The sequence below is a fragment of the Kogia breviceps genome, chromosome 10 (assembly GCF_026419965.1).
Source record: "Kogia breviceps isolate mKogBre1 chromosome 10, mKogBre1 haplotype 1, whole genome shotgun sequence".
Lineage (NCBI taxonomy): Eukaryota > Metazoa > Chordata > Mammalia > Artiodactyla > Physeteridae > Kogia > Kogia breviceps.
In genome coordinates, this window is record NC_081319.1 from 49,532,909 (window position 1) to 49,762,500 (window position 229,592).

Here is a 229,592-nt window from a genome sequence, read left to right on the forward strand (position 1 = left end):
TTTTAAAGACTCCCCTGGTGATTACATGAAATAAATTTGGGAAACACTGTTAGTCTCCAAATCATTGGAGCTATTTGGCATTTCCCTGGCATCACTGGTCCTTTCACTTTTAAGAAAGTTGACATAACCTATCTTCAATGTTTTTCCCAATATCTCCCAGTTCTGTATTTAGGAAAGGCCCAAGCCACCTCTTCCAGCATGTCTTTCTCTCTCTCTCTCTCTCTTTTTTTTTTTTTTTTTTGCCAACTGCAAGGAGTCTCTTTTTCCAGAAGGCCTAGTCAGGTTCTTACTTCAAGGAGGGCAAAGCAGGAGATTGGTGAGTGCAGATGGTTTAAAAGGTGGCTCTAAACTTTGATGCTTTAACCAGTTTCCATAAACATCTCAGAGTCATACTTCTTCCTCTGTATCTTTTATCATAGTCTTCAAAACAGTTACATCAACTTAAAACAGTTCCCAAAAGTCATCTTTTAAAAAAAAATTGTTTCTTCTCTCTGATATTTTTTTATCTGCTATTTTTATACTTTTATCAAAATTACTCATTCTCACAGTTAAAAGAGCATTCCCCCCTCCGACATGATCTATTCCCAGGGGCAACCACTTTTGTCTCTTTTAGGTGATCATTTTGATGGCTGTGTTTGTGTCTCTAAATAACACTTCTTGTTATTGGGTTTTTTTTTTTCCAGTTTTATGCATCATCGGGTAATTTTTTTTTTTTTTAGATTGTGCTTGTCTGAAAACCTTCACCCTCAATATAGTTTGGCTGGGTATAAAATTCTAGGTTGGAAATCATTTTCCTTCAGGACTTTGAAGCTATTACTCCAATGACCACTAGCTTCCACTTCTGCTGTTGCCAATTCTGAAAACATCCAATTACTCATCTTATGTGACCTCTGTTTTTTTTTTAATTTTAAGAAGCCTAAAAAAAATCTTCTTTTTCTCCCCAATGTTTTGAAGTTATACAATGATATTCTGTGATGCAAGCCTATTCATCCATCCACTGTATACTGAGTGAGTTCTTTCAGTCTTGAAACTCAAGCTCTTTGGTTCTTGGAAATTATCTTAAATAATTTTGTTATTTCTACTCCTCCATTTTCCCTATTCTCTCTTTTAGGAAATCCTATTATTCAAATATTGGACTTCCAGGACTGATCTCTATGATGTAGTCCCCTGATTTTCAAATCACTTCCCTCCTATTTTCCATCTTTATGGGGTTTTGGTTTTTTGGTTTTTTGCTCTAATTTCTGAGAGCTTTCCTCAACTTTATCTTCTGATCCTTCTTAATGAAGTTTTTGATTTACTTTTTAAAATTTCTGATTCCACACTTTGATTTTTCCAAGAGCTCTTTCTTATTCTGTAAGCATTCCTTCATTGGAGTACTCTGTTCTCTTTTCCACGGTTACATAACTTTTCTAATTTCCCTGCAGATATAGTAGTTTTTGTTTTCTCTACATAGGCTCTGTTCTCCAGGTTCCTTTTTCTGTTTCTGTTTTTTGTTTTATTTTCCTTGTTATGGATTTTCCTCAGATGGTTATCCACTCAGGATTAAGAATGAGGGAACAAGATGTACATTAATAGAGAATGATTGAATAAACCATGATATATTCACACCAGAGAGAACTGTGCACTGAGTCATGAGGAGGATCACTAGGATAAAACACTATGGGCTAGTGGGCAGAAAATACTGTTAAGTGGGAAAAAGTGTTTATAGTATGCTACCTTTAGAGTAATAACAAGAGGTGGATATTTTTATGCATTTACTTATATTTTCTGAAACAATGGAAGGAAAACCAAAAACTAAGACAAGTGGTTACTTATAAGGAGGAACAGAGTAGAGGGGAAAGATAAGGAAGCTAGGCTTCTTTAAATACACCCTGTTTTATAATTTTGACTTTGAAACCATGGGAACCTTTAATATAATTGAAAAGTTAAATCTAATTTCTGAAGAGTAGTTCCTAAAATTGAAACCATACTGAGACAAATGAACTTAACTGTATATCAAGTGGGTAGCACAACCAAACAAAAATTATTTCCAGTGACTTTAAAACACAGTTTCATTTACCAAAGGGATATACCCTAAGGGAAAGAAAGAATCAACAGAGAAATCTTGAATTTCATAGTCTTATTGTTACTAAGTAATATTGGTATGTTTTACAAACATTCTTAAAAACATGTATTTAGAGATATTACTTGGAAATATTTTTATTACTCAGTAATGTGTATAAGTTAGAATAAGCAAATAATTATAGTAAATTCATTCAGAATCAAGATTTTCAGTGTAAGAGAAAAGAAATACAAATATAAAATCAAAGAAGTTAGGGAAAATTCTATAATCTGAAAACTAAATTGGAAATATCAGTATGAACTTGCAGTTTATTGTCTGGCTCTGTACATTCTATTCATCCTTGATGTGATGCATTATTGCTGGGTTTAATAACAGCATGCATCCCTGACACCCAGGAGGTGATCATTCCTTTCTATCAATTCCTTTCAATCAATACAAGGAGCCAGGACTCTTTAAAGAAAATCATTAATTCCATGTTGGGGGCAGAAATGTACAGGTTGATCCTGGGATACTTTGTTGTTCCAGAAAGCAGAGAAGATCTCACAGGGAATGAAAATGAAGAAAGTCTATGTGAATTATAGGATACCATCAGACAAAACAACACGTTATTGGAGTCCTCAAAGGAGAAGAAAGGGAGAAAGGAGCAGAAAGTTTATTTAAATAAATAATGGCTGAGAACTTCCAAATCTAGGGAGAGATTTGGACATCCAAGTTTATGAAGCTCATAGGTCCCTAAACAGATTCAACCCAAAGAGATCTTCTCCAAGACACATTGCAATATAACTGTCTAAAATCAAAGACAAAGAGAGAATTTTTTTTTTTTTTTTTTTTTTTTTGTGGTACGCGAGCCTCTCACTGCCGTGGCCTCTCCCGTTGCGGAGCACAGGCTCCGGACGCGCAGGCCCAGCGGCCATGGCTCACGGGCTCAGCCGCTCCGCGGCACGTGGGATCCTCCCGGACCGGGGCATGAACCCGTGTCCCCTGCATCGGCAGGCAGACTCTCAACCACTGCGCCACCAGGGAAGCCCAAGAGAGAATTTTTAAAGCAGCAAGAGAAAAAAAAATTCTCACATACAAAGGAACCCTCAACAGGCTATCAGCAGAAGTTTTGCAGTCCAGGAGAGAGTGGGATGATACATAAAAATGCTGAAAGAAAAAACTGCCAACCAAGAACACTTTATCCGGAAAAGATGTCTGTCCTTTAGCAGCAAAGGAAAGATAAAGCCTTTGCCAGGCACACAAAAGCCAAGGGCGTTCATTGCCAATAGACCTGCCCTACAAGAAATACTGAAAGTATTCCTAAAGCTGAAATGAAAGGATGCTACTTAGAATATGAAAATATAAAGTAAAAGTAAGTATGTAATCAAATTCAGAATACTTTAATACTGTAACATAGTGGTGTGTTAATCATTTAATTCTAGTATAAAGGTTAAAGAACAAAAGTATTAAAAATAACTACAGGGGACTTCCCTGGTGGTCCAGTGGTTAAGACTCCACACTTCCACTGCAGGGGGTGCAGGTTCGATCCCTGGTTGGGGAACTAAGATCCTGCATGCCGTGCAGCATGGCCAAAATAAATAAATAAATAACTACAGTTGACCCTTGAACAATGCATGTGTTAGAGGCACTGACCCTCTGCATAGTCGAAAATCCACGTATAACTTATAGTTGGCCCTCATATCCGAGGTTCCTGCATATCCGAGGTTCTGCCTCCACATATTCAACCAACTGCAGATCATGTAGTAGTATTTATATTGAAAAAAGCCACGAACAAATGACCAGTGGGTACATGAAAAGGTGCTCAACGTCAATAATCATCAGGGAAATGCAAATCAAAGTTACAATAAGATATCACCCCTCACCTGTTAGAATAGCTATCATCAGAAAGGCAAGAGATAACAAGTGTTGGCAAGGATGTGGAGAAAAGGGGACCCTTGTGCAATGTTGGTGGGAATGTAAGCTGGTGCAGCCACCATGGAAAACAGTATGGAGTTTCCTCAAAAAACTTAAAAAGAGAACTGTATGATCCAGCAACTTCACTTCTGGATATTTATCCAAAGGGAATGAAATCAGTACGTTGTAAAGATATCTGTACTCTCATTTTCATTGCAGCATTATTCACAATAGCCAAGATAGGGAATGGATATAGAAAATGAGATAGATAGATAGATTGATAGATACATGGATAGAGTATAATGGAATAGTATTCAGCCATGAGAAAGAAGGAAATCTTACCATTTGCAAAAAACACGAATGAACCTAGAGGACATTATGCGAGGTGAAATAAGCTTCACAGAAAAAAACAAATACTGTATGATCTTAGTTATATGTGGAATCAAAAGAAAAAAAAAGCCAATCCCATAGAAACAGAGAGTAGAATGGTGGTTACCAGGGGCTAGAGATGGGGGAAATGGTGAGATGCTGGTCAAGGGATACAAGCCTCAGTAAGATGAATAAGTTCTGGCTGTACAATGTATAGCATGATGACTATAACTATACTATATTGAACACTTGAGGAAATTCCCTGGTGGTCCAGTGGTTAGGACTCTGAGCTTTTGCTGCCAAGGGCGCGGGTTCAATCCCTGTTAGGGGAACTAAGATTCCATAAGCCATGCAGCGTGGCCAAAAAAGAAAAGAAAAGAAAAGAGAAGAAAGAAAACCCACAATGACCACTTGAAATTTGCTAACAGAATAGATCTTAAACATTTTCACCACACACACACACACACACACACACACACACACACACACGGTGACTACATAAGGTGATGGATGTGTTCATTGTGGTAATCACTTCACAAAGTATGCGTATATTAAATCATCATGTAATACACTTTAAATATAAACAATTTTATCTGTCAATTGTACCTCAACAGAGTTGGAGGGATAAAAATAATATTAATTTAAAAGAGCAGGGGCTTCCCTGGTGGTGCAGTGGTTGAGAGTACGCCTTTCGATGCAGGGGACACGGGTTCGTGCCCCGGTCCAGGAAGATCCCACATGCCGCGGAGCGGCTGGGCCCGTGAGCCATCACCGCTGAGCCTGCGCGTCCGGAGCCTGTGCTCCGCAACGGGAGAGGCCACGACAGTAAGAGGCCCGTGGAGAGCAAATAAATAAATAAATAAATAAATAAAAGAGCAGGAAAGTCACCTGGCAAGAGCATCCATGGGTATCTCTCCTCCAAGTCTGTGCCTTGTCCCTTACTATCGTGTTTTCAGGGCCAGAGTCTTGACCCACATATCTTTCTGCTATTCATATGTGGTTGGTTGGTTGGTTGGTTGGTTGGTTGGTTGGTTGGTTGGTTGAAAGGATACAAGCTCTTCTCTCTTGAAAGTATCCAAGAACTCATTTCAAATTGATTGATGATCTGGGGAATTAGGCAGGACAGAATCATCACTGTCAAAAACATCATGAACACGAATGACAATTGAGTCGCTAGTGGCCACAATGGCCACTATACCAAATGAAGATACAGACCCAATCCACGTAGCTAACCAAGTAAGAAAGACAAATATTTACATAAAGTAGCGGGAACACAGAGTACATACATAAATGTGAGCTGACTTTTTAAGGGAAGAGCTTATATAATGAGGAAGAAAAATTTATTTTCACTCAACATTTATGTAGCACTATTTCTTTAAGTCTTCGTGATAATGTAAGTTGTTCTCAAGAGAGTCCCCTAAGAAGGATATTAATTAACTCCACTTTACAAGAAGGGAAATTAAAGAAATGAAAGGTTAACTGGTTTGTTGTACAACCAGTTGGTTAAAGGGCTGAGACTCTAGTCTCTAGAACACAGATGAGCTCAGAATGGACTTGGCTGTGCATCTTGGACCCTGAGGTCCGTCCACCCTGGATTCTGGTGCTGAAGCATGATGTCATTGGAGACCGTTGGGGTTATCACCCATTCATTACACATTACATATGTCTAGAGATAGACAGGTCTACACAATAGGAAAAACCACTCCGAACCACGTTTCATTTCAACTTCAGTAGAGCTGAATCTTAGCATTCTGAGAGTACCAATTAAGTGTCATATACGACACGAATTTATCTTGATAACACAAGAGGAGGGGCAGTGTGGACTATGTACAGTCCAACCTCAAAACACACAGATATCTATGTCCTCATGCATATACATACACCAACACTGAGAACTGCACATTCTCAGAAATATGTACACAAAGCACATGCTCATTCAAATCCATGCAGCTACACACACACACACATGCAGGCACACACACGATACTCTGTCTTGGTTTCCCCACTCTGAGCATAGCTGTTCACATCTGAACCCACCGATGCTCCATAAAGACAAAGAAAAATTATTGAAAGCAGCAAGGGAAAAAGGACAAATAACATGCATGGGAACTCCCATAAGGTTAACAGCTGATTTCTCAGCAGAAACTCTACAAGCCAGAAGGGAGTGGCATGATATACTTAAAGTGATGAAAGGGAAGAACCTACAACCAAGATTACTCTACCTGGCAAGGATCTCATTCAGATTCGATGGAGAAATCAAAAGCTTTACAGACAAGCAAAAGCTAAGAGAATTCAGCACCACCAAACCAGCTCTACAACAAATGCTAAAGGAACTTCTCTAAGTGGGAAACACAAGAGGAGAAAAGGACCTACAAAAACAAACCCAAAACAATTAAGAAAATGGTCACAGGAACATATATATTGATAATTACCTTAAACATGAATGGATTAAATGCTCCAACCAAAAGACACAGGCTTGCTGAATGGATACAAAAACAAGACCCATATATATGCTGTCTAAAAGAGACCCACTTCAGACCTAGGGACACATACAGACTGAAAGTGAGGGAATGGAAAAAGATATTCCATGCAAATGGAAATCAAAAGAAAGCTGGAGTAGCTATACTCATATCAGATAAAATAGACTTTTAAATAAAGAATGTTACAAGAGACAAAGAAGGACACTACATAATGATCAAGGGATCAATCCAAGAAGAAGTTATAACAATTATAAATATGTATGTGCCCAACATAGGAGCACCTCAATACCTAAGGCAACTGCTAACAGCTATAAAAGAGGAAATCGACAGTAACACAATAATAGTGGGGGACTTTAACACCTCACTTACACCATTGGACAGATCATCCAAATGGAAAATTAATAAGGAAACACAAGCTTTAAATGACACAATAGACCAGATAGATTTAATTGATATTTATAGGACATTCCATCCCCAAACAGCAGATTACACTTTCTTCTCAAGTGCGCATGGAACATTCTCCAGGATAGATCACATCTTGGGTCACAAATCAAGCCTCAGTAAATTTAAGAAAATTGAAATCATATCAAACATCTTTTCTGACCACAATGCTATGAGATTAGAAATCAATTACAGGGAAAAAAACTGTAAAAAACACAAACACATGGCAGCTAAACAATACGTTACTAAATAACCAAGAGATCACTGAAGAAATCAAAGAGGAAAGCAAAAAATACCTAGAGACAAATGACAATGAAAACGCGATGATCCAAAACCTATGGGATGCAGCAAAAGCAGTTCTAAGAGGGAAGTTTATAGCTATACAAGCCTACCTCAAGAAACAAGAAAAATCTCAAATAAACGACCTAACCTTACACCTAAAGCAATTAGAGAAAGAAGAACAAACAAAACCCAAAGTTAACAGACGGATAGAAGTAATAAAGATCAGAGCAGAAATAAATGAAATAGAAACAGAGAAAACAATAGCAAAGATCAATAAGACTAAAATCTGGTTCTTTGAGAAGATAAACAAAATTGATAAACCATTATTAGCCAGACTCATCAAGAAAAAGAGGGAGAGGACTCCCATCAATAAAATTAGAAATGAAAAAGGAGAAGTTACAACACTGCAGAAATACAAAGCATCCTAAGAGACTACTACAAGCAACTCTATGCAAATAAAATGGACAACTTGGAAGAAATGGAAAAATTCTTAGAAAGGTATAACCTTCCAAGACTGAACCAGGAAGAAATAGAAAATATGAACAGACCAGTCACAAGTAATGAAATTGAAACTGTGATTAAAAATCTTCCAACAAACAAAAGTCCAGGACCAGCTGGCTTCACAGGTGAATTCTATCAAACATTTAGAGAAGAGCTAATACCCATCCTTCTCAAACTCTTCCAAAAAATTGTAAAGGAAGGAACACTCCCTAACTCATTCTGTGAGGCCACCATCACCCTGATACCAAAACCAGACAAAGATACTACTAAAAAAGAAAAACAGACCAATATCACTGATGAATATAGATGCAACAATCCCCCCAAAACACTGGCAAACAGAATCCAAAAACACATTAAAAGGATCATACACCATGACCAAATGGGATTTATCCCAGGGATGCAAGTATTCTTCAATATACACAAATCAATCAATGTGATACACCATATTAACAAACTGAAGAAGAATAACCATATGATCATCTCAATAGATGCAGGAAAAGCTTTTGACAAAATTCAACACCCATTTATGATAAAAGCTCTCCAGAAAGTGGGCATAGAGGGAACCTACCTCAACATAATAAAGGCCATATATGACAAACCCACAGCAAACTTCATTCTCAATGGTGAAAAACTGAAATCATTTCCTCTAAGATTAGGAACAAGACAAGGATGTCCACCCTCGCCACCATTATTCAACATAGTTTTGGAAGTCCTAGCCATGGCAATCAGAGAAGATAAAGAAATAAAAGGAATACAAATTGGAAAAGAAGAAGTAAAACTGTCACTGTTTGCAGATGACAAGATACTATACATAGAGAATCCTAAAAATACCACCAGAAAACTAGTAGAGCTAATCAATGAATTTGGTAAAGTTGCAGGATACAAAATTAATGCACAGAAATCTCTTGCATTCCTATACACTAATGATGAAAAATCTGAAAGAGAAATTAAGGAAACACTCCCATTTACCACTGCAACAAAAAGAATAAAATACCTAGGAATAAACCTACCTAGGGAGACAAAAGACCTGTATGCAGAAAACTATAAGACACTGATGAAAGAAATTAAAGATGATACCAACAGATGGAGAGATATACCATGTTCTTGGATTGGAAGAATCAATATTGTGAAAATGACTCTACTACCCAAAGCAATCTACAGATTCAATGCAATCCCTATAAAATTACCAATGGCATTCTTTATGGAACTAGAACAAAAAAATCTTAAAATTTGTATGGAGACACAAAAGACCCTGAATAGCCAAAGCCGTCTTGAAGGAAAAAAACGGAGCTGGAGGAATCAGACTCCCTGACTTCAGACTATACTATAAAGCTACAGTAATCAAGACAATATGGTACTGGCACAAAAACAGAAACATAGATCAGTGGAACAAGATAGAAAACCCAGAGATAAACCCATGCACCTATGGTCAACTAATCTATGACAAAGGAGTCAAGGATACACAGTGGAGAAAAGACTTTCTCTTCAATAAGTGGTGGTGGGAAAAGTGGACAGCTGCATATAAAAGAATGAAATTAGAACACTCCCTAACACCATACACAAAAATAAACTCAAAATGGATTTGAGACCTAAATGTAAGACAGGACACTATAAAACTCTTAGAGGAAAACTAGAACACTCCCTAACACCATACACAAAAATAAACTCAAAATGGATTTGAGACCTAAATGTAAGACAGGACACTATAAAACTCTTAGAGGAAAACATTGGAAGAACACTCTTTGACATAAATCACAGCAAGATCTTTTTTGATCCACCTCCTAGAGTAATGGAAATAAAAACAGAAATAAACAAATGGGGCCTAATGAAACTTCAAAGCTTTTGCACAGCAAAGGGAACCATAAACAAGACCAAAAGACAACCCTCAGAATGGGAGAAAATATTTGCAAACGAATGAACGGACAAAGGATTAATCTCCAAAATATATAAACAGCTCATGCAGCTCAATATTAAAAGACAAACAACCCAATCCAAAAATGGGCAGAAGACCTAAATAGACATTTCTCCAAAGAAGACATACAGATGGCCAAGAAGCACATGAAAAGCTGCTCAATATCACTAATTATCAGAGAAATGCAAATCAGAACTACAGTGAGGTATCACCTCACACCAGTTAGAATGGGCATCATCAGAAAATCTACAAACAACAAATGCTGGAGAGGGTGTGGAGAAAAGGGAACCCTCTTGCACTGTTGGTGGGAATGTAAATTGATACAGCCACTATGGAGAACAGTATGGAGGTTCCTTAAAAAACTAAAAATAGAATTACCATATGATCCAGCAATCCCACTACTATCCATATATCCGGAGAAAAAAATCATAATTCAAAAAGACACATGCGGGCTTCCCTGGTGGCACAGTGGTTGAGAGTCCGCCTGCCGATGCGGGGGACACGGGTTCGTGCCCTGGTCCGGGAAGATCCCACATGCCGCGGAGCGGCTGGGCCCGTGAGCCATGGCCGCTGGGCCTGCGCGTCCGGAGCCTGTGCTCCGCAACGGGAGAGGCCGCAGCAGTGAGAGGCCCGCGTACCAAAAAAAAAAAAAAAAAAAAAAAAAAAAAAAAGACACATGCACCCCAATGTTCATTGCAGCACTATTTACAATAGCCAGGTCATGGAAGCAATGTAAATGCCCATCAACAGACAAATGGATAAAGAAGATGTGGTACATATATACAATGGAGTATTACTCAGACATAAAAAGAACAAAACTGAGTCATTTGTTGAGACGTGGATGGATCTAAAGACTGTCATACAGAGTGAAGTAAGTCAGAAAGAGAAAAACAAATATCATATATTAATGCATATATGTGGAACCTAGAAAAATGGTACAGATGAACTGTTTTGCAGGGTAGAAGTTGAGACACAGATGTAGAGGACAAACTTATGGACACCAAGGGGAAAACCACGGTGGGGTGGGGATGGTGGTGTGCTGAATTGGGTGATTGGGATTGACATGTATACACTGATGTGTATAAAATTGATGACTAATAAGAACCTGCTGTATAAACAAACAAACAAACAAACAAAAAGATATACATATGTGTTTAGGCACCTTTCTGTATAGGTATTCTATTTCATAATTTCAAAGTCTCTAATGAATTAGTGGAGCACACCTTCCAAGTTCTGTGGGAAAACAAATTTGAACATAGAAATCTATGCCTAGCCAAACTAGCAGTCAAGATTGATGACAAACTAAAGCCATTTTTACACCTACAAAGATTCAGAGCTTTTATCTACTGTTTATCCTTTTTGAAGGAGATAACTGAAAATGTTGGTCAGGAAACCAAGTGTGAGGAGTATGTAGAAAATGAGGAATGATAGAACTAACCTTGTTAATCTAATGAAAAGAAATCCAAGGATGATAATTTGCAGCAGGTTTTGAAAGAAATCTGTCCAAATTAAAACAGTAGGTCAAAGGGCTTCAAAAGGATGCCATTATGAAGAGCTCTAGAATAGACCCTGAGCTATTTTATAACAGAAAAGAAACTGTCAGTGCCATAATGAAAAGGCTTTTACTTCTCCCATTTTGGGGTGAGGGAGGACAATAAAAATAAATTCCAAGGAGACAAGAAAGTTATGATCCAAATTTGAAGTAAACTAATGTGTGGTAAGAATTTGAGCAACCATGTTAGTTTCAGAAAAGAGAAGCCGGGACTTCCCTGGTGGTGCAGTGGTTAAGAATCTGCCCTCCAATGCAGGGGACTCGTGTTCGATCCCTGGTCAGGGAACTAGATCCCACATGCACGCTGCAACTAAGGAGCACACATGCCACAGCTAAGACCTGGTGCAACCAAGGTAAATTAAATAAATAAAAATTAAAAATAAATAAGTTTTTTAAAAAAAGAAAAGCCATTTGACGATTTTGTAGGAACATTGTCCTTTGAGGGGTCGAGAGTCGTGACATTAAGTATAGGAGAAAATGTAATAATATGTCATAACCACTTACTATTTATTAGTTTTCAACTTGTATCATCAACCTAGAGACCAAAGGTGGGGGATAGTTATTATTTCTGAACAGAATGTAAAATTTTTCAACCTTGGCAATGTAAATGTGAGAGCGGAGTCCCCTCAATTCTAACCTCAGACTGGATGGCCGGAGGTACTAGGAAGTAGAGGTGAGAGAAGAGATGGAGTCAAGGGCAGCAGCAGAGCCTAGAGACATGATGAATTTTGACAGAGGACAAACACATAGTTTAAGAATAAAATCTAAATCTGCAAAAGTAACGAATAGAACAAAAACCAATGGCACAACTATAAAAAAGTGAGGCAAGGAGAAGGAAAGGAGAAATGGGGTGGTATGAATTGCTATGAATTTGCTAAGTCCTTACTTATCATAGTGGGAAATAAAGAAACAATGTCTAGAGTTGATAAATTGAGTTAGTGATATATAGAGATATATCTGAAACCAAAAGAACTAATATAGGAAAAAATTACAAGTGGTTCTTAGCACAGTTTAGCTATGAGGGAGGTCAGAAGTGAGGGCACCAAAGCTTTCTATCATGTCTTTTGGCATTTTCTGATTTTTATAAATCATCCATAGGGAATTACCTGGCAGTAATTTGGAGAAATAGACATTTCTCCAAAGAAGGCATACAGATGGCTAGCAAACACATGAAAAGATGCTCAAAATCACTAATTATTAGAGAAATGCAAATCAAAACCACAATGAGGTATCACCTCACACCAGTCAGAATGGCCATCATCAAAAAAATCTACAAATGGGACTTCCCTGGTGGCGCAGTGGTTAAGAATCCTCCTGCCAATGCAGGGGACATGGGTTTGAGCCCTGGTCCGGGAAGATCCCACACGCCACAGAGCAATTAAGCCCGTGTGCCACAACTACTGACTTTGCACTCTAGAGCCCACGGTCCACAACTACTGAGCCTGTGAGCCACAACTACTGAAGACTGCACTCTTAGAGTCCGTGCTCTGCAACAAGAGAAGCCACCGCAATGAGAAGCCCACGCACCGCAATGAAGAGCAGCCCCCACTTGCCACAACTAGAGAAAGCCCACGCACAGCAGCAAAGACCCAACGCAGCCAAAAAATAATAAATAAATAAAAATAAATAATAAGAAAAATCTACAAACAATAAATGCTGGAGAGGGTGTGGAGAAAAGGGGACCCTGTTGAACGGTTTGTGGGAATGTAAATTGATACAACTGCTTTGGAGGATAATATGGAGGTTCCTTAAAAAACTAAAAATAGAACTACCATATGACCCAGCAATCCCACTACTGGGCATATGCCCTGAGAAAAACATAATTCAAAAAGATACATGTACCCCAATGTTCATTGCAGCACTATTTACTATAGCCAGGACTTGGAAGCAACCTAAATGTCCACCGACAGATGAATAGATAAAGAAGATGTGGTACATATATACAATGGAATATTACTCAGCCATACAAAGAACGAAGTAGGGTCATTTGTAGTGATGTGGATGAACCTAGAGTCTGTCATACAGAGTGAAGTCAGAAAGAGAAAAACAAATATCGTATATTAATACATATATATGGAATCTAGAAAAATGGTACTGACGCACCTATTTGCAGGGCACAAAAAGAGATGCAGACGTAGAGAATGACTTGTGGACACGGGGGACGGGGAAAGGGAGGGTGGGACAAACTGAGAGAGTAGCACTGACATATATACACTACCAGTGTGAAATAGTTAGTGGGAAGTTGCTGTATAGCACAGGGAACTCAGCTTGGTGCTCTGTGATGACCTAGAGGGGTAGGATGGGGGGGTGGGAGGGAGGCTCAAGAGGGAGGGGATGTATGTATACATATAGCTGATTCACTTTGTTTTACAGCAGAAACTAACCCAACATTGGTAAGCAATTATACTCCAAAAAAAAAAAAAAAGTGATAGTACATCTTAGCAAGATCAGACCCCTATTTAGATAGACATTGAGGTTGCTGGCCTCAAAACCATGCTCAAGTTGTATAAGCTTGATAATATTAAATATTTAGCAGGGTCTATATTTATGTGCCTAACGGTGAGTCTGGGATTTTATCACCTGTGTATATAATAAAGTGTCTATTTTTAAAAAATCCTTTGTAAAGAGGTTGCAGGAAAATGGGGTGCGAGAGGATGGTCATGACACAGGTCTCAGGTGAGTTCCTGGGACGGGCCACCAAGTGGGGCTTTGCGTAGTAAAGTGAAAGCAGGTTTATTGAGATACTCCATAGAGTGTAGGTTGTCTTAGAAGGCGAGAGCGGCCCCAGAATATGGGATGGTTTGTTTTTAGGGGAATGGGTAATTTCATAGGCTAATGAGTGGGAGAATTATTCCAACTAGCTTGGGGAAGGGGCAGGGATTTCCAGGAATTGGGCCACCATCCACTTTTGAGCCTTTTATGGGAGGCTCGGAACTGTCATGGTGCCTGTGGGTGTGTTATTTAGCATATGCTAATATGCTACAATGAGTGCATAATGAGGCTCAAGGTCTACTGGAAGTTGAATTTTTGACCATCTTGGACCTAGTTGGTTTTAACCAGTTTTGTTGTATCCTCAACGGCTCTGTCATTCTTTTAAAGGCTGTGCCCTGCTCCCCACCCAAGCCCTCCTGAAACCGGTAATATGTACAGTATTGAAACTCTTTCAGAATGAAGCTGAATTTGGCCTCTGGCCCCCGACACTGAATTAAATCTCAGAGACAGAGATTTGGGTGAAATAGAAAAGAATAGCTTTATTGCTTTGCCAAGCAAAGGGGGCCACAGAGGGCTAATGTCCTCAAAACTCTGTGTCCCAACCTAGAGGGGTAGTGAGAAGTTTTATAGTAATGGTTCAAAGAGGGGATGATCAGCTTGTGGACATTCTTCTGATTGGTTGGTGGTGAGGTAAGTGGGAGTCAGCATCATCAGCCTTCTGGTTCCAACTGGCCTGGGGTCTACATGCTTGTGGGTGGCATACTGTCCTTAACTTCTCCCACCTGGTGGGCGTTTCAGTATATGCTAAACAGCTCAAAGATACTGTTATGTGTATCCCTTGAGGGGAAACCGGTTCTGCTGCGTAATTCAGAATAACCTTAGCCCCCAATCTGGGACCCAATTTCTTTACCTGTAAAGGAGTTGGGATAAATGAGCTTTCTATGGGTTCTTTAACATTCAGTTCTATAAATTCTGACTCAGAAGGATCAATGAGAACTCTGATAACAGGAGACAATAAATCCATCGGAATGGTTTTGGATATCAGTGGTTGCTTAACCTCCAGAGATGTGATAGACAACTTTTGGTGTGTCTGCCCAGCCCAAACTCTTCTGTAGAGTCTTCCTCTTCAACCCACCCCAACCGCAGGACTGGGGGCCTGAAGTGTGTGTTTTGGACCCCTTTTAAGAAAAATATCTTTCCAGTCATAACAGTGTTCTCCCATTAAAAATATATATATGAGCAGTGGAGGCTGGTGTTCAGAGAGAAGAATGAAGCAGACGTGCAGAGGGAACACACAAGATCCATGAGGGTAGGAAATTTATTTGGCTTCAAAATCTGAATCTCCAGTGTCCAGACCAGTGCCTGGCTCTAGCGGGCCTTCATTAAATAATCGCTGAATGACCACTGAATTCAATTCTCCCACATTGCTTCTGTAAAATACTTGTGTATTTCTCTAAGCATTCCCTTCTTTCCCTTTAAGCTAGTGCTTGTTGGTTCTCACAACCAGAAATCCCTATCAAATACGTTATGGGACCCTTCCCTTCACAACCATCACTCTGGCCTCAGGGAAGACATCAAAGACTGGACTACCACAGGTTCCTGCCCAGAAATGCGGAACTGGCATATGAGACTGGGTTAGTTGGTCAATGGCCCTGGAGTGGGGTAGTGATGGAGAGCCACGGAGGTGTATGAGGCTGGCTGGCAAATGGAGGGAAGTTGACAGTGGTGGTTCTGAGAGACATCCTCCCCCTTAAATTGGAGTAAAATTTCCTTCCCATTAGTCAAAACCAAATTGGCAAACTTTTGAGGGTAGGAAATATTTTGATTGTGGTGAGTTTCATGCATTTATGTCAAAACAAATTTTATACCTTAAATATGTGCAGTTTATTGTTACTTCATTGTATTGACACATTAGTAACGTTATAAAAATGTGGTAAGTGCTTAAGTCAAATTCTTTCAGTTATTTTATAATAACCAATAATGTACCAATAATTTAAGGACGCCTTTGTTATGACTGCTATTTTGGACTGTGCTTAATATCAGCACTTTTTTTTTTTTTTTCCCCGGTACGCAGGCCTCTCACTGTTGTGGCCTCTCCCATTGCGGAGCACAGGCTCCGGACGCGCAGGCTCTGCGGCCATGGCTCACGGGCCCAACCGCTCTGCGGTATGTATCAGCACTTATTTATTCCAATGCCTTCTCACCCCTGTTCACCCCTTTCAGCCCCCACCTACCTCTCATGGAAGCGAACATGTAATAGTAAATTGTAATAATGTAACCAAGTTGGTGAACTCTAATTCATAATCAGTGGAACTAAAATGCGAGACCTTAACACGTTTCTTGAATTCATCAACAGGGTTTTACATTTTAATCTTACATCTCTAAATCCCTTCCAGGAGCTAAATATTATTGTAAATTATGTTATACTAATTATTTTAATCATAGGGCATATTTGCCTCTTATTCCCTACAGAACTAGTAATTGACAACATAAATCAGTGTCATGGCTTGTTAAAATTATCTATGTAGACTACAACCACTTTAAGGACGGGGTCAAACCATTTATCTTCAATCCCCAATTTACTAGCAGTGTCTAGTACACAGCAGAGCAAGTTGGGGGAAGGGAAGGGCTAAAGGTTATGATGTAAGATGGGGTAGGAAGAAAAAGAGTGTGTGGGCACAGATCTTGCAGACCATGATAGACCTTGGATCTTATTCTAATTGTGATAGTAAGCCACTGGAGGACTCTGAACAGAGGACTGGCATGCTGATTTATATTTTAAAATTAAGGATCAGTTTAGTTGCAGTGCGAATATTTATGAGGGAAGTATGGAAGCAGGGTATATACCAAGGAGAATACCAAGAAAAATGAGTGCTCACGTTCACTGACAGACACAAAAATGTTCATAGTAACTTTATTCATAACAACCACAAACTGGAAACAAACAAAATTTCCATCAACAGTAGAATGGATTCATAAATTGTGGTATAAGTCATACAATGGTATACTACACAGACGTAAAAACGAATTGCTGCTACACGCAACATGGATGACTCACAGACACAATGTTGAACAAAATAGTACATATAATTATTACATTTACATGAAGCTTTAAAACAGACAAAAGTAATCCACGGTGGAGCTTCCCTGGTGGCGCAGTGGTTGAGAGTCCGCCTGCCGATGCAGGGGACACAGGTTCGTGCCCTGGTCCGGGAAGATCCCACATGCCGCGGAGCGGCTGGGCCCGTGAGCCATGGCCGCTGAGGCTGTGCGTCCGGAGCCTGTGCTCCGCAATGGGAGAGGCCACAACAGCGAGAAGCCCGCGTACCGCAAAAAAAAAAAAAAAAAAAAAAAAAAAAAAAAATATATATATATATAAAGAAAAAGTAATCCATGGTGATAAAGGTCAGAATAGCGGTTATTTGTTGTGTGTATGGGGGGCATAGGGCACTGACTGGGGTACTAGAAATGCTCAATATCTTGATTTGGGTGATGGATTCAAGGGTGTATATAAAAATCCACTGAGGTGTACATTAAATATTTGCATTTTACTGAACGTAATTTCACCTCAATTAAAAAGAAAAAATATTTTCAAAGAAATTTTATAAATAGGGAGATATAACTGTATGTGTAGCTGGTAGTATCGTCTTCCAAATATTTCGGGTTCTCTTCCAAGGCACGAGGAGGGATTACACTCCTCCTTGAACTTTGGTGTGGCCATGTGATTTCCTTTGGCCAGTGAAAGTGCTTTAAGGGCCGGCCTATCAGTGATTTGTCAGACTTTTTCATTTCCCAAAATGAGCAGCCACACCATACATATCTGCTTGGTCAGCCTGAGTCCTAGGATGAGGACCACTTAGAGCAGGGATCAGCGAACATTTTCTGTAAAGGGTCACACAGTAAATATTTTAGACTTTGTGGGCCAGACACTTTCTTCCACAACTACGTGACTCTACCACTGTAGAGCAAAGGCAGCCAGACAATACATACAAATGGGCAAGGCTATTTTCCAATAAAACTTTATTTACAGAAACAGGCAGCAGGACAGATTTTGCCCATGGCCATAGTTCTTTAATCCCCGACTTAGAACAAAGCCCCTAGCCAAGCTACAAGAGAACAGCTAGGATTTTCGGGTTGTTACCGCACAGCAACCTAGCCCATTCTGATACAGAAACTGGTTCTGTTTTCGAAAAACCTAGCATACTGAACATTGGCTTAGTTGCCAGGCATTCAGGAAATTGCTAATGGAAGATGGAAGAAATAACTTATGCAGGGGCGATGCATATTAATGGAGTGATGAAACTGTCTGGAGAGAACCTGGAAAGCAGAGAATCTATACTTTATTCAAGAAAAAAACCCCCCAAAACACAAGAAAACAAAGTATGTTATGGTTGCTGTTGGCCCCATTTGACAAAATAGACAGGAAAGAGATGAACTCAGAAAAGAATTATTCAGTTTGCAAGCAAAAAAGCAAGGGAATAAAGAGAGTTCACAAACTCAAGTACTTACTGGGTAGGAAGAAGTTACTTCTCAATTACAAAGAGATAAAAGCGAGAAATCCTATTCGCCAAAGGTTGACTAAAACCCACTTTTGCAGCAAGGATCAAATCACTGGATAACTATCACACCTACTGTTACAACCTCTGACTTAGTTAATGGGCCTCAGATTAAAAGTCCAACTAAGAGTGTAACACTGGTTAATCCCTTAAACTGGAAAAAAATGGCTCAGGGAAAAAGAGACTAAGGGTATGGCTCTCCCACAAAGCCTGAAAGCCCAAGTTACCCAGAAATTAAGTTCAGAGAGGCATGCGAACAAGAAAGCAAAGAAACATAGCAAATCTAAGAAGTACACATTGACCAGATGTCACTTTCGGGTTACCTTCCTTGGGGAGGTGATGAGGACATTCTGCAGGTAGAAAAGCAAGTGAACTGAATATCTAGTGACCAGAAGGGCTGACTGAGTCATTCTTCTAACATTTTGTTAAATTTACTTACTTTAAAATCCCAGAAGAGCCAGAAATTATCTGTAAAGGAAAAGAGCAAGTAAATAAGATGCCATTTTCTCCTAGGGCTGATGCTTACAGAAGGAAAATGGATATTTACTCTTAAGCAGCATTATCTTTTTCCAATACTGAATGCAACTTTTAAATTACTGAGGTATTGTTTTAGTCCACTAAATAGTTGTCCAATCTTTCTCATCCAGGTTCCTTTGCAAGCCTCCCTTTAGAACTTAAAAAAAAAAAAAAGACTTCTACATCAAGGAGGTAAAGACAATATTACATGGTGGATTTATGTGAGTATACTCAGCTTTACTACTTACGTTTACTAGGGCAAACTGCAATCTAAGTTTGTTTCCTCAACAACATTCACATGGTAAATATTTGAGGCACATGCCAAGCACTGAACTAAATTCTAGGAATACAATTCCCTAGTCACAAAGAACTTAGTTTCATTTCTTGATCTGTAATATGTGGATAACAATGACCCAGCAAGCAGGTACGGCAGGACCACCGTGAAGGTCAAAGGAGACTAGGCAAGGGCTGCAAAGATCGTAAAGCATTATACAAGTATTTATTCATACAAACATTTATTGAAATGTCAGGCATTGTGCTAAGCACTAGATAGAGCAGTGTGCAGGCATATATCTGGTCCCAGCCCCTGTGAAGCTTACAGTCTAGCACTGATCAATAAGAAGGAACAACAAAGTGTGCTAAGTATATGGCTGGGGAAGAACAGGGTATTTAGGGAGTACACAGTAGGGGCACCTAGTCTAGAGGGTATTGATGAAGGCTTCCTAGAGGAAGTGGCATATAAACTGAAACTCGAACAGCCTTATCCTAAGAGCAGTGGTGAAAGCAGAGGAGTGATATGACCAGATATGTCTTTTGGAAAAATCTGGCTGCACTGTGAAAGGGATCACAACCAGAGAAATGGAGCCTGAGAAGGCCAGTGCTATAATTTAGGTAGGTTGATGGCCTTGATCGGGATAGTAGCATTGTAGAATCAAGAAAAGTTTAGGCAACAGGCTTAACAGAAAGGTGTGTGTGAGTGGATGTGATGGATGAAGAGGGAAAAGTCATGGCTAACTGGGTTTGGGGCTTGGGTCAGGGCAACTGAATGGTTGGCAGTGGTGGTGCCATTTACTGAGAGGGACCAGGAAAGGAGGAGCAGGTTTGGGGGGCAAGGTCTAGGACATGTTGTGGTGCCTATGAGACAGCAAAGTGGACTTAAGTTAGCAATTAGATATAGGAATCAGGAAAGGTCTACAAAGGAGATATGAATGTGGGAGTCATTTGCATGAAGTTGGTAAGTGAAGCCATGAAAGAAAAAATAGATCAGCTACGGAGATGATGTAGAATAAGACAGCTTAAAACCAAATTTAAAAATCCCAAGGACACAGATGTCTAAGGGAAAGAGGTGACAGCAAAGACTGAGAAAGCATACTTGGAGATGGTATCTCCCTGAAGGCAAACTAAACAAGTATTTAATGAAGGGTGGCCAGTGGTGTAAAGAGGGTAGGAATATTGACAAGGACTTAGTAAGCTTGGTAGAGCAGGCTCAGCAGCAATATGGGAGAATGGAAACACAGACAAATCTTTTAAAAAACTAGTAGGAATGGGAGATATGGGGACATAGAGTTTTTAAAAAATAGTACTTATTTTAACTATATTCACTGATACAACAGGACTAGTAACAACTATTTTATAAAAGAAATTTTTAAAGACTGCCATGCAGTTACAGAATTACTTAGTACAGAAAACAGTAAAATACACACTTTTTTTTTCTTTTTTACAAAGACTAGTTTATGGCAATTCTCTATTGTTCAGGGTGAATTTAAAATTCTTAGCTTATGCCTCCCCCACATTCACTGACTATATAACTAATCTTATTATTACCTTAAGCAAAATATATAGTGGAACTTCACAAAATGTACAAGAGTTCAATATTTAAGGAACTGGGGTTAGAAAGCAGAAACAGCTTTCAGGTCTTCCAATTATCCTTTCAATAAAGCACCTGCCACGAAAGAGAATACGCCAAACTATTGGGAAATTACCGGTAGATTTTTGTTGTTGTTGTTTGGTTTTTCACTGTGTTGTTTTTCCAGATATTTAAGTTTACTTCCTGTTAACCCAAATCTTAACTTGACCCTTCTTGCTAAGTATCTTAGTAATACATTACACGTTCTTTTTGGCCCTAAACCAATTATGTATAATAGAACAGAGCCCTTTAATCTGGTTCAATACCAATTACTGATTTATAAATGCTATTGTGAGCTACCAGAACCTAGCAAGGCCTTGATTGCATCTTACCAGCCAAACTTGGAATGTTGGAATTAGTTTCTGTTACCAAGTATTTTCAGTCTTCCCAACTTGCCCTTCTAATTCTGCTTCTACCGGTAATTTGCCCTGTCCCTCGAAATATAAGAGGATCTACACAGGGGGTCTACTGGCACTTTGGGAGGAATAAGTCTTTATTGTGCTGTGCTGTCCTATGCACTGCGGGGGATGGGGTGTCGTTCACGCTTACATGCCAGCAGAACTTCCCTCAATAAGTGTGACAATTAAAACAGTCCCCTTGGGCTTCCCTGGTGGCGCAGTGGCTGAGAGTCCGCCTGCTGATGCAGGGGACACGGGTTCGTGCCCCTGTCTGGGAAGATCCCACATGCCGCGGAGCGGCTGGGCCTGTGAGCCATGGCCGCTGAGCCTGCGCGTCCAGAGCCTGTGCTCCGCAATGGGAGAGGCCACAACAGTGAGAGGCCCGCATACAACTAAAAAAGAAAAAAAAAAACAGTCCCCTTTATGTCTCCCAACATCCTCTGGAAAGAGGGCATACTGTCTCTGGTGGAGAACCACTGGCAGAATTTTGGTTCTTGGGCTCTTTATGGCATCTATTTTGATAGCTCAGGCTTCAGTTCCTTCTAAATTCTTGTTTGTATTCTGGTTCCTTGAATTTGCTGAATTAGTGGCCACAGAAAACTGCATTACAATAGTTAAGACAGGACTTGAACACAAGTTTTCAAATTGTACTTGAGAGGATCTCTAAGTTGGGTCCTCTTCTTAAATCATTTCACATATTTGGCTTTACTGTAAGATTTCCTTTTCATGGTTAACATAAGTTTGAAAATTAGTTTTAGCACAAAGCAGATGTCTCACTTAGAAATACGAAGTGCTACAATCTATAAATAAAGCTGCTTCTTGAGAGTTAAATATTTCCACTTGTGCACTGTCTTAAATACACAATGTGTGGGATAGTATCAAATTTATAATAAATCCATTTCCAGCAACAAACAACATTTGATATTATATCACTTTAAAATAAAGGGTTTCCTTTAAGCAGGATTTCTTTATAAAGCTGCAACACTCATGCAGATAGGACAAATTAGCTACAATATCTCACACCTCCTGATCCTGGGATGCAAACATCTTTTTTTCCTCATCCTTTTTTGACAGGGCCAAACTGTCTAGAGTAGAAAAAAGAATTACTAGTGGGCAACCCCTAAGAGTCTATACTTACCGTTGTCCTTTAGTAGGCAAGCTCATAAAACAGCACCCAATTGTGAAAAATTCAGGGGAAACCTCCAAAAATTGGTTAGTCTGATCTCCAGACTGCAGGAAGCCTCCTAAACTAGCAATTAAAAAAAAATTCTTGTTCCTCTGACTAAAATTTTACGTGCTTATTTTCTGTATTAGTAATATCATTATCACTAGGGCGGGTGGGAGGGAGGTGAGAGGGAGGAAATATGTCAATATTTACTTCAGACTCAGAAATATGTCTAAAAAAAATAGTCTCAACATTCTGATAGTTCGACAAAATACCTCCACTGTATGTACGTTCCTCCTTTTCAGAAACTTCTGCACTTGCCATGTGAGTTTCTGCAAATTGGCTCAAACATATATTTAAGCAGTTGATAATTTCAGACTATATGCATCAGAATTTTAACACTTTGTTAAGATAAGAGCTAAAGTTTCTTTGAAACACCTTAAAAGCAGACTTCTAATTCAACTCACATTATTAGTACTAAATGTCTTTAAAAACAGTTATATTATAAAAGCAAAAGATAATGACTTTGCCATCAAATTAAGTTTTAAAAAAAGGTGTCTGCATGTTTCAGTCCCATGCTGCCTCTTGAGATGGAAAAAAAAATATGTCTGAAGAATTTGAATTGTGAGCAATTTGGATGAATAATGTGGTGCTTTCCCACTATCCAAATTAGTAAACTTGAAAATCAAACAGATGTCTGCTTTTAGAATTGGATTCTTGTTGAGTGTTTCAACGTTGTACTACAAAAGTTTATGGATTTGATTCATTTCTTCCTCTCACAAGATCATCCCAATGCGGCTCTATATCAGTGGTGGCAATCCGAAACAGGGCGTGGAGGTGTTCATCTGTCAACGGCTGGCTCAAAGTGTGTTGGTTTCGAGTCAAATATGAAAAAGCCTTTTCACAGATTTTGCTACTATCAAACAAGGATGCCACCTTACAGGCAACCCCTTTGATAATCGGGTAAGATTCAGCCGACAATCCGGCATAGAACTGCCCTAAGTCTTTGGTTCTGTATTCGTTCCAAAGGTTAGTATTTGCTTGAAGTTTTGTTAGCTCCACCCTTACTGAAATAGGTGCATATTCAGGTTTAAAGCTAAATGGATTTGCAAAAAGTTCTAAGTCCTTTTTAATGAACTTGAGGTCCTTGAAATGTCTCTCAAACTCTTTTTGTAGGCGACAGATCACCACTCGATACCTATCAGGATCGAGTATTTTTTCGTCTTCTTGAAGATGCCCTTTAAGCTCATCAACAACTTGGCTCAAGGCGGCAAAGTGTGTTAGATTTTTTTCCTCGATATGTCTCTGAAGTAAATTCAGCTTCACTTCAAAGGCACAAATATGGTCAAAAGCAGCAGCAGCAAAGACTTTACTCACTCTCAATAGTTCGCTAAGTTCTCGAAGGTGGTCCATAATATCCACCAAGAAGCCAAAGTCACAAAGCCATTCCTTGTCTGTGAAATGGACCGTTGTTGCCCCTATCGAAACCAAGAATGTTTTAATCTCTTTTCTTAAAGAAAATATTAGTTTTAAAGTCCTCCCTTTTCTAAGCCAATTGTTCAGACACCGTCCATTAACCCTTTCACCGTGCTCTGATTCAGATTCAGTTAGTAAAGCCTGAAATTCGGGCCGCCTAACGCCTCTGGTCTTAATCAAAACTATCCATTCAGATACGGCATTTACGATTTGATTAACATCTACATCGTAGGAGCTCAACAGTTCCAAGTGAAGAAATCCTGAATAATGGATCACATTCCAACAGTTGGGGCTTACAGCCTTTTCTCTCATGTATGACACCAGTCCTGAGTTCTCACCAATCATCCTCAGAGTGTGGGTCGTGGTCAGTCCAACCATCCGCTGCAGGCTAAGCCCTGCCGTCTGCAGGGCCTCAAGGATTGCCGCCATGAGGGCACCAACACTGAAGTGATGAGTCAGGTTGATTATGGTCAGAAGCTCTTCTTGCACCTCCAAATCGTGGCCTACGCCGCGGACAAAGACCAGGAGGTAGTTCTCATAGGCCACAAAAGCCTGGTCGTCCAAGGCAAGGGAATAGGCTTTAAAGTTCTTGGCTCGGTTAAAAAGCTGACTGCGTAGATTTTGGTTAATGTCCAGGACCCTCTGCCGCGTGATCTCCGGAGATAAATCAATGCCATCCAGAACGCTTACGTGATCGGGCAGCACATCTCTCAGCATAACCTCCATGCACCGGTGCACAAAGTCCCCCTCGCCCCAGCCGCAACCCTTCAAGGCCAAGAGGCGGGCGAGCCCGAGACCTGCACGAGCAGCTCTCTCCTCCGGAGTGAGCGGGGCGGCCTCGGGCAAGTCGCCCTGACGCAGACGCTCCACCAGGGCCGCGCGCTCGCCCTCCCCCACATACCGCTCGTAATAGTCGTGCTCGGCCTCGTAGTGGTGCCTGACGTCGGGTTCGCCGGTGGCTACGACCAGGCGGCGACACACCAGGCACAGGGCGCCCTCGCCCTCCGGAGGCTCCACCACTAGGTACCGCTGGGTCCACTCGGCCCGGAACCCCCGAGACTCGTCGATTTCCATTTTGCTCCTCTTGGGCGTCATCCACATTTCACGGGAGGCCACAGGAGCTGGGCCGACCTCCGGGAGGCCGCAAGAAGAGGGGAGGAGCAGGAGCGAGCCGCAAGCACCTCCTCCACTCTGCGCCAGATCACCCCAGCTGGGGACACCAACCTGCGGCTCCGACACCTCTGTTCCTATTGGCTGGAGATTTCGTATTCCTCAACCCCAGACATGAGCCAATAGGAAGAGTGGACTGCGATTTTTAGTGCGCAGGCGCACATCCTTCTAGCTGCAAAGTGGACTGAAGCCTCCTTAGGGCGGGACTAAGAACCGGAACTTACAGACTTGACTGGCATTCAAGCTGCCCAATCAATAGCTCACTGGCCCGGAAGCGGCTCTGCCTCTAGAGGGTGGGGCAGGATGGCGTCAGCAGAGTTGATGGGAAGATGTGGGCACGAACCTCTAAGGGGATTGGTTGAAAGCACTTCCAGTTCGCTCTTGCCGTGACTTGGGCTCCTCTGGCGCCAAAATGTCGCTGGTAGCGGGGGTTATCCGGCGGCTGGACGAGACAGTGGTGAACCGCATCGCGGCAGGGGAAGTTATCCAGCGCCCGGCTAATGCCATCAAGGAGATGATTGAGAACTGGTACGAAGGGAGTCAAGGATTCCTTAGAGGCTACGACTTAACGGGCCGATGCTCAGGATAGGGCGGACACGCCTCCCTGCCCGGAGCCAAAGCCTGTGCGGCGCAGGGCCGCGGCGGCGGCGGAGGCTGGGGGTCTTGCCTTCGCCTCTCACGGGTCCTCGAGCGTCCTCGCGAGACTTTAGGGTTGTTGCGGGGCAAGGAGAGGGTTACAGAATATTTTCATGTTGCCATTAAGAGAAGTCCTTTAAAAATTATATATGCGGAAGGTGCAAATTTTTAAATGTATAAAATTTTTATAATTTAAAAAGGGAAAACAACCCTTCTTTCATCCTTCGGAGGGTACTATGTGTTATCAGTTTCTTGCTTATTCCAGAAGTCATCCATCTACATTCAGAAGTGCAATTCATTTTGAGTTTTATTCTAAATAAATTGCTGGGATTTTAGGAGAGGACGGTGGACTTGGGGTTTAACTTGTGATTTCCCCATTGCCAAGTGATTGACCCCACTTAGGATTTTCCTGCCCTTTACTTTTTGCGGGGTCACTTCGAAGATATCTGATTTTGTGGATTCTGAAGTTTAGAACTGTCACACAAACCTTGTGGAAGGAAGAGATTAAAAACGTGGAAAGTTGGGTGTAAACTTTAAAAAGGACACAGGCTCATAATGTACCTAAGCGTTGTGTCAGATCCTTTGTGTTAAAATGCATTGATGTTGGGCTTCCCTGGTGGCGCAGTGGTTGAGAGTCCGCCTGCCGATGCAGGGGACACAGGTTCGTGCCCCGGTCCGGGCATGCCGCGGAGCGGCTGGGCCCGTGAGCCATGGCCGCTGAGCCTGTGCATCCGGAGCCTGTGCTCTGCAACGGGAGTGGCCACAACAGTGAGAGGCCCGCGTACCGGAAAAAAAAAAAAAGCATTGATGTTAATAAAATCTATACGTTAAAAGGAAAAAAATGTCCCATCGAAGATTGGTAGGTTTGTAAAGGGATTGTTGTGAAAATACAAACAACCATCGTGGGTAATGGGACTGAAAGAACAGTGGGTCTGAAAGGACCACTGAGAGAAAGGAAGAGAATTAGGTAGACAAAAGAAGGAGCAGGGAGACTGGGGACGGTTTCTCCTTTTGACTTTAAATTCACAAAGGCTGGCTTTTGTTTCTACAGTGTTAGAATTAACTGACAGAACGATTTGGGCCTGTTTACTGTACTGTGCCAGAAGACTACAGCAACACTACACATATTATATCAGTGGATTATAATTCTCTAAGCAGATATTTTGTATGGAGTCCAGTTATGCTCTTTTTAATACGTAAGTCAAGACGGCTAAGTACTTCAATTCAGGGGTTCCTGAGAAAGATCTTTAATATTTAAGTAACTTAATATCTTATTTCTGAATAAAGAATTTTCTGTGTGAGGAGGAGGAAACTTCTCTTTCTCATGCAGCCTCAGTCTGGATTTACTTTCTCTAGCTCTGTAGGTACTCTTTGCTTGTAGGTTACTCTTTGAAGGAATAAAAAGATGTATTGACTTCTTAAAGAACTTTCTGCACTGCCATTTTTTCTTTCCCCCAACATAAATATATTTTCATAAAGAAAAGAGTAGAGAAAAACATTTAGTTTTTTTTTTTTTTTTCCCGGTACGCGGGCCTCTCACTGTTGTGGTCTCTCCCGTTGCGGAGCATAGGCTCCGGACGCGCAGGCTCAGCGGCCATGGCTCACGGGCCCAGCCTCTCCGTGGCATGTGGGATCTTCCCGGAGCGGGGCACGAACCCATGTCCCTTGCATCGGCAGGCAGACTCTCAACCACTGCGCCACCAGGGAAGCCCCCTAGAATTTTTTAAATGACATTTTATAAGGGTCATTTAGGAACCTGAGGCTGAATAAAGTTTGAGTAACAGATGGTAGAATTAGTTGAAAAGTATGTAAGAAAGAGGCATGTGCTAAAAGGTCCCACTTCTAACTTCTCTTTCTTTTTTTCCTAGAGGAAAAGAAATGTTGCTGAATGTCCTATTGGAAATGATGGTTCCCCCCTCCGTCCCTCTCTTCTTTCCCTTTCTCTCACACAGCACGTAAACTGATAACAATGTAGTCACAGAGACTGTGAGACAAAGGGAAAGCACAATGAGTCTTATATTTGCCTGGAATTTGTTCTTATCCCTTGACTTGTATTAAAATATGTGCATTAGAGTAGTTGCAGACTAATAAATTATTATTTTTTTGTTTGATTTGCCAGTTTAGATGCAAAATCCACAAGTATTCAAGTGGTTATTAAAGAGGGAGGCCTGAAGTTGATTCAGATCCAAGACAATGGCACCGGGATCAGGGTAAGGAAAACCTCAGAGCAGCAGGATGTTTGTGTGTTTCCTGTGCTACATCTGCAGGAAGTGGCGGGACTTTTCCCTCTGTGGAAACTTTAGGCTTTTACGGATGGGATTGTTTGAAAAAGAAATATTTATTGAGTACCTATTCCATGCTGGGCACTGTTCAGGAGAATAAGGAGGTCAAGGAGCGAGTCATGAAACTTTAAAGGTTGAGTGTCCTGAGCAAAGAGAACAATACACACAAAAACCACAAAATGGAAGCTTGCATGACACGCTTAATGACTAGCAAGGGGGTTGGTGTGTCTAGAATGGGTGGTGGAGGGAGTGGAAGCCTAAAAGGAAATGAGGTCTGAAGGATAACCAGGCTGAGCATGTAGAACCTTGTAGGATGTTGTAAAATATTTGGCTTTTACTCTGGATGAGATGGGTTACTCTTTAGAGGGTTATGAGCAGAGAGGTGACATGCTTTGGCAAGTTTTATAAGAACTCTTTTGTCTACAATGCAGAAAATAGACTGTAGCAGGACAGGACAGAAGCAGTGAGAAGGCTTTTGAAGCAGTCCAGGAGAGGGGTGATGGTGCCTTGGACCGGTTTGGTTGTGACAGAGATGTAAGAAGCAGTGAGATTCTGGGTTGATGATGAAGACCAAAGCTCTCAGAATTTGCTTGTACAGGGAGTAAGAAAAAGAGAAGTCAAGAATGACTTCAAGGTTTTGGCCTGTGCAAATAGAAAAAAAAAAGAGTTGCCATTTACTGATGGGAAGGCTATGGAACAAGCAGGTTTGGGGGAAGATCAGAAATTCATTTTGGGGTATGTTGAACTTAAGATGCCTGTTAGTTGGATACATGTGTGAGTCTGGAGATAAAAATTTGGTGTATTGCATTTTGATGGTATTAAAAGCCATGAGACTCACATAAAGAGAAACTCAACATGACTGGTAAGTAGGGAACTACAAATAAAAATTGCAGTGAGATACCACTTGACATTCACTAGGATGGCTGTTATAATTAATTAAGTAATTAATAAAAACAAAATATTTCAACTACAATAAAAATTAAAAAAAATATTGACAAGGATGTTGAGAAATTGGAACCCTTGTATGTTGCTGGTGGGAATAGAAAATAGTACAGCCATTGTGGAAAATGGTATGGTGATTCCTCAAAACAATTAAACAATTGCCATATGATCCAGCAACTCCACTTCTGGGTATATACCCAGAAGAGCTGAAAGCAGGGTCTTGAAGAGATTTGCACACTCATGTTCATAGCAACATATTCATGATAACCAAAAAGTGGAAGCAACCCAAGTATCCACAGATGAATGGATAAACAAAATGTGATAGATACATACAATGGAATGTTATTCAGCCTTACAAAGAAGTGAGATTTTGACAAGTGCTACTATGTGGATGAACGTTGAAGACAGTATGCTAAGTGAAATTAGCCAGTCACAAAAGGACAAGTACTATATGATTCCACTTGTATGAGGTACCTAGGGTAGTTAAATGCATAGAATCAGAAAGTAGAATGGTAGTTACCAGGGGGTTGGGGGCCTGTGCCGCATGGCCTGCGGGATCATCTTAGTTCCCTGACCAGGGATTGAACCCTTGCCCCCTGCAATGGAAGCATGAAGCCCTAACCACTGGACCACCAGGGAAGTCCCAAGAGCTTTTGTTTAATGGGTACAGTTTGTGGAGATGAAAGAGTTCTGGACATGGATGTTGGTGATGGTTGCACAACAGTGTGAATGTACTTCATGCCACAGAACTGTACACTTAAAGAGGATTAAAATGGTAAATCTTGTCATGTATATTTTACTACAATTAAATATACCTATAGATTTTTTTTTTTTTTTTTTTTTTGTGGTACGCGGGCCTCTCACTGTTGTGGCCTCTCCTGTTGCGGAGCACAGGCTCCGGTCGCGCAGGCTCAGCGGCCATAGCTCACAGGCCCAGCCGCTCCGCAGCATGTGGGATCCTCCTGGATCAGGGCACGAACCCGTGTCCCCTGCATCAGCAGGCGGATTCTCAACCACTGCGCCACCAGGGAAGCCCGTACCTATAGATTTTTAATAAAGAAGTTTTCTAATACAGTAATGATTTTTGTAAAATCTGTGAATCTGGGTGAGATCATCAAGACAGTGAGTGGAGACAGAGCAGAGGTCCAGGGATGGAACTGTGAATTATCCACTCTCAGGGGAGCTGAGACAGGAGCAGCAAACGAGGCTGAGGAATGAGGCGAGAGAGGAAGAAGGAACAGCAGGACCGATTCAGTCTAGAAAAGGGAAATGAAAAAAGATTTGGAAAAATGAGTACATAATTATTCACTGATTTTTTTTGCACCTTCTAGAAAGAAGATCTGGAGATTGTGTGTGAGAGGTTCACCACAAGTAAACTGCAGTCCTTTGAGGATTTAGCTCGTATTTCTACCTATGGCTTTCGGGGGGAGGTAAGCTGAGGATTGAATAAATGTATAAAACATCCTCCTGTGATGACATTTCTGCCATTTGTCAGCATGTATTTCTCAGCAGGTCAATAAGACATGATACTTTTTACTTGTTAAATATATGCAAATCTAAACAAACTTAGATTCAATTTTCCAAAACTGAGAATTGTTCATAAATACTTGAAAAAAAAAATTAATTAATTAATTAAATTTATTTACTTTTTAAACATCTTTATTGGAGTATAATTACCTTAAAATGGTGTGTTAGTTTCTGCTTTATAAGAAAGTGAATCAGCTATATGTATACATTTATCCCCATATCTCGTCCCTCTTGCGTCTCCCTCCCTGCCACCGTCCCTATCCATAAATACTTAATACACCATAAACTGTATCTACAGAGACCCCCCCGCAAGTCTCTTGATGGAAGAAGATAGCACCATCTACCAAGTTTTCTTGTCCAAAATCAAATGTGAATCTTACCAATACTTAGATCCAAGTACCCATATACAGAAAAATTCAAGGAGCAGGGGAGCATGGTAAATGGTACTGAGACTGGAAATCACACGATAAAAGACTTGTTTCCTGTAAAGTAAACTGCGTGGGGGAAAAAAGGTAAAGAAAGGAGGAAGAAGCATAGATTCGAAGGGATTTAAGAGGCATGTGAACCAGCTCCAACGTATTGATCTTACTTGGATCCTGATTTGCACAAACTAAAATTTTTTTGAGACAGATATTTGAACACAGATTGGTTATTTGATGGTATTAAGGAGAAATTACTGTTAATTTTCTTGGTATAAAAATAGTTTCATTGGTTTTTTTTTTGAGTTCTTTTAAGTTATATTCTGAAATATCTGTGAATGAAATTATATGATGTATCATAGGGATATATTAAATAGAAAATGGATAAAAATAGTATCTTATATTTTTATGACAATACTCTGGATATAAAGATATCATTCAATATATGTAGGGAAACATAAATTGTAATGGCTACATACTGTTCTTTTTCTTTATAAACTTATTTATTTTCGGCTGCATTGGGTCTTTGTTGCTGCGCGTGGGCTTTCTATAGTTGTGGCGAGCGGGGGCTACTCTTTGTTGCGTTGTACGGGCTTCTCATTGCAGTGGCTTCGCTTGTCATGGAGCATGGGCTGTAGACGCATGGGCTTCAGTAGTTGTGGCACGTGAGCTCAGTAGTTGTACACGGGCTTAGTTGCTCCACAGCATGTGGGATCCTCCCAGACCAGGGATCGAACCCATGTCCCCTGCATTGGCAGGCGGATTCTTAACCACTGCGCCACCAGGGAAGTCCCTGTTCTATTACTTGTACATACTGCAGTCTATTTATATAATTTCCTGTTGAACATTTATGCTCTTTGCCATTTTTTTCGTGTTTAATGCTCTGGTGAATACTCATGTACATATAGTGTGTTTTGTTCAGTTATTTCCTTAGGATAAATTTATAGAAATAATATTCGTGAGTAAAAATATGTATCATTTTCAAGTAGTTTGTATTAGTTTCTTATTGCTGCCCCCCAAAATGACCACAACCTTCGTGGTTTAAAGCAACAAAAATTTGTTATCTTACAGTTCTGGAGGTTAGGGGAAATGGGTGTCACTGGGTCTCACTGTGCTAAAATCCAGGTGTTGGCAGGGCTGTATTCCTTTCTGCAGGTTCTGAGGTACCAGAGAAACTGTTTGGAGTAGTTATTTGGGGGAAATGAGAGCCAGGGTGGGGGAGGGGAATGGGGCCAATTACTTTTCATTTTAGGCCTTTCTGTAGTTTTTGGATTTTTTATCATGTCAATGTAGTTTACTCTTATTGGACTTATCTATTTATTTTATTCTATTTTATTTTTTGGCCTCTCTGAACGCCTTGAGGGATCTTAGTTCCCCAACTGGGATCAAACCTGGGCCCCGGCAGTGAAAGCGTCTGAGTCCTAACCACCGGACCACCAGGGCATTCCCTATTTGATTTTTTTAAATTAAAAGGCAGCTGTGATCCAGTCACTGCAGTTTAGATCAAATCTGGGTAGTCTCAAGCACCCTCTGGCTCACAGTGAGCCCCAGGTTGTTCTAGGTAGGGGCAACATCAGACTGTGTACCCTGAGGCCCTCCTGACTTTAAGTAGGCCTCAGGTCAGCCCTAGCAAAGCAGTTTCATTGTGGCTTTGCAACTTCCTGAGTCAGTTCCTAAGCACATGGCCTCCTGGAGCCTTAGCCCAGCTGTAGGGTATCTTTGGGGTTGTAATTAAATAGGGAAGATTTATTGAGGGATTGCTGTGTGCCATCCATGGTTCTCAGCCCTTTGTGTGTATTAACCCTTTCACTCTTAACAACTCCGTAGAGTAGGTTCTATTATTATTATTACCATGTTTTACATACGAGGAAACTGACAGAGTTTAAGAAACATGACCAGGGCATACAGCTAGGAAGTGGCAGAATGGGAAATTGAGCCCTGGCAGTTTGACTCCAGAGTCCGTGTTCCTGTCCTCTTGCTCCGGTGCCGGTACAAAGGCCCCTGAAGCAGCAGGAACATCTGCCAGTGGCCCTTTCTTTTCCTGGTGTCGGGTAGCATTATAGTTTTGGATGTATTTAATGTCCTTCCTTACCACAGGTTGCAAAATCATTTACGTTTTTAATGATGAAAATTAGCTCAATTACATACACCAGGAAAATCCAGCTAGGACCTGGTAATCTCTGAGCCTGAGCCATGGTCCTTGTTAATGAACTGAGTCTGCCACAGCTATATTCACTGTCTCCTGAACTGCTGTCACACAGACCCCATCACAGTGCCTGGGTTGCATTTTTTTATGCTATGGTGTCCTTGGGAAAGGAGATACAGATTCCAAAGGGCTAGCAAACCAATCCTGATTTTAAAGGGAAAAAAATTGTCTTTTTTTAGTTTCTTTTAATTTGTTTAGTCTTAATTGCATAATTAAAAAATATTTATTTATTTATTTGGCTGGTCTGGGTATTAGTTGTAGCACGTGGGATCTTTGTTGCCCTGTTTGGGATCTTAGTTGTGACATGTGGAATCTAGTTCACTGACCAGGGGTTGAACCCGGGCCCCTTGCATTGGGAGCACGGAGTCTGAACCACTGGACCACCAGGGAAGTCCCTGCATAATTTTAAATTTATATTTCTTTTTTTAAAAACTTTATTTATTTTTGGCTATGTCAGGTCCTCGTTGCTGCGCGCAGGCTTTCTCTAGTGGAGGCTGCTCTTCGTTGTGGTGCTTGGGCTTCCTGTTGCGGGGGCTTCTCTTGTTGTGGAGCACGGGGTCCAGGCACGCGGGCTTCAGTAGTTGTGGTGCAAGGGTTCAGTAGTTGCGGCGCATGGGTTTAGTTGCTTGGCAGCATGTGGGATCCTGCCGGACCAGGGCTCGAAACCATGTCCCCTGCACTGGCAGGCGGATTCTTAACCACCACGCCAACAGGGAAGTCCCTAAATTTATATTTCTAAACATAAAATTGCTTACAGAAAACAGTTTTGAATAATAGTATACAGCACTATCTATTTGCACTGTTTCCATTATCCATTTCTGAAGGCAGGCTTTAAACTTGTTAGAAGACAAATCATTGAGACTATTAAATACACCTATAACTCTACACCTGAACACATTTGCTATTAAGGGTAATGTTATTGCTTGGGTGTGGGGAATTTCCTGGTAGTCCAGTGGTTAGGAATTGGTGTTCTCACTGCCGAGGGCCCAGGTTCAATCCTTGGTTGGTGAACTAAGATCCTACTAGCTGTGTGGTGTGGCAAAAAAAAAAAAAAAAAAAAAAAAAAAAATGCTTGGGTGTGTTTCCTTTTGGACTTTTATATATATATTTTCCCTTGTTCTAGTAATTATGCTACAGATTCAACTCAATAGCTTCCTTTTTTTAAAAAAAAAAGTCATCAAAGCGAGTGAGTGGAGTGCTCATTGTTGCCATTTGTTAATATAAAACAGAAGAGGCAATTGAGATAACTTCTCTGTTAATGATGAGATGGGGTGACCCAGCAGTGGGGTTTTTCTTTCATTCCATTTCCTTTTTTTCCTTAGGCTTTGGCCAGCATAAGCCATGTGGCTCACGTCAGCATTACAACCAAAACAGCTGACGGGAAGTGTGCATACAGGTATAGTGCTGTCCTCTGCTGTGTGTATAAATTCATCCTGAAATGTGCTTTTTGCCTGCATCTCAAAGTAATCCTATCTGAACACCAATGTTATCTTTTTTGGCCTAGATCTTGGGTAACTTTTCTTTCCTGCCTTTGGATTAGTTGATAATGCACAGGGATCATCATAGGTAAAAATCTTACTTTATGGACTCGTGAAAGGTGCAATGTAACAGATTACAAGTGCCTAGCAAGGTGTCTATTACACAGAGGAATTCTGAGTCGTGGGAGCTGTGATGTCATTCTGCCCCTTTGCCCTTTGGCAGGATGTCACTTTGGCCTGATTATGGGGCCGTGGCTGGGGTGCTGAAGGATCCTGGTTCCTTAGCTGCTCTGAGTCCCCCGCCGCACCTTCCCACAGCGGCCACTGGCTGTCTCTTATGTTGGCACAGTTTTCAGAGGCTGTTGAATGACCTTGGAACGGAACAAAAAGGGGATTCAGGGAATCAAAATCACACCTTTGTTTTCATAAGCACTGGCCATTCCCTAGTGAAAGATGGGTATTGAGTGTCTAATTCATGCCAAAAAACAGAATTTTTTTTTTTTTATCATACAGATTGTTAGTTTACATAGAAAATAGCTTCAACAAAGGGCAGTTCTGCCTGTTTCTCAGCCCTCTTTAACAGTTGAGTGTGTGCTGTAATGGAAGATGGAGCATTTTAGAGTCTGCAGCACTGGTGCTAGAGCGGGTTTACTCGAAGCAAATTTTAACGGCCCTGGGACCTAGCTGGGCTGATATGATTACAATCCCTTCTGACAAACTGGGGAGCCGCTTGTGAGTGAATGTCTTCTGAAACAGTCTGGGAAACAGGTTCCATTTCTTTGCCTCTGGGGTGTTATGCCCCTGCTTGGGACCTCTAGTAGCTCTCCTGTGGCAGGGTGAAATCGAGTCATTGCCATAGCAACTAGCACCCTCCTAATGCACTCAGTCCATCTTCCCAGCCTCTCCCCTCCACACATCCTCAGCTGCTGCATATTCTAAAGCTTCTTTGCTTTTGTTTATGTTTTTCCCCTCCTGGATGGTCTTCCCTGTTCTCTCCTCCTGAGATTATATTGCTTCAGAGCCCAGGTGAATTGTCATCTCTTCTGTGACACTTCCCCCACCCCCACCCCAGGCTAAATGTTTTCCTACTGTGGATCACTTAGCACCTTGTTCTACACTTAAGGGAAAAGTCTATCCCCTCACTAAATCAAGAACCTCCCAAGGCCTGCCTTTATTACAGGGCATTTACAGGCCTGATAACATGGTAGCCCCTCAATAAATGATTGCAGAATGATTGAAAAAAATTTCACAGTCATCTTAGGCAATGGCAAAACTATTGTTTGTAGCCCAGAACTCAGGAACTAAAAAGCAATAATTGCCAAAACAAAAAACAAAAAATGGATTTCCCCCCCCTCCTTTGGTATCCAATTAAAATGGTTATGGAAGTGGAAAAATAGAGGAAACCGGTAACTAAGACAGTTTATAACATGGCTATATTTTAATCTATTGTTGGTGTAATTTACTTTTTTACTCTTCGGATAAGTATCTGTTCTTTTTTTTGTTAGCTGTCAGTAATCTCTTATATTTTCTGATAGAGCACATTACTCAGATGGAAAGCTGAAAGCTCCACCTAAACCATGTGCAGGCAATCAAGGGACCCAGATCACGGTAAGAATGGTACACGGGAAGGGAAATGTTTGGAAGAGACCTTTGTATAAATATTGAAATAAAAAACAAAGTTGTCTTTGAGTTCTCAAAGGATTAAAAAAATGAATATTTACTAGTTAATGGGAGCCCCAAGATATCACCCTGTAAGAAAGAGAAATGATTATTGATTTTTGTGGCCTGGCAGCCTGCCCACCGCCTCTTTTTTTTAAGAGGCTGGGAGTTTCTTCTGTTGAGACCACAGAAATCTGTGGCAGGGTAGCTGGCATTGAAAGAACCTTAAGCTTGGATCCAGCTGAGGAGTCAGAGTCTTAGCCTTGCCACTCAGTGGTTGTGTGTCCAGAGGCAAGTAGTTTAATGTCCCTTAAGCTCACTTTGCTCATCTATCAAGGAAGGATGTAACGAAGAGTATCTGCCACTCACTCAAAGGGCTCTGAGTAACAGATTGTATCTATCATTAATTAGGAGAAAGTCTGTTACACTGCCTTATTTCTGTGGTGCCACATTTGGTCTCTTCCCGTTCCGAGATCCCATAAAGCAGCCCACTGTCATGTTACACATCCCACCCTACCACCCTCAGCCCCAGCCAGAGCACATCTCCTTAAAGGTTCCAAGCCCTGGGCTTGATGAGGCAGGTGGAGGGGGGGTGGGGGCCGAAATGATTGTGTACTTTGCAGTGCACCTTAAGGGGGAATCCTGTACCTGGGACCACAGTGTAATTTCTAAGAACCCCTGAAAGATCTGATAATTATTCTTAGTTTGCAAAATAGGTTTGAATGCCATGTGGTATTGTAATTGTTTATAAGTTTATGTTTGCCCCACTAAATCTTGTGCTATTCTGGGCAGTACTGTGCTTCATCTGTCTTCTTATTCCCAGCACAAGGCAAAGAGCCTGACATGGAGGTAGCCCCCAGTACCTATCTGAGAAATCAGTGAGTGAAGCGGGAGGCAGGTGAAATATCCCTTCTTTCTTTTGTTAAGGCTGCCCCATCTCTTGCCCCCTCCCCTAATGCTTAGAACTGTGCTGGTGGTAAATGTAGTTGGATTCTCTGCCTTAAGACCCAGCTTTATTTCCATCTATTTCTGTGAGTTTACAAGAAAAATCAATCTTCTGTTCAGGTAGAGGACCTTTTTTACAACATATCCACGAGGAGGAAAGCTTTAAAAAATCCAAGTGAAGAGTATGGGAAAATTCTGGAAGTTGTCGGCAGGTACAGTCCAAAATCTGGGTGGGGGTCTCTGAATCACTCTCTCACCAAAGGAATGTGTTCCGCTGCTTAGATATTGAGAACAGTTGCTGAGCTAGATTGTAAGCAGCAGTATGAGCCTACAGATTGTTTCTGGTCAAGGTTTAGTCATCAATTCTGGGTTGTCTTTTATGTCCCCAGGAGAGAGCAGGAGTTGGTCTCTGTATCAGTGAGGGTCCTTTGGTGGCAGGCAAAACAAACTGACTGTACTAATTTGAGCCCAAAAGATGTTTATTGAAAGGCGAGGAGTGACTCAGCAAGTGGAAAGAAGTGTGTGGATGGCTGCTCATTGGGGAGAGCAAGAAGCAGGGTGGCTTCGGGGATTTAATATAGTGGCCCTGCTCCAACTGTTTTTATTCCTTTCCTGACTCTACTCAAGAGCCTGTCTCCCGGGAGAGTGCATCTTACTGGCATAGCCTGGGTCCCCCCTTTGTGTGCCCACATTTGTGGGGAGAAGATTTCTTGACAGGCAGTCTAAGGATATATCAAGTGAAATGGGGAAGAGGTAGTGTCCCAAAGGAAGACTAGGGGCTGTTAACAGAGTGAGAAGGGACTCAGGGCAGGTGAAAACAACATTATGTCCAGGATTGACTTAACATGCTAGTACAGTGGCCCCAGCATGGCTCTCTGAGCCTGCGTGTCCTTGAATTGTACCAGCGGTGTGTGAACTATTTCTCAGTATTGCTACAAAAATTAAAATCAGTAAAACATTTACCTCTATTTAAGTGGAACAGACACATCAAGTTTTTTTGCTTTTCTTTCGCCTGGAATCGTATGAATCAATATCACGATATTAATTAGCTCCTGGAAATAGAGGAGTTCTGGTTGGCTGTTTTAGTTCTGGGTGTGATAAGTGAACTAATTGTTACTGAATAAGTGCGTTAGGCTAGACAAAATCCTTCAGGTCCTGGGGCCCATGGAGGGAGGAGCAGTAAATGATAGCCAACCGAGAAAAGGCTGGGAGATACTAGGACAGGACCTGGGAGAAGAAGTGGGTGGGGAGGGGGTGTGTTGGGGACTCTGAGACAGAACAACAGAGTGCAGGGGGTGTTCACGCTACATTCTCAAGATGTCTTTGAGGCAACCCAGATCTTTTGAGTTTGTGAAAATAAAACTGTAGGCAAGGAGGAGATTGTATTGAAATATCCTTGAGTCTAGTCAGCAACGTATAGAAGCAAAGTTTTTTGTTTTTTATTCGATTCTGCCACATTTAGCATTGATATCTTCATGTCGTCTCCGTTGGCTTATTTTCCTGTGGGTACAATATGACATTTAAAAATATTTTTGTTTGTATATATCTTTGTTTAGATTACTTAACTCCACCAGTTTGTTTAACTAAAAGGGGGCATGTACTCTGCATTTGGCCGCTCTTTTTTACTGTTTTGTTTTTTTCTCTGCCAGGTATTCAGTACACAATTCAGGCATTAGTTTCTCGGTTAAAAAAGTAAGTTCTTGATTTATAGGGGATGGTTATATATTGTAAAAGAAGAAAGGATTTTTTTATAGTTGCCCGGGGAGACGAGGTTACGGTGTTTCAGTCAGCCCTGTGAGACAGTAAGTTGGATCTTTTGTTCTGTTTATCAGCAAGGTGAGACGGTAGCCGACGTCAGGACACTGCCCAATGCTACAACCGTGGACAACATTCGCTCCATTTTTGGAAATGCTGTTAGCCGGTATGTTGATAATTTATATTTTAAAAAATCTTCTGTGTTCTGTCACATTATTTTGGAATCTGTTAACACCTGCCTTTGCTTTAACCAAATATGCAGGCTTGTTTTCATGCTTCAGGCTTATTGTCATGTTTCAGATTATTTCATGGAATCAACCCTCTTGGGTGCATGTCATCTCCTAGATGCTCTGGCTATGAATCAGTGTGTTCTCTCTAGGTCTCTGTCTTCAAAATATCTCCAGTATAGGAGAATTCTGTCATCTTCCAGTGCTCCCTCTTGCCCTTGTATTTTCATTATCATCACTTTAGGATTGCATTTATTATCATTCAACATTTATTAATTGCCTCCTATATTCCAGTCTTTGTGTCAGAAGTTAAGGATATAAAGACAAATAAAATGTTTCTGCCCTTAAACACTTGCCTGTCTGGTGGCAAGCAGTTTTGTGTCACCAAATCTTCATTGTCAAGGAAAGCCTAAGCGGGAAAATTGTTTGTATTATTATAGATTTTTCACAGCACTCCCTTCTGTGGGTGAAAACCACTGTTTCCATCACAGATCCATAGCTAAATCTCAGGCCTTTGCAAAGCCCAAAGTGCCCGTGTCATAATATGAGGGGAAAAATACTAAGAGCCTTCTGTATGCCAGGTGTGCACCAGATGCTGGGGGTACACAGATGAACTAGATAGCCCCTGACTTCACTTTTTCCAATAATCTTAAAAGCAAGAGCAATAGTCCTAGAACTCAGTTTTCTACTTTGAAGGAAAAGTTACTCACTCTTGGAATAAAACCACATTCCTAGCTAGGGAACAGTCAATTTGATTTTTTTTTTTTTTTTCGGTATGTGGGCCTCTCACTGTTGTGGCCTCTCCCGTGCGGAGCACAGGCTCCGGATGCGCAGGCTCAGCGACCATGGCTCACGGGCCCAGCCGCTCCGCGGCATGTGGGATCTTCCTGGACCGGGGCACGGACCCGTGTCCCCTGCATCGGCAGGCAGACTCTCAACCACTGCGCCACCAGGGAAGCCCCAATTTGCTTTTAACTAAGTATTAAGGAATTGTTTTTTCAACTGTGCTCCCAGAGCAAAAAGAGAGCTCTGTTGTACAGTGAAACTTTTAAGAGCTCATTGACCATATTTTAAGACTCAGAATTAGTTGTTATGAAATTTCTAGGGACTGTAAGAGAGCAGCAGTTCCCAAAATATGTTTCCAGAACACCAGCCTCTTTTTTGGGGAAGAGAGGGTTTGCTGGTTCACCGTGTGGTGGAAGAAAGGCGAGCTGTGCCCTCTACTCAGATTGAGAGCACACACCACTGCCTGCAAAGCATCCTCCATCCATCCAGCAGGTGCTTAATGAGCAAGTGTTCCTTGCTGGGTGCTGTGCTGTGTGGTAGAGGTATTCAGTAGGGAATAAAGCAGAAAGGATTCTTGCCCTCAGAGGACTCATATTCTAGTTGGAAAGACACAGGGAATAATTATTCCATTCATTAGTGACTGTGCTATATGCCTCAAAGGAAAAGTATAAGGTGGGGGGATCTCCTGTGGCTGGGGAGAGGGATTGTCATAGAAGGCTCTTTGAGGAAGTGGTCCTCGAGTTACGGGGGCTAAGGAGGAATTACTTAGCTATCAGTGGGAGCTTTCCAGGCAGAGGGACCAGCACTTGCGAGGCCCTCAGGCAGAAATGAGTGTGGCTTGTGGGAGAAACTCCTTTAACCCATTAGCCTCCCCTCCCCATAAACATACTCTGGGGAGCACCACACAGGAACCCTGTCGTGGTGCCCATCAGCAGAGTGAGGGATTCAGCAGAGATGAGTTCTTTGGAATCTAATCTTTGGGACTTAGTTACTAAGATACATAAAAGTTTTGGCAAAATAAGGTCTCAGAGCCTGGACTTGCTGTGTCCTAGCAGTGACGGTGACGCTTGGCATGGAACTTATTGTAAGTGCTTGAAAACACTAGCTAGGTGGGTAGGTGGGTGGATGGATGGACAGACGGTGGATGGGCGGGCCCCAGGGATCTCAATGAACCGAGTCACAGGGGTCCACATTTGGCAGTCAGTTTATGGGAAGGAGCCCTGATTTTTCCAACTCTGATTCTTTAGAAAGTTTGAATTTTCCCTTTTTTTCCCAAAGCCTCAAAATTTCTCTTTTCCAATCAGAGAATTGATAGAAGTTGGTTGTGAGGATAAAACCCTCGCCTTCAAAATGAATGGCTACATATCCAATGCAAACTACTCGGTGAAGAAGTGCATCTTCTTACTCTTCATCAATCGTAAGTGAGAAAGGCCCATGTGGGGATATCTATCCACAGGGAACTTTAGGGGGCCATGGAAAAATTCCTCATGGACAGGATTGATTACACCCAGGGAAACCTCATGCCGAAATGTGGTTTAATTTCTGCCCTTAGTCTGCTCAGCCCTCTCACATGTGCTCATTGTTGGCTGACAGTTGGGGAGTCTGGTTCTTGCCTCTGAGAGGGCGTCCAGGAGATGGCATCCCAGGCCCCTGGGAGCCAGTTCAGCCTGCTTGCCTGCTGGCCTCAGAGCCTTTACCAGCAGGCCCTGGGCAGATCTTTGTTCTCTCCTTATATCAAGGCCCACCATGGGAAATTGCACAGCAGGATACGGGGAGGAGGTATCTCAGGTGCAGGCACTGTTTGTGTTTTTAATTGAAGCATAGTTGATTGGGAGTTCCCTGGCGGTCTAGTGGTTAGGACTCAGCGCTTTCACTGCCATGGCCCGGGTTCAATCCCTTGTTGGGGAACTAAGATCCCGCAAGCTGCGCGTAGTGGCCAAAAAAAAAAAAGAAAGTATAGTTGGTTTACAGTATTGTATTAGTTTTAGGTATACAGCAAAGTGAATCAGTTACACGTCTCTCTATATATTTTCAGATTGTTTTCCATTATACGTTCTTACAAGATACTGAATATAGTTCCCTGTGCTATACAGTAAATCCTTGTTGTTTGTTTTATATATAGTGGTGTGTATTGGTTAATCCCATGCTCCTATTCTTCTCTCCACTTTCCCCATTGGTAACCATAAGTTTGTTTTCTGTCTGTGAGTCTTCCTGTTTTGTAAATAAGTTCATTTGTATTATTTTTTAGATTCCACATGTAAGTGATATCATATAATATTTGTCTTTCTCTGACTTCACTTAGTATGGTAATCTTTAGGTCCATCTGTGTTGCTGCAAATGGCAGTATTTCATTCTTTTTTATGATTGAGTAATATTGTGTATATATAAATATACACCACATTTTCTTTTTTTAAAAAAAAATATTTATTTATTTGGCTGTGCCGGGTCTTAGTTGCAGCACGTGGGATCTAGTTCCCTGGGATTGACCAGGGATTGAACCTGGGCCCCCTGCATTGGGAGTGCAGAGTCTTAGCCACTGGACCACCAGGGAAGTCCCTAAACCACATTTTCTTAATTCACTCATCTGTTGATGGACATTTAGGTTGCTTCCATGTCTTTGCTGTTATAAATAGTGCTGCTGTGAATGTTGGGGTGCATATACCTTTGTGAGTTAGAGTTTTCTTCTTTTCCTGATATATGCCCAGGAGTGGGATTGTTGGATCATATGCTAATTCTGTTTTTAGTTTTTTAAGGAACCTCCATACTGTTCTCCATAGTGGCTGTATCAATTTACATTCTCACCAACAGTGTAGGAGGGTTCCCTTTTCGCCACACCCTCTCCAGCATTTGTTATTTGTAGACATTTTAGAGGTTAGGTCAGACTTATGTGTGTCATTCACTTATCTACACACTGGGCAGGCTCACTCAGGTGGCAGGGACAAAGAACACTCTTTAGGCATATCTCAAATTCAGAAATCTCAGCTGAGGGGCTCCAGCTGTCCTTTTGTCAGATTACACAGTACAGCAGTATTATTGAGGCAGCTGTGGGTGATGTAGTGAGCACTCAGAATAATAGTCTCCTCATTGATAAGATCACGGCCAGTCTTCTCATTGGACATAAAAAGATGTGGCATATCCATGACTCCATCAATGTAGGACAGCAGGTCATCAGCCGGTCATCGGTCTGAGGAGAAAAGAGAGCTGTGTTGTATGAAGATCTTCCTCGGATTTTAGTCTTTTTTTTTTGAAAGCAGCTCCTTTTTTAAAAAAATTTATTTTATTTTTGGCTGCATTGGGCCTTTGTTGTTGCACATGGGCTTTCTCTAGTTGCGGCATGTGGGCTTCTCATTGTGGTGGCTTCTCTTGTGGAGCACGGACTCTAGGTGCATGGGCTTCAGTTGTTGTGGCACGTGGGCTCAGTATTTGTGGCGCACGGGCTCTAGAGCACAGGCTCAGTAGTTTTGGAGCACCGGCTTAGTTGCTCCATGGCATGTGGGAACTTCCTGGGCTCGAACATGTGTCCCCTGCGTTGCCAGGTGGATTCTTAACTACTGCACCACCAGGGAAGCCCTGGTTTTAGTCTTATCTCTTCCAGCTTTTATTGTATTCCGCCCCCTCAAGCCTGCCTCATTTCCTAAATTACCTTCAACGTGCATTCAGATATTTCTACCCCTGGAATGTCTGGAAAATGCACTCTTAACCTTAAGTACTCCTTTTGGCTCCCCCACTGTTGGAGGTCCCTGAGCAGAGGTAGCCGCTCCCTCCACTGTGGTCCTTACTGCTGGCAGTTGGAATTAGGTTTATTTACCAGAGTTTGGTAGGTTCCCATGATGTATTTGCAGAATGAAGTTCTGAGCAAGGGCACATGGTCCACCTGGACTGGCAGGGGGAAGGGAGTGGGGAGGCAGAATTGACTGCCCTGTCGTATTCCTGCTACTCAGGTGAGAGGAGAGCCCCAATCCCACAGTGAGATGCTGAGGAGTCGTAATGGTAAAAGGGGCTGATGTAGATGTCACCCCAGAGGTGTTCTTCCTGAGCTGATGTCATGGCATAGTATAGGTGTGCACCTGTCACCTCACCCCTTGGGACAGATTTGAGCTAATTACTTTTATTTTCTAGATCGTCTGGTAGAATCAGCTTCCTTAAGAAAAGCCATAGAAACGGTGTATGCAGCATATTTGCCCAAAAACACACACCCGTTCCTGTATCTCAGGTAATGCAGCTCTGAACTCCTTACCCAAGACTCACAAGGAAGAGTAATTCTGTCCAGCGGTCCTCTTTGAAAGAGACGGACTTGCTAATTAGCCTGGTCGGAGTGAATCCCATACCCCACTGGCACAGGTTGTTCTGTCCCTTTTCACAGGTAAAGGGCACAGTTTTCCTTTATTTATTCACTCCTGCAGAATCCCACTGAGAGGCTCCCTCGTGCCAGGCAGTGTGTTAGTGAAACAAAGGTGAATAAGGTCTTGCCCCTGCACCAGGAGGAACCTGCCCGAACGTGGCAGAGAAACCCTTCCTTCTCCAGGGTCTGTCCAATGCCCTTTACCTACAAAGATCCACACTGCAACGCTCCATTATCAGAGCCAGCAGTGAATGGTGAATTTGGCCTGAGGCAATAAGTTGGTAGCTGGCACAGCCTCTAAACTGACTTTTGTACTACATTTTAATGTTAGAAAGTTCTCTCACATATACTGTTTTGATCCCCATGTAATACTGAGCAGTAAATTGGGACAGGTTCATGGTTACAGATGGGAGAACCAGTCCAGAGAAGTTAAGTGCCTGGCCCTGGGTTATGTAATGAGAAATTCCACTAGTTCTGGAGAGGTGATAATAACAGCTGACGTATGATAAACATTCCAGGTACGTGCGAAGTGCTTTACATGAGTTTAATCCCCACTATGTATTATGTCCAGTTCACAAGTGAGGTAACCGAGGCATAGAAAGATGCTGTAACTTACCAACAGCCACTCAGCTCTCAAGTAGCAGAGTCAGCATTTGAACCCAGGTCACTCAGACTTGACCTTGAAGTCTTAACCACTGTGTCATTCGGCCTCAAGTCTCCCACACACCACCTACACCGTGAGTGAACTGCCTGCCCCCATTCTTCACCATGTGAGGTAACTCTTCTCTTTTCTCCTGCCAGTTTAGAAATCAGCCCCCAGAATGTGGATGTCAATGTGCACCCCACGAAGCACGAAGTTCACTTCCTGCATGAGGACAGCATCCTGGAGCGGGTGCAGCAGCACATTGAGAGCAGGCTCCTGGGCTCCAATGCCTCCAGGACCTATTTCACCCAGGTGGGGCTGCTTCACCCAGCTCTCTCTCTGGTGCCTTTGCCACCTTAAATGTGCCCTGTCACACGAGAGCCCAGGTTTTTGACGGTTGCTTTAGGACTTTCTTTCAGCAGCATTTCCTTCTTTGAACCCACCTGTGAAGGTTTTGCAGTATTATTCCTGGGCCTGGAGTCATAAGCCCTGAATTCTCTCTGCCTCCTTCTGACCTTAGACTGCCTTCCTAGGAAAATGAGCTGTCTGAAACAGAGTAGGGCGCCGCTCCCTTGCATTCTCCGCAGGAGACGGTCAGAGGAGGCTGATTCCACATACCTAGGGCAGAGTGCAGGGGCCAGGCTCTGGAGAGGCAGGGGGAAGGGCGGGGCCTCTCGTGTCAGACAGACCTGGGTTACTGCCGTGTGACTAACCTTCCCTGGCCTCCACGTCCCCCTCAGTAAAGGTGGAAGTGGTCACCCCCACATCCAAGGACGGTTACAAGTGGATGGTGAACAGCAGCTGGAAATTGTCTGGTCCAGGACCTGGCACCGTTTGTCTTATTATAATTATCCAGGTTCTAAGTGCTTTGATTATAAACTGCTCCCCCTCTCTGGGGCCTTAGTTTTCCCATCTGTAAAATAGTGGGTTGATAATATGATCTCTAGTGTCCTGTCCCAGTTCTGAGATGACATCATTTCTGGGCAGTCCCGTACTGTATTCATAGTGAGGATGGGTTCATCAGAAGCACAGCAGACACCAAAACTAAAGAAATGGAAACATTTTCCCTGTTAAATTACACTGGGTCCTGCAAGCAGAGAGTGGGCTTCTGTGAGCCCTGCTTCTCAGAAAACTTTCAGAGTGACCAAGCAGATGAGTGCTTCCCATAAGAGTATTCATGGTTACCACCTGGAAAGAATCTAGGTGGGAGACCATCAGTGAAGTGAACGCACTTGGGGCAGCCCTGGGCCCTCATGCCTGGAGGTTGCTGGGGCTGAGGGTGGGGTGTATGTGAGCTGTTGGAGCAGCAGCTGCACGGGGGGGCCTCCATAACTGGCAGGTGGTTTTTAATCTGTTGTTGTTGCTCAGCACCCTTTACTGCTCCCTTCCCAGATATGTGCTGAGGCTCCCCCATGGGCAAGGTGCTGCTGGGTACGGTCTCCTCGAGTCTCCATCCCACGAGAGAGAAAAACAGAGACTTGGGAGGAGGGAGGAGGGCCTCCCGTCCTGGGCTTGGGCCTCAGAGATGTGAAAGAAGGGATGTGGAGCCTGGGCCCCCAAGGCCGAGAAGGAATTAGGTGGGCAGAAGGGGACGAGGAGTGCACAGAGCGTTTCTGGCTGAGGAAAGGGCGAGGATATAGGCCTCGGGGAGGGGGAGGGGTGCAAGAGAACAGGTGTTGAGGATCTGAATGCTCAGCATGCTGAGTCAGTGTTCTCTATGCTGGCTGCCATTAGAATCACCTGGGAACCGTTTAGATAATACCTGGGCCCTCCCCAAACCAATAAATCAATCTCAGGGGGTGGGGACTGGGCATCAGTAGTTTTTAAAAGCTTTGCGGGGTGCTGGCGTGTGCAGCCGGGGTTAAGCAACGTGGAGCCTGCGTGTTGAAGGCCTACGCTCACTGCAGAATTCAGGCCAGATTGAGAGGTTTTTATCAGCAAGTTAAGGAGTTTAGACCTTGACTTGATGGGAATTGATGGGATCTGGTTTGCATTTTATGAAGAGCTCTCTGGCTGTGGCTTGGAGAGTGGATGGAAACCTACAGCGACTTGGGAGAAGTGCTGAGGCTCCCCCATGGGCAAGGTGCTGCTGGGTACGGTCTCCTCGAGTCTCCATCCCACGAGAGAGAAAAACAGAGACTTGGGAGGAGGGAGGAGGGGCTCCCGTCCTGGGCTTGGGCCTCAGAGATGTGAAAGAAGGGATGTGGAGCCTGGGCCCCCAAGGCCGAGAAGGAATTAGGTGGGCAGAAGGGGATGAGGAGTGCCCAGGGCATTTCTGGCTGAGGAAAGGACGAGGATACAGGCCTCTGGGAGGGGGGTGCAAGAGAACAAGGGGTCTGAGCAGAAGACATGGCTCCATTCACTAATAGTTAAAAATCTGGAATTGCCAGCACCTGGACATGGGTTGGCTGGTGGGGAGTTGGGGGAGAAGTCCAGAGGAAGGGGTTCACCAGAGATCCAGGAGGAGTCACTCCTCTGGGAAAGGAACCTCTCAATTTTCCTCTTTGATCTTGCGTGAGGCAGATTCATTTAGTTAGATTACATTTTATTTCCCGAAAGAACTCTGCATGGTCCTGACCAGTGTGTCTTTAGAAGGCAAGTGGGTTCCTGGATGAGAGGGCCTCCCTCTGTTGCTGCATTGCTCTGCGTGGAGGGCTCCAAACTCAGATTGTCCCTGCTCCTGTGGGGTCATCAGAACACCTTCTTGCCCTGCCAACAGCAGGTTGCCCTGGCTCCTGACCTTCTGGCTGTGGGTCACCTTCATCCTGCTCCCCAGCTTGTGCCTTGCATTCCACTCCCGGGGCCAGTACCTCAAGAGCCCTGGTTTGCTGTGAGGCCATTTGGTATGGAAATCGGGAACCCTGGTGGCTCTTGCAGTTTGTTCCAACTCTGTCATATTGGACAAGGTATTTCACTTTTCAGGACTTTAAAATTACTGTCTGCAGAGTAGTTATGTTACTTTCTGCCTCCCAAAATCCACCTGTGGAAATTGCACAGGCAAATGAACTAAGTGTATCGCGAGGGCTTTTTAAACTGTCCCAGGAGACTTTTTCCTTTTTGAGCAGAGTTGCTACTGTAACTTTTAATTATTATTTAACTCTTTATTACTGAATCTTTCTAAACACACAGAAAAGCAGGTAATACAGCAAATCTCCATGTACCTATCACCCAGTTTCAACAAACTATCAACACTTGGCCATCTTTGTTTTCTCTCTCCCTCTCCCACTTGAGGGTGGGGGATGGGGAGGAGTATTTTTTAATTAATTCTTAATTTTATTTATTTATTTATTTGGCTGCGTTGGGTCTTAGTTGTGGCACCCGGGATCTTCATTGCAGTACTCGGGCTTCTCTCTAGTTGTGGCATGTGGGTTTTCTCTCTCTAGTTGAGGTGCATGGGGTCAGTAGTTGTGGTGCATGGGCTTAGTTGCCCATGGCATGTGGGATCTTAGTTCCCCGACTGGGGATCGAACCCGAGTCCCCTGTATTGGAAGGCGGATTCTTTAACACCGGACCACTGGGGAAGTCCCTGGGGAGGAGTATTTTAAAGCAGATTCCAGGCACTTATTTTTCCCCTAGTACTGCATTATGCATCTAAAAACATTTTTTTTCCTTATACAATCACAATGTCCTTTTACACCTAATACAATTAATAGTAATGATACCATTTCACATCCAGTCTGTATTCAAATACCCCAATTGTTCAAAAAAAGATCTTTTTATAAAAGTAGCTTTGTTCTGGAATTCTCTGGCACTCCAGTGGTTAGGACTCAGTGCTTTCACTGCTATGGGCCCAGGTTCAATCCCTGGTTGCAGAACTAAGATCCTGCAAGCCGTGTGGCACGGCCAAAAATAAAAAAGTAGCTTTGTTCAAATCTGTATGCAATCAAGTTCCACTCATTATATTTGGTTATGTCTCTTTGAAACTAGAAAGGTCACCCTACCTTTTTTGGTTATAGTTCTTATTAGCTTATTTTGAAGGTGTCCTGTAGAAAAATGCATATTTTGGATTAGCCGATTGCTTCTTCTTAGTGTCCTTTAACTTGTTTCAATCCTCCATATTTCCTATAAACTGAAAATTAGATCTAGAGGTATGATTATATTCAGATTAAAAAAATGTTTGCAAGAATTTGTGATAGATGATGCCATGCACTTTTTTTTTAAACATCTTTATTGGAGTATAACTGTTTTACAATAGTGTGTTAGTTTTTCCTTTACAACAAAGTGAATCAGTTATACATATACATATGTTCCCATATCTCTTCCCTCTTGCATCACCCTCTCTCCCACCCTCCCTATCCCACCCCTCTAGGTGGTCACAAAGCACAGAGGTGATCTCCCTGTGATGCCACGCACTTTTAAAAACATTTATTTATTTATGGCTGCATTGGGTCTTTGTTGCTGCACGTGGGCTTTCTGTAGTTGCAGCGAGCGGGGGCTACTCTGTTGCAGCATGCAGGCTTCTCACCGTGGTGGCTTCTCTTGTCGCGGAGCACGGCCTCTAAATGTGCAGGCTCAGTAGTTGTGACATGCAGGCTCTAGAGCGGCTCAGTCGTTGTGGCGCACGGGCTTAGTTGCTCTGCGGCATGTGGGATCTTCCCGGACCAGGGCTCGAACCCGTGTCCCCTGCATTGGCAGGCGGATTCTTAACCACTGCGCCACCAGGGAAGCCCCTGCCATGTACTTTCTATTGAATCCCGGCAGGAGGTGCGTGATGGCTTGTTCTGTCATCCTGGTGTTAAGATTTCTCAGCAGGCTTAGCTCGTGACAGCCTGATTCCTTCACCATGAAGTTCACTATTAGTGATTAGCTTAAAGGTTTCACCATTCATTGATGATCATTGCCTGCATCAGTTATTTCATTAGGATTGCAAGATTATGATTTTCTGATTTTATCATTTCTTCTTTATTAATCTATAATTTTCTGCACAGAATAATTTTCACTCATTTGTTAGAGCTATCAGGTTATCCTGAAATACAGTTCATACCAGAAGGTAAGGATAAATGCTGAGTTCTATGACTTTGATGATCAATTTGCAGGGAAATGGGTTGGTGTCCTAGCAATGTCCAGTAACATTTAATGACTTTTTTCTCTCTCTCTCCCTCCCTCTTCGCTTCCTCTCCATTTTTCTCTCTTTCTCTTGTAGTATTTTGTCATAGTTGTTAACAATCATCTTAATTCAATCAGTTGTAGTCAAATTATTCCATCTTTGGCCAGCAGAAGCCCCTTCAGTCTGGGGCTCTTGTCCTTTTGACCCAATTCCATGAGTTTTTGATAGTTTCCTTGTGTCTGGTGAGACAGGATGTTTGTAGGCTCATTCTGTACTTTCCCAGCTCATGCCCTGGAATTGGCCACTTTTCCAAGGAACTCTGGTTTATTTTAGTGGGGAATGGCATTTAGACACTATAATCTGGGATCGGGGGACCTCATTGCTACTGGGTGATCATTGCTTTCAGGCCTTTCCAGTGGACAGACCTAGGAAATATGTATATTTTAAAAAGTCAGTAGGAAAGTAGTTGTTAGAGCTAGAGGGGAGGGGAGAATGGAGAGTTACTGTTTAATGGGTAGAGAGTTTCCATTTGGGAGGATGGATGTTGGTGATGGTTGCACGGCAGTGTGAATGTACTTAATGCCACAGGACTGTACACTTGAAAATGGTTAAATGATAAATTTTATATTACGTATACTTTACCACAGTAAAAAAATAAAATCTCTTATGGCAGCAAAAAATAAAAAGTAGACAAAAATATGAGAGTTTTACACTAGTATTTTTATATCAAACAGTTTTTATTTTATTTTTTTAAGGGTTTTTTTTTGATAAATTTATTTTATTTTTGGCTGCGTTGGGTCTTCATTGCTGCGTGTGGACTTTCTCTAGTTGCAGCGAGTGGGGACTATTCTTTGTTGTGGTGCGCAGGCTTCTCATTGCGGTGGCTTCTCTTGTGGAGCATGGGCTCTAGGCATGTGGGCTTCAGTAGTTGTGGCACGTGGGCTCAATAGTTGTGGCTGATGGGCTCTAGGGCACAGGCTCAGTAGTTGCAGTGCATGGGCTTAGGTGCTCCGTTGCATGTGGGATCTTCCTGGACCAGGGCTCAAACCCGTGTCCCCTGCATTGGCAGGTGGATTCTTAACCACTGTGTCACCAGGAAAGCCCTCAAACCAGTTTTTAAATTATAAGGATTTAGCTGAATTTTATATTTGTGTATTTCTAATTTCATACTTCAAATTTTGGTCAGAATTGCTTCTATAATAATTCTGTAATGATAGACCTGGTTCTAGCTTTTACTCCATTTCGGGACCTGTGCTTCTCTCCTTCGTACACTGACTCTTCCCACTGTCTTCTTTTTTGACACAGACTTTACTACCAGGTCTTACTGGCCCCTCTGGGGAAGTGGTTAAATCTACAACAGGTGTGACCCTCTCATCTATTGCTGGAAGTGGCGACAAGGTGTATGCCCACCAGATGGTCCGCACAGATTGCCGGGAACAGAAACTCGATGCCTTCCTGCAGCCTGTGAGCAAGGCCCTATCCAGTCAGCCCCAGGCTGTTGTCCTAGAGGACAGGACAGCTGCTTCTAGTAGCAGGGCCAGGCAGCAGGATGAGGAAATGCTTGAACTCTCAGCTCCTGCTGAAGTGGCTGCCAAGAATCAGGGCTTGGAGGAGGATGAAACAAAGAGGACTGCAGACTCGTCAGAGAAGAGAGGGCCCTCTTCCAGCCCCGAGAACCCCAGGTATGGCCTTGTGGGAAAGCATAGCTTGTTTGTTTTTTTTTTTTTTTGTGGTATGCGGGCCTCTCACTGTTGTGGCCTCTCCCATGGCAGAGCACAGGCTCCGGATGCGCAGGCTCAGCGGCCATGGTTCACGGGCCCAGCCGCTCCGCGGCATGTGGGATCTTCTTGGACCGGGGCACGAACCCGTATCCCCTGCATCAGCAGGCGGACTCTCAACCACTGTGCCACCAGGGAAGCCCTAAAACTATTTTTTAAAATTTATTTTATTTTTGGCTGCATTGGGTCTTCGTTTCTGTGTGCGGGCTTTCTCTAGTTACTGTGAGCAGGGGCTACTCTTTGTTGCAGTGCATGGGCTTATTGTGATGGCTTCTCTTGTGGAGCACAGGCTCAAGGCATGCAGGTTTCAGTAGTTGCGGCACGTGGGCTCAGTAGTTGTGGCTCACAGTCTCAGTAGTTGAGGCACATGGGCTTAGTTGCTCCACGGCATGTGGGAACTTCCTGGACCAGGGCTCGAACCCGTGTCCCCTGCATTGGCAGGCGGATTCTCAACCACTGCACCACCAGGGAAGGAAGTCCTCCTTTGTTCTTTAATGAAACTACCTTTTAACTTGGACTGTCACAAACCCCTTGCATCTTCTCTTCCTGATTCGCCCTCTCCCTCCAATGGGTTGGTGCTTTGTCCTGGTCTACTGTCGGCCTTTGACCATGGCTTTAGAGTCACCCATCACAATGGCCTTTGAAATATCTTAAATGTCCATGATTCCAAACATTATTTAAAAACACATCAGAAAAAAAAATCAGAAGATTTATCCTTTAATTTTAGTATTGAATTTTGATAAAGCCTCGACAGCAGAGGTGGCTGGAGAGGGGGCCCTAAAATATCCGGAGGATTCTTCCATCCTACTCCAAGCTGCTTTCACCCCTTTCAGAAGAAGAACAGTTTCTCAGTTCAAATTATGAAACTCCCTGAGGTGCGTGAGCTAGTGGTGAACGAGAGCTAGTGGTGAACAAGAGCTAGAGAGAGGGGGCTGAGCATCTTCAGTGTACACTCTGTGGTTGCTTCAAGGACATCTCACTGACATCTGTAAGGTGGATGTTCCTTATTCAGTGTGTGTGGGTACTGACCCCGGAGCTCAGGGTGAAGTCCTTTGCCCGAGGCTGCATATCCCCCTGGTGGCTGACCACTGAAACCCTGGCTCTGATTGCCCAGTGGAACTTGGGTGAGTTTTTTAACTCTGGTTTGTTCATTTCCAAGTCAGTCTATGGAGATGGCTTCTAAGGATTTGTTTTCAGAGAATAATAAAGGATGCTAACGTTCACTGAGCATCCACTGTGTGCCAGATACTTAATATACATTATCTCAGTTAATGCTCTTAACAGCCCTGCTGGGAAGTGTGACATTTCTGTTTATCACTTGGGGACTTAATGCTGTGAGCCATTTACCACACAGCAGAGGAATCTTTCTGAACCAGGAACCAGGGTGTCTCGCTTCTTGATGAAAACCAGTGCTTCCCGTGGCACTTGGGGTGAAACCAGCCTGCCCGCCCCCAGCTCACCACCCTCCCCCCTGCTTCGTGGCGCTTTGGCCACGCTGCTCCAGTGCTGACCTGATCTCGCTGAGATCTCACCCCTTTGCTCTTGCTGGTCCCTCGGCGCAGGAACTCTCCGTCTTCTTGTCACCCAGGTCTCAACTCGGATGTCTCTTTCCAAAGACCTTCTTTGTCCATTTAATCTAAAGTTCTCTCGCTTCCCCTCATTCTCTTACCTTGTTTTATTTTCATCACAGTATTTGTTGCTACTTAAAATGATCTTTCTTCGGTTGCTGTTTGATTCTCCCACTAGAAAACTAGCATGGTGAGGGCAGGCACTTTGTCATGGCTGTGTGAGGTTGGTATTATAACAGTGCCCGATGGATGGATGGATGGAGAGCTGAATGAATGAGATGTGGTGAGGTCAGCACACTTGATCGAGGCCCTGCAGGTCTCTGGGCTGAGCCAGACTCCGAAGCCCTGCTGCCTGCAGTGGCCACTGCTTAGGCCTGAGGGGTGTCAAAGAAGCAGTATCTTGGAGGACATCCTGATCTGGCTGGCCTCCGCCATCACAGGGAGCCCTCCCCAGATGTGGAGAGCCGGCCCAGAGAAGCTGCTCCCTTCTCCAAAATTCATGGCACAAAATTTGACTGAGTTGGAAACAGTTTTTTTAAGATAGTTATGAGCTGCTAGTTCCTCGTTTACTTTGCAGAAAGAGACATCGGGAAGGCTCTGATGTGGAAATGGTGGAGGATGCATCCCGAAAGGAAATGACAGCAGCTTGTACCCCCCGGAGAAGGATCATTAACCTCACCAGCATTCTAAGTCTCCAGGAAGAAATCAGTGAGCGAGGACATGAGAGTACGTAAGTGCTGAGGGCTGCCTGCGACTCCCAGGGCTAGAACTGCTAATGTGAATGTTTGGGAAGTGCAGGAAGCGTTTGTGTTGGGACAGCCTCTGCAGTGTGCTGAGCAAACCTCTCTTCCTTTAGTAACCCACAGCAACAGCAGCTGAAAAATAATTTTCAACTGGGAGAGAAGGGAAAAAGTAGTCTCTGGTTTTAGTTAGAATTAATTGATACTCATTAAACCAGAGGAGTCAGAGTAAAGTGGTCATTTAAATAATCTTCAGTTTGATTTCTGTCTTAGCTAAAAGCAGCACGGCCTGCCCTGGGTGTGCTGTTGTTGAAAGTGCACAGGCTCTGGGGGGCCCTAGTTTGTATCTGGGCACTACTACTTCTGTTGTGTGACTTCAGACTCATGACCTAACTTTTCCGTGACTCAGTTTTTCCCCATCTGTAAAATGAGATTAATTTCGCGCTTGAAGATTATTGTGCTGATTAGAGAGAAAATGTAAGTAAAACACTTGGTACGGAGTAAGGAGTCAGTAGATATTTTTATATCCTAAAGGTAAAGTGAAAAATCATTATCTTCCTCAGAAATAGCTTTCAGAACACCTGAGTATAGAACTCCATTTGAGTCCCCATTACTTCAAAACTAACTTTATGGTTTTAGTAATGAAAGGGGGCTTGTCACCTCCCAGGGATGAACTGACACAGAGACTGAGGTATGTGATAGTGACATGGCCCTAATAGCAGTCCTGACCCCACTTGATGAGTCACAGTCGTGCTCCAGGTGGAGCCATCATTGCTGGGCTGCACTGGGCGGCTCTGCACTTGAGTCTACACAGTTTAGCCCTGGCCTTGCCATTTTTCATCTACTACACATTTCTTGATTAAACAAGTTAACATTTTATAGCAGTGTTGAAATTTATCTTAAAATATGACAACCTGGACTTCTAAAAGAAATGAGTGGGGAATCTACTGTCAGTCCAGTGGTTAGGACTCCATGCTTTCACTGCTGAGGACCCAGGTTTGATCCCTGGTCAGGGACCTGAGATTCCACAAGCTGTGCGGCGTGGCCAAGGAGCAATTTAGTGCCTTTCCCACTGATTCTTAGCCTCCTAAACAGCTGCTCTGACTCAGAGGCCCCTTACATCTTCTCTCTCAATCACTGCTTGTTTGAATGAATGCGGGAAGGCCTCAATTTGCCTTTCCTTTTCTTCGCACTCTGGGCCTTTGTGTGTCTGCATGTGGGGAAAGGCATAGGGGGCCTGTTCCCTTGGAAGGCTACACGCTTCCTGTGACTAAGGCCTTGCAACTTGCAGACGGCACTGCCAGTTGGCTTCTGATTTCTGTTTCCGTTAAGATTTGCTCCCGTTGCTCTTTCCCTCTGTTACTGGCCTTCAAGCTGGGAGCTTTTAAAACCATTTAAAATAATTAAGAGGAAGGTGGGCCATGACTTGATTTATTTAGCAGCCTTCCTCACAGTTGTTTAATTGACAGACTCCCTCAGATTTGGAATTTACTGAGTTTTCTCTAAGGATTTGTATTCCTTATGCAAAGCAGGCTATTTAAAGTTATAATTTCAATAAATTTCTGAGTAGTTGCAAACTATTTTCAGTGCAGTACAAAGCTAACCTGCACCAAGTTTGGTCAGGTTTGGAGTTCATTGATGAAGTGTTGATGAATCTAAATGTTCTGAAATTGTATGTTCATTCTAGAATAGTCTTGTGAGGGAGGCAGAGCAGATGCTGTTATCTCTGTTTTAAAGATAAGGAAATGGAAGATGGAGAGGACAGATTAGGTGGAACATCCCTACAAGGCAAAACTGGCCTGGGTGCCTGCCCTGTGGAGGGTGGGTCGTTACTGGTGTGGCCTGCATCAGAGATGCTAGCCCAGTATTTAGGTGCAAAACTAGATCAGCTGCTCTAGATCACATGTTGGGATGAGCACAGCATGTGATCCCTGATCCCTCAGGCTGAGGCTGTTTTCAGACATGCAGGGTAGGGTCTTACAGAGGGAGTCCCAGTCCTGGTGTGGGGAGTGGGGTGAGCACTTAGGAGCCAGGAGAACTCTGCTGAAACCCCTGCCAGCTACACCATTCCGTAGCCACTCAGAAGTCTGTTCACCTTTGCGGGGCCTTTCCCTGCTCTGTGAAATGGTGCTCCTGCTACAGCCCTTACTGGGCTGTTGTGGTGAACACCGGAGACGCCATGTGCAAAGGTGGGGGTGGGGCCCTGCCCACTGCATCTGGTGATGCAGCCCCAAGCAGGAGTGCTGCTTGTCTCTGAGTTGAATGCCTACAGGGATTTCTCTGAAGCTCAGATCTGGGGAGGCAGGCCAGAGCCTGGCTGTGCCCCCACAGAGCTGTGACCCTGGCCCAGGAAGGAAGTAACTTAGTTGCATTTATTTGTGTGATTATTTCATCGTGGTACCTGGCAGAGTGCCTGGCTCCGGGACTCAGGAGATCTTTGCTGAAGGAGGGATTGGGAGGAGCCGCCTCGGAGGGGAAGTCCTGGAATCTATTTTTGAGTGACGTCAGAGTTGAATGCTCCATCTGACAGCTCTCGAGTCTGTGGATTTACCCAGTCCTCCTGGGTACACTTTCGAGCAACAAATGAGGTTAATTTCCGGCCCAGTATCCCCTCACGTGTTCCGTGGAATTAGGCTTATCCTGGATTAATACTGTTACTTATTGCCAGTCTGTTAAGGAGGATGAGGAATGTCTAAGTTATTTGCTATCGCTTGAATCTGAAAATGTGCTTAGCATTTCATCCACAACTTTATTTTCTTGATCTTTGGTGAAGTCCTGGGTTTAAGTGTACACACTCTTCTATGGTTTGTCACCACGTAACAGCTTCTTTTGGTTCAAGAAGTCAGTTCAGGGGGCTTCCCTGGTGGCACATTGGTTCAGAATCCGCCTGTCATTGCAGGGGACACGGGTTCGAGCCCTGTCCCAGGAAGATCCCACATACTGCGGAGCAACTAAGCCCGTGCTCCACAACTACTGAGCCTGCGCTCTAGAGCCTGTGCGCTGCAACTACTGAAGCCCCCGTGCCACAACTACTGAAGCCCTCACGCCTAGAGGCTGTGCTCTGCAACAAGAGAAGCCACTGCAATGAGAAGCCCACACACCGCAACTAGAGAAAGCCCATGCGCGGTAATGAAGACTCAATGCAGCCAAAAATAAATGATAATTAATAAAATATAAAAAAATCTTAAAAAAGAAAACCCAGAAGTCAGTTCAGCAGACATTGCACCGTGCTGAGCCCTGAGGCAGAAAATGCATTGAATGCACTCAAACCCCTGTCTCAAAGGAGTCCACACTGCTGGCGCGGGCGGCTGGGGCGGTTTGGTAAATCTCCGGCTGTGACAAGGTAGAATGAGGGACATTTTGGAACAGACACAGAGGCTGCGTCACCAGGGTGACAAGGTAACATCTGCCTGGAAGGGCTGCTTGATCAGCTCAGGCAGCAGCCAGAGGCCCTGGCGCCTGGGGGCTGCCAGGAAGCAAGCTCCACACGTGGCCCTTAGGAACCAGAGGTTAGCTCACCCTTCCTTCAGGTGGCTTTACTTGCTGCTTCTCAGAGAATGTGCTGAGACCCTAGGCTGCTGTTTTGAACTCGGCTGTGTGGTTTGGCTTTGAAGCACAAAGGGTTTGGTCCTATTTTGCTGCTGGCGTAATAGCAGGGAAACGCCCGCAGACCTCCAGTGCTGTGGGCATAACTAGGAGAGGAATGAAGCACAGGTTCTAGAGGTCCTTATAGGAGGCTGGAATGGGTGCAAGCAGCCTCATGGAGCCCAGGGAGGAGAAGCCCTGCCTGTCCTCCTTGTCGACCTCCTGCCTGGATAGAGCCCCCTGCAGGGAGCCAACGCCTCCCTCGTGGCCCCCTGGCCAGGCTGGCCCTTGGTGGCCTGTGGATGTGTCAGAGCTTTGAAAAATCTGTATGGAAAAATCTCTGACCCTCTTTTAGTAAATTACACTGCTTCTCTTTCCTCCAGTGCCTCATTATTCAAGATTATTTGATGTTCTCCAGCTTTTAAAATAATCATTTTCCACCTACGCAGAACATCCTGTAGAGACATTGAGTTTCCAGTGGGAACAGAGGATAACAATTATTCTAAAAATGAGGAAAATAAGCCTCTTCGTGGGGAGCAGAGAATATTGCAGAACTTATGTAACAATGTGAGAACTCGTGTGGTGTCCAAGCTTAAAAAAAAAGTACAGTAAAAATGTGATGTACAGGCTTATGGCTGTCCCCAGACCCTTGCCCTGCTGTCTCCACCCCCTCTCCCCTGTCCCCCTTTGTGGTGGTATGCTTGCTTCTTCCATTAAATATATATGTATATACACATACACACACACACACACACTCAGATAAATTAGTAGATGCAAAATCGTGCTTATGAAACATAAGTAGGATCTACAGGAGAAAACAAATGAATGCTAACTTAAAGGAACGGCTCATTGCCATCACCTGTGCAGCCCTGTGTGCGCTTTCACTGTCCAGCCCCTTCCCTCCTCCCTTAGGGTAACTGTGACTACATTTTTTTTTTTTTGTGGTACGCGGGCCTCTCACTGTTGTGGCCTCTCCCGTTGCGGAGCACAGGCTCCAGACGCGCAGGCTCAGTGGCCATGGCTCACGGGCCCAGCCGCTCCGCGGCGTGTGGGATCTTCCCGGACCGGGGCACGAACCCATGTCCCCTGCATCGGCAGGCGGATTCTCAACCACTGCGCCACCAGGGAAGCCCACTGTGACTACATTTTGTGATTGTTATTTCCTTTCTTTTATTATAGTTTTACCACCCATATTTGTAGCCCTACAAAATTTGTTTACTTGTACAAATTTTAAACTTTGTATAAAGGGAATTATATTATGTTTTTCTGCAGTATTTATAAGTATACACATATTCCTAAAATTTATCCATCTTGCTACTTTCCAGTTTACTTTTTCTGCTTGTAATAGATTCCACTTCCTGACTTTGCCACATGTTTAGTCATTCATTCTGCTATGGAAGGACATGTGGAGGACTCCAGGGACATCACCCCTGCCTCTCAGCCCCCAGCCGCTTTCCTGGACATGAGCAGATCAGGAGCTTGGCACACTGGCCGGGAAGCTCTGTGCAGGGTAGACACACACTTAGAGTTACTGCTGGCTTGTAAAGTGTCAGCGTGTTTTCCAAATGGGTCGCTAAGTGTGTGGTCTTACCAGCAGTGTGGAGAGTTGCTTTGCTCCACTGTTTCTCCAGTGTTTGATATTGTCAGACTTTTTACCAGTTCAGTGTTTGTGAAATGGTGCCTAATGGTGGTTTTCATTTGTGTTTCCCTGATCACTGATAAAGCTGAGTAGGTGTATTGCCTCTTCTCTTAAGTGCCTGTTCTAGTTTTCTGCTCATGTTTCTGTTGGGTGTTTGGTCTTTCCCAACTGATGTTAGAAGTTCTTTATATGTTTATTCTAGACAGTAATCAGTTATGTGAAAATACCTTCCCTCAGTTTGGGGCTCGTGGTATTTTTTTTTTTTTTTTTTGCGGTACGCGGGCCCCCCACCGCTGCGGCCTCTCCCGTTGCGGAGCACAGGCTCCGGACGCGCAGGCCCAGCGGCCATGGCTCACGGGCCTAGCCGCTCCGCGGCATGTGGGATCCTCCCGGACCAGGGCACGAACCCGCGTCTCCTGCATCGGCAGGCGGACTCTCAACCACTGCGCCACCAGGGAAGCCCTCGTGGTATTTTTTTATGAATGCTCCCCCCCATATATATATATATATATATTTAAACTTTTAAATTTTATTATTATTTTTAAACATTTTATTTTATATTGGAGTATAGTTGATTAACAATGTATGTTAGTTTCAGGTGTACAGCAAAGTGATTCAGTTATATATATCTATCTAAAGAATAGATATATTTATCTAGTCTTTTTCAAATTTTTTTCCCATTTAGGTTATTACAGAGTATTGAGCAGAGTTCCCTGTGCTATACAGTAGGTCCTTATTATTTATTTTAAATATAGCAGTGTGGGCATGTCAATCCCAAACTCCCAGTCTATCCCTCCCTGCCAAGTTTGTTCTCTAAGTCTGTGAGTCTGTTTCTATTTTGTAAATAAGTTCGTTTATATCATTTTTTTTAGATTCTGTATATAAGTGATATCATACAATATTTGTCTTGCTCTGACTTCCTTCACTTAGTATGATAATCTCTAGTTGCATCCATGTTGCTGCAAATGGCATTTCATTCTTTTTAATGGCTGAGTAATATTCCACGGTATGTATGTGCCACATCTTTATGCATTCATCTCTCAATGGACATTTAGGTTGCTTCCATGTTTTGGCTATTGTGAATAGTGATGCTATATAAACATTGGGGTGCATGTATCCTTTTTTTTATAGTTTGTTTTAACCCCACATTTGTTTATTTATTTTTGGCTGTGTTGGGTCGTTTCTGTGCGAGGGCTTTCTCTTGTTGTGGCAAGCGGGGGCCACTCTTCCTCGTGGTGCGCGGGCCTCTCACTATCGCGGCCTCTTTTGTTGCGGAGCACAGGCTCCAGACGCACAGGCTCAGTAGTTATGGCTCACGGGCCTAGTTGCTCCGCGGCATATGGGATCTTCCCAGACCAGGGCTTGAACCCATGTCCCCTGCATTAGCAGGCAGATTCTCAACCACTGTGCCACCAGGGAAGCCCTCATATATCCTTTTGAACCATGTTTTTCTCCAGATACATGCCCAGGAGTGGGATTGCTAGATCATATGGTAGCTCTGTTTTTGGTTTCTTAACGAATTTCCATACTGTTCTCCATAGTGGTTGTACCAATTAACATTCCCACCAGTGGTCTAGGAGGGTTTTTCTCCACACCCTCTCCAGCATTTGGTATTTGTAGACTTTCTGATGATGGCTATTCTGACTGGTGTGAGGTGATATCTCATTGTAGTTTTGATTTGCATTTATTTAATAATTAGTGATGTTGAGCATCTTTTCATGTGCCTCTTGCCCATCTGTATGTCTTCTTTGAAGAACTGTCTATTTCGGTCTTTTGCCCATTTGTTTGATTGGGTTGTTTGTTTTTTTGATATTGAGCCACATAAGCTGTTTGTATATTTTGGAGATTAATCCCTTTTTGGTCACATTGTTTGCAGATATTTTCTCCCATTCTGTGGGTCATCTTCTCGTTTTGTTTATAGTTTTCTTTGCTATGCAAAAGCCTTTTAGTTTAATTAGGTCCCACTTGTTTATTTTTGTTTTTATTTCTATTACTCTAGAAGATGTATCAAAAAAGATATTACTGTGATTTATGTCAGAGTGTTCTGCCTATGTTTTCCTCTAAGAGTTTTCTAGTATCCGGTCTTACTCAAAATGGGTTAAACACCTAAATATGTCTTCTTTGGTGAAATGTCTATTTAGGTTTTCTGCCCATTGTTTGATTGGGTTGTTTAGTTTTTTTGTTATTGAACTGTATGAGCTGTTTGTATATTTTGGATATTAGGCCTATTGGTTGCATTGTTTGCAAATATTTTCTCCTTGTTTGTAGCTTACCTTTCTTCTGTTTATGGTTTCCTTTGCTGTGCAAAAACTTTTAAGTTTGATTAGGTCCCATTTGTTTATTTTTGTTTTTATCTCAATTGCCTTGGGAGACTGACCTAAGGAAAACATTGGTATGATTTATGTCGGAGTGTTTTGCCTATGAGCTCTTCTAGGAGTTTTATGGTGTCGTGTCTTAATGTTTAAGCCTTTAAGCCATTTTGAGTTTATTTTTGTGTATGGTGAGAGGGAGTGTTCTAACTTCATCGATTTACATGCAGCTGTCCAATTTTCCCAGTACCACTTGCTGAAGAGACTGTCTTTTCCCCATAGTATATGCTTGCTTTTTTTGTCAAAGATTAATTGACCATAGGTGTATGGGTTTATTTCTGGGCTCTCTATTCTGATCTATTGATCCATATGTCTGTTTTTGTCCCAATACCACACTGTTTTTTTGTTGTTGTTGTTGTTCTGTTTTTGTTTGTTTATTTGGCTGCACGGGGTGTTTGTTGCAGCATGTGGGATCTTCATTGCGACATGTGGGATCTTTAGTTGTGGCATGTGGGCTCTTGGTTGCAGCATGCAGGATATAATTCCCTGACCAGGGATCGAACCTGGGCCCCCTGCATTGGAAGTGCAGAGTCTTAACCACTGGATTACCAGGGAAGTCCCATACCACGCTGTTTTGATTACTGTCACTTTGTAGTATGTCTGAAGTCTGGGAGGGTTATGCCTCCTGCTTTGTTCTTTTTCTTCAGGATTTCTTTGGCAATTCTGGGTCTTTTATGCTTCCATATGAATTTTACGATTATTTTTTTTAGTTCTGTGAAAAATATGGGTAATTTGATAGGGATTGCATTAAATCTGTAGATTGTTGTGGGAAGTATGGCTATTTTAACAATATTAATTCTTCCAATCCAAGATCATGGGATGTATTTCCACTTCTTTGAATCTTCTTCAGTTTCCTTTATTAATGTTTTATAGTTCTCAGTGTATAGGTTTTTCACCTCCTTGGTCAGGTTTATTCCTAAATATTTTATTTTGGGGGTTGCGATTTTGAAAGGTATTTTTTTTTACGTTCTCTGATATTTCATTGTTAGTGTAAAGAAATGCAACCAATTTCTGTGTGTTAATCTTGTATCCTGCTACCTTGTTGAATTCATTTATCAGTTTTCGTAGTTTTTGTGTGGAGTCTTTAGGGTTTTCTGTATATAGCATCATGTTATCTGCATATAATGACAGTTTTACCTTGGATATCTTTTAGTTCTTATCTGATTGCAGCGACTAGGCCTTGCAATAGTATGTTGAATAAAAGAGGCGAGAGTGGGCATCCTTGCCTTTTTCCAGATTTTAGCGGGAAGGCTTTCAGCTTTTCACTGTTTAGTATTATATGGGCTGTGGATTTGTCATAAATAGCTTTTATTATGTTGAGATATGTTTCCTCTATACCCACTTTCGTAAGAGTTTTTTTTTTTTTTTTTATCATGAATGGATGTAGAATTTTGTCAAATGCTTTCTCTGCATCTATTGAGATGATCATGTGGTTTTTGTGTTTTCTTTTGTTTCTGTGGTGTATCACATTGATTTGCGAATGTTGAACCATTCTTGGGAACTTGGGATGAATCCCACTTGACTATGGTGTATGATCTTTTTTATGTATTGTTGGATTTGGTTTGCTGATATTTTGTTGAGAATTTTTACATCTATATTCATCAAGGATATTGGCCTCTAATTTTCTTTTTTGGTGGTGTCTTTGGTTTTAGTATCATGGGTGATGGTGGCTTCATAGAATGTCTTTGGGAGTGTTCTCTTCTCATCAGTTTTTTGGAAGAGTTTGAGAAGGATCAATATAAGTTCTTCTTTGTAGGTTTGGTAGAATTTGCCTGTGAAGCCATCTGGTCGTGGACTTTTGTTAGTAGTGATTGGTCTGTTCAAATTATCTGTTTCTTCTTGATTCAGTTTTGGTGGGCTGTATGTTTCTAGAAACTTGTCTATTTCTTCTAGGTTGTTGAATTTGTTGGCATGTTCATAGTATTCCCTTATGGTTTTTTGTACTTCTGTGGTGTTGGTTGTTATGTCCCCTTTTTCATTTCTTGTGTATTTGGGTTCTCTCTCTTTTCTTCTTGGTGAGCCTGGCCAGAAGTTTGTTGATATTGTTTAAAAGAACCAGCTCTTGGTATTATTGATTTTTTTCTATTGTTTTTTAAATCTCTATTTTATTTATTTTCTCTCTGATCTTGAGTATTTCCTTCTGCTGACTAGGTTTTGTTCTTCTTTTTCTAATTCTTTTTTTTAAAACATCTTTATTGGAGTATAACTGTTTTACAATGGTGTGTTAGTTTCTGCTTTACAACAAAGTGAATCAGTTGTACATATGTTCCCATATTTCTTCCCTCTTGTGTCTCCCTCCCTCCCTTCCACCCTCCCAATCCCACCCCTCTATGTGGTCACAAAGCACCGAGCTGATCTCCCTGTGCTATGTGGCTGCTTCCCACTAGCTATCTGTTTTACATTTGGTAGTGTATATATGTCCCTGCCACTCTCTCACTTCGTCACCGCTTACCCTTTCCCCTCCCCGTATCCTCAAGGTCATGCTCTAGTAGGTCTGTGTTTTATTCCCGTCCTACCACTAATCTCTTCATGACATTTTTTTCTTAGATTCCATATATATGTGTTAGCATGCAGTATTTGTTTTTCTTCTTCTGGCTTACTTCACTCTGTATGAAAGACTCCAGGTCTATCCACCTCATTACAAATAACTCAGTTTCATTTCTTTTTATGGCTGAGTAATATTCCATTGTATATATGTGCCACATCTTCTTTATCCATTCATCTGTTGGTGGACACTTAGGTTGCTTCCATGTCCTGGCTATCGTAAATAGAGCTGCAGTGAACATTTTGGTACATGACTCTTTTTGAATTATAGTTTTCTCAGGGTATGTGCCCAGTAGTGGGATTGCAGGGTTGTATGGTAGTTCTATTTGTAGTTTTTTAAGGAACCTGCATCCTGTTCTCCATAGTGGCTGTATCAGTATACATTCCCACCAGCAGTGCAACAGTGTTCCCTTTTCTCCACACCCTCTCCAGCATTTATTGTTTCTAGAGTTTTTGATGATGGCCATTCTGACCGGTGTGAGATATCTCATTGTAGTTTTGATTTGCATTTCTCTAATGATTAATGATGTTGAGCATTCTTTCATGTGTTTGTTGGCTATCTGTATATCTTCTTTGGAGAAATGTCTATTTAGGTCTTCTGCCCATTTTTGGATTGGGTTGTTTGTTTCTTTGTTATTGAGCTACATGAGTTGCTTATAAATTTTGGATATTAATCCTTTGTCAGTTGCTTCATTTGCTTCATTGTATTTTCTCGCATTCAGAGGGTTGTCTTTTGGTCTTGTTTATGGTATCCTTTGCTGTGCAAAAGCTTTTAACTTTCATTAAGTCCCATTTGTTTATTTTTGTTTTTATTTCCATTTCTCTAGGAGGTGGGTCAAAAAGGATCTTGCTGTGATTTATGTCATAGAGTGTTGTGCCTATGTTTTCCTCTAAGAGTTTGATAGTGTCTGGCCTTACATGTAGGTCTTTAACCCATTTTGAGTTTATTTTTGTATATGGTGTTAGGGAGTGTTCTAATTTCATACTTCTGCATGTACCTGTCCAGTTTTCCCAGCATCACTTATTGAAGAGGCTGTCTTTTCTCCACTGTATGTTATTCCCTCCTTTATCAAAGATAAGGTGACCATATGTGCATGGGTTTATCTCTGGGCTTTCTATCCTGTTCCATTGATCTATATTTCTGTTTTTTGTGCACCATACTGTCCTGATTACTGTAGCTTAGTGGTATAGTCTGAAGTCAGGGAGCCTGATTCCTACAGCTCCATTTTTTGTTCTCAAGATTGCGTTGGCTATTCGGGGTCTTTTGTGTTTCCATACAAATTGTGAAATTTTTGGTTCTAGTTCTGTAAAAAAATGCCATTGGTAGTTTGATAGGGATTGCATTGAATCTGTAGATTGCTTTGGGTAGTAGAGTCATTTTCACAATGTTGATTCTTCTAATCCGAGAACACGGTATATTTCTCCATCTATTTGTATCATCTTTAATTTCTTTCATCAGTGTCTTATAGTTATCTGCGTACAGGTCTTTTGTCTCCTTAGGTAGGTTTATTCCTAGATATTTTATTCTTTTTGTTGCAGTGGTAAATGGGACTGTTTTCTTAATTTCACTCTCAGATTTTTCATCATTAGTGTTATAAGAATGCCAGAGATTTCTGTGTATTAATTTTGTATACTGCTACTTTACCAAATTCATTGATTAGCACTAGTAGTTTTCTGGTAGCTTCCTTAGGATTCTCTATGTATAGTATGATGTCATCTACAAACAGTGACAGCTTTACTTCTTTTCCAATTTGGATTCCTTTTATTTCTTTTTCTTCTCTGATTGCTGTGGCTAGAACTTCCAAAACTATGTTGAATAAGAGTGGTGAGAGGTGGCAACCTTGTCTTGTTCCTGATCTTAGTGGAAATGGTTTCAGTTTTTCACCATTGAGAACAATGCTGGCTGTGGTTTTGTCATATATGGCCTTTATTATGTTGAGGAAAGTTCCCTCTATGACTACTTTCTGCAGGGTTTTGATCATAAATGGGTGTTGAATTTTGTCAAAAGCTTTCTCTGCATCTATTGAGATGATCACATGGTTTTTCTCCTTCAGTTTGTTGATATGGTGTATCACGTTGATTGATTTGCATATATTGAAGAATCCTTGCATTCCTGGAATAAACCCCACTTGTTCATGGTGTATGATCCTTTTAATGTGCTGTTGGATTCTGTTTGCTAGTATTTTGTTGAGGATTTTTGCATCTGTGTTCTTCAGTGATATTGGCGTGTAGTTTTCTTTCTTTGTGACGTCTTTGTCTGGTTTTGGTATCAGGGTGACGGTGGCCTCACAGAATGAGTTTGGGAGTGTTCCTCCCTCTGCTGTCTTTTGGAAGACTTTGAGAAGGATAGGTGTTAGCTCTTCTCTAAATGTTTGATAGAATTCACCTGTGAAGCCATCTGGTCCTGGGCTTTTGTTTGTTGGAAGATTTTTAATCACAGTTTCAATTTCAGTGCTTGTGATTGGTCTGTTCATATTTTCTATTTCTTCCTGGTTCAGTCTCGGCAGCTTGTGCATTTCTAAGAATTTGTCCGTTTCTTCCAGGTTGTCCATTTTATTGGCATAGAGTTGCTTGTAGTAATCTCTCATGATCTTTTGTATTTCTGCAGTGTCAGTTGTTACATCTCCTTTTTCATTTCTAATTCTATTGATTTGAGTCTTCTCCCTTTTTTTCTTGATGAGTCTGGCTAATGGTTTATCAATTTTATTTATCTTCTCAAAGAACCAGCTTTTAGTTTTATTGATCTTTGCTATTGTTTCCTTCATTTCTTTCTCATTTATTTCTGATCTGATATTTATGATTTCTTTCCTTCTGCTAACTTTGGGTTTTTTTTTTGTTGTTCTTTCTCTAATTGCTTTAGGTGCAAGGTTAGGTTGTTTGTTCAAGATGTTTCCTGTTTCTTAAGGTAGGATTGTATTGCTAATAACTTCCCTCTTAGAACTTCTTTTGCTGCATCCCATAGGTTTATGGTCGTCGTGTCTCCATTGTCATTTGTTTCTAAGTACTTTTTCATTTCCTCTTTGATTTCTTCAGTGATCACTTCGTTATTAAGTAGTGTATTGTTTAGCCTCCATGTGTTTGTATTTTTTACAGATCTTTTCCTGTAATTGATATCTAGTCTCATAGCGTTGTGGTCAGAAAAGATACTTGATACGATTTCAATTTTCTTAAATTTGCCAAGGCTAGATTTGTGACCCAAGATATGATCTATCTTGGAGAATGTTCCATGAGCACTTGAGAAGAATGTGTATTCTGTTGTTTTGGGGTGGAATGTCCTATAAATATCAAGTAAATCCATCTTTTGCAATGTATCATTTAAAGCTTGTGTTTCCTTATTTATTTTCATTTTGGATGATGTGTCCATTGGTGACAGTGGGTTGTTAAAGTCCCCTACTATGATTGTGTTACTGTCGATTTCCTCGTTTATGGCTGTTAGTATGTGCCTTATGTATTGAGGTGGTCCTATGTTGGGTGCATAAATATTTACAATTGTTATATCTTCTTCATGCATCGATCCCTGGATCATTATGTAGTGTCCTTCTTTGTCTGTTGTAATAGTTTTTATTTTAAAGTCTATTTTGTCTGATATGAGAATTGCTACTCCAGCTTTCTTCTGATTTCCATTTGCATGGAATATCTTTTTCCATCCCCTCACTTTCAGTCTGTAAGTGTCCCTAGGTCTGAAGTGGGTCTCTTGTAGACAACATATATATGGGTCTTGTTTTTTTATCCATTCACCCAGTCTGTGTCTTTTGGTGGGAGCATTTAATCCATTTACATTTAAGGTAATTATCGATATGTATGTTCCTATTATCATTTACTTAATTGTTTTGGGTTGTTCTTGTAGGTCTTTCCCTTCCCTTGTGTTTCTTGCTTAGAGAAGTTCCTTTAACATTTGTTGTAAAGCTGGTTTGGTGGTGCTGAACTCAGCTTTTGCTTGTCTGTAAAGGTTTTAATTTCTCCATCAAATCTGAATGAGATCTTTGCTGGGTAGAGTAATCTTGGTTGTAAGTTTTTCTCCTTCATCACTTTAAATATGTCCTGCCACTCCCTTCTGGCTTGTAGAGTTTCTGCTGAACGATCAGCTGTTAACCTTATAGGGATTCCCTTGTGTGTTATTTGTTGTTTTTCCCTTGCTGCTTCTAATATGTTTTCTTTGTATTTAATTTTTGACTGTTTGATTATTATGTGTCTTGGCGTGTTTATCCTTGGGTTTATCCTGTATGGGACTCTCTGTGCTTCCTGGACTTGATTGACTATTTCCTTTCCTATATTAGGGAAGTTTTCAACTATAATCTCTTCAAATATTTTCTCAGTCCCTTTCTTTTTCTCTTCTTCTTCTGAGACCCCTATAATTCGAATGTTGGTGCGTTTAATGTTGTCCCAGAGGTCTCTGAGACTGTCCAGTTCTTTTCATTCTTTTTTCTTTATTCTGCTCTTCAGTAGTTATTTCCACTATTTTATCTTCCAGGTCACTTATCCGTCCTTCTGCCTCAGTTATTCTGCTATTGGTCCCATCTAGAGTATTTTTCATTTCATTTATTGTGTTGCTCATCGTTAATTGCTTCCTCTTTATTTCTTCTAGGTCCTTGTTAACTGTTTCTTGCAATTTGTCTATTCTATTTCTAAGGTTTTGAATCATCTTTACTATCATTATTCTGAATTCTTTTTCAGGTAAACTGGCTACTATCTCTTCATTTGTTAGGTCTGGTGTGTTTTTATCTTGCTCCTTCATCTGCTGTGTGTTTTTCTGTCTTCTCATTTTGCTTATCTTACTGTGTTTGGGATCTCCTTTTTGCAGGCTGCAGGTTCGTAGTTCCCTCTGTTTTTGGTGGCTGTCCCCAGTGGCTGAAGTTGGTTCAGTGGGTTGAGCAGGTTTCCTGGTTGGGGAGACTAGTTCCTCTGTTCCAGTGGATGAGCCTGGATCTTGTCTTTCTGGTGGGCAGGTCCATGTCTGGTGGTGTGTTTGGGGATGTTGGTAGCCTTATGATTTTAGGCATCCCCTCTGCTAATGGATGGGGCTGTAGACCTGTCATGCTCTTTGTTGGGGATAGGGTGTCCAGCACTGTTCGTTGCTGGTCCTTGGGTGAAGCTGGGTCTTGGTGTTGAGATGGAGGTCTCTGGGAGATTTTCACCGTTTGATATTACGTGGAGCTGGGAGGTCTCTTGTGGACCAGTGTTCCGAAGTTGGTTCTCCCACCTCAGAGACACAGCCTTGACATCTGGCTGGAGTGCCAAGAGCCTTTAATCCACACGGCTCAAAATAAAAGGGAGAAAGAAATAGAAAGGAAAGAAAGGAAGGGAGCAAGGTAGGGAAGGAAGGGAGGAAGAAAGGAAGGGAGGAAGGGAGGGAGGGAGGAAGGGAGGGAGAAAGGAAGGGAGGGAGAAAGGAAGGAGGGAAGGAGGGAAGTAGGAAAGAAAGGAGGGAAGAAAGGAAGAAAGAAAGGGAGAAGACAAAATAAAGTAGGATAAAATATAATTATTAAAATAAAAAATAATATTAAGAAGAAAAATTTCTATTAAAGAAAAAAAAGCCAAAAAAAACGGATCGGTCTAACCCTAGGACAAATGGTGAAAACAAAGCTATACAGACAAAATCTCACACAGCAGCATCCACATACACACTCACAAAAAGACAAAAGGGGAAAATAATAGTATATCTTGCTCCCAAAGTCCACCTCCTCAACTTGGGATATTTTGCTGTCTATTCAGGTTTTCCACAGATGCAGGGCACTTCAAGTTGACTGTGGAGCTTTAATCTGCTGCTTCTGAGGCTGCTGGGAGAGACCTCCCCCTCTCTTTGTTCGTACAGCTCCTGGGGTTCAGCTTTGGACTTGGCCCCGCCTCTGCTCGTAGGTCGTCCAAGGGCGTCTGCCCTTCGCTCAGACAGGATGGGGTTAAAGGAGCAGCTGATTCGTGGTCTCTGGCTCACTCAGGCCAGGGGGAGGGAGGGGCACGGATGCGGGGCGAGCCTGCGATGTCAGAGGCCGGCATGACGCTGCACCGGCCCGAGGCGCACCGTGTGTTTTCCCGGGGAAGCTGTCCCTGGATCCCGGGACCCCGGCAGTGGCGGGCTGCACGGGCTCCCGGGAGGGGCGGTGTGGAGAGTGACCTGTGCTCGCACACAGGCCTCTTGGTGGTGGAAGCAGCAACCTTAGCGTCCCACACCCGTCTCTACTGTCTGTGCCGACAGCCGCGGCTCAAGCCCGTTTCTGGAGCTCCTTTACATGGTGCTCTTAATCCCCTCTCCTTGAGCCCGAGGAAGCAAAGAGGCAAGAAAAAGTCTCTTGTCTCTTCAGCAGCTCCGCGCCCGTTTCTGGGGCTCCTTTAAGTGGTGCGCTTAATCCCCTCTACTCGCACACCAGGAGGTAAAGAGGGAAGAAAAGGTCTCTTGCCTCTTCGGCAGCTGCAGACTTCAACTGGACTCCCTCCCGGCTAGCTGTGGTGCACTAACCCCTTCAGGCTGTTTTCACTCTGCCAACTCCAGATCTTTCCCTGGGATCCACTGAGGCTCAGTTCCCAGCCCCGCCTGCCCCCGGCGGGTGAGCAGACAAGCCTCTCGGGCTGGTGAGTGCCGGTCGGCACCGATCCTCTGCAGGAATCTCTCTGCTTTGCCCTCTGCACCCTGTTGCTGCGCTCTCCTCCGCGGCTCCAAAGCTTCCGCCTCCGCCACCCGCAGTCTCTGCCCACGAAGGGGCTCCTAGTGTGTGGCAACCTTTCCTCCTTCACGGCTCCCTCCCACTGGTTTAGGTCCCGTCCCTATTCTTTTGTCTCTGTTTATTCTTTTTTCTTTTGCCCTACCCAGGTACGTGGGGAGTTTCTTGCCTTTTGGGAGGTCTGAGGTCTTCTGCCAGCGTTCGGTGGGTGTTCTATAGGAGAAGTTCCACGTGTAGATGTATTTCTGATGTATCTGTGAGGAGGAAGGTGATCCCCGCGTCTTACTCTTCTGCCATCTTCTCGCTCCCCCTAGAGTATTTTTAATTTCATTTATTATGTTGCTCATTGTTGCTTGCTTCCTCTTTATTTCTTCTAGGTCTTGTTAAATGTTTCTTGCAATTTGTCTATTCTCTTTCCAAGATTTTTGGATCATCTTTACTATCATTATTCTGAATTCGTTTTCAGGTAGACTGCCTATTTCCTCTTCATTTGTTAGGTCGGGTGGGTTTTTACCTTGCTCCTTCGCCTGCTGTGTGTTTTTCTGCCTTTTCATTTTGCTTACTGAGTTTGGGGTCTCCTTTTTGCAGGCTGCAGGTTCGTAGTTCCCGTTGGTTTTGGTGACTTCCCCAGTGTCTAAGGTTGGTTCCTTGGGTTGAGTAGGTTTCCTGGTTGGGGGGACTAGTGCCTATGTTCTGGTGGATGAGACTGGATCTTGTCTTTCTTTTGGGCAGGTCCACGTCTGCTGGTGTGTTTTGGGAAGTTGGTAGCCTTATTATGATTTTAGGCAGTGTCTCTGCTAATGGTTGGGGCTGTAGTTCTGTCTTGCTATTTGTCTGGCATAGGGCGTCCAGCACTTTACGTTGCTGGTCGTTGAATGAAGCTGGGTCTTGGTGTTGAGATGGAGATCTCTGGGAGATTTTCGCCATTTGATATTGCGTGGAGCTGGGAGGTCTCTTGTGGACCAGTGTCCGGAAGTTGGTTCTCCCTCCTCAGAGACACAGCCCTGATGCCTGGCTGGAGCACTAAGAGCCTTTAATCCACATGGCTCAAAATAAAAGGGAGAAAAAATAGAAAGGAAAGAAAGAAAGGAAGAGAGGAAGGGAGGGAGGAAGAAAGGAAAGAACAAAGAAAGGAAGAAGATGAAATAAAGTAGGATAAAATAAAGTTATTAAAATAAAGTATAATTATTAAGAAGAAAAATTTCTATAAAACAAAACAAAACAAAACAAAAAACGGGTCCGTCATGGGCTTCCCTGGTGGCGCAGTGGTTGAGAATCCGCCTGCCGATGCAGGAGACACGGGTTCGTGCCCTGGTCCGGGAACATCCCACATGCCACGGAGCAACTAAGCCCGTGAGCCATGGCCGCTGGGCCTGTGCGTCCGGAGCCTGTGCTCCGCAACGGGAGAGGCCACAACAGTGAGAGGCCCGCATACCGCAAAAAAAAACAAAAACAAAAACAAAAAAAAACGGGTCGGTCTAACCCTAGGACAAATGGTGAAAGCAAAGCTATACAGACAAAATCTCACACAGCAGCACACACATACACACTCACAAAAAGAAGAAAGGGGAAAATAATAGTATATCTTGCTCCCAAACTCCACCTCCTCAACTTGGGATGATTCGTTGTCTATTCAGGTTTTCCTCAGATGCAGGGCACTTCAAGTTGATTGTGGAGCTTTAATCCGCCGCTTCTGAGGCTGCTGGGAGAGACCTCCCCCTCTCCTCTTTGTTCGCACAGCTCCTGGGGTTCAGATTTGGACTTGGCCCCGCCTCTGCATGTAGGTCATCCGAGGGCGTCTGCCCTTTGTTCAGACAGGATGATGTTAAAGGAGTAGTTGATTCGGGGGCTCCGGCTCACTCAGGCTGGGGGGAGGGAGTGGCACGGGTGCGGGGCGAGTCCGCGGCGGCAGAGGCCGACGTGACGCTGCACAGGCCCAAGGCGCGCTGCGCGTTTTCCTGGGGACGCTGTCCCTGGATCCCGGGACTCCGGCAGTGGCGGGCTGCACAGGCTCCCGGGAGAGGAGGTGTGGAGAGTGACCTGTGCTCTCACACAGGCCTCTTGGTGGTGACAGCAGCAGCCCTAGGGTCCCACGCCCATCTCTGGTGTCCACGCTGACAGCTCCGGCTCCTGCCCGTTTCTGGAGCTCCTTTACACTGTGAGCTTAATCCCCTCTCCTCCCGCACCAGGAAACAAAGAGGCAAGAAAAAGTCTCTTGTCTCTTCGGCAGCTCCATGTCCGTTTCTGGAGCTTCTTTAAGCGGCACGCTTAAACCCCTCTCCTCGTGCACCAGGATGCAGAGATGGAAGCTCTAATTCTTTTAAGTGGTATAATATGTTGTTTATTTGAGATTTTTCTTGTTTTTTGAGGAAGGTCTATATGGCTGTGAACTTTCCTCTAAGAAATGGTTTTGCTGCATCCCATAGATTTTGTATGGTTGTGTTTTTATTGTCATTCGTCTCAAGGTATTTTAAAATTTTCTTTGATTTCATTATTGACCTGCTGGATTTTTTTTAGTAGCATGTTGTTTAGTCTCCATGTAATCGTTTTTTTCACATATTTCTTTGTTTGATTTCCAGTTTCATGCTGCTGTGGTCAGAAAAGATGCTCGAGACAATTTATATACCCTTAAATTTGTTGAGGCTTGTTTTCTGCCCTTGTATGTGGTCAATCCTAGAGAATGTTCTATATGCACGTGGAAAGAATTTCTTTTTTGGGGGATGTAATGTCCTGAAAATACCAATTAAGTCTAATTTACTGTTCTATTGTATTATTTAGGATCTCTGTTGCCTCACTGATTTTCTGTCCAGAATATCTGTCCATTGATGTGAGTGGGATGTTAAAGTTTCCTACTGTTATTGTATTCTTGTCAATTTCCCCCTTTGTCTTTTAGTATTTGTCATATGTATTTGGGTACTTCTGTATTAGTTGCATATATGTTGAGCTGTATGTATTAGGTGCATATATGAATGTAATAATCCTCTTCTTGTATTAATTCTTTTATTATTACATAGTGTCCTTCTTTATCTTTCTTCATGGCTTTTGTTTTAAAGTCTATCTTGTCTGATATGAATATTACAACCCCTGCTTTCTTTTCATTTCTATTTGCATGAAATACCTATTTCCATCTCCTCACTTTCAATCTATGTGTGTCCTTTCCTCTAAAGTGGATCTTTTGTAGGCAGCGTATTTTAGGCGCTTGCTTTTTTATCCAGTCTGCCACTCTGTCTTTTGATTGGAGTGTTTAGTCCATTGACATTTAAGGTAATTATTGATAGATATGTATTTATTGCCATTTTAAACTTTGTTTTCCCTTTGATTTTATATTTCTTCTTTGTCCCTTTTTTGTTTTTCCTTTTGTGGTTTGATGATTTTCTTTTGTATTATGCTTATGTTGTCTTCTTTTTGGTTTTTGTGAATCTATTGTATGTTTTTGATTTGTGGTTACCGTTTTTCAAGTATGTTAACCCCTTCCTATATCTACTTGTCTTAGACTGGTAGTCATATAGGCTCAAACACATTCTAGGGAATGAAAAAAAAAATCTACATTTTCTTTTCTCCCTCAGATTTTTTGATTTTGATGTCCTTATTTCCATCTTCATGTTCATCCTTTTGCTGTTTTATTATGGTTATTATTAGTTTCACAGAATTTTTTTTTTTTAAATCTCTGTACTGGCTTATTTAGGTGATTTGCTTTCCGATTGTGATTTTCTCTTTCCTATGCATTCTTTTCTGTTTAGAGAAAACCTTTCAATATTTCCTTTAGGATAGGTTTAGTATTGCTGTATTCTTTTAGTTTTTGCTTGTCTGAGAAATTCTTTATCCCTCCTTCTATTCTAAATGATAATCTTGCTGGGTAGAGTATCCTAGGTTGCAGATGTTTCCCTTTTAGGACTTTGGATGTATCTTGCCACTCCCTTCTGTCCTGCAGTGTTTCTGTAGAGACATCAGCTGATAGCCTTATGTGGGGGTTCCCTTGCCTCCTTTGTTTTTCTCTTGCTGCCTTTAGAATCCTCTCTTTAACTTTTGCCATTTTTATTATAATATGTCTTGGTGTAAGTCTGTTTGGGTTTACCTTGTTTGGGATCCTCTGTGCTTCCTGTACCTGGATATCTGTTTCCTTCTTTAGGTTTGGGAAGTTTTCAGCCATAATTTCTTTAAATACATTTTTGATCCCCTTTTCTTTTTCTTCCCCTTCTGGAATCCTTATTATGCATACAATGGCACAGTTTATATTATCCCAGAGGTCTCTTATGTTGCTTTCATTTTTTTTTTTTTCATTTGGCTTTCCGTCTGCTGTTCTGATTGGGTCATTTCCATCATTCTATCTTCCTGGTTATTTATTCATTCTTCTGCATTATTTATTCTGCTATTCATTGTCTTTGGTTCAGTTTTCATCTCAGCAAATGAGTTTTCTAATTTTTCTTGGTCCCTCTTATATAGCTTCTAGTTCCTTTTTACAGTACTCTGCATTTCTGTCAACAGCCTTTCTAAATTCCTTCAGTATTTTCATTATCTCCTTTTTGAACTCAGTGTCTATTAGACTGAAGAGGTCTGTTTCATTGTTTGTTATTTCAGGGGAATTCTCTTGGTCTTTTAATTGGGAGTGGTTCCTCTGCTTCTTCATTTTACTTATAGTTGTCTTGCTCTATGAGTTTAGGAGAAACAATTATCTGCTGTGGTCTTGGAGGGCTATTTATATGTGGAAGCGTCCCTGTGTAGCTTGTGTGGGTTTAAGATTTTTTTGGTGTGAGGGCTGTTTTTAGTCTGGATGCCTGCCACCCCTTTCCTTAGTGTGTGCTGGCTGTTACCTCTTGATAGTGGATGTGCAGATGCTGTGGCTGTTGCCTGGTCGTGGAGTTCTCAGTGGCAGTGGCAGCTCACGTGTACCCCCAGAGCACATGATTAGAATGGAGGTGGCTCGGGACTGCTCCTGGAGTCTGGAAGGGCAAAGTGGGCAGCTCCAGACTGCTCCTGAAGTCCAGGGGGCAGCAGCGACTCGTGACTGCTCCTGGAGCTTGTGTAGGCAGTGTCTTGGTGCCTTAGAGCTCGTGTGGGTAGAAATGGTGTAATGGTGGTTCCCGCCCCTCCCCTCACGCACCACTGACACAATGGCACCTGGCCTCTAAGGCAATCCAGGCTTCCTCTGTATACACCATCAGGTGTGGTTGCACCAGGCTCCAGCCCCTTCAGGCTGTTCCCATGCAGTCCATCCCAGTCCTCTCTCTGGGTCTGGTCTCTGAAGCCCAAGCTTCTGCACCCAGCCCCTGCCTGTATCGGCAGACAGGTGTCTCAGGCTCGGAAGTGCAGAGCTGTGGTACTGACTGTCTGTGCATGTTTTTCTCTGTTCTAACTGCTGCAAACTGGTTGCTGTGTTCTTCTCTGAGGTTCTGAAGCTCCCTTTCTGTCCTGGTTGATCTCCCCACTGGTGACGGGACTTCCCAGGGTACAGGAACCTTTCCTCTTTTACAGCTTCATCTTAGGGATGCAGGTCCTATCCCGATTCCTTTCTCGCTTTCTTATTGATTGATTGATTGATTGCCTCACTTGGTTATGTGGAGATTTTCTTGCCCTTTCAGAGGTCTAAGGTCTTCTGCCAGTGTTCAGTAGATATTCTGTGAGAATTGTTCACATGTAGATGTATTTTTTTTTTTATTGCAAAGTGCTTAATGCATTTATTTACTTATTTCAACAGCTTTATTATTATATAATGTACATACTATACACTGCACCACTTTAAAGTGTATAATTCAGTGGTTTTGGTATATTTACAGATAAATGCAATCATCACCACAATTTTTGAACATTTTGGTCACATCAAAAAGAAAACTGTCTCCCCCAATCATCCCATCTTCCTCCTCCAAACCCCAGCCTTAGGCAACGCCTAATTTACATGTTCTGTCTCTATAAATTTCCCTTTTCAGGGTTTTCATATGAAAAGAATCCTAGTATCTATGGTTTTTGTGACTGACTTTATTGATGTAGCATATTTTTTAAAAAAGGATAACCACGTTGTAGCAGGTATCAATTGTTCATTTTTATGGCTGAAATATATTCCATTGGATTGATAAAACATGTTTTGTTTATATATTCATCTGTTCATGGATATTTGGTATGTTTTCACCTTCTGGCTACTATGAATAACATTGCTATAAATTTCATGTACAAGTTTTTGTTCCAACATGTATTTTTCTTGGGCATATACCTAGGAGAAGAACTAATGGATCATATGATAACGCTAGGTTTAATTTCTGAGGAACTCCAAGACTGCTTTACAGGGTGGCTACACCAGTTTATATTCGCACCATCAGTTTATGAGGGTCAAATTTCCCCCCATACCCCTGACATTTGTTATCTCACTTTTTGATTCCAGCCAATCTAGTGGTTTTTTGTTTGTTTGTTTTATTTCTAATAAATTTATTTATTTATTTATTTATGGTTGTGTTGGGTCTTCATTGCTGCACGCAGACTTTCTCTAGTTGCGGTGAGCGGGGGCTACTCTTTGTTGCGGTGCGCCGGCTTCTCATTGCGGTGGCTTTTCTTGTTGTGGAGCACGGGCTGTAGGCGCGCAGGCTTCAGTAGTTGTGGTGCGCGGGCTTAGTTGCTCCGCGGCATGTGGGATCTTCCTGGACCAGGGCTCGAGCCCGTTTCTCCTGCATTGGCAGGTGGATTCTCAACCACTGTGCCAACAGGGAAACCCCCTAGTGGTTTTGAAGTGGTATCTCCCTGGGGTTTTGATTTTCATTTCCTTGATAACTAATGATGTCCAGCACCTTTTCATATACTCTAGGCCATCTTTGTATATCTTCCTTGGAAATGTGTATTCAATCCTTTGCCACCTTTATTTTTATTTTTTTTTAACATCTTTATTGGAGTATAATTGTTTTACAATAGTGTGTTAGTTTTTCCTTTACAACAAACTGAATCAGTTATACATATACATATGTTCCCATATCTCTTCCCTCTTGCATCACCCTCTCTCCCACCCTCCCTATCCCACCCCTCTAGGTGGTCACAAAGCACAGAGGTGAACTCCCTGTGCTATGCGGCAGCTCCCACTAGCTATCTAATTTACATTTGGTAGTGTGTATATGTCCCTGCCACTCTCTCACATCGTCACCGCTTACCCTTCCCCCTCCCCATATCCTCAAGTCCATGCTCTAGTAGGTCTGTGTTGTATTCCCGTCCTACCACTAATCTCTTCATGACATTTTTTTTTCCTTAGATTCCATACATATGTGTTAGCATATGGTATTTGTTTTTCTCCTTCTGACTTACTTCACTCTGTATGACATACTCCAGGTCTATCCACCTCATTACAAATAACTCAGTTTCATTTCTTTTTATGGCTGAGTAATATTCCATTGTATATATGTGCCACATCTTCTTTATCCATTCATCTGTTGATGGACACTTAGGTTGCTTCCATGTCCTGGCTATTGTAAATAGAGCTGCAATGAACATTTTGGTACATGAGTCTTTCTGAATTATGGTTTTCTCAGGGTATATGCCCAGTAGTGGGATTGCTGGGTCGTATGGTAGTTCTATTTGTAGTTTTTTAAGGAACCTCCATACTGTTCTCCATAGCGGCTGTATCAATTTACATTCCCACCAGCAGTGCAAGAGTGTTCCCTTTTCTCCACACCCTCTCCAGCATTTATTGTTTCTAGAGTTTTTGATGATGGCCAATCTGACCGGTGTGAGATGATATCTCATTGTAGTTTTGATTTGCATTTCTCTAATGATTAATGAGGTTGAGCATTCTTTCATGTGTTTGTTAGCAGTCTGTATATCTTCTTTGGAGAAATGTCTATTTAGGTCTTCTGCCCATTTTTGGATTGGGTTGTTTGTTTTTTTGTTATTGAGCTGCATGAGTTGCTTATAAATTTTGGAAATTAATCCTTTGTCAGTTGCTTCATTTGCAAATATTTTCTTGCACTCTGAGGGTTGTCTTTTGGTCTTGTTTATGGTATCCTTTGCTGTGCAAAAGCTTTTAAGTTTCATTAAGTCCCATTTGTTTATTTGTGTTTTTATTTCCATTTCTCTAGGAGATGGGTCAAAAAGGATCTTGCTGTGATTTATGTCGTATAGTGTTCTGCCTATGTTTTCCTCTAAGAGTTTGATAGTGTGTGGCCTTACATTTAGGTCTTTAACCCATTTTGAGTTTATTTTTGTGTGTGGTGTTAGGGATTGTTCTAATTTCATACTTTTACACATGTAGATGTATTTTTGATGTATTTGTGGGAAGAGGTGTGCTTCACGTCCTAGTACTCCGCCATCTTGATCACTCCTCTACCACACATTGGCCTTTGAATCTTATTTAGGAAATTCTATCTCTGGGATAATTAAATCTGTATTCTTATATTATCTCCTAAAATGCTTATACTTAAATCTGTAGTCCACCTGGAATTAATTTTTGGTATATGGTGTTATAGTCACAGTTTCCATGTGAATATCTCATTGTTCCTATTATGTTGTTACTGTCAGTTTGTTTGGGTTTAGCTAATATTTTCTGCTCATAGTTCTTTCCCTCCGACCTTTCATGGTCTGCCTTAAGCACCTCCTTCTGTGGGGCCTGAGATGGCAAGCTGAGTTTTGCTTTGTCTAATCCATCTTTATTTTGTTAAGTTTCTTTGCTGGGTTCAAAATTCCAGATTGGCAATTATTTTTTTCTCAGTGCATTGAAGGTGTTATTTTATCAGTCGTTGGCTTCTATTGTTGCTGTTGAAAATTCAGCTGTCAGTCTTATATTTTACCACTTTGTGGGTAATCTCTCTTTTCTCTCTGAGAGCTTTTAAGATCTCTTTAGTGTCCTCCTTATCTCAGGTGTGGATTTTGTTGGGCTTCCTGGAGCTGAGGTTTGGTGTCTTTCATAACTTCTGGGATATTCTCTGATCTTTTGTCTTGAGAGTCTCCAGTTACTGTCTCTCCCTGTCGCCCGCCCGTTCTGGGACTTACTTACATAATTATTCTTCATATTGCATAAGCTGTCTTTCGTATTTTCCATTTCTTTGTCTCTCTGTGCTGCACTTCGGATAATTTTTTTAGATCTACCTTAGCATTAATTGCCTTGCCAACTTTGTCCACTCCGTTCAGTCTATCTTGATTTTTAATTTCAGTTATTATATATTATTTTTGTCATTTTTTTAAACTTCTTTATTGGAGTATAATTGCTTTACAGTGGTGTGTTAGTTTCTGCTTTATAACAAAGTGAATTAGTTATACATATACACATGTTCCCATATCTCTTCCCTCTTGCGTCTCCCTCCCTCCCACCTTCCCTATCCCGCCCCTCTAGGTGGTCACAAAGCACCGAGCTGATCTCCCTGTGCTATGCAGCTGCTTCCCACGAGCTATCTATTCTACGTTAGGTAGTGTATATATATGTCCATGCCACTCTCTCACTTTGTCACAGCCTACCCTTCCCCCCTCCACATCCTCAAGTCCATTCTCTAATAGGTCTGCGTCTCCATTCCTGTCTTATGCCTAGGTTCTTCATGACTTTTTTTGTTTCTTAGATTCCATATATATGTGCTAGCATACGGTATTTGTTTTCCTCTTTCTGACTTACTTCACTCTGTTTGATGGACTCTAGGTCCATCCACCTCACTACAAATAACTCAGTTTTGTTTCTTTTTATGGCTGAGTGGTATTCCATTGTATATATGTGCCACATCTTCTTTATCCATTCATCTGTTGATGAACACTTAGGTTGCTTCCATCTCCTGGCTATTGTAAATGGAGCTACAATGAACATTTTGGTACACGACTCTTTTTGAATTATAGTTTTCTCAGGGTATATGCCCAGTAGTGGGATTGCTGGGTCATAAGGTAGTTCTATTTTTAGTTTTCTAAGGAGCCTCCATACTGCTTTCTATAGTGGCTGTATCAATTTACATTCCCACCAGCAGTGCAAGAGTGTTCCCTTTTCTCCATACCCTCTCCAGCATTTATTGTTTCTAGAGTTTTTGATAATGGCCATTCTGACCAGTGTGAGATGATATCTCATTGTAGTTTTGATTTGCATTTCTCTAATGATTAATGATGAGCATTCTTTCATGTGTTTGTTGGCAATCTGTATATCTTTGGAGAAATGTCTATTTAGGTCTTCTGCCCATTTTTGGATTGGGTTGTTTGCTTTTTGTTATTGAGCTGCATGAGCTGCTTGTAAATTTTGGAGATTAATCCTTGTCAGTTGCTTCATTTGCAAATATTTTCTCCCATTCTGAGGGTTGTCTTTTGGTCCTGTTTATGGTTTCCTTTGCTATCCAAAAGGTTTATTTATTTATTTATTCTTTTTGCGGTACGCGGGCCTCTCACTGTTGTGGCCTCTCCTGTTGCGGAGCACAGGCTCCGGATGCGCAGGCTCAGCGGCCATGGCTTACGGGCCTAGCCGCTCTGCAGCATGTGGGATCCTTGTGTACCAGGTTAGGAACCCGTGTCCCCTGCATCAGCAGGCAGACTCTCAACCACTGCGCCACCAGGGAAGCCCTGTGCAAAAGCTTTTAAGTTTCATTAGGTCCCATTTGTTTATTTTTGTTTTTATTTCCATTTCTCTAGGAGATGGGTCAAAAAGGATCTTGCTGTGATTTATGTCATAGAGTGTTCTGCCTATGTTTTCCTTTAAGAGTTTGATAGTGTTTGGCCTTACATTTAGGTCTTTAACCCATTTTGAGTTTATTTTTGTGTGTGGTGTTGGGGAGTGTTCTAATTTCTTACTTTTACAGGTAGCTGTCCATTTTTCCCAGCACCACTTATTGAAGAGGCTGTCTTTTCTCCACTGTATATCCTTCCCTCCTTTATCAAAGATAAGGTGACCATATGTGTGTGGGTTTATCTCTGGGCTTTCTATCCTGTTCCACTGATCTATATTTCCGTTTTTGTGCCAGTACCATACTGTCTTGATTATTGTAACTTTGTAGTATAGTCTGAAGTCAGGGAGCCTGATTCCTCCAGGTCCATTTTTCGTTCTCAAGATTGCTTTGGCTATTCGGGGTCTTTTGTGTTTCCATACAAATTGTGAAATTTTTTGTTCTGGTTCTGTAAAAAATGCCAGTTGTAGTTTGATAGGGATTGCATTGAATCTGTAGATTGCTTTGGGTAGTAGAGTCATTTTCACAATGTTGATTCTTCCAATCCGAGAACACGGTATATCTCTCCATCTATTTGTATCATCTTTAATTTCTTTCATCATTGTCTTATAATTTTCTGCATACAGGTCTTTTGTCTCCTTAGGTTTATTCCTAGATATTTTTTTTTGTTGTTGCAATGGTAAATGGGAGTGCTTTCTTCATTTCACTCTCAGATTTTTCATCATTAGTGTATAAGAATGCCAGAGATTTCTGTGCATTAATTTTGTATCCTGCTACTTTACCAAATTCATTGATTAGCTCTAGTAGTTTTCTGTTGGCACCTTTAGGATTCTCTGTATATTATCATGTCATCTGCAAACAGTGACAGCTTTACTTCTTTTCCCATTTGGATTCCTTTTATTTCTTTTTCTTCTCTGATTGCTGTGGCTAGAACTTCCAAAACAATGTTGCATAAGAGTGGTGAGAGAGGGCAACCTTGTCTTGTTCCTGATCTTAGTGGAAATGGTTTCAGTTTTTCACCATTGAGAACAATGCTGGCTGTGGGTTTGTCATATATGGCCTTTATTATGTTGAGGAAAGTTCCCTCTATGACTACTTTCTGCAGGGTTTTGATCATAAATGGGTGTTGAATTTTGTCAAAAGCTTTCTCTGCATCTATTGAGATGATCACATGGTTTTTCTCCTTCAGTTTGTTGATATGGTGTATCACGTTGATTGATTTGCATATATTGAAGAATCCTTGCATTCCTGGAATAAACCCCACTTGTTCATGGTGTATGATCCTTTTAATGTGCTGTTGGATTCTGTTTGCTAGTATTTTGTTGAGGATTTTTGCATCTATGTTCTTCAGTGATATTGGCATGTAGTTTTCTTTCTTTGTGACGTCTTTGTCTGGTTTTGGTATCAGGGTGACGGTGGCCTCACAGAATGAGTTTGGGAGTGTTCCTCCCTCTGCTGTCTTTTGGAAGACTTTGAGAAGGATAGGTGTTAGCTCTTCTCTAAATGTTTGATAGAATTCACCTGTGAAGCCATCTGGTCCTGGGCTTTTGTTTGTTGGAAGATTTTTAATCACAGTTTCAATTTCAGTGCTTGTGATTGGTCTGTTCATATTTTCTATTTCTTCCTGATTCAGTCTCGGCAGCTTGTGCATTTCTAAGAATTTGTCCGTTTCTTCCAGGTTGTCCATTTTATTGGCATAGAGTTGCTTGTAGTAATCTCTCATGATCTTTTGTATTTCTGCAGTGTCAGTTGTTACTTCTTCTTTTTCATTTCTAATTCTATTGATTTGAGTCTTCTCCCTTTTTTTCTTGATGAGTCTGGCTAATGGTTTATCAATTTTATTTATCTTCTCAAAGAAACAGCTTTTAGTTTTATTGATCTTTGCTATCGTTTCTTTCATTTCTTTTTATTTCTGATCTGATCTTTATGATTTCTTTCCGTCTGCTAAATTTGGGGTTTTTTTTTTTTTGTTGTTCTTTCTCTAATTGCTTTAGGTGCAAGGTTAGGTTGTTTGTTCAAGATGTTTCCTGTTTCTTAAGGTAGGATTGTATTGCTAATAACTTCCCTCTTAGAACTTCTTTTGCTGCATCCCATAGGTTTATGGTCGTCGTGTCTCCATTGTCATTTGTTTCTAAGTACTTTTTCATTTCCTCTTTGATTTCTTCAGTGATCACTTCGTTATTAAGTAGTGTATTGTTTAGCCTCCATGTGTTTGTATTTTTTACAGATCTTTTCCTGTAATTGATATCTAGTCTCATAGCGTTGTGGTCAGAAAAGATACTTGATACGATTTCAGTTTTCTTAAATTTACCAAGGCTAGATTTGTGACCCAATATATGATCTATCCTGGAGAATGTTCCATGGGCACTTGAGAAAAATGTGTATTCTGTTGTTTTTGGATGGAATGTCCTATAGATATCAATTAAGTCCATGTTGTTTAATGTATCATTTAAAGCTTGTGTTTCCTTATTTATTTTCCTTTTTTTTTTTTTTTTTTTTTTTTTTTTTTGGTGGTATGCAGGCCTATCACTGTTGTGGCCTCCCCCATTGCAGAGCACAGGCTCTGGACGTGCTGGCTCAGCGGCCATGGCTCACGGGCCCAGCCACTCCGCAGCATGTGGGATCTTCCCGGGGGCACAAACCCGTGCCAGACTCTCAACCACTGTGCCACCAGGGAAGCCCTCCTTATTTATTTTCATTTTGGATGATCTGTCCATTGGTGAAAGTGGGGTGTTAAAGTCCCCTACTATGAATGTGTTACTGTCGATTTCTCCTTTTATGGCTGTTAGTATTTGCCTTATGTATTGAGGTGCTCTTATGCTGGGTGCATAAATATTTACAATTGTTATATCTTCTTCTTGGATTGATCCCTTAATCGCTATGTAGTGTCCTTCTTTGTCTCTTGTAATAGTTTTTATTTTAAAGTCTATTTTGTCTGATATGAGAATTGCTACTCCAGCTTTCTTCTGATTTCCATTTGCATGGAATATCTTTTTCCATCCCCTCACTTTCAGCCTGTAAGTGTCCCTAGGTCTGAAGTGGGTCTCTTGTAGACAACATATATATGGGTCTTGTTTTTTTATCCATTCACCCAGTCTGTGTCTTTTGGTGGGAGCATTTAATCCATTTACATTTAAGGTAATTATCGGTATGTATGTTCCTATTCCCATTGTCTTAATTGTTTTGAGTTTGTTCTTGTAGGTCTTTTCCTTCTCTTGTGTTTCTTGCCTAGAGAAGTTCCTTTAGCATTTGTTGTAAAGCTGGTTTGGTGGTGCTGAACTCTCTCAGCTTTTACTTGTCTGTAAAGGTTTTAATTTCTCCATCTCAAATCTGAATGAGTTCCTTGCTGGGTAGAGTAATCTTGGTTGTAAGTTTTTCTCCTTCATCACTTTAAATATGTCCTGCCACTCCCTCTGGCTTGTAGAGTTTCTGCTGAAAGATCAGCTGTTAACCTTATAGGGATTCCCTTGTGTGTTATTTGTTGTTTTTCCCTTGCTGCTTTTAATATATTTTCTTTTCATATTTAATTTTGATAGTTTGATTAATATGTGTCTTGTAGTGTTTCTCCTTAGATTTATCCTGTATGGGACTCTCTGTGCTTTCTGGACTTGATTAACTATTTCCTTTCCCATATTAGGAAAGTTTTCAACTATAATCTCTTCAAATATTTTCTCAGTCCCTTTGTTTTTCTCTTCTTCTTCTGGGACCCCTATAATTCGAATATTGGTGTGTTTAATGTTGTCCCAGAGGTCTCTGAGACTGTCCTCGGTTCTTTTCATTCTTTTTTATTTCTTCTGCTCTGCAGTAGTTATTTCCACTGTTTTATCTTCCAGGTCACTTATCCATTCTTCCTCAGTTGTTGTGCTATTGATCCCATCTAGAGTATTTTTAATTTCATTTATTGTGCTGTTCATCGTTGCTTGTTTCCTCTTTAGTTCTTCTAGGTCCTTGTTAAATGTTTCTTGTATTTTCTCTATTGTATTTCCAAGATTTTGGATCATCTTTACTATCATTATTTTGAATTCTTTTTCAGGTAGATTGCCTATTTCCTCCTCATTTTGTTAGGTCAAGTGGGTTTTTATCTTGTTCCTTCATCTTCTGTGTGTTTTTCTGTCTTCTCATTTTGCTTATCTTTCTGTGTTTTGTGGTCTCCTTTTTGCAGGCTTCAGGTTCATAGTTCCTGTTGTTTTTGGTGTCTGTCCCCAGTGGCTAATTTTGGTTCAGTTGTTTGTGTAGGCTTCCTGGGGGAGGGGAGTAGTGCTTGTGTCCTGCTGGATGAGGTTGGATCTGGTCTTTCTGGTGGGTAGGTCCACGTCTGGTGGTGTGTTTTGGATTGTCTGTGACCTTATTATTATTTTAAGCAGTCTCTCTGTTAATGGGTGGGGTTGTGTTCCTGTCTTGCTAGTTGTTTGGCATAGGGTGTCCAGCACTGTACGTTGCTGGTCGTTGAGTGAAGCTGGGTGTTGGTGTTGAGAAGGAGATCTCTGGGAGATTTTCACCATTTGATATTACGTGGATCTGGGAGGTCTCTTGTGGACCAGTGTCCTGAAGTTGGCTCTCCCACCTCAGAGGTACAGCACTGACTCTTGGCTGCTGCACCAAGAGCCTTTCATCCACTCGGCTGCAACATGATTGAGAGAGGCTGCTGGAGCAATTATCCCTCACAATGGGGCTGCGTCCAGAGGAAATGGGGCAGTGTTTTTAACCAATTCTCCAAAATGACTCTGATTGATACCAGATTCAAGGACTCCTATCTTCAAGGATGACACTTCCCTCCTGACGAAGGACCCTTTTTTCTTTTTCTTGGTGCTTAGTCTGTTTGCTCTTGCTCAGAGGGGGCCACGTGCAGAGCTATATTTTTTATGTTTAGAAATTTTGCTTTTTTTTGAAATCTTCATTTTTAATATAAACTTGTTTTATTAACTTTGGTTTAAATTTTTAAGATTGAGTCAGAATAAAATCATTTTCCCCATTGTTTACCATGGTAGTTTGACCCCACCTGTTAGCATATTAAAATACAAAAGACGTTGTATCACGTGACTTTGCCAAAGGTGCAGATAGAGACAGTTCTACTTTTTTCCTTTCATATTTGTATACTGTTTCCTTGCCTCACTGCAATGGTTAGGACCCCCTGTACACCGTCAAATAGGATGAGTGAGCATGGGTGTTAATTATCTTGTTCTCCATTGTGGAAAGAACACATTCAGTATTTCACCATTAAACATGATGTTAGCTGGAGGTTTTTCAAAGATGCCCTTTTCAGATTAAGGAAGTTATTTTCTGTTCATAGTTTGCTGAGAGTTTTAAATTATAAATTGTTGTTGTCTAATACTCTTTCTATATCTAAAATGATCGTGTATTTCTCATTCTGTTAATATGGTGAGATTTTCCAAACGCTAAATCACCTTGCTTTCCTAGGCTAATCTCTTCTTGATTGTATTATTCTTTTTTAAAAAAATATATTGCTGGATTTAATTTGCTGATATTTTGTTTTGGATTTTTGCATCTATGACTGTAAAGGATATTGGTCTAAAATTTTCCTTTTTTCAATGTCTTCTCAGGTTTGGTATTAGCATTATGCTAACCTTGTGAGGTAGGAGTTATTCTTTTATTTTTTGAAAGAGTTTATGTAAGATTGGTGTTATTTCTGTTTTCTTTTTCTATTTATTTTTTAACTTGCACTATAGTTGATTTACAATATTGTTAGTTTCAGGTGTACAGCAGAGTCATTCAGTTACACACACACACACACACACACACACACACACACACACACACACATTGGTTTTCAGATTCTTTTCCATTCTAGGTTATTACAAGATATTGAATATAGTTCGCTGTGCTATGCAGTAGGTCCTTGTTTATTTTATATATAGTAGTGTATATCTGTTAATCCCATAATCCTAATTAATGCCCACCTGCTTTCCTCTTTGGTAACCATAAATTTGTTTTCTATGTCTGTGAGTCTGTTTCTGTTTTGTAAATAAGTTTATTTGTATTATTTTGTAGATTCCACATGTGATATCGTATATTTGTCTTTCCTTGATCAGTTTTGATAGTTTCCTGCCACTTATTCAATGTTTTAATATCTTTTAAGCGTACTGAACATGCTTATTTTATCATGTTTGCCAATATTTCCAGTGTCTAAAACTTGGCAGATGTGATTCTGTGATTTCTTCTGGGTTCTAATTCTTGGTGCTTAGTTTCTTTGTGTATTTTGTAACTTTTTGACCACTAAGTCCTTGTACTTTATCTGTGAAGAATTATTTGAAGTCTGGGTTGAAGATGAATTTCTCCAGAGAGAATTTGCATTTGATTCTAGCAGGAACCTGGAGGGGAACAGTCAGCCCTGGAATCAGTTTAAACTAAAATCTCCACTTTAAGTTGTCAAGCAACCTGCTTAGTGTGAATCCTGGCTGCAAAAGAGGGGAAGCGGCCTCCTGTTATAGTCCGCATTTCACACTAGTCCTAGGCTTCTGATTTTCTTTCTCTACACCTCAGAGCCTGCAAAAACTGAAGTTCTTGATACCTGCAGTTCGTCCAGTGTCTTTGGATAAAGCTGGTTTCAGAGCTCTTGTTACTTCTCTGGCTTCCTGCTTTGTCTTGGATTGTGATCTTTGAGTATTCCTAAATCTTTTGGCAATTCCTTGTAGCATTTTGAAAGATTAGTTCTGTCTTATTCCTTCTTTGTGTGTACTTTCAGCAAGAGGTTCCGTTCAGGTACCTGTTCGTTATCTCTAGTTCTGGTGTTTCGGGCTGCAGTGAGGTGTTGGTGGGGTGCAGTTACTGACCTGTGTCTTGTTTTCCAGGTCTCCGGGAGGTGCTGAATAACCACTCATTTGTGGGCTGTGTGAATCCTCAATGGGCCTTGGCACAGCATCAGACCAAGTTATACCTTCTCAACACCACCAAACTTAGGTAAATCGGTGCGAATGTGAAAAAAGCAGAGCTGCTAGAAGAGTAGTCCTGGAGGCAGAGGGAGGAAAAGCCAGGGAGAGCAGGATGACATAGTTGGAAAGGGCCCTGGCTTGAGAGTCACATGTCATTTCACATCTGGGCTCAACCATTTACCATTTATGTGACCATGGAAAAATCACTTTCCTAATCTGCGTCTCGGATTTCTCATCTGAAAGATGAGAAATTTGGGTTATTACTACTTAACTTGCAGGGTTTTGTGAAGGTAAAATTACGTGAGACGCCTGGGTTTGGTAGATGCCTGGTGCTCAATAAAAGTTGGCTGCTCTGAACTGGATGCTAAGGGCTTAGTGCTGGTGGAGCATTGTCGCGTGTGATGTGTACAGCAGGGTGCTGTGGGAGATGCTCTGGTGGACGTCTGCTGCATCACCCACTCTCAGCCCTTTAAATCCAACTGATTGGATTTAAAACCGGGGTCATGTCCCTGCCCTCCCTATACAGCCCATATTTTTTAAATGGTGAGTTTTAAAAGAAGTGATTTATAGGATTCTTTGCAAGTGGGGAAAAGGTGAGCAAACAAAAACTCCTTCTTAACTTTATCACTACTGAGTGTTAGAACCTTTTACAGCACCAGAGGGGTGGGGACAGAGCACGGGTGATGACAAGGCAGATGGTGTTAGTGGTCTGACCTGTGTGCAGAGGCTGGCCGCCAAAGCCCTGGTGGAGCAGGAGATTCCAGGACTGTTAGAAAGGCCACTGCGAGGCAGCACATCTCTGTCTAGGGTTATCTCTCCCATTTTGTCGCTACTGCTTGGCTCTGAAGCATGGATTCAGCTTTTCCTTAATGTCACTTCATTTTTATTTTCAGTGAAGAACTGTTCTACCAGATTCTCATTTATGATTTTGCCAATTTTGGTGTTCTGAGGTTATCGGTAAGTTTATTTCCTGGTTCTCATTTCTGAAACTTCAACAATTGGTCATTTCTGAAAATAGCTCTGCCTTATTATCTTATTTGTAGTATATTAAATTTTTCTATATATGCTTAGAATAGTTTATTGTATGATTTGTATATGGAGGTATCTTCATATAGTTTTATACAAAGCAGAACAGTCATTTGGTAGCCAACTTAAATGTTTATTATTATTATAGAAATTAATACATATCTACTTAAGAAAACTTGGAAAGAGATAAAAATGGAAGTAGACATTTTTTTTTTTTTTCTCTCTGTACGCGGGCCTCTAACTGTTGTGGCTTCTCCCATTGCGAAGCACAGGCTCCAGACGTGCAGGCTCAGCGGCCATGGCTCACGGGCCCAGCCGCTCTGTGGCATGTGGGATCTTCCCAGACCTGGGCACGAACCCATGTCCCCTGCATCGGCAGGCGGACTCTCAACCACTGCACTACCAGGGAAGCCCTGAAGTAAACATTGTTTAAACCCCATGACCCAAACACAACTCTAGCTAACAAGTTTAGTCCATTTCTTTCAAGACCTTGTCATTTCCTAATTTTAATTTAGAGTTAAAAATCATACTATTTATGTAGTTTTATGTCTTCTTTTTACATTTGACATACTCTACAAAAAAGCCCTCTGGAATTTTTATTGGGATTGTGTTGAATCTATGGATCAATTTGGGGAGAAAATCTTTTGTTAATTTATCCCTTAATATTTCATACTTTTTGGATACTATTGTGACGTTTTTATAAATTGCCAATTGTTTGTTGCTAGTATCTAGAAATACAAGTGCTTTGGTACATTAATCTTATATCTTGCGACCTAGTTAAACTCACTTAGTAGTTCTAGTAGCTTTTTTTATTGACTCCAGCAGATTTTCTATGTAGATGATCATAGTATCTGTGAGTAAAGAGTTTTATTCCTTCCTTTCCAATCTGGATGCCTTTTCTTACTTTCTCTTGCTTGATTACACTGGCAAGAAGCTTAGTACAAGGTTGAACAGTAGTGGTGAGAATGGAAATCCTTCTCTTATTCCTGATCTTGGGGGAAGCATTCAGTTTTTGACTATGAAGTATGCTTTCTGCTGTCGGTAGGTTTTTTGTAGATGACCCTTGGGTGGTTGAGGAAGTTCACTTCTATTCCTTGTTTGCTTAGAGTTTTTATTCAGGAATGGATGCTGAATTTTTTCAGATGCTTCCTCTGTATCTGTTCAGATAATTGTATGGTTTTCCTTTTTTTAGTTTGTTAATATAGTGAATTGCATTGATTTTCATATTTTAAATCAGTCTTGCATTCCTGGGGTGAACCCTGCTTGTACATGATGTATTATCCTTTTTATATATTACTGGAATTGATTTGTCAAAATTTCACTTACAACTTGTTTTATTGGCTGGGCTGCATGGCTTGTGGGATCTTAGTTCCCTGATCAGGGATTGAACCTGGGCCCCGGCAGTGAAAGCACGGAGTCCTAACCACTGGACCACCATGGAAGTCCCTTGTTTACAACTCTTAACATCTGCATTCATGAATGATATTGGTTTGTAGTTTTCTTGTATTGTCTTTGTCTGATTTTGGTATGGGGTAATGCCTCATAGAATGAGTTGGGAAATACTTTTTCCTTTTCCATCTTCCAAAAGGGTTTGTGTAGAATTGTTTATTCCTTAAATGTTTGGTAAAATTCATCAGTGAAGCCATCTGGGCCTGGAGATTTCCTGACAGGAAGGAAGATTTTTAACTAAAAATTAAATTTCTTTCATAGATATAGAGCTATTTACATTAGCTTTTTCTTTTTTTTTTTTTTTTTTGGTGTACGCTGGCCTCTCACTGTTGTGGCCTCTCCCGTTGCGGAGCACAGGCTCCAGATGCGCAGGCTCAGCGGCCATGGCTCACGGTCACAGCCGCTCCGCGGCATGTGGGATCTTCCCGGACTGGGGCATGAACCCATGTCCCCTGCATCAGCAGGCGGGCTCTCAACCACTGCGCCACCAGGGAAGCCCCATGTTAGCTTTTTCTTGAGTGAGCCTTGGTATTTGGTTTCTTTCAAGGAATTTGTCCATTTAAGTTTTTAATTTATTGCCATAAAGTTCAGAATATTTTTTATTCTTTTAATGTCTGTAGATCTGAACTGATGTACTGTACTCTGTCATTCCTAATATTGGTAATTTATATCTTTTTAACTTGATCAGTCTGGCTGAGGGTTTGATCTCAACTGATTTTTTGTTTCATTGTTTTTTTCTGTTAATTTTCTGATTTCTATTTCATTGCTACCTGCTCTCATCTTTATATTTCCTTTCCTTTGCTTATTTTAAGTTTAATTTGTTTTTCTGTTTCAGAAGCTGAGGTCACTGATTTGAGATCTTTCTTTTCTAGTATAGGTGTTAAGTACTATACATTTCTCCCAAGTGCTGCTTTAGCAGCTTCCCACACATTTTGATACGTTGTTTTCATTTTCATTCAGTTCAGAATACTTTCTAAATTCCCTTTTGATTTTTTCTTTGACCCTCGCATTGTTTAGAAATATATTACTTAGTTTCTAATTACTTGGGGATTTTCCAGGGATCTGGTATTGATTTCTAATTTAATTCCATTAAAAAAATTATTTATTTTATTTTATTTTTTTGCTGCATTGAGTTGTTGAACGTGGGCTTTCTGTAGTTGCCGCAAGCAAGGGTTCGTTGTGGTGCCTGGGCTTCTCATTGCGGTTGCTTTTCTTGTTGCGGAGCATGGGCTCTAGGTGCACGGGCTTCAGTAGTTGTGGCTTGCGGGCTCTAGAGCACAGGCTCAGTAGTTGTGGCACATGGGCTTAGCTGCTCCTTGGCATGTGGGGTCTTCCCGGACCAGGACTCGAACCTGTGTCCCCTGCGTTGGTAGGCGGATTCTCAACCACTGCACCACCAGGGAACCCCTCAATTCCATTTTTGTAGAGAACATATTGGAATCCTTTTACACTTACTGAGATTCGTTTTTTGGCCTAGAATATAGTCTATGTTGGTAAATACTTTATGTGCACTTGAAAATGGGCTTGTTGAGTAGAATATCCTATAAATGGCAGGTGTATCAAGTTGATGGTGATGCTCAAATCTTCTGTATCCTGATTTTTTGTCTACTTGTTCTGTCAATTATTGGGGAGAGGATATTGAAGCCTCCATGTAATTGTGTCTATTTCTCTTCACAGTTTTTTTTAATCCTTCGTATATTTTAAAGTTCTGTTACTGAGTGCATAAACATTTAGGATTGTTAGGTCTTTTTGTGAATTGACTCCTCTGTTATGAAAAAGTAAGAACAGTGTACTGTGGGTTTATAACATGTAAAATGTATGACAACAGTTACAATGCCTGAAGGAGAGATGGAAGAAAATTTAGGCATCTTATTTTTCACAATAGATTACAGTCTTCTTCCTAATCAGATGATTTACCTGAAATGTCATTCGACTTAACTTATTCTCCCTCCCCCTTGCTTTAGTTACGGGTCAGGCAGTAGGAAGAAATGATCTGCGTAGTGTCTGCCTTGTGATTTTCTAGAAATATGATTGGGGTCCTTAAAGCTACACAGAAGGAAAGTGCCTCCTCACAGCCTCGCCTTTCCCACCTGTTCAGCAGGTCTTTTTGTTGGTCACAGCTTCTCTGTTGAAATGGCCATTGGTGAGGAGGAGGATGAGCTTCTCTTGTGGATTTTCAGGTGTTTTCTTTGGGGGAACTGCGGAATGAGTGTTAGATTTGTTGCTTCTCACCTGCTGTTGTGAAGATGGTTTTGTGGGAATTCAGGCTGCATTTGGATGCCCTGTTATGCTCACCCCTGATGTTTTTGATCCTTCCTAGGAGCCAGCACCGCTCTTTGACCTCGCCATGCTTGCCTTAGATAGTCCTGAGAGTGGCTGGACAGAGGAAGATGGTCCCAAAGAAGGACTTGCCGAATACATTGTTGAGTTTCTGAAAAAGAAGGCTGAGATGCTTGCAGACTACTTCTCTTTGGAGATTGATGAGGTGGGTAACGGTCATTTTTATACCTCCATTGTATTCTTCAGATAAGAGTCAAGTTCTGTAGTTGGTCCAGGATCAGGACAAGAAGGCTGGGCCCCCTCTCAGAAGCAGCCTGTGACCTCTGTGACACCTTCACTCCCTATTTGCATTTCTAGGTTCCACAACTTTTATCATCCATTCGTGCCCATTCCTGTCCCCAGGGTGCAGGACCCAGGCAGGAGGGAGAGCTGAATCCCACGGTCCCTGCAGTCCCCAGTGAAGGAGATGATGCTTTGCCACTTGCTCTCCTAAGAGGTTTCTTCCTCTTACCCCTTGGTTTCTGGGGCCTTCCTTGATGTGTTCTTTGATTGGTGAGCAGATCCAAAGAGAAGGTGGCTCTGCTACATGTCAGGACAGAAAGCTCTAAGTGCTTAGTTCTGCTGCCCCCAGTGCCCAGCCTGGTCAAGCACCTGGTTGCCCAGAACGGCAGGTCTGAGGACAAGACCTGGAGGAAGCACCAGGGAGAATTTGTTTAAACTAAACTGTAACGGCGTGATTTCTTATCCCGTCCGGGCCTTTTTCCACAAGCAGGACGGGAACCTGGTTGGATTACCCCTTCTGATCGACAACTACGTGCCCCCCTTGGAGGGTCTGCCTATCTTCATTCTCCGACTGGCCACCGAGGCAAGTGATGGAGCGAGTCCTGGTGACAGTCCTGTGGGTGTGTGAGTGTGTGTGTAATGATGACGAGGAAAAGGGTAGCACGGCTAAGGCCCCTCTCATCCCCGCCCACCCCAGCAATACTCAGCAGTTCCAACTTACAGCTTTAATGCCTAAAAAGTCACGTTTAGTTTTTAAGTCTGTTATCTCCATTTAGAAATGAGATGTGTTTAAAGCTCGTACCTATGTTGAGGTATTGAATTCTCTTTGGAGCAGGTGAACTGGGATGATGAAAAGGAATGTTTTGAAAGCCTCAGTAAAGAATGTGCAATGTTTTACTCCATCCGGAAGCAGTATGTGTCTGAGGAGTCGACCCTCTCAGGCCAGCAGGTATGAGGGTGCGCACTGGTGCCCAGGACTGGGCGCACAATCTTGCTCTCTCTCAATTCCTAGGATCCGCTGCATATGAGCTTCAGACACAGTGGTCAGCTCTTACGAGTTTTATTTCCTTCTGAAATATAGAAGGTACCTCCAGAGTGATCTCACTGTCAGGTGTACAAACACAAGCCGTCGCAGTGAGGAATGGGAAGTTTCAGGGTTAGTGGGTGGACTGTATCTCCCATCGTGAGCCCGGAAGTGTGTAGCCCCAGCCTTCAGGTTCTCGGTCAGTCTCCCCGTCTCTTTCGGCTTGTGCCTCACTCTGCCTCTGACCACTGCTGTGCCAGGAGGACACGGCTGTACTTGGGTCAGGGCCCCAGCTCTTCTTATGGAAGGTCAGCCTGGGTTCCTCATGTTTCTGTGTCAGGTGACAGTGCTCTTTCAATCCACAACCATTTTGGAGGGTTTGGCTGGGTGGGGGAGAGGGAGCTGAAATACAGGAGTACCTCAGAGATTTTATCGGTTCCGTTTCAGACCACTGAGGTAAAGCTAGTTGCACAAATTTTTTTGTTTCCCAGTGCATATAAAAGTTATGTTTATACTATATACTGTAGTCTGTTAAGTGTACAGTACAGCACTGTCTCTAAAAAGCCAGTGTCTATATCTAAATTAAAAAACGCTGTTAGAAAAATGGAGCCAATAGGCTTGTTCAGTGCAGGGTTGCCACAAACGTTCAATTTGTATTTAAAAAGAAAAGAAAAGAAAAACAACCCCGCAACAGTCCGCAGAGTGCAGTAAAATGAGGCCTGCCTGTAGTGTAAGAATGGAAGGATGGGCACTTTATACACATGACTGCCCCGGTCCTCCTCTGAGAGGACATGCTGTTGCTTCAGCTTCATGGGTGAGGAAACTAAGGGACAGTTTCAGCGGGTGCTCAAAGGTTCCCAGAGCCTGTGGGTGGTGGAGCGGAGGTCCAGTCCCAGGTCGTGCTGGCCAGAGCCCCTGGAACCATCTCATTCCAATGGAGGCAGCAAGATAGCACACTTACCAAACTGTGCTGAGAGTATCCCGTTTGATTGGAAACACTGACTTCAAGGTGAGGAAGGATGGATGGGAAAGAACATTTTCTTGTACATGAGGCAGCTAAGGCTTAGCTGTAGGAGGGGAAGGGTGGAGTAAAATAATCCTCATTTATTTTTTTCATTTCTTACCTGTGGAGCTTTTTGGGAAATAGAACTTCATTGAGACTCCAAATTTAGTGGTAATTACGGGATGTACTTCCTACTACTGCCATCCAAACATTATGTTAGATCCTGCTACAGTAAACACACTCTCCCTGAATGGAAACAGCTTCCACGGGAGGAAGCGTCACGAGAGCCACGACTGATTCTTTTCCTCCATCTCATCTCTCTGCTCAGGCCTGTAGGATCCCTGAGAGGCTGGACTAGAAAAGATACTTCACAAGCATTAGGTCACACAGCCCATTATAAGCCACCAAGACTCTCCAGGCCCAGTGCACATCAGCCAGGAAACCAGTGTAGACTGGGATGTGAACATCTAACATGTCTGTTTCAGAGTGAAGTGCCCAGCTCTACTCCAAACCTCTGGAAGTGGACTGTGGAGCATGTCGTCTATAAAGCCTTCCGTTCACACCTTCTGCCTCCGAAACATTTCACAGAAGATGGAAACATCCTGCAGCTTGCTAATCTGCCCGATCTATATAAAGTCTTCGAGAGGTGTTAACTATGGTCGTCTATGGCCTCTGGGATGGGTCATTCTTCCTCTGTATCCTGACATTGGTAGGTTGAACTCTCACACTTGCATTGTAACTAGCAGCACTCCTTCATGCATGGTGGATTGACTATAAATAAATAGTCAAATTTGTCCTAACATGGTTTTTTATTTAATTTCATTACAGTTGAAATTTTCCTAGATCCATTTTCACCTAGTGTATACCGATTGTGTTGAAGAATCCCAGAAGTAGTTTGAAAGCCTCCTGGACGTCTGATAAGAATTCTAAAAGGGGCTTAAAGACTTTATAGATCATGCATTGATTCGGTTCTTTCTGTGCTCTGGTGAATTTCTAATATCAGGTGATAAATATTATGTTGGTTCAGGTGCCTTTTTAAAGAAGAGGTCCTGAACCTATAAGAGGTGCTGATGACATTGTCAGTTCAGCTTTCTACGTAGTCGCTCTATTAGTACCTTCAGTAACCAAAGTTAATTAATTTATTCTTAATTTAAAAACTTGAAGAAAATAGTTCTTATCCAGTCCAAAACAGGCATGAGTTTTTAAGCTAGCTCACTTTGTTAACAGCTATCTATACTACCACCTTAAGACAAAGGAATTTCTAGGTATTCTTGTTTGAAGGGTGTTGTAAAAATACAAACTGCAACTGTAAATACCATTAAAATAAGCTACCTTAATATTAGCCTGCGTTGATAGAAATGTGCAGTCAGCACAGGGAGGAAGAATGCCTGTAGTTTTGAGGTAAAGTCCAGATTACAAGGCTCAGTGAAGAAAGTGGTGTGGAAAAGAGCAGAAGAGTCTATTTTACGAGAAGTGGAACCATTCCATTTGGAAAAGACTGGGATAGCAAAACAGACCGCCCCAGGCGGGGCACAGACTGAGTGACCGTGGGTGGAGAGGAAGCGGGATTCCAGGGCCTCAAGAGGTGGACTGCACGCTGTTTCAGTTCCAGGTATGTATGGGATTCTAGGATAAATCTGCATTTCAGAACATGCCTCCTCACTGCCCACTCCCACACAACTGAAAGAAAACTTATAGGAAATCATCGCAAAATATGGAAACCAATTTCCTGAAATATTTTATTTTTAAAAACTTATTTATTTTATTTATTTATTTTTGGCTGTGTTGGGTCGTCATTGCTGTGAGCGGGGGCTACTCTTTGTTGCGGTGCGTGGGCTTCTCCTTGCGGTGGCTTCTCGTTGCGGAGCGTGGGCTCTAGGTACATGGGCTTCAGTAGTTGTGGCTCGTGGGCTCTAGAGCACAGGCTCAGTAGTTGTGGCGCACTGGCTTAGCTGCTCCGCGGCATGTGGGATCTTCCCGGACCAGGGCTTGAGCCCGTGTCCCCTGCATTGGCAGGCGGATTCTTAACCACTGTGCCACCAGGGAAGCCCCTGGTTTCCATGTTTTAAACACAAAGAGCTAATTATTCTAAAGAAGGGAATAATTATTAAGAGATTTTATTCATATTTAAGTTAACTTTATTACCTAGTTTCAAGTCTAATTTTATCTTATGTGGCCTTAATTCATTAGACTTTCCCCCATATTTTTTCCTTGTAAACACATTGAAGATACAATAATCATTTCCATAAAACCACCTCAATTCTGAGAGCAAAAGAGAATCACAAATACTGTAACATGGCTATGACTCGATGATAAAATCCTCTTAAACTGGGTGCCTTTAAAGATGAAACTGAAGTTCTTAAAAAATTCTGTATTCCAGATTATTTTTCCTTAAGGAGATTATTTTAAGGAGAGAAAAGAGGGGCGAGCTAGGCAGGCATGATTGCCAATGACTAGTTTTAAAGGCTCCTCTAAGAAAATTAACGTGTCAGTAGCCAACTGTAGTCAGCAAAAGGGTGTATTTAATAGAATCTTCAGGCCGACTTCCCACCTGCCTGGCCTGCCCTCCCTCCCTCCCTCCCTCATCAGGCTGGTCTGAGGTTTCATTCCACAGATGAGCAGCAGATGAAATACTTTTCAAGATACAGCACAGTTGATGTGAAGACTAAGGACCCTACTCTTACTTTAAGAGTACAGGCCTTGGACTTCCCCTGCCCCATGCAATAAAGCAAGTTTTATATACACGCCCCATATCTTTTTCTAACATTTTCTTATATAAATTTAAATATCTTACAAAAAAGGCTTTTTCCTCCAAACATATAAATTTGAGTGAAACATATTCCCCACCTGTGAACTTGTTTCTTCACTAAAATATAAATGCTACCTGATATTAAGGGTAAATGTCTTTTGACCACTGGAGAGCACTGAAGTCTGAATTGCACTGTGGAGAAGGCACTTGTGTTTTCTGAGGTCTCCAGGAAGTACCTCGGTGAGTGCTTGAATCGCTGTCCTCCGGAACCCGTGCCAAAGCCTCCGAGTGCCCAGTCACTGAGGCAGCTGGGGAAAAATGGTGAGTAAACTTGATTCTAAAATTATGGAAATAAAAAAAAATAATGGCATGGACCAGTTCTTAGTCTAGAATCAAACTACCAATAAAATCCAAAGTGTTCATTCATGAAGATTCAAACCTGTTTCATTCTCTCATAAATTATAAAATACAAAGGTGGCTATTTTAATGACAAAGCTCAAACAGTCCTGAAAGGGGTTTGAGTGGACAAAAGATCAGTCCTTCTGGGCGGGGCAGGGCGGCCTCCCTATTGCTGGGCCAGCAGTGCTGTCCTGTTGGCCTTCATCTTCTCCAGCCGCTTGGCCAGGTGGCTGTTGGTCATCTCCATCTCCTCGATCTTGTCCAGTGCTGTTCGTAACTGGAGACAGGAAGAGCTCGGTCACTTCACATGGTCAGAAACGAAACTCAGCGCTACTTTCCTCTCCAGTTTCTGGGAAGTGGAAGCATGCGATCCTGCAGTTGCACTGTTTTTCAGGCAGCCAGAGGTGTTAACCAACGGTGCTGAGCATTAATCACAGAGAGGACACAGAGAAGCTGGAGAAACAGACCTCATCTAAAACCAAAATAAAAACTCCTTTTTCTTATTATCTAACTGACCAAAACATAAAAGTAAATGGCAGTCACTGTGTAGGTCAGAAACCAACACAGAACAGTGACTCCACTGGTGTTTCACTAAGATTGGAGCCGGGATTAAATTCCTTATGCAGCAAAGAATTTATCTCCAAAGGATTTTTTCTTTTGAGGAATGTATTCCAAGAAGCATAATAAAAGCAAGTACCTCTCGTTGTAGCTTCCTCTTTTCTGCTTTCAGTTCATCCTCGACCTTCTCCGCATTCTCAGCAGCGGTTTTATATCTCAGCACCTGCCCCTCCAGGCGGCTGATCTGTAAATATGAGAACACAGGCCTCTGGTGCTGGCACTAGGAACCACCACTTTTTTGCAGCCAAGATGGAAATACAATGTCATGACAGATTCCAAGTAATCTAACACTAACAAGTCCCCTCAGGGTGAGTCAGAGGTCCTCTCAGAACTCAGCTGCTATTTATACATCTAAAACTGTCCCTAGAGAGGATAACAGCTGTAGAGTGAGTATAGGGCCAATTTTCCATGTTAAGTTTTACGAGAACCATATTGTTTAAAAGCCATGGTAACATCGCAGGAGGAGACTCCCCGATAGACTTTCTGAAATGTACAATAAGGGATTATGTTATAAACTACAATCTTCTTGAAGGCTCTTGAAATAGCTACAAGAAACAGAATTATAGCTTCAGTCTCATTCATTCATAGAAAAGGCTGAAATGCCCTGTCAGGTGTTCTCTGCTGGCTTTTCCACTTTAGAGCTTTTATACAGATCCAACCGCAAAGGCAGCTCAAAAAACCTAGGCATTCATGGGGTTAACCACTGAGATGCAGGAAGCAGATGTGTTGTAAAAGGGACATAAATAACTTGGTACCATACACAAGAAGGACTTACACTTTGCTCCAAGGTGGTTATATCCTGTTCTGCTTTTGAAAGCTTAAACTTGTATTCACTAATTTGTCTGTTGGCATCTCCTAGAACAGAAGAGAATAATAAACCATCTCACGGAGGTGAAGGTGTGAACGTGAGGCAGTGAGCCCCCTGCAGCACAGGAGAGGGCCGTGCAGAGGAACAAGACGAAGCACAAAGGCACACAGGCAACTGCGGCATCTCCTGCAGCGCAGGTTCTGGCGCATCTAAGCTGTGAGAAGCTCTAGCACTTGTGTTGCAACAGCATTTTAGAAGAAAATTCTCTCTTCATGCCGTGACGTGTGCAGGTAGAGGTTTAAGCAAGGAGTCCTGTCAGCGCAGCAGGGCCCCTGCCAACCTTACGTGCAGCCCCATGGCCCAGGGAGCCTCTGTGCCCATGGGACCGGGCCCCTCCCTCTGGTTTCCCTGCCCCCAGCCCTGTACCTTCCCATCTCCTCAGGTATCTTGCTCCCCCCACACCCCAAGTGCCCTTTTCTCGCCCCCTCTGATCTAAGTCTAACCAACCTTTATGGTCCTGCTCAAGGTCCTGCTAAATTTTCACCTCCTTCATAACTCTCCTTAGTTAACTCTAGCTTCTCCTTCCTTTGTTGCATTTTTTTGCACTCTCTTTTATGACATTGTGCTTTCCTAACATTACATAGGTATGTAAGGACAGGGGCCCTGTTTTAGCTTCTTGAATCTACCTCTGTTTCTAGCCAAGTGCTTTGCATGTAATATATGCTTAATATTTACTGAAATAAATGCTTTTCAGTAATATGTTGTGATAATGTGTTAAGGATAGAGCTATATAAATCATTAGCTGTATATCTGAACTAAGAAGCAAACCATTTAAAATGAGAAGCTTAGAAATGCTGGGGGAGAAAAATTCCACCAATCCAAATTTAACAAAATCACTCTGAACTAATTACATTGTAATAGGAATCATATCATAACGCTTGCAGGAGATAAACCAAATCTACCCTACTTAAGAACTTTTCTACTTTTCCATAAAACTAAGGTTAAAACTACCTACATAATCTTTAATGCAAAGGGTTTTTCTAATTGGATAATTACTGTCACCCTGAAAGTAATGTGGTTATAAAAACCTCTCCCCAAAAGCCATCTCTGGTAGCAAAAGAGAACTACTCCCATTTCTGGGCCTAAAACTGAAGCTTTAGGATATTGTTTTTTAATTCTTAATTCCAGCAACTTATTATCAAAATGTGCTGTTTCCTTCTCACCAAACCACTCCTTCCTTCCTGTTTTCAAAAGTATAAATCCCTGGTCTCAGCCATTTATTTCATGCATGTTCTGAAATTCCATTCCCAAACACCATGCTTACAGCCAAGGCAGCTGCCCAGAACTGAGAGTCACCAGGTTCCTGTCCCGGCCTCCGGTGCAGGGGAGTTGCCTGCTTCTGTCACTACATGCCAGGCCCAGCCCAGCCCTGCCTGGCCCTGCTCTGCTCACCTGGGTCACAGCCCCACCCCGGTCACTTGCCCTGCCTGCCACAGACGCCAGCTCTGTCGTAGTGCCTGCTCTGGGAAGATGTCACACATCAATGCACACCCATTCCTCCTCAACATGATTCCTTTTGAATTTGCTGTTTTAGGCCAAACTCTTCCAAATCTGTGTACTACCCTCTAAGACTGTTGGCGGCCACTGGACTGTTTTGGTCACTATCACAACCTCCTAACTAGTCAGCCTACCTTTTGTTATGCCTTCTTTTCATCTACCCTCCACGCCAAGTCGGTATTTCTAGAACAAAATATTTATCAGGAACTATATCACAAGGGTTCCAACTGATATCCAATAGAGGAAATGATACTAACCTCAAAAGTTAATAGTAATAAGTTAGTTTTAATAAGCCTGGTCCAAAAAGGCTTGTCTATTTGGCCTAACTCAGAATATTTAGATGAAAGGGCCATGGAATAACAAATATTTAAAAATAAGTTACCAGAAAAGCCTTATTCAAATTGGAAAAATAGAGTCTCCCCTGAGTGATTATACATTACCTAACTATATGAATGGCTGCTAAAACCTCCCGGCTATGGGGATTACTGTGAATACCGTAGGCACTTAAAAATAATATGGGGTCAAAAGTAGAAAGGCAGAAAAACTGAAATAATTTGGGTAAACTGAGTAGGCTTACTTTGTGGCCTTGGTTTAAATTCCATCTAATAAAGATTAATTTGGGTTAACAAGACGACTACTGGGAAAATTCTGAAACGACTCCAGAGTAGTGTGAGTTAGTTCCAAATATATCCCTCCAATTATGTAAGATAAATTCCATAGAAAAACAGGTCATTAGGAAGGGTGCTTACAGATGACCCAGGGATGTGGAAAAGGATGGTGTCATGATGTCACTATGTGCAAAATGTTCTAGAAATCACTTTGCCAAGAAGTGGGGAGAGCATTACCTTTCAGGCCTTGTCACCCCAGGAAGCACAGAAACCTCTTCAGTTCCATGACTGACCAGGATGGCTTTTCTAGTCCAGCTGAGAACTAACCCGTCTTCAGAACCACAGGCTCTAACAGCCTGCTCACAACCATGCCCTGGACACAGCCCCACGCGGGTCAGCGGCAGCCCGGCCCCAACCTTACTCTGCATTTCGATGAGCTGCAGGTCCGAGCCATTCTGCAGTCCCGCCAGGTCACCTGCTGTGCCATCGCTCCTGGAGCACTTCTGCTGTTCCTCCTCCAACTGCAGCTTCAGTTTTCTAATCTGAAGAGGAAGTAAAGGCTTATCAGTGAGATCCAGTCTCTCAAATGAAACAGGTGCTTGGCCTGGTGGCCACATCTTAGAATAAGGCCACAAATGATTCATTCAGAAACTGTTTCCCGGAGTGCCTGCCATGGGGTACGCTGTGCTCACGTGCTGGAGATCAGCTGCGAACTAATTATCAAAAGGAGCAAGCTCCAGGACCAGGTGTCCCAGTTAGAACAGCCGTATTTTATTATTTGTGTAGGTCTGTGGAAAAGTACATCTTAGGGGTTTCTTTTTGTTATTTTTTATTAAAAATGGAAAATTCATGGGCAGTTAGAGGTTTCTTGTTTAGAGTTAGGTTAAATATTCTTATTTAGAAAAACTGTCTGTATACAGAAATAATTGGAAATATATTTTTGAGTTCGGCTACATAATCTACCTTATTTTACCCAAAATGCCATTCATAACAGCTTATTCATTATTAGCCCAAAACAAACAACTGAAATGTCCATCAAGAGAAGGATAAGTAAACTGCGATCGATTTATACAATGGAATTACTACTCAGCCAAAGAAGGGAACGTACTACTAATATGTGCAGCAACAAGGTGAATCTCAAACTGAGTATATGCTGTGTGAAAAACTCCAGAAAATGCAAACTGAAGGGACAAAAAGCAGATCAGTGGTCGCCTGGAGAGAGGGAGGGAGGTGGGAGGGGAAGGAAGGTTTACAAAGGGACACAGGAACTTTGGCGAAATTATGGATATTTTCACCATCTTGATTGTGGTGATGGTTTCACAGGTATTGCTGTGAGTTAAACTGTCCCCCCTAAATTCATATTTTGCAGTCCTTAGCCCCAGTACCTCAGAATGTGACCTTATTTGGAAACAGTCACTGCAGAGGCACTTAGTTGAGATGAAGTTACACTGGAATAGGGTGGGCCCCTAGTCCAATATGACTGGTGTCCTTAGAAGAAGAATGCCACATGAAGAGACAGGCACAGAGGGAAGATGTGCTAAGACAGAGAATGTCATCTACAAGCCAAGGGACCCCAAAGATGGCCAGCAAAATGCCAGAAGCTAGGAGAGAGGCCTGGAACTGACTTCCCGTCACAGGCCTCAGAAGCAACCCACACTGCTGACACAGGGTTTCTCACCTCCAGACTGTAAGGTGAGAGGACATTCTGTTCTACACCACCCGGTTTGTGGTGCTTTGTTATGACGGCCCTTGGAAACTAATATACGTATGTACATCTGTACACTTTAAGTATGTGCAGCTTACTTTATGCCAGTTATAACCTAATAAAGGTTTTTAAAAAATTTACAAAATAAACTAAAAAATAAAATTAGGAGGGACTTTGGGTTGGAAAAAGGAAGGCCCAGTTGGAGACAAGAGTCTCACATGTGGAAAACAAGATTAGACGGACAGAAATGAACCGCATGCTAAGGCCTCTGGTCCACCCTCAGTTCCCAAACTGCACACCCAGCTAGGACTGTAGCTCAGGCACAGGACGGGATCTCTCTCTTTACAGGACGGGGATCTCTCTCTTTAGAACTCTCTGACTAGCCTAAAATAAAAGACCAACAGAACCACATCTAAGGTTCCCAATAAGACACCCAGCCACATCAAGCTTCACAGAAACTTGGACGAGCCCTACCCACAAGCTCAGAGCTGCCCACCAGCTTTTTAGTCCTCTACTTTTAAACTGAAGACCAACTAAATGTACACAAAGAACATCTGGAAGGAAACAAACTATGCAGATAGAAAATCTGTGCTTCCCAGACAACTCTGCCCTTTCTACCACGACATCACTATCTGCCTCGGGTCTACCGGGACTAATCTCATCATCCCCATTATTCCTGTTCAATCATTCCTGTTCAATGTCCATTTCGAAAAGGCTTGTCCTCCCTCTTCCTGCACTCCTTCCCAAAAGGCCCGGTACAAGCCGTAGTCTTGTCTTCATCTCCTAACCTTTCCCAAAGCCTGACACTCTTGCACTGCTCCCTCTGGACTGTCCTCCATCCTTTCTGTGCCTCCCCATTACCCCGTCCGTGCTCTAATAGAGACCTGCACTCCCCTGAGGGGCCTGCTTCCTCTGCAGCCTGGCTGTCCTTTCAGCCCTCATCTCCCTGAGCCTGAGAATGGATCCGGTGTCTTCTTGCGTTCCTTGCTGTTACAGACTCTTCTCCCTCTAGCCTCCCTGAATTCCTAATGCAGTTCCTAATTGCATCGCTTCAGATTATAAGTACTAACCCCCCCCTCATCATTGCCATCTCCCTACTCTTTCATTTCTATTTTAGTTCCTAACTCACATGCTCTCCAGGCTACTCCTGCCTTAATTGTTGGCAAATCCAAAATACATCTAAGTAGGATCTCTTCTACAACGGATCTCTAGTTTCTGGAGCAAGGATCTTGACACCTATCCCACCTTGCCCTCAGCCTCTCGCTCCCACCGTCATATACTAGATCTCACCACTAGATAACAGCAGTCCCTACTGAATTCAGTTCCATGTATCTTCTCTCTAACCACTACTCTTGATCTTTCCAGCTCATTCTCTCTGGACCCAACTCCAAAAATCCTTCAACCCCACTGGCACCTATAGTCCTCCATCTTCTCTCTGCTGTGCCTTGATGTCTTCCTGGATTTCCCTCAAACCTCCTCACCCAGTTTAATCTCCAGGTCCATCATCATCACTCTCGCACAAGCCCTCACCTCCTCTGCCCTATTATGCTCACCTGGTAAAATCTCTCTACCCACTCCGTACCTATATCTATGCAGCTACATGTGCCTGGAGAAGCACACACAAACCTCCAAACCACATCACTGAAATCTCAGAACCCTAGGGAGAAAGGGGAGTATGGTACAAGCTGCCAGAGAGGGAAAAACGGGTCCTAGACAAAAGATCAAAAATCAAGATGTCCTTGAAATTCTCAATAGCCATGCAGGAGGCCAGAGGACAATGAAGCATTACCAAAAAAAAAAAAAAAAAGTTCTGAAGAACCAAGGGGCAGGACAGGAATAATGATACAGACATAGAGCATGGACTTGAGGACACTGGGAGGGGGAAGGGTAAGCTGGGATGAAATGAGAGAGTGGCATGGACTTATATACACTACCAAATGTAAAACAGCTAGTGGGAAGCAGCCGCATAGCACAGGGAGATCAGCTCATTGCTTTGTGACCACCTAGAGGGGTGGGATAGGGAGGGTGGGAGGGAGGGAGACGCAAGAGGAAGGAGGTATGGGAACATATGTATATGTATAGCTGATTCACTTTGTTATAAAGCAGAAACTAACACACCATTGTAAAACAGTTATACTCCAATCAAGAAGTTAAAAAAAAAGAATGAAAATGATTACAGCGAGGAATTCTATACCCCCATCAAACTGTTAATCAAGTAAGAGGACAAAATGAACACATTTCAGTCCCGCAAAGTTAAGAAAAATTTACAGCCCCCAAACTCTTTCCTCAGGAAGCTACCAGGGGATGTACCAGAGTAAGAGAATGGACACAGAAGGAGGGAGGCGTAAGATGCTGCTCCAGCCTAAAGCACAGGCAAAGGAAACTCTAGATGATGGTGAAAGGTGGTCGTGTCTCTGTCCCAGGGGAGCGAGCCTCTAAGTTCACAAGGGGTGAGTCAGATGCACCAAGAACCAAAAGAGATGGAACTGAGGGAATACTTGATGCATCTGAAAACACCAAGAGTGGACTGAAAAGACTATTGGAGAGTCTGCAGCTAGATAAGTAACAAATACATAGGAAACCAAGCAAAAGACAAGAAAAAGCACAATACTAACTTCAGGCGAACTAAGGAGTTGTGAAGGAGATGAATCCTAGAATGCTCCATGGCTCCACTGTGAGCAGTGTTTACAGAGTCCTGATAACATAAACAGACTGGAGTCTCACTGCTCCTTTATTAGGAGGATGTGGGGATGGAAAGTATACATGCGTGTGGTAGGGAGAGGGGACGAAGGAAAGATAAATCCTTACGGCCCATAGAGGGATGTCAACAGAGCAGCCTTAAACAAAACAATCAAGAAGCAACATAAGCATGTTTTATAGAAGCATACAAGGGCGGTACACACCACAAGAATCAGCTAAAGGAACCAAACGGGATGGTCGGGGCTGGAGGCGGGGAGAGGGCAGGGCAGGGCAGGGCACTTCTGTCTTCAGAACAGGCTTTTAGAACTATTTGACTCCTTAAACTTCGTGTCCTGTAATTTTTTTTTTTTAAAGAACAGGAGACAACAAAGATGAATTATCTTTTTATCCTTCAACTCTTACTTTAGTGATGTTTGAAACAAGTACATTTCTTTCTAGTGTACATTTTAGTTTGCTAACATTTTACCATATGATTTAGTCAGTTACAATTAACATCCCCTTCCAATGAGAAGAATACCTTTACCTGTGATAGTAGCTCCTCCTTTTCTCCAGCAAGTTTTCGTAGCCTTACATCTAAAACAAATGAAAAATTTGTAATGTTGTAGTATATAAACAATTGAAAATAATTCTTCAAATTCACAAACAGCAAACATTATCTGATAAACAGTTCATAGCTCTGAATATCAAGACATGAAGGCTTTAATGGTGAAAGGAAAAGTACTTAATTATTCAACACATATTTCCACACAACTGATATTTATCAGGGCACTAAATACAACATTTGCTCCCAAGAGCAGTGATTTTCCATCGGAAGACAAAATGAAGTACATAGATCATTTCCTTGTTTCAAAAATTTGCAAGTTTTACCAGCAGATAGACAACTTGAAGCCAAGAGTACTCCCACAGGCTCTTAAGCCCTTAGCAGGAGAAAACAAACTATGGGAGAGAAGGCAGGGGCTAAGAATGGGCCTGAGAGGGGTGCTGGAGCAAAGAAAACAGAGGAACACAATGATGGAAGAAGCAGAGGCCCACAAAGCTAGTTGGGGGAGGGAAGGGGACCAACTCTAAGATGTGGGCTGTCAAGAGCCACCTGAGGCTTGGCAGCAGGATTGCTAGGGCTCGCTCCTGGCCTGAGGGGAGGGCTGCTGCTTCCCAACATGCATTAAAATAGGCCCCTTGGACTGAGGGGACACCTACAGATGAGGTTTTTACAAAAGCACCTGACACCCAGCCAGCGCTCCCCACAATCCACCAAGGTCATGGCCAAATGTTTGGGCACCTCCCATCAGGCAGAGAAAACCATCTGAGCTGCCTGTGGCTGTACACTCAGTCTATTTCCCACGGCAGCTCAGCTCTCACTCACCTCACCAGCATCCTCTGCTTTATCAAAGTTCTTGACAGTTACACTTCCAGAATTCTGTACATTACAGAATGTGTCCTTAAAACGTTTTTTGGCTGCCCGCCCCCCTTTATATTATATCTATTCTTCTAGGAAACCTACATATATCTTCTAGGAAACCTACAAATGAAAAAGATCATTTTTTAATATAACAGTGAGCTAATGATACAGTATCTACTTGTGCCATTCTTCTCTAGAATAGGAATCCTAGTGGAGGCAATAGATGGGCATCTGAGTGCTTTCCTGAGACAGGTGTCATTAGGTTCTCAAGGGGTCAAATTTAAGAGGCTTAGCCCTTATGAGGCTCAGAAGCCCTACTCTGGAATAACACTCCTCTGCTATCTTCTTGGTCGTCCATTTGTTGCCTTATGAAATGCAGTGGCAAAGAGCTACAGAATCCTGGCATGAGTAGCAGAACAGAAAACCAGATGCTCCAGAAGAAGAAACATACACATACCCTGGAAGGTGCCGACCGGCTGTTCCCCCGGACGGATGTGCTGGATTATCTCTTTGCAGAAGGTTGTACGTAAGTGAAAAAGCAACATGTATACACCCACAGTGCTTCCAACCAGGGGTCTTACAGTTACACTCACTGCCTGTCAATGACCCCAATGCTGGTTTCCCAAGGTCAGGGATGTCTGAAGACAGTCTGCCCAGATTTCTTCCCGTTAGGGATCTGGATAAGGCTAGACAGCCCTGGTGTGTTTTTGTTTTCCAAGAGGGGATGTGAACAAGCTGGAAGTCCAAGAGGACAGCATTCATCCAAGTCAATACAGTGGCCGGTGTCTTACCCAGTGGCCCTTCTCCTGCCGACTCCAAGACCTGAGCGGCTTCCTGAGACACAACAGTGATGGCTCCGACCACTGGCTCCTGGTGGACGTCGCCGTTGGGAGTGCCGTCGGGGATGATGACTAAGCCGTGTTTCTGCGGAGAGGAAGAAACCTACCATCACAAAAAACGTACCCCAGGGAAGGAGGACACGGCAGCGAGGCGACCGACCCTGCGACAACACATGCCTGCCGCGGGGACACCTGGTCAGCACTGGCTACATGGAATCTAGCTCTGCAGAGACAGGACTCACACCCACCAAATCTGGGCTGAGGAGTGAACACTGTGCTTTGTGTTCAGGCTGGAAAGAGGACAGGACGGAAGGAAGGAGGAACAAAGCAGTGCGGGCCTGGCGCGCGGGGGAGCTCACGTACCTCTCCCGTCTCCACTGCCGCCTTCAGCTCGGCCAGCTCCTCTCTGAGCGAGTCCCGCTCACTCCTGAGGCAGCCAATGTATTCTTTCTGTTTCTCTAGGGCCTGGTTTAGACAGGGTAGCAAGAGAAATAATGGCACAGAAAAAGAGCAAGTGAAAGGTAGCAGAGAAGTACCTAATTCAAATTCAAAAAAGATAAAGGCATAGGAGACAAGGAAGCATTAAGAGCTTTGGAAACAAGCAGTTAGATATGGGAGGAAATACACAGTTATACGGGTATCTATCTCCAGAAGAAAGTTTTAATAGCAAGTGGTTAATCGTGCATAAATTTGGCAAAACATGCTAATCACATCAGGCAAGAAAACAAATCTTTCTTTCTCAGTCAAGAAAAGGAAGTGAAGACAGTAGCAACACTAAAATAAAGTCCTCCTTACAAACCTCCTAGGTACGTTTGTTTGGTAGACCAAAACACCCACGTTTCATGTTTAACTAAAGTATATTCAAGAATATACTTGATTTAAAAAAAAAAAAAAATTAGTTCTGGAGGAAAACAACCAGTATATATACAAGGTATTTTAATTAAATACTGGCCGTAGTAATTGTTCTCCAAGTAGTATGGTAAAATATTCCTCAGATACTGCTTAATTAAAAATAGCTAATCTTCCCCCCAAAATTCTCAAGGATCTGTTTTTGTTAATTTAATTAACAAAATAATAACTAAGGGTTATTTGGTTTTCTGATATACCTTCAAAATGTGAAAAACCAAAATAAAATACTGACAAAATAAATACAGTCCACCTATGGTAGGTAGCAGAATATGGGTTTGGAATCAGGACGTTGAGTCCTGGCACCTATTAACTGACCTATGCCTCAGTTTCCTCACTGGAAAAGGGGATAATAACAGCAGCATCCTATGGGCACAGGCTGAAAGGAGTACTCAGTGCCAAGCACCCTGCCTGCAGTGTGTAAGATGCAAGCAAGGCTCAGGAAAAGCCAGACTGGGTTCCATTTTTCCCACCATTGCCTAAATCTCACACTGTCAGAGCTCAGGACAGCAGTGCAGAAGCAGGAACACACGTTTGGTCAACAATGACACATTGTTACTCTATGTAATAAACACCTCATACTTCAGAACCCACCCAGGATAAGCAGTCTGTGCAGGTATCTGACAGCTGGGCTATTTGAAAAAGCCTTTCTCTGCACATTTGTTCCTATATTTAATGTTTTCTACCAGCATTCCCATTAATCCAAGAAGTTAAACTACAACGGGTAACTTTCCTCTTGGTTTACAGAGTTTAGAAGTGGGCTAACTGCTTAGTTACTGACTGCTGAATAGCTGGACTTTTAAAATCATTATAATCCTATTTTCCAACCAATAAGTAAATAATGGATGATAGCAACTGCCATTTATGTAGCTCCAGGTGTTAAATATACATATAATTTCTCTCACATATTTTTAATTTAATTTCTCCCTTATATACCCTGTACTTTCCTTATGCCCATTTCACAGATCAGAAAACTGAGGTTCAGAGGCTACGTTTTTAACCCAAAGTCACAGTAACTTGTAAAGCCAGAAAATGAATCCAGTTCTTTTTGGTTCCAAAGCCCTTGCATACTCTTTATCTATCGTCGCCCCATGAAGGCCACAATTATGTTCCCTTATTGTCATCCCAGATAGTACTGGAAAAGTAGTTCACAGGGCAAGTCCTATTCCTTACCTGCCCAAACTGCAACATGAACATCTAACTTTCTTTCAACAATTTACATTCATACTATGTGTCTAGAGTCTGTGTGTAAGTTAACAATCTGCATTTCTAGCACCATAAGGCATTTACTCTACCATTCCAAGCTAATATCAACACTCCATTACATTACTAGCAAGCGTAACATTAGGACAACAAAGCCCAAGCAATACTCTCCCATCTACTGACAGCCACTCTCATCTCTGCTGTGTTGGCTATTTTGGGTTATGGTATCTGTGTGCATAGTCGTGCCATGCGTCACCACATGTAACTGGGTCAGCAACCACTGTCACAACATGCTCTGTAGAAACACCACTGGAGATAAAAGACCCGTTAGGAACAGACCAATTTGAAACTCAGAATTCTAGTAAATGCTAGTACCTGCCATTTATTCCTCTTCCCAATCTTACAGCAGATTTTATCTTTACTTTTGGACTTTAAAATTTCATCTTTCCATAATTATGGATGGGAAAATAAAATACATCCTGCATATCCTTCCATTTCACCACAAAGTTTGAAGACTCCTGAAGTACCTTATAATTGGACCAAATGTATTCACACTGGATCTGAAATCCTCTGTATTACCTGACCATATAATCACTACCCTTGTGTTTGTATTCCATAATTGTTCCTACAGATTTTTTTTTTTTTAGGGTAAAAAGTACATGCTTGTGGAGATCTAAATAATTCTTTACCCCTGACCTAACCTCAAATTCTAGTGTCAAGAAGCCTAAAGGATGAACTTTTGGACAACAGGTTATAATTACATACAGGCACAAATATCTTTAGTCAGAATGGGAGTGAGCCTTGTGCTGGGCTATAGGGATATACAAGCCCTTCATATGTACTGATTATATGCATGACCACTGGGTGCTCAGAACTACACTGGTGCTAGATGTACGACCACTAGGATCAATGAAAGAACTAAAGAAAACTGAACTTTAATATGAGAATAATGGCCATGTTCCTTCATGGAATTACTAAATTTAAATCTTGATAATGAAGCTAGAGACAAGTGATATATTAGGTAGTCACAGATCATATTTAAAAATGTGTCTTTTAAAAGTCAAGGGAGGACCACTTTACACACATTAGGATGGCTACTATCAAAAAAAAAAAAAAAAAAGAAAAAAAGAGGAAACAAGTGTTGTCAAGGATGTAGAGAAACTTGAACCCTGGTACAGTGCTGGTGGAAAGATAAAATGGTGCAGCTGCTATGGAACACGGTATGGCTGTTCTTCAAAAAATTAAACAGAATTACTATATAATGTAGTAATTCCCCTACTGGGTACATACCCAAAAGAAATCACCAAGAGAGTTTTGCAAACTCATGTTCATGGCAGCATTACTCACAACAGCAAAAAGGTGGAAGCAACCAAGTGTCCAGATGAACGGATAAACAAAATGTGGTACAAGCATACATCGGAATATTATTCATTCTTAAAAAGGAAGGACTTCTGACACATTTTACAACATGTCTGAACCTTGAGGATATATGCTAAGTGAACTAAGCTAGTCACAAAAAGACAAATACTGTATGATTCCACTTTATGAGGTACCAGGAATAGTCAAATTCATAAAAACGGAAAGTAGAAGGGTGGCTGCCGGGGCTGGAGGAGGAGGAATTGGGGAGTTGCTATTTAATGGGCAGTTTCAGTTCTGCAAGATGTAATGGGTTTTATGGATGGATGATGGTGACGTAGTACAACGATGTCAATGGACTTAATACCACCGAACTCTACACTTAAATTTAAATGGTCAATTTTCTGTTATTTTCTTGTACTTTACCACAATTAAAAAAATTTTTTTTAAGTCAAAGGAGGGACAAACTATGGATGCATGAAACAACTTGGATGAATCTTAAGGGGAATTATTCTGAGTGAAAAAAATGTAACTCCAAAGGGCTACATACTGTATGATCCCATTTATATAACATTCTTAAGATGACAAAATTAGAACAATGGAGAACAGATTAGCAGTTGCCAGCACCTGGGATGGTGAAGGGGAGGCAGTAGATATGGCTATAAAAGGGCAACAGGAGGGACCCCTTATGGTGAAAAAAAGGTTCTGCATCTTGATTATATCAAGGTCAATACACTTGTTGTACTACAGTTTTACAAGATGTTACATTTTGGAAAAACTGGATAAAGAGCATACAAGATCTCTGTATTATTTCTTACAATTGCATGTGAATCTACAATGACCTCAAACATTTTTTAAAAGTTTAATTAAAAAAGAAAAGCCAAGTAGATAGCCTCATCCACCAGAGGGCAGACAGCAGAAGCAAGAAGAACTACAATCCTGCAACCTGTGGAACAAAAACCACATTCACAGAAAGACAGACAAGATGAAAAGGTAGAGGGCTATGTACTAGATGAAGGAACAAGATAAAACCCCAGAAAAACAACTAAATGAAGTGGAGGTAGGCAACCTTCCAGAAAAAATATTCAGAATTATGATAGTGAAGATGATCCAGAACCTAGGAAAAAGGGTGGAGGCAAAGATCGAGAAGATGCAAAAAATATTTAACAAAGACCTAGAAGAATTAAAGAACAAACAAACAGAGATGAGCAATACAATAACTGAAATGAAAACTACACTAGAAGGAATCAATAGCAGAATAACTGAGGCAGAAGAACGGATAAGTGACCAGGAAGACAGACAGAATGGTGGCATTCACTGCTGTGGAACAGAATAAAGAAAAAAGAATGAAAAGACATGAAAACAGCCCAAGAGACCTCTGGGACAACATTAAATGCAAAAACATTCGCATTATAGGGGTCCCAGAAGGAGAAGAGAGAGAGAAAGGACAAGAGAAAATATTTGAAGAGATTATAGTTGAAAACTTCCCTAACATGGGAAAGGAAATAGCCACCCAAGTCCAGGAAGTGCAGAGAGTCCCATATAGGATAAACCCAAGGAGAAACACACCGAGACACACAGTAATGAAATTGGCAAGAATTAAAGACAAAGAAAAATTATTAAAAGCAGCAAGGAAAAACCAACAAATAACATACAAGGGAACTCCCATAAGGTTAACAGCTGATTTCTCAGCAGGAACTTTAAAAGCCAGAGGGAGTGGCATGATATACTTAAAGTGATGAAAGGGAAGAACCTACAACCAAGATTACTCTACCCGGCAAGAAGCTCAGTCAGATTCGACGGAGAAATCAAAAGCTTTACAGACAAGCAAAAGCTAAGAGAATTCAGCACCACCAAACCAGCTCTACAACAAATGCTAAAGGAACTTCTCTAAGTGGGAAACACAAGAGAAGAAAAGGACCTATAAAAACAAACCCGAAAAAATTAAGAAAATGGTCAAAGGAACATACATATCGATAATTACCTTAAACATGAATGGATTAAATGCTCCAACCAAAAGACACGGGCTTGCTGAATGGATACAAAACCAAGATCCATATATATGCTGTTTACAAGAGACCCACTTCAGATCTAGGGACACTTACAGACTGAAAGTGAGGGGATGGAAAAAGATATTCCATGCAAATGGAAATCAAAAGAAAGCCAGAGTAGCAATATTCATATCAGATAAAATAGACTTTAAAATAAAGAACGTTACAAGAGACAAGGAAGGACACTACCTAATGATCAAGGGATCAATCCAAGAAGAAGATATAACAATTATAAATATATATGGACCCAACATAGGAGCAGCTCAATACACAAGGCAACTGCTAACAGCCATAAAAGGGGAAATCAACAGTAACACAATAATAGTAGGGGACTTCAACACCTCACTTACACCAATGGACAGATCATCCAAAATGAAAATAAATAAGGAAACACAAGCTTTAAATGACAAAATAGACCAGATAGATTTAATTGATATTTATAAGACATTCCATCCAAAAACAGATTACACTTTCTTCTCAAGTGTGCACGGAACATTCTCCAGGACAGATCACATCTTGGGTCACAAATCAAGCCTTAGTAAATTTAAGAAAATTGAAATCATATCAAGCATATTTTCTGACCACAACGCTATGAGATTAGAAATGAATTACAGGGAAAAAAAGTAAAAAATACAAACACGTGGAGGCTAAACAATATGTTACTAAATAACCAAGAGATCACTGAAGAAATCAAAGAGGAAATCAAAAAATACCTAGAAACAAATGACAATGAAAACACCATGACCCAAAACCTATTGGATGCAGCAACAGCAGTTCTAAGAGGGAAGTTTACAGCTATATAAGCCTACCTCAAGAAACCAGAAAAATCTCAAATAAACGACCTAACCTTACACCTAAAGCAATTAGAGAAAGAAGAACAAACAAAACACAAAGTTAGCAGAAGGAAAGAAATCATAAAGATCAGAGCAGAAATAAATGAAATAGAAACAGAGAAAACAATAGCAAAGATCAATAAAACTAAAAGCTGGTTCTTTGAGAAGATAAACAAAATTGATAAACCATTAGCCAGACTCATCAAGAAAAAGAGTGAGAGGACTCAAATCAATAAAATTAGAAATGAAAAAGGAGAAGTTACAACACAGCAGAAATACGAAGCATCCTAAGAGACAAGCAACTCTATGCCAATAAAATGGACAACCTGGAAGAAATGGACAAATTCTTAGAAAGGTATAACCTTCCAAGACTGAACCAGGAAGAAATAGAAAATATGAACAGACCAATCACAAGTAATGAAATTGAAACTGTAATTTAAAATCTTCCAACAAACAAAAGTCCAGGACCAGATGGCTTCACAGGTGAATTCTATCAAAAATTTAGAGAAGAGCTAAACACCCATACTTCTCAAACTCTCCCAAAAAATTGCAGAGGAAGGAACACTCCCAAACTCATTCTATGAGGCCACCATCACCCTGATACCAAAACCAGACAAAGATACTACTAAAAAAGAAAATTACAGACCAATATCACTGATGAATATAGATGCAAAAATCCTCAACAAAATACTAGCAAACGGAATCCAACAACACATTAAAAGGATCATACACCATGATCAAGTGGGATTTATCCCAGGGATGCAAGGATTCTTCAATACACGCAAATCAATCAATGTGATACACCATAATAACAAACTGAAGAAGAAAAATCATATGATCATCTCAATAGATGTAGAAAAAGCATTTGACAAAATTCAACACCCATCTATGATAAAAACTCTCTAGAAAGTGAGCATAGAGGGAACCTACATCAACATGATAAAGGCCATATATGACAAACCCACAGCAAATATCATTCTCAATGGTGAAAAACTGAAAGCATTTCCTCTAAGATCAGGAACAAGACAAGGATGTCCACCCTTGCCACCATTATTCAACATAGTTTTGAAAGTCCTAGCCATGGCAATCAGAGAAGATAAAGAAATAAAAGGACTACAAATTGGAAAAGAAGAAGTAAACCTTTCACTGTTTGCAGATGACATACTATACATAGAGAATCCTAAAGATGCCACCAGAAAACTAGTAGAGCTCATCAATGAATTTGGTAAAGTTGCAGGATACAAAATTAATGCACAGAAATCTCTTGCATTCCTATACACTAATGATGAAAAATCTGAAAGAGAAATTAAGGAAACACTCCCATTTACCACTGCAACAAAAAGAATAAAATACCTAGGAATAAACCTACCCAGGGAGACAAAAGACCTGTATGCAGAAAACTATAAGACACTGATGAAAGAAACTAAAGATGATACCAACAGATGGAGAGAGATACCATGTTCTTGGATTGGAAGAATCAATATTGTGAAAATGACTCTACTACCCAAAGCAATCTACAGATTCAATGCAATCCCTATCAAATTACCAATGGCACTTTTTACGAAACTAGAACAAAAAAATCTTAAAATTTGTATGGAGACACAAAAGACCCCGAATAGCCAAAGCAGGCTGGAGGGAAAAAAACAGAGCTGGAGGAATCAGACTCCCTCACGTCAGACTATACTATAAAGCTACAGTAATCAGGATAATATGGTACTGGCACAAAAACAGAAACACAGATCAATGGAACAAGGTAGAGAGCCCAGAGATAAACCCATGCACCTATGGTCAACTAATCTATGACAAAGGAGTCAAGGATATACAGTGGAGAAAAGACAGCCTCTCAATAAGTGGTGCTGGGAAAACTGGACAGCTACATGTAAAAGAATGAAATTAGAACACTCCCTAACACCATACACAAAAATCAACTCAAAATGGATTAGAGACCTAAATGTAAGACCAGACACTATAAAACTCTTAGAGGAAAACATAAGAAGAACACTCTTTGACATAAATCACAGCAAGATCTTTTTTGATCCACCTCCTAGAGTAATGGAAATAAAAACAAAAATAAACAAATGGGGCCTAATGAAACTTCAAAGCTTTTGCACAGCAAAGGAAACCATAAACAAGACGAAAAGACAACCTGCAGAATGGGAGAAAATATTTGCAAACAAATCAATGGACAAAGGATTAATCTCCAAAATATATAAACAGCTCATGTAGCTCAATATTAAAAAACAAACAACCCAATCCAAAAATGGGCAGAAGACCTAAATAGACATTTCTCCAAAGAAGACATACAGATGGCCAAGAAGCACATGAAAAGCAGGTCAACATCACTAATTATTAGTGAAATGCAAATCAAAATTACAATGAGGTGCCACCTCACACCAGTTAGAATGGGCATCATCAGAAAATGTACAAACAATAAATGCTGGAGAGCGTGTGGAGAAAAGGGAAGCCTCACACACTGTTGGTGGGAATGTGAACTGATACAGCCATTATGGAAAACAGTATGGAGGTTCCTTAAAAAATAGAATTACCATATGATCCAGCAATCCCACTACTGGGCATATACCCAGAGAAAACCACAATTGAAAAAGACGGGTTTCCCTGGTGGTGCAGTGGTTCAGAGTCTGCCTGCCGATGCAGGGGACGCGGGTTTGTGCCCCGGTCCTGGAAGATCCCACATGCCGCGGAGTGGCTGGGCCCGTGAGCCATGGCCGCTGAGCCTGCACATCTGGAGCCTATGCTCCGCAACGGGAGAGGCCACAGCAGTGAGAGGCCCACGTACCGGGAAAAAAAAAAAAGAAAAAAAGAAAGAAAAAGACACATGCACCCCAATGTTTTTGCAGCACTATTTACAATAGCCAGGTCATGGAAGCAACGTAAATGCCCATCGACAGACGAATGGATAAAGAAGATGTGGTACATATATACAATAGAATATTACTCAGCCATAAAAAGGAACAAAATTTGGTCATTTGTAGAGACGTGGATGGATCTAGAGACTGTCATGCAGAGTGAAGTAAGTCAGAAAGAGAAAAACAAATATAGTATATTAACGCATATATGTGAAACCTAGAAAAATGGTACAGATGAACCAGTTTGCGGGGCAGAAATTGAGACACAGATGTAGAGAAGAAATGTATGGACACCAACTGGGGAAAGCAGGGTGGTGGTGGTGGTGTGATGAATTGGGCGATTGGGATCAACATGTATACACTGATGTGTATAAAACTGATGAGTAGTAAAGAACCTGCTGTATAAAAAAATAAATAAAATTGAAAAATTAAAAAAAAAATGAGACACTGACACTAAGTAATAAGCAAATGCTGTTGGAAAAATGGCGCCAACAAGTACAACAACAAAAAAGCCAAAAGAACACGTTATTATATAATACATAGAAAGATACCCACTCATTCATTCAATAATACCAGGAATATTTTAAAGTCAAATAATTCATACTGTAACCATCAGTAAATCTTTTGGGTAGAAAAAAATTTTTGTTTTATTTTGAATAGCTATTGGACTGAGAAATTTGGGGGTTTTCTATGGCTGGTTCAAAATAATCAGTTTAATATGCTAAGATAATTGTACAAAATGGAAATCATGGACCTGCAGATCTGTGCTAAAGAAAAACCCTAAAAGAAGCCCATTCTGAATAGTGACCAGATTTCAACTTAACTTTACAAACTACCTGATTTGTGCTATACACTTTTTCACATCTCATTTTAAACTGCCCAAGTAAAAAATTTAAATAGAATCGGTAGTTCACAGTCACAATTCAAAACTCTTAACAGAGTTGTTAATACCTCAGAAGCTTTTTCCAGCTTTAGATGGAATTCCAGGAACTTGGTATTTTAGCATCAGAAACTCTAAAAGGTAGCTTTTTTTCTTCAAAACTTCTTGGTCTACCACACTTTAACAAGTAATTTTGTTTCCCAAGTGTCTATTGAGAGGATAGGGTCCTTGGAGGTGTGAAATAACCTGGATACCAGAATGCCCCTAACTATGGAGGGTGTGATCTGGAGGGCTTCACATCCACACCTGTCCCCCATAGGTGCTCTCAGGGATTTTGGCCAGCTTTTCCCTACCCCCGCTAACCTCAGGTAGAAGGGAGGCTTCCTAACTATGTCTTCAGGCCAAGGGTTTCCTTCTCTTTTTTCCCTCCACGCTGCCCTTCCCTGACAAGTTAAGCCTCTGTGGAACAGAGAGCTCATATGCCATGAGGTGTAGGTGGCTGCCAGTCAAAAGGCCACATGGGATGAACTGGCAGGGATTGTGTCAGCTCCAGTGTCCTTGGAATCTACCTGAAGGGCTTAGCAAAAAGGCACTGAAGACTTTTTCCTTATCTGGGCCCCTGCTTTGGGGAGTTGCAAGGATATGATTAGAGGTGACATCATAGTTTGGCAGCTCCAGCAAATCTTACATTCCTATCCACTTCCGTAATTAAAATGATTTTAATCTCTTCCTATTTTATTCACCAATGATTTATGGGATGCTAATAACTTTCCCCCCATTCCCTATCCTCTTGCTTCTTAACCAAATTCTTACAATGTATAGATATCAAATTACCCACAGAGTTTGAATTAAATGCCTGTGGCTGTTTCTGCATAAAATTCCTGGGGAAATAAAGAACAACTTCCTTAGAAAGTTCCTACTTGTAGGTTTTACAAGCCCAGAGTCAGCTGGAGAGAAGAGTTCTTTCCAGGCATAGGATCAGGTTTTCCCATGGATGTTTCTGTCTTCTGCTTATTCATATTTCACTCTGTATAAATGCTCTAAAAATAGTCAAAGGACAGAATTTTAGGAATCTCTATGTTAAATTTACATTGGTCTATTCCTCATCAATGAGCTTTGGGCCAAAGCCTAATTTGATCTCATACCCTAATGTTTTTATCTTTCCAAAGCAGTGTCTCCTGGAGTTCAAACACCTCTTTTGTCATGGTGTCTATTCTCTGCTGCATACGCTGATTCTCCTGCAGAGGAAGAGGGGAAGAGAAGTAATAAAAGAGCAGAAAGAAAAAGAGGACGGGGTTAGAGGGAGGAAAACAGAACAAAAATAAAGCTGATAAAGAAACTTAACAAAAGCAGAAAGCTGTGATCAACAGGAAAGATGGCATCCAGTGTCTTAGAAGGAAAGATGACATCCAGCGTCTTGGCGCCGTGTCGGTATGACAGCAAGCGAGGGGACTGGGGGCAGCTGCTCCAACCACAGCTGAGGCAGCAAGCCAGCTGGGGCTTCTGTGTACACCCAGCTCCACACATGTACTCTTCCTCTCATAAGTGCCTTTCCCCCAAACATGGGACAACTTACACTTTTAGAGAGGGAAATTCAGATTTTCTTATGAACAAATGATCCTTCTCACAAACAAGCAGTAGTTTTGAACCCTATTTTTTTAAGAAGAACTAAAAAACTACAAGAAGGACATAGCTCAATCATTTTGAATTCCTGTTAGCAGAATCTATGATGCCAAGAACATAAATTACACATTTCACATCAGTTTTTAGAAAAACTAGATTTTTAGCATTTAGCAATTCTTAACTCTTCTGACTAGGCACCGATGCTCAATTTATACTCTCTTATATTTAGCAGGTTCTTTTATGCATTATTGGTAAATTATCATCTTCCAGCTTCCCTACTCATACATTTCTCATCTACTTTATCATGTGGTTCTCCATTCTAAAGACCAAAATACATTATTTTGGCATAGTCAGGATTCTTCAGTTATAAGTAAATGTGCATATTAACATCTGAAGGATGTTAATTCTAAACATAAAAAATACTTAAAACTAAGGCTTTTAAAGTTTGTATACCCACCACCCTGGGCCTTTATCTATTTATTTATTTTATATCTTCCTAAGGCACACTGGGACTACAGCCACCCATCTCCACAGCCCCCAATGGCTCCACATGGGCCCAGAACAAGAGCTGATGGCTAGGCTGGCAATCCAAGGCCTTCCTCAATTCCTATAGGTCACTTCTCTTACCTCACCAGCCAATGTGACATTTTCTGAATGCACTTTCCACTTTCTGGCTCACACTGTTCCCATTGGCTGAAATGCCCCCACTCCACCCCAGTACTTCTTCATTTGTAAATCTTTGCTATTTTTCAGTTTCTAACTAAACCCCCTCCCCCCCGCACTTAACCCCCCTCTATACACTGGATTATTTCTTCCTCCAAAGTATATTCCTCACACCTTCGTTTTGTAATTGGCTTTCATCCGTTTGTCTTTCCATGTTGTTGTTAGCTGCTTGAGTAAAGGGATTGTGATTTATTCATTGCTGTGCCTCCGTCACTGCTCTGGAAGAGCTCAGATTAAGAGGAAAGGCGGACATTTAAACAAACATGTGCAGCAAAGCTTTAGAGGTGCCACAGCAGAAAGACGCATGGCTTATTTGTTTAAACGTCTAGTTCATGGGAGCCGTTGGGCAAAGGCAAAGAGAGGGGTAATGCCTGGTGTATACAAGGGACCACAGCAGTTAGTTGAGTACTGCTGGTATGTTCTTGGGGGAGAGGACCAGCCTTGTATGTTATGCTCACTCTTTTTAAAAAAAATTTAATTATTCATTATTTATTTTTGGCTGTGTTGGGTCTTCGTTGCTGCGCGTGGGCTTTTCTCTAGTTGCGGTGAGTGGGGGGCTACTCTTGGTTGCGGTGCGCAGGCTTCTCACTGTGGTGGCTTCTCCTGTTGCGGAGTACGGGCCCTAGGCTCGTGAGCTTCAGCAGTTGTGGCACACGGGCTTCAGTAGTTGTGGCTCACGGGCTCTAGAGCACAGGCTCAGTAGTTGTGGCGCATGGGCTTAGTTGCCCCACAGCATGTGGGATCCTCCCAGACCAGGGCTTGAACCCGTGTCCCCTGCATTGGCAGGTGGGTTCTCAACTGCTGCACCACCAGGGAAGCCCTTATGCTCACTCTTTGAAAGATCTTTTTTCATTATAAATCGAAATTAATAAACTATCAGAATATCAGTAAATATCAGAAACCCTCACTGGTCAGAGTTTAAGTCTCTACTAATCCATGACATCCAAAATAGCACCAAATCTAAAGAATAATAAGCAGCAAAGGAATAAGAAAAACCTGGAGAGTTCAGGCCATGCTCTACTTGGTCACTTTGCTGACCAGAGGGAAAGGGGCACAGACAGATGATGCTGAGCCAACGGCTCCAGAGGAACCAAGCAGACAGGAGAAGAGGCTACAGAGAGGAGAGATGGAGAGATGACAGAAGGGCAGGATGGGGAAGGAAAGGTTGGGTGAAATTTATCAATAACTTCAAATAAAAGGAAATCAAGTTGACAGATTGATAACAGACAAGGTATATTTTTTTCTACTTTGCATCATCCCCAAAGACACTTGACCATAGTAGGCAGAAAAATGTTTTTAAAATAGCAAATGATAATAAGAAAGCTGATAATGAAGTTGAGGCAACAGCAGGGTACAAAATAGGGAAGCCAATAAGGGAACTGTTTAGAAATAAAAGGGAAATTGACACATTGCAGCTAACTCACCCTTCTCTCAGCCTGCTCAAGTACACAAATATAAAAAAAGAACAATTTACAAGGGAGAATCAATAGGCACACAGGAAACTGTATATTTCCACCCTAGGCTTTTAAATTGGAAACCATACTGACAAAATTGTAAAAGTCAAGCATTAAAATAGCTCTTAAATGCAATCATCAAACTAAAAACTAGAACACTTAACCAATTCTAACATAAGTTACTGAATTTGAGAAGCAGCTCCCAAAGTAGTTTTATCATTCTTTGGAAATCATATGGGGAAAAGTACATATTTTAATTAGAAAAAGAAATAACAAGTGGCTGGCATATTGACACACAAAAAAAGAGGACAAAAAGGGAGAAGAATTCACATGATCTTTAACTGCCAGCAGGATACAGAGTTTCGATAATATGCTTCTTGCCATATATGGAAAAACTAAGACAACTAACTTCACATGTAATCTGATATTTTCAAAGGGTTATCTGTGTTTGCATTTAGAATTCACAAATTCTGCTTTCAGCAGGCTATGTTCAATTCAATTATTCTCAAGAATGACCAAAAAAAGTAACACAAATCCACAAAAAGAGTCACTTCTTTTCTTCTATTAAGTGGTTTTTAAAGTCATTTATAGGGGGAGAGATTAAGTGAGGCAGGCCCATGGGGGAAGAGAAAAAGAGGGAGGGAAGGGGGGGTGGTTCTGAAGGACGAGGGATGGGGCTGAGTTGGGCGTGATGCATGTGGCATCTCCAGGGTTGTCAAGAGCTGGCGTTCCTGGGACTTCCCTGGAGGTCCAGTGGTAAAGAATCCGCCTTCCAATGCAGGGGACTCGGGTTCGATCCCTCGTCGGAATACTAAGATCCCACATGCCCGGGGCAACTAAGCCCACGTGCCACAACTACTGAGCCCATGCACCCTGGAGCCCGCGTGTCACAACTAGAGACAGAAAACTCGCGTGCCACAACTAGAGAGAAGCCCACGTACCACAAGAGCCTGTGTGCCGCAGTGAAGACCTGACGCAGCCAAAAAAAAAAAATAATTTAAAAAATGAAACAGAAATAGATTATTTAAAAAAAAAAAGCTGCCTTCCTGATATCACCACAGCATCAACACTAAGTTAACATTAGACGTGCTTGATAACCTCACCAAGAAAGTGAGCATGACCCCTTCCCAACAAACCTCACCCTATATTTATAAAAAATGACAACCTCAAGAGGAAAACCACATTTAAAGAAAAACAGAGATGCATGCAAGCTGGCAGGCACAAAAGGATGATACATGCTTTCAAAGACTTCTTGGAGGCCCATATTCCTCCTTCCCTCCTAGGATGTTACTGTGGTCCTCAGAGCTCCTCCACCCCAGGAACCTGAGTCACAGCTCCGGGCAACCTTCACCTTTTGTCTACTACCAGGTGTCTTGACACAATTTCTTCCTGTCATTTAGCCATCTCAGAAATGCACCTACCAGAGCAATGATGAAACTTCTTATTCCCCAAGAATCATGTCCCCAAATACCGCATTCACTATATTCCAAAGAATCATGATACTCTGTAATGTTTCCTTTTGCCCATTCCCTAAGATATCTTTAGGAAACAATGTGCTTAGGAATAAAAGACAATTATAAAACCTTCTGTTATTAAAAGGCGAAATATTTATAGGGTTCACAGTATTAATTTTTTAAGCCTGCTTTCATGTTTCACGTTTGTAAGATTTTAGGGTACAGCCAAATGTGAAGAGACAAGTTTGTTTGTGGCATTTTAACTCCCTTCCCTCCCAACACACATGCCCTCATCCAATTCAGTGCATTTTTTTCCAAAATTATTTCCACAGTTCATGTACATACCTCAATAAGCTCATCTCTTTGTCGGAGGCCTTCTTTAAGTTCATCCATCTTATGCTGTAGCACACTACACATATGTTTCTGCCTTTCTAACTCCTGTTATTAAACAAATGATACGGTTAACACAGATCATGGCACATGACAGACTGGAACATCTACAATACACCATTAAGCAGCTAAGTGTGATCTCCAGAAACACACCTGCACTGCCCATGTATTGTTAACTTAGAAAAATTCTGTATTCTTTGGAAAGGCTCAGAAAATTCTCAGTTTTCATCTCATATGATTATACATCTGAACAACCTAAACTAATCAATGGCAAAATTACTATGAACAATGAAATGACTTGGTAAAGTAACAGGTTATAAAATTAACATACAAAATTCAATAATCATCACAGATCAAAATAAAACCTAGAGAGAAGATATAATAAACAAAATATCAAAAAATAAAATAAATACATACATGTAAAATTACAAGATATACCCAAAATCGATATGAGGAAAATTATATAAAACATTCCTGGAAGACAGAGAAGTAGGACTGAACAAATGGAAAGGCATCTTCTTGGATGAAAAGACTCAGCATCACAAAAATACCTGTTTCGCCCTAAATTAATCTATACATTTAATGCAGTCCAAATAAAAATACCATCAGGTTTTTTTCTCATCAGAGTAAGACAAGTTGATTATAAAGTTTATTTGGAAGAAAAACAAGAAAAAAAAAGCTAGAAAAACACAAAATGAAAATGAAGAAAGCTAACCTTACTAGATATTAAAACATAAGGCTTATACAATTAAAATAATATTGTAATGGCTCATGAATACAGACCAATTGAATAGAATAGAAAATCCAGAAATAGACCCAATTACATATACAAGTACATTAAACAACAACAAAACAAAAAGAGCAGCTCAAATCAATGAGAAAAGATAGGCTTTTAAATGAATAATGTTGGCATAACTTTTAAATGAGTAATGTTTCCATACACATGGAAAAAGAAAACTGGAACCAAACTTCATACCATACACCAGAACAAATGCACAGAAAGAAAAGAGAGAGAAAGACAGGCAGAGAGAGAGACAGAAAAATAAGAAAGGAAGTAAGAACATACAGTTACTAGAGAAAAGATGAGTGAACTGCTATAACCAAGGAGTGGGTAAAAATTACCAAAAAATGACTCAAAAATGAACAAGCAAGAAGGGGAAAGGGGTAACAAATAAGACTATATAGAAATGAAAATTTTTGAATGGCAAAGAACACTATAAGCAAAGCAAAAAGACAAATGAGTATAAAAAATTTTTATAATTTACATTTACTATCTTTCCATATAGAGAACCTCTAAAATTAGAAATAAAGAGGAGAAAACCCACTATTATGTAGAACAATAGACTAAAAAAATGGACAGTTCACAGAGAAACAAATTGCTTTGAATATGAAAAGATGCCCATATTAAGGGAGATGTAAATTAAAACTGTATTTCTCACTGAAACACCAGTAAGAGTCCCCAAACTTGACAATATACTCAGGGAAAAGTAGTGTGGAGAAGGAAACAGACCCTCTCATTTGTGGGAATGCAAAACTGTATAACCCCTACAAAGAAGAATTTGTTATACCTAGCAGGATTACCACATCTTTTGACCCAGCAAACTCACTTTTCTGACCCCCATAGATACCAGCAAAAATACAGAAAGACCTATGCAGTACATTCGTCTTTGTAGGACTATTTTTAACAGCAAGAGACTACAAACAACTCAAACGTCCATTAATAGGGAACTGGTGGAATAAACTACAGTACAATGGAATAAGTGTACAGTGATAAGAACGAGGAAGAACTCTCTATACTACAATCATCAGGTGATGAAATCCAGATGCAGAATAATATAGTATGCTCCCATTTTCTAAGAATGGAGGGATATAAATGTGTGTGTGTGTGTGTGTGTGTGTGTGTGTATATATATATATACACACTCATACATATTTTTGAATGGCAAAAAAAATGTCTTCTTAAGATTAAAAAAAATGGAAGGATAAACCATTTAATTAAAAAAATATCCTTAGGCAGTCTACCTGAAAAAGTATTCAGAGTAATGATAGTAAAGATGATCCAAAATCTTGGAAATAGAACGGAGAAAATATAAGAAGCATTTCACAAGGACCTAGAAGAACTAAACAGCAAACAAACAATGATGAACAACAGAATAAATGAAATTAAAAATTCTCTAGAAGGAATCAATAGCAGAATAACTGAGGCAGAAGAACAGATAAATGACCCGGAAGATAAAACAGTGGAAATAACTATCACAGAGTAGAATAAAGAAAAAAGAATGAAAAGAATTGGGACAGTCTCAGAGACCTCTGGGACAACATTAAATGCACCAACATTTGAATTATAGGGGTCCCACAAGAAGAAGAGAAAAAGAAAGGGACTGAGAAAATATTTGAAGAGATTACAGTTGAAAACTTCCCTAATATGGGAAAGGAAAGAGTCAGTCAAGTCCAGGAAACATAGAGAGTCCCATACAGGATAAATCCAAGAAGAAACATGCCAAGACACATATTAATCAAATTATCAAAAATTAAATACAAAGAAAAAATATTAAAAGCAGTAAGGGAAAAGCAACAAAAAACATACAAGGGAATCCCCATAAGGTTAACAGCTGATCTTTCAGCAGAAACTGCAAGCCAGAAGGGAGTAGAGGACGTATTTAAAGTGATGAAAGGGAAAACCCTATAACCAAGATTACTTTACCCAGCAAGAATCTCATTCAGATTTGACGGAAAATGAAAACCTTTAAAGACAAGCAAAAGCTAAGAGAATTCGGCACCACCACCAAACAAGCTTACGACAAATGCTAAAGGAACTTCTCTAGGCAGGAAACACAAGAGGAGTAAAGACCTACAAAAACAAACCCAAAACAATTAAGAAAGTGGTAATAGGAACATACATATCGATAACTACCTTAAATGTAAATGGATTAAATGCTCCAACCAAAACACATAGACTGGCTGAATGGATACAAAAACAAGACTCGTATATATGCTGTCTACAAGAGACCCACTTCAGACCTAGGGACACATACAGACTGAAAGTGAGGGGATGGAAAAAGATATTCCATGCAAATGGAAATCAAAAGAAAGCTGGAGTAGCAATTCTCATATCAGACAAAATAGACTTTAAAATAGACTATTACAAGAGACATAGAAGGACACTACATAATCATCAAGGCATCAATCCAAGAAGAAGATACAATAATTGTAAATATTTATGCACCCAACATAGGAGCACCTCAATACACAAGGCAAATGCTAACAGCCATAAAAGGGGAAATCGACAGTAACAATCATAGTAGGAGACTTTAACACCTCACACTCACCATTGGACAGATCATCCAAAATGAAAATAAATAAGGAAACACAAGCTTTAAATGATACATTAACGAAGATGGACTTAACTGATATTTATAGACATTCCATCCCAAAACAACAGAATACACTTTCTTCTCAAGTGCTCATGGAACATTCTCCAGGACAGATCATATCTTGGGTCATAAATCAAACCCTGGTAAATTTAAGAAAATTGAAATCATATCAAGTATCTTTTCCAACCAGAATGCTATGAGACTAGATATCAATTACAGGAAAAAATCTGTAAAAAATACAAACACATGGAGGTTAAACAATACACTACTCAATAACCAAGCAATCACTAAAGAAATCAAAAAGGAAATTAAAAAATACCTAGAAACAAATGACAATGAAAACACCATGACCCAAAACCTATTGGATGCAGCAACAGCAGTTCTAAGAGGGAAGTTTATAGCTATACAAGCCTACCTCAAGAAACAAGAAAAATCTCAAATAAACGACCTAACCTTACACCTAAAGCAATTAGAGAAAGAAGAACAAACAAAACACAAAGTTAGCAGAAGGAAAGAAATCATAAAGATCAGAGCAGAAATAAATGAAATAGAAAGAGAAAACAATAGCAAAGATCAATAAGACTAAAATCTGGTTCTTTGAGAAGATAAACAAAATTGATAAACCATTAGCCAGACTCATCAAGAAAAAGAGGGAGAGGACTTCCATCAATAAAATTAGAAATGAAAAAGGAGAAGTTATGACACTGCAGAAATACAAAGCATCCTAAGAGACTACTACAAGCAACTCTATGCAAATAAAATGGACAACTTGGAAGAAATGGACAAATTCTTAGAAAGGTATAACCTTCCAAGACTGAACCAGGAAGAAATAGAAAATATGAACAGACCAATCACAAGCACTGAAATTGAAACTGTAATTTAAAATCTTCCAACAAACAAAAGTCCAGGACCAGATGGCTTCACAGGTGAATTCTATCAAACATTTAGAGAAGAGCTAACACTCATCCTTCTCAAACTCTCCCAAAAAATTGCAGAGGAAGGAACACTCCCAAACTCATTCTATGAGGCCACCATCACCCTGATACCAAAACCAGACAAAGATACTACTAAAAAAGAAAATTACAGACCAATATCACTGATGAATATAGATGCAAAAATCCTCCCAAAACACTAGCAAACAGAATCCAACAACACATTAAAAGGATCATACACCATGACCAAATGGGATTTATCCCAGGGATGCAAGTATTCTTCAATATACACAAATCAATCAATGTGATACACCATATTAACAAACTGAAGAAGAATAACCATATGATCATCTCAACAGATGCAGAAAAAGCATTTGAGAAAACTCATTTATCATTTTTATGATAAAAACTCTCCAGAAAGTGGGCATAGAGGGAACTTATGTCAACATGATAAAGGCCATATACGACAAACCCACAACAAATATCATTCTCAATGGTGAAAAACTGAAAGCATCTCCTCTAAGATCAGGAACAAGACAAGGATGTCCACCCTCGCCACCATTATTAAACATAGTTTTGGAAGTCTTAGCCACGGCAATCAGAGAAGATAAAGAAATAAAAGGAATACAAATTGGAAAAGAAGAAGTAAAACTGTCAGTTTGCAGATGACATGGTACTCTACATAGAGAAACCTAAAGATGTCACCAGAAAAGTACTACAGCTAATCAATGAGTTTGGTAAAGTAGCAGGATACAAAATTAATGCACAGAAATCTCTGGCATTCTTATACACTAATGAAGAAAAATCTGAAAGAGAAATTAAGAAAACACTCCCATTTACCACTGCAACAAAAAGAATAAAATATCTAGGAATAAACCTACCTAAGGAGACAAAAGACCTGTATGCAGAAAATAAGACACTGATGAAAGAAATTAAAGATGATACAAATAGATGGAGAAATATACCATGTTCTTGGATTGGAAGAATCAATATTGTGAAAATGACTATACTACCCAAAGCAATCTACAGATTCAATGCAATCCCTATCAAATTACCAATGGCATTTTTTACGGAACTAGAACAAAAAATCTTAAAATTTGTATGGAGACACAAAAGACCCCAAATAGCCAAAGCAGGCTGAAGGGAAAAAAACGGAGCTGGAGGAATCAGACTCCCTCACGTCAGACTATACTATAAAGCTACAGTAATCAGGACAATATGGTACTGGCACAAAAACAGAAACACAGATCAATGGAACAAGATAGAAAGCCCAGAGATAAACCCATGCACCTACGGTCAACTAATCTATGACAAAGGAGTCAAGGATATACAGTGGAGAAAAGATAGCCTCTTCAATAAGTGGTGCTGGGAAAGCTGGACAGCAACATGTAAAAGAATGAAATTAGAACACTCCCTGACACCATACGCAAAAATCAACTCAAAATGGATTAGAGACCTAAATGTAATAAGACCAGACACTGTAAAACTCTTAGAGGAAAACATAAGAAGAACACTCTGACATAAATAACAGCAAGATCTTTTTTGATCCACCTCCTAGAGTAATGGAAATAAAAACAAAAATAAACAAATGGGGCCTAATGAAACTTCAAAGCTTTTGCACAGCAAAGGAAACCATAAACAAGACGAAAAGACAACCCACAGAATGGGAGAAAATATTTGCAAACAAATCAATGGACAAAGGATTAATCTCCAAAATATATAAACAGCTCATGCAGCTCAATATTAAAAAACAAACAACCCAATCCAAAAATGGGCAGAAGACCTAAATAGACATTTCTCCAAAGAAGACATACAGATGGCCAAGAAGCACATGAAAAGCTGCTCAACATCACTAATTATCAGAGAAATGCAAATCAAAATTACAATGAGGTGCCACCTGACACCAGTTAGAATGGGCATCATCAGAAAATGTACAAACAATAAATGCTGGAGAGCGTGTGGAGAAAAGGGAAGCCTCACACACTGTTGGTGGGAATGTAAACTGATACAGCCACTATGGAGAACAGTATGGAAGTTCCTTAAAAAACTAAAAATAGAATTACCATATGATCCAGCAATCCCACTACTGGGCATATACCCAGAGAAAACCACGACTGAAAAAGACACATGCACCCCAATGTTTTTGCAGCACTATTTACAATAGCCAGGTCATGGAAGCAACAGATGAATGGATAAAGAAGATGTGGTACATATATACAATAGAATATTACTCAGCCATAAAAAGGAACAAAATTGGGTCATTTGTAGAGACGTGGATGGATCTAGGGACTGTCATACAGAGTGAAGTAAGTCAGAAAGAGAAAAACAAATATAGTATATTAACACATATATGTGGAACCTAGAAAAATGGTACAGAGGAACCGGTTTGCAGGGCAGAAATTGAGACACATTGTAGAGAACAAACGTAGGGACACCAAGGGGGGAAAGTGGTGTGGTGGTGGTGGTGGTGTGATGAATTGGGCGATTGGGATCGACATGTATACACTGATGTGTATAAAATTGATGACTAGTAAGAACCTGCTATATAAAAAAATAAAATAAAATTCAAAAATTAAAAGAAAAAACAACTATAATGAGGTATCACCTCACACCGGTCAGAATGGCCATCATCAAAAAATCTACAAACAATAAATGCTGGAGAGGGTGTGGAGAAAAGGGAACCCTCTTGTACTGTTGGTGGGAATGTAAATTGATACAGCTACTATGGAGAACATTAAAAAACTAAAAATAGAACTACTATATGACCCAGCAATCCCACTACTGGGCATATCCTGAGAAAACCATAATTCAAAAAGAGTCATGTACCACAGTGTTCATTGCAGCTCTATTTACAATAGCCAGGACATGGAAGTAACCTAAGTGTCCATCGACAGAGGAATGGATAAAGATGTGGCACATATATACAATGGAATATTACTCAGCCACAAAAGGAAACGAAATAAGTTATTTGTAGTGAGGTGCATGGACCTAGAGACTGTCATACAGAGTGAAGTAAGTCAGAAAGAGAAAAACAAATACTGTATGCTAACACATATATATGGAATCTAAAAAAAAAAAATCGGTTCTGAAGAACCTAGGGGCAGGACAGGAATAAAGATGCAGACATAGAGCATGGACTTGAGGATATGGGGAGGGGGAAGGGTAAGCTGGGACGAAGTGAGAGAGTGGCATGGACATATATACGCTACCAAATGTATAACAGGTACCTAGTGGGAAGCAGCCACATAGCACAGGGAGATCAGATCAGTGTTTTGTGACCACCTAGAGAGGTGGGCTAGGGAGGGTGGGAGGGAGACGCAAGAGGGAGGAGATATGGGGATATATGTATACGTATAGCTGATTTACTTTGTTATAAAGCAGAAACTAACACACCATTGTAAAGCAATTATACTCCAATAAATATGTTAAAAAAATTTCCTTAAGGAAGGAAGAAATAGGGATGAAGAGAAAGAGACAAAAGACTGACTTCTTTGAATATATTTTCTTTATTGATTTGATTCAGATCTGTATAAATAATTCACAAAATTATAAAACAAAAGTAAATTTAAAAGCAATTCATTGTGGAAGAAACCCAAGTTTCCATCAACAGATGAATGGATAAACAAAATGTGGTACATAAATACAGTGGAATAGTATTCAGGAAGGAAATTCTCACACATGCTACGACATGAATGAACGCTGAGGACATTATGCTAAGTTACATAAACCAGTAACAAAAAGAATATTATATTATTCCACTTTTATCAGGTACCTAGAAGAGTCAAACTCACAGAGACAGAGAGTAGAATGGTGGTTGTGAGGAGCTGGAGGAGGAGGAATTGGGGGAGTTGTTTAATGGGTACAGAGTTTCAGTTTTGCAAGATGAAAAGTTCTGGAGATCTGTTACACAACGATGTGAATAAACATTACTGAAATGTGCACTTTAAAAGGGTTAAGATGGTAGATCTTGTTATATGCTTTTACCAGAATTAAAAGTAATTTCATAATAAAAATTTAAAAAGCAATTCCTAAGTATTGAAAATAAAATGTAGTGAACCTAGCTATATATGTCCAGTTAGTAGTATAAGCACAGAGAAACTATTTCAAGTAACTTTTAAAAACAATGGTTGTACTATACATAACCTAGAAGCAAAATAACAACCAAACAGAAAAAAAACCAAAAAAACTTTTAACTATTTTCAGTAATTATAGTGTTGGTAGTAATGTTTGTACTGCTATTCTAGGTACTGTGGGATAAAGCAATGAAAATAGACTATAACATAATTACTAGCATCCCTAGTGACTCTGAAAACTGAAGTGCTAGTGTGGGAAGAAGGAGATACACACATATAAGACAGAAGAGGTCAAGTAAAAGCCCTGCATCCTGAATATAAACTAGAACTATAAGCATACATATTTTGACTTTAAAAACAAAAAAAATACCCCATATACGTATTTCCCAGATATAACCACTAAAAAGGTCTATACAGTTACCATCTTGGTGGCAAGTGCACCCCTAGCACCCACAGTGCTCCACTAAAAGAGAACCAGGGCTCCTTGTACCAACAGCTAATTTCAGGTCTGGAGCAGGAAATGTACCAGACAAGTCCAGAACACTTTCTTGTGCTAGACAGCAAAGAAGCTATCACAACCAATTATACTCAGATCAAAATTACTTGGGAATCAACCTGAAGATGTTCACATTAGTTAAAGGTGGGACAACCTGAAAATAAGAATAAAAGCTACAATGGACTGAAATCATCAAATGCTTGAATTCTTGTCTTCATAATGATTTTTAAAAAAATAATTGGGCTTCCCTGGTGGCGCGGTGGTTGGGAGTCCGCTTGCCGATGCAGGGGTCGCGGGTTCGTGCCCCGGTCCGGGAGGATCCCGCGTGCCGCGGAGCGGCTGGGCCCGTGAGCCATGGCCACTGGGCCTGTGTGTCCGGAGCCTGTGCTCCGCAGCGGGAGAGGCTGCGACGGTGAGAGGCCCACGTACCACAAAAAAAATAATAATAATAATTGGGCACTATGAGAAGATGCCAAACAACCAATTCCTTATTTTGAAAACTTGTAAACGAAGGAAAAGAATCAAGTTTTTATCTTGCCTTTCCTATGTAAACTGTCTCATTGAGTAATAAGAGATGAGGGGAAATTTCTCTTTAAAGATGGACTTACACTAATAAATAAAGCATAGGAAAGTGAAAAGACAACCCATGGAATGGCAGAAAATATTTGCCAACCATGTATCTGATAAGGAACTTGTATCTAGAATATACAAACTATAACAATGAAGTAACACAAAGATAATCCAATTTAAAAATGGGCAAAGGATCTGAACAGACATTTCTCCAAAGAAGATGTACAAAGAGTCAGTAAGCATATCAAAATATACTTGAAATCATTAGTCATCAGGGAGATGCAAAGCAAAACTGCACCTGCTAGAATGGCTAGGAAAAAACTCAGATAAAAACAAGTGTTGGTGAGGATGTGGAGAAATCAGAACCTGCTTACACTTGCATACACTTGCTGGAGGGAATGGTGCAGCAGCTTTGGAAAAGGGTCTGGTTATTCCTCAAATGGTTAAACATAGAGTTGCCATATGACCCAGCAATTCCACTCCTAGGTGTATATTTAAAAGAAAGAAAGACTTATGTCCACTCAAGAACTTGTACACAAATGTTTATAGCAGCATTATTCATCATAGACAAAAAGTGAAAAACCACCAGATGTCCATCAACACATGAATGGATAAACAAAATGTGGTATACCTATACAATGGACTATTATTAGGTCATAAATAGGAATGAAGTACTGATGCATGCACCACACAGGTGAACTTGAAAATATTAACCAAAGTGAAAGAAGCCAATTATAAAAGACTACAAATTATATGATTTCATTAATATGAAAGTCTAGAAAAGGGAAACCTATAGAGACAGAAAGTAGAATAGTGATTAATCAGGGCTGAAGGGAGTGAGAGACAGCTAAAGGGTGCAGGATTGCTTTCTGACGTGATGAAATATTCTAAAATTGTGGTGATGGTTGAATTTGTCTGTGAAGATACCAAAAAACCACTGAATTGTACACTTAAGATGGATGAAGTGTATGGTATGTGAATTATATCTCAATAAAGCTGTTTTAAAACAATAAAAGAAATGAAAGAAAACAGTAATGATAAAATTAGAATATCTCATTTTGCAACCCCTAATCAACTAATGGATATAAGTATCCAGCTACAGCATCACAGAGAGAGGTGCCATACATCTGGGCCTCCTGAAGGGTTTAGTCTACTTCTCTATGAAGTAGACTAAACCCGTATTTGATTAAACCTCTAAACCTAACTAACTATTTACAGGAAATACGGAGGAAAAAGGAGCATGGTAAAGAATGACAGTAATGAAACAGCAAAATCCCCAAGACTGTCAGAAACTGTTAAAAGAAAAGCAATCCAGTTTCTTCAACACATAAATTACAAGGGAAAAAAAGAGATGATAGGAAACCTATAAATAAAAACAGACTTATAAGACATGACAACTAATTCCAATGTGTGGAACTTATCTAGATCCTGACTGGTTTTTTTTGCATGTGGGATCCTCCCAGACCGGGGCATGAATCCGTGTCCCCTGCATCGGCAGGCGGACTCTCAACCAGTGCGCCACCAGGGAAGCCCTGATTGTTTTTTTAAGTGTGAAAAAGAACAATCATTTATGACATTGAGACAACTGAAATTTTAACAATGACAGGATATGTAGTATGAAAGAATTATTATTAATTTTTCAGATGTGAAATGGTCTTGTGGTTATATTTTTTAAAAAAGACAGTCCATATCATTTAAATTCATATTAAACTCATATTAAAATATGGGGTATTTAGGACTTGCTTCAAATAATGTGAGTGGGGGAAGTAGGGCAAAATTGGCCATACATTGATGGTTTGTTAGGGGTAGGTAATGGGTTCAGGAGAGTTTGTTATACTCTTCTTCTTCTTCTTTTTTTTTTTTTGTATGTTTAAAATCTTCCATAAAAGAGTTAATTAAATCTCAGATAAGCTTAAAAAAAAAAAGAGGAAAAACATTCCCTAATATAATGAATAGCTATTAAGAAAAGAATAATACACCTGAGACATTCCTAATCAGGCATTCTGTCCCTGAAGTAGGTACAGAGACAATATTTAAGATGCACTTATCATAATTCCAGCAGAAAACACTAAAGACATTTTGAAAAATGATATGAATATCATTCTCTACCCTCACCACCTGCTGCTATAATGAAACATACCAGAGTGCCTGACCTCTTTGTATGTCTCTGAACAGGGACATCTACTGCAGGAGGCAGTATCTGTTTAGGAGAAGAGAGCTCAGGGTGAGGGTACAGCAGAGAGAGACATGACCACAAAGTCTGCTGCATTGCAGCACCTGAAGCAGATCCCCAGGGTATTAAAAAAAGCATACAGATTTTTCAAATTCAAAAAGCACAAGATTTAAAAACAAAAACAAATTGAAAAGCCACAACTCTCTGTATACTAAGACATCTCTGCATCTTAGAAAATTATAGGAGGGAAAAATGAAGTTGGTTAAAATAGCTTATCATAGGGACTTTTTTTAAATTTTAAAAATGCTCAAGGACATTTGAGAAGATGGAAAGATAAGAACTCGTTTTAGGACTGATCACTAAATACTTAGCAAGAGATTTTCTTCTAATCTGTTGGAAGCAAAGAGCCAGAAATAGTTATGAAAAACGTGTGGGAAGGTAGAAAAGGAGTCCAAGGACTAAGAAAAGTATGACAGCTCAGACACTCCACAATTGGCCTATGAGATACAGGAAGAATCAAAGAGGAAACGTAGGGCTTCCCTGGTGGCGCAGTGGTTTAGAGTCCGCCTGCTGATGCAGGAGACACGGGTTCGTGCCCTGGTCTGGGAGGATCCCACATGCCGCGGAGCAGCTGGGCCTGTGAGCCATGGCCGCTTGGCCTGCGCGTCCGGAGCCTGTGCTCCGTAACGGGAGAGGCCACAACAGTGAGAGGCCCGTGTACCGCAAAAAAAAAAAAAAGAGGAAACATCTATTGTCACCAAATCTTCAATGAGCCATTGTCATCAATATGAAAATACCCAGAGGCCTCTTTGTCACTTTATCTAGACACAAGTTTTCTTACTGTAACTTTTTTGTTAATAGACACTGTTTTTTTCCCCGAGGAGTTTTAGGTTTATGGCAAAACGGAGCAGAAAGTACAGTGTTTCCATATACTCCCACTCCTCTCCCCGCCCCTCAGGAATAGCCTTCCCCCACTATTAACATCCCAAACCAGAGTGGTACATTTGTTACAATCAATGAACCTACATTGACACATCATTGTCACCTAAAGCCCATAGTTTACATTAGGGTTCACTCTCAGTGCTGCACATTCTATGAGTTTTGATAAATGTATAATGTATCTACCATTATACTATGATACAGAATAGTACTGCTGTCCTAAAAATCTCCTGCACTCTGCCTCTTCATCCCTCCTTTCCCCAAACCCACTACAAATACTTCCTAACACTTTTTAACAGTGACCAAAACAGGCTGGAATGAGCATTTTTGGTCCTCAAGGAAAGAAATCCCTACAGAGCCTACAGTAATAATGCTGGTCCCTTAGAGGGTATATTAACAGCTTTTCTCCCTTTATTATGTACAAATACAGATTGTTGTTGTTTCTAACAATTCACCAAAGCTCATTTCCTAAATTATTATTATTATTTTTAAAACTTTTACAATGTACTGGCAACTCATTTCTTGACAGTAATATCCACTTGTCCTCTACTTGGACTGACTAAAATGCTTTTAAAAAATCCAATAAGCTTTTAAGAGAACCCAACTTGTTTTCTACAGTTGTCAAAAGGCAAATCCAGGCCGTGGGCAGTGGCTTTTATTTTCCATCTGCACATTTTAACAATATAGCTTACAAACCTCTAAAGAAAACATCTGTTGATTTTTGACCCACGTCTCCACACTGCAGTTTTTAAATAACTGGTTAAAGACGTCTCTCCAACCATTTAGAAAACAGTTTCTCTTGAAAAATGAGAGAAGAAAAGAAAAGAGAGGAGAAGAAAAGAGAAGAAAAGAGAATAAAATGAACCACCTCATTGAAAGCCTTTGGAGCTTTGTGGAGTTCCAGCCAGTTATAGCAGGAAGAAGTCATTCACTGTAATTGTCCCAATTAAGAGATAGAAAATAAAGATAAAATTTGAGCTGTATTCTATTTTCAGAAACTAAAGGAGGTCATAAGCTTTCCCTTATGAAAACAAGTTAGATCTTATAAAAATTAAGAAAGGAAAATATTTCAGGACCTGCAATCTTACGTTCTGTCAATTTCCTTGCACCAATCAGTTGTGATGGAAATATCATTCCTGGGGATGCTGTGCTCTTCCATCAAACCCAGTACTTCTTAAACGGCAGGTTTTAATTTTCTGACCCCAGAGAAAGGCATGATGTAAGATGAGCAATTACCTTTGATTTTTCTTCATTTTCTCTATAAAATTCTGCCATCTGTTCCTCCTGCTCTTCAATAACATCCTTGAGGGTATCTACTTGGTATATCAAATTGTTCTTCTCATTGTCTAACTGTGCATTGGAAACCATGGCTTTCTTGTATTTTTCTTCCACTTCAGACAAAGACTCCTAAAGGAAAGTCAAAGTCATCAGCCTAATATCTAAAATATGTTCATTGCCTATATGCCATATAACAGGAAACTACAGCACTGGCACAAACACATGAAGATGCATTTTTGCAAAATAGCAGTTTAGGGAACTCTTTGTTTAGTAACATGCACATAAAACAGGAGGATGACAATAAGCCAAGAACACATCATTATAAGCACTTTATGGGCTCTCTGCTATCCAAGAAAACAAATTCAAGCAGCAGTGTAGCCTCTGAAAGATGAAAAGGTGTGCAGACAACATATAAGAGTCATAGTGTAAAAATCATAAAATACAGAATCATTAATGGTTTCAGAAATGTTACTCCTGTAGTTTTTAACAATAGCTATTTGCAACAGAATACAGATACAAGAGAAGACAGCCTCTCTTCACTCAAGTAAATTTCATACTTATTTGAATTGCACCACTTCCTGGACCTGTGTTTTCAGTACTTTCTTGGTCTGCATAACATTAATGTAAATGTATAAACATTTTGTCTAGCAACTTCAAATATTAGCCATTTTTAAATAAGTAAGCAATATAAAAACTATTATTCAAGAAAAAAGAGCTACCACTCAATGCCTAAATTTTTATATCCTTCAAAGTTTTCTGCCTAAAATAGCTTACATCCTGTTTCTTAATAACGACATCTATTTTGGTAGATTACTACTACCTAGCAGTATTTTTAAAATTAAAAACATTTCACGTAGAAAAAGTCATCAGTTCTGGAAGTAAATTTTTTATTTTATTAAAAAAAAATTCTTGGTCATACGGCATGTGGGACCTTAGTTCCCCAACCAGGAATTGAACCCACACCCCTGCAGTGGAAGTGCAGAGTCTTAACCACTGGACTGCCAGGGAAATCCCTGGAAATAAATTTTTAAAATATTAATGCAAATGTTTAACAAACAAAAGATCAGTGATATAGAACTGAGAGTCCAGAATCCTTACATTTATGATCAACTGATATTTGACAAGGGTGCCCAGACAACTCAGTGGGAAAAGAGTAGTTTTTTCAATAAAGGGTGTTGGGACAACTGAGATCCACATGCAAGTGAATAAAGTTGGACTCCTACTTCACACCAAACATAAAAATTAACTCAAAATGGATCAGAGACCTAAATTAAAAGCTAAAACTATAAAATCCTTCCCAGAAAACAGAAAAGTAAATCTTCATGACTTTGGAGTGGGCAACGGTTTCTCAGATACGATACCAAACTATCAATGAAAGAAAAAGTAGACTTTAACAAAATCAAAAACTTTTTGCTATAAACAATACCACCAAGAAAGTAAAAAGACAACCCACAAAATGGGAAAAAATATTTGTAAATCTTATATCTGATAAGGAACTTGTATCCAGAATATATAAAGAACACTTAGAAATCAACAATTAAAAGACACATCATTCGATTTTAAAATGGGCAAGGATATGACCAGATATTCCTCCAAAGATGGTGTACAAATGAACAATAAGAATACAAAAACTTTAATATAATTAGTGATTAGGGAAATGCACATCAAAACCATAATGAGATACTACTTCAGATCTACTAGGATGGCTATTATCTATAATCAAGAAACGAGAAACAAGATAAGTGTTGGTGAGGATATGAAAAAACTAGACTCCTCATACATTGCTGGGAAGAAGGTAAAATACTGCAGCTGCTTTGGAAAACAGGTTGGCAGTACTTCAAAATGTTAAACATCGAGTTACCATATGACCCAACTATTCTATTGCTAGGTAATCTACCCAAGAGAAATGAAAAGATATGTCCATACAAAAAGCTGTACACAAATGTTTACAGCAGCATTATTCGTGATAGCCCCAAACTGGAAACAATCCAAATGCCTATCAACTCACAAATGGATAAACAAAATGTAGTAAATCCATATAGTGGAATACTACTCAGCCATTTTATATGCACGCACACACACACACACACGTGTATGTATCTATATGTACATATATGTATACACATATATGTATACATATGTGTGTATACGTATATATACACACACACACTGTGTGTTATAACACGGATGAATCTTGAAAACATTATGTTAAATAAAAAGCCAATCACGAAAAACAGCACAGCGGTTGTGGTTACCCAGGGCTAGGTGCAGGAGTGGGAGTGGAGGAGTGAGGAACATCTGCTGATTAGTATGGGGTTTCTTTTTGGGGGGTAGTGAAAATGTGCTAAAATTGGTGATGGTTGCACAATTCTGTGACAATGCAAAAAAACCCCACTGAATTGTACATTTAAATGGGTAAATTTTATGGTATGTGTTTTATATCTCAATAAAGATACACACAAACACATATGCATACACTTAATAATTCTTCACAACTGAGGACTGTATTAACAGGTAAGATTTATATTATGATTGAGAACAAATACACCCAAAATAAAGAATATAAGCCCAGTGAACTGTATAATGGTTCAAGTATAGATATCTTAACATAATGCAGAATTTAGCATGACTGTGATCCATCTCAGAGACTAATAGCAAAAAAAAGTCCTCCTCACAACTCAGTCCCATACAAAATGGGGCATGACTGCATGAACACCAGAATCTAAGACAGTTCAAGCAGTAACTGCAAGGACACAATATATAACATAATAAAATGGACATAAAATGTATGGTGTGTGTACTTTTTCCTTTAAACAAAAGACCACAGAAGACTATTTTAAACTTAAGTGTCAAGGTAGTTTGTTGTTGTTGTTTTGGCCACACGGCTTGCAGGGTCTTAGTTCCTCAACCAGGGACTGAGCCCTCAGCAGTGAAAGCTCTGAGTCCTACCACTGGACCGCCAGCGAATTCCCTCAAGGTAGTTTTAATGATTTTAATCTAGCTCACACAGTGATACCCATAAGGAATTAGTTTTACTTAAATGTGTCCAAGGCAGCGATGTTCAGTGTAGGAGCTGGACTAGAAGCAACAGCATTATCTGGAACCTGGCTAAAAACGCAAATTTTCAACCACCCCACCCTAGACCTACTGAATGAGAAAATCTGGGAGTAGAGTCCAGCAATCTGTGTTAACAAGACCCAGGTGACTGTGGAGGGAGGGTAGAGGGGGGAAAAAGCACCTCAAAGGCAGACATACTTAAGAATAATGTCATAAGCAATGACTGAGCGTCCTTTTTTAATAGAATATAGATACATCACACCACCATGCTTTGATCACCAACCAGATAATTTTTTAAAAGATTTTTTCTTCCATTTAAAAGAGTCATTTCAAGGATAAACATAATTTGAAGTCAAGTTCAATTATACACTAACCATGAATTAAGAAAAGGGGACTTATCTGTTCAGAGTCTCAAATAAGGTTAATCTGTTTTTTTGTATCCTTCAAAAAATGAAATAAATGGTAGATCTAAAAGGTAAGGGGAAAATGTTTAAAATAAAATAAAAAACGAGTAAGAATGCCTTTGAATCACTTGCTTTCCTGATACATTATGTTACGTACGAGACTTTAAAATGAATGTATTTATTGAATGTGCTGGGTTTGTTCCATTGATCTAAGATATTTCCAAGTCATACCTCTAAAACCTTAAAGGGGGATTAAATCCTGAAGATGAGAGCAGTAAGACTAACTGGGCACATCAGCTCAGTAACTCTGGGATCCACCTGATGTTTACCGACAACCACACACTGCTGTCAGCAGCGTCCAGGCTTCCTGGGGGTGCTCTCCATAGGCCTTCCCACCCTTTCTGGTCCTGTGCCTTCTGGACCATAATCGCCTGCATGAAGTTTCTGGCTGGTAGCTGGGCTAAGTTCAATCATGCTGGGCGGCTGAGCAAAGCCTTGACCATTAGGTCTATACTCTGTCCTTTGAGCATATCCTGAGTCATCTTTCTGAATGCCTTGGATAAGCATTTTTAGAGGCCTGGTGTGTATTTCTATTTCAAATAGGGACCTACATGTATTTAGAGAAACTTACAGTAATTCATAATATTAGGTTTGAACTTCATAAGAAAACATAGGGAAGAGCATGATAATCAAGTGCCATTTACAACTAAAATGTCTGCCTCACATGGACACTTCTACTGAAAACTGGTAGCCATCCTTGATTGGAAAAAATAAGGCCCATTTAAATTTACCTCCAAATTCTTTAAGGCACCGAATCTGTGTAACCCTTTTTGATCTATGTGTAAAAAAATCAAAACAAAAAGAAAACAAAGTCCTCATGCTTCAGGGTCCTTCCTCCAGAAGGAATATTTACAATAATGCTCTTTCTCTTAGATGCTTCTTCCTTCTACTCCTAATACTGACTGAATTTGGTGACAAAAACAGGCAATGCTCTTTCATTTAGCTTGGAAGAATTTTAAGGTCTAATTCTCACTAAAAAATATTCTTAGAACACTTTTTAGGTTTTTGTCCAACTCAATTTTGTAAGGCTAAGACACAAGGGAAATGTAAGTATTTTATAAGGTTTAAAAACTGTAAGGCATAATATCTTTTCCTGAATATTCCAAAAACTACAGTACACATTTAAACATAAGCAGAGATTGGAAGTTCGCCTTTCCTATGCATTGCAGGTTAAGCACATGCTTGAAAGACAAACACTGTTAGTAAAGCTATATGCAGTGGGGTTAAGAGAATTTGTGAAACCACCATTACCAACACTTCTGCGTACAGAGAACATGCTTGGGCTGCAAAATGGGCCCTGATACCTTTAGTTCCTTAAGCCCCTGCATGTATCTCCCTTCTACATCCTGTATCTGGTCCTTAAGGTCATAGATATCCTGCAGGACATAGGAATGAACCATTGCATAAAACCACACACAAAGTCTCAAAGGATTCAGATGAAAATGTGAATTACTTTTGCATATTCCAGACTAAAAGCAGAGAAACTGAGGGACACAAACGTAACTGCCACTGCAAACTGCTAAAAGGGGCAAACAGGCAGGTGATGGTGGAGCCGGGGAAGGCCTGGAGAAATCAATCTAACATAAATACTTCCTTGACATTAACTCCTGTGGAAAAAACATTAGCAAATGGGGCTGGGGCTGTGTACAAAAGCTATATGTTATAACATTTTTTAACATACAATTTAAAAAACTGTATCATTCAAATAATTTTTAGCATAACACTCCACCGATAACTAGTGAAATATGTAGCAAATTAATTATAAGCTGAAGATTTTACTGAGTCATGCAGAGGTTTTTAAAAATGTAAAACTAGATATGAACAAAGTTGTCTTTCAATGACTTGGTTACTGACCACTATTAATTTGGGAGAAAGATAAGTAAAGGGAGTGGTATTAAACAAATATTTTAAACACAATGTCAAATGAGAGAGTCTATCCTGAGGACATCATTTAAATGATGAGAAAAGCCTTTGCTCCAAATGTTACCATAATCCTCATAAGAAAAGTGAAGCAGGTCAAATTTTAAATGGAAAATATTGTTTCCCTTGTACCTGACCTTGCTACATGAGGTCTATTCTGGATGGTTGATTTAGGAGGGAAATAATTGCTACAGGGCCCTGAACATAACTGTACAATTACAGGCAGGATCAATTATCAAAGGCCCATTACACAGAGTTTCTATATTATATTTCCCCTGCCCCCTTCATTCCCTCCTTGGTAGGTTTGTCTTTTATTCATTGGTTCATTCGACAGACATTTATCAAGTGCCTATTAGGAGCCAAATGCTAGGATACAAAAATCTCATTTCCTTCAAGGAGATGTTCTCTCAAAGAAGAAATACAAGTAAAAAGTGAGCACAAGCTCAGTCTGAGGCTGGAATGCCCCATCCTTTTGTCCCACTAGATAATAGCACCTAAAGGCAAGAGTTAAGCTTATTCAACTTTGCACCCTTGTGCTTATTATGCCTGGTACTTAGGAAGAGTTCAATAACACTGACCCCTTCAAAGTCAGAGCCAGGCTGACCTGGGCCTCCTTCTGCAGTGCCACCACTGCCGCTGTTCCAAACCTCCTCACCCTCTCCTAACCCTCAGCCCACTTTTATGAGCTGCCCATTTCACAAGCCAGACTCCTGCTCTTACCCCGCCCACAATCGTACTCAGTCACCACCGGTCCCTCCCTCCTCCTCTACTGTGTCAGTGGGAAGGGGCGGCCACCTTCCATCCATCTGATCCCTGGACATTCCTCTCACCGACTCAGGCGCTTTCTCAGTCAGCTACCCCTTCTCCTTCCTTAACCTTCATAGTCCCTCTCTACTGGCTCAATCCAACCAATGAAAACAACAGCTAATGCTGCCTTTAAAAGAACACAAAAACCTCTAACTTCCTCTCTCTCTCTACTGACCAAACAACTTCCATTCTCCAATACTCTCTTCAGAGTAAGTTGCCTACATTTTCTCCCATCACACTTTTGACTTGCTCATCTCATCCCCATTGTTCAACCATAGGGCAACTCTTCTCCTTGCCCCCAATGCTTCTTCCACTCTGTGGTCAATCTTTAGGAATGCAAATCAGATAGTACCGCTTCGCTATTTAATATCCCATAGTTGTCAGGGTAAACCTGAATTCCTGCCACACAAGGTGCTTTGTGATATGGCCCATCACTACTTCTCCAGCCTTCTCTCTCACCCACTACGAATCCTCACTTCTCATCCTACCCTCTGGCAACTTTGCTATACAGATAATCTTGTGGTTCTCTGAATTTAACTATCTGAGAAAGCCTTTACCCTTCAGCTTCTTTGCCTGGTTAATTTTTATTCTTCCTTCACCCCTTGTCTCCTCCAAAAAGCCTTTAAAAAAATCTCTTCTAGTCTAATTTAGATGATGCTTCTCTGAATTCCCTTAACAGCCCTATTCTTGCTACTACCATGGCATCACACCACCTGGTTTTACTGGTTTTTATGCATTTGTCTTCCCTATGAAACAGCGAACTCCTTAAGTCCAAAGTGTGCTTTACTGCCTGACTCTGTGGGGCCAAGTGCTCAACAATGTTGAACGAATGAATAAATGCAATTTTTATTACTGCCCTTCCCTCGTTCCTCAAAAAGAGCATGTTCAGCAAATGGACATTCAAATACATTTTGAAAGGGTTATTAATAAGAATGGAGACTCAACTAATGGGTTAAATGAGCTTACATTACTCAGGTATTTCTGTCATCCCAAATATTATTATAATTGTCTTATCATGAAACACTGAGAGATAACTGTATTCAGGCAGCCAAATAACACCATAACGGCTCAAAAGACTAATAATTCCCCAAATCTGGTTCCTTGTACATCCACATATTTTCCATTTAAAATATGGCCAATCATTTGAGAGAATTACTTTTATATTCATTAGAAAGTTTTTTTGGCATTTGTAAATCAGCAGAACTCATTCCAATATCATCAAATGTTCAGGAAAGAGAATGGAAGAATTAACTAATCTCCTTTCCTTCAGACCCTAGTCACATTCTTGAACTGCACTAACAATTTTTTTTAAAGAACTCATACCATACTTTTTTCTTCCTACCAAGACACATTAAATGTTAAATAGTTCCAGAAGACTACAAAGAAGCCAAAAAATTGTTTATAGAAAGCAAACCAAAAATCGCGGTTTACCCGCAATTCACTTAATGAGGTGTCTGGATCTATTAAGCTGCTGGTGTCCCCGCTTCCTCGTCTGGATGAGTTTCCACTTAGAGGGGTTGTTGCTGAGGCAGAATTTCGAGATGAAGGCTAGAGAAAAAGAAATATGGCACTTTTAAGTCTTGTTTCTTTAAAAATATTTTTGCTGTGGAAACTAAAAGTGGGCCAGGGTGGTGGGGAGAGGTCTAACACAGTGTGGACAAGAAGTTACCGAATGCAATCCACAGGCAATTTAGATTGGTTTTGGGGAGAGGGTACCCAGAGATGGGCCCAGGCATACTAAGCACAAGTGTGTTTGCTCGCTTTATTGGAATCTAGAATTCATAATAACTAAGAAGGAAATGGTTCGTGTGAGAGCTGTCTGTTTTCTAAGTTTATCTTTGCTGTATTGTAAACAGCACTGGGGTGAGTACATCAGCTTGATTTTAAACAGTTTTAGAATGTTATAGTTGGTATGCTAATTAGCAGTCCTCCTATTTAGTTCCTGAAGCTGCTTTAGAATCTTTTCTTTTCCTAATACTTTGCTGATAAAGTTGGAGATACTATTTGAAGCTGACAGTAGCAATACCGTGTATCACTATGAATTTAGACTGCTCTTCCCACAATGAGTTTAAATGTGACATCATGCTACTGAATTAATAAATGGCAGGGATTTGTGCTATTCAATACAGCAGCCAACTAGCTACATGCAGTGACTGAGCACTTGGAATGTGGTTAGTCCAAACTGAGATTTTTTTTTTAGGTGTAAAATACATACCAGATTTCAAAGGCTTAGTGTGGAAAGAAGAATGTAAAATATTTCATTAATAAGTTTTCATATTGATTATGTTTAAACATTTTGGACATCTGGGTTAAATAAAATATATTATTTGTATTAATTTTATCTGTTTCTTTTTACTATTTTAGTGTGGCTGCTAGAAAATTTAAACTTACATATGTGTTTTACATTTGTGGCTTGCACTGTATTTCTGCTAGATAGAACTGGTACACCTTTTGGGGGCATAGCACAAAATTAATCCTGATAATTTCCCTAAGATGACTTTCTAAAAATATTTCTAGAAGAAAATCAGAGATTTTTTAAACACAAGGCAACTCCTAGAAAGGAGTTACTTTATTGTACTTCGAAGAATAATTTATCTATAATAGGAAAAAAACAAAACGCTGAGTTTGTCACCACCATTCCTAAAGACACTTCTTCATTTTCAGTGTTTAATGGCTTCTTCTAAGGATTAAATTCTAGAGGAATGAAAATCAAAAGAGCAGCCAAAAGTTTAAGAGGTGACATTCAAGGAAATAAAATGCAGTGTCTTTTCTCTTCCCAGTGCTTCACATGATTCAACCACAGAGGAATTTGGGGGTCAAGGACAGGAAGTAGATGAAGAGAGGAAGAGTAGCTCCATCAGTTAAACTGTTGTAAAATCAAGAATAAAATAGTAGTAGACAGTAAGTTATTGACCTTGAAAACTTAATTTCCTTAGGAATTTAGATACTCACCCTTGTGTAATTTTCAGCATATTGTTTGTCAGATTTTTCATCCAACTAGAAAAGAACAGAGATAAAAATCAGAAAAGATGCTTAGCATTTTGATTTTTTTATGGGGAAAAAAAAGAAGTGACCTCATTTGAGTTCTCCAAGTTCAAGTGATATTTGGAACCTAAAAGCAAACATACTAAAACTGAAATAAAAGTTGGGACACATAAAACAAGATGTTAAGAACTTTAATTCTTATCTAAGGAAGACATGGAGTAAGCAAGCTGTCCTTATGAAAAAATTTAGAACTTTTACACAGATTTTCTTTTAATGGTATTTGAAACGTATTAAAGAAAACTACATATAAACTTAAATTTTATCATTGTAAAAGTTAATACACACACACACAAAAGTGTATACATCAAAAAGAAAATTCTGATAAAACCAAAAGCCAAAAAACTTTATTATCTTAGCATTACTGACACAGGACACACAGATTAAGACTAGCACACTTAGCCAAAAAAGTTCAGATTGGACTAGAGCATGTAAAATATATCATCAAAAAAATTTCCCCATAGCACTAAAGAATTGGTTGTCTGGTTTTTGTTTTTGCTTTTTAAGTAATACACGCTCACGTATCCAAAAAAAGAGAAAAAAACAGCACAAAGGGTATGCAAAGTAAGCCTCTCTCTAGAGGTATACCATACCCAGATCTTCAAGGGCAACCTACACCCAGTCTTTAAAAAATTCTAACAGTAGTGTCCCCAATACATTCCATATCTTCTTTTTCCCCTTACCATGTTTCAGAGATCAGACAAAGTACTTTATTTTTCTTCATGGCATTTATCACTCCCTGATCCCATGATATTTATTAACTTATTTATTAATAAACTTATTTATTAATTGTCTGATCTCTCTCTCTTTAATGTAAGCTCTATGTCTTTATGTTCTTTTCTGTATTCCTAACACCAAGAATAGCACCTGGGGCTTCCCTGGTCGTGCAGTGGTTAAGAATCCGCCTGCCAATGCAGGGGACAGGGGTTCGAGCCCTGGTCCGGGAAGATCCCACATGCCACAGAGCAACTAAGCCCGTGTGCCACAGCTACTGAGCCTGCGAGCCAAAGCTACTGAAGCCTGTGTGCCTAGAGCCTGTGCTCCGCAACGAGAAGCCACCGCAATGAGAAGCACGTGCACCGCAATGAAGAGTAGCCCCTGCTCACCACAAATAAAGAAAGCCCACGCGCGGCAATAAAGACCCAACACAGCCCCCCCCCCCCCCCCAAAAAAGAATAACACCTGGCATACAGGACTCAAAATTTGTTGGATGAACGAATAAATGAATTATATCCCATATGTACTTATAGACTTACCTCATTTATTTTAACAGCTGCATAGTACCCGATTATCTGGACATACCATAATTGAGTTATCCTATCTTCTGCAGATAGGCCTTACAGTTGTTTTAGTTGGTGTTTCAAGAAGGGAAGTACCTTAAAGGTTTAGTCTAAAACCCTGACTTTATAGCTGAGGAAAGAGAAATTCAGAGGTGAAAGATCTTGCTGAAGCATGCATAACTACTAAACGTCACAGCTGAATCCAGACCTCAGTTTTGTGAATTTTTCGTATTATTTACCTGTATATACTGCCCCAATTATCACTGGGGGAAAAAAGTCACAGAAAAATTTAACTAAATGAAAATATACCCAGACTCCAACTCCTAGACCAACCCTCCCAGCCCAATCTAGAGAAGAGATTTGAAAACCTTCTTTAGTTAATTATTAAAACACAAAATGTCATTATTTCTGGCTCAGTTCAGATCATTTCACTCTAACTTCCTCATATTTGACAGTTTTTTCTGTTTTTTTTTCATTACCCACATTTATTTGTGTTCATTTTGTCTCAGTAAACACCTTTTATTATAAGTACCAAATCAGAATATAAATACTATCTCAGACTTCAAATTCTTTTTGCTACTTCTTACTGTAATACTCTTAAAAACAGGAGCTGATTTTAGTTCATTTTGACTTCTTTAAACCACATATGAAATGTTTTAAAACAGGCGATGACAATAGTTTTTAATATTGGCAGTTATTGCCATGAAAAGGAATTATCTTCCTCACATCTATACTAGTAAAATATATTGCCTAATGTTTAATATGTTATTCCTCAGAGTGAAAGAAATACCTTATCTAAATAAACTGACTTATTTTCCTTAGAGTATCTTCCAACTCTCTTCTACTAATGAGTTAAAGAGAAAAACAAGCAGCATTCAGAAACATTCTTCCAAGGTCCATTTGAAATCCTATCCCTTATCCCACTCTCTCACAAATGAGCCCCAAACCCACCCATTTTTTAATAGACAGTCACCCGAGAATAATCTTACATTTCAGAGGCTGCATCGTTGACCCAGTCCACTGCAGGATTGATTCTGTTGCTTTTGCTATATCTCCTGACAGATCCCAACTGCCGCACCTGCCCAAGCTGATCCTGTGCCGAATTTCAGGGATTGTGGAGGTAGCAAAAATGCCTAGAGCAGCCCCGCTGCAGTGACTTGGCCAGAGACTCATCAGTGCTCACTTTTCAGGCTCGTGCTGCGCTATGTGCAGCCTTCCATTTAGAAGAAAAGCTAGTTGAAACCTGGTATTCTAAAAGCCTTGGGAGGTCTACATAGCTGCAATGCAATGACAAGCTAGCGTTCAAAATGATGACCAAAAGAGTCTGCCAGATCCTCAAAAGGCTCTTAAGTGGAATAAGATATAATCATGTTTAATATACTAAGGTATAAAAGAGGGAAATGTTGGTAAAAGGGTACAAACTTTCAGCTAGAAGATCAATAAGGTCTGAGGATCTAATGTAAAACATGGTGACTACAGCTGATTTTTAAAAATTGTTATATATGAATAACATGGAAAAAATAAATATGCAATAATATGAAAAATCAGAAAATAAAGGCTATATGTACTATATAGTCACACTTTTGTAAAACAAACAAATTAAACTAAGATAGAGAAAAATACGGAAAATAAGTCATCAAACTGCTTTTAAAAAAAGTGGCTAAACAAAATGGTAGACTAAAATATAAAACAACAACAAAACTGAAAGCAAGGCTTTTTTCCTTAGTAAAGCCCTCAGGACTTGCTCATGAATACTGACTACAGCCTACTATTCTCAAAAACTTTCAAGTAAATATTATGCCATTACACTCCTAAATAATTAAATAGGTAATTTTCCAATCAAGAAAAGGGTTCTCTTGATAGCTGGAAATGGAAAGTTAGCTGACAGGCTTGTATCAATAATATTTCATATTTGTCTTAATGCACAAAGAAGACCACATGATGGCAAACTTTATTGCTTCTTTTGAGAATTTCAAATTATCAACTTGTAAACAAAGTCTTAAACATCATCTTTTCCATATTTCAGTGATAAATGCCTTTGCCTTATCTATGTCTGGGAAATCTGAAAATGCTTTGCTCTTGACATCAGAGTATAGATTGTTTCTCTTTAAATCTACACTCCTTGATTATTTGTTGTAATTAGTACATGAGAAATATTTCTTAGAATACATATCTTGTCAAATCTTTGAAACCCTTGGTTTCTTCTTAAAAGAAAGATGTTTCTTATTCTCTGATTGAGGCCCTTTGACCTTCGTTTCAGCAAATGGTTACTTTGACAGATAATTTTATCCTACCAAAATGGTAAAATACAATTTGAACCTTTTTGAGTGGAAACAGAATTTTAGTTGTGAAAACTTTTTTTTTTTTTTGGCTGCGTTGGGTCTTCGTTGCTACACATGGGCTTTCCCTAGTTGTGGTGCGCGGGCTTCTCATTGTGGTGGCTTCTCTTGATGCAGAGCACGGGCTCTAGCTGCGTGGGCTTCAGTAGCTGTGGCTCGTGGGCTCTAGAGCACAGGCTTAGTTGTTGTGGTGCACGGGCTTAGTTGCTCCGTGGCATGTGGGATCTTCCTGGACCAGGGCTCAAACCCGTGTCCCCTGTATTGGCAGGCAGACTCTTAACCACTGCACCACCAGGGAAGCCCCGTGAACACATTTTAATACCATCATCTGAAAGACTTGTTTAGAAATAAAGGTGTATTTTATTCCAAATTTTTTTGCTCTAGAGAGGGGCCCAACATATATTTTAGGCTTTGCCAAGAGGTAAAATTAAGGATATTATATAGGTACTTAGATAACCATTAAAAAGCAAAAAACAAAGAAAACTTTGGCTGGTAGGCTATAAAATAACAGGGGGCTGGCCAGATTTGCCAACCACTGCTCTAGAGAAGCTTGTGCTTATGTTACAAGGTATACACATGATTCGATATACATATACACAGCCTATATACATGTATATCAAATCATTATGCTATATATCTTAAATATGTATACTTTTTATTAAAATATGTAGACAAATCAAAATAACTACCTGGCAAAAGGGAAGAGTTTTATTTAATTAGTAGAGGCAGTGGAAGACTAAATAAAACTGTCAACCTTTTCACTCCTGTGTAGTTACTAAAATAAACTGCCAAGAAATAAATGTAGGGAGGACAGCCAGTAATTCAGACATCACATTAGATGCTAAAAGAATTCAAAGTTTTTAAGAGAAAAGGTGTACACAATAAATTAAATTGTTTATATCTATGAAAAAACAGGTTACTAAGCAAATTAATAAAATGGGCAATATTTCAAGGGAAGGACTTGGGAACCAGTCTTCTAACTTTGTGTGCAGAGAGACTGCTGATGTGACCAAGGTCAAGACGGGACTGTTGCTCAGCCAGCCAGCTTTGAGCGCCAACAATCTGGAATACTTAAGGACAACACTCAAAATTGTTTTCTAGGATTAGTCATTCAGAAATAGCTATTTAAATACAATCGGTGATATGCTAAATATAAATAATTCTCTCTTCATTAAAAAGTGTCTAATTTTTTGTTAAGAAACCCTGCCTCATCTGCTTCAAAGCACTTGATAATTAAGACAGCGTTGGTCCAAGGGCAAACACTAATGCTAGTTACGGAGAGACGTCACAGACAGAAAATTAGGCTGTTACATACATCAGGCAGGTAGACATCTGCTGGTGTGGGTTCCTTCTTTAAGGTAAATGCCTCAAGGCATTTCTACTGAACAGTCTTTCCTAAATTCAGTTCCCAATGAATGTGAAAGCAATAGATAGGCATTTCTTCAAAACAATGCCATAATCCAAATGTTCAAAATCTATTCAGATCCTTCCCAGTTACTATAAATTAGTGACTCTTTGCTAAGTAGTATATTTTATTGTTCAACCTTCAAAGTTTACCTAAAAATTTATAGATTCTCCAAAATGAAAAGGGAAGAAAAATTTTAAGACTGATCAGGAATATCTAAATATGGGCTAGGTATCAGATGGTTTTAAGGAGTTATTTTTCATTTCATTAGGTATGATAATGGCACAGTAAATAAAAAAGTTCTCAACTAGAGATGCACACTCAACTATTTATTGGGAAATGGAATGATGTATGGGATTTGCTTTAAAGTACCTAAAAAAAAAAAGGAGGGAAAGGGGAAGAAACAGATGAAACAAAATTAGCAAAATATTGATAATTGTTGGAGCTGCTGATGGGTTCTATGGGGGAAAATTTCACAGGAAAAATGTTTAAAAAAATCAGAACATATCAATATATACATTTCAAAACAAAACAAATAACTATTTTATGCTAGTGTGCTGAAATAAATATTTCCTAGGCAGTAAATTAAGTTCCTAATTTTAAAATAGCTATTTTGTTAGCTGTTAGCCACAAGCCTGAGACAGTGAATCCCCATGCGCTGCACTCACGCTGGTCAGATCTGGGATGCTGACATCATCCACGTCGGAGACCACGCTCCCCCTACGATTGGAGCGACTAAAATAATCAGCTGCAGAAACCTTTCAGTCAGGAAAAAAATGAGATGCTTTAAAAGTTAAGAAGAGAGAGAAGAAAAAGAGAAGAACATTGGCATATAGGGGGAATTTTTTTTTTTTTGGTGTGTGATAAAGTATCATGAAATGAAATGAGGAAACTGCTGTGATTTACCTACTCAAGAAGGTGAGAAAGAAAAGTAAAGGGTTCCTAAATGACATCACAGCTCCCTAAAATAAGCTCTTATTATTCATCTTAGCTAGAGTTCTATGCTATAGAGATCATCCATGTACTGCCTGAGAACCAGCATCACTCTCACCATGAGGGATTCTAGGATAGCATTTACCTAAAGCCTCTACTGTATTTCACCAATGTATAATGCATTATAGCTATCAGCTCTGTTAAGCACATATATCCTGAATGCGGAACTATCTGCAGAGTATTTACTGTGCCTTTTACCAATTTCCACAGTTCCCTCTTTTTCATATTCCTCAGGACCGAGAACTGTAGAACAAAATAATGAAAGAACTACACTGGCCTCTTTCTGGTTCCCCAAACATACCCAGTCTCTTCCAGCCTTAGCCGCTGGCACTGGCCTAGGAAGCTCTCCTCCCAGCTCTATTTCTTTCACCAGGATATAAGCTCCATGAAGTCAGAAATCTGGTCTATGTGGCTTACCACATCCTTCCCAGCACTTAACATGGTCCCTCACCTATAACAGGTACTCTCTCCATACACATTTGTTGAATTAATAAATAATGAATATTTTTTTACCTCACTCATCAGCTGTTCTTTACCTCAGCTCTGTCTGATTACCTTGCTCAAAAACTCTTCTCTTCCAGAAAGGAATCTGGAAGCCCATCCACAGAGATGCCTTCCTTAAGGCTTACAAATATGAAGTTTTGCTAAGAGCTGAGATAATCAAGCAATAGTATTCTTGTTCACAGTAATACAACTCAGATTTACATATAATAATATAACGGTACCCACTATCTCAGAATTTTGGTAGTTATTTTCTGTATAGTAATTCATTTAATCCATATATTAAGCCTACCTACAAAGATAGTCATTACATGCCCATTGTACAAATAAAGAAATCGCTATTAACACAACCAACAGGTTGGAGAAATGGTTCAAGCCCAGGCATCATTATTTCAGAGCCCCTGCCCTTTCTAGTCCATCACTTTCTGGGGTGCTTTCAGCTGCAGCTCTGAGTATGAGCATTCACTGGCTTGCTGATGGACCACAATTGTCTTAATCAGATCACTGGGTTTCTGGCAACAAAGCTCACAAACTCTTGCTGTTCCCCTTTTCTATGAAAACTTTGGGTTTACAATCTTTCACAAAACATGACTTGTATATTAAATGACCTTCTATGTTAAAGGAATTATAGCCTCTTAGTTATTGGGGTCTTTTGTTTTAGCTCTAAGCTGACACACCATCCTCACCAATGTAATTTTCGAACAAATTTTTAAGTGTAGCAAAAAAGTCATCAGCTCTCTGTAAAATTTCTTGCTTCATCAAAAGAATAACCTGAAATTGTATAATTTGTATTCTAACATAGCTATTTGTTACCTCTATAATTGTAACTCTAGTTGAATTCTAAGACCAAAATTTTTAAAGTTTGCCATCAGCAACTCAAAGTATTCATGGGCCTTAAAAGATGTATAAACTATGGTTAAATTTAAATACACAGAGAAGAAAACAAGTAATTAATGGCAGCATGATTTCTAATCCATAGTAATGAGTTTTAAACAATGGAGGCATTCATTTTGCTTGAGAAATTTTTTGGTTTTGGTGAATTGTGCACATACATGCACGTGCATAAAATAGCAACAAAAAATTATAAGTGAAAATCTGTCAAGTACACAATGACTAGCACATAAGAGGTGTCACTAGGAAAGCTTACATAGCCCACTAAGAAAATGTATTCTCAGGAATACATTTCTGAAGGCAAATTATTCATATAAACTAAATTTGAAGAAAACGCTCATTTTGTCAAGTGCAAATTTCATTTTCCAACAGATTTCACGTGATCACACAGTGTTGCAATTTTAAAACTCATTGTATGTGTTTGCATGCAAATCACGCTCACCACACTCTCCCTTCGCCCACGGCTGGCACGACCAGAAGAAGCAATGCTTGCAGTGTCATCGTCGATAAACTATAGATATTAAAAGCAGATAATGAAAAAGATGCAATTTCACTACAGGTCTTCCCTAACTGAAGGCACATGAGGTAAGGCTTTGGGAAGCACACAAACACTCTCCATGAGCATGATAATTAGCACCATCTATTGTGCACCATTAAACCAAAAAGCTGTTTCAAGGCATAATGAACGATCATTAAAAACCAAAAGATATTTCCAAAAAGCACAAAGAATAAAATAGTACTTCATCTTTTATTTAAGTTAAATGAAAGAAAAGCTGGGGGGGCATGACTCTACTGGCCAAAACCAGCCAAGGACTTCACGCTTTTTAAACCTCTAGGCCCTCTGGGGTCCTATCAGGGGTCAATAAATACACTTAATGTTTTAGTTTGGGAGAGAAAATAAAAGAATATTCTTAAGTGAAATAATATGTCAAAGACAGAATTTCCTACCGGCAAGGACACTGAAATGATGATTCTTACTGTCCTTTATTCATCCCTATGCAGCAGGTGGAGATATTTCTAATATCACTACACAGTTTTCTTCCTCTTTCACCAGCAGTGGAAGACTCATCTTCAGTATATATAGGTTGCTTCCATTCTGACATCACTAAGAAACCATTCTGGCATCACTGGGATAATACCTCTGAGCCCAACTTGCAAATGAAAGAGCATTTAGCCAGCACACAAGGACAAGATTCTACACTTGACTGAAAATATTACCATAATTTTGTTTGCAAGGGACCATCACAGTTGGGACACTAAAAATGCTACCAGGCCCAAGAATTGCCAAGTGGAATTTTATTACCTGGTGGGTTAAAAGTAAACTTCCTCCTTATGTGAAAAACAGTCCTGTAATACCTTTTATCTCCTTAAACATCCCTGTAATAACTTTTTGTTAGCTATTACAGTAGAATTCTTGATAAATGCCACTTGGAAATGGCAGAAGAAATGAGCCAAACATATATGTAGAAGAAAGTCCATATATCTCACCTATTCCACTCCACAAAGTAACCTATGTTGACCATTAAGAAATTGCTTAATAATTTCTCCAATTTTGACACTGTCAAGAATAACAAGGTAGTTCCTAAAGTCATCATTTGTTATTGAAAATGTTAATTACTAGAGTTTTTGGTGGGTAATATGGCAATATATAGCATAATTTAAATGTAAATACTCTGATTCCCATCATTTCATGATTAGCAATTTATCATGCAGATCTACTCAGACAAGACCACAAAAATACACATGCACAAGCATGTTCACTGTACAAGTGTCTGTAGTAGCAAAACTCTTGACAACCTAAATGTTCATCAAAACGGGAGCGATTTTTCAAATTTACAGCCCAGGCACTAATGGAATGATCCATTACCATTAAAAAAAAATGTGCTGACATAAAACTACCTCCAAGAGGCACTCAGTGGAAATAGTAACGGACATGGTTTACTTTTTTAAATCTTTTAAATGTCAAAAAAAGAATGAAAAAAAAAAGACTGACAAAAATAATAAAATAGATCTTTATATACTGATTTGAAAAGATACTGTGAGTAAAGAAAACAAGTTGAAGAGAAGTATGTATACAAATCATTTACATAGTGTTCAAATAAAGGACACTCATATATACATGAAATATCTCTGAAAGGATATACAAGAACAGAGGTTGCATCTCTGGCATTCTTATACACTAATGATGAAAAATCTAAGAATGAAATTAAGAAAACACTCCCATTTACCACTGCAACAAAAAGAATAAAATATCTAGGAATAAACCTACCTAAGGAGACAAAACACCGGTATGCAGAAAATTATAAGACACTGATGAAAGAAATTAAAGATGATACAAATAGATGGAGAGATATACCATGTTCTTGGATTGGAAGAATCAACATTGTGAAAATGACTCTACTACCCAAAGCAATCTACAGATTCAATGCAATCCCTATCAAACTACCACTGGCATTTTTTTACAGAACTAGAACAAAAAATTTCACAATTTGTATGGAAACACAAAAGACCCCGAATAGCCAAAGCAATCTTGAGAACAAAAAATGGAGCTGGAGGAATCAGGCTCCCTGGACTCCAGACTATACTACAAAGCTACAGTCATCAAGACAGTATGGTACTGGCACAAGAAGAGATATACAGATCAATGGAACAGGACAGAAAGCCCAGAGATAAACCCACACACATATGGTCACCTTATCTTTGATAAAGGAGGCAAGAATATACAATGGAGAAAAGACAGCCTCTTCAATAAGTGGTGCTGGGGAAACTGGACTGGTACATGTAAAAGTATGAAATTAGAACACTCCCTAATACCATACACAAAAATAAACTCAAAATGGGTTAAAGACCTAAATGTAAGGCCAAACACTATCAAACTCTCAGAGGAAAACATAGGCAGAACACTCTATGACATAAATCACAGCAAGATCCTTTTTGACCCACCTCCTAGAGAAATGGAAACAAAAACAAAAATAAACAAATGGGACCTAATGAAACTTAAAAGCTTTTGCACAGCAAAGGATACCATAAATAAGACCAAAAGACAACCCTCAGAATGGGAGAAAACAGTTGCAAATGAAGCAACTGACAAAGGATTAATCTCCAAAATTTATAAGCAGCTCATGCAGCTCAAAAAAACAAACAACCCAATCCAAAAATGGGCAGAAGACCTAAATAGACATTTCTCCAAAGAAGATATACAGATTGCCAACAAACACATGAAAGAATGCTCAACATCATTAATCATTAGAGAAATGCAAATCAAAACTACAATGAGATATCATCTCACACCAGTCAGAATGGCCATCATCAAAAAATCTAGAAACAATAAATGCTGGAGAGGGTGTGGAGAAAAGGGAACACTCTTGCACTGCTGGTGGGAATGTAAATTGATACAGCCACTATGGAGAACAGCATGGAGGTTCCTTAAAAAATTACGAATAGAACTACCATACAACTCAGCAATCCCACTACTGGGCATATACCCTGAGAAAACCATAATTCAAAAAGAGTCATGTACCACAATGTTCATTGCAGCTCTATTTACAATAGCCAGGACATGGAAGCAACCTAAGTGTCCATCAGCAGATGAATGGATAAAGAAGATGTGGCACATATATACAATGGAATATTACTCAGCCATAAAAAGAAATGAAACTGAGTTATTTGTAGTGAGGTGGATGGACCTGGAGTCTGTCATACAGAGTGAAGCAAGTCAGAAGGAGAAAAACAAATACCGTATGCTAACACAGATATGGAATCTAAGAAAGAAAAAAATGTCATGAAGAGACTAGGGGTAAGACGGGAATAAAACACAGACCTACTAGAGCATGGACTTGAGGATATGGGGAGGGGGAAGGGTAAGCTGTGACAAAGTGAGAGAATGGCATGGACAAATATACACTACCAAATATAAGATAGATAGCTAGTAGGAAGCAGCCTCATAGTATAGGGAGATCAGCTCTGTGCTTTGTGACCACCTAGAGGGGTGGGATAAGGAGGGTGGGAGGGAGGTAGATGCAAGAGGGAAGAGATATGGGAGCATATGTATATGTATAACTGATTCACTCTGTTGTAAAGCAGAAACTAACACACCATTGTAAAGCAATTATACCCCAATAAAGATGTTAAAAAAAAAAAAAAAAGAACAGAGGTTGCATTTGGGGAATGGATATAGGAGGAAAGGGTCAGAGAACTTTTACTTTGTACTTTCCTTAAGCTAATATTACATTTATAAATTTTAAAAAAAGTTTTAATACTCCAGAAAGACTGGGTGATTAGAATTGTCCCAGGTTTCTGTAGCAATTTTTAAAAGCTGACTTATTTGATTTCTTCTCCTCCCACTCCACTGATTGACAGGCTGGTAAGCAAGTGAAATGGTTCAATGTAGGAAGTAGAGATGAAAAGGAGAAAGGAAAAGGATAGGGCAACCAACTCATAGTCTGAATTATCACCATTGAAAAGACAAGAATTTCTACACAAATGACAGTTACATATAAATTTTAAAAAAATTCTAATGGCACTGGTTCCAGACTCATTTAAGAAATTACGTGCGTAAGTCACATTCATACAGAAACCACCGGTTAGGACAAATTAGTTCTTGAGTTTGTGTCCTGAAGGAAAACGATAATACATGCACAATAGAGTGAAACACACCACATCCTCAATATTCTGAATGGTAAGTACAAATTAATGAAACAATCAAAAGTGTCTATAAAGCATGCAAAGAGACTAGACAGCTCACCACAGGACTGCTTCGGGTTGAACTTGTTCTTGATGAGTGAAAACTGTATTCAGATGGCTATAAAGTTTCCAAGAAGAAAGGTTTTACGAAGAAAGGTTTTACAATAACGATCAGCTCCTTTTCCTGCTGGGAATACATCAGTGCCCCTGGACCTAACTCGCCCCTGGCTCTCAGCTGAAGATAACTGTTCCTCCCTGGACTGAACTCTACTTCACTCCCACCCTCACCATCCAGCAGCCCATGGCAGGAGGGAGAAGAAAGGCCCTGAGAAGTGCTGTTCCCAGCCTCTTCCTGAGGAACTAAGGAGCCAGAAAAGAGGTTTCTCTACTTGGATTGCCTTCATACTTTAAGCCACAGTTTCCAGCAGGTGCCTTCTCGCAGCTTGGGTGAGAGCCACCATTGGCAAGCTGATGGATCACAGCTTGTAGAGTAATTATAGGTCAGATTAAATGACTCTGTAAGTAAACTGTGCCCACCTACACACCACCCTCCTCACCACCTCCACCTGCTGAGACTTACAGTTCGAGAACCATAAGGGTTATATAATCCACCATCATACAATGACGCCTAAAGAACAAAGGAAATGCCATTTATCTATTCAGCATCAAAGTTATTTTGAAAATGACATAATTTCTTTGCAGTACTTAGTTCCAAAAAAGTTTTGAAGAATGGTGTTAACGTGTACAGCCTCCCGAGGTGGTAACACTCATTTGTGTATGCATAAATTCCTGCGTCAGCCTCATTAAAACTTCAAACTCACACTTCATTTAAAAAGCACCACTGGTTACAGCACTGCCTTTCATCATGATGTTATGAAATTAGGAGAATATTTACGACTTTATTCTCTCAAAAGAGGAAATAGAACAGAAAAGAAAGTGAGGTACAGAAAGCATTTTGCCCACTGTTACGATAAAATTAAGTACAAAGCCTCAGGTTCCCAGTCCACTAGAACAGGCCACAAGACAACAAACAACAGCATGAAAGCAACCAATTCCAACTCGCACATTACACAGAGATACTGTTTTGTCTTTCTAGTCAGCTGGCTCTATTAGAGCCTAGTATTAACATGGCCAAGGCCACAGTTGTTCCCCCCAAAATATGACATCCCATGCATGGGCAGCCATCTCACAAAAGTATGCAAGTGTAGTGCAACCCATGCAAGTCTACGTCCTCTACAGGAAGCCAATTCTAAGCAAGGGCCTACCAACAGCCAGCAGTATCTACCACTATGATATGCTCATTTTTGCTCCCCCAAAGTTTTGTATTTTAAGCACAGGCAGCACAGTCTACAGTACACATAGCATTAAAGCCATGTGTCCTTGACTATTCTGGAGGAAAGATGGCAAGCCAGAGTCAGCACCATGACAATGGCCCCACCAGGAGTACACACATTGGAAGAGGAAAATACACACCAGACTGGCACTTCTCAGAAGACCAGAATTTGCAGTAGGGGAGGCCTATGGAGAAAGCACATGACTTAACCCCAAGAAAAGCAACTGATAGCTATGAAGGCACCATATTCCTCAGGAAGTACTAACCCTGCAGCTCTTAGATGTTGCCAGAGGGTCACTGTATAGGGAAGAAGCCTGCTAAGAAACAAAACAAAACAAGCAAAAAAAAAAAAAAAAAAAAAAAAAGGAAAAAAGAAAAAGAAAAGGAGAATCAGCCTCACCATAATGTGAGAAGAAGACATTTATTTTATACTCCATAATTCATTAGTAATTCTTGAGTGTTTAAGGCAGTTAAGTGACACACAATGTGAGAAAAACTTAATCATTAGAAATCTCTGTGAATACCAATTTTAAGGGATAAGAAAACAAAACACTTGGAATAGTTTCCTATAAATGGGTAAGTCCTATTGGTCTTTGAACATTAGTGTTAGGAGATGGGATGGGCACCTAAGAAAACACTCAGGAAAAGAGGGCCATGGCACAGGGAGTGTGGCAAATAGTGTCCACATCCCAGTCCCCAGCAGCTCCTGTGACATCTAATGGGCTTATCCTGATTATTGGGGAACCAGGTAAATGAGCTCTGAGTTATTGCTATTAACACTCTCCCAAATAGATTAGAAAAACGTGTATTTCACAGCAAGCCATGGACCAAGTGCCTTAGTTTAATTAGGTAAATTGTACTGGTCACAATGAATCCACACACTAACAAGGCACAGCATTTTTAAAAAAGGAATTAAATCTTTTTCCTGATGTCATCTCAAGACACAATTTTCAGTTTTTTTCACCAAGCCCAATCAGACATGGAAAATAAGATACATAAATATCTAAGTTATGTTTTGACAACTGAATTATTTCAAATGTACTATGTGCCATATATTTAAATATGTGTTTTAAATGTATGATGTGCCAAATGCCTTGAAAAAAAACAAGAGATTCTAACATTAAATATAATTACATTCTTCTCATCCCATGTACAGTTTAAATTTTCACATGTATGTTTTTTTTTTTTTTTTGTGATACGCGGGCCTCTCACTGTTGTGGCCTCTCCCATTGCAGAGCACAGGCTCTGGACGCGCAGGCTCAGCGGCCATGGCTCACAGGCCCAGCCACTCCGCGGCATGTGGGATCTTCCCAGACAGGGGCACGAACCCGTGTCCCCTGCATCGGCAGGCGGATTCTCAACCACTGCGCCACCAGGGAAGCCCGACATGTATGTTTTTAATAAAAGGGCACACACTGTGATATGTACTGATGCCTACAACTTATTTTGAAATGCATCCCCCCAAAAAGATGGACAGATGGATGGATAGAGGGACAGCAGGACAGATAATTACATGATAAAGGAAATATAGTAAAATATCAATTATAGAATCTGAGTTGTAGGTACGCAGGTGGTTACTATACAATTCTTTGAACTATTTTTGTATGTTAAATATATTTCATTAAAAAAACTGGAAAAAATGGTACTCATTTTAAACATGGTGATTCAATAGTTCCCATTATTTAAAGATACACTCAGACTATGTGAATTCAGTTACCACAAAGTAGTATATACACAGCCATTCACAGATTAGTTCTAACTAGTTAAAATGCAAAACAGGGGATTAGAAATGTGTTAAAGTTGGATAAAACACACGAAGCCAAAAAACTTGTGACAAACCCGAGTATAGTAGGCAGAGGTGGGTTTGCTATGTCTAAGACTGCTATAGTTTCTCTGGTCAAAGTAGAGGCCACTCTGCAAAAAGCAAAATTAAACACATTTTTCTTAGGTTAAATGCTGTTAACCTAAAAACACAGAGGCAAAATCGGATATTGTCAAACCCCTTCTCCTCCAAAACAATGATTTTAAAGCATTGAATCATATTAGGTAAAAGTGAAAATAACAACTATTTCAGGTCTCTCAAAAAAGATTAATATTAAAGGTTAACTATTTTCAAACCAAGTCATTGTTAAATTCTTTTTTTACTTTAAAAACAAGAGTATAAACCCTCAGACAAAATGGAATGGAAATAATAAATGATTTATTCTCATGTCGTACTTAGGAATGTCCTTGAAAAACCCCGGATGAATGAATAATTACCACTTTTATAATCTATTTGCCAATGCCACAGAAATCATTAAAGTTATTTTTTTCAAAACACCTGGCCCTGCCCGAGGCACCAGGACTCACCTCTCCCCAGAGCTCCCAACACTGCCCCCACCAGGGCATCTCACTAGTGTCCTCTCCATTTCATTCTCTCCCCTTTCCTCATTTCTACCAGCCAAAGCCTCCCAACCCTCTCTCCACCCCACCAATGGTCAGAGCCCTGCCCACGGGAACCTTGAGTTAGCAGGGAGCTTAGGACTGTACTTCCTCTGCCAGTGCTGTAGCAACTGGACAGGAAAGAGGTGTTCCTAGCACCCCAAATGGGCATTCTAGACATTTTTTCCTCCACAGAAATGTTTAGCAAGGTCGGCTGGAATGGAGAGCACTATTAGTTCCATAGTTTAATTACATTATTGGTTGAAGAGTCTTATGCAAGACAGCATGGGAACTCTGCCATTGCGTACTTTATTGTTTCTACCGGAAAATTAATTTCAAGTTCCCAAAATTATAAAATCTATAAAAACAATCATTCAGAATGAAACCTATATGTGACTTTGGTACTACTTATAATACCACAACTAAATCAATTCAAATTTCTAAAATAGGCATAAGAATCTCACTAAGCCTATTCTTAAGGTACAGTCCTCCAAAGGACAGTTCATAAATGAAAATACATTGTTAATGAACTTCGTGGGACACTTTCCTAACGCTAGCCACTAGGGTTAGATATATTAACTTGATATTAAATCTTGTAAATTAAAACAAAATTAATTTAAAATAAGTTCTGATAAGTCATGTTTCAGTATATTATCAAGTTTCAATAATGCCTTAAGAGCACACCAATGCAGTCATAATTCTTAAGTTCCATAAAAGTAATCAGTGAATTTTATAGCCACACAAAATACTATGATGTGAGACACAACAGAACTAACCAGTGGGTCTTTATGAGAACCAGAAGATCTTTTCTTCATTCCATCAGAGTGACTGTAAGAATGATTCTGGAAGTAAATATTGAATACACAAGGATCACATAGTGAAGTTTAAAAATAATTTAATAAAATTCATCTTAAAATCATACACAGAAAGATCCACCTGAGACAGAGTAGTCTACATGCACTCTATTTCCCACCTGTTAGTAAATGATTCACTGCCCTTGACTGGCTAAGACACACAGTCTCTCTACACACCTGCATTCCCCCTCACCTCTCCTGTGCCATCCAGCTCAGTGTCTGGTCAACTAAAAACTTAATTAGGACTCAGAGCCAGGCAGGATATTTGTGGGGACCCTCACCCCACACCTCATTTGAGCCCCTGCCCATGGGACTATCTTCTTTAAAAAGGTATGAGTGACAAGAAAGTCTACTTCCTTCCACAGTCCTCCTTACCTAAAAGCCAAAAAGCAATCCTGTGCATCAATCAAAACAAGACTGAGAACAGAAAACATAACACTGTACTGCCCGCAACAGTCCTCTTAACCCAAGTTAGTGGTCCCACAGCATGCACTGCTCAGAGGAAAGCAGCCAACACGGTATGGATTGTCTCGAGTAGCAGCAGCATCATTAGACAATAATCTGACATCTGAGTCCTTTGTAGATAGCACTGTCTCAACACATAACTTCTCCTAGGAGTACAGAGCCAAGTATATGTGAGGGGATAGAGGACAGTAATACTACTAAACAGGTCAATTGGTAGACACGAAGTCCAATCTAGGTATGCACCGTTGGCCTGTAATGAGGAGGTACAGCTAGAAGGGTCCTAGCTATTAACAGTCTGCTCTACGCAAATCATCTGAAACATGCACAGCTAGATCCTTAATCAGTAATTATACACTCATTTTTTCTTTTTAGAATATGCATATCTTTCCTTTTATACAGTACTCTGAACATTTAAGAGCTGCTGATATAGTCTAGCAACTCAGGCAATCTATTGACATATTAACCCAAGAAAAACATGCGATAACTAAACTTCCTTGGCCAAAATGACATACCATAAAAAAACCAAATCAAGCAAAAAATGAGTGGACATAACTGATGCTTCAGGTGTCATCTGACACTGCTGGATGCTTTCATACCTGCTGGCTTGTGACACAGAACATGAAACACAGTAGGGCCTGTGCTGCTGTAGTTCAGTACATATCAAAACACTGCTGGAAACATGTCTTCCAGGGCAATGAGTATGTGTCAGCTGGGTGGCTCATTATTTTAAGAAAAGATACTACTACCAATCTTAGTCCTGAATAGGGAAGCAAATAATTTTTATCTGATCCTGATATTCTAAAAGACAAAGTTATTCAAGCGCTAAATTATGCCACAACTGCACAACACTAGATTTTGCTTTGTTAGTCATACATTTCCCCCAAACATCATAACAAACCTATGAAAAAGTCATAATCTATGATTAGCATCATCAGGTGTTTATAAAGTAAAACTCTACATTTAACATAAAGTTATGCACTACATACTAATGATGAAAGTCTTGATGATGTATCCTTGAAAGCATCATACTGGATTTCAGGAAAAGGTGAAAGTTGGTTGTATTTCCAAAATCAGAAATATAAAGACGGGAAAAAGTAACATTCATAAAGTTATTAAAAATCCAGCACTATTTTAAAAGCCCAAAATTATTAAACACAAAGGCTGTGACATTTGAATTAAAGAATATTCTTCCCCCTCATTCTTTCCTAGTATAGGTTATTGCTAAACTATACATACAGCAAAAACTGCATGTTCTCTTTCAAAAACAGAATTTATAATCAGTAATGGTGAGATGATTCATCCCAGTACACTACAGCACAAAACACCCAAGGAAGCCTTTAAACACAGGAATTAAGCATTCTGAAGTCAAAAGAAGTTTTACTTTTTCTTATTGTGTCTGTCACCATCGTTTTCCATTATTTGAAACATGGCAAAAGCAAGGCATGGAGAGGCAATGAAGCAGGATCACATAACTAGTATAATAAAGCTTACCAAAAAAACAAAAACAAAAAGCAAACAAACAAAAAAACAATTGCAGCATCAAAAAGGGGAGAGTTCCCTTGTATCTGCTTGTGCACACACCCGAAAAACTTCCTTCCTCAAGAACTTTCCCTATGAAAAACAATGAACAAAACTAGAAACTTGCCCGGAGTAAAGTGTGGATTACAAACATTTATGACAAGACCAGAAAAAACACATTTCACTTAGGGTCTTTACAAAAATAATATGTGTAATACCACATTTCAAATCCAAGAAACTGAATTAAATAGTAACTAACTACTCAGATTTGTGGTTTCCTAACTATTTTTTAAGCATTCTAGCTCAGATTTTTTAAAGCAATCTGACCTAGAAGAGCAATGTATAAAACAATAAAACAATGCATAAAACAAAAGCAATAAACAAGTTCCTCAGGTAGTTTGGTAAAAATATCTTTCTTTTGCAACTTTTATACCCATTTAGGATTCTAGGGAACACTATTCAAAAACCTGATCTAAAGTAATGTTTTCCTAAGTGTGGACTGCAACTCATTAGTTCATAAAATCAATTTATGGGTTCAACCAGCATTAAAAAAAAAATAAAACAGATGAGAAAATACTAGAGTTTATCATGTATAGTAAGAGTAAATATTATTTTGTGAAACTTCTGTTTCTACAATATATTTTATATATATACATACAAACAAACACATAGGCATATGTCTGCACATGTATACTGGACTATGGTGTAAAATGCATTCCTTTTACAGAGGTCGCAATTTAAAAAAGCTTAAAATACACTAGAAAATCAAATTATATAGTGTAGTTCTAATAAAGCATTAAAATAATAGTTCAGACAGAACAAAGGCTCTCCCTTCATGCCCAATGAGATGGTCATTTACAAAAGGTATTGCAGAAACCCCCCAAAATATACTTCATAATTATAAGGTTAAGTGGTATAATTTTACCACCAGTATAAATTCAGTGAAAATGATATTGCAGTAAATACTAAAAAGTGCTGGAGCAAAATATCTGCATTTGCATGCTTTTCTTATATTATCTTGAAAATAGAATATAAAGAGTGTTATTACATGTGTAAAAAAAAAATCTTGTTTACCCAGAATTTTCTAAAATGCCTAAGGGTGTGCATTTGGTGGTAAATGATGTGTAATGGTAAAATGTCACTGTGGTGAATAACATTTCACTGAAAATAAAGTTCCTTCTCTATGGAAGTTTCACTTAATGTCTTTTCTCAGTTAACAAAATATCTTTTTTGTTTTAAAAAAAACCCCATGACCAAAACATGTATTACTCAAGTCACACATTCTTGCATATAAACTATTCCATTCTCCCAACCAGATAAGTTCATTGAAGGGATCAGTCATGTCTTAGTTCTTCTTATCCTCTCTGTAATACCAATGGCCTTTTGCAAAAGCTTAAGATTTAACAAGTTGAACTGAAATTGACCTATTTTGATTTTCCTATTCCAAAATACAATGCAAAGCTCATATAGTTTAATTTAATTAATTTATTTATTTGGCCATGCTGCACTACTTGCGGGGTCTTAGTTCCCCAATCAGGGATTGAACCCAGGCCCTGGCATTGGAAAAGTGGAGTCCTAACCACTGGACCGCCAGGGAATTCCCTCAGGTAGTTTTAAAAATTGCTGAATCTGGTAAGAAAAATCCGTAACTTGGACACCCCACTTGCTACTACAACAACTGAGTAAACCAAAAGAATCCTCCAACACGTGCCAGTTTGTATTTATGTTATTTAAAAACAAATGATTCATCAAAGGAGGGAGAAATGAAAATATTAAGGGCTCTAGCTAAATAAAATGTTTCCAAACTTGCTATTATAATCTATCCAAAAATGTTTTTTTTAACACTCAGAAAAAGTTACCTCAAAGGTTTCATTTGGAAATTAAATTTTTAAAAAGTACAGAAAACAGGCTGTAGAAACAAAGTTCAGCAGGTGTTCATTTCTGTTAGAATGGACCTATTACTCAAGCCCCCAGGACTCTGTGAGTCAACAGTGAACGCACAATACTAACACGGCACATTTCTCTGGGCTACACACCATGATGCCTTTCCTTTTGGGTGTACTGGCTCTGCTCCGATGTGTCCCCATCATGTCCTTCGATGGGTTCTTCCATGGAATTAAACAGTGTAGGAGTAAATGATAAAACACAAATCGCAAGCATATTAAAATTAACTTCATTAAAATTATACTAAGGCATGATATATAAATAGGAACTGATAAAAACAACAGTAAAAATCTCCACCAATTAAAACTGCAATGTATCTCTACCACTCTGACTCAAGATCACCTCATTTTCTAATTTTGGATCTCTTCCTTATAGTCTTCTTGTATTTCACTGTATAAAGCAGTGACAAAGCACTTTGTAAGATTTTTTTTTTTTTAAGGTAGATGTTTTTTAAAGAAACAGATTGTTTCAATTCTAGACTCAGGGCTTTGATTTAATCTTCCTTCCCCAAACCTACCATTCAGTCTTGAACTATCTTTGCTCTTTCTATTTTTATGGAGAATGTCTATAACACTGTTACCATCTCCATCCCAAATAGCTTCTGGCAGGACACCTTTCAAGAAAGCAGTACCTGAAAGTTAACTGGACAAAAGGAAAGATCAAAGTCCTAAGAATGTGGCATAAGACCATAAATACATCTGCCTCATATCCAGGTACATATACCTAATGTTCATATATCAAATACAAGGTCCAAAAGTCTTAGACTTTTTAATATACAGCTCATAAGTTAAAAAAAAAAAAAACTGGTAGAGAAATACCAAAACCCCCCAAATAATATATCAAATCCTGATAAAATTTAGGTCAGTGTTTTAAACCATCACAATTATTTTTACAGAGAACAAAAGTTGTCTACATATTCAGTTTAATGTAGATGGTAAAGTTACTTTAAAAAGCAAATAATCTGATGAAAGCTTAGAACTCCCAATATTATCTAGTTAAGAGAAAAAAGAAAAAAAATCATATCTCAATTACATTTCTTTTATTAAACTGTTATTAGTGAGCTTTCATTTCAAATCAGACATTTCCAAGAAAGTCTAAATATTTTAAATGTGCTAAATGTACACTCACACACAGTAAAGTTCCAAAGTCTCCTCTAAATTTTTTATTAATTTTTTATTAATCTTTAAGTTAATCTTTATTCACATACTGATTTTTTAAATTAGGAGCTTTATACTCTTTTTCCCATAACAGCAAATTTTCATAATTACCATATGAAATAAAATACTGTGAGAGTTCTAGTTATATTTTAAATTTATTTAATGATATAATTTCCATGAAATGAAAATCAACCTCATTACTTTATAGACACCATGGATAAACAATTCCTTATTTATTTAATTGCAGATTTCTTTTTTTTTGTTTGTTTGCAGATGTTTTAAAGACCCCTAAATTAGGTTGAACTTGGGTGGTTTTACCATTAGGTTAAACTAATATATAATCAAGTTTTCCATACAAATTTACAAATAACCTGCTTGATAAAAACTGTGTGAAACTTCACACTATGAACATTACAAGGAAAAGTAAAGGGAAAACTCATACTTTTTTTAAAAAGAGGAAAATTGGGATTATTTTCAAAGCCCTTAAGGCTCAACTTTTAAGCTTCTGTTGACTAACTCCCTGTGAGAAAAAAAAACAGTATCTCCAGGGAGAAGCATGACAAGTTTTTCTTAAGTATTTCTCAGCAAGATCAGCTTGGTGCTTTGTAACCACCTAGAGGGGTGGGATAGGGAGGTGGGAGGGAGATGCAAGAGGGAGGAGATAAGGGGATATATATATATGTATAGCTGACTCACTTTGTTATAAAGCAGAAACGAACACACCACTGTAAAGCAATTATACTCCAATGAAGATGTTAAAAAAAACCCAAAAAACCCAAAACAAAAAAACCAAAAGTATTTCCCCTGCAAAATCATCTTAAACTACTGATTAGATTTCTATAAAGGCTTTTTAATATTCTTATAAATCTAAATTTTTATAATTAACCAAAATACGTATGAATCAAGAATTAGTTTACTAACTTATTCTAAAAAGACAGCAGATTACATTCACCAATAAGAAATATAACCAGAGTAAAAGACTATTTAAGAATACAGGGCTTCCCTGGTGGCGCAATGGTTGAGAGTCCGCCTGCCGATGCAGGGGACACGGGTTCGTGCCCGGGTCTGGGAGGATTCCACATGCCGCAGAGCGGCTGGGCCCGTGAGCCATGGCCGCTGGGCCTGCGTGTCCGGAGCCTGTGCTCCGCAATGGGAGAGGCCACAGCAGTGAGAGGCCCGCGTACCACCAAAAAAAAAAAAAAAAACAAAAAAACAACACACGAATACAAACACATCAATAATTAGTATACCAGAACACACTCAGTTTAATATAGTGTATTTTTATACATTATACAAGATAGGAAGAAAACTAGACCTGGAGAGAATTAACAAATATAGACCTTACTTAGCAAGAAAGATAATTTTACTGATGAAAAATCTAGATGTAAGTACATATACAATATTATCAATGTGTAAATTTAAAAAGCATTGCTCTAAGGTTTAAAGCACAATTAGAGAGTCAGTTTCCTGGCACAATATGCAAGCCTTTGATGAGCAATTTCTCATTTATCTTGATTTACAATGATGTACACTAAAAACTTAAGACAAACTACAAAATGCTAATCAAAATGTTGAAGCATGATAATTTCTATAAGTATGATAAGACAGGCATTTTTAAAATCAGAAGCTCAATTTTCCCACTGAATAAAACTGTAATAGTCACCCAAGCCCCAAAATAATAAATTTTGTTTAATAAATTGTCATTTTAAAAAATATGAAAGTAGGAAAAATCTGAAAGTTAGAACCATGCCGATGTTATTCTATAAAATTAACCTTATTATTTTGTGATGGTTTTCCAAAATCGAAGGTCCTTTTATAGAAAAAGTGAATATATGTTAATAGATGAAAATATTCATGATTTTAGAACTGATTTACTTATAGCAATAATTTGAAAGCATCATTTTCCAATGAAATAGCTTTGCCAATATTTCTGTGTTTTAAAAAAAGGCAAAGGGATAGCTTTGCTATGGAGGTGTAAACAACTTAAAATACCAACCCTGTGACTGCCAAGACTTCGAATGGACAATGCATCCTCAACTCCCTGATAAAAATGAAAACAAACATAGTAAACGTGTGTCAGTGACTATGGCAAGTTGATGAGGAAAAGTATTAGAGGCAAGTTTGTAGGTTATTACAAACCAGAGAAGGACGATGATGACTGGACCGGTGGGAATACCTGGCCTTTTCCAACTCATCCTGGGAAAGGAGAAAGTACATGGAGAGTTAATCACTCAGCCGAGGGCTGTCGGTCAGAACAGCTGAGCACAGCAAGCACCATCCCCACAGCAGGAGGTATGACAGCTCAGCCTCAAAAGCTGGGTTTGGGGCAGCCATGTTCCTCAGTTGGAAAGAAAGTAGAAATAATCTCGGCAATGTTTTTATTTGAACAAGTGTGTGTGTATCTATCTATCTATCTATCTATCTATGGATAGATAGATATATCTGACCACTTGTAGAAGGTACTCTATATATGACCAAGGGAGTTCAATATACCAAGATAAAAATAAGTATACTTAAACAGAAATTGAGGTCAGCATTAAAAGCAGACTTTTATCTATTTTTTCATTATGATGTTCACCCAAGGCAAGAAAGAAATGTTTATTTTATTACAGATGTGGTTTAAGGGGTGACAATGTGTTGCTTTAAAAAGATTTGGGTTATAATTTTGTGCTCATTACAAAAAAATTTTTTTCTTTTTTTTTACCACTCTAACTGGAAAAGAAGAGAACAACTAAATGAAATAGCCCCTGACTGTGTGTTGTTAATATGAAAAACTACTTAAAATTAGAAGAAATTGAATAAATATTTCAGAATTGATAAAGTTACCTCAAAAGTTATGCCTTATGAAGATTGTTAAAGAAAAAAAAATTGACCAAAAAAAAAATCCTCCAAACAGTTGACTAATTAAATGTAATTCTAAACTTTTCCATATTCAGCTATTAGCACTGGAGCATTAAGTACAGAGTCGTGAAATTAAATGACTAGTCCCTAGAACCTAATGAAGTGTAAGAAACTTCTGATCAGAATTTCAAAGTCCCAAGTGTTAAAGTAATTTGCATTGACTAAGAATCTACACAAAACTGTCCAGCTGAGTTCATAGCTAATCAACACTGCTTTTTCCAAAATGCATCAATCCTTCAACACCCCATGACGATACAGCCACGATCACCATGCAGGCAGAGCAGAGGGCGATGCCTGGCCATTCATCTCAAATCCAGAAACAGTAATTCAACTGAAACACCACAATTTAGTGTTTTATTTTGGTCATGATCTTTGAATACAAGTCCAAAGAACTCTTGGTTGTCATGTGCTGTGTACATTGATACATTTGATCAAATCTGTTCAGAAGTCTGTTTATAAGCACCAGTATGATTCAATGATTCAATAACCAATATGGTGTTCTGATCTTTAGGAATTCATCACTGATTCACATTTTTGTTATGTAATAGAAACATGTAATCTGTAAGGAGCCAAGCAAGTTTCTTCCCTTTCTTTAATTATCAGGTGATATACCACAAAAGTTTGGGGGGGCATGTGTGTTAGCCCAGCAGAGTAGGTACAGCTTATTAAGTGGTAACCAGTTCTAGGCTAGTTAGCTTGGTTAGTATAAAGAGCCTTGTGCTACACAGGCAAGTTAATTCTACATGCCCCCTCCCAGTATTATTTGGGGTACTAGGGTGACATACATGGTTCAATGCTCAATCTTTATTCTATCCTTTCTTTTCATTCCACCTACTACACAAGAGCACTTTTAAAAAACCCGCCTCTACACATGAAAGATACTCAACATCATTAATTATTAGAGAAATGCTAATCAAAACTACAATGAGGTATCACCTCACATCAGTCAGAATGGCCATCATCAAAAAATCTACAAACAATAAATGCTGGAGAGGGTGCGGAGAAAAGGGAACCCTTTTGCACTACTGGTGCCAATGTAAATTGATACAGCCACTATGGAGAACAGTATGGAAGTTCCTTAAAAAACTAAAAATAGAACTACCACATTACCCAGCAATCCTACTACTGAGCATATACCCTGAGAAAACCATAATTCAAAAGGACACATGTACCACAGTGTTCATTGCTACACTATTTACAATAGCCAGGACATGGAAGCAACCTAAATGTCCACTGACAGATGAATGGATAAAGATGTGGTACATATACACAATGGAATATTACTCAGCCATAAAAAGGAAAGAAACTGGGTCATTTGTAGAGATGTGGATGGACCTAGAGTCTGTCATGCAGAGTGAAGTAATGCCAGAAAGAGAAAAACAAATATCGTACATTAATGCATATATATGGAATCTAGAAAAATCGTACAGATGAACCTATTTGCAGGGCAGGAATAGAGACGCAGACGTAGAGAACAGACATGTGGACACAGTGCGGGAAGGGGAGGGTGGGACGAATTGGGAGATTAGGTTTGACATAAATACACTACCACGTATAAAACAGATAGCTAGTGGGAACCTGCTGTATAGCTCAGGGAGCTCAGCTTGGTGTTCTGTGACGACCTAGATGGGTAGGATGGGTGGGGGAAGGGGGAGAGGGAGGTCCAAGAGGGAGGGGATATAGGTATACATATAACTGATTCACTTCATTGTATAGCAGAAACTAACACAACATTGTAAAGCAATTTTACTCCAATAAAAATTTAATTAATTAATTAAAAAGAAATTGAGGGCTTCCCCGGTGGCGCAGCGGTTGAGAGTCCGCCTGCCGATGCGGGGGACGCGGGTTCGCGCCCTGGTCTAGGGAGATCCCACGTGCCGCGGAGCGGCTGGGCCCGTGAGCCACGGCCGCTGAGCCCGCGCGTCCGGAGCCTGCGCTCTGCAACGGGAGAGGCCACAACAGTGAGAGGCCCGCGTACCACAAAAAAAAAAAAAAAAAAAAGAAAGAAAGAAATTAAAAACCTGCCTCTAAAGAGCACAGCCCATTAAAGATGCAGCAGACAGATGAATTCATGTTTATTCTTAATTATACCTATTATAAAAATAATCCTAAATAACAATACCTTATTAAGTATTGATATTACCCCTAGATTTACACAGCTTTCTTTTTAGCCCCATTTGAAAAAAATGGCCTAAAGAGAGTTCAGAAGAACTACAGAATAAAATGTAAACCCATACAGGCTGGTTAATTTAAACTGAGAGAATACAGTTTATTCCATAGTCATAAACAACCCCTTAAACAACCACTATCCAACAGAACTTTCTGTGACAATGGAAATGTTCTATGTTTGTGCTGTTTAGTATGGTAGCCACTAGCCACATGTGGCTACTGAGCACTTGAACTGCTAGAAGTACCACTGAGGAACGAAATTTTTAATCAATTTAAGTCCAAACCTAATTATACACATATGGCTAGTGGCAACCATACAAACAGTAAGGGAAGCTCAAAGCAAATTTTTATTACACCAAAAAAGACTCAAAGCACATATTTTACTAAGAGTCTGCCATGGAGCACTACTCTTCTCCAGAAAGGCAGGTATTCAGGTAGTCTTAAATTACTCCCTCTACCTGGAATACTTTTGCACAGTGGCAAATAGGAAGAAACAGAAGGAAACCGTTGTATAAAAGAAAAGACCCTAGCACCAACTCTAGAATTATTTTTAACAGCTAGAGGATTCTTAAAGATCATCTAGTCTGATCCCTTCATTTTACAGTACAAAAAATCCTGCAGCACAAAAAGATTAGGAATCAACAAAGTCAGAAAGCTGGGATCAGCATTCATATCTTCTGACTCACCAGACCACTGAACCTATACCAGCTAAATCCAGACCGATTACATAGAGAGAACATGAAGAAAATGGCAAGGTATCCTGGTTTTTACTCAGAGCTTTCTCCTCATCTGGAATACAAGAAAAGAAAAAGAAAAAAGCTTCCTTTTCCAGGTATTTCTGGAGTAGTATTAAAACTGCCAATTGGCCTTTCTTGAATTACTAGCATCAGAAAGCCAATAGAAAAAATTTCAGCAAACCGTGTTCTTAGGTACCAATTACAAGGCAGAGTATCCCTCTCTTCCACATCAGGAAAACAAAACATTTTCATTGTCCTAGGAGTCTCCTTATTAGTTTAAAGGATCCAAAGCTGAACGAACAGGACAATGCCTTTAAAGATGGATATTTATCTGTTAAAGCTTTCTGGAAAATTATGTTTTGATACATTTAAGTTAAATTAATGGAAATAAAATATATTCTGTTTTTAAAAGTTCACTTGGAGTGAGGATAAAGTGGTTTTTTTTTTTTTTTGTGGTACGTGGGCCTCTCACTGTTGTGGCCTCTCCCGTTGCGGAGCACAGGCTCCAGACGCGCAGGCTCAGCGGCCATGGCTCACGGGCCCAGCCGCTCAGCAGCATGTGGGATCTTCCCGGACCAGGGCACGAACCCGTGTCCCCTGCATCGGCAGGCGGATTCTCAACCACTGCGCCACCAGGGAAGCCCGGATAAAGTGGTTTTATAAAAAAAAAAAAAAAAAAGCCCACAGCCCTGTGAATACACCCGGCCATCTTCTCTGACAACAAATACTTAATTCAAGGCTGCAGCCATTCCCCCAGTTTTAAATTAGGAAACTTCAGAAACTGCATTTACTCTTTCAGGTCACCAACATGCCACTGCTTCAGACATCCAGTTTATAAACAGAAGCACTGGCTAACCTAAGACCAATTGGAAGCCCGGAGAGACATAGGCCCTTTTCTTCTTGGTCGTTCTACCTCCCACTCCATTATTAGCACATGGGGCACCCTCTCATATCCCTTAGAATTTGGGGTCTGTCACAACGAAGCAAGTTGTTTACTTCACCAATCCTTTATCACCTATCTATAAAGTGGAGATAGTGTACCTATCTTATAATGGGGAATGAACACATATATAAAAAGCATGAGCACAGTGTTGGCACACAGATATGCATTCAACGATAGCTTCATTCCTGAGCCTCACGCCCTTGGGTTCCCTTTTCACATCCCAACAGCCTACCCCCAGATGAAAAAGTAATAAAATTAAGAGAAATTTTTAATATAGGAAGATTCTTCCTTCTAATAACTGACAATCCAATTGTTTGTATATACATTATTTATTTCATTATAAGTTTATTAGTAATTTATATTTTATATTGTGACTATCACATGCCAACTTCTACTATAAGCTCATAGACAGAAAGCAGCCAGAGAGACAAGGATAAGATAAGAAGTGAGAGGAAAAATCAGTTTTAAAGCAGTAAAAGCAAGTGTCAGAAGGGGTTAGAGTGTTAATTATTCCCATCCGAAACTAAACCCCACCTTCCCCGCATGTCCAAATCCTACCTAATACTGAAGACTTGGGTTAGTTGCCACCTGCATTTTAAGCCTCTAACGCCCTTCCATGAAAATCTAGCACGTTCACTGCCTGACCTGCACACCTTTCACAGAGATAAAAAATGTTTTATCTTCATGGGCTTTAAATATAGGAACCGAATATTAAACTTTTAATTTAGGCTTTTCTTCTTATTTAATGTTTTGGTCTGCCCTAAGACATTAAAATCTTAGGCAATTTAATTTGAGAACTATTATACATAATTAAAAGAAGAAATTAATATTTCCATTTTGTAAGTAAAACCGATTTCTTATATTCACACCAAACATTTTAAAGACATCATCAGTAATATTAAGCCAGTTACATGCAGAAGACACTTTAAATAAAAATAATTAAGCTAGCTTTAGTAACAAGAAAGGACAGGTTCCACTCCAAAATAACAAACACATACATGAGGAGTCGCTTAATTTTAAGCAACCAAACATCTTTTTTCTCTCTTTTCTAAAATATCACAATGAGAAGTATGATAAAGTTTTAAATGTGTAGGTCAATACAGTCATAAATATTTTCACTCTGGTTATACCTTAGAATGCTATTCTAGAAGGGATTTGTTTATGAAAGTTGCTTGTTCAGCAACAATTAGATAGTGGTTCTTAACCTCTTAGGATCACAGACTCCTTTGAGAATCTGATGATAAAAATGCCTGTGGGCATTTCACATGAAAACATACATATCCTCAAATCCTTGCCTGAGATTTTAAGGCTTCATGTCCCATCCCCCACACCTATTCACATTCCAAGCTAAGAACTCCTGCAACAGGAGGCAGCTGGGAGACTTATCAACACTGAAAAAAGTTCAAATTTAGGAATGATTCACAGTAACTAATACTCTACTGGTTGCAATTTGCTCTTGTAGCTAACAAATTTGGGAGTGATGGTAAAACAAAAAAAGTAATTTTCAGAGGAGATGAAAGAATGACTTGGGTCATCCCTCAATGAAAACCCTGCTGACTTAGTTCTTTTTAAAAAAGAGAGAAAGGAAGAAGTGAACAGGAAAGGAGAGGTGGGGTGGAGGGCGGTGGAAGGAATGAGAGGGGTGGAGGGACAAATCTGAGGGACAGAAGAACAAACCCATAGAAAGAACATTCATCTACTCAATCTTTCTTGGTCAGGAGCATTCATGAGATGAGTGTGAGGCGGTAACTATAACAGAAATGGCTGGACTTCAAGCACACACTTGGTCCACTACAGGCAGAAAAGACACTCTCTGACCTTTAGGTTTAACATGACAAACACTCCTACTTGGCAAATGATTAGTCAGTGTTTTACTTTTGAGACTGCATATTTCAGCCACTGATCACAACATGCAGGGCAGGCAATCCTGGCCTACCAGCCACTTCTGAATCTGTCCCCATTTCCGATCAAAGGAATGATAAGAGTGCTACAAATGCAAAAGTTTCATAAACTAAAGCATCCAACATACTGCATTCTATGAAAAGTCTTAAATTAATTACATACATTTGCCCGGAACAGCAATGATTGCTAATTCAAAGTTGTTACACATTCAAAATACAGAACATACTAAGCTAAATATGCTCAATAAAAGAGATATATGGTCCTCTGTAGTTTAGAGAACTATAAATAAAACTTATACTTAATAACTGTATCCTTATAATTTTAGGAGTATAAAAGACAATACATTGTCACATTTTCATTTCAAGCCAAGAATTGCTTTCATATTTGAAGCTATGAGGTTAAAAAATTTAGCAATATATTAACTGCTTTTGGTTTTGTTTTTGAGCTGTGACAATATGGACTCTATACACATCTCTTTAACACATTAACAGAAGATCCACCACCAACCTCAAAATAAAGTGTTTAATACTGCCTGCAGGTTTTCCACCCCGCTTCGTACTAATACAACATCAGAAATATTTTTTATGGGAATTTTCGGAGCTAGGTCAATGTCAGAAGGGAAGAGTAAAAAAGTGTATTTGTTTCATTTTAAAGCAACCCAATTCCTATATGCCTACTAAGAAAAAAATTTTTTTTTGCTTTTCTTTCCAATAATTAAAACATATTAAAATGTATTATTATAGAAAAGCGTAAGAACATAAAACCATCATAATTCCACCAGAGATAAACCAAAGTACTGGTAGTAATCACTTCTTTCCAATAGTTTTTGACCTATATACAGATACTAGTTTTTGTAACACAAAACTGGAGTCCTACCCATCTAACAGTTGTGCTTTTTTTTTTTCATTTTCTTAGATAAATATTGTCTTCTATTATTAAATATGCTTACAAACTGTAAGGTTGTATGATTTCACAGTTTTACTATGTAGATATCATAACATAATTAATCAAAATTCTAGGACATTTAGGACCATAGGAAATAACTTTGTCATCGCTAAGCCTACGTTAGCTGTTACAAGCACTTATTACACAATAATAACTTACAACGAGTAAGAGCTATGTGTTTGCTGTTATGATTTAAAACAAATATTGCACTTAACTTGCTGACATAAATGGCTTGTTAAAATATATACATCAGGTTATTCTATTCCCAGTGTTTCAGAAGAAACCAGATTTACTTCAGATGGAAACTAGCCAACTATTGATATTTTTGAGACCAACACTAAATCAGGGTTATCCACCCAAATTACCTCTTTTTGTTGCCGTTCCAGTTCTCTCATGCGGATATCTCTTGCTTCGGCTCGGGCAGCCCGTTTTGCTGCCAGTCTTGCCTCCGCCTGAAAAGTAATATAAAGATTCAGCTTTATTTAAGAACCGCCACCACTAGCACCACACCTGTAAATCAGCTTGGAGGACAAGGAGCCAATGGGACATCACTTCGCAAAGAGGGTGGGGGACAAAATGTCATCCACCAGCAGCCTGACTGACTTCTTCCATCAACATCCCATCCGTACTCACTTCTTTTTCTAGTCCCAGAGTCTCTCCTGAAATCTGGGCCTTTACCGTCAACTGCTTGCCTTGATTACACATACAAAACATTTCACACAATTCATTATGTGTTTCTACACACTTGCTTTTTCCAGAATTTTCTTCCCCATCAATTCAATCATACAGGTTAGAAACTGCAGGGCCAGCCTCTATTTCACTTTGGACCTTGCCAGTATTCGCTCTCCAAGTCCTGTCAATTCTCGACCACTGAGTTTCTCTCCAACCCATCTCAGGTTTCTTTATGCTCACTGTTCCTGCTTGTTTCAGGAACTCTTCCTCTCTCTCTGTCTCTTTCCATTGAGATATAATTCACACACCATCAAATCCACCACTTAAAAACATACAATTCAGTGGGTTTTCAAGAACATTCACAAAGTTGCACAATTATCACTACTATCTAATTCCAGGATGCTTTCATCACCCCAAAAGGAAAACCTGCACCCATCAGTCATCACCCCCCATTACCCAACCCCAGACCCTAGCAACCACTAATCTACTTTCTGTCTCTATGAATCTGCCTTTTCTGGACATAGCATATAAATGAAATCATACAATAGGAACTCTTTATCTCTTGCTTGGATACTGCAACAGTCTCCAAATCCATCTACCTAACTCCAGATTCTGCCCTTCAATTCATCCGCTATGTGGTTACATGATTGCCAGTCTGCCTTTGTTTCTGATCATGTCAATCATTCCGCTGTGTAAAATACTCCACTGGCTCCCCATTACTCATGGTTAAAGCAAAAATTCCATAGACTAGCACAAAGAGAAGACAGGAGACGAAAAGCAAAAGCAGAGATTAAGGTTTCTCCCAGTCAGCTCTCCACCTTATTTCCCATTATGTGCCCCACCTGCGCCAGCCACATCCACCTCCCTCCACTCCTGGACCCTTATCTACTGTGCTGGGAGGTTAAGCCTCTCTTCACAGACTGCTGGCAGGAGGTATTCTCCCTTTTCTCTTCTTCAGCTACCGTGCTACCTTCTATGAAGGGTTCCCCCAGTCCCTCTTTCACAGAGTAATACCCTATGGACATGTGCCTACTGTGGCTTATTACACTGTATTAAATGTACTACATAGTATTATATGGTATTAAAATTACATACTTCTGTCACCCCACAACTTTCATGCCTCAGTGCCTGCTAAATAAACAAGAGATTTTCAGGTCATGGGCCAAAGTATCGAGGAAATGAGCCAACGAAACAGCTTGATGTACCACATGAAACAAAAAAATCTTCTCTCTGGTTTCTCATACGGTGGTTTCCTTGGTTCCTGGCCACATCTCAACTCTGATTCAGTTCCCCTCTCTTCTGATAATGACAGTAGCTGCTTCTTCTCATGCTATTATATTTGTGCCTAAGTCTCACACTGGGAAGAGACTGGGCCAATGTTTAAAGTGGTCTACTGTGTGTAAGCAATTATACTGAGCACTGAAAATACAGTTAAGACATGCCACCTCTGCCCTGAAGACGTTCACAAACTAGCCAAGGGGGACAAACACAATGTTTAAAGGGAAGGAAGCATGCAAGGAGGAGCAATTAGTTTTGCCTGGCAAGGTCACAGCAGGCTTCTAAGAAGAGGAGACAGTTTAATGGTTACTACTTATTCAACTACCCCAATTTTGGCGATTTCCTAGTCTGTTTAACTGACCTTTAAGTAGCAAAAATGCTGCAAAGTGAACTGCAATCTGCCAACCGCAAGCTCTCACACTGTCATCACCAGAGCAATTAGTGTTCTCATATGAATTTTACATTGGCCTCTATCATTAAAAAACCTACATTCCCCAACTTTTTTACCCCTCTATGAATGGTCACCATTTTCTTACCAGAGTTTGTATTTTATAGAAAAAGACTTCAAGGCTAAGTTATGCTTCAGCAGATAATAAATAGGTTTTAAAATTACAAAGTATCATTTTTCTGGGAAAAGTTTTCAAATCTTTTTTAATTTAAGAAAGCCACAGCAATGTGTAGGAATTTTCATTTACACTTATATTAGCTTTGCACTTGTAGCTTCCCTTAGAAATTTATTGGGAATGCCAATTTCATCCTCCTGAGATCTGTGGCCAATTCTGCACAATCTATTCTAAAATGGGACCTCTCTCACCAAACCTAAATTATAGGTAATTGAAATCTATTCTCTAATACAACTTCTTGCACAACAAAAGGACCTACTTTATAGCACAAGGAACTCTACTCAATATTCTTTAATAACCTATATGGGAAAATAATCTGAAAAAGAATGGATATATGTATAATATATGTATAACTGAATCACTTAGCTGTACACCTGAAACTAACACAACACTGTAAATCAACTATACACCAAAATAAAAAATTAAATTTAAAAATTTAAACAAAGAAAAAAAGGAAGGGACCTAACTGCTGTATAACAGAAAGAACATGGGCTTCAGAGCCAGAAAAACATCCTTCTCTTTGTTACTTAGCCAACTTTATGCAAAACTCAGATGTTACCTCCCTTGGAGTTGGTATTAAATAAGGCAAGCTTTAAAAAGGTAAAGAGGATTTAAAATTACATTATCTGTTTTTTTCTGTACATTGCTTCCATGTGCACATTGCTTCCATGTGCCTGACAGAAGTAGTAGCAAGGAGCTAACGGTGATTCCAATCTGATAAGATAAGACGTGTACTCTATTCTTATACTAACATATTTTGAAATAGTCAAATTATAGGTACACAAAGCATACTTCTAAGTACCAACACTAGCACTTTCCCCTCAGAATACTTTTGGGTAAAAGAGCTACTGCAAATTCGTTTTAACCCACCTTCACAGATATAAAATAAAAAAGATAAAAAACTAAAGGAGCACGAGGATTTAACTGAGTTCAAAACAAAGTTGGTTAAAAAAAAATAAACATAGAATCACCACTTGATCCAATAATTCCACTTCTGGGTACATACAACAAAGAATTGAAAGTAGAGACCCAAACAGGTATTTGTACACCAATGATCATAGCAGCATTATCCATAATAGCCAAAAGGTGGAAACAACCCAAATGTCCATCAGCAGATGAATGGATACACAAAATGTGTTATGTACATACAATGGAATATTATGTAGCCTTTAAAAGGCTACATAATAATAATAATTTAATAATAAATTTTGACACATGCTACAACATGGATGAATTCTGAAGACATTTTTTAAAAATTAAATTTTATTGGAGGACTTCCCTGGTGGTACAGTGGTTAAGAATCTGCCTGCCAATACAGGGGACACAGATTCGAGCCCTGGTCCAGGAAGATCCCACATGCCATGGAGCAACTAAGCCCGTGCGCCACAACTACTAAGCCTGGGCTCTAGAGCTTGCGAGCCACAACTACTGAGCCTGCATGCCACAACTACTGAAATCCACACGCCTAGAGCCCGTGCTCCGCCACAAGAGAAGCCCACCACGAGAAGTCCGTGCACCACAACGAAGAGTAGGCCCCACTCACCACAACTAGAGAAAGCCTGAGCACAGCAACGAAGACCCAACGCAGCCATAAATAAATAATAAATAAATAAAATATATGAGGAAGTTGAGTCTTAAAAAAAAAGTTTTATTGGAGTATGGTTGTTTTACAATGTGGCTGAAGACATTATTAAGTGAAATAAGCCAGACACAAAAGGACAAATATTAAAGGATTCTGCTTATCTCAAGGATCTAAAATAGTCAAATACCATGGAGACAGAAAGTAGAACAGTGGTTTCCAGGGGCTGAGGGGGGGGAACAAAGGAATGGGGAGTTATTATTTAGTGGGTACACAGTTTCAGTAAGGATGATGAATAAGTTCTGAAGATGGATAGTTGTGACGACTGCATAGCCATCTAAATATACTTAATGCCACTGAACTGTATACTTAAACATGATTAAAATGATAAATTTTATGTTATGTTTATTTTACCTCAAAAAAAAAGGTTAGTTAACTTAAAAGTTAGCATAAGACATGAATGAAATCAGAAGTATTCAGGAGCCTAAATCATTTAAATATTTGTATGGTCTTTAGGCTGACATGACCCAAACTTTTAAATAGAGTTAATAGGAAAATTCAGGAACTGGAAATTCAGGTTCATAAGTTACCTGTGAAATCCAGTAAGCACTGGACCGGGTTTCTAAACACTATTCTGATCATTATGCTTTCAAATATTAGGCATATAAAAGCTGATTAAAGTAAATAATATGTAATTGGATAGGTATAGGAATTTATTCTTCCTACAACATTGAAAATGAAAACACAAAAATAAAGATATGTTTGGATAGAATTAAATCTATTTCTCACTAAATGCTTGGGGCAAGTGGAAAAACAAAATGACAGCAAAAATCATGGGCCTTGATCACCCCTGGAATAAACGCTTTAGATTGTGTTAAATAATAAACCTTCTAAATTCGTTGAATGTTCACTTTATCACTCAACTAATAACTAGGAGCCATACAATGAAAAACATGAGGACTAAACATGTACTATGGTTTGAATGTTTCTACATTAGGGACTTTTCCTCTACCATCAGAATTTTGTATTATGTTGTTTGGGGATATAAAAAAAGAAAAATACATGAGATGCAATAAAAAGACAAATACGGCTGACCCTTGAACAACATGGGTTTGGACTGTATGGGTCCACTTATACACAGATTTTTTTCAATAGTAAATACTACAGAACTACATTATCCACAGATCAGAGGAACCCCAGATATGAAGGGCCAACTATAAGTTACAGGGGGATTTTTGACTGCAGGGAGGGTCGGCACCTGTAACCTCCTCATTGTTCAAGGGTCAACTGTAACTCCATTTTAGAATGGGCAAAGGATTTGAATAGACATTTCTCTAAAGAAGATATACAAGTAGCCAATTAGCGCACAAAAAGATGCTCAACATCATTGCTCATTAGGGAAATGCAAATCAAAACCACACTGAGATACCAGTTCACACCCATGAAGATGGTTATAACAAAAAAATTTTAAAATGGCAAATAACTAGTGTTGGCAAGGATGTGGAGAAGTCAGAACACATTGCTGGTGGAGATGTTAAACGGTGTAGCTGCTACTGAAAATGGTTTAGCAGTTCCTCAAAACATTAAACATAGACCATAAGACCCGGCAACCACCTCTAGATATGTACCTAAGGGAAACGAACACATGTGTTCACACAAAAACTTGTACATTAAGTATTCATAGCAGTATTATTCATAATAGCCCCCCAAATGGAAACAACCCAAATGTTCATCAACTGATGAATGGATAAACAAAATGTGGTATCATCCATAGAATGGAATATTATTCAACCATAAAAAGGAATGAAGTACTGATATAGGTTACAACATGGATGAACCCTAAGAACATCACGCTAAGTGAAAGAAGCCAGACACAAAAGTCCACATATTGTATAATTCCCCTTATATGAAATGTCCAGAATAGGAAAATCCAAAGACAGAATGTAGATTACTGATTGCCAGGGGCTGGAGTAAGGGGGAGATGGAGAGTGACTGCTAATTGGTATGGGGTTTCTTTCTGTGCTGATGAGATGTCTCTAATTTGTAATTAGGAAGTGGCAGTGGTTGTGCATCCTTCTGAATACACTAAACACCACTAAAAACTGTATACTTTAAAATGGTGAATTTTACGGTATGTGAATTATATCTCAATTAAAAAAATTTAAAATAAATGACACAGTGAATAAAAAATATAATGCTAAATTAAATAAATAGTAAAATATGTAAAACTCCAACATATAAAACTCAGTATATAAAATGAGAGAAAGGGAATCTTATGATCTAGTAAGTCTGGAAAATGCCAGGTTAAATTTTTTAAAATCTTTAATAATACACATTATGAATTGCCAAGAAAAAGGTAAAATAAAAAAGCATTTATTTCTCAGACATACCTAACCACATCACTAAATAAGCCCTAAGTAATTCTTCAAGGATCATACTCCAAGGAACACATTTGGGAAATAATGATTAAACTCTGGCAATATATCAGGACCCAATTCAAATTGTACTAATTCTGTTGGGGGGGACCTTACCCTTGCTCTTAATATTTATAAAATTAAACAATGTTTTGAGAATGATCTTCATAGAATCAAAACTCAAACTTTCAAGATGACAGAAAAGATGAGACCTCACATTAATATTACTACCATCATTTGAACACTTAGCAAAGCTAGGTGTTTATTTTCTTTTAATCCACAAAGTAACCCCTTGAGGTACAGAAGGATTAAGTAAATTTTGCCTAATATCTCCTGGCCAACAAGTATTGGAACTGAGATCCACATCCTTAGAATGTGACTCCAGTTAACGCTCTTAACCGTGTTGCCACAACTTATATCTTTATATCCCAAGTGTAAGAACATATCCTTAGGCAAATAATAAAAGTTTACTTTGGACAAATTAACCTGTGATTTTTCAATTTAGCATAGATTCTCTTTTCTGTGAAACTGTACCATTCTGGTTCCCTTTTTTCTTTGACCATGACTTTACCTCAAATGTAGTTAATCTTCTCCTCTTTCTCTACACAGCCTTTCCTCTCATCTGTTTACTCCACATTTTCAACTACCAGCCAACGACACTGGTTCAAATCTAGCATCTCAAGCTCTGACCAGAATCAAAGCCTACATTTCTAACTGTCTAGTGGATCTCTTGTCATACACTAAGAGTGAATAAAAGCAACTTTATCTTCCCTCAGTGAATATGCTTTGCTTCCCTGTTTTTCAATCTCCAGAAATGGAACCCTTGTTGAAAACTCAGTCTCAGGGACTCCTACTTCCTAACTAAACCTTCTTTATAATATCCCTTAAATGCAACCTTTAATAGCCATTCCTACAGACTCCCCCTCTTCCAAGCAGGCCCTTACACTTTCACCTAGGATACTTTATTTCCTAATTCTAACTTCACTTTCTCCATTCCAACTCTCCTCCTATCTGTGTTATTTCCACATTACACACTGTTAAATTAATCTGCACCAAGGAACAAGTGGTTGATTAGCCATAATATACTTTATGATGCCCAATACCAAAAAGCATCCTTACACTTTCAGAATTTTAAATTTAGATTCTGTTACTGCTTAGGTCAAATAAACACAGAAAAGGCTAAAACAAACCAAATCGGCCCAAATCAGAAACTCAACTAAGGCCAATCCTATTATAACTATCTGTCCTGTGGGTCTACAAGTAAAGCAGGATCTATCTTATCCACTGGACAGTGCCCTCTGTTTCCTTGGAATATAACCCACATGTCAAATTTCATTTGGAACTATTCTGGGGGGGCTGAATATTCTGGGGGAAAACAAAGTTATATCCACTTAAAAAAAGTTGAATCCATCATCCTAAGAGTCAAAGGCAAGAGAGCTCATTATAAAGTTACATAGCAATATAAATATAAAATATATGTATATACACATAAAACACAAATGTAAAGTTATATAACAATATACATATAAAACATATATGGACGTGTCTATATATAAAGAGACACACACCCTCTGTGCTATGATGTGAACTCCACCCTCCCTAGGGACGTTGCCTCAACTATCTGATCTCTCTCCTCTGTTTGCACTCTCTTCCTCTACTGGTATGTTCTTCTCATCATAAGTAGGTTCAAAGTCTCTCTTATCTTTAAACAAACAAACAAACAGTCCCATCCTTGTTCAGTTCTGCCTCGTCTTCTCTTTACAGCCAACTTTTCTAGCACCTCCCTCCTCACTCCCGTCAAATGACTGCTTTCTGGCTTCTGCCCAAATCATTTCAGTGAAATTGCTCATGCCAAAGTCACTTATGACCTCTGACTACCAAACCTAACAGAATTTTTCTCTTCTTATCTCACTTGTCCTTTCTGGCTTCCCATATCACTGCCACACAACTTCTTCTGAAAACTCTCCTCTCTTGGCTTTCTGCAATACTACTCTCTCCTGGTTTTCCTCTTGACTCTCTAGCCTCTCTTCCTTAGAATCCTTCATGGGCTCATTTTCCCCTGCTAGCTCCTTAAACTTTAATATAGCCAAAGCTTCCAGGCTTCATCTCACTCTCTTCACTCTATGTTCCCTCCCTGGGTGATACTGAGAGTCTGCAAAGCTTTGTGTCCAACCCAGAGTTTTCTCTCACAGTCCTGATCCAACTGGCTATTAAGCTCTGGGGCTGTCCCACCGGAACCTCGGATTTGCTATATCACAAATGGAACTTATAATCTTTCCCTTAAAGTTCATCTTCCTCTTTATGTCCCCCATCAGCTGTCCCATTACCCAGAACTGAAATGAAGGATCCCCGTAAGGCTCCTTCCTCCCTCGTTTATATCACCTGTCCATGCCCCGTCACTAAACCTCAGCTATAGTTCCCATCAAGATTCTCTCTCTCTACTACTGCTTCAGTCCAAACTTCCCTCTCCATTCCCACTATCACTGCCTTAATTCAGGTTCTCATCAACTGTCACCAAGATGACAACAAAGCCTCCTAACTAGTTTTCTCCTTACCAGTCACTCTTTACATGGTGGCTAAATCTGAAGAAGGTTTTACCCTTCAAGGGCTCCCCCACAGCTGCCAAAATCACATGTGAACTCCTTAGCACACAAATCCCTTCCTGATCGGCCCCTCTGGTCTCTCCAGCATCATCTCCCATTCCCCCCACCCTCTCTCCAGCCAAACTGAGCTGTTATTCTGGCAGCTTCCCACATGTTCTAGTTGTTTCACACCCCTGTGCCTGAGAACACTTAGCAAGTGACACACACAAACCCATAAAACAATACTGTTTATAGTGATATGTATTAGAACCTTTAGAACAGGAACAGGAAGGATATCTCATGATTTTATTATAGTGGTTCCCTGTTGGGGTGGGGGAAGGGGAAATACACCTGGGGGTAAAATAAAGGGCCCTAAACTTGGTTTATAATGTCTTCTCCCTTCCTTCTGATCTTTATAAGAAAAGGTCTGCAATAACTGTCCCAAAATGTTAGCATCATTTAATGTAGACTCATGGGTACTGACATTATTATCAAAACCTTTCTGCATTTAACATTTTTCAAAAAGAATAGAACATAACACACACTCAAATGCCTTTAAAAGAAGGGAAACCTCTAGCTTTTAAACTTTTGTCCTGCTGTGATCATGTGACAGTTTTAAAGGGAGGCAAATTAAAATTTCATGATTTGACAGAAATGCACTGAACTGAGCCAAACATGGAATTGCCAGCCTGCATGTATATCCATAATATAAAATCCATGCAACTGGCATGAGAAAGAAAAATAAGGTCTAATTTGGACCTTTACGACTATACTTTAATATCAAGAAATTTAAAATACAAAATTCTAGAAAGTGAAACATTCAAGGCAAATGACTAATTTAGGTAGCTAAAGACTCAGAGTTTACTGTGTTTAATTTTGTTTATTCTTCCATGACACTCATGCCAAAAGAACTCTGGAAGACAAATTAAGAGACATAATATTTATTGTGTTGCTATGGTTTCCAAATTAACAAATAAAAATCATTACTCAATTTCCTAGCAACTTCCTTTTAGTAGAAAATCTTAGGTACCATTTTTCTTATTAGATTTTTTTTTACAATTATGCTTTTTTTTTTTAAGAGGTGAATTTCTTTTTTTAAAATTAATTAATTAATTTTTGGGGGGAGCTGTGTTGGGTCTTTGTTGCTGCATGTGGGCTTTCTCTAGTTGTGATGAGCGGGGGCTACTCTTTGTTGTGGTGCACGGGCTTCTCACTGCGGGGGCTTCTCACTGCGGTGTCTTCTCTTGCTGTGGAGCACAAGCTCTAGGTGCACAGGCTTCAGTAGTTGTGGAACACAGGCTCAGTAGTTGTGGCTTGTGGGCTCTAGAGCACAGGCTCAGTAGTTGTGGCGCATGGGCTGAGTTGCTCTGCAGCATGTGGGAACTTCCTGGACCGGGGCTCGAACCGGTGTCCCATGCATTGGCAGGTGGATTCTTAACCACTGCATAACCAGGGAAATCCTTTCAATTAGATCTTACAATATAATTTTGTTTAACCATTTTTTTTAAAGCTTTTGGTAGTTGAAAACCAACTATATAAATTTTTCTGAGCATAAACACCAATATGTATTAGATAAAATCTAGGGATTTTAACCCATTTTCTTCTGATGTCAAACAACTATATCTTCCTTTTATTTAGAAAACTTCTGACAGCAAAATATTCTTTTGGAATGAGAGACGGAATTTAAGATTACAGACTTTATTACTGAGGTCTGAATACAACCTAGTAAACAGATAGCACGGGAAGACTGAAACTCTGGCTCAGCAATGACGCATCTAACCGAAGCAGAAATGTAACCCACAGTTGTGGTAGAGATACTGTGTGTGTGTGCTGGAGGTGGCAGTGGGGCTGCTAGTAGCGTCCTTACATTTAGGGTAAGGGTACCGCACTATCTGAATTTTTTCTCCAAATACCTGTAAGTCACGGGGATGGTGAAGATTGTGACAATGAACTTTATACCAAATATTTTTTAGTCACACTGACACAAAACTAAGTCATAGGGCTCAGTAATCTTCCCTTAATTCTGGTTAGAGGGATAAATCAAGGAACAGTGAGATACCGAGAGTAACGCTGGCCATCACAGAGCCCTGGATTTGGGCCCGGGGTGGGGGGGCGTCAGGGAGTGCCCAGCCACATCGCCTACCCTCCTTCACCTTAGTTCCAGTGGGTAGATGGGGAAAAAAAACAGAGAGGTCTGCACTTGACAGGAATTGGCTGCATTCATGTACTAATGCCACTGGAAAGATTCCTAAATGACTAAAAATGACAACTTAGGTCTGCTCTTTCAAAGAATTTGTCTACTAAAAACAGTAAGTACAAAGGGGGAGAATTTTTAAAGAAAACTTTTAACTGGATAGAAATGGAAAGAAAAACATTCATTTTCCATAACCCTGAAAAATTAACTCATATTTCATAATCTTTTATAAATTTTTGTGTACCACCATTGAATGTATTAAAGGCATTTGAAAGGTATTTTAAATAAGAGTAATTCTGCCTCCTGTGGAGTTAATTTTTCAGACAAATCCAATCTGCAGAGAACAACCTGAACCAAACACAAAAGGGTGATCAAAAAAGTGCCAAAGTTAAGAAAGACTTAAGACATGACCTTGAAATCACAGAGTTCTTTAGGGCTCAGCCTGAGGAGTGATTATCCTCAACTCTACACTTTCTTCCTAGACAATCTCATCCACAACTCATGATTTCAATTACTTTCTACATGGGCACAAGTCTCAAATATGTATGTAAAGCCCAGACTTCTCCTTTGACCTCTTGATCCAAATCCCCAAACTGCTTCTTCAAAATCTCCACTTCGATGCCTCACAGGCATGTTAAACACCACACGTCCTAGCATAAATTCATGGTCTTCCCTCCCCATACCTCCTTCCCTCACTAACGTTGCCTACCATCCCCCAGGATGCACAACGCCAGACATCCCCTCTCTGCTACCCATGCACTGCCACTCACGGAGCACCTCCTCCTAACTCTGCACTCCAACCGCCTCTCCCCATCCCTCCTGTCATCACTCTAGGCCAGGCCACCAATGCCTCTGCAAGTCTCATGACTCATCTCTCCTCATCCACTAATGTCTCCTTGTGATATCATCTCCAACCAGCAGGAAAGTCATCCTCTGGAGGCACAAATCTGATCACATCATACCCCTACACAAAACCCTTCAATGTTTTTTCCTTTGCTCTTAGGACACAGACCAAAATCTTATATCAGGGTTCTCACCCTCAGCCCTACTGACATTTGCTGTGGGGACTGTCCTGTGCACTGTAGCATTTTTAGCAACATCCCTGGCCTCTCCCCACACATGCCACTGGCACACCCCTCCCCCTGTTGTGACAGGCAAAAATATCTTCATATACTGCCAACTACCCCCAGCTGGACAAAAATCACTCTCAGTTGAGAACCACTGGCCTGTGTGACCTGGCTCCTGCCTGCCTCTCTGGCTACTCTCCTCCTTGCTGTAGGTGTCAGAGTTAACAGTGATATCACGGGAGGCACAATATTAAGAGTGTAGGAGCCGAAGTGCACATTTCAGCCCGACCCTTTTCTAGCTACGTGGCCTTGCGCAAGTTACCTCAATTCTCCATGCCTTGGATTCATCACGGATAAAATGAGAATAGGAGACCACCCCACAGAGTTATCAAGAGGATTAAATCTGTTTAAAGAACTTAGAATAGTGCCTGGTACATAATAAGAGCTCAGCAAATGTTAGCTGTTGCTGTTGTTACTCCCTGAATTCTCCACACTCTTTCAGCCTCAAAGCTTGTCACACATTCTTCCCTCTGACTGTAAAGCTCCTCCTTGCATCTGACAATTGCTTCCCCTAAATCACTGCATTCCTCCTTCAAAACTCAATTGAAAGGGCGCTTCCTCATGGAAGCCTTCTCAAAGCCCCCAAAATGTCAAGTCCCCCGTCACACACTCTTTAATGAAATCATTTACTGTTCACTCAAAGCACTTAGCACAGTTGTAAATAAATATATTATTATATTTGCTCAATTCTAAGAATGCCACTGGTTGTGATATACACTGACAATCACAGCTTTCAAGACAGAAATTACAATATTAAATGTAGACATTAAATTTGAAGAAAAAAAAGAAGCTGAAAATCAAAGAACAGGTCCATTATGTAATGATTTTTTAGGGTCAATTTTCCCCTCTAGAACCTAAGCTCCAAAAAAGGGAAATGACCATGTTAGACCTGTCCATTCCCTGTCTTTACCTAACACAGCACCTACAGAGAGTAAATGCTCAATAAACATTTACTACATGAATGACATTCAAAATTCACGTTTAAAAAAGAAACCCATTTTATTCTTATTCTTCTTTTTAATCTTTTAAAAAAGTTTTAAATTTTATTTTCTTTATTTTTTTGGCTGCGTTGGGTCTTAGTTGCGGCACGCGGTATCTTCATAGAGGTATGAGGGATCTTTTCCCTGTGGTGCGCGGGCTTCTCTCCAGTTGTGGCGTTCGGGTTTCCTCTCTCTAGTTGTGGCACACAGGCTCCAGGGCGCGTGGGCTCTGTAGTTTGTGACATGCAGGCTCTCTAGTTGAGGCATGTGGGCTTAGTTGCACCGTGGTATCTGGGATCTTAGTTCCTGCACCAGGGATCGAACCCACGCCCCCTGCATTGGAAGGTGGATTCTTTACCATTGGACCACCGGGGAAGCCCCCAAAACTACTTTATTCTTAAATGAAAGATGGTATTACCCATAATTATTACTGATTATGGTAATTCTTTGCATTTAAAAAACTGCTATCCTTGCCAAAAGTTTTCTATCCTTGGTTCGACATGGCCTAAAAATGAATAAATTACTCAAATAAAATAGCTAAATAACTATGAGAAAATCATTAGCTCTATCAAGCTATTATGATTATTATTCCATAAAACAATAACACTGGACAGTATCTTTTAAACTAAGCACAGTTCTTCCCTTTGTATCCTTCTCAGGCTGCTGATCTATAATCAAACCCACAAACTTCTGGTTCTCACTACTCATCATTCCGCCTGGAATCTACCTCTTTAAGCAGCAAAATTATAAAATCCAACCAAGGGTCCATCAATAGATAAATGGATAAACAAAATGTAATATATTCATACGATGGTACATCATTCAGTTATAAAAGAAGGAATTAAGTTATTTATAAGGAAAAAAAAAGAGGAATGAAGTTCTGACACATGCTACAACACAGATGAATCTTGAAGACATTATGCTAAGTGAAAAAAGCCAGACACAAAATGGACAAATATTGTATAATTCCAGTTATATGAAATATCTAGAATTAGACAAATTCATAGGGACATAAAGTAGATTAGAGGTTACCAGGGTCTAAAAGAGGGGGCAATGGAGTTACTACTTAATGGTTACAGAATTTCTGTCTGGGGTGATGAAAGATTTTTTGAAATAGACAGTGATGCTGGTTATAAAACATTGTTAATGTAATTAATGCCAATGAATTATAGACTTCAAAATGGTTAAAATGGCAAATTTTCTTATATATATTTTAACCACAAATTAAAAGTGAATCATGTAAAAACCATTGAATGGTATGCTTCAAATGAGTGAACTATATGTTATGTGAATTATATCTCAATCAAGTTATTTAAAAAAATGAAATCCAAGTTCTAGCAGCTACAAATGTTAAACAGCCATAGTTTCTTTTCTTCCTTATTATTACAGGTAGGTTTGCACACCAAATATGTATACACATAAATTCTGCTCAACGTAAAAGTCTCCAAACATTCCACTTACTAGACTCTAACTCCTATAAAAGATGATCGGTTTCTATGCCTGTCATTGATTCTTTAGATTCAGGAGAGTTGTGCATTATGAGTATGAATTTTCTTTGGGTCCTGAATCTCAAAAGAGATCACAGAATTTTAGAACTGGAAGGGCTTTCAGATCATCAGGTTCAAAAATAAGCAATGTTCTGATGACTTCCATTTGAAGAGATGTGCAAAAAACATGTTTTCTTCATAATTTCAGCTCTACAACAAGGAAAGGAGGAATATTCCAGGTTTCAGTGAGGCCATAGTAAGACTGCTCGCAAACCCTCTAAGAGGCTTCTACTTCTCATAGGAACACTCTTCATAACACTCACCAAACTGACCGTGGTAAGGCGGCATAACTGGCTTTCATCCATCCCTATCTTTCTCCTTTTGCGAGGCTAGCTGCCTAAGGGTCTCCCGGTGCTTTCGGGTAATTTTCACTGAAAGTCAACTCTCCAACTGCATTTCCCCCAAACCTGTGGGACAATCAAGTTAAACAAGCGAGAAAGGTAAGCATCCAGATTTGCCTTCTGATACCCTAGAGAACCTGCTGCTGACCTCCTCCAACACCTGCTCTTATGAGGTCTTCAGAGAGCTGTGACACACATGCTCACCCAGCAAAGCAGCAACATGCCTATTACAGACACGGCGGGAATTCTAGATCCATCCACATTCCTGCCTTCATGGAGCAATCTTCAAACATTTCAACATCTTTTAAAAATGCAAACAGGTTTTACAAGATAAGAATTCTGGAGATGGATGGTGATGATGGTTGCACAACAATGTGACTGTACTTAAGTCCACAGAACTGTACACTTAAAAATGGCTAAAGTGGTAAATTTTATGAGTATTTTACAACAATTTTTAAAGTGCACTCGGTTCCACATTTTAGAATGCAAATTATCCAGATTGCAGAACATATTCATGCCTTTTGTTTCTTTTGCTCCTCATTCCTTCTAGTTGCCTGATTTGGGGCTAACTGAGAAGCATGGATACTTGAGCACACAGTAAGCAGGAGGAAAAAGAGGCTATTTTTCTTTATTTATGGTATGCCTTGTCTACCTCAAAGAACAATTTGAAGTGAGGAAAAGACAAATGAAACTCTTAGATTTAACTTAAAAAAAAGAGAAAGATTAAGCTATTTGTCCTTTTTAATTGTTATGGGGGTTCTGTTAGTTTTTATTCCTAACTTAAGGTAATTGTGTGTGTGTGTGTGTGTGTGTGTGTGTGTGTGTGTGTGTGTGTGTGAAAGGGATGATCCTATCAGAGAAAATAACGATTAGGGACTATCTGTGAATGCCAACCATCTAATGTATGAATGCACAATTAAGAACTGGCTATGAAAATTCGAAAGAGAAAAAAAATCACACGGAATATATGAAAGAATTATTAAGATTGCTAAACTTATTTCCTCTAAAGTTTTACTGCACCACACATTAGGCACTCATCCTGCAAATAAAGTCTTTTTTTAAAAAAACATCTTTATTGGAGTATAACTGCTTTACAATGATAAGTTAGTTTCTGCTTTATAACAAAGTGAATCAGCTATACGTATACATATATCCCCATAGCCCCTCCCTCTTGCATCTCCCTCCTACCCTTCCTATCCCACCCCTCTAGGTGGTCACAAAGCACCGAGCTGATCTCCCTGTGCTATGCGGCTGCTTCCCACTAGCTATCTATCAAATAAAGTCTTGAATCTTAAAAGTAAAAACTAGCCCTTTCATGTTTCAGGTTAAGCTAAGCCTTCTGACCAGGTTATTAAAGTTGGAATATTCATATTCAGAGTTCTGAAGATAGAAATAAAAACTAGAAATACTGGCCTCTTAAGACCTTTTCTAATAATAAAAATAATTATTTTAACTTTAAATATTATAATAAATGGATTAAACTTAGTTATTTCATAGCAAAATAATAATGTACAGGGAGGAAAATAACCTGTAAGTTAAAAAAAACTGACCATCCAGGATGGGATCTTCTAGGTACTTTGGTTCATGGTTCCCATGATTGGTCATCAAAATCCCCTAGGAAGGAGTATGTGTGCGTGTGTCTCTGTGTGTGTGTGTGTGTGTGTGTGTGTGTGTGTATTTAAATACAGATTTATAAGCTCAACCTCATAGATTCAGATTTAACAAGTATGGGGTAACACCTGGAATCTGTACATTGAAAAAGCAACCTGGGAGATTCAGATGATCAACCACGTTTTGGAACACCTATCTTAATAAATGTATTTTTTATAAAAGAAGAATATTTTACTTCTATTCTTACTTTCTATTTCAACTTATTAATAAGCAACAAAATACCCTACTGGAAGCCTAACACTATGGTAAAGTTTACATGCACTACTTACTTTAATTGTCACAGCAGCCCTATAATACAGGAGGCCCATATTATTCCCATTTTACAGATGAGGAAACTGAAGTCCAGAGTAGTTACTTAACAAGATTACTCAACCAGCAACTAGTACAGCCAGAATTCAAAGTCACGGCTTATAACTCTCCAAAAGTCCAGCTCTTCTGGAAGTAGTATGATACAAAAAAATAAACAATGGCTTTAAAAGCTGAATTTGAGTCCCAGTTCTGATACCTTCCAGACATTAATCTCTCAGCTTCATCTGTTTCCTCATCTGTAAATAAGGCTAATAACAATGCCCATCCTACCTAACTCATAAGGTTATTGTGAGAATCAAGATGTGAAAGTGCTTTTAAAATCATGAAAAGCTACAGAAAAACAAAATATTAATGGAGGAGATGGAGAAGACTGAAAACAGCCCAGCACAGTGACACTATGTGTTTGAATCCAAGCTCAACTATTTCTTAGCTGTGTGACCTTAGGGAAGTTACTTATCTTTTCTATGCAATGATTTCTTCATCTGTAAAATGGAGAATATAACAGAACCCATTTCAGAATTTTGTGGAGAGTAAATAAACTAATTCATTTAAAATGCTTAGAATAGTATTTGTCACATAGTAAGCACTCAACTGTTGGATGCTAGAATGCTACCCAATTTTGTAAATGAAGCATCACATCCAAAAAAAGAGTTCAAGTACTCAGTGACAGTACAAAAAGAGCCTAAAACATACTGGCATTTTCTCCCCTTATAGAAATGTGGGTATGTAAATCCCTCCAATTTTGGAAGCAAACGTTTTGAGTAGTTTCAATTTTCAACTAAAACTACGTGGCTTCCAAAATACTTCATTTGGGTAAATACTTAAGACCATTGTAAAGTGTCATCCACTACTTCATTTAAAAATATCTTTTATCTTTTTATCTAAAAATATCTCACTGGGCTTCCCTGGTAGCGCAGTGGCTGAGAATCCGCCTGCCAATGCAGGGGACACGGGTTCGTGCCCCGGTCCGGGAGGATCCCACATGCCGCGGAGCGGCTGGGCCCGTGAGCCATGGCCGCTGAGCCTGCGTGTCCGGAGCCTGCGCTCCACAACGGGAGAGGCCACAACAGTGAGAGGCCCGTATACCGGGGGGAAAAAAAAAAAAAAATCTCACTGATTTTTTAAAAGTAATTTTGTTAAAGTATTATCACAGTTTTGTCATCAGTTTTTAGATAACTTTCCTCTGCTTCAAATATCCTCCTACAAAATTTGACTTCTAATTCAAAAGCTGAGTAGCTTATAAAAGGAAAAACGTATAGTGAGCTAGATCCAAAAAAAGACTGTGTAACATGTCAAAAGGAAACAGCACTAGTCCTAAATGAGTTATTTACTAAGAGTAACAAAGAGGAAGTGATGAGGGAATAATTCTCACCCAAAGAATACAATTTTAAAATGCTCTAAGCAATTCTTGTACCAGGTTAGTAGTATATGGTCAGGTCTGCAGCTGCAGATTAGAGGCTGAAACAAAGTTGGTTCCTCACTAAGAAATCACAGCTGGGAGTTATCTTAAATTTTCAATATGCAACAGGAAATGCTGCCAGAGATTTGACAGGTGACACCCCTTTCCTTTTTTCTGAGTTGTCAACAAACCAAAACAAAAATGCTCCAGAAGCTCTATTACTAGCTAAAAGTTAGACATAAAAATTCCACTGCAATTATTCAAAAAACAGCTAAGACACTGAATCTGAGCAGACACCAAATAAGGATTATTTCTGTTAACATTTATACAGTGCCTCCTGGAATATATTAACTGTAGAGCCCAATGAGCATTTTTGTAATATAGTTATCATATCTCCAACATTCTAATTACCTTAAGTTTCAATAATGAAGATTAATTATAAATTTCAAAACATTAGGACAAATACCTGGCAGTCAACTAATCCACAAAAATAAAATGAAAAATTAATTTTAAATGAGTTGAATAAATATCCAAGTAAACAGACAGTAACTGTATTTTACTCTAATACAGTATTTTAGAGGGCATATTTAACATCTTATTTATAGTAAACATTCTGAAACTAGCTCAATGAATGAATGTCTGTATATATCTCCAACCCCCACCCAGAATTTTTATAACATTCTCATCTGTACAACTCAGTGTTGAGAGGGGTCTTCCAGACATACCTCTCTGGCAATGCTACTCAAAGCTTCATCTTCTGCAGAAAATCGGTCTTTCACAGGTGTCCTTTTCCTTCCAGAACCAGGAGTCCCCATCTTGTCTTAATAGTCTTTTAACTGTGAAAAGTGACTTCACTGTTTTCAGCCTTGAAATAAAAAGAAACAATAATTTAGGATGCTTCTCTTTATGCACTTTTAATGCTCATTTACACTTTTAACAAAGAGAAATAATATTTATATATTTATGTATAAATTAAAGAAATTAGTCACCACTTTGTCCTCCACTATCAATTTATTTCAATAAATTTTAGAATATTTAAATTTATACTAATTACTAAACCTCCTAACTCTTTTTACCATGCTAAACACAGAATGTATTACCATATTAGCCTCAGAAAACTGCAAAGAGCAGTAATTCTACTTAACAGGTTAAAGTTACTACAGCTATTTCTAAAATCTATTTCCATTCGAAAGTCAAAAACATTTCAGAAAAGTCATTCAGCCTAAAACTTTGAGAGCACATATTCAAGAAATTTTAATATAGAGCCTTAAAGCTACAAAGGTAAGTTTGCTTTTAGTGTAATTCAAGAAACAATTCCACTTAAACCATTACTACATCAAAAAACCCACAAAAAACAAAAAACAAATGAAGGTTTATTATTCTGCAATTAGCAATAACCACACCCTCTAGGCAACAAATTCTGAGTGCCTGCTGTTGCCAGGTAGGTACTATGGGAGGTGCCAAAGATACTCTGATGAACAAAACAGCGATGACATAGGCCAACAACTAAGAATAGATCTATGGGTCTATTTTTATTGTTATTATTATAAGATAGATATATTTTTACAAGAGAGAAGAAAAATTCATCTGCCAGGATTAAATAACAAGGATGATAAAGACCATCTAAGCTTTCTAACACGTGGTATATGAAATTAAAAATACTCCTGAGAATGCATCCCAATTTATATGACCTCCTTCTCTCCTACACACATTCCTGAGAAGTACTACTCATTTCGTGAAATATCCATTAACTTAATTTTTTTCCCTAGCTTTATCAAAACAGACTGGCGAAATTTCATTACACAGTGAGTCACAAAGAAAATCTCAAGTTAAGTTTATCCTAATAGTATGAACTATATGAAAAGTACAAGTGACTTTAATGCATTGGAATTTACTTGATTCAAGCAAAATAAAACAGAACCACTTCATCAATCCATTCTTCCAAAAAAGTTCTCTCCAGTGAAAATTCAGGCCATTCCCATCTTAGCTGACACCATTTTTATTCCCACATAGCTGACTTGTATATTTGTCAATCAGAATGAAGACTGAAGACAGTTTATCATCCTGCTATAGAAAATATATCTGATACAAGAAAAGGATTCATTTAAATGGAAATGGAAGAAAAAAAGAATGTATATGTGAAAGCAGCAGCGGATAACTTCTAGCCACAAATCAAGACAATTTCTGGAAAGCACAGAGGAGTTTTTTCAGAAGTCTCCCATAATCCTTATCTTCAGCATCATTTTAAAAATCATTCACTTATTTAATAGTAATGCTCTACAAATATTAGTCACCCACTGAGAAAAAAAGCAGCATGCAACACAAAGTTCCTTTTCAGACTGGAGTGACAATTTAGCTGATGCACTGTGGTATCATCCAATATTTGTCCTTCAGCCAACTTTCCAAGGACTCACTAAAAGACATTTCACAGAAGCAGGCATTTCACAAAAACAGCCATTTTCTAATTCCAGACACACAAGAATAATTACAGAAGAAAGATTTGGCTGGAAGTGTAGCAAAAGCTTAACAGCAGTTTTGTTATGAGGACGAAATTATGGATGCATTTTTTTTCTTGTTGATTCTTTAAAATTTCAATAGCATTTTAAAGAAAAAGGGAAAAAGAGATGCATTTAAATATAAAAACATTCATATCAAAGAATAAACTGGCCCCAAAGTGGATCACACCCAAATTAGGCTCAATATACTACACAGCTGGGACAAGCAATCTGAAGCCACTGCTGGTGGTGCTTGCTTGAATGTAGGATTTCTTTCTCCTCTTTCCCTGTAATCCAATTTCCATCTTTCTCAACTAACACTGTCTTAGACCTTAGAGCTGCCAGGATATTCCTAGCACGCAGATTTACATAAAGAATGATCTTTTCTTAAAAACGCCTAAAAAACAAAACTGTTTCAACAAGCTCCAGGCTCCACCCTGAGAGAAAGATGACCTGAGAGAAAGATGACAGTGAAAGGGACAGAGGCACAGGCTAATAAGCAGGAAATGGGAACTTCCCATCTGCCTTCCTTATCCTCCGTGTCCTATCTACAAGGGTACCCATGTGTTTACGTGCATGACTGGCCAGGTCCTGTCACCTTTTTCAATTGCACATGAGGCAGATAGAGCATTACCTATTTCAAAAAACAATCTAGTGCTTTTGAAAAAAATTATATTATTTGTATTCTATAAGCAGACACACTTACTAACATCAGAAAAATCTAGTTTTCAGCTCCTATGCAACTACCTTCTAACAACTCCAGAACATTCTACACCAGTGATGGGGGAAACCTTAAAAGAAATAAGATTTCTGGCACAGTTGACAGAAAACTACTTTTCAACAAAATGACAAAATTAAAAGGTACAGACTCAAAGGTGACCTCAAATAAATTAGTTCTGGTTTCTGATTCTAAAGGACTTTCAGTAAGTTTCTATTCCAAGGAGGTTTTCTCAAGAACACTTTTCATCTGGAGCCATGTTAATTTCTTCCAGCTTTTCCTTAGTGCTATCAACTAAACCAAGAGCTAAACCTTTACATCCACTAACAAGAACAAAACTGACTGTTTTTTGTTAAGTCCTTTACCCAATGTCAAGCTGATTTTCTCCAGATGGTTTTGTCATTAAGTATTTGTCTACCTAAAGGAAAAGAAAGGATGTTGTGGAATATAAACCTTCCAAAACAGGTATATCAATTAGGCTTTGTCTTCTCCAATAAGCTTCTCACGTAATACATTTCTGAAAAATAGGCATTTTGCCACATTAAGTGGCATTTCAATCATGATATTGTTCACTCTTGTGAGAACAGAATATCAGTGTGCCATACTCTAAATATAGCACACTTAGATAGTTCTGTCTGGATCCTGATGGTTGTGGTTGGCTTATATCTAAATATTTCATCATAGAGAATTCAAAATATTGGCATAAGTCTTCGCATCAGCATTGTCATTACAGTTGACCTTAGTCTGTACAATAAGACATTTGTTAGTTATTCATAAGCAAATCTAAGGATCCAGAATAGCACCTGAACTAAAGAATTAGTGTGATTGTAGCTGTTGCCGTTAGACAAGATTTAAAGCGAGAGGATCTGAGTTCAATTGGTTGTATGACCAACTGCTGCTTTGTCCTTCCCACTGCCTGTGCCTTGCTTTCTTCATCCAGAGAGCAGAAATAACAACTGTCCCAACTACCTAACACGGCTAATGTGAGGCTCAAATGAGTTAAGATAAATGGAAGCACTTAAAAGACCACAAAGCACTCCAGAAATGTTCAAAGTGTCTTGAATTAACTAGCTCTTTTACATATTTATCTTATGAAGCTGACAAAAGGGCCAGCCTAGCCTTTCCTTAAAATTTCATATTTTTAACTAAATAAAAATATCCTCAAATTATTTATTCCAGCATACATCATGTGATATCATTGGCCATACTAAGAATTTTTGGTGAAGCATGGAACAATATGGAAAAAATAAAAACACTTTTAACTATGCTGTAGCACATTTACATAATAAAAACAAAAATAGGAAGAAAGTTTTACGGTACTTTGTGGTATTCAAAGTCTTTTCTGGAAAATCCAAATGAACACACAAGTTTTGGTAGTATGGCCTTATAATGCTCTTAGTGCTAGTCCTCTCATTAGAACTTACTAGAACACAACTGACTTAGAAGCAAAGATAGAGGTCATTAAATGGTACACTTAAGATCTGTGCATATCATTCTATATAAATTCCACCTCAAAAGAAAAAGTCCTCTAAACAAATACTGAACTCTAGTCAATGATGCACATGTTGAAATATTTAGGGTTGAAATGTATTTATAACTGCTACTTATTTTGAAATGCATCCAAAAACAAAAACAAAAAAGATAGAAGAATGGATAGATAGAAGAATGGATAAAGGAATATATAGGTGACAAAGTATAATAAAATATTAATAGTAGAAACTAGGTGGTAGGTACATGAATGTTCACAGACCTTTGTCAACCTTTTTTTTTTTTTTTTTTTGCCGTACGCGGCCCTCTCACTGTTGTGGTCTCTCCCGTTGCGGAGCACAGGCTCCGGATGCGCAGGCTCAGCGGCCACGGCTCACGGGCCCAGTCGCTCTGCGGCATGTGGGATCTTCCCGGACCGGGGCACGAACCTGCGTCCCCTGCATCGGCAGGCGGACTCAACCACTGCGCCACCAGGGAAGCCCCAACCTTTTTTTTTTTTTTTTTGGCCATGCTGTGAGGTTTGCAAGATCTTAGTTCCCAGATCAGGATCGAACCTGGGCCCCTGCAGTAAAAGCGCAGATTCCTAACCCACTGGACGGCCAGGGAGTTCCCTTAACTTCTTTGTATGTTTGAAATTTTTCATAATAAAGTATTTGGAAAAAAGTAACTGGTGAGAGCTTCCCTGGTGGTGCACTGGTTATGAATCTGCCTGCCAATGCAGGGGACACGGAATCAAGCCCGGGTCCGGGAAGATCCCACATGTCACATTGCATCTAAGCCCGTGTGCCACAACTACTGAGCCTGCACTCTAGAGAGCCCACGAGCCACAACAACTGAGCCTGCATGCCGCAACTACTGAAGCCTGCGCGCCTGGAGCCCGTGCTCCACAAGAGAAGCCACCGCAATGAGACGTCCGTGCACCACAACGAAGAGTAGCCCCTGCTCACCGCAACTGGAGAAAGCCCGTGCACAGCAACGAAGGCCCAACACAGCCAAAAATAAACACACATAAATAAATAAATTTATTTTAAAAAAAGTAACCGGTGAGAAAGGTAGATGACTAAATGAACAATAGGCCTGGGAACTGGGAATTGCAATTAAAAAGTCTTGATTTGAAACAAAAATGGAAGGCAGAGGTAACCAGAGGATAGAAGAATACGAATAGTTATGTATACCTTAGAAAGATTAGGAAAAGGAGAGAACAGGAATTCCTGGACTGAAAGAAGAAAATGGAGGAGGCGGAAGGGCAAAGTGTTGGGTGGGGAGAAAAGAAAAAAGGAAAAAGGAAGGAAGGGAGGGAGGAAAAGGGAGTTAGGGATTATAGTTAAAAACATCAATTCTGCAAATATCTAGATGATACCATTATACAAAATGAATAAATCATTACCAGAACCTACAAAACCAACCAACCAACAACAACAAAAAAAAGTCTAGAACTTGAGGCAAAGTAAAAAATAAAAAATATATATATGAGGCAAAAAATACATGAGTCAACAATGGACGGCCTGGCAGAACAAGGAAAGGTAGATGCTAAGCACAAACTAAATCTCAGGAAAGCATCAGAACCTATAATGGTTAATTTAAACTCATCTTTTATAAAATATAATGCCTGTAAAGAGTCGAAGAGAACTCATATAATCACATCTCCTACTTCCACATTCAGAAGTCCTAAGAATTACCAAAAATGTTTTTTAAAGTTTCATATTTTGAATACATAGTATTCTCATATATACAATACAACTGACAATCTTTCCATTTCTTCTTCTTTTCATAAGATGACATGCCAGTGGTGCACTTCCTTCCTTGACAACAATGTTATTCAATAAATGAACTCTAATGGGCTGTATGTTCTACATGATTTATAGTACTACTTCATCAACTGTGCAGAACCTAAATTAGGAAGATGTACTCTTACCAACAACTGCATTCTCAGTTTTCCCTACGAAGTAAACCATGTTCTAGTACCACTCAAATGGCCTCCTTTACCTACGCCTTTTAAAGTATCTCAGAAATACACGGTCATATGTTCTGAGAATGAAAGGAAGGGAGAGAGAAAATTACATACTGTTGAAGATAGGTCACACTTTAAAGTGTGAAACAAAGCAGAAAACAAGAAAACAGCAGAAGTACTAGGGTTAATAGAAGCTCAGGTGACAAAAACAAAGATAAAACCAAAAACGAGGGAGAAATATGAAAGCATGCAATAAGGATATGATTTTTTAAATGTAATTAATATGGAGATTGTAAAATTAGGAAATTTTAATAAAATAAATCATATACCTTTAATTTTTCCCTTTTCAACAAGTATCTACTGAGAATTTGCAAGGTACTATGTACATACTAATCACTGCATTATAAGTAGGCAAAAGACTACAATGGGAAAATTAAAATGCTGAAGAGGTCAGAGAGAATGTACTTATACTATTTCTGCATATCCTTTCTTAATAGTGTTCTCTGAAGCACAAAAGTTTTTACTTTGAGGAAGTCAATTCACCTAATTTTTTTTTCTTTTGTTTTAAGGCCTTGGTGGTGCATAGCTAAGAAAGCACTGCCTACCCCAAGGTGACAAAGATTTACTCCTATGTTTTCTTCTAAGAGTTTTACAGTTTTAGGTTTTATATGATCCATTCTGAGTTAGCTTTTTACATGGTGTGATGCAGGGATCCAACTTCATTCTTTTGCATGTGGATATCTACTTTTCCAAGTACCATTTGTTAAAAAGACAATTTTTTCTCTCATTGAATTGTCTTGGCACCCTTGTTAAAAATCAACTGACCACAAAAGTAAGGGTTTATTTCTAGACCCTCAATTCCGTTCCATTGATTGATATGTTTATCTTTATGCCAGCATTACACTGTCTGGCTTACCGTAGCTCTACAGTAAGTTTTAAAATTAGGAAGAATGAGCCCTCCAACTTTGTTTTTCTTCTTTAAGATTGTATTGCCTATTCTGGGTCCCTTATCTTTCCATACAAATTTTAAGATGGGCAGGACTATTTCTGCACCAAAAACTGGTGCAGGGGAAAAAAAAGGGGGGTGGGGCAGCAGGGATTTTGATAGGGATTATACTGTATCATAGATCAACTTGGGGAGTACTGCCATCTTAACAACATTAAGATTCCAAACCATGAACATGGGGTGTCTTGCCATTTATTTAGATCTTCTTTAATTTCTTTCTACAATGTTTTGTGATTTTCAATGAACAAGTCTTGAACTTCTCTTATTAAATTTCTTCTCACATCACAAGAGTCGTTTTAAAGATCAAATGGATATAAACGTTTCTATAAACTGTAAAATACTTCAGAAATATAAGGTATAACTGACACCAAAAAAAAAAAAAAAACCCACAAGAGATCGGAAATCAAAATAGTAAAAGAGGTGGCAAAGCAAAACTCAGAAGTAAATCCCCCGGCTAAATTTTAGTTGAGCCACAGGTGTGTGGGTAGGTGGGTGGGAAACTGTACATTTTCAAACACAAATCTAATCCAACACCAGACCTACATACTTTGTGGGAAGGTACTTTTCGCTATTTCCAATTAACTAGATATGTAGCAACATCTCTTACTAAACTGTACAAGGGTATGTTTTCTTTCTGAGGTATGTGGAATTATTACTGAAATACTTCTTCAAAGAAAAGAAATGAAAATCAAAATATGATAGAAGCATGTAACTAACCTCTGCCACTAATAATAAAATAGAAGGGACCAGAATTAAATCCCAAAGCAGGAAAAAGAATTAGCCTTAGAACTTAGGTTCTCCTTCTGATTGGGAATGAATTCTACTGACGATACTCATAATAACTCTATTCTAATAGTAACAAGAAAAAAACTTAGAACATAATACAACAAAAGAAAAAAATTACATGAATAAAGACAATCATTTTAATTTCTTTTTAATCTATGGTAAAACAAAACACTAAGCTGAAAATGACCCAAAATGACAACAGCTTTAAGTCAAGGCCAGTCAACATGATGCAATAAATTGTGGCATTAGAAAACTCATGGGAAGCAAGCAAAGACAGGGACGTTTGATATCATACCTATAAGGTACAAAAAGATGACAAAATGGTATGTAAAGTATGACTGAAAATATGTACAATTTTGTACATATGAATAATAAATGGGAAAGGCAATAATGTAAAGAAGAAAAATTAAAAAAGAATTTTCTTTTTTTCTTATCACCTTACCAAAAACTGATTTAAGCTAAAAGCTACAATTCTGTGGCTATTTCATAGTATGAAAACTTGTAAGGATAACCAACTTTGACACTATATTAATAAGCTGATAAGGGGGAAAGATTCATTTAGCCTGTGAGACCAACTGCAAAGTATGACTATAAAAATTTATGTTGGTCATCTCCGGTAAAACCATAATTTTCTAACAGATTTCACATCACCCAATACATTTACGGACATAATCAAATTCTAAGTAAATGAAAAACACATTGCTAATTTTAAAAAGAATGAACACCATTATATTAACCTTAAAATGTAATAAAATTAAAACTGACTCAAATCAACAGGTCAAAGTTAGAACAAAGAAGCAACCATTAAAGTTCTCTAAAGTCTTGGGGAAAACATCAATGTTCAAGTCTACAAGTTTTTATTATCAGAGCAAAATTCTTGACAATTTTTGGGTTTCCCTGAAGACCTGTATGATTCCTTCCACCATGTAGCTCACCCACTAGGGAAAAAAAATAGTGGTGACATAGCTTAAACCTGTCTTACATAGAAAGACAAAATAATGCCCTGAAATGGTAGGCAAGATACCAATTCGGCTCATAAAAGGAAGAAGTCAACAAGATACAATACGATATAAGTACAATGTTCATGAGGGAATGATTAGAGAGCAGAGCTGACAGCACAGCTGTGACAGTAGCTAATCCAAGTGCTACTCCAATCTAAAGACACAGGCAATGAGATCCACTCTAGACACATCACTTCTGCTCAGAAAAGACTCAATACCAACAGTTGGTGGCCCCTTTTTATAAAAATAAAGAGAAACTGACCCTCCCATACCTGTTCACCCACTACCCCCATCGCCCCAACACACACACACACACACACACACACACTCTCTCTCTCTCTCTCTCTCTCTGTCTGTCTGTCTGTCTCTGTCTGTCTCTCTCTCTCTCACACACACACACACACACACAGAAAGAGAAAGAAAGCATTAATAAAATAACTTCCCAGAGAAGAGATATGGGAACATATGTATATGTATAACTGATTCACTTTGTTGTAAAGGAAAAACTAACACACTATTGTAAAACAGTTATACTCCAATAAAGATGTTTAAAAAAAATAAAAAAAATAAAATAACTTCCCAGAAATTCAGGACATGAGTCACCAGATTCAAAGGGCCTACAGAATGTATAACACAAGTCCTGAGTCCACAGGTATTTCATAGTGAATTATTATAGTTAATTTCAAACATGGGGACAAGGATGATTTTACAAGCTTCCAGGGGTAGAAAAACCAGGTCACATATAAAAGATTAACAATTAGAATTTTCAGTCTTCTGGAAACAAAAGTAATTCTGGCAACAAGAAGACAATAGAGTGATGCCTTCAAATTCCTGAAAGAAAATTACAGACAACCTATGCCCAGCCACACTATTCTATTCTCATACTTGATTATTAAAAACACTTCAGACACACAAGTTCTCAAAAATGTACCTCTTTTACACCCTTTGTTAATAAGTTACTAGAAGATACATCTCTAATAAAAGAGAAAATCAAAAGAGAGGAAATTTAGCATTCAGGAAATGACTCCAACACAGAAAAGGCAAAGGGAATTGATCCCCAGAGAGGGTGAGACATCCCAGGAAGAAAGCTACAGATTGAAGCAATGAGATTCAAGAGACATAGTAGAGGGCTGTCACCACCCAAATCCCCACAGCCTTTAAGACTTCTTTTTAATATGAGCTGATCTGGCCCAGGTTTTTATCAGAATTTACTTTGTCTTGACCCTATGTTGATGAAGTTCCCGCTGTCCTACCCCCAGGTGCCTAGATTGGCTGAGAGGCCTTATTTCACACCACGGACACATTTTGCTTTTACCTATTCCTAACGGCTAGAGCAGGAACTGCTTAGAAAGAGCAGTGTACTTCCCCAACCATATTTCTTCTAGATATTTAGTACCTTGTAAAAACTTCAGCTCTGCCAGGTGCCCTGATTGTGATGAGTCTTATGGTTTCCCAGGACTCATAAGCAAACTTTCCCAAGGACTTAACAGAAAGGACTCAAGGAAGACTGTGCAGCTTATCTTCTCCTGCGAGCCTTCATTTAATAGTGGCAATACGGACCTTTCTGTTCATAGCTAGGTTTATATTTGCCATTCAGGTTTTCAAAACTGTCCAAAAAAAGATACTGCTTAGGGATACATACTATGGTAGAAACTGGCCTATTGTTCACCAAGGTCATTTCCCTTTTCTGCCCACAGCTATGCTACATTTCACAACCTTCCCTGCATTAAGTACAGCCATTTGACTGAATTCTGGCCAGTGGAATGTGGACAAAAGTGACGTATGCTTTAGTCCAGGCCCATCAAACTTCCCATGGAATTACCACACTCCCTCTCTGCCCTCAAATCTGCCAGCCAGATGTAGAGAGCTCGGTGAAACTGTGAAAGTCTTTGAGCCCCAGGGAATGGCAGAGTCACTAGATGAAAGGGGCTGGAGTCCCTGGGTGACTCTGTGGAACCAACTACTCCTTTGCCAGTGCTTCCCAACTCACAGCAGAGATGTGAGTGAGAAATAAGCTTTAACGTGTTAAACCACTGAAACTTGGGGGTTTGTTTGTTACAGTAGGTTAGCCTAACTTGACTAACAGACACAAAAAGGTGGTCCAACTATTCAGTTTCTCAAAATTAAACCATGTATTGATTAGGAATACATATTTGGAGGGAGGGATGGGACTGTAGGGCTAGGCAGGGAATGGTCCCAAAAGAGTGATTAACGTGTAAAATGGGATTAAGATTACCTGGAGGGGGAAAAGGTGCCATTTAAGGATATTTACAGGAAACGTGCAGGATACTGTAATGTTCAGTTTCTTGGCCTAGGTAGTAAGACTGCAGCTACTCATTTTATTATTCTTCCTGAAGCTGTATTTTTGCTTCCTATTTCTCTACAGGTATTTCACAAATAAACCACTAATTATCTTGCTCAAAATAAATTAGAAAGAGTAGACACTTGAAAAATTTGTTGGAGCATTTGGGAAAAATAAGGTGAATAGAAAACTAAGCTAAAAAAAATAAAAAAATAAAAGGCCTTAACCCCCAGGGAAAAAAAGAAAGTTAAACAAGAAAGGAATCAATCACGATATAATTCTTGGTTTAAGTAGTAAATAATACATATTTAGTTATAATGAAAACACAGATTCAAAATTGCAAAACTGGAATGTTACAGGGAGAGGAAGTAGGAGGAAACAATGAAGAAATACCACAAAATAACGATAAAAAACAACAGTTTTCCACCATTTGAAGATATTTTAAGTGCACATATATGTGTGTTTACACAAAATGGGTTTATAAAATATGTGCTATTTTGTAACCAGCTATGGCAGACAGACACTAAGGTGGCCACCCCACCATGACCCCCAGCTCTTGCTGTTCACATCTTTGTGTAAACACCTCCCCAAGAATGTGGGCAGAACTTATGACTTGCTTCAACCAACAGAATATGACAAAGGTTATGAGATGTCATTCCCATGATTATGTCACATTACATAAGGCTGTCTAGCCTGCAGACTTGCTCTGGGCTCTCCTTGATGGTCTGATGAAGTGGTGAGACTGGGAAACAACAGAGGGTCAAGAACTTCAGGTTGCCCCTATAAGCTGAGAGCAGCTGGGAATTCCCTGGTGGCACAGTGGTTAAGAATCCACCTGCCAATGCAGGGGACACAGGTTCAATCCCTGGTCTGGGAAGATCCCACATGCCATGGAGCAACTAAGCCTGTGTGCCTCAACTACTAAGCCTGTGTTCTAGAGCCCGCACGCCACAACTGCTGAAGCCTGTGTGCTCTAGGGCCTGCATGCCATAACTACTGAGCCCATGTGTTGCAACTACTGAAGCCCGTGCACCTAGAGCCCATGCTTCGCAACAAGAGAAGCCACCTCAATGAGAAGCCCGTGCACCACAACGAAGAGTAGCCCCCACTCGCCACAACTAGAGAAAGCCTGTGCACAGCAATGAAGACCCAACGCAGTCCCCTCCCCAGAAAAAAAAAAAATTTAAAAGCTGAGAGAAGCCTTTAGGAGCTTGAAGATAGCCTCTAGATGACAAAGTAACTTCTAGTAAGCAAGAAGCCTCAGTCATAAAACCACAAGAAAATTAATTCTGCCAAAAATCTAAGTGAGCTTAGAAGCAAATTTTCCCCAGTTGAGTCTTCAGGTGAGAATTCAGCCCAGCCAACATCTGATTGCGGCCTCATGAGACCCTAAGCAGAGGACCCAGTTCAACCTCGCTCAGGCTCCTGCCCCAGAGAAACTGTAGGATAATAAATGTGTGTTGTTTTAAGTTGCTAAATTTGTGTACTTTGTTATACAACATAGAAAACAAATACAACTGCTTTTAAAACTGTGGATGAATGAATTCAGCAAAGTTGTAGGGATAAAAATCAACACAAAAACATCAGTTGCATTTCTATACACTAACAATGAACACACCAAAAAGGAAATTAAGAAAACAATACCATTTACAATAAGAAAAAAGAACAAAATACTAGGAATAAACCTAACCAAGAAGGCAAAAGATCTGTTCAATGAAAACTACAAAACATTGCTGAAAGAAATTAAAGGACACATAAATAAATGGAAAGCCACCTCAGGTTCACTGACGGGAAAACTTAATATTGTTATACCCAAAGAAATCTACAGATTCAATGCAATCTCTATCAAATTCCAATGACAGGTTTTGCAAAAATAGAAAAACCCATCCCAACACTAAAACTCCTATGGAATCTAAAGGGACCCCGAATACCCAAAACAATCTTGAAAAAAAGAAGAACAAAGCTGGAGGTATCACACTTCCTGATTTCAAAACTTACTAGAAAGCTACAGTAACCAAAACAGTGTGGTATTGGCATAAAGAGAGACATGTGGACCAACAGAATATAATAGATAGCACTAAAATAAACCCGGCACATGTGGTCAAATGATTTTCAACAAGGGTGTCAAGATCAGTCAATGGGGAATGGACAGTCTTTTCAACAAATGGTGCTGGTAAAACTGGATATCCATATGCAGAAGAATAAAGCTGGACCCTTAGTGTATGCCATATACAAAAATTAACCCTTAGTAGGTCAAAGCAATAAACGTAAGAGCTTAAACTGTCCACACGCAAAAAGCTTCCTGACGTCGGGTATAGCAATAATTTCTTAGATAGGACACCAAGAGCACAGTCAACAAAAGTTTAAAAAAAAATAAAAATGAAAAGTCAGATGAAGTGGATTTCAAAATTAAAACTTTTGTGCATCAAAGTACACTATCAACAGAGTGAAGAAAAATCAACCCATGGAATGGGAGAAAATATTTGCAAATCATATATCTGATAAGGGATTAATAACTGGAATATATAAAGAACCCCTAAAACTCAACAACAACAACAGAAACAACCCATTCAAAGATAGGCAAAGGACTTGAATAGATATTTCTGCAAAGAAGATATACAAATGGCCAAAAAGCATGGGCAAAGATGCTCAACATCACTAATCATTAGGGAAATGCAAGTCAAAGAGCAATGAGATAGCACCTCACACCCATTAGAATGGCTATTATTTTTAAAAAGAAAAAAAGATAGAAAGAAAGAAAAAGAGAAAGAGAATAATTGTGTCAAGGATGCAGAGATATTACAACCCTGTACACTGTAAAATGGCGCAGCTGCTGTGGAAAATGGTATGGCAATTCTTCAAAAAATTAAACATAGAATTACTATATGATCCAGCAATTCCACTTATGGATATATACCCAAAAGAAATGAAAGGAGGGACTCAAACAGATATACACTTGTGTTCGTAGCAGCATTATTCACAAATAGCCAAAAGATGGAAGCAACCCAAATGTCCATTAACAAGTGAATGGATAAACCAAATATGCTATATATCTATATCTATATGATGAAATATTATTCAGCCTCAAAAAGGAGTGAAATTTTCATACATGCTACAACATGGATGAAGCTTGAGGACATTATGCTAAGGGAAATAAAACTAGTTTTTAAAAGACAAATACCACATGAGTCCACTTATATGAGGTACCTAGAGTAGTCAAATTCATAGGGACAGAAGGTAGAATAGTGGTTACCAGAGGCTGGGGGGGAATGAGGATTATTGTTTAAAGGGCACAGAGTTTTCATTTGGGAGGATGAAAAAGTTCTGGGGATGGATGGTGGTGATGGCTGCACAACAATGTGAATGTACTTAATGCCACTGAATTGTATACTTTAAAATGCTGAAAATGGTAAATTTTATGTTATGTGTATTTTACCACAACTAAAAAACCACTTTGGATAGAGAGCAAAAGATGACTGTAGTAAGACAGGAGGACAGCGACCCTCTCATTTCCTTGACTATCTACTTAGACATAGTGATAACCATGATAGGGGAAAAACATCTAATCTAAACCTACAATGAATTTTTTTCCCCTATTTTTAGTCCTATAATCTATGCATCACTTAACTGGAATACTTTTTTTTTTAAATAGAAACAACATGTATGCTTACTAATTATATTGTAATTATACAATAAATACAATAATTATATTGTTTGTTATCATAAATGATTAAACCATTTAACAGAGAAATAAACATTTTAACATCCTAATCCTCTGCACACAGCATACTCTATTTAAGGTAGAAATCAGACAGCCAAAAAACTGCTCCTAGCTGTTAAAATGTTTCTATTGAGGAAAGTGGGAGATGTAGAAAGAATAACAAAGTGATCAGAACAAGCAACTTAAAACTGTTTCCTAAAGCAGTAAAGACATTTTGTATCAAAAGTAGTTAAAATTTTGGTGTTCATAATGAAAGAAAACTAAGATATAGAGGGTTCAAATTGAAAGCACTGGAAAAAGATGACTGATTTTAAAGTAATAATTTACTTCTGAGAAAATAAAAACACCCTGATAAGCCCTTGCACTCTAAGGTTTTCCCAACCTCTTTTCCGCTCTCTCCCCTCTGCTCTGTTCTAATCCCACTCTTTAAGGAGGAGGAGGGGAAGGCTGAAACAGGGAAGGGATATAATAAGATAATAGGAATAAACCAGATAATAGGAATAGAGAAGAGAGAAAAATATTCTGATTATTTTTTCTCCTCACACTGAATACTAAATACATCATCATCATCAAATGCTAACAATCCAAACTTCTGAGGGCAAGAAAAACTCAATTTCCTGGAGTGTCAACCTAACCTAAGGCAAAAGAAAGGAAACTCTCTGCAGGCTTTGCATCTATAAATTAAGTCTGTATGCCAAATTCTTCAAACAACCTCCACTCTAATCCAAGGCTGCGGATAAATATGGTGACATGAACCTTGATCAAAAGACTGGCACACTAAGCTCTTTAACAGCTTTCTAGCCTAAGAAGTGAGATCAGTTAAAAGAACTTCAAACCCAAGTACTTTATTCACTAAGTACAGAAACACCAAGGTTTTCATGAGAAAGCACCTGGTAAAGAAAGGCAGCTATGCTGGGACACAGCATCTGGTAATAAGCAAGAGTTTAAAGAGATAACTTCCTGATATTACACATGCTACTGTACAGTTCTATGGGAAGAAGAGAATGAGAATTTGGGAAGTAGCTGATTTCTCTGTATAAACTCAAAATAATCCTGTAAAACAGCCCATCATTCCCAGTGTCCTTTTGATCCCAGGGACAAGTGTGAAGGTCTCTGAACTGGACTACTATTTCAACTTGGGGCATGACCTCCCTGTGTGGGTAACAGTAATGTTTTTCCCCTGTTGTAAAACATCTGACTGATCCCCGCCAAACACTCTCAGACCAGACATGACATCAATACGGGTACAATCCTGTGCTCCTCTTTGTGCACATTTTTCTAAAATGCTGGCCTCGTTAGTTTTCCTTAATCATGTTCATTCCCTAAAAAGGGAAGACCAAAAAAAACTGGATCCTAGGATACGCATGCTAAGCACATTTTCACCCCAAAACTTAGCCTTAATCTTCTGAAGGCAGATGTCCTTGATAAGCTCCCTCTTCTGTTGTTGCCACTTTTCCTAAACCGCACGCCTTCCTGACTTGCAGTGGGGCCAGGATAGATTGTGGTTCTGTGGTGGGTTCTGTCAGATGAGCTTTGACAAGGCCTCAGAATAGACCCTGGGCACCAGCCAGGGAAACTGCCACTCACAAGTTCCAACTTCATCCTCATATGTTAGTCCCTCAGCACTTTTTTTTTCCACTAGTCTCTCTCATTTTAAAAGGACAAAGATTCCTGAGCCTCCTCCCGGTCATGAGTGAGCTGTATAACATTGAAATTAAAAATGTAAACCTCCCTTATGCTGCTCACAAACACTCTGAAGACTAAAGAGTAAATCTGTACCTACCTTTTGCCTTGAGAAATTAATCCATCAATAGCACTTTGGTTTGCAAAAGGATTTTTGGATCTCAAACCCCATAGAGGTTTATTTTATTAGAAATAGACTAGGCTATGGAAGATAAAGGAAGAGAGAAGGTAAGCCATTTATTTCCCATGTGACTAATAATATGGCAGCAGACTTCTGCAGGGCAAGAAGTAAAACTATATACAATGTTTTTAATTGATATTGGTCATCAAATCCTAAAATAATCAAGTTACTACAAAAGGCACTCATTTAACTAGTATTACCAAATATAAATGAAGTAGTTCGTCTGTAATAGCACAGTCTTCAAGGTACAGTACTTTTACCTTTACCGGTATAAATAAAATTACCCAGCTGTCACTCTAAAATGTTGAAAATTACCTTATAAAATACATTTACAGTATATTTTTAAATTGTGAGGATAAAGACTACAAAGCAATTAAGCACTCTTTTCTCCTACAAGGTTAAGAAAAAAGGTAACTTCTATTATAAAATAAATCCCAATATAAGCTTGAAATAAATTTTTAAAATTTCACAATTTAATTCCCAAACTTACACTCACACTTTCAGAAATAAATTCCATATACACACTTAAGCACTGGAGCAAAGACTTACATATGAGTTGTTCCTTACAGCAGTGTTAGTGGAAAGCTAAAAACAACCTAAATGTCTGTTAATAGGGAATGTTAAGATAAATTATGGAAAATGAACAAGCTATTGTTCATCTACACTAGGCAGGACATCCAGTCTTTTTAAAAATTAGACGGACATATGTGCTAATATACAATGATCTCTAAGACATATCAAGGGTAAGAATGAAAGGTATAGGACATTTCTCCTAAACATAGGTGATTATATATGCAAGAGAAAATTTGGAGAGAGATACACAAGAAACCATTAAGAGTGGTTGGTTGGATTATGTAGTCGGCGTAGGGGGTGGGGGAAGAAGGCTAGAAGTTTACTGTGGAAAGAAAACTTCCTTTTCACCATATAACATTTTCTTTTAAAATGTTTAGCAATTTAAAAAAGTCCCACAAACATCTACTGAATCCATGAAGTGAGCACTCCCCTTCTATGGATGCCATTTCTTCCCTCTTCTTTTTTTAAAAAAATTAATTAATTTACTAATTTATGGCTGCATTGGGTTTGCACACAGGCTTAGTTGCTCTGTGGCATGTGGGATCTTCCCGGACCACGGATCAAACCCATGTCCTCTGCATTGGCAGGCAGGTTCTTAAGCACTGCACCACCAAGGAAGTCCCTCCCCTCTTGTTAACCACCTGTACTCTTATCTACTGCTCTCCCCACCACTAGACCAAAACAAAAGCATACATATGGAGCAAATCTCAGAGCTTCTACAAGAAATAGAATGCTCTCTCCATTCCCCAACCAAAATAAAGAAAGATAAAGTAGAATAAATGAAAAAGTATTAGCATACAATAAACCCAGCTTTTAGCCCAGTGTTTGATTCCTTTTAAGTGTGGCTTAATTTATTGTAGGCCAAAAAGTTTTTAAAGTGAAAGCACAATGTGCAAGCACACAAAAAAATCATTTCTAATGGTATCCTATCTATTACCTTAAAGGAAAGAATGGAGAAAAAATCAAAGTTATTCTACTCACAGGGTAAATTTTGCTCAATTCCTTCCTTCTGAAGTTTTAAAAGTTGAGTTTTGAATGATGGTCATAAAGTCTTTATTTGCAAACTGGATAAGGTGGTACATTTTTCCTGTTAAAGGACCATCTATCTCTCCATTCAGATTCTCCAGAGAGAAAGCAACCACCTAAAAGGAAAAGGCTATGAAATGGTCTCTACTTCGTAGGTGCAATGGAAAGTGCTTCTATGCTGAGGACAGAAGAACTGTATTTCCTCTAAAATGACCCTCATCGACATTCCCAACACGCTATAGCGAGTTTTAAAATATATATTATCATCAATTCTGCTCCTCTTCAAACCAGGAGCAGGGTAAACAATTCACAAACAGCTTTGCAAGAAACTGCTCCCTCTCTCTCATTTCTAGTAAAGATCAGTTTTTGGTTTTGGTTTGAGAGAAGACTCTACTTCGCCAAATATATTCCCCGTATCACTTTTTTCCTTCATTGTGGAGATGCTTAAATCCTGAACCTAAGAAGGCTTCTCTTGCATTATCTACCTATCAGGACTGTCAGTGCAGGCGGTTTCCACAGGGATTTTCCAAAAGGGAATAGCTGTTCACTGGAAACTGAAACTCTTAAGTCACTATTAGCTGGACACAAATCAAAAGCAACATTAGGCAATGCTCTGAATATAATAAGAATGGATATCCAAGGAAATAAGATGCGGAAATTTAGTCAAAGAATTAAAGGAATTTAGTAAGCAACACCAACAGGGTAAACTTACCATTACTTTTCAACTGATAACTAACTAAAGTTCCTTATAAATCAAAATCAAGGTAAAATAAGCTGACTTCCAAAAAGAAGAAAAAGAAAAGAAGGCTAAGAAGTATCAAGAACGCTGTGATTCAAAGTCATTTTGTTTAGCAACACTTTAAAAGCCAAAATGATCAAATTACATTTCTGCAATAAAAGGTTATTTCTAGTTTAAAATGAATTCATTCCAATAATGAATCACCACTTCAATACACACTTTCTTCTCTATCAGAACTTAAATATGAGCTCAGTATAGTCCCATTGCGCATTTTTAAGGGCAGATTCCACCAAATGGGTAAGGCCTTTCACTCAAGACTCTTCTGTGTACCGCAGATTCTTTCAGTGAAGTTTTTCCTGCCTTAAAGATGGTAGCTCTCCTTTTCACCGACATTTATTTTGTTTCTAGACACTTACCTTCCTTCATTTATCTTCCCACATTTGGCAACCCCCCCCCACCCCCCACCCCCCCCCCCCACAAAAAAACCCAGAAAGTGGGTAAAATCACAACAATCCACTTAGGAACTAACAAACTGTTCTAAATCCAAAGCTTCTGTAAAAGTTCACTTTTTATTTCCTTACCATACTTCATGACAATAAATATGCAGCAACAAACCTAACAAAGCATCAATACAACACTTCCTATGAGCAAAGGCATCTAAACAGGCAGTAACAAACCTCTAGCTTTCGTCTATTCCAAGTTTAAGATTCATATCAATGATTCACAAAGCGAGTGACCTAACTTCCTAAGTGAATCACACTTTCCGAAATTCTTATTCTACATGAGTATAATACTGGGTCATCATATCTACATGTGTTAAACAGAGCATGATGTTTATTAAACAGGGTTAATTCTGCAAGACCTTCAAACCACAGCAAACGTCAAGTCCCTGCCAACTAACCCTTACCTGCAACACTTTGCCTTTTCCAACAATTGCACCTCTCCATACAGAAGCATCCCCCAAATAGACATTTTACCTTGAAACAATGTTATTTTAAACACTAATGAAGAACTGATCCATCCACACCCTGCTCTCCATCTCTGTGGTTCCATTACTGTAGCCACATTCTCTTCCCATTGTGATGCCATAAAAAGTAACGGGCACTGTTATCCTTACATATTATCTTTTAATCAATGAACCTACGCTACAGCTTTTCTTTTTAGGGCAGAAATGCTGAGTCATTAAATGGAAACTCAAAGAAAATACGCTACAAAGAGTTACAGTTTAGGATGCAATATTTCCCTGGCCAGGTCTCCGCAGCCTTATATTTGTATCTCCCACGGTGGAAAAAGTAGAGCAAACACTTGCACTTTTCCGTCCCCTCGAAGAAAGAAAAAGACATGGGTTTCCTTAGGTCCTCCGGCTTCCTGCGGGATATCCACGGGCACGAGAAGCAGGCCTGGCTGGAGCTATATAGCTTAACAATCTGGGTGTGAATAACACCTCGCATTAGTCAAGCATTAACCCTGACACTCCTAACAAGCGCCTCTTATGCCCGCGCTTCAGTTCGGGTCAAAGAGGAAGAAAAAAAAAAAAAATCCCACAAAAGCGCTACGCCCTCCACCGGCCTGACACCCTTCTCCGGGGTGGCCGGCCGGGTACAGAACCGAGGGAGTGCCGCGTCCGAGGAACAGGAGAAGGAGCCCCGAGCACTCGAAGCGGAGAGACAGCGGCCCGAGTTCATTTCTCCCACAATGGGAGTAACGCCGTCCCCGCTCGCGGACCGAGGCTGCGCGTTCGAGACCCGGCGTGAAGCCCGAGGACGCCGCAGGCAGGGGGCGACCTCGACCTCGGGGCCCGGCCCCCAGCAGGAGTCCGCGGCGGCACGGACCTCGCCGGGCTGCAGAGGCCGGGAAGGCGGCCCCGCTCCCCGCTCCCCTCCAGGCCGGCGGGAGGAGCGGCCCTTACCTGTCTCCGGGCGCGGGCTATGGCTGCGACGCCGCCCGGGAAGGGCCGGAGCGCAGCTTGCCGGCCGGGAGCCCGCGGGGGCGAAGGGAGAGGGACGCGGGGGGCGGACTCGGTCCTGGGTTCCCGGCCAGTCGGGCCGGGCTGGATGCGGCGGCTCCCGGCGCCGGCAGCCGGTCGGTCAGTCACGCCGATATCCCTCGGCGCAGCGGCAGAGACAGCGGGAACCGGCTCCCAGGAGGAGCCGCAGCCCGAGCGGCGGGCGGCGGAGGCGGCGGAGGCGGCGGAGGGGCGGGGCCTCAGGGTCGATGACCCGCTCACCCGGAAGCAGTTGTGGTCGCGGTGGCGCGCGCTGCGGGACGGACTTGTCCGCCAGCGGCCAGCTGCGCACCGCCTGTGGGGCAGAGGTTTGGAACCGCGGGTAAGGTGGAGGCCCGGGCGGCCTCCCGTGGTGTCTCCTCCGGGCCCGCGGGGCCCACCCAACCCCTCCGCCCCCCGGACCAGGTCCGGGAATGTGAATTGATGCGCGTGCCCGTTCGAGGCAGCCCGTGCCCTGGTCACCTCCAAATTGTCCGGCCTAGTGGGCTTGGGTGAGTGGGCCCGGGTGGCAGTTCTAACGGTAGGAACGAAGGTGGGTGGGTGTGGTTCAAATGCTGAAAGCCTTATTTCCAAAATGAATGATTTTGAAATGATTTCCGTAGAAGAATGCTGGGGGCAAGGGGGGAAGAATATAGAGTCCATTAAATATCTGATGGACACGGACCTGTCCTTCATTCCGTAAGTATCTCTCGAGAGCCACCAGGTTCAAGGCCCTGGAGAAAGACCAGAGTCCTGCGCTTTGGGAAGCTCATCTTCTAGTAGGGTAGACGGATTTAAGCAAACAAGGCAATGACAGATTGCGATGCGGCTCCTGCAGCTCCGCAGGAAATACACAAAGGTGATGAGAGGTTTTGTGGGGGAGACCTCTGGCAGGATGGGATAGTTGGGGAAGACCTCTAGAGGGAAGTGATAGTTGAGCAGCCTCCTGGTAAGAAGGCACGAAATACACTTCGACACCACTTTACATCCAGGGACTGTAGGTTCCAGAACCCCCTGAATAAGCCCACAATTCCATGTTAAGAACCTGGCTCTAATGCCTTCCAAGGGCTGTTTCTCTGCTGCCCACCCCTGCGATTTCAGAAGGCTTGCTATCCCTTTAGAGTTCATGAGGGCTGGAGTATGGCACTGCGAGGGAGGCATGAATTAGGGAACTTTGGTCTCTAGGCGGTGAGACATCAACAGGTGGCTTCATCACAGGAGAATTATCATACAATCAGCCTTGAAAGACAAAAATCTCTAACCTCGCACTTTCTTTCCATGTCACTATTTTTCTCAGACCTGTGAGCAAACACTGAAACTATGGTTTTCACCTGGGATCAAGAGGGGCTTAATAGTCCCAAAAGATCATACTATGTTATGATCTGAATAAAAGGATTAATGACATATTTTTGCTAAATCAGTTAAAGATAAAATAAAAAGTGGACTTTCAAGAGAGAACCTATTCAGGTACCTGAATAATACCAATAAATCCAATAATGTTTATTAAATATTAGTTTGTTTATATAACTGCATAATTAATGGAAAGATTGGGTAATATTAGGATTAGATGCTCTTGCTTTTTTTTTTGGGGGGGTGGTACGCGGGCCTCTCACTGTTGTGGTCTCTCCCGTTGCGGAGCGCAGGCTCCGGACGCGCAGGCTCAGCGGCCATGGCTCACGGGCCCAGCCGCTCCGTGGCATGTGGGATCTGGGATCTTCCCTGACCGGGGCACGAACCCGTGTCCCTTGCATCGGCAGGAGGATCTTCAACCACTGTGCCACCAGGGAAGCCCTCTTGCTTTTTAAAATTTTACTCCTTAGCCACTTGTTTTGGCTCATAACAAACTAAGAGAAAGAAAGGTTTTGCCATATCTTCTGGGAAAACTGGGAGGAAGCTCACACTTATTGACTATCTACTATTTGCACAGCATTGTACTAAGCTATTAAATTTATTATCCCTTTCAGTACTAGGACCAACCTTGAGATATGGGGATTATTATACCTATTTTAGTAACAAAGACATTGAGATTCAGAGCAATTGAGATTCAGAGCAATTATGACTTGCCTAAGGTAACAAAACTAGTAGCTAAGAGTCAGAATTTGAAACTCTAGTCTTTCTGGCCCTAATTCCCCTTTTACTTTATGCCATATTGCTGTACTTTAATATTTAAAAAGGAAATATAAATGAAGTGTCCGGCCAAGCAAATTTCTATATTGCTCTTACAATTTGATTATGAGAGTATACTTATTGTAGAATGGTATGAGGCAATTTTGGAACTTCTCTGTATTTTTACTTCTCCCACTATAGGATATTTGCCATCTGTTGCCAAAAAAAAAATATTCCATTTGTTTTAAAGTTCACAATGGGGACTTACCTAGTGGTCCAGTGACTAAGACTCTGCACTCCCAATGCAGGGGGCCCGGGTTCAATCTGTGGTCAGGGAACTAGATCCCACATGCAGCAACTAAAGATCCTGCATGCCACAACTAAGACCTGGTACATCCAAATAAATAAATATTTTAAAAAAGTTAATGGTGGCATGTGTCTTTTGAAGGCTCACAAGAATGTTACAAAGTATGACACTAACGTTTTGTCATTGCAAGGGGATCCTGACTAAATGCATCACTCTGAACTGTTTCACAAGCAGTCTTTCCCTGCACATTCTTTCTGCCAAAAATATGCGTTCCCAAATCTTTATGGAATATTCTGACATGTGAATGCCCCCAGGTCTGTGTGGGCTGTCCGCTCTAGGGACATATTAATAGATGAAGGAAAATTTTTAAAGTGTTGATAAGATTTTGAGCAATGAGGTGGTAGGATTTGTACATTTTTGTTCATTTCATATCAGATCCTTCACATTTTTCTTTGATGATGTCAAGAAATACAAATTTTCCTTTCTCAAGAGCAAACACACATTTTTGTGGCTTTCACAAAATTGACTTTTGCAAACACAATACTATGTTTCACTCTACACACATCTCTGGAAAACATTAGTTCAAACATTAAAAATAGGATGCTACTTTTCAGAGTCCAATATTTTTATTAGTAAAGTGTATGTATGTAGCACATTTTGGAAGAATTTTTAAAATTTTGGTTAACTCCTTACAAACCTATGGAAACCTAACAAAGCAACAGTCTGTGACTGCTGACTATATATATTTGCTTTAAGTTCTCTTTCCAAACTTTATTTCTTATCTAGATTTCCTATTTTTTCTTGCTTTCCTTTTTTAGGGGGTGGGGAATAACTATAGACTCACAAGAAGTTACAAAAATAGTACAGACAAGTCCTGTGTACTCTTTACCCAGTTTCCCCCATTGGCAGCATCTTACATAACCTATAATACATTATTAAAACTAAGAAATTGACATCTTGCTATCTTTAGATTTTTAGTTTCTTTTTGTGTTTCATCATATCAGAAAATCAGCACTTTGCAACAATTCATTTCTGTTTTATCTGGTTCTTCTCCCTTTCCTTAATTAGCAGATGACAATATCAATAAGCTTGCCACAGTACTTGTCTGGAATTACAAGTTTACTAAAAAATTCTGTGGGTCAACATACTTAAAAGTGAATTATTTGTAAGATTTTTTTTTTCTGCTTATATTGTTCCATGTCTTCCTGCCCTAATAAACCTATAAATTTATACAATGTGCGTATGGGTGTGTTTTAATACATCCTCTGACCACTGAAATGTTTTCAGAGAGATTGCTATTAAAGTAAAAAAATGCAAAGGTCCTCATTTGACTGGGAAAAAAAAAAGTTTGTAAACATCTAAGTATCCGAATGAGAATGCTGTGGTCTATTGGTTCGGAAGCCAGATCTCACTTACGGCTAATTCTAGCTCCATATGGATTCTCCTAGCCAGAGCAGCTCATCCTTTACTCCACCAGAGAGCAAACAAAGGAAAGAGAAGAAGTGTAAGTTACTTTCTTCAGACTTAGTGATGAGGAAAGTTTGATGAGAAGGGAGAATTTGGAAATTCGTGTAGGTATCAGTTATGTATAAATGCCTAATCACAGATAATCAAGTGATGGCTCTTCTGCATTGTATATACATTGTAAATGAGTAATCAAACATTATTCATATTACAGCTCATTTAGCAAACTTACTCATCTACTGTATACCAGGCTCCCAGTTAGGCACTAGTAACATAGGAACACAACAGGATCTATTTTTTAAGTGAGTATTAAGCTCTTACTATGTGCCAAGATACTTCCTAGATGCTAGGGATTCAAGGAGAAGTTAAAAAGAAAGTTGTGTTTCCTTCTCTCAGGAAACTTACTGTCTGGTAAGGGAGAAAAATGATCACACAAAATTAACCTTATAATCCTAATACATATTACTAAGGGTAGGTATGTGGTACATGAGGGTGAGGTAGGAGAGACAGGCCCCAGGCTGGGCAGCTGCAGCTGGTCTGCTGATGCTTTGAGATGGGATACCAGCAGGAACATTGGGCCCTGACTGCGTGCATTCTTGTAGATTTCCCAGCCCAGCACATGTGCAGAGGAGGCCCTCAGGCTAGGGGAAGGACAAAAGGAGAGAGAAGATGCCAGCAGGAGTCCATCTTGGCTGAGAGATGTGTGCCCACACCAGGACAAGATATGGAGATGACTGGCCAGAGACAATCTGGAAAACTGCCCCTATATAAGCAATCTAAGCTGCCCCTACTGGGGGCAACTCACTCTGAGCTCACTGTGTGTTCCACACATTTTTTTTTTCACACATTTTTTTTTCACACATACTTTGTTCCTAATAAATGCTTTTATCTTTTTCACAATCTTGATCTCTTTGCTGAATTCTTTCTTCAAAGAAAACACAAAGGTCCTTCTTCCAGCTTTTGACCACAGGAATCAAGGGTATCAAAGTAGAACTCAACCTAATCTGAAGTATCAGAAATGACTTCTAGCAAGAGATGCTCTGAGCCAAGATTTAAAACTGCTTCAGAGTGAACTCAGTGCAGATGTTGGGGAAGAGAGAGGAAGAACATAAAGACCTCATCATGGGACAAGCAGAATCTCAGGGACTATAAAGAAATGAGGGAGATAATGTGAGATGAGTCTAGAGAACCAAAGGCCCACCATGCAGGGCCTTACAGGCTTCCTAAGGATTCTTATCTTTGTTTTGAAAGCAATGCAAATGAATTGAAGAGGTTTTAGTAGGAATGACATGATCAGACTTTGTGGTTTTAAATGATCACTCTAGCTTCAGTGTAAAGAATTCATTCTTTAAATAAATATGACCTGGGTGTGCACTATAGGCCAAGTACTGGTCTGCACACTGAGTACTCGGTGGTGCACAAAACGCACAGACTCCCTGTCTTTGAGGATCTTACAGACAATACATAAATAGTACATAAGATGGTGAGAAGTGCTATCAAGAATATTGGAACCCAGGTAAGAATAAGAGGGTAGGGTGCTGTTGCTATTTTATTAGTTTGAACTATATGAAAGTACTGATCTTTTTACATCTTTTTTCTTTTTAACCTCAGGATGATATTAAGTTTATGTGGTACATACAGCCTGATAGGATGACATTAGTGTTATATTGTTCAACCTAATATTTGGAAGAGTCAGAGAAGACCGAATGAGGTGATGCAAAGAAAGAGGCAAGCTGTGCAAATTTGTGGTGGGGAGAGCATCCCAAGCTAAGGGAAAGCAAGCACAAAGGCCCTAAAGCAAGAATGTAATTACCGTGTTTGAGGAGCAAAGAGGAGGCCAGTGTGACTGAAGAGTAATGGACAAGAGGGAGGGATGGAAGTAGGGACCAGAGCGTGCTGCGTCTTGTAGACCATGGTAAGAAATTGGCTTTTCCTCTTGTTTTTTTTTTTTTTTTTTTTTTTTGCGGTACGCGGGCCTCTCACTGTTGTGGCCTCTCCCATTGCGGAGCGCAGGCTCCGGACGCGCAGGCTCAGCGGCCATGGCTCAAGGGCCCAGCCGCTCCGCGGCACGTGGGACCCTCGCGGACCGGGGCACAAACCCGTGTCCCCTGCATCGGCAGGCATACTCTCAACCACTGCGCCACCAGGGAAGCCCGGCTTTTCCTCTTTGAATGACGTAAGCTGTTGAGTTTTGAGCAGAGGAGCTACATGATCTGTCATCTTGAAAAGGACTGCTCTGTTACTGGTATACAGAGGGATCACTGTAAAATCTTTCAACTTTGCTGTATGTTTTATATTTTTCCTAATAAAATGAGAAGACTTTCAGCTGCTGGATTGTAAATAGACTTTAGGGGGGGAAGGATGAGATCAGGAAGATCAGTATTGCAAAATTCAGATAGTAGTGAAGATAGTAGGAAGTGGTTAGATTCCAAATATATTTTGAAGATAGAGAGCCAGTAAGCTTTGCTTATAGAATGAATGGCTGCCAGATGTGAGAAAAAAGATAACACTTAAGGTTTAGACCTGAGCCACTGGAAGGATGGGGTTGCCATCTACTAAAATCTGAAAGGCAGTCTATTCAAACAGGTTTGGAGGAAAAGACTTTTTGGACAAGGTGAGTTTGTGATTGCCTGTCTTAGATGCCATCTAAGTGGAGACATCAAATAGGCAATTGAATATACAAGTCAGTAATTCACAGGAAACATCCAGGTAGGAAATACAAATGTATGAATCCACCTAAAGACTAAGATATAAAGATCAGTGCCTTGAGAATTAAATGGAAATACTCAGTTTAGCCTAAAGCCTGTCATGCTTTTTGTTCTAGGCTAGTTTTGTTTGTAGTTACCAGTTACATTATATTACCATTCAGAATATTTATATGCATTACTATCTTCTATTCACTTGCATTTTAAAGGGTTTTGTGTTTTAATGTTGGTCTTATCTAAACAGATTATACATTTCTTGAGAAAAGATCTGTTTTCTTTTACACACTCCACAGTGCCATATCACAGACATTTTACAATGCTCATATAATAAGTTATTGGAATGTAGAGTTTGTTGTTATCATAAAGCATCAATTTTCTTACAAATATTTAATTTGGACACTTGTAGCTTCGTAAGTTTACACTTACGAAAATAAGGGTAGACTTAGAATTTTCAGTCTTTTGCCCCTCACGCCCATATCACTTTGGATGAATAAGAGAGCCTTCTTGGGGGAAAAAAAAAAAGGCTCAGCTCTCCTCCATATTAGCTTTATACTCAAACTTCACGTGATACCAAGACAGTTCCCAACAACTTCAAGTGTACCTCCACCCCAGTCCAAGTCCGGAAAGAAAGAGATCCTTCCCAGTAGTCCTGGATTCACTAATTGAACCAACCTGGTTAACTGCCCATCCCTTAACAAATTACTGAGCTAGGAAAATTCTGTGCTGTGATTGGCCAAATATGAGTTATATGCTTCACCTCTGGTTCACCCAAAGAGCATGGACTATAGAAGAGGAGTGGTTCCCTGGGGAAAAAAATGGGCCACTGTCACCAAAATAAGGAACTGGATAGTGATGTCAAAAAACAATGCATTCTACACCTGGTAACTCAAAAGGCCTAAACATTGTTCCTTCCTTAAGCTTTTAAAAGAAGTTAGTAATGCCATGCACTCAGGTTGAATCTCTTCCGATTCTGTATGCAATACGTCATGTCCCCATGAATCATTAGCCTGTCATAAATTCACTTGTTATTGCTGAGTGAACCTCACCAAAAGTAAATGCATGAACAACCAGCTGGAAGGGTCAATATTTCAGCACAACACTTTCCAGGATACTCCCACCTAGGTATTGCAGGTAGTTTCTTGTCCTACAATTCTTTCCTATTGTCAGTCTGCCTGAAACATATTTATTTGCCCTCAACAGCCTGCAGGCAGGGTGGCTGCTAGCTAAGGTGCCTGGAAAACCACTGCAGAAGCAAGTGGCAATGAATCAGCCTAAATTCATCTTCTAGAAGGACATTTACATAGTGTCGAATCTTGAAAGCAAAATGTATCTACAGATATGTCTTTTCAGCTTCTTTTCAGGTTCACTGTTTCCATTCCTTTCTATACTAACAGGCTACTTTCCCCACAAGATGTTTGACCTAATTTATGTGGCATTTTTAACATTTTAGTTTAAATTTTGCTGCAGTAAATGGATAACTTTGCTATAAAGAGAATATTGACTATCTATTAGTCTGGAATTTGGGGTGGCTCCTCTATTTTGCTGCTTCCCTGGACACCAAACATAACATTCTCTGTCCTAGGACCTGCTTCAAGTTGGACATAAGACTGGCCAAAAATCAAACCAAATCTAAATGAATGGTTGTTGAAGTTAATCTTGAATGGTTGTTGAAGTTAATCTCACATCCTGGAGCTGTGTGTGCCACGGAATAGCCTGCTTTTATTAACAAGCACAATTCTGATCAGAATCACTGCTCTGTGGTCCTGTTCATCAGAATTTCATGTTTAGAAATTGGATTTGGGTCTGGTTACTTTTAAATTTATTTATTTTATTTATTTATTTTTGACTGCGTTGAGTCTTCCTTCTGTGCATGGGCTTTCTCTGGTTGTGGTGAGTGGGGGCTACTCTTCGTTGCGGTGCACGGGCCTCTCATTGCAGTGGCTTCTCTTGTTGTGGAGCATGGGCTCTAGGCGCATGGGCTTCAGTAGTTGTAGCACATGGGCTCAGTAGTTGTGGCTTGCGGGCTCTAGAGCGCAGTCTCAGTAGTTGTGGCGCACGGGCTTAGTTGCTCCACGGCACGTGGGATCTTCTCTGACCAGGGCTCGAACCCATGTCCCTGCCAATCCCTTGCATTGGCAGGCGATTCTTAACCACTGCACCACCAGGGAAGCCCAGGTCTGGTTACTTTTAAATTTTCTATTGCAGGAAAAGGTAACATAGGATAGTGTTAACCATGTATTTAAATGTTACAAGTAGGTTCCTGAACAATATGTTCTGAATGATTCCAGTATTCTTAATATTATACATAGAGAATTACAGGATGAGATACCCAAATGTTAACCTTAAGAAATGGAATTATCAGTGATTTGACTTGATCGTTTACTTTTCAAAATATTCCTAGATGAAATGTACTACATCTGTCTCAGATAAATTAATTTTTAAAGATTTTTTCTTGATGTGGACCATTTTTAAAGTCTTTATTGAGTCTGTTACAATATTGCTTCTGTTTTATGGTTTTTTTGGCCCAGAGGCACGTGGGATCTTAGCTCCCTGACCAGAGATCAAACCCGCACCCCCTGCATTGGAAGGTAAAGTCTTAACTACTGGACCGCCAGGGAAGTCCCAGATAAATTAATTTTTAAAGAAAAGATAGTTTATAATACCAATACCCCAGAGTCAAAAATATGCAACAGATACAACTGAAAAATAGATCTAATTATGATTCTCACTGCTCAAAACCATTGTAGATTTTCCTCTTGCTTGGCATACACCATTTATTCTTTCATTTAAAACAAAAGAGCATGTCCTGGATGCTTGGGAGTAAATGAACAATACAAGTGCAGCTCCTGCCCTCCTAGAACTAACTAACTAACTAACTAACTAACTGTCTAGTGGAGATATAATGAGTAAGCTGACAGCAAACCCAGTGTATCACATTCAATAGCAGTTTCATGCACTCCCCACCAAAATACCCAACCCTCCTTTTACAGAACAAATTCTGGCCTTGGCACATCAGCTGACAAGCATGTTGAACTCTCCCATGGTGGCGCTCACTGCTGGTCCATGCTTCGGTCTGAGCCTCATCCCCATTGCTGTCCACACACTAGTTTTCAATTATTAGAGCAGCGTTCAATTATTTGAGTATTCACACACATAGATAACAAACTTGCGGTTACCAAAGGGAAAGGAGGGATAAATTAGGAGGCTGGGATTAATATATACACACTACTATGTATAAAATAGATAACCAGCAAGGACCTAGTGTACACAGGGAACTATACTCAATATTTTGTATTAACCTA

The 229,592-nt window shown here is 40.0% G+C and overlaps 3 protein-coding genes and 1 non-coding gene across 46 annotated transcripts; 1 reads left to right on the forward strand and 3 right to left on the reverse strand.

Annotated features, from left to right (window-relative positions):
- Positions 1-18,016: 18,016 nt before the first annotated feature.
- On the reverse strand, positions 18,017-25,461 carry EPM2AIP1 (EPM2A interacting protein 1). Of its 5 annotated transcripts, none has more exons than XM_059077344.2 (3): positions 22,719-25,460; positions 19,200-19,228; positions 18,017-18,086 (listed from the first exon to the last, which is right to left on the reverse strand). In XM_059077344.2, exon 1 carries the CDS (start codon positions 25,320-25,322, stop codon positions 23,496-23,498), a length of 1,827 nt encoding a protein of 608 aa, XP_058933327.1. In that variant the 5' UTR covers positions 25,323-25,460; the 3' UTR covers positions 18,017-18,086; positions 19,200-19,228; positions 22,719-23,495. The 5 variants fall into 5 exon arrangements, with proteins under 5 accessions (XP_058933327.1, XP_066861843.1, XP_066861842.1 ...); XM_067005742.1 differs by lacking the exon at positions 18,017-18,086 and adding an exon at positions 18,208-18,521; XM_067005741.1 differs by lacking the exon at positions 18,017-18,086 and adding an exon at positions 18,208-19,110.
- On the forward strand, positions 25,162-96,619 carry MLH1 (mutL homolog 1). Of its 2 annotated transcripts, XR_010835009.1 has the most exons (20): positions 25,186-25,919; positions 28,147-28,237; positions 30,583-30,681; positions 34,726-34,799; positions 36,417-36,489; positions 37,606-37,697; positions 39,135-39,177; positions 39,318-39,406; positions 41,558-41,670; positions 44,373-44,466; positions 45,397-45,550; positions 51,591-51,967; positions 54,209-54,357; positions 88,566-88,674; positions 89,540-89,603; positions 93,442-93,606; positions 94,174-94,266; positions 94,519-94,632; positions 96,196-96,419; positions 96,539-96,619. XR_010835009.1 is itself a non-coding variant. In XM_059077442.2 (19 exons), exons 1-19 carry the CDS (start codon positions 25,804-25,806, stop codon positions 96,361-96,363), a joined length of 2,277 nt encoding a protein of 758 aa, XP_058933425.1. In that variant the 5' UTR covers positions 25,162-25,803; the 3' UTR covers positions 96,364-96,510. The 2 variants fall into 2 exon arrangements, 1 of the variants encoding a protein (XP_058933425.1); XM_059077442.2 differs by lacking the exon at positions 96,539-96,619 and having other exon boundaries at positions 25,162-25,919; positions 96,196-96,510.
- TRNAG-UCC (transfer RNA glycine (anticodon UCC)) lies at positions 62,447-62,519 on the reverse strand. The gene has a single exon. It is a non-coding gene; the product is annotated as a tRNA-Gly (tRNA).
- An 816-nt stretch (positions 96,620-97,435) lies between the features above and the next one.
- LRRFIP2 (LRR binding FLII interacting protein 2) lies at positions 97,436-219,940 on the reverse strand. Of its 38 annotated transcripts, none has more exons than XM_067005709.1 (31): positions 219,634-219,873; positions 216,941-217,101; positions 198,780-198,919; positions 194,598-194,741; positions 179,704-179,790; positions 178,428-178,478; positions 171,881-171,937; positions 171,738-171,782; positions 168,677-168,745; positions 166,109-166,150; positions 164,580-164,645; positions 163,222-163,296; positions 161,649-161,699; positions 161,523-161,567; positions 160,630-160,677; positions 160,111-160,167; positions 155,809-155,877; positions 153,650-153,739; positions 147,868-147,912; positions 146,347-146,463; positions 143,493-143,564; positions 138,626-138,796; positions 124,788-124,880; positions 120,334-120,426; positions 109,456-109,557; positions 109,045-109,177; positions 107,378-107,427; positions 102,871-102,991; positions 100,252-100,331; positions 99,556-99,660; positions 97,436-99,135 (listed from the first exon to the last, which is right to left on the reverse strand). In XM_067005709.1, exons 4-31 carry the CDS (start codon positions 194,637-194,639, stop codon positions 99,025-99,027), a joined length of 2,187 nt encoding a protein of 728 aa, XP_066861810.1. In that variant the 5' UTR covers positions 194,640-194,741; positions 198,780-198,919; positions 216,941-217,101; positions 219,634-219,873; the 3' UTR covers positions 97,436-99,024. The 38 variants fall into 38 exon arrangements, with proteins under 38 accessions (XP_066861810.1, XP_066861811.1, XP_066861807.1 ...); XM_067005710.1 differs by having other exon boundaries at positions 161,649-161,696; positions 219,634-219,828; XM_067005706.1 differs by lacking the exon at positions 194,598-194,741 and having other exon boundaries at positions 161,649-161,696; positions 219,634-219,901.
- Between the last annotated feature and the right edge of the window lie 9,652 nt (positions 219,941-229,592).

What these genes read in the sequence shown, in the direction of transcription:
- EPM2AIP1 (XM_059077344.2), bottom strand. Translation starts at nt 25,322, where the DNA reads ATGTGGATGACGCCCAAGAGGAGCAAAATGGAAATCGACGAGTCTCGG.
- MLH1 (XM_059077442.2), top strand. Translation starts at nt 25,804, where the DNA reads ATGTCGCTGGTAGCGGGGGTTATCCGGCGGCTGGACGAGACAGTGGTG. An exon ending in GACGGGAAGTGTGCATACAG is followed by an intron (nt 34,800 to 36,416) that starts GTATAGTGCTGT and finishes ATTTTCTGATAG; the next exon opens with AGCACATTACTCAGATGGAA. An exon ending in CAGTGAGCGAGGACATGAGA is followed by an intron (nt 54,358 to 88,565) that starts GTACGTAAGTGC and finishes CTTGTTTTCCAG; the next exon opens with GTCTCCGGGAGGTGCTGAAT.
- LRRFIP2 (XM_059077329.2), bottom strand. Translation starts at nt 198,869, where the DNA reads ATGGGGACTCCTGGTTCTGGAAGGAAAAGGACACCTGTGAAAGACCGA. An exon ending in CAACATCTAAGAGCTGCAGG is followed by an intron (nt 161,568 to 161,648) that starts GTTAGTACTTCC and finishes CTTTCTCCATAG; the next exon opens with GCCTCCCCTACTGCAAATTC. An exon ending in CGGCAGTGGAGACGGGAGAG is followed by an intron (nt 109,178 to 109,455) that starts GTACGTGAGCTC and finishes TCCTCTCCGCAG; the next exon opens with AAACACGGCTTAGTCATCAT.